The 271,384-nt window shown below is 44.5% G+C and overlaps 2 protein-coding genes, 4 long non-coding RNA genes and 1 pseudogene across 25 annotated transcripts; 4 read left to right on the plus strand and 3 right to left on the minus strand.

Annotated features, from left to right (window-relative positions):
* Positions 1–6,449: 6,449 nt before the first annotated feature.
* On the minus strand, positions 6,450–80,593 carry Sgms2 (sphingomyelin synthase 2). 9 transcript variants are annotated; one of them, XM_063281956.1, is made up of 7 exons: positions 78,666–79,793; positions 66,245–66,324; positions 26,698–27,362; positions 21,536–21,653; positions 14,855–15,008; positions 9,536–9,702; positions 6,450–7,023 (listed from the first exon to the last, which is right to left on the minus strand). In XM_063281956.1, the coding sequence occupies exons 3-7, from the start codon at positions 27,150–27,152 to the stop codon at positions 6,820–6,822; spliced, it is 1,098 nt and encodes a 365-aa protein (XP_063138026.1). In that variant the 5' UTR covers positions 27,153–27,362; positions 66,245–66,324; positions 78,666–79,793; the 3' UTR covers positions 6,450–6,819. The 9 variants fall into 9 exon arrangements, with proteins under 9 accessions (XP_063138026.1, XP_006233373.1, XP_038958378.1 ...); XM_006233311.5 differs by lacking the exons at positions 66,245–66,324; positions 78,666–79,793 and adding exons at positions 28,301–28,475; positions 29,378–29,743; XM_039102450.2 differs by lacking the exons at positions 66,245–66,324; positions 78,666–79,793 and adding an exon at positions 80,135–80,593.
* Positions 29,726–64,472, plus strand: LOC108350108 (uncharacterized). 8 transcript variants are annotated; one of them, XR_005501303.2, is made up of 5 exons: positions 29,726–29,860; positions 32,547–32,655; positions 35,078–35,297; positions 36,200–47,508; positions 47,656–64,472. It is a non-coding gene; the product is annotated as an uncharacterized LOC108350108 (long non-coding RNA). The 8 variants fall into 8 exon arrangements; XR_010063950.1 differs by having other exon boundaries at positions 32,547–46,096; positions 47,250–47,508; XR_010063951.1 differs by having other exon boundaries at positions 32,547–46,096; positions 47,452–47,508.
* Positions 80,594–84,891: 4,298 nt separating the features above from the next.
* Positions 84,892–227,264, plus strand: Papss1 (3'-phosphoadenosine 5'-phosphosulfate synthase 1). 2 transcript variants are annotated; one of them, XM_063281662.1, is made up of 13 exons: positions 84,892–85,187; positions 152,832–153,382; positions 169,110–169,224; positions 171,804–172,039; positions 172,498–172,636; positions 175,254–175,372; positions 192,103–192,216; positions 194,155–194,266; positions 196,600–196,805; positions 198,187–198,322; positions 209,175–209,443; positions 215,427–215,656; positions 226,556–227,260. In XM_063281662.1, exons 2-13 carry the CDS (start codon positions 153,323–153,325, stop codon positions 226,692–226,694), a joined length of 1,875 nt encoding a protein of 624 aa, XP_063137732.1. In that variant the 5' UTR covers positions 84,892–85,187; positions 152,832–153,322; the 3' UTR covers positions 226,695–227,260. The 2 variants fall into 2 exon arrangements, with proteins under 2 accessions (XP_063137732.1, NP_001381988.1); NM_001395059.1 differs by lacking the exon at positions 84,892–85,187 and having other exon boundaries at positions 153,219–153,382; positions 226,556–227,264.
* Positions 87,932–89,014, minus strand: LOC134485969 (uncharacterized). Its single transcript, XR_010064442.1, has 2 exons — positions 88,866–89,014; positions 87,932–88,454 (listed from the first exon to the last, which is right to left on the minus strand). It is a non-coding gene; the product is annotated as an uncharacterized LOC134485969 (long non-coding RNA).
* Positions 88,373–91,863, plus strand: LOC120100944 (uncharacterized). Of its 4 annotated transcripts, none has more exons than XR_010064440.1 (5): positions 88,373–88,494; positions 88,868–89,007; positions 89,149–89,785; positions 90,508–90,649; positions 91,604–91,863. It is a non-coding gene; the product is annotated as an uncharacterized LOC120100944 (long non-coding RNA). The 4 variants fall into 4 exon arrangements; XR_010064441.1 differs by having other exon boundaries at positions 88,901–89,007; XR_005501313.2 differs by having other exon boundaries at positions 88,452–89,007.
* LOC134485970 (uncharacterized) lies at positions 102,541–104,549 on the plus strand. Its single transcript, XR_010064443.1, has 2 exons — positions 102,541–103,743; positions 104,293–104,549. It is a non-coding gene; the product is annotated as an uncharacterized LOC134485970 (long non-coding RNA).
* On the minus strand, positions 132,944–135,394 carry Pbdc1-ps2 (polysaccharide biosynthesis domain containing 1, pseudogene 2; annotated as a pseudogene).
* Positions 227,265–271,384: the final 44,120 nt, after the last annotated feature.

The raw sequence follows: 271,384 nt of genomic DNA on the forward strand, positions 1-271,384 counted from the left end.
CTGTTAGTGGAAGCTCCTGGCTACACCTAGTTCAACAGACAACTTGTATCAGTATCACACATTCTAGACAAGCACAGGCTGAGGCTAAGGCTGCCACATCGGCTTGCCTGTGATCCAAACGGGATGGTCATCGCTGGGATTGAAAGACCAGCGGGGTGGGGAAGACCCCCACTCAAATCTGGAGACGACGCAACCCCCAAGAACCCACGAGAAACCAGTCTTAATGTAATGAACAAGAGGTGTATTTGAGAAACCAGAGCTCTGGGGACGACACGTATCTCACACAGGAGACAGAGGAGTCGACCCCGAGCCCAATTAGGGGAAGGGATTTATAGGGAAAACTACATAGGTAGTTGGCAACAGTCACACAAAGCAAAGCAATTCACTGGTTCGTTTACATTGGCGCACATGATCTAGCTTGAGCTCAGTCCAACTCCAGGCCACTCTGCCTCTGGGGCAAGCTGACCCCAACTCTTTTTCCTCAGGACTGGTAAGTCAGGCCTTAATGAGGCCAGATGTCTTACGTTCGGCCGGCCTTATCGAGGCCAGGTGGTCTATGGCTGGACTATTTCCCCATAATATGTGATGTTATTCTTTTGTGAGTGCACTGGCCCTCACAGCAGGGACAGTGGGGGATGGTTTAAAAATCTTTATTCTTTCAGGATGAGCTTCCCAGCCAGCCTGACAGAGTTGGCAGAGGATCTGTGTGGGTCTTCGCTCTATCACTTTCAGCACAGGGACAAAGGCTGCACCACACCCAGCAAACCCACCTCTAAGTCTATCTCTTACCTGGCTCCCCTCATCCCATTGGGCTGCTCTTACTTCAAGTTCATCAGGGAGTCCAAAAAGTAACCTCCTGAAACCTGCCTTGGACGTGACTAGGTGTCCAGTTGAGGTCATTATGCTGGGGGCTCCTGCTGTGACATTTCCTGCAGAACTGGGGGGACAGAAAAGAACCTCCTTGTATTGAGGGATCAGTGAGCTTGTTTCTGTGAACAGCGATAATCACAATCTTGGATTGTATAACTGATTTTCTTCCACCCATGAATGTTCTAATGTTTTAACCTTAAAATGTATTGGTAGGAGAAATAATAAATTTTAGTTTACTTTACAGTTCCTTTAATTGAAGTTTATCCTTATTTTTAAAATGATGTTTGAAGGAAGTAATTCTTTGTACTTTTAAATTTTATGTGCATTGGTGTTCTTCTTGCCTGTATATCTGTGTAAGGGTGTTAGATCTCTTGGGCCTGGAGGAGGAGGAGGAGGAAGAGGAGGAGTGGTTGTTTCAGATAAGACAAATGCTATGTGTTCTGCCATGTAGGTGCTGGGAATTGAACCTGGGCCCTCTGGAAGAGGAGCCAGTGCTCTTAACTGTTGAGCCATTTCTTCAGCTACTCCAACCCCTGTATTTTTAATATGTACTCTAAAAAAAAAAAAATGGAAGAAACCCTGACACCTATTTTGAAAGGCTTCCAACATCACCGGGATTTATTAGGCAGATACAGCTTTAGGCATTTGTAGGTCAGAAACCAAGTAAACACATACTCTTCTGAATAGAAACAAAAATTAGTTTTAATTGCCAACCAGGGACTTAAATTTAAATAAATTCAAGTAAACAAGTCATATTTTGTAGTGAGAATTTTGGTTTCCAGTTATGTTACATGAATGGTTTTTGTTTTAATCCCAGGTGTGGCATATGGGGCTGCTTAAGATTGTCCACAGCCATCAATTATGATTTGTCTCATGCTCTAGGAGGGACATGATTTTTGCCAGCTGCAGATAGTTTTTGCTTGGAATTCTGGGAACTCTTGAGAAGGTATAAATTCCAGAGCCCCGAGAGGGCCTGTGGTGGCTGCTGCTGTTGCTGGATTGCTGATTGAAGACATTCTGATGACAAAGATTCAACTTGCCAGAAGGAACTTGACGCCCCCAATCAGCAGGAAGTAGTCTAAAGAGGTCTATGCCTCTTTACCCCTCTAAACTTACTTATTTCCTAGCTAGTGTCGGGTGGTTGGAAGAGATTGGGGTGGAGAAGAATAAATAGGTAAAAGAACCCAATAAAGTAGCCCTAAAAGTATGCCTATAAGATTCCTACAGCGCTCCTAGAATGTTCCTCACAAGCATGGGAAGTATATTTGGAAACAAGGAAAATTTCCCTTAAACCGCCAATGAAAACGAGACTTCAACTTAAATCCCATGTGACAGAGAAGTGATTAAGATATGATGAGATGCTTAGTTGGGTGTGGGAGCCTCTTGTGCAAGTTTGGTCCCTGAGATTGGTCCTAGAGTCCAAATAGAGGTGGAAGGACAGAACTGACTCCACAAAGTTGTCCTCTGATCTCTCTCTCTCTCTCTCTCTCTCTCTCTCTCTCTCTCTCTCTCTCTCCACACACACACACACACACACACACACACACACACACACACACACACACACACACACACTAGTAATTTTAAAAATGTAAAAGACAGGGCTGGAGAGATGGCTCAGCGGTTAAGAGCACCCGACTGCTCTTCCAGAGGTCATGAGTTCAATTCCCAGCAACTACATGGTGGCTCATAACCATCTGTTAAAGAGATCCGATGCCCTCTTCTGGTATATCTGAAGACAGCTATAGTGTACTTATATATAATAAATAAATCTTTAAAAAAAACAAAAATGTAAAAGATATTAGTGGGTAGGAAGAAAGACTGAAACTCATATTTGATTAAAATGTAAGCATTTAATAAAATGATTACAACAGCACACAGTAGATAATCATAATGAAAAATAGGTCAGGAAAATAATGAATTCTAGACTTATAATTTTACTTTACAACAAGGCACTTAACACATTGAAACAGTACAGTAAATTCCCAAAAGAATGCAACTGGCTGCTTCTCACACCTTGGAAAGGCATTTCTTTCGTGAATATACTGAAACTTATTAACCATACATCTCGCACGCAGCATTAATCATTGCATAGGAGGTAAATTAAATAAGGAATTCCCACTTGGCAACTAGATTAGCTTATAGTTTCTTCTCCTTTAAAGAAAAGTTTAAGACAATTCTACAGTGGCCCACTCTTGTCCTTCATGATTCACTGAGAACATAGTACAGTAAGTTAGTGGGTAATAAACCAGGGCTTACTAGGTGTCTATCTGTATAAAAACTTGTCTTTGGGTACCTCTGACATGATTTTCAGTATACAGATAACAAAGTCAAGAGTACTTCTTCATAAAAGATGCATTTTGTCAAATGAGTCAAAGGAGCTAAATTATCGCAACACAATGGCATTAAAAACAAAATTGTCAGAAATCTTTATACAGAAACATAGAAAAGGTTCCAACACAATGTATATAACTTATACTCGATTTAGACATGTAAACTCATTTATTAAGAAATTCCTTCTTGCCTGGCGGAGGTGGCATGTGCCTTTAATCCCAGCATTCAGGAGGCAGAGGCAGTGGATTCTCTGAGTTCAAGGCTAGCCTGGTCTACAGAGTGAGCTCCAGGGCAGCCAGGGCTACACAGAGAAACCCTGTCTCAAACAAACAAACAAACAAACAAAACAAAAACAACAAGAAGGAAATTCCTTCTCACACTTCCTTACAACTATAGATGGGCGAGTGTGTTAAGATCGGCTTAATTTTTAAATCGGCTTTATAAGACCAAAACATTATTAACAAAATGCTTAAATATTTATGGAACAAGGTAAGACTTTTCAATTACAAACGGGAGGGTGAGTTCTAGTGCATAAATAAAAATGAGGCCGTTGACTTTGGGTTTTGAAGTAAACAAAGTCTGTAGTTTTGGAGTAGACATGAATGATTGTGATACAAGAGGTAAACATGACCTTCAAACTTTCTTTGATCCAGATTTGGAGCACTTTCCCTTCCGGAAGGATGAGAATGTCTTTAAAATACCTCCTCTCCCAAGAAACTTTCAACTTTTGGCAAAACAAAAACAAAAACAAGACAAAACAACAACAACAACAACAACAACAAAAAAACAAACAAAAAGAAAACCAGAGCAAAAACAGCAACAACAAAAAGCCTGACAAATAAACTTTCGAGAAACCTTGAAACTAGTCTTAAAGTGGCATTTGCATTTCAGACGTGACATATTGCCACAAGGGGGCGCTGGCAACACAGCGGGGAATTGATGGGCACAAACCTGCCCGGAGATTTCAAGAGTTGACTCTCAGCCAGCCATCTGTCCCCAGCAAAACCCTGCTTCCTATGATGCCAGCAAACACAAAGATGGTCACGATTCGCTCAGGAGGAACTGGGGAGGAGGGTACTTTCTTTTTCAGATCTAGTGGAGGAGCTCAAAACTGAAGTTTCAGAGAACCCCATTCCCACTGGGAAGGTTCAGAAAAGACATGTGGCATATTTCATGTGTGTTCTACATCTGTCGACATTTTCCAGAAGCACTATATGACAGGAAGCCTTCCAACAGGAGCCCAGGCTCACAAAGACACAGATAATGGGTCAGAGCTCCATCCTAATGGGCAAAGAAAGGTTGTGTTATCATTTCCTGCTCTGGCTGGGTAGGTATGGCCACACACACCTGCAGTCCCAGGACTCAGGAGGGCTGGAAAGATGGAGGTCAAGCTGGGCTACACAGTGAGATGAGACTATTTTATATCCCAGAATGGCATGCTGAGGGAAGTCTCAAACGTATTTTCCTACATGGCAATGAGTAGTCATCTTGAAACTTTGACATTTCCCTCTCTTGTTTTCAAGCCACATGCTCCCTCATCAGCGTCTATTAGAGAATCACAGCACATACAAGACCAGGGAACACTAGGGGCCACACAAGGTTCATGTTTTTCTTTTTCAAACCTTTAGAAAGTGATGGTATTGTTTCTGATAGCCTGGCTTACTTGAGTAAAGGCAAGGGTTACTGTTTGAAGGGCTCCCAGCAATCAACATGAAAAGCAATAATGTTTAAGCGTTTTCCTTGGTTGAAGAAGCATGAGAATCTTAGCCACAGCTGGATAAGGTTCTCGGGCGTTCTGTTTCAATGAGAGAATCACAGGGCAAAGACCAGGTTTCAGTGGCAAAGGATTCTCTCATAATCAGACCCAGAAGTTAAATTAGTGTTCAGAGGAAAACACTTTGTTCTAACACAGAGTTGAGGAAATGAACACGCGAGAAGTTGTACAGAACTGTCTAGTACAAGGTAAAACGGGTATGTATTAATTATTGGCTTACTCAGTGAAAATACTTGAAAAAAAATCCCTGCATTTCAAAGTCTGCCAAAGATATTCAGTGTCTCTGCTCTCGGGAGGATAGACGGATTTAAATCTTACTCTCACATCTTTGAATTTAGTGCCCTATCCTTTACTAACCCAGTAACACAGAAAGAGACACCTTGAACACACACACAGAATTATAGCACCAGAAGACAATGGCCCTTCTGAACAGATCTGTATTGTGCTTTTCCCCCCAAGCAATGTAGAGTTTAATTTTGAATAATCAAGGCTGACTAGCTTACAGGGGTAAACCCAGGGATGCTCTCTAGCCCATGTCTACGTGAGTGTTACTGCCTCTCACTGGGTCACTCCTCCCCATGCTGTCAAACTGTAGACCTTTATCTAGAAGTTCCACAAACTAATCTTCCAGTAGTTAAGCAGTCTAGGCAGGCACTACGCAAAGGTGTCCCAGCACTGAGTTAACCTTCTAACTGAATCAGATGTTCTTAAATCCACCAGACCTTAGAGATCCAGCTTTTCACCGAAAGACGGTTGTCCCCAGTTCCTATGTGGCTGTAGTTGAGAGCTGATGCCAGCGGCACGTTTAAGTGCAGCACCATGTGTTCTGCGCACAGGGTGAAGTGAAATCGCTCTGTGGTGGTATGTGCCCTAAGGAGCGCTTGGGGGTGTCTTGCTAAAAGGCAGGGAAACAGAAAACCTTCAGGATCCATCTTGTGCTCCCTGCGATGCACCAAAGTAACTGAAAAGAAACTGTTTCCATAGGATGTTTCTCTAGGTTCTAAGAAGAAACACATCATGGCCAGGCCGAGCTAGCAGGGGAGCACAAGCTCGTTCTGCAGTGTGAACATCCGTTCACACTCGTGTTTCAGCCTGTGCTGGTGCGGTTAACAAGCCCTGGGCGGCACCTAATGTGTATAGCAGGAAAAGCCCCCTGCTTCCTGTGTATCTGCCACGGACACTCAAAAGTGGAAAAATCCACAAAAACCCACGGGTGTGTCATTTTCACACATCCTTGCAACACTCCTTCTTTAAAAAATAAAATTACCAGGTTAAAAAAAAAACAATAAAAGTCATGCATAGTGTACAGGGTTGGGGGGAAGGGTAGGGGATACCAGACATCACCCTAACCTTCCCCAAGAGGGGGCAGAAACTAAGGGTGCGTGACCTTGACCCGCCTATGGGTCACCCTCACTAAGCTCCGTGGTGGAAACCCACTCCCATCACCAACTGACTGTATTTACACAGTGGCTGTATATATCCGGACATTTTATTCAAAACATTAGCAAACTCTTCTGACCTTGAAGGGAGGAAAAAAAGCAATCTGGAAAGAGTGTGGAAGTGAAGGAAGATGAGGAGAGGCTTAGCGTGTTCTCTTTTGCCTCTGCAGAACTCCAGCTTGGGGCCTTGTCCTCCCTGAATGGAGAGCTACAGGAAAATATATGTTTCTTGGGATGAATGAAGAAAAAAAGCCGAAAGGTAATACTTCACTGCTCCAATCTTTTGCATAAAATTTGGTCCACTTCGTTTCACCAGTCAGTTCTCTGAAAATAAATAGGAAGCTGTGCCTTTGGTTACAGCACGGACTCTTTGGGTGGAAAAGCGGCTGTCGTGTCGGCCGCTCAGGTAGACTTCTCATTATCCTCCCCGATCTTCTGGACTCGAGAATACTTTTTGCACGATGACTTGAAGCAGCCAGGGGGCCAGGACAGCGGCCAGGAGAAACAGCAAGGAATGGAGCCTTGCACATTCTTTTCAAAAAAATAGAAGATGGGGAACCACCAAGCCCGAGACAAGAAATTAGTCTGGGAAGAGACCTTCAAGTTCTGTAAAGGGAGACAAAATGAGAGAAGGCATTGTTTATGGATCTGGTTTAGATTTCTCAATCACATGGCTTTTTAATTTTTTTAGTGGTCACTTAGCAGGTGAACTGAAATGAACTACTCCAGCAGTAACTACTGTCCTGCCTTTCCCCCAGCTCTGTGTTGACCTTGGTCCCCAGGTCCTTCCCTCTGTGACTTGTGAGACCTCTGCCTGCAGTTCCCCAAGGAGGCGGCTCAGGGATAGATGTGGCATTCAGCAGAAGTGTTTTCAGGATGTGCTGTGGTCAAATATAAGGGCCAAGCCAGACTGAGAGGAGAACTCAGAAGGGTGGGCATGTTCGAGAAGAAAGATGGAGACAGCTATTGGCTTGGGTGTCAGGAAGCATCTAGAATGACGTTTAAGAAGCAGCAGAGTACCACAGAGTGAGCCACGGAGCAAGGGAGCGAAACAAAGGGATCCGAAGAGAGGACAACTGCCGGTGCACACCAAAGGTTCTGTGTAGATCTCTCAGCAATGACAGATCTACTGCTTATAGATCACACACACACACACACACACACACACACACACACACACACACGCGCACACACACACACACTCACATACACACACACTCACATACACATACACACACACCACACACACACTCACATACACATACACACACACCACACACACTCACATACACATACACACACACTCACATACACACATACACACACACCACACACACACACCCCACACACACCCCACACACACCCCCACACACACTCACATACACACACTCAACATACACACACACACTCACATACACACACACTCACACACACATACACACACACTCACACACACTCACACACACACTCACATACACTCATATATACACATACACACATACCACACACTCACATACACACCACACACATACACACACCACACACACACTCACATACACATACACACACATACACACACCACACCCACACACATACACACACACACCACACACACACACTCACATACACACACACTCATATACACACATACACACACCACACACACACACACACTCAACACACACATACATACACATACACACACCACACACACTCACATACACATACACACTCACATACACACACATACACACACACCACACACCACACACACACTCACATACACATACACACTCACATACACACACACCACACACCACACACACACTCACATACACATACACACTCACATACACACACACCACACACCACACACACACTCACATACACACACACATACACACACACATACACACACACCACACACCACACACACACACATACACACACACATACACACACACTCATATACACACATACACACATACCACACACACACATACCACACACACACCACACACTCACATACACACACATACTCACATACACATACACACACACACTCACATACACATACACACCACAAACACACACTCACATACACATACACACACCACACACACACTCACATACACATACACACACATACACACACCACACCCACACATACACACACACACACACACACACACACACACCACACACACCACACACACAGAGCACATCACATCACCACCACCACCACCACCACGGGGAAATCTATTCCAAGATAAATCATGGTACACAGACCAAGGTTAGAAAAGCCTTTGATGGTTGTGGGGTGGGGTGGGGAATGATGAAGCAACCTTGGGCTCAAAGTGAGAGAAGAAGAAAAATGAGGAGCTTCCCAGAATGGCAGTAAGGGGGGGGGGCGGTGACAGTTGAGTAAACACTGTAAGGATGAATGGGTGAATAAGGGGGGCCCTCTTGAAGCAGAAAGGAGAACAGAAGACAGAGGCTCTACTACTGATCACCCCAAAATATAAGCAGTGAGGCAGGGGATATTTATTACCAAGCTGCACCCTAATGCTTCTATGAGAGGGTTCTTAAGTTCTCCGTTAGTATATAGGCCTTCAGCTCTGGTTTAAGCCAGCTGAACTGGCAAGGCACACTGTGTGTAATTTTACAGCGTTTGCAATCCTCACAAAGCATGTATGCTTGTGGAGCTCTTTGCTGTTGCCTTTATTTATTTATTTATTTTTTATATTTTATTTATTTATTATATATGAGTACACTGTAGCAGCTGTCTTCAGACACACCAGAAGAAGGCATCAGATCCCATTATAGATGGTTGTGAGCCACCATGTGGTTGCTGGGATTTGAACTCAGAACCTCAGGAAGAGCAGTCGGTGCTCTTAACCACTGAGCCATCTCTCCAGCCCTGCTGCTGCCTTTAAAATAGGCAGCAGCGACAGTAGGTTTAACTGAACTGACCAAACCATACAGCTGGGTGGCAACAGCAGTCCTTCCCATACACACACACACACACACACACACACACACACACACACACACACACACACACACCCGGCACATGAACGACAGACAATCCTCACCCGAGGATCTTCGAGGCTCTCACCTTTTCATTGGCCATGGAGTGGTACCACCAAAACAGCCGTGTTGTGATGTAATACGCAATGATGACATCGACCGTGTAGTGTTCGTGCGCCACGAGGATGCAGACGATCCCAGCGGCGCTCAGCAGCCAGCAGACCAAGTGGTACCACCAGAAGTGACGAGGTGAATCTGCACGGTGGGAGAGAGCAGAGTCGACAAGATTCCAGAGGTGGATGGATGGACAGACTGACTGACTGATGGGGGTCTGGGGATGGAGCCTAGGGTCTTACGTCCTCCCACTGAGCTACGTCTTACAGTTGCCCCAATAACCTCACTGTCAGTGAACTGCCTCAGTTTCCCCAGGCAGAGAGAGGGCAGAGCGAATCCCATTAGTATGTACGACAGTCACCCTCAGAGGGTTGATGGGCATTGAGATAGTCTAGAGCTTGCCCACCTTCAATCATCTACTCAATGAGGAAGAGAATGGGCTTATTATTAGGTTCGTTAGAATTGGCTCACACTAGCTCACAAACATGATCTCCACTGGAAAGAGAAATAATAAGCCCCCCGCCCCCCAAAAAAGGTCTATGAAAATAAGGGGACAAATTTAGAAAGAAGGGCTATTTTGATGGCTTAAGTTTGCTTTAATCTCCTCATGTGGGTATCTGTGGTAGGGAATGTCACTGTGGCAAGCAAGAGTTGATTCGGGGGGCTGGAGAGATGGCTCAGCGGTTAAGAGCACTGACTGCTCTTCCAGAGGTCCTGAGTTCAATTCCCAGCAACCACATGGTGGCTTACAACCATCTGGGATCCAGTGGGATCTGATGCCCTCTTCTGGTGTGTCTGAAGACAGCTACAGTATGCTCACATACATGAAATAAATAAAATCTTTAAAAAAAAAAAAAAGAGTTGATTCGGGGCCATTATACCATTGCTGACAGCATGGTGCAGCTCTCCCAGGGAAAGCTCTGGTTTCTTGGCCTCTTGCTGACCACTGACCAACTGGGAGAGAACCCTGGCATGCATAGAGATAACGCGGTCACGGCCCCAACTGGTCCTTATGTCGTAAGTGTACATGACAGACATGGCCGAGGCAGCAGCCTGCCCCTGGTTATCTGGCCATCTGGCACTGTTCCTTTTCTTTCTGCTTTAAAGCTTTACTGGCTCCCAATAAAAGATTAATGATCTAATAAACTGAAATCAATTTCATATTAAACACTGTTTACATTCATAGCGACATACGTGCTCAACTGTAAAAAAAAAAAGAAATGGCGGCAGAGCGAAGGGTAAAAGGCTGACTCCCCACAACTGCAGACAACGACCTACAGGGTTATTGTTGGTGCACAAAGTGGTTGTTGGTAAAACAGTTCCAGGGGTTGGGGATTTAGCTCAGTGGTAGAGCGCTTGCCAAGCAAGTGCAAGGCCCTGGGTTCGGTCCCCAGCTCGAAAAAAAGAAAAGGAAAAACAAAACAAAACAAAAAAAACAAAAAACAAAAAACAAACAAACAAACAAAAAAACAGTTCCAGTTCTGTGTGGTACGACCAGTTTAAACTTATCTCCAGCTAGTTTAAAATAAATGAGACTCAGACTTATGATTCTTTTATTTGGCTTTGACAGTTACTGGGGTTAACCCTAATCCAATCTTCTAACTGCTGGCCTGGCTACCTCCTCAGCAGTGTACCCCGGATACTTGCAGTCTCTCCTGGCCATGTGCTCAGGGTCGTCTCCCCTCATGGCAGCTTCCTCTTCTCTCTCATTCATCCTCCCCTTCTTTCCTCTCTCTCCTCCAACCAGGGTCACTCCAACCCACCTACCTCTAATCCCTCCAGTAATTGGCTGTGGCCAATTTTTTCTAACCAGTAGTTTTTAAATCAAGGAACAAGGTTTGCACAACAGAGCTTGTAAAGAGGAGAAGTCGCTCGTAGGTCTAGACCTTTCCCTATAGAATTTAGCATCATAATACACAACAACAAACCAAACCTCAATGGTTGTGTGAGTCCCAAGTTGAACCATAACCCTGTATTGTGTTCTCTCATTTCGTGTTGTTCCCCATCAGTTCTTAATTACATCAACCCGCTCCTACATTCTCCAAGATAACTCACAGAATCCCAGGATTTATAAGCCAGGAGAGGCTTCAGGGGCCCAGTGCAGCCCAGTGGCTATTGAATTAGGACACTGAAAACTGAGGCAACTCTGAGGAAGCTAAATGCACCCTCCAGTCCCCTGGCCCCAGTCCCCCTGAAGTTTCACATCTGACCTACTTTTCTGCATGTAAGCTGTTGGGGACTTATTAACAGCTCAAGCTGGGCACAGTACAACTATTCTGCATCACGAATCACCAGAGGTAGAGCTGAAATGGGTGAGCAGTAGCTAAGGGGCCGGAATGGCTATTTTACTACTGGCAGCATTGAAAATGTTTTCCCCCCCAAGGAATTCTGGGAAACCCTCATGTGTTCTACGAAAATGCATTTTATATGATGCTATGTTGAGACCACAACCCACTGTCCTCTCTCTCCCCACCAGGAATAAGATATTTTATTTTTTTCTGCTATTTATGGTTTTGAGAAAGTGTCTCAACGATGTAACCCAGTCCAGCCTTAAACTAACAATCCTCCTGCTTCAGAGTCCTTAGAGCTAAGACTATCCACATCCAGCCAGGAGAAGCTATTTTGAAATCAAAATGGCCAGTGGGAACCCTGTTTGTTTGCTCATTCTAGCTAGAGGGATAGCGTCAAGCAGTCCCAACAAAGGGACTGCATTGGTCTGTGTTCGAGATCTCAGCAGAGCTGGACTCAGTTCCGTGGCAAGCACTACTGATGATAAGGTATTAACAGCCATGGCTGGCGTCTGCAGGCACGATTTTTAAAGAATCCAAGCTCCAGCGAGCATGTTGGTCCAATTCAGCCTTTCACATTAACACACGAAACAGTCCTGGTCCAGTACGCTCTCCCAACTGAATTTGAATGCACTTTCAACAAGAGCACTAACAAGGGAAGATCTGAATGATCGGAAGGCAGGAGAGTGGTCACGTATAGGCGGCATAACTTTCAGAAGCAGACTTTCCAAGGGGATCACAGAGCCACAGCTTACTTAGGGAAACAAGCCAAGCATGACTCAGCCGGTGACTACAGGGCAGGTGAATACACGGAGCTCCCTGTTTCCAACAAGGGCCAGGGTTAGAGCTGAACTTAGGTTAGGTAGGACAGATCTGACATTTTATTTGGCATCAAAAGTTGTTGGAAAAACTCTATTTTTCCCATGACATGTATAAATTTATACAACTTAAAAAAATCACATCATGGGAGAAAAGTCACTCCATATTGTATATACACTCAATTCCAACGTGCTTTTCTACTTTTCTTTTTAAGGGAAAGCAAGAATGGTGAGAACAAAGCCTTGTTTATTAATAAATTGACCGTCCTGTAAAATCAGACAACTTGAATGGACTTCTCTTTCTCTTTTGCTTCCTTCTTTGTGTGTGTGTGTGTGTGTGTGTGTGTGTGTGTGTGTGTGTTGCATGTGTGCACATGCTCATGTGTATGTCTGTATAGGCTGGAGAGGTCAAGTGTGTTCCTCAGTTGTTCCTTGCCTTATTGTTGGTCTCTCGACAAATTTGAAGTTTACTGTGGGGGTTTGAATAGGAATGGCCACCATAGACTCACGTGTTTGAATGAGTGGCATCATTAGGTGATATGGCCCTATGGGTGTAAGTATGGCCTTGTTGGAAGAAGTGTGTCACTGTGGAAGAGGGCTTTGAGGCTTGTATATGCTCAAGCAGCACCCAGTGTAGCACACAGTCTCCTCCTGTTGCCTTTGGATCAAGATATAGAACTCCTGGCTTCTCCAGCACCAAGCCTGCCTGCACACTGCCATGCTTCCCACCATGATGATAATGGACTGAACCTCTGAAACTCTAAGCCAGCCCCAATACAATGCCATTTCACTCAGCTCTTTAGATATTGAATAAATTGATACTATGTTCCCTGGGACGGCTTCCCTTCACTATTTCCACACACGGTGCCTTTACCGTGACATGTAATACCTACACGCCCATCTTCTGTAAGTTTCCCATGATGTACAGATTGTAGAGTGAGCCAATGGCCTAGAAAAATGAACCTTCTCTGGATGGAACTGCCTTGGGCAAAAGTTAAAGCCAGAACCATTAAGAAGATATGCCATAACTAATAATTATATATCAGAACCTTGGCCACCAATATAGTGAGGAGTCCCGGGGGCTTATGAAGAGATAAGGTAGCCCATCCTCCAACACACTGTAGTGTACACAGACATAAGGGATAGGTGCAGAAGCCCACTGGGCTTTTAATGAAAAAGTGAGAAGAACTCCATATAGAGCTCAATCTGTCTGGATTAACAAAAAGCAAAAGAGGAGGGGGATGCAAGAGATGGGGAGCCCCTCAGAGGCAGGTCTGTGACTATGATGGTCTGAATGAGAACAGCCCTCATAGGCTCCTGCACCTGAATGCTTGATGCTACTTAGGAAGGATATGGGGTGTGGCCTTGTTGGAAGAGGAAAAAGTTAACTACTAGAAACATTAAAACAACAAACTACCACAAATGGAAGGGCTTTACATCATGGGAACTCATTGTATTCATTTGGAAAGAGATTTCAATTTCTTGCCTGCCTGTCTCTTAAGGAGGAGATGTTCTACAAGATGCCCTAGTGCTGCAGAGGATGCTGGGAGATGATGACACAGGAATTAAGTAGGACAAGAGATATGGATAAACTTGAGGAGATACACATGAACCATTGGGAACCTTAGAACACAAGGGTCTGGCAAATAAGTCAAGGCCACTTGTCCTTGTCTCTAGAACATACTGGTCTTCTTACAACACAGTTATCCTTTCATTTTTTTCCTACTTTATTCCCCCTTCCTGAAAAAAAATTTGAGTCTCACTTTATATCTCCCGCTAGCCTATAACTCACTATGTAGACCAGGCTGGCTTTGAACTCATAAGATCTACCTGCGTCTCCCTCCCAAGCTCTGGGATTAAAGGCATGCATACCATATTTGACCTGTTCTTAGTCCTGATATTAAGAACTCCATGCCTCGAGAAGTACTAAGGAAGAAAGGGAGATGTTTGGGGGCCTGCTAAATGCTAGAAAGAAAAAACCCCACAAGACTTTAGGTCACATGACTATGTGGCAAGATAAAGTGCCTATGTGTTAGGTGGAATGATAAAGCGCATGCGTGCATGGAGTGTTTACATCCTTCTCTCTCAGAATCCAATCCCAGCAGCACAGGGAGCCCATCCCTGTCAAGGCCCCTGGACCCCGCGCACCACAGCAGTCAGTTCAGGGAGGAATGAACGGTTACTTACATTCTTTGATGAACAAGTAAGTAAGTGTCAGCACAACTGTATGGCCGCTGAAGAGGAAGTCTCCACACAGGATGTGTGATCCCGTGATGGACAATCCACCACCAGAAAGCAACCGGAGAATCCGTTGTATTTTTGCCTGAGAGTCTCCATTGAGCTGAGGGACAGAAGACACACAGGGATGTTTACAAGGTGCTCGAAATCATGCTTCAGTTGGGAAAGCCATCAAGCTGTGCTGTTTACCTTTTTAAAATTTTCCTTGTAGCATAAAAAGTCAAATATTTCAAGAGGAAACTCCTCAAACTAGATTCTCCTCACTATGTCGGTCGGGTTTATTGGCATGCTTTAAATTATTCATTATGTTACTAATAATATGTTTTAGTGGTGTTGTGTGTCCTTGGGCAAGGCTTTTAAAAATATTAATAACCAATGACTTCACCACTGTGTGCTAAAAAGCAGATCAGAGCGACTTTGTTTCCTTTTGGCAGAAGGACATGAGGATCTGGGGCCATTACCATCTGAGTATGCTCTACACTGCCACTATTAGTACCTTGCATTGAGTGGTAGCATTGAGTGTGCATATGGCCCCATTAGTGTCTGCCGGTAACACCGTCACAAGAAATTCACCTCATCATTGAAATAGGGTTGGAAGGGACAGATCAGGGATTCAAAGCTTTCAAAAGGCTTTTAAAACTTTGACTGGGAAAGCATATCACAAGGAATCTTAGGTCTCCACAGGAGTCAAGAGTCCAGAAGCCTCTCTAAACCACAATGTTGTCCCAAGAAACAATGACGGGCTAGGGCAAGAGTGTCAGGCAGTAGCTTAAAAACTATCTCCTATACATACATGCATACAAGCAAGAGCGAGTTAAAATATGAGGCATGAAAATTTAGAAGAGAAACGGAGGGTTGGATGGACAGTTGTAGGGCTTCCTAATACAGAAAAGTCAATGTAGGGTATCTGAGAAAAGTACTCAGGAAGGCATCACATGGTGCTTTACATGAAAGAGACACACAGGAAGACTGGTACTGAGTAGTCATTTATGACCTTGGGGACAGGTTTGTGACATGTCTTCAATGTACTCAGCTCTGCTACTTCTGAGCCCTGGCCCCTGAAGTGAGGCAGTCCAGCCACACCAGTGGTTAGGATAGGGCAAACACCATCACATGGACACATGATTGTAAAGGAAGGTATACACAGATGGATGGGGAGAGCCTTAAGGCAGGTAGAACACCATCCCACCCAGTACAACAAGGGACCACATCTGTCCAGACTCTCTGCCTGAAACATCTCCCTTTAGGGACCAGAAAAAACCCTCATTTAAAACATATTACTGACCTACCACAGAATGCTACTTGGTTACTAAGAGACCTGTGCAAAAAGGCAAGCATACCACAGTTGGCTTGGTGCTTCCTAAAGCACTAAGTAGAAATGACTCCAAACTATTAGCATAGCGAGGGACTGAAGGCTTCTAAGACATTTTGCTTTAATGTTTGCTTCAAGCATGCCTCAGTGGCAAAAGCAAAACGAGTCCCTAAGAGTGGACAGCCTTACTATGATCCAGATAAACATCTCTCAAGTGTTTAAGGATTACTTCCATGGTAGCACGGTGGTGCTATTAGGAGACTGCTCTTAAGTGCCAAATGGTGGCAAAAACCTTTGATCCCAGCACTCATACTATGGAGGCAGAGACAGGCAGGTATCTGTGAGTTCAAGGCCAACCTGTGGTGGTGGTGGGAGACAGAGATGGAGGGAGGAAGGACAGGGTACGATATGGAACCTTATGGGATGCCTTAGGCTACCTGTGGTGAACCACGAAGATCTGGGGGACACTTTTTATCCCTCTTTTCTTCTTCCTGGCTCCCTTTGCTTTGTCACTCATTCATATGTTGCCTTCTCACAGGCCTGAAGGGTTGTGAAGCAGACCCTTTCAAAATGTGAGCTAAAGCTGGTTATCATAGACATTATATTAACGTGGAAAAAAAATGAATAATCCAGCTCACGAGACTGCCAAGTAACAGGTGACTTAGCTCACCTTGAAGGGAGCAATGGAGTCCAAGGGCAATGCCCTAGGGGAAGCCAACACATCACATGACTGACTTCAGGCCTCCTCAGAAAGGCATTTGGTCAACTGTATCGTATAAAGCACCATGCCCTGGACATTAAAGCTACAATACAACTATTTGCTTATTATCAGCTGCCTATCATCCTTTTCCTGTCGTGAGACTGGCACAAAACCATCCACAATGAGAAGAAATCAAAAGGTCTCACGTGATGCCCAAGCACTGCCTCCCCAGACTGAAAGGGCGGATTCCCCTTCATTTCACCCCTGCCCACCTGTCACGACTCCACATCTCTGAAGGGAGGAACATTTAAAGTCATCAGGCTCTCTCTACTTGGGGTCGGATACCCCGAGGTCTGAATAAAGTAGGCTCCTAGGTCAAACTTCGTGTTCCTTCTGTTCAGCAGTGTTGGTGTATGACAGTCCCCACCCTCGTCCCATATACAGTTTGCTCTCAGAGGTCTTGGTTGCAGTCGGCTACAGCCTGAAAATGCCGAGTGGACAGCTCCAAGAAATAGTTTACATTTTCTTTTTGTTTTTAAGCTTCAACTAACTTTTATTATGATATATTAATATCTTCCTCATTTTATCATTAGTCATTTTAATTGTTTTGCTGTGCCTAGTTTATAAATTCGATCAGACATACATATTTGATTATATATATACATACATACATACATACATACATACATACATACATACATACACACATATGTACATACACACACACATAGGGAAACTGTATACATGGTGTTCAGTGCTATCTGCAGGTTCAGATGTCCACTGGGCATCTTGGGATGTGCCTGCTGTGGAAACAGGAGACATTGCACGTGGATTTCTGGTGGCCTTTTGTTGGGTACAGTTATTGAATAGAGAAGCAGACTCTTTTTGCTTTTCTTTCCTGTTAGTTACATTTATTTATTTGTTTATTTTTTATTTGAGTGTGTGTGTGTGTGTGTGTGTGTGTGTGTGTATGTGTGTGTGTATGTGAGAGAGAGAGAGAGAGAGAGAGAGAGAGAGAGAGAGAGAGAGAGAGAGAGAGATGCAGATATGTAGAATTGGGATGATAACCTATGGGTATTGATTCTCTCCTTCTATCATTGGGTCCTGTGGGTCCTGGGGATTGAACTCAGCTCCCTGGTCTTGACAGAAAATGCCTTTACATGCTAAGCTATCTAACTGGCCCACTCTGTTAACTTCTTATCCCTTCAGCCCTATCACTGGTAACCCCAAAGTGTGGGAATATGCTTTGAAAATGCTACACAGAACTCTGGGAGAAGAAAGAATGAAAAGGAGGGAAGTTACAGGGCAAGCCTGGGCAGGGAAGGGAGGATAGTGAGCACTGGGACTGGAGGATGACCCCGATGATCTTGCCTAGGCCTATCGCAGTCACCACATACCACACAACACTATTTCCCTACATTTCCTTGTTTCCAGACGTCAGTCTATGCAGCTGGCTGTTGGATATAAAACCAAAGCTGCAGAAACCCGAGAAAGCCGCATGAATCAAAACACCCAGATTCATAGAGGCGCCCCCACTCTTAATGATTCCTCCAACTGTGACTCCCATCCTCCTCACAGAAATAAAGAGCAGTCCAAGCTGTAGAAGCCTGACCTTCACCACTGTCCTTTCACTAAGCAAAGCCCTGTGGCCCGCAGCTCGACAATTTGCAGAGCGAGAGACCTTAGAACTCTCAGCCCTAAACGGGATGTCTCCATCAAATCCCTCCCCTTGGCGCTTAGGGAACCGTTCAGAAGAGAAGGCAGAAAGAATACAATAGCCAAAGGGATGGAGAACACCAGGGAAACAAGGTCTTCTGAACACAGCAGAACTGATGCACGCATGAGACTGTGGCTGCATGCACGGGACCAGCAGCGGTCAGTATCAGGTTAGAGCCAAAAGGAGAAATGGATGTGTGGCCCTACCCTAACGTCATAGACGCTATCTCCAACTGATAGCCACTTGCAAGCAAGGATTTAGTCTCCTCCAGGCTCAAACTCCTCTTAAGGGTAGGCTGTATGCCCAGTAGTAGATGCCAACAGGAACCAAATGGCTTCTTTGGTGGTTTCCTATCTCATAATGACCAGTTCAGGGTTAAATCCATTCATTCTCTCTCTCCCTCTCTCTCCCCTCCCTCTCCCCCCTCTCTCCTTTCCCTCCTCCCCCTCCCTCTCTCTCCCCCTACACCCTTTCTGTGTATATATTGTGGTTTCTTGTTTTGAGTGTTTATGGAATTCTTCAATATTCGAACAAGTGGTTCTCTGTGTCTATCTCTGTTTCTTTTGCCTTTTCTTGGGCCCCTTTCCATCTGTTTGCTTTGCTTTGCTTTGTCCTATTCTGATGTGTCTGTTTTTGTCGTATTCAATATTATATATATATATATATATATATATATATATATATATATATATATATATATATATTCCTTAGAAGCATGCTTGTTTTCTAATGAGAGACAGAAAGGGGGATATGGGTGGGAGGGGAAGTGGGGAAGAACTGGAAAGGGTTGAGGGAGTGGTTATATAAAAAGAAAAATCTATTATCGATAAAAGGAAAAAAACACAGAATACACCTGTATACATTTTTCAATTAATGAGAGAGGGAAAAAAAAGATTTAAAAAGAGGAAAAAGAAAAGCCCTTTGGCCATCTTTAGCCATGGTGAGGGAAGGAAAGCCAGCCTCAAAGCCCCAAAGCCAACTTCCAGGGGAAAGACATGTCGCCGTCTCTATACAAGATGACTTAGAAAAATGACATCCTCCCACAACTAAGCCAACTTTTGCCTAGGCACAGTAAGAAAACAGACATCTGGCTGTAAACCAAAGTGCGGATGCATGCACTGGCATGCGTGCACACGGGTATGTGTAGCAAATCGTAAACAGTGGACGTAATGAAATCGTGGACTAGATAAGGCAGAACTCTGATGGTCAAACTGCAAGAAGCCTGGGTGCCAGACCTCTGTGAGTGACAAGCTGTGCAAGTCGCTGGTTTCCAGCCAGGGACGTCATCTCACGGGGAGAGGTTTCAGCATGCAAAGATCTGTCATTGCTCACTCTGAAGGATACTCAACAGCCTTGCCAACACAGGAAACAGGGAGCTCTCAAAGAGCCCTGTGGCCACAAGCATCAAAGCAGCACTTGGAAGTAGCAGCTAGGACAAATTTAGACTCAATTTTGACTCCTGCTCTCTGTCACCACGGTGTTTTCAGCCAGACAGGGAGATGCATGCGTCTGTTTTACAGAACCAACTCGTAGGCAACTGCAACCTGCTCCTTGGGGGGAGGGCCTGCTCACTGAACATGGTGAGTGATTAGTCAAGGACCCTCCGACAGGAGTGTCTGTGGCATGGTTATCCTACAGCATGTTTTCTGACATGGCTTAGGAAACTGCAGCTCTCCGGTGAAGGGCGACCTTTAATCTGTGTCTCTATAATCAGTCGCCCTTCCCAGCTAACCTCATCCATTCCTAGGAAGGGTTTGCCCTCCTCTCTGCCGTGGCCGCCTCGCCACTGAACACACAGTAATAGTGTTCCGTAGGGAAGACTCAGACATGCTCATTAAAGCTACTGAACTCTCATGTCTCAAATTAGTTCCCGTCAAAACCAGCCAGTGTTTAAATTCAATCTGTACACCGTCTTAATTACAGACAGACACTGCTTTGATGGCTTTAGGAAATGACTGTCTTCCCAAACCGCACCTATGTTTGGTAAGGGGGATGGCTGGCTTCCCCAGAACTACTCTGTCTTCCTTCCCTCGACATCTGCTTAGTGCTCAGTGAAGTCTAAGGTTAGCCCTCCTTCCCTGGTCCCGGAAGCCCATGATCTGTAAGTTTCCATTTCATAAGCCAGAGTGCACTGAGGTCTGAGGTGAAGAATGGCTCTTCTGCGACCTGATGCCCTGTGAGGAAACCGTAACTTCATTTCACATCAGACAGCTTCAACAGCAGCCGAAGGCTACTCCACTTTTCCAATGGAGTTCTCCGTGACTTTTCTCTTTCAAGCCCTATCCATGGCACTAGTACATCCTGTCAGTCTAACCTGCAACATGGGCCCTGCATCCAAGGGCCTCAAGTTCATCATAACCATCGGGGATCACGTTCTTCAACGGCAGTGAGACCTTTGCAGCCCGAGGCCAGCCTGCTGACCTGCGCACTACCTGCTGCCGCTTGACCCCAGTGCTGATAACTTGTTCTCCTGACCTGCAGCTCCCACCCCTCACCCCTTCCATGTGGCTGACTCTCTTGCCCAAGCGTCTTTTTTAAAACATCTTTCCCTGATCTTTCTATAGCAAAGTCCCTAGTGTTTCCCTCTGACAATCACCTGAATTACCGTCACGTGATGCATTATGAATTTAGTTATTATTTGTTGTTCTTTGAAAGAGGTTTGGGGTGGGGGTGGGGGCTGTGCTCTGTTCACTACGGTGGCCAGGAGGTACATACAATCCTCACAGAATGAATGTTGATGTATGCATACACGTCTACGTGTACATCTGTGTGCAGCTAAAGCAGATTGGGGAACAGGCTAGGTTGCAGCTAATACCTATGACATCATAGGGAAGAGTGTGTGATGAGCTGGGTGCCTGGAATTGCTTTCCTGATCCCTCTCTGAGGGACCCGGAGACTTACCTTTGGAGCACACTGGAAGTGCATTCCGGGCACAGGTAACGTAGTGACGTACATAGTTATACAGCGATACAGGTATAAAGTTCCCATGATAAAGAAGAATCTGCGTCCCACTATTGACCTGAAGAAAACACAGGGATGGGAGAAACAAGTTTACTAGCTGTGCATCTTGTTATTATTTATTCTGGGGGGGATGGGGGGAGGGAGGGGTGGGGTCTCTCTCTAGTCCAGGCTAGCCTGGACCACACTACATATTCAAACTCAGGATCGTCTAGCCTCAGCCTTCTGAGTGCTGGGATTACAGGTGTGAGCTATCAGCCCTGGATCCCATGTATTCATAATGCAATATAAGTCAATGTTTAATGAACTAAAAACAGTGTACTCAGTAGAATTAACAAATACACCCCAGTTTTACATTTTAAGGCCTGTGAGCTATCTTTCCCATAATTCCATAGCAAGACTGGAATCTCACCTCCAAGAACGATTTACAAGCTGAAGTACATCTAAGTGATTTGGGGCCGGAAAGGCCTAAGGATGTGGGGACAGGGAAAATGTAAGATGAAAAGCCTGTATCATCTCCTCTCCTAATAAAACGTCTCCCTTTGCCAGAGAATTCAATGAGCTTCTCCCTGTTTTCAGTCAACTTGCCGATTAGCAGAACCCTCTGGAGAACGCATCAGAGGTGCAAGTGAGCCATGGCCACAGAGGAATAATGTAATGAGTCAGGTGACATTACATAATTGGATACACAGAGAGATGTGACACCTCATTAGAGACTAGTTATGTAAGTGAGATTTTAACTGGGACCATGCACAGGTAGTTGGACAATTCAGGCATGAACTGTTTTCTCCGACCCCAGAGGTTTTCAGAGAATGGGATTTTGAACAAAGTAACTACGGGATTGACTCGCCATTATCTTATTCACTATTGATTTTTAAATGGCAAAGGAAAATAAAAGGGAATGCATGCCCTGGCTAGTGTCGCCTGCCTTCTTCTGAACAAGACTGCACTGTTATTTATTGAAACATTATTAAAGGAGTGTTTATAATAACCACGAAATGGAAACAGCCTAAGTGCCCATAAGCTGATGAATAGAGAAAGAAGATGTCATGTGTCTGTGTGATATAATACGATCCAGACATGGAAAAGAGTTCAATCTTGGCATTTGTGACAAGTTGGGTGAACCTAGAGATCATTGTGCGTAGTAAGGCAGTCACAGACAACCGAGCACAGAGGAATTCTCACCCTAAGACGAAATGAAGAAGGTTGGGCTCGAAGAAGTTGAACAAAGACCAGAGTTTACCAGAGACTGGGGTAAGCTGTGTGTTTGGGGGAGGGTGATATGGAAAGGTTGATCCACGGGTGGTAAGTTACAGTTAGGCACAAGACATGGTGCTGAGATGGTCCAGGTAGCAAGATGGCTACTGTTAACAATGTATATTTCAAAAATACATGAGAAGGACTTTAGATATTTCACCATTAGGAAAGCGGTAGGTAAGCTGGAGAGATGGCTCAGTGGCTAAGGCCACTGAGAGCACAGCTTTGATTCCCAGCATCCCCATGGCAGCTCACAACTCTTTGTAACTGAAGTTCCATGGGATCACATGGCCTTTGGGGGCATCAGGCAGGTATAGATAAACAAGCAGGCCAGACACCCATGTACAAAAATAACATATACAATTTACATTATCTTTTTAAAAAGAAATGTGTATAAAGAGAGGCATGTTTAACTTGATTTGAACAGCACATAACAAACACTTACATGAGTGCCCATACATAATGCCTCATTAAGGAATCCAATTTTGTGTGTTTTATGTACCAGCTCAAAATTAAAAGGCCTGGGTATGTGGTTTGGGTGCTGGGATATTTGCCTTACACACTAAGTCCTTGATTTGATTTCCTATATTGCATAAACCAACACCTAGCATTTGGGAGACAGAAGGAGGAAGATCAATAGTTTCAGGTCAACGCTAGCTACATAATGAATTTAAGGCCAGCCTCTGTCTCAAAATCAAAATAAAGTTTAATAAAATTAAAATGGAAAACAAAAGTGAGACACGTCAAGAGAGGCAGGCAAAAAGTCCGTTCACTGTTCGTTTTTTTGTGAAGACAGTGAGTTGACCATGAGGCTCTGAGCTCTACTGAATCTTCGTTCAGCCAAGGCCTGCTATGGTCAGAAGCTGATGAGCCCACTGACTTCTAAAGCCAAGAGCTTTGCCCACAGCATGACTGCCTTGTGAGGGCAGAAAGGGTCTGTGGGCTCTCAGTTTCAGCTATCGGTGACAGCCCCCTTTCTGAAGTTATGTCTCTCAGTGCTGGCTCTGAAAGCAGGGATTGAGTGGGGATATATTACCTCCCCCTGCCCCTCCCGTTACTCGTTTTAACTTCTCTAGAACACACAAAGCATTCATTCCGTGGGCTTCTCTCCCTCACAGTTTTCAAAGTTTCCAAACCGCCACTGACCAGAAGACTCTTGAGTAACAGGGAGCCTCAGAGATGAGGAGATATTTTAAGTTTTCTCCAAGAGACTGATTCTCACACAGACCAAGGTCAAATTCAAGTAACTGTTGGGACTTCTAATTAAAATATGTACAAATATCTATTTTAGTTCTCTGCCACCAATAGCTATTTCAAGAACATGCCAGGGTTCTGGGTGAGGGAGGAGAAAGAAGAGGGTCTGAGACAGTTAGACATGCTTATTTCCTTGGTCACCTAGCTTTGTTCTTTAGTACAGAAAGGGGAAGGCAGTCAACAGTGCTGGCTGTTCTTCCTTGGTTAAGTGAAAGAGAGCAATTCGCTCTGAGATTCAACCCCAGGCGCCACAGAAGTGCTGCTCTGAAGTATGTCCTACGCCATTAGACAGCGACAAGAAAGAAGGAGATAGCATTATGAGTCAAATCTATTCATTCCAGGGTCCTGTGCCCAGAACAGAAAATTAACGTAGGTGAAACATCCACTCTAAAGTCTTACTGAGAAAAACAACTGCCCAGGGTCTGTTTTTCCCTCATAGATTTTGAAAGAGAAAGAGACTTGAGAGTCATTGCCACGATAGATGGCTTGTCCAGAATGCATGAGGTCCTGGGTCCCAGCACCAAGAAGGAAAGAAAGGAAGGATTGAGAGAGGCTGGGAGGAGCTAGGAGTTCTTACTTGGATAGGGTATCGAAAGCAAGGTCATGAGAATTATTCTGCCAGTTACCAAAATACAGGGTCCAAATCGACTTCCAAAATGAAATGGCAAATTGGTGCTGTCTGTGATCTTAGTAGTGGTATGAAGTACATGGCCTACATATGTGACCCTTGAGTGACTGTTTTCAATAGATATTTTCTTTTTAATCGGTGTGTAGTAATTGCACATAATTTACAGTAGATAGTGTGAAATTTTGGTATCAGTGTATAAGGATCAGAGAAGGGTAGGGTATAGCTTTTCCATTGTCCCTTTAATTTTATTTTTTCTGGTGTGCTGGGGACTGAACCCAGGGTTTCATGCATGTGAATCAAGCATTGTTCCTACCGAACTACATGCCCAGCCCATGACCATGAATTCTGACATGGTGAACTCTTGAGATGATAACAGAAAGTCAGTGACAACAGCTAGGTCTCACATCAATCAAGACGGAGACTCTACTGCAGAATGGAATCCAGTCGCACGCTAGACTAAATCTCTGTTCACACGGATGTGACTGCGAATGGCCGTCACACACCGACTGAAGGAGAAAGTAATCATTCTCAGTCTATGCAAGCCCTGCTATGTTCAGGGTCAACTCCAGGCACTAACTAGAAAACAAACGGTCGACAAATATGTTCTTGCTGTTAGCATAAAGAATGCCATAACTGATATGTGCAGAGGCAATTCATTTCTGCTACGTAAAAGGCAATGGGTAGCTCTGTTGTTTACCCAAATATGTCGAAGAAACATTGTGAAAGTCATTATGAGGAAACTGCTTATGGATGGCTTCTGTTTGCCATGCAAGTTTAGAAAACCACCGCAGGGTTGTACTTGGGAAGGCTTTGGGAAAAGCAGGCTGAATTCTAATCACCAAAAGCAACACGTTGTCAGCTCGACCTCTTCTAAAAGTGATTCTTATGGCACCAGCTCTGAGCGCCACCGGACTTTGAATTTTGACTTCGAAGCTGTATTGAGGGAGCTCTTGTATTTCTTTAAAGCCCCAGATTGTGGGTAATTTTTTTTTGCTCAGTCTCGTAGTTTGGGGATTTAATCTGTGGGACTCAGTAGAAAGCAAACACCCTAAATGACAAATGAGAGGACAAGGAGAACTGAGTGGCCTCCAGTTTTGTGGGCCAGAAGTCAGAATTCACACCGAGAAGCAGAAATGACCAAGCCAGAGCTACGCCCGACCTCTTGGCTTATCTTCAAGGTGGGAAGCCTGACTTGCTGCTCCGTGGTTGGATCTGTTCTGACACAGGCTGGGGAGTACAGGGGCTAGACTACCGAGCCATGCTCTCCTCCATGTGCCAAGAAGAGAGCAGAGAGGACGACTCTACTTGAGAAATCCAAAACCCAAACCACCAAAACCCAGCTGCCAATTCAGCTTCTTAAACAAACACTTGTTACTTTGAGCCTGTCAGGAAAAGTACGTGAAAGGAAAGAATGCTTAAGAACTTTTGAACAGATATAAACTCAAAGCAGGCTGTTGACAGCAGACCGGTCCTCCCATAATAAATTAAAACTGCCGACCAATTCTACTCCCCGCTGCACTTGCCAACACATTAGGCTTCCTAGCTTTTTTTTAAAGACACTATGTAGCCCTGGCTGTCCTCAACTCTCTATGTAGACCAGGCTGGCCTCAAACTCACAGAGATCCTTCTACCTTTGCCTCCCGAGTGCTGGGATTAAAGACATTTCCAAGCATCTTGAGGTAAGCGATGGCATCATACCACTGCAAGCCAGTCGCTGTACTTCAAATGAGTAAACTGAGTCACCTACCACAGGACTGCTGCCACCTTCTGCTATCATACAGGGTCACTCAATGCTTGCTTATGGAACACTGTCTGCATTTATTCAACTCTGTCCATCTACCCTTCCTTTCCTCAAATGTCTAGGTATAACTAAACGCATGAGAAAACAGAGAAAGCTGATTTTAAAGCCCCATCATCTCTTTTCAAAACAAACCCAAACCCAAATGCCTGATCGGTCAATACTTACTTGTATCTCAGAAAGAGCCACTGGGTGAGCCATAGCCCAACTAATACCATCCCATTTATTTCTGATACAGAAAATGCCCATTTGACCCGGTCGACGTAATCAAAAAACTTGTCTGGGAGTGGAGGGCTGAGTTCCTTGGGAGGGACCCTCTCGTGCACAACGGTGATCATGACTGTTGTCAGGATAAGGTTGAAGAGAGCGTACACAAAGGCAATGCCTGTTTTCCACCACTCTAGGGGAAGCTTGTTCCTGGAGTCATTGGGCATGGAAATCTGGATGTAGTCCGGGTATTTCTTGGCACCCTTTCGTAGCCCGTTGGATAAGGTCTTGGGTTTACCCTTGCCATTTTTGTCCTCCTCTTCTACAGCTTCAGTGGGGCTTGTGTAAGTGTTGGTAGAGTTGTTGGTTTGACTTTCCAAATGACCTTCAAGTTTTGCTGTCTCTATGATATCCATTGTCCGCCAGCCTTCGGAGCTAAAGGAGATGGTAAGGCTCTTGGTTTCTGTGGGAACTTCTTTTAAACCTCTCTACTTCCAAGATCAACATGGACTCTTAGGATAGACTGTGTGTGCTGATATGAATCGTAGACGGTGGCCTTCTGGTCTGCTGTGTAGTCACCACAAGGAAGCTGGTTCTCCTTCCCACAGAGGATGGTATTGTCCCTTCTATGAACGAGACAAAAGGAGGTCAGAAATGGCTTGTGTAATTACCAACCATTTAAAACATAAACATAGTCAAGGTAAGGAAACCAATCCTAAAGGTGCCTGCTTTGCAAAGATATCCTTAGAATACAGTCAAGGATACTGAGATTGAATTTATTTATAAGGTACTAGACGGTTTAATCTTGGGATGTTTGTCTCTCTTTGAGCTGATGTCAGCACAGATAAGAACATCTTAACAATCAACCCCCCAGTTAATTCCTTCCAATAAAGCCAGGACTTAACATTTCAAACACTTCGCAAGTTGCTAACTTGAAGTCATAATACACCAGAACCTCCTCGGAGACCACACCACTCCTTCCTGATACTGGATCTTCTCTAAGAAAACGGAATAATAGCAGGGCATGGTGGCTCATACTTCTAATGACAGCATTCAAGAGACTGAGGCAGGAGGAGTACTGTGACCTTAAAGCCACCTGGGACTATAGTAAGTTCCAGTTCGGCCCAAGCGAAAGGGTGTGAAACCATCTCAGAAATACAAAATAAGAAGGTAAAGGAATTAAAAACTCCTGAATCGCTACTGTCAGCGTACTCCAGAACAGTCCAGTTTCTAACTTTCTAAAAACCAACGATCCCTTTAGCGACTACGGTCGCTGAAGCAACACATTTATTTAACGTATTAAAACGTATTTAAAATAACACCACCTCAGTTTATCCCTCTATATCCTGAGACACATACTGTATCCAAAGTCAACAACCTTCAAACGATTGGAGTGGGAAGATGTGCAAAGCCTTTGCCCTGTCTCATTCAGAAAGGGATTAGAAGTAGCCTGGAGGGGGTAACTGTAAAATATCCCCAGGAAACTGAGTGATATCTGGATACAATCATTGAAATGTCTACCAAACACAAGTTTGCTCCAAGGGGTCCCACTTGGAACACTTACCTTCCGTGGCTGAGGACGGGCACCTTTGCTTTAAGAGCCACCACACTCAGGCTCCAATGAACAGGCACTTCCTACTTCTGAGGAGAGCCGGCGACTCTTATACTAGCTTGCACTAAGGCCCAGCTGTTCCCAATTTAGGAAAGCTGCATTTGAGTCAGGCCACCAGCCCGGCCACCTGAGGAGTTTTGAAACCTTGTAATTAGTCTCCGCCCTGAGCACACTGTATGACTTTAGCTTATTTCTTTCAATTTTAAAGGCCTCCTTTTTTGGGGGTAAATATAGTTAAATTCAAGTTAGTGACAGCTAAGCCTTTATTTGAGGAATTAAAAAATGTAAGCGGCACAGTTAATACATCCAGCTATTTCCTTGAAAGTACTATGGTGGCAAGCAGATAAACTGCCACAATGTATTGTACATTTATCTTAACACTTAGGAATGTAGGGGCTGATTAAAGTTGTTTTTAAGAGACAACACAGGGATTTGGGAGATGGCTCAGCGGGTAAAGTGCCTGCTGTCTGAGCCTAGGGACCTGAGTTTGGATCCCAAGAACCCACGTAAAAAATCTAGGCAAGGTGGAGCATGCCTCTAACTCTATCCCAGGGAGTGGGGTGGCCTCTGGAGAGAGGTGATCCTTTGGGCGCACTGGAAGCTAGCCTAGTTGAATTAGTGAGATGCAGATTAACAGCCTTGTCTCAAAAAGTAAGTTGCAGTATGTCTAAGGAAGACATCTGATGTTGAACTCTGGCCTATTCAAGCATGAGTATGTGTGACAATGCTCACACACACACACATTCATCTAAAAGCATGTAGTTTAGTTAAACAGGCAGAGCCACAACAAGGCTGTGGGAGACAAAAAGAAAATATTCACATTGTGAAAGGAAGAGCTAAAATGACCTGGTCACTAGATAAAAGGTTGGGTTTATTTGTTGCATTTCCCTCTGCTCTGACAAGAAGCATCCACTTGCAGACACAGACCATTCTTGAGAGAGAAAAGCCATTGGGGAAGTTGACCTGGTTAACAAAAGGATCCACAGAGGATGAGTAGCCATGAGGGGTTACCCACTTCCAACAGCTCACCTTCCTCTTGTCCCTGTGACAATCTCCCAAAGTACCAAGACACTAGAGGGAGTGGGGAAGCCAGCGTTCCTCCAGCCTGACCAGTGTTCTCTTCAGTGCCTTAGAAAAGGCCGTGGGAAGAGTAAGTGTCCTGAGGAGAGGCCTCAGCCAGGTGAGTCCAACAGCAAACCTCTCCACCATGGACTCCTCCTTTTGAGGAAGATACCCAGGCCCTCAGGCAGGGATGGCTGGTTTCTACCCACTCCGACCTAATTGACTGAACATATCTAACATTCCACATGTGCTCCTAGCCTGGTGTTCATGAATACAAGAAGCTTCATCAGTGGACATACAGGGGGGGCCTTTGTAAGGTAGTCATCTAGTTCTAGAACACAGAACGTTGAGAAGAAAATCCAACCACTCTTTTCCTCCAAGAAGAAGATCTTCAGCCCCTACCTCAGGGGACTACTATGAACTTGACTGAGAGAGTGATCCGTGCAGAGGGTAAGCCCTTGGGAGGAACCAGAGGAGTCATTCTGTGAGCCGATTGTCATTAGCGGTGGAACTGATATTTTCCTTGGGATTTCATTAAGGTGGAATACACACCATAGTCATCTGCGTCATCCAACCACCAGACTCAGTGTTCACTGTGAAGACGATGACTCTGCCACATTCACTCTTATAATTATCCCCTCCTATCACAAAAGCCACTGTGGTTCCTCTTTGGTTGCCACCCCAGGCCACAAACCAGTGCCAAGCTCTCCAGGCACCATTTAACCTAGATAACACAGGGACAGTTTAAGGCCTAAAAACAAACCCATCTAATGCCCGTGGGAAAGCAAATGCAAGATGCTGAGATTTTTTTTTAGTACATTGGCATGATTCTATTGGTTTTTTAACTATAAAGTGGGACGTATTACATAAAATTTAAGTACTGTTTAAAATTAGGAAGGGATTATAGTAAAATATACCAGAAGCACTTTTTGTTATATTATATGTATATGTATCTTTTTTTTTAAAGATTTATTTATTTTATTTATTATGACTACACTATCTTCAGACACACCAGAAGAGGGCATCGGATCTCATTACAGATGGTTGTGAGCCACCATGTGGTTGCTGGGAATTGAACTCAGGACCCCTGGAAGAGCAGTCAGTGCTCTTAACCACTGAGCCATCTCTCCAGCCCATGTATATGTATCTTATATATGTGTGTGTTTTGCCTGCATGTTTTTCTGTCCGTCATGCACGATCCCGGTGGCCAAAAAGGTTAAAAGAGAGAGCCTTGGATGCCTTGGAACTGGAGTTATGAACAGTATGAGTCACTGGGTAGAAATGGGGATTGAACCTAGGTACTCTGGAAGAGCAGTCAGTGGTCTCACCTACTGAGCCGTCAGTCCAGCCCCACCCCCCAAGAAGCACACTTTTAAGTGACTATCAGCTTGGAGAGATGGCTCTGTAGTCAAGAGCATCTGCTGCTCTAGCAGAGGACCTCTGAGCTTGTTTCCCAGCACCCATATTGGGTGGCTCACATCCACCTATAACTCCAGTTCCAGGAGATCCAAGCCCTCTTGCCTCTGTGGATACCTGTGTACACATGGCACAGACACACACACACACACACACACACGTTTCACCACATACACACAAATGTTTTATTAAAAAGTAATTGAGTGAAGCAAATGGGACACTTGGTCACTTTCAGCGTCTGTTTCGCAGGTAAAAGTGTCCAGTGCTTGGCACTGGAATCATACCATTTGCTTCCTCAGTGTCATCAGCATCACAGCACTTAGCTGTGTTTTGTGGGACGTCTTGGTGTCTTATGGGAAGCATCACACTGCTCCTTGCCCTTGCACTGTTAAGTTTAGAATCCTTGGTTAAGTCACACATCAGATACTGGGTTCCTACTTTTCATGTGTGTCCTCTTGACGAGTGAACGGTCTTCCACTCAGTTAACCCAGAGTTTATTTGGCTTACATGTCTATATTATAGAAGTGACTATGTAGACAGTCAGGACAGGAACTCAAACAGGGCAGGAACCTGGAGGCAGGAACTGATGTAGAGACCATGGAGGGGTGCTGCTTATTGGCTTGCTCCTCATGGTTAGCTCAGTCTTTTTTTTTTTTTAATTGTCTTACTCATTCTTGTTTTATTTTATTTTTATTGCATTTTTTTTTTACATTTCGAATGTCGTTCCCCTTAATGGTTTCCTGTCCATAAATCCCCATCCCCTCCCCACTCCCCCTGCTTCTATGAGAGTGTTCTCCCACCCACCCACCCCTTCCTGCCTCCCTGCCCCGACATTCCCCTACACTGGGGAATCCAGCCTTGGCAGGACCAAGGACTTCTCCCAGTGATGCCCAACAAGGCCCTCCTCTGCTACATATGCAGCTGGAGCCATGGGTTGCTCCATGTGTACTCTTTGGATGATGGTTTAGTCCCTGGAAGCTCTGGTTGGTTGATATTGTTGTTCTTATGGGGTTGCAAACCCCTTCAGCTCCTTCAGGCTGCTTTTTTATAAAACTCAGGACCACCAGACAGGGAATGACACTCCCCACATGGGCTGGGCCCTCCCCCATCAATCACTATTAAGAAAATCCCCTATGGGGCTGGGGATTTAGCTCAGTGGTAGAGCGCTTACCTAGGAAGCGCAAGGCCCTGGGTTCGATCCCCAGCTCCGAAAAAAAGAACCAAAAAAAAAAAAAAAAAAAAAAAAAAAAAAGAAAATCCCCTACAAGCTTGCCTACAGCCAATGTGATTGAGGTATTTTTTTTCAACTAAGGGTCCCTCCTCTGTGGTGACTTTTTTTTTTCTTTTTTTGGGGGCTGGGGACCGAACCCAGGGCCTTGCGCTCGCTAGGCAAGCGCTCTACCGCTGAGCTAAATCCCCAACCCCTCTGTGGTGACTTCTTGTGTCAGGTTGGCATAAAGATAGCCAGCATACCAGGACAAGTGAGCAGTCAAGAAGTTAATGAAAGACACAAAACACGTACATGTGAAGCCAAATTTCTCATGCACATCACACGCAACCGGAAGATCTATTGACAAATTAAATACGCCTGCATTGTTATGACAGAACCTATATGTAAGCAGCTTTGAGAACCTAATAGAAATACGCCACTGCCTGACCACAGCTACTGGATTTGTCCCCATCCCCTACATCACTGGACAAAACTGCCCTCAAAATCTAGGAATTAAAAGAAGACATTTGGAACTTATATGAAGAAAACAGCAAGGACCAGAAAAGGAAACACACAGATCTACCTACCGCCCCGCGAAGGAAGGAGGCCAAGACGGTAGGTATGTGATTAAGGGTTTGTTACTATCATATTCACATATAATTTAGTCCTTCCTTTTTAACAATCCCAGGAGGATTTCTCCCATACTCTGACAAGAGTTCTAAAGTGGGAACTTTAAAATGGCACTAGGTCTGTGTAGCTGGACCACACTCTGTGCATGACTTTCACCGGATTCCTGTTTTGAGGCTTTAGCGAAGACTACGCCCCACCCCGCAGTGAAATAAGCTTTCAGAGTATTTACGTACGTTTTCAGTAGCCACTTATAAGAGGCGTCTGCAAATAACTAAACATCCAACATACGGGCCAAATACCGTATGGTAAGATGGATGGGTTCACTGACTGCTCCTAATCTGAAAAACTCTATATTGAAAAAAAAATCTAAATTCTCTTGGGCATTCACATGATTCCATAACGCTCACAGTTCTAAACTTGGTTCATGTGTACTGTAATTAAAATATTGTATAAAATTACCTCCAGTTGCATATATAAGCTACATGGAAGGGTAGATACATTTAGAATTAGGCTGGGATTCTACCTCTGAGAAACATCACCATGTATATGCTACTATTCCAAAGTAAAAAAAAAAAAATTCCCAAATCCAAACCGTTAAAAAAAAAAAAAAAAGATTTGCTTTGATTCACGTGCGCTACATGTGTGCAGGTGCCCGCAGAGGCCAGAAGAGGGCGTCAGATCAGCTGCTGCTGGAGTTACGAGCAGTTGTGAGCAGCTCAGGGTCAGCTGTCCTTAAAGGCAGCCAGCATCCTAAAGCACTGACCATCTCTCTCTCCACCCTTACACCCCCCATTAGAAACCTTTCTGATCCTAGGCACTTAGGAAAAGGGAGAGCAAGTGTGTTTAATAACTGTGAGGTTACAACAGAGATACGTAATTACTAAAATAATACAGCATACAGCTAAATGGGAATTCAACCTAGACAGACAGCATAGCATCTGTCTAACTTCTAGCGGAAGGTACAGTAAACCGGGGAATGGGGGCATGGGATACTGGGCCAGGGTTGCAAGCTAAGTGGGAGTTTGGAAGGCCACTGACTCCCAAGGGCCTCCTCCTGCAGGACTGATGGGAAGCTAGGTAAACACACTTATAGAGCGGATGGGGCATAAAGTCCAAGGCTGAGAAAGACTCTGTTTATTAGACCTGTAAACCTGCCCTGCCATGCATGTGATTTCTTTATGATAAGATGTATCAACTGTGTAAATACACCTTAACCACTTATCTAAGTTTGTGTGAGCTTTAATGTTTAAAAGAATTTAATCTATTAAAGAGAGATGCTAAACCTCAAGTTAAAAAAATATTATCCTACTTGAACAAACCGAAATTACGAACGAACAGATGGTCATACTGAACTTCATGGTACAGAAAAAGCTACAGCGTAAGATTAGATCTTAGGGAACTGAAACAAATAAATACCTATTGAGTTTTTAATAGACCCCAAAGCTTTGTTAACCCTGACAGAGAAAACTCCTTAGTCACCAGACAGAAGCAATACTGTGAACTAGCTAGAAAATGCAATGGTTTCAAGCAGATGTTACCTGTGAGCCAGGGACTTTGTTGCTGTCTGTCTTAATCACTCACAACCACCCTAGGAAATGGTGTAAGTGCAATTAAAAAAACAAAAGAGACAAATTGAGTTACCCAAGGTCAGAAAGGAAACAGCAAATCTTAACTTTACATCAGGACTCTGACCTCAGGAGGTTTCTGTTCTTGATGGCACACTATATACTCCCGGATACGACACTTTAATAGGTGAGCAATACAGTAATGCAAAGACCAAGAGACAATTATCAGGTTTGGTTTGTTTTTTTCAATAAAGAGACATACACGCATAGGAAAGTTCTCTAAATAGCAAATATCAATACGGAGGCCAGGCATGGAACTGAGGGACAGAACTCTTGTTCAGCATTGGGAAGATCCTAGGATCAATCTCCAGCACCAGAACACCAGAAAACAACACATACACACACACAGACACACAAACACAGACACACAGACACACAGAGACACACACGAAGACATTCAGAGACAGACACAGACACACACACACAGAGACACACACATAGACACAGAGACATACACACATCACAGACAGAAACACACGCAGACACACACACAGACACAGAGACATACTCACATCACAGAAACACACACAGACACAGACACACAGACACACAGACACACAGACACACACACACACACACACACACACACACACACACACACACACCAGATACTAAAACTTTAGTAGGCAAATGTTAATACATAAGCCATCCATCGTCTGGGGAGATCAAAAGGTGGTTGCTAATAGCTTACCTACCATCTATATTCACCACATTAATTAAAGCCAGGATCATCAATAAATCACTGTGTTATATTTATAATACTGGTTCATTATTCTATGTCAACAGGATCCAGGAGGACAGGAGATATCCTGACTTAAAGCTTTTCTTAAAGACCAGGATATCTTAACTTCAGTTGCATGTCCCCGTGAAACTCCCGAGGAATAGCACAGCACTCGAGCTGCAATGGTGCTCTGCGAGGGATGCAATTCCACTTCAGAGGCAACCACGATATTTCATTTTAAGGCTGCATTGTGTGTGTCTTGCCTCAAATGCATGAGGCCATGGGGTGGGTTTCCCAGCACGTCATAGACTGGGTTGGTGACACACATCTATAATCCCAATGCTCGAGGTGGGGGGGTGGACTCGGGAGCTGGGCCCTCAAGGGCTATCCTCAGCCACACAGCAAGTTCGAAGCCAGCCTAGGACACTTGGGACACTATCCCGGAACACAGTTTGCTTTGCTATTTTATCAATGAGTTCCTGAAAATTCTAAAGATAGCCAGCCAGTAGCTTATTGAAAACTATCACCTGTTTTAGATGCTTTGTTAACAAGCATGACTTGTCAAACCTCCTCCCAGATATAAAGTTGTCTTAGTTATTTTGTGTTTTGAAACAGGGTCTCTCCATAGATCCCACACTCGCCTGGACCTCCATGGGTAGCCTAGGCTAAGTGTGAACCAGTGGTCTTCTTGGCTTAGACTCCTGTGTGCTGGAAACACAGGCCTGTACCACCACTTCCAGATTAGATCTGAAGTTCTGGACAGCCACAAGGTCCTACATATTTTCGATAGAACGTAATTCCAATTTAGAAATTACTTTGTGACACATTATTTTTTTTATTTTTAATTTATTTATTATCTATAAGTTCACTGTAGCTGTCTTCAGACACACCAGAAGAGGGCATCGGATCTCATTACAGATGGTTGTGAGCTGCCATGTGGTTGCTGGGAATTGAACTCAGGATCTCTGGAAGAGCAGCTGGCACTCTTAACCACTGAGCCATCTCTCCAGCCTGTGACACATTATTTTGTAAATACCTTGTAAAACTATTTTTAATGGAAAAAAATAACTGGAAAGCCAATTTCAATCAATTCTATCTGCCTACATTAACATGGGGTAAAATTCGTTGTAGAGATGAGATGTTTTTTCTTCTGGTGCACACATTTTAAGGTGGATGGGTTATTTCAGTTTGTACCTAGTTGACATGAGAGAAAGAGGAAACCCCATCCATCGGAAGAGACCGGAACTAACTGGGATCACAGGCAGGCCTGGAGAAAGGCTGCAGGCAGGCCTGGAGAAAGGCTGCAATGTAGTTTTGGAGTTTCTCTCTGAGGCAATAGACTTGTTCTAAAACTAAACATTGAACTAAACATTGATGATCCCTGAACAATTTTCTAATTTACTAAAAAAAAAAAAATCATTAAACTTACACTTAAAACAAGGAAATTTACGGTATTGAGTTGCAATGCCACTTGCCTGTTTAAAGCTGATGTAGCCTACAGGACTGAATTTTTCTTAAAAACAAACAAACAAACAAACAAACAAAAAACAGAAAACCAAGTCCATACTCTGACTTCCGGACTTTTGTCCCTTTACAGTGCCAGACTGAGCAGCTGGGCATTTCCTTAACAGTGATTCAGAAGGATCACACATTTCTAACAAAATGTGTTCAACAAACCAAAGCAAGAAGAATAGCTAATGGAAACCTCTTAACTAAAATTATGCAGTCTGTCTTCTCCTACCCCACAAAGTGGTAAAGTGACTTGGGAAAGATGGGCTTCCCAACAGAATTGATCCAAAGTCATTCTGTGTAACTGAGCTTTTATCATTACCATCCTCATCATCATTATCCCATCCTCCTCCTCCTCCTTCATCATCATCATCTCTGCTGTAGTGCTGACTGACACACGCGCACACACACTCATGCAGACACACTCACAATGCATGCACACATTCATACATATGCTAATGTATCTTTGTTAAAATGATTCTTCTGCTATTGTCACTCACAATTCCAAATAGTTAGTTCTCTTTATAATACACACTAGCATCAGAGACAGTAGACAGAATAATCCGGTCACCAGTAGCAATACATAGCCAGAAAATGGTCTATAAAAAGTCATCCAACTTGAAAATATCCCCCAGAATGCTCCAAAAATATCCCCCAGAATGCTCCTCGAGTCAGATCTCAATGGAGTGACTTCACGGTGCCATTTACTCAGCAGAAACAGTTGCTACGTCAGGAATCCCTTGTCTCCCACTACAAAGGATTCCTTTCTATAAAACACTCCTTGTGCCGTGATTTATTATTTTTAAACTTGAGCAGCAAATATTTACTCTGGATATGGACTCACTTCAGCCATTAAAGGAAACAGTTTTTGGTGAGAACAGGCTTTACTTGTCCCTAATTTTATTCCTGTTGCTTGGGATGAACTGCAGTGATAATTATCTGCTTATACAATCCCAGTTTTCCTTGTACATCTTCTATACCCAGAAATTGATTCCTTTAGGTTTTAATATTTAATATTCTGTAAGAAGAGGCTGTAAAATTTATCTGTTAAAGTGGGAGTTTTATGCAAAGTGTGTTTTTAAATTGTATTTAACATTTAAGTCATATATTAGGGCTTTTTTCTAAGAATTGGACTTTTTTCTCGTCCAAGAAAGAAAGTGAAGCAGAAGCTTAAACATTAATGCAAACTGCTCTTTCTGAATGACAAAAGGTCTCATTCCAGGTAAGCCAGAATCATCATCGGAGGCAATGCTACATTCCCTGGTCAACAGCAAGAAATTATTAGACTTGAAGATATAATTTTATTATAAAAAATCAACAGAAAAAAGAAACAAAAGGATCAGCTCCTTTCAAATAACTTAATAATTTTCCTTTTTTAAAAAAAAGATTTATTTATATGAGTACACTGTAGCTGTCTTCAGACACACCAGAAGAGGGCACCAGATCCCATTACAGATGGTCGTGAGCCACCATGTGGTTGCTGGGATTTGAACTCAGGACCTCTGGAAGAGCAGTCGGTGCTGAGACATAATTTTCCACTTTAATACAATTTCTCCTTCCTTCCTCCCTCCCTCCCTCCCTCCCTCCCTCCCTCCCTCCCTCCCTCCCTTCCTTCCTTCCTTCCTTCCTTCGCCTTTCAGAGGACTACCTACTGACCCCTCTCTCCACCACATGGTAAATGGCTCCCCAGGAGAGTATAACGACGCTTTTGAAAGAAGTGCTAGAATAATCTCTCGAAGGAAGGGAAGGAGATGGTGGGGTTGCCTGCATGTTGTCAGGGAGCTCAAACATGCAGCTTTCGTGACTTAACCATTGTGCTAGGGTAGGCTTTGTGGTGACCTGGCTGCCTTTGAGTCAGCCACGCTGACATAAGGAACCTCGACTTCAAGTCCCTATGATTCGAAGGGAAAGGTTTCTTCAGGCTGTCATTGATGCCCCATCTGGGGTGAGTGGATATCTGCTTCTGTTTCCCCAGGAAAAGTCACATGACACTAAGGCACGATTTTCATAAGGAGAAGGGGAATTAGGAAACAAGCGAGACCCTGGAAGATCTAGGAAGGATGGGGTATCTTACATTTCTCATTTGATTATGTTGAGCAGAAATGTCTTCCACGAATGAAGCAGCAGCCAGGGCAGACTACTCACGCGGTCTAAGCTAGGTGCAGTGTCTGCTAAAGGATGCAGGCCTGCGGGTTACCTAAAGATGTGCTCGCGTGGCTGCTTAGGCAAACTCTACTGTGCAGAGTGGTCTGGTCTCTAAAAGGCACCAGCTTCTCTTAGCCTGTGCAGTAGTGTTTTATATGTTTAGATAAATATTACATGTGTAATATATGTATATAATATATACATATTTAGCTAAAATAAATATACGTATAAATATATAATATATATAGTAGTCTGTGAGGTTATTATATATAATATAAATAGTTGAAATTCATAGAACCTTAGCTATCACCTCTCAATGGATAATTCCTTCTTAGAAGCGCTAGCAAGAGTAACCTTCCGACCTGGGTTTCGGACATTAATTTCTTCAAATGACTTAATAACGTGTTCCCCAAATTAGGGTCCCAGGCGTCCCAGTCTAATTTAATATTTCCACCAAAGAAAAGGGCACATTGAAGGAAAAGAACGGAGACCGACAACAGAGATGAAGATTAGTTAAGGTTTTAAATCTCAGGTCGAACAGAATGCTATTAAACCATTTTAACGACGACAAGGGACACTGCACTGGCTGGCGTGGTGTCAACTTGACACGAGTTACAGTCATCAGAGAGGAAGGAGCCTCCCTTGAGGAAATGCCTCCATGAGATCCAGCTAGAAGGCGTTTTCGGAGGGCCCAGCCCATTGTGGGTGGTGCCATCCTGGGCTGGTGGACCTGGGTTCTACGAGCGAGCAGGCCGGGCAAGCCGTGTGAAGCAGGCCAGAAAGCACCTCTCCTCCATGCCATCAGCTCCTGCTTGAGTTCCTGTCCTGACTTCCTTCAGTGATGGACCATGATCTGGAAGCGTCAGCCAAATAAACCCTTTCCTCCCCAAGTGGCTTTCATCACAGCAGGCCCTCTGCAAGGTCAGCCTGTGCTACTCAGTGCACCCCAATAAAAACAAAATCACAGCGGTGGGACTGGTTACCTTAGAACGAGATGGATATGTACGATGAAGCAATTGTCTTACATAGGAAACTGTACGGTTTCCAGGAAAATCATAAACACGAGAGACGTACTTTACTTGTTAACCACTTCGTATTGGAAAAAGTAGGTAAGCAGTGTATCTTATTTTCACTACTGATAAAGACAAAAAAAAAATGGCTGTTACTACTTTGTAGATGCCAAATCCTCAACACTGTTGTGGGTGCACAGCAAGTCCCAGGACATGCAGGATGGCTAAAAGCAGAGGGAGCCGAGAGACGATATAAAACCAACGCTCGGTTAACATCAGGAAGCGAAAATATGTAATTCCATACATAATCTTATTTCCATGAAACCTAATTTCCATCGATGATGCTACATAAATAAAAGGGCTTGACTATAAATAACCACTTTAAGATGTTTCAATGAAACTCTGCCTCACTCCTCCTCGTAGAACCAAGAGCCCAGAAAACGAGCTTTCCTTTTTTTAATGCATGTTCTGAAAACTCCTCTTTAAAACACACGAAAAGTTTTAGAAACAGATTTGTACCAAGCACCTTACAGAAACTGTAAGTCCATTACCCCAGTCAGTTTATGGCTAAAATGAAGAGAGGGCGTTGAGACCATGTATACTCATATACCACGGCATCTCCACGATGGCAAGAGCCTGTGGCGACATCATCTATGACACCTACGTTCGAATCTTTCTGCCATGAAAATATAAAGAGCATGTTTTAATGTCACTTCTCAAACCCACAAAAGCGGCTCGATTAATTCTTAGTGACAGCATCCGGCATGATTCTTCGCATACAGCGGGTTTGAGGACACCTAGGGTGTCCTCAAATCACTTTCTCTAGCCTTAGACATAGGTTCCTAGGGTTGGGAAAGGTGAGGTCCATCCAGGAGTTCAGAGAGCGGGGAATGAGAAAGACAAATGCTTATAAACCACACTGCTGTTTCTGCTCACCAGAACCTATCTCCTCTCTGTTTCACTCCCCAGTACATTTTACCTCCACCTACCTAAGCTGCTTGGGATTAATAAAACTGGCCATGCCACAGCTCACACCCCTCCCTTGCTCACCAGACTTGGAATCCTGGCAGTTTTCATCTTTCCACTATCCAGGCACAGCTTCTTGTTGTTTGAGAATGAAAATCCCGGCTGTTCTAATGACTCAGGAACTAGATGCTGTGGTGAAAGCCTGCTAGCCCAGAGAGGCAGCAACCAGCGGACCTTCCCACTCTCTCAACGTCCACACAGCCTCAAACACCCTTCCACTCAGAGACCCTCCTTTCTGTTGCTTCCGTTCATTCTCTGTCGGTTGGTTCCTTACTTCCCCTCTTGACCTAGGGTTGACTTTATTTTGCTCTTGGATTAAAGGTGTGTGGCTAGGGTTGGTCCACACTCCAGGTCCTTGTTTTCGGTAAACAGGAGGCTCAAGGATCAAAGGCTGAAGCCATACACAACTAGAAATAGTTCACAGTCGTGGGGTTCACCGTGTGACCAAATATCCTGCAACAGCTTCTCCCTCAAACTGAGCTCAGGTCCGAGATGGGTCCCCTTCCACAGGGTGGGGGTGAGTACGAACCTAGCATCTAATGAAAGGACCCTCAGAAACGAGCTGGTATGGTCCTTGAGAACCAGGCACTGTGGGCTCCTGATACCGTGAAAGTATTGATAGGGCTCAGATATCAGAGAACAGTTCTTGGAGACAGAAAGCATGGATGCCCTTGAACAAGGGTAAACTCAAGCTCCACCATTAAGGTGTCTCAGGCAAGCCGCCCGCTCTGGAGCTCCCGGCCCATCTCCTGTTTCCCCTTCCTCTCTCAATCCCTCAAACAGGTCCCAAAGCCCGTTGCTTATTTTGACTTCAGGAAAAACAAAATGGTAAACATACAGAAAAAGAAGCTCACGTAGTGAGCTCTATGAGCCATGAAGATTGTGGAAAAGATCTTTAGTTAATCTCTCCCCCTAGTTCCTTCTAAAGCCAGGTCTTAAACCAGTTGGAAACCTTTATCTCTGTTGATCTCACCAGCATGAACATCACTGTTTCCTTGATAATCCCCAGCTGGGCCAGGGACATCAGTTTTCTTTTGGGGACACTGTTTCCTCTGACACCCACCATTTCCTAGAACTGCGCACGAGGCTCTCCATGATCTGGCACCGCCTGTCTTTCCAGTCTTCGATGTTACGATTTAGTCTTTCCTTTCCCTGCCTTATTTCCTTGACTCTTTTGCCTCATTAGCAGGGTCCTCTCTCAACAGGCTTCTATAGGGTCTTCTGACTTACACACTGCCTGTCCTGCCTCAGGTCTCAACATATAGGTCACAACCTCTGAGAAACACCCACATCACACCCCATAAGGAATGTCCCCAGACCCCAAAATGAACCAATGCGGCACAAGTAGCCGAGTTAGGCATCAAGAAGGGTCCACCCTCTCCCTAGGGTTCCCACGTGAAAACGAACATTGGTTTACAGCTCTCTTCTTGTTAGAAACTCAGTCTCCCCTAGTTGAGCATTCTGTTCAAATTAACATAACTTCCTCTTGCCATCTGTGTGCATAATTGTCACACAGATATGTTAAAAAATGTCCTGGCAGGGCGTGACAGAGCACACCTATAATCCCAGCACTCAAGAGGATGAGGCAGGAGGATGCTAAGTTCAAGGCCAGCCCGGGCTACATGGGAAGTCCTTTCTCAAAAATACCACAATGAACAAAACCTCTGGGGGCTGTACGGGTGAAAAGCAGGCTCAAAGATTAGAGATTCTTTATCAACACAGGCAAGTCCACCTTATCCGAATGCTTGGGGCATGGCCAGAAATATTTCAAACTTCTATTGTTCTTTTGAAATTTTCGGAACATTTTCAAATATACAAAGAGGCATCCTGAAGACGAGAGCCAAATCTAAACAAGAATTCACTTGTTTGAGGAGTGCCTTTCTTACACAGACTGCAGGGAATTCATAAAAATATCCTAAAAACAAAAACTGAAGTAGGAAACAACTGTGTGGCCATCACCTTCCAAAAATCAAACCAAAGCAAAACAAAACTGAATCTGAGGCGACCAGAGCTTTCTGGGAGGGCGGCTAAAAGGGCTGCCTCTGCAGATCTCACTTCCCAACATAGTCTGCCTGCATTCGAAGGTTAACTGTGAGAATGATTTTTGAGGACATGTTGACCACCCCGAAGATTCCCGTATTTATAATAGTGCGGGCATTGATAAATGAGGTAGAAGTGAAAAGAATTCTCTGTGCTAACAAGTCTAATTTAGGCCATGAAACGGTCTTTTGGCTTGTTGGGTTTTTTTTTTTTTATGCTAAATAAGCTTTCATTTATAAATACTACCCGTACTTTATTTTATCACACGCAAAACCAACTGGGATTATTTTTTATGGACATTTTAAAACACTTTGTGTGTGTGTGTGTGTGTGTGTGTGTGTGTGTGTGTGTGTGTGTGAATTGTGTACGTCTTGGGGTCGGGGGATGTCATGGAAGCCTGAGGAAGGTGCTGAGTATTCTATGTCTCTGCCTTATTCCTTTGAGGCAGGCTCTCTCCCCAAACCCTGAACTCACATTTTTTTCCCACTAGGCTAGCAGCCGGCATACCAGCAAACCTCCTGTCTCTGCCTCCTACCCAGCTGGGTTACAGGGCACAAGACAAGCCCCTGCTTATTACCTGGTGCTACATCTGAACTCGGGTCCTGTGGCTGCACAGCAGATGTTCTAAACCACTGAGGTAGCTCTCTGGCTTCTGAAATTTACTAATAATATGTTCTATTTTCTCCACTTTGTTTGTTTGTTTTTAAGTTGGGGAATCTTACTTTGTTACCAAGACGAGCTCGTATTCCTGGCCTCAAGCCATCTTCCTACCTCAGCCTCAAGTAGTCGGAGCTACAGACTAGGTCACTGCACCTAGCTTCAACCGTGTTTAGCTTAGCAAAACTAGGCTGGTGTGTGTGTGCGTGTATGTGTGTACGTGCAAGCTTGTGTCTTTCTGAGACAGCGTCTCAGAAAGAAACCTGGCTTTGAACTTGTGATGTGGCCAGAGGGTGACCTTGAGCCCCCATCTTGCCTCTACATGGCTGCATTGGAATATTCTTATTTCTAACTTTCTTTCTTTCTTTCTTTTTTTTCTCTTTTTCGGAGCTGGGGACCGAACCCAGGGCCTTGCGCTCGCTAGGCAAGCGCTCTACCGCTGAGCTAAATCCCCAGCCCCTATTTCTAACCTTCAAATCTGTAACTTATTAACAATGGACACAACACAAACTCCCTAATCACCCCTAACACTTATGTGGAACTTCCGACTTTTTAAATACAATTCCACATGCACTGTTGGTTTGATCCTTCTCATAAGCCTGAACTGTGTACGTTTTTATTTGTGTATCCATGTGTCTGTAAGTATGGGTGTGCACACACTTCAGCACATGTGTGGAGGTCAGAGGACAACTTGTGGGGAGTTGGCTCTCTCCTTCCACCATACGGGCCCACGGATCCAACTGGAGTTGTCAAGCTTGGCGACAACTTCACACACTGAGCCAGCTGGCCTGCTGTGTATCCCTCCCCGAGATTTGCAGAGAGCTGCTCCTGATACAACCTGACCAAAGCTCCTCTAAGTGAGGGCACAGACTTGGGATGAGTTCTACAATAGAGAAAAGGGAAAGGGTGACATTGTCTTGGCTGTGGTGGCAGACCTGATGTCAGCAGTAAATAGGTTCCCACGGCCGCTTGTCCCGACTCAACAAGGCTTGTGGTATTCCACTGATGACAAGAGTCCCCAGGTTGGGTCACTTTCCCTCCCCTAACTTTTCAATCGTTGCTTTCTGACACAGCAGATGTGCTCTGAGAAAGCAGACCTCGAATAACGCCGTGTTTGCTGTGGTAGGGAGGTGACTAAATGAGGGACAGATCACACTGGCGTTCCTTCAGCTACATCCTGCCAGATCTTGTTGGGTCTGCCGCTTCTGTTTTGGAAGAGGTAGCAGGGTATCATCTGAGATACCTTTTGTGGGTAAAGATACTTAAAAACTAACAGAAGACATACAATGGACAGACCATGGCCACGCCTGGGGGCCACGCCTGGGTGGGTTATTTAGCAGTTCTGGGTTTTGGTTTTCTCACTTAGTACGGTCTCACTGCTTGACTGCTCTCCTGGACCCCAAGCCCCACTTATAGGTTAGCAAATATATTAAATTCTACTTTGAAAGGAAAGGCATCCACCAGGTGGCCACCATCATGGACACGAGTTGAGTGCAGCCCTTCAAGATGTCTAGGGAGACCCAAGCGTTGGGCAGGACCAGTTCGTGGGGACAGTGCAGGCAGGTGTGTGTGGAAATTTGGATGACTCCACCGTCTGAAATGTCAAAGGCCCTGTTAGAGAGAGTGACGTGCTCGCCCTATTGGAGACAGAAAGAGAGGCTCGGAGGTTGGGCTGACCTTGCTGCTGGGTCCTGGATATGGACCACTTAACCCATGGGCTAATCTGCAACTGTTACAAACAAATCATCTGCATTGTTTTAAATCTTGGGGGGGAAAAAGAAAAAGAGCGGAAAGAGGTGCCAATGGTCACACCAAAGATATGTAAGCAGGTGGTGAAAATGATGTGTCTCATGGAAAGATAGAAACAGACTAAGGCGACAAAGCAAACTAACTAACAATTAGGAGCCACTGATAGCCCCCAAAGATTGTTTTTTTTTTTTAATGGTAGAATTATTTAGCTTTCTGTCAGTGTATATGGAGGACAGGTTCAAATGGGCTGAGTAAGACGGTGAGTAGCCAACGTTCACCAGCTGTGCCCTTGCTACACTCAGAGGCAAAGGAAAAGGCCAACAGTAGCACACTTAGAATCTCGCCTCTGGTTTCCAACCCAGACTTGGCCCTTGGAAAGAATTAAATCTCCTAGCTCTCTCGTTTGGTCTGCCCTACCCTACAGAAGGGATGATGTTAAAGATAAATTCCTGTCTTATTAAAGTTTAAAACATGATTTGCTTTCTTTTTTAAAAACAAAACAGAACAAACAAACAAACAAACCATGATTCTATATTCTTCAGGTAATCCTGAAGAACAAGCCACGTCAACCGGTAAATGAATCATGGAAAGATCATTTACTTCTTAGGCATCCGAATAGAGCAAGGAAAACAGAAAAGTTTTGTGTGAGGCCTGATGTGGAGCACTCCGTCGTCCAGGAATGAACCCCGCCCAGGCTGGCCTCAGACGCTCCTCCCCCTTTCTGAAGCATGCTCTCCCACATGTGCTTCTAATTAAGATTTTAATACAGACTTCTTGGTTCAGGCTCATCAGAGGAAAAAAAAATGAATCATGACTACTACAGATAATTATCTTTAGGAGGAAGCTAAAAGCTGAAAACTTCCAGAACAAGATGTGGTTCACGAGAAGGAAGTTCAGCAGTCGGAAGTTAGCGGGTGAGCTCAGAGGTCAGCCCCAGAGGAGCGAAAGGTAACCAGCCTGCTACCAGTTGACCATCATATGGCTACAGAGCCAGTCCTAGTAAATAACTCTAATTAGTCTAAGTAAGTTTAACATGGTTGATATTCAATAAGTTTTTTTGGGGCAAGTATTTAAAACTGAGGCTGGGGAAATGGCTCAGTGATTTAGAGCACAAACCAATGTTCTTTTCCCAGCACCTACAAGGCAGCTTTTACAGCTATCCTTAATCTGAGCTCCAGGGGATCTGGCACTCTCTTCTGACCTCTGCAGGCACCAGCACATACTGAGCACGCACACACATGCAGGCAAAGCATGCATACACATTGAAGGAAATAAGTTTTTTTTTAAAGCACTTAAAACCGAAGGCCAGCAAGACGGTTTAACAGGTGGAAGCCCCAGGCTCAACAACTTGTGTCTGGTCCCCAGGAGACAATTAGAGAAGGAGTCCTGAAACTTGTCCTCTGAGCATCACATATAGTAGCACATGAATGAATAAAATGTAACACAAAGGAAAAGGAAATACTTCAGGTAACCTCTTACCACTGCAGATCAAACCCACAGCCTGTGCATTGTAGGACTGTGCTCTGCCACTCAGCTAGATCCCAGCTGCTGACACTGCAGACCTTGATTTACAGAGTCCATCCCATAATATGAATGCTTAATAGTAAACACTTTACCAGACAAGAATAGAACTTTCTGGTAATGATTTTTCAATCTTATATTTAAAAAATATATTGTTTTTTAATGGACAGCATATCTCCAGTTTTAACCTAGATGTCACATACATGCATACATGTACACACACACACACACACCTGAGCCACATACTGCAGAATATACGTATTATATATGTTGTATATACTATATACAGGAAAACACATATATGTAGCATAATTTATCAGCAAACCAACATCCATCTATGCATGCATTGCATATAAAATCTAGAATCCACATGAGAGAAAATCTGTGCTAGTTTGCCTGATTCTTGATAATTTGTTTTTCCATCCATTTGCCTGTAAATCCTAGCACTTGGCAAGTAGAGGTAGGAAGATGAGGAGTTCAAGGCCAGCCCCAGCTAGATGAGACCCTGTCTCAAAACAAAATGGAAAGAAAAAAGTCTTCACAGCTACTGAACGAAAAGGTGTGCTTCTGTGTCTTACAGCTGAGCGAGGTTCCTGGTTAACTTAACTCACAGTGACTGGCTTGGGGCAGCTCCCAGAAGCAAGCTCCTTGATGAGTTTTGGATTCCTTCAGAAACCTTAACCGGCTTACCAGCCCCACCCAGACATGACAGACCCAGACTGCAGGTTCAGTGGGAGGAAAGCTTCACCTACCATTCCTCATTCTGCCTTCATGTGTCACAGCTCCCACAGGTCTTAGATGCAGAACACCCTCTGGTCCAGCTGAACTCCCGGGTCCAGGTGAGTTACACTGTCCTCACAGGATTCCTTAACATCTGACCTCCCTCCAAGAGCCTCAGGCTTTCTAACCTTCTCCGTAATCCTGCACCTGTCCATCCCCCAAAATGTCCTGGTTCGCTACTTACTTGGGCTTCTCTTCCCTACAAGTTCCGAGCTGAGAGGGTCGAGTCCATGTTTTACAACAGTGCTGTCACTGGCCTCTAGCCAAGCACCTCTCTTCAGGACCCACAATGGCCGCTGAAGGTCCAGCCCATACACTCGAAGACCAGAATTATACTTCGTTTTGTCAAAACCCTTTAGAACCTGGAGTCAGTCCTGTCTGTGTATTTGCATATCCATCAGATAGAAGCTCCCAGAATCTCATGTAGCTAGCTACTTTGCATAATTACATATCCCATCATAAATTCTACAAAGAAACTCTGAGGTGGTGTGCGGTATGAAAAGGAAGTAAAAACGGAAGCTGCTTTCTTCTCGTGTTAGGGGTCACGTGACAAATTCTCATGGTGCAATGCTAATTAATGTAGCTTTTCAACATCCAATTTCCAAAGTAGGGGATTCTGGGGAGCCTTAGAAAGTTTTCTTGTGAGTGGTTTAGCTGCAATTTCTGTAATCTGAATTCTCAAAACAGTCAACACATCTTAATATGTTGAAAAATGGTCCCGTTTATTTGCGCCTTCCTGCCTGCCTTCCTGAGTTCAGCTGTGCCTCGCTGGAGGCCAGATGTCCCTTCCCCAGAGTACACAGAATAACAGCTGCCCCATTGCTTCCCGATTGCTGGTATCAACTGGTATCAACACCCACGGCCACCTCTCGTGGCAGGTGCTATCGATGTCCACGTCTGAGGAAAGACAGGCTAAACTTAGATAACGAGTACAGTGACAGAGGCTATCTGGATCCAAGAGCCTATCTCTCGGCCACTAAGGTCACGGCGTGACCTTCTGGGATCTTAGGCTATTTTAGTAATTAGGAATGTGCTGTTTTCCCTCTCTAAAGGCAGCGGACTTCATTCCCCGTGAGTCATTCTGTAGAAAAGGTGATTCACTGCACACACCTTTTCCCAACTCAGGTCTCCCTTCTCACGGTCAGCGCAGGGGCGACATCTGTGTTTTTCCTAAGCTTTACATCTCTCAGACCAACAAGCAGCAGGCTATGGTATGTGATACCACGAGTGACTGATTGCTCGCCCTGGTCCCTGGTGACTTAAAAGAAGGGCATTTCCTGGAAATGTGGGGGCTGGACATTTCATTGTCGTGAAGTATTCAGAGCTCGAGTCACTGTCGTTGCCCGGTAACCGGGAGGTTTGTGTTTGGCAGTGGAAAAGGCAGCACAGCCCAGGTACAGCTGATTATTTACTCAGTGTGACCTTCTCCCAGCTCCACACTCACTCTCGGATTAATGCTTAACCCCAACCCCTTTTCCTTCTTTCCTGGCTGGTAATGGAGGCTCCTTCAGTCAAGAAAATTCAAATGGGATATGCTGTACAGACAATACACCCATTCCTCGGAGCTGAAGGAAAGGTGGGATTGGAACAGGAGACAGGATTCCTGCTCTTCCAGGGAGAGTGAGTGGAATTCTACGGAGTGAGGAAGTGGCCTTCTTATCACGATTTTACCAGTGAGTTTCTGTCTCATGAACTCAGCTAACACAACACACTCCCAAACGGTACTGACTCATTAATATTGACCTCGAAATCAAAAAGGCTTTTCCCTTTGTTTTTTGTTTTTGTTTTTGTTTTTTGTTTTTTGTTTTTTTTGTGAGAAGACCAAGTCATTTGGTGGAATGACTTGAAACATTATTTCACTTTTTTCCCCCCTTACATCAAGAATTGTGGGATCCAATATGAGCAGCTTTGGAACTGAAAGACTTCTTGTCCTCAAATACCACTTGGGTGGCACAGCTGGCTAAAGTCATCTTTACTGATTTCTGTCTCGGGATTCAGGGTGGAAGCTCGTGATGTTAGCAGGGAATCCGCCACAGTGCTTGCCTAGCACACAATCCCGGATGAAGAGGAACCTTCAGCGCCCCCGACCCCAAACACTCTGAGCTAGAATCCTATAAGGCTCCAACCATTTTTGCCTTTTCCTGTGATTAGAGAAGTGATTCTTTGAGAATCTCATACCTGAACACCATGAAAGAGGATCACGTCCGTTCTTCTTCTACTTTTTATTGTCAGATTCTCCACTTTCCTGATTATTTAATGTTCAAAGGAAAAGAGTTGCTAATTTATTTTTTTTACCTGAAAACATTTATATGTATCAGATACATGAATGGGTTTGGATGTTTTTGTTGGTATTTCTATATTTAAGTTTCCATTTTGAGTGTTCTGGGTCTTGTTTCCTTCGAATGTCCTTAATTTCAGTGAACGTGTCTACACGCACACAACCAAGTAAGACGTAATCTTCGTCTCTGTGGAAAAGCCCTAGATTCTAAGTTTATTTACCGTTTTTGGATGGAAGGATACAAAAGCAATTTTAGAAAAATTTCTTCTTTTTTCTTGCCGCACACTATTCTTTGTAATCCTGGGTTTTTGGTATGCCTTTTACCCATAGGCACCAACAATCACTCCAAGGAAAATATTGGCTTTACTTTATTTTTGACAGCTATACAGCTACACATGTATAGACTTACTTAGCAATTTTCAATTAAAATATTAACTTCACAAATTCCCCCTCCAACACCTCCTATGCCCCCTCTCAAATTCATGACCTCTTTTGAATTATTACTTTACACACATATATAGGTATATGAATAAACATATAAATACAGACTGGTAAATGTGTTGCTAAACGTTGCTTAGGTGTATGTTTGTAGGTCTGATTGTCTTAAGCACCATGTTAAACCTTTGTCATCTTCAAACAGTGTTCTTGCAAAAGACATATTAAAAAATTCATAAGATGTTTAAAAAAAAGAGTACTCTTATGACCCAAAACTGGCTGTGTTTAAAATTCTTAGCAAGATATAAAGGGTGTGAATTATCCCTCAAATGTCTTAACCTTGTCTAAGGCAAATTTCCTTTAAATAGAGTTCACAGCTGATAGGTGGACTCCTTGTGGCCCTAAAGAAGAAATGTTTTGGTTCATGTGTATCGCCGGGGCTTGAAAGCTCGGGCAGTCCGTTTCTCTGAGTTTAGATCTTAAGAGATGAATCTGCCTGCAGACACCTAATTTAAAATTATGAACGTGTTAGTACCTGCTTCACAAAGACTTTAAAAGAATTCCCTTCCTCTGGTTGATGGGGGCTCCTCCTTGTCATTTGTGCACAGGGCCCTGTCCAGGACAGTGAACGGTTTGTTGCCTGTACACCTGGAGAACCAAATGAGCACTGACTGTCTTTCTTTCTTTGGAAAGGTGTTTAACCTTCACTTAGGCATCTTTCCATTGCGGCCAGATGAACAAGATAGCCTTTGTCTCCTGTTTCACAGAGCCTGCAGAATGTGGGTGCGAAAATGCACAATTCACTATTACACAGGGAGATAAACAAATGTTTGGGTTATCAAAAGTTCAGGGCTAGAGCAACCCAGAGCCAAGGACACAACCTTGTTCAGAAAGTTCAGGGAAGTCTTCTTGGAAGAAAGGCTTTTTCAACTCAGACCTGAAGGACGAAGAGGAGTCATGCTCGCTCGAGAGGGGTCATCTGAAGCAGAAGGGATAGTCTTTGCAAAGGGGGAGCTATACGCTGACAAACAGTAGGCGAGTCAACATGGCCGTGATGAGTAAATCTGGACCTTAGGTAACCCAGAAGAGAAGACATCTGAGTTTTGCCCAAAGAATAATGGGATCTTGGAGGTAACATTCTCTATTTTGTATTTTACAAAAATCCCAAATATGATTCTGGACATGACCATCAGATCATTGCTACACTAAAGAATAAATACACAGGAGTCTATGTTAAATGGTTCCCTGCGGTACCGGTGAGATGTTACCATGTGTGAGGCTCAGGAAAGGCTGGTGGCTAATGTTCAGCTGCGAAACGAGGAAGGCTTGAATTCAAATCCTATCCCGTCATATTCTATAAAACCACTTAATACTGGGGAAAGTCACCTTGAGGTAACGTGTGTAAAACCCCACAAATGGCGGCGGCCACAATGTCACCCAGTGTCCCTTCCCAACCTCAGAGTGAATAATGGCTGCACGTCATTCAGGGTCAGCTGCTGTGATCAATCTTCACTGACCGAGTTTCGAATCACACTGGAAACAAGATGCTGAGCGTGTCTGTGGCGATATTTCCAGAACGTTAGAGGGAAAACCAACTCTGAGGCCCTACCATATGAACCGGGGTTCCCAAATGGAATGAAAGGAGAAAGTGTTGGGCATCAATAATTCTCATTGTCTCTCATTCTCTCTCTCTGCCCTCTCCCTTTCCCTCCACCTCCCCCCATCTCTCCTGTGCCTGTGCCTTCCCTAACATAATGGGATGTCTCTCCACCAACTGAAACCAACCCTTTCTTTAATGAGCGTCTTGACTGGCATTTGATCTTAGTAGCCAACAATCCGAAAAACCAAGCTAGTGAATGGCAAGGATTCAAAACCACTGCTCTTGACTCCTGAAAACGTAACCTGTTCGTTTGACCTTTGCCAAAGGGCCGAGAAATGACAAAACATGTGAATTCTTAGACGGGAATGTTGCTTAGTGGTGGAGTAACAATTGGGTCACCTGACAGTAATAAGGCAAGCAGACAGAATATCTTAGCGACGTCGACCATCTCCCACGAGCAGCCTCAGTCCAGGGACTCACAGGAGGCCTTGCAGAACTTAGCATTCGGTAATATCCGCCCCCTCAGTGGAAGATATGAAGGAAAACCAGCGGAGGGTAAAAGGCCATGGGGCCCCTACAAGTACACAGGCCATTCCTTCAGACACACAGGAGAGATGTCATAGACCAGGAAATGCCTTGGAAAGTCACTGCTTATGGCTTTTATTCAAGCTGTCAGTTATGAACTCTCCAGGCACAAACGCCAGACCCACACTCCCATGAGGAAAGCCAGTGTTCATGATCAACCTTAGTCTTGGTTCAAACAGTGTACACACCGAGAGCCACTCTTATCAGGATGTGGTGGAGACTTTCCCCAAGCCCAAGCTCCACATTGCCAGCTGTGGTGGCTTTGAATGCAAAATGTCCCTTAGTTACTCGGGTATTTACAAACTTGGTCCCCAGTTGGTGGCGCTGTTCAGAGGTTTATAAGGTGCAGCCTTGCTGGAGGCTGGCTTTGAGTGTTTAAAGCCTTCCTCAGCTTCCAGTTTGCCCTTTCTGCTTTGTGCCTGTGGGCGAAGATGTGAGCTCTCAGCCTTTTGGTGCATGCCTCCCTAGCAATGGACTCTCTGGTACTTCAAGCCAAGTAAACTTTTCCTTCTATGATGCTTCCTTGCGTCTGTGCCTGGCAGTGAGTGCTGTTGGTCATGGTGTTTTATCACAGCAATAAAAAAGTAACCAAGACACCAGCCAAAGGACTGACCGCACAAGCAAGATGTTGAAGGACAGTAGTCTCCGGCCCTTTCTGTAACTCAGCTGTGTATACCGATGTATTTCAATTGGCTTCAATAATGGACAGCACTGTAGAGCGAAGGCCTCACTCCTCATAGGCCACCTAAGTACACCGAGTATCTCAGAAACACATTTACCCTCTATGCTTAAAGGATTTAAAGTACAACAATTGACTCAGAACTCTGGAGGCAGAGGCCAGTAGATCTCTGTGACTTCCAAGCCAGATTGGTCTACATAGCAAAATCCAGGCTAGCCAGAGATTCTCAGTGAGACCTTGTCTCCGTAGCAACACCACCACCACCACCGGTAAAAACTCAAAACCAAGACAACAACAAAGAAACATTCACTTTCCAGCTGGGCATTGTGGTGCAATACCAGCATTGGGCAAAGGAGGGGAGTCCAGGTCAGGCTGGGTAACACAGGAAGTGAGGATACACAAATAGTGAGAGCCTCCATCAAAAGTCCACAAATCCACAATGGGGAAGAGGGTGGGCCTGAGAGGGAAGGATGGCTCAGCAGTTAAAAGCACTTGCTATTCTTTTTTTTTTTTTTTTTGGTTCTTTTTTTCGGAGCTGGGGACCGAACCCAGGGCCTTGTGCTTCCCAGGTAAGCGCTCTACCACTGAGCTAAATCCCCAGCCCCAACACTTGCTATTCTTGTAGAAGTTTCCAGCACCCCTGTGGCTGATCATAGCCGTCCATAGCTACATTTCCAGAGACTCTCTGGTCCTTTTCTGACCTCCTTGTGTACCATGCATGCACGTAGTGCACATACAAGCAGGCGAAACTCTCAACCACATTAAATAAGATGTAAGTATCTAAAATGCAAACAAAACCCTCCCCCAAACCCACAATGGGGCTTGAAAGATGGCTTAGCATTCAGAAGCACTTGTTACTCTTGCTGTAGACCCAAGCTGGTTCCTCCACATCCATGACAGATATCTCACACTGCCTATAACTCCACTCCAAGGGGTCTGACACCGTCTTCTGTCCTCTACAGGTGCCCACACCTGTGTGGCATTCATATAAGCACACACACACACACACACACACACACACACACACACACACACAACTACTAAATATATAAATACCATCTCAATCTGTATATTTACTCTTATCTTTTACAAATTACCCTTCAGCAGCAGGTATGATTTAAAAAGCCGAGTTCTACTCTGGCTTCCTTCTCCAAGCATTTTCTTTTTAAAAAATGCCACTGAAAACTGAGAAATCTCCTGGTAGGGATATGCTAAAACACATATACACACCCTGCATGTGGGCAGGTTAAAGGATCCCAGTCAAACGGCACACACAGTTTACTTTTCAAGGCAGATGGCAATCCCTGCCTACTCCATCGGGTTACTCCGCCATCTTGAAGGGATTGTTCCCCGGGTACCTGGGGCAGCACCAATCCTCTGCTCTTCCCTGATCTAGCTGGTTCTGGAGGCAACATGGGAGCTTTTTGTTCGCTGCCATCTTCCAGCTCTTTTCAAGAGCTCCTGGCAAATGGAAGGTGTCGGTATCTGTAGAACAGAGCAGTTCTTTCCTTCACCCAGCTTCCGTGGGACAAGGCAGCACAGCCGTCCAGTATTGAAAAATGCTCTCCCACAATTATTCTGAATTTTATAGAGGACAAGCAAGCCTGCAGAGCGCTGTGTAGGACAATGAACCTTAACTGGTGAAGGGGAAAAAACCTTTTAATGACCTTTTCGTTGCTAATGGGTTTATTTTTACGTGTGTGGGAGTTCTGCCTGCACGTATGTCTGTGCACTGTGTGAAGGCAGTGACTGTGGAAGCCGGAAGAGGGCATCCCAGCTCCTGAAACTGAAAGAAGGTTGTGAGGCAGATACATGTGGCTGCTGGGAACCCGGCACGGCCAGAGCTGGAGGAGTTGACGTTAGATGGTCCTCTAAGAGAGATGGCCGAAATACAGCCATGGGAAAATGTTCCGCACCTCCAGGCGGCCGAGTGCCTCTGTGCCGGGGCCTGACACATCCGAGTCACTCTGTGGCAGAGAAACATCACATTTCTATTTGTGATGGTCACTAAGCTCTTGTGGTTAAAATGTACTTTACTGTAAATCACACAGCAGGTGGGTTTTCCGTAACGGACTACTCATTAGAGAACAAATCCTAGCTAAGCAGGTAGTTTTTACGTCAATCTGGAATGAGGAAATGTGCCTACCAGATGGGCCTGTGGTCGCCCTGGAGACTTTCAGAGGCAGAGCATGGGGTTGTGCCTACAGTAGAAATCAAAGGGGGGCAGAGCTGGGCATGGTGGCATAGCACCCTTAATTCCAGCACTCCACTCAAGGCCAGCCTGGTCTACATTTTGAATTCTAGCCTGGGCTCATACTGAGACCTTTTCTTTCTTTTCTTTTCCTTTCCTTTCTTTCTATCTTTCTCTTTTTCTTTCCTTTCTTTCTTTTTCTTACATGTCTTTCTTCTTCTTTCTCTCTTTCTTTCCTTTCTTTTTAGAAAAGGAAAGAAAAAAGAAAAAAAACAGGAGAAAGGAATGTCCCTCGAATACAGACAGGTGTGGTCAGGGCAAAACCGTATAAAGAACTCACACAGTGTTTTCTAATTATAAACTCTGAGCTCTAACTATCTTGAGAGGCCACGCTGTACTCTGCACAGCACAGACAGGCGTCTGAACCATCCCAGTGACAGGAGGTCGCCCATCTCTTCATGTTTAAAGCCCAGAGAGAAGGCTTAGGAGAGATGGCCAGTCCGTGTGCCATGGCCCCTGCTTTCTCCGTGTCTGTGTGTCCTCCCTGGCTCACTCTGGCTTTGCCCTCTGTGGCACAGAATCGTCCAAACTTCCAAACCCTCCAGAGGAAAAAAAATTTAGAAGCCATAAGAATGTCCCATAGTCTAACCGTGAAAAGTAGACCATTTGAAATTATAACAAATACCTGGAAATCTTTATGCGGTGGTGGTGGGCCCTTCCTATTTCAACATTGGAACTGGCAAAGTATTTAATCTGACTGGTGAGCAAAGAAACTCAATTAAAAAAATTACTACTTTTCACATAATAATTAGCCTTTAAGAACCCCAAATTATCAAACTGCTATTCAGCTGTAAAATAAAATAAGTCTTAGGCTTTACAAATAATGAACAAAATTTAGCGGAACATATTACCCAGGGCATTGTTAATGACGGTGAAAAACAGCTATAAAAAAAAAAAACCCTGCGTAATTGTGGTAAATACAAGGCCACACCTGGATACTCCTGTCCATGTGTTATTGTAGCACGTAAGAGGTTCCTGATAAAGGTCGTGGCTACAGAACAATTTTCGGTGTCTCTCCATATCCCGCTTCTTTGTCTTGTTTTAGATGTAGTTATTTATTTTATGTGCTTGAATGTTCTTCCTGCATGTATGTATGTTCACTGCATGTGTGCCTGGGGCCTGCAGTGGTCAGCAGAGGCTTTCAGATTCCCTTGGGATTGTGGATGGCTGTGAGCCACGCAGGATGTGGGTGCCGTAAGAGGAACAAGTGCTCGTAACCACTGAGCCATCTCCTCGGTCCCCTCTCCTGTTTCTAGAAGGCTTCATATGTAAATATGAAGTTAACTACAAAGAAAACCGGTTTATAAATCTTGTTCAGGAACCAAGTTTTCTTTTCTTTTCTTTTCTTTTTTTTGGTTCTTTTTTTCGGAGCTGGGGACCGAACCCAGGGCCTTGCGCTTCCTAGGTAAGCGCTCTACCACTGAGCTAAATCCCCAGCCCCCCAAGTTTTCTTAAACAAGGGTGGCTGTCATAATTAAAAAGAATAAGAGACATCACATCAGCAGATGAAGAAAGGGAAGAGAGAGGAAAGAACGAGAAAGGTGGGCAGAAAGCTTCCAAGACAGGCTTCCAAAGATGGCCGCCACAGCAGGTCTCTATAAAGCACCCCATTATTGCCGCACACCGAGGACTGAAACAGCAAGCCTTGGTTTCCCCAGTCTTCACTATAGATCAGGGAACCGGTGTTGGTGAAGAAATAAAAATCCTCTGTCCTCGTTTACTAAAAGTTTTCTTTTGAGCAAGATGCCACTTGTGGTCACTGGTCCACCACTCTGATTAAATATAGCTTAATTACATAGTTGAGAGACCTAAAGTAAAAGTACGAATATTCACTGGGAGTGCTCCTCTTCCTTAAATAAAAATAAACCCCGCCTTTGAAACCAGATGTGAAACTGAGCACAGTGGCACACACATACCTGTCCTCCTAGCTCTTGGAAGGTAGAGGCTGAGGACCAGGAGTTCAAAGACCAACCCCTGCTATATTGTAAACCCAAGGCCAGCCTGGGCTACATAATCCGGCCATTAAAAACCAAAACAGAGAAAGAGAAATGAAGCTCAAAGTAAAAAATGAATCAAAGAAGAATTATTAAATATGAAGAGAGAAACAAATTTCCCTGGGTGTGGGGCTTATTACATCAATGTTACTGTGCTAAGCAAAGTCCTCTCTGCTCAGGTAGAGGAGACCTTTGGCAGCGACATATAGATTCTCAGTCTGAGGGATCGGTGGTGTATGTAACCCACCAGGCTAACAGGTATGACACAGCCGCTCTGTGCCTCACTAGGGGTACACTGTACTGACCATCCGAGAACAAGGACTCTAGACTCCGATCCATTACAGAATTCTCTCTTCGAGGTAATTAAGTCACAGTGATAACACATGTTTAAATAACAGGACCGTTAAGATGGTAGGGTTAAAACAGGGAGGTTGGGAGCACGGAGGAAGCTAATTAAAGGGCTAGCAGCTGGGTAGGAGATGGTCGAGCTGACCACACAAAAGGAAAGCCTGTGACTATACTTCAAGTTGCCTTGACCCCTGACAGCAGGAGTCCCGTTTCCTCCTGCTGACACTGAGAAGGCTGACCAGTGGCTTCTGGAGCTTGTGCACTTAGGGCCTAGAGGGCCTGGATGCTCTGACGCTCACCTCATATATCTTCATAAAACTTTAAAATCCTTAGGGAGAACCCACTGGTCTGCTGTCCGTCTTGGGGTAGACCATGACAGCCCCTCTTTAGAAGGCTGTTCAGCTATACAAACTTAACCACTCCTGTGCCGAGTAAACTTCCATTAAACCGGCCCTTGACTGAATTCAGTCCTTCAAGGAGATGAGAACTGCGGGTCCCCCTCCTCGCATGGGGGGCGGTCTCTGCTACAGTGCCTTGGTTAGCAATCTACTTCCTGTAGTTACCCACATGCCCATCACAGTCCTAGCTCCATAGCCTTGTAAGGTTTCTGAGATGTTTCTTTTGGGGCCTTCTCAGTATTTCGAGCAATTTGCTTCTTCTGGAGAAACTGTTTTGGTTTGGTTTTTGTTCTTGTAGCCTCTCTTGAAAATGACAGAGTTAACACAGCTTCAGCAACATCCAACATCTGTCTCGGATATCTATGCCCTGCAAGGCTCCAACGTTCCGTCGAAGGAATCGAGCCACCGTGGCAGATTTATAGACATGTATCTCACACAGAAAACTCTTCCCCACCCTATGTTCTGGAGGAAGTTGTGTCAGAGGACACAATGTAAAGAAGTTGGGCTCTCGGAACCTCAGTGCTATTTTCTGTCCAAACGGAAATTAAAAACTAAGATACCAGGAATAACTGGGAAAAAAAAGGGAAGAAGAAAACCAGAAGTGAGTTGTGGGCAGCAGGAGATTTTGCAACTGAATCTTGAGTAAGGTTAAGGAAGATGGCACAAGACACTCAGAAACCTGGGGCTACGAACCCGAGTGTGGGTGGGCAGGCTCATCAGTGATGGAGGGGGTTGGGTGGGTGTGTGTGTGTGGTGGGGAGACCTGCTGGTGGAGTTGAGGTCCACACAAGTTCCAATGGTACAATGTCACAATGGTAACTGGACACAACTGGGCTGTCATGATATGTTTTCCCCTTGAGTCACACACAGCCAGGGTCTATCTACCCTGCATCACAGGGCCAGCAAAAGCAGAGAAGGGCTGAATGATGACTCATTGGTCAGGGAGCCTAAGGCTCTTGGGGAGGACCTGGGCTGCTCTCACCACTCACGTCGGGCAGCTCACAACTGCCTGCAACTCCAGCACCAGGAGATCCACACCACCCTCTGGCCCACAGGGGAACCAGTATGCATGTGAGGCACATAAGCTCACGCAGGGACAGGGACAGGGACACACAGACACACACACACACACACACACACACACACACACACACACACACAGACACACACACGATGAGTTGTTAAAAAAACCTTCTAAAATATAGTAGAAGAAAAAGATTTCTTCAATAAGGCCACACTGGGGAGAGGGACGAAGAGAACTAGTGAATTCCTCAAATTTGTCTCTTGGGTCCTGAAGTGAGGTTGAAGTTTAAATAGATGGCCAAGGACTTGCAAATCTAAGATGTCTTAGTCAGGTGTGGTCCCATCTACCCTGGACCCCTGGTCGCCTGAACTTCAGTTTCATTCGGAGGTGGTCTGGTCTTTCCAGGAAATACAGTCCAGGATATAAAGCCCAGGATATGAAGTCCAGGAAATAAAGTTCTTGTCCGGTTGGGGCCCTTTCCTTCTCCGAACATTGAGATTCATAAGGAAATCTCATGTCTTTGGCTCTATTGCTGCAGTAGTCTGACAGTCAAATTGAGACACACGGTCTTTTTACTTCATTTCTGCTGGGCCCACTAAATGACTGTCAGGACTAGTGAACAGACTTTAGACTTTGGCCATCTGAGGCATTATCTTTCGAGAAAAGGTGGCTAGTTCACCAAAGAGACACCTCTCTCCCTCTCTCTCTCTTCTTCTCTCTCTCCCTCTCTCCCTCTCTCCCTCTGTCTCTCTCCCTCTCTCCCTCCTTCCCTCCCTCTCCTCCTCCTCCTCCTCCTCCTCCTCTTCTTCTTCTCCTCTTCCTCCTCCTCCTCCTCCTCCTCCTCCTCCTCCTCCTCCTTCTTCTTCTTCTTCTTCTTCTTCTTCTTCTTCTTCTTCTTCTCCCTCTCTCTCTCTCTCTCCCCAAAGCAGCCCAGCCTCTTCCCCCCTCCTTCATTTCCTTTACACAGATTATTAATTAGGCCGCAGCATCAGATGAGACACAGTCACCAGCTACATTAGAATGAGATTGCGTGAATTCCCTTCCCCCGCAACTCCCATGTGCTAACCCGGACATGGCTGTGGTATGGCCCCCGAGAATATTATTTTCCAACCATCTTTACCTGATAATAAGGACACCCTCAGGAGAAGCATGTGATTTTGCACACGGGAGATGGCCTGAGGCTTCATCCCACCCCTCTAAAGTATCTAACACTTGCCATCGTACAAGGTAAAGAAGATCCTTATAAACCTTTGCTTAAGCCTTGCAGATAGTAAATGATTGGTTTCAAGCGAGACAAGAAATGTGCGCATGCGTTGTTTTCCCAGCTAAGCCCAACCATTCACGCATGCACCCACTCCCCGTTTTCCCTTTTGTGGTGCTAAGGACTGAACAAGGGGTTCACCCATACAAACGCTTTACCCCTGGCCTCCCAGTCTATACTTTGGTGACATGTAATAATAGACTAGTTGGTGAGCCGCCTTCTAATGGTGACTACTGAGAGACAGGAGCAAAGGGGCTTCCTGAGGGACACAGCACGGGCCCATCTGAGGACCTGTCCCTGTGACCTTCAGGAAGCCACCTGAATCTGAAGACCTCGGCGAACTCAACCTCACTGCATGCTTCACTCTTGTTTCCCCAGTACCTAGGACTCTGCCTGATGTCTAGGACACGTTCATCAAGGTCACGCTGAGGGGGACAGGTGGGCACAATGGACCAGGAGGAGTCTCTAATCTGTCCTAACTTTCTACTGCTGTGTGGTTTACAGCAACAGCCATGAGGTACACGAAGCTGCTTAAACTTAAATTAACTGAAGCAATGCACGTCCTTGGCCCCACTGGCCATGTCAAGTGCCCACTGGCTGCTATGGCTGGGGTAACGGATGGCACAGAACTATAGAGCCCTCATCACCACAAAGCTCTGAGCAGGCATGCTGTTGGGTACGTCGCAGAGTGACAGGAGCACACTGTGCCCGTGAAAACACAACCCCAGAAACTTCTAGAAACTTCTAGTCCAGAAACTTCCGTTGATGGAGCTCAAGGGAATCTGAAGAAAGAGAGCATTCCCTCCAAGAAATCAGTGTATCTTGAAAGGCCCGTTTCTCGTAGAGAAACCTAGAGCCTCTGGCAAACTATGCTTAGCAACTGGGCATCACATCGCCAAGAGCAGAGTGGGGCTGTATTATGACCATGTATTTGGCGATACAGTTTTAGATACAAGATCAAAATCATAAACCGTTAAAGGAAGCGGTAGATAAGCTGGATTCCATTAACCTATTGAAATGTCTGCCTGCAGAAGAGACAGTTGAGGGAGGTAAGACAATTCACAGGCTAGGGAATTCATTTTCCTTTCAAAATACATAACCAGCAGAGGGTTTAAACTCCCAGTGCGGAGGCTCACACTCTCAGTGCTTAAGAGCATGGGTTGCTATTACAGAGAATCCAAGTTCAGTTCCTAGCGCCCACACTGGGCTTTACCACCATCGGTGGCTCCGGTGGTTCAGGGAGTTCCGATGCCTTCTTCTGAGCTCCACAGGCACCAAACGCACATGTGATGCACACACACACATGCAGCCAAAACATTCATATATAAAAGAAGACATAAATCTAGTTCACTGTCTGATTAAGAACATTGTTTCGTTTGCTTACTTTTTTGCTTGGTTGCTTGAGTGTGTGTGGGTGTTTGTGTGTGTGTGGGGGGTGCCAGGTACGGAACCCAGGCCCCTGTGCATGTGAGGCGAGTACTCTGTCAGTGGGCTACATTCCAGAGCTTCTAGTAAGAACATCCTTGGGAGGACTGGTGATGTGGCTCAGTGGGTAGAGGTGCCTGCCACCAAGCCTGACGACCTGAAGTGGATGGATCCTTACAGACACTGTAAGTGATCCTGGCAGGAATAAGAATCTTCAGGAAACACAGTATCTGACCATTGGCTGTCAGAGGACTGGAAACAATGGTCTCTGAGAAACTGGAATTTCCTGAGAATCTAATGCTGGGAGAAAGAGAAAGCTCGAGGCCGGTGCCACCCAGAGCAGGGACACGCCTCCTGGAAAGTGGTTACACAGCTCGGGCCACTCTTCTGAGGATGTTGCAGGAAAGAGTGAGTCTGGGGTAAATTAAAGGTGAGGAGGGCAGGACTGGCCCTAGCCTGCTCAGTTACCCATGCCCCCTGTCTCCTATTTAAATCGAAGCTTCAAGTCAAGACCCTGAACATAGAGTTTGGGGGACGTGGGGATCCACGGGACCTCCTAATGTGCTCTTCTGCTCAATGTGGCCACACAGAATACACCTTCCTCCGACTGTCACCGTCACTTCTCTGTCGAGTTGAGGGAGAGTGGCAGGGTCTAGCAAGTCAGGCTACAGGGCTTAAGCTGTGACCCTCACAACTTGGGTAACAAAACCAGACTAATGGCGGTACACATCAGCAGCCAGAATCCAAGTATGAGTAGTTAATCTGCACTTGAGACAGCTAGATCCCGATTAAACACGAGCTACTCCAAGTGACGGAGACTGCTTGCTTGGTTGGTTGGTTTGGCTCCTTTGGGTATTGGAAAGTCGTGTCTTACAAAGAGTGGGCGCTCACATTTTAAAGCCCTTCTTTATGTATAACCACTTTGGTTACACATTCCCCATCCCTACAGTGACACAAACTCGTACGTATTTTAGTCGCTTCTCAAAAATTGACCGTCTATATTCCTTCTAAACAGACAGCCCACAGGCCTTGTACTCGACCACCAGACAGAAACATATCTACAGAAATGACAGCCACGTACCCAAAGGTATTTCTCAGCAGTTTTCAAAATTCCATCTGAGCCCTACATTGTAATTTCAAACACAAACAATTCATCCTGAAAGACCTTCTTGTGGCTTCTAGGAACCACATCCACAGCAACAAAGGACACATGGACTCCCCGGCTGGCTCCCCGGGTGCCCTTTATAAAGTGCCATTCACTCAGTGCACAGTGAGTTTACTCTTAATCTTGGCCCACAGGATGGGAGACCTTCGAGCCTTCTCAGGCCCAAGTCAACCTCAGGAGGGAGGCTGACCTGAGGACTGACCTCAGCCCCCCCTCCCTCCCCCATCTCCTGTTGCCATAGAAACCCGAGCTAACAGCTCATGTTGACAAGTGTATCTATGGCAACTCACAGCCGACACCATACTTCTTTCCGCTTCTGCCTCCAAACCCAGTATTGAGAAACCATGGGTAACACCGAGGAGTTTATAAATCAACGGGGCAGGCACACCCGAGAGCTCTGCTTGTAAAAGCCCTGGATATGTTAAGTGTCCAGCGGGGTTCTTTTGACAGACACTCTCTTAAATTAACTTTTTTTTTTTTTAGGACACATGATTTTTTAAAAGGTATTTCTTTTAAACTTCACGTTGAAACAATTAGATGATTCTTAGGATGCAAATGCAGCTAATTAATTAACGTGAGTATGGGCTCAACCCTAAGTCATCTGTAGTGTTTAATGAAAGCGGGTCTCCGGGTCTGTCCTTTTAGGGAGGGGAATTTGAGTTTACTAAGAATGGGTTTTAATAAGAACTGAAGCATGCAAACTGAGCCTGAGGGTGTGTGTGTGTGTGTGTGTGTGTGTGTGTGTGTGTGTGTGTGCGCGCGCGCGCGCGCGTGTGTGTGTGTGTGTGTGTGTGTGTGTGTGTAAAAGGACAGCAGTACACACCCTAGAGTGGGCATGAGTTCTCTAGGGTGCCATCTCAAGGGTATCATAAAATCCAAGCCTGGTGTGGCGGCGCGGGCCTTTAATCTCAGCACTCTGGAAGCAGAGACAGGTGGGTCTGTGAGTTTGAGGCCAGCCTGGTCTACATCGTGAGTTCCAGAACAGCCGAGGTCCACAGAAAGAGCCTGTCTCCCTACTCCCCCACCAGAGATAATAATTCAGCTGGGCGCGCGACAGTCAAAGGAATGCAGCACAGGACTCCGCCATCTGTGCAAAGGATGCGGAAGGAATGAAAATGGAGCTTGGTGACTGATCTCATCGCCTTCCTTTGCCCTCTCAAAACCATTCAGAAGCAGCTTTCCCAAACCACGGCCTCCTGCACGGGGCTTCATCAGCACCCCTTGCTCCCTGAAGAAGGGCAAGTAAAGAAATCCAGGAGGCTGAGGCAGGAGTACTACCAGGAGTTCATGACCAACCTGGCTACAGAATGAGACACAGAGGCTGGAGAGAGGGCTAAGCACTGACAGCTTTTTGCAGAGGATCAAATTTCCGCTCCCAGCACCCACTCAAGTGGCTCACAACCGTCTGGAATTCCAGTTCCAAGGGATCCATCGCCCTCTTCTGGCCTCTCCTGGAACTGCATTGCAAGCAGACTAAGTATAGGCAAAACACATACAAAATAAAAATAAATACATCTCAAAAAGAAACTTAAAAAAAAAACAAAACAATGGAGCAAAAACTAGGTTTGGATTACATCATACGGCAGAAGTGACAGAAAGTGTGTGTATACGCAGCTAAGGGTCCATGAAGACGAGATGGGAAAGTAACTGCAGAACGCTGGAGGTGTGCGTGGTGAGTGGGCCACTGTCTGCAAATCATCAGAACAGAGGGGAGCAAGAAGGCTGGCCGATGAGGGGAGTGGACCTCAGTCCATAGAGCTTCCCTCTCGCACGTGGTCAACCACAGAAACAGGCAAGAAGCACCAAATTACAGCTCCTTCATCACATTACACATACTCCCTGGGTCCCCTAACGTACAACTGTGAATCCTGGATTCTCCAACATCTGTAGACATGCAGAATCTCAACTCAGCAGTAAGAGGAGCAGTGAAAACAGCACTATATTCAGAAAGTTTTTCTAATGTGTGTCTGTGTATGTGTGTGTGTGTCTGTATGTGTGTGTCTGTGTATGTGTGTGTGTGTCTGTGTATGTGTGTCTGTGTGTGTGTCTGTGTGTGTGTCTGTCTGTGTATGTGTGTGTGTCTGTATGTGTGTGTCTGTGTATGTGTGTGTGTGTGTCTGTGTATGTGTGTCTCTGTGTGTGTGTGTCTGTGTATGTGTGTGTAGATCTAAGTGAGACAGAGTCACTCTCCATGTAGTCCAGGCTTGCCATGTAGTCCAGGCTAGCCTCAAACTTTACATCCTCCTGTCTCATCCACCCCAGCAGCTGGGATTACAGGCATGCACCACCACGCACAGAACCCAAATTCGCTTTCCTTGAAATGGCTGCTAGTTGCCAAGATTCTGTTACCTCTGAAACGCAAGTGAAAACTCACATTTTTCTCTTTATCTCTATTAGAGGCAATCTGCCATGATCTTTTCTATGATGTACTATGAAAGTATTAAAAGAATCTACAAATTAATTACTTAAACTTTCCGTACATTAAGTCTTCAGGCTACAAAATAAACTATGCACTCTGGATGGTCACCACGCTCCTGATTCTGGCCATTACAAGGGCACTCTGAAAATAACAGCCAATTAGTTAAAACTTACCCTCCCCATCAATTTTAGTTTCTGAGCCGAAACATAATGACGTCAGACTAAGTCCGCTTGTAGCCTTTTGGTCTCAGCCTTCCCAGCCTCACAAAGTTTTTTGTTCTGTTTTCAAGTGTCAGCACCGTGGTAAGCAACCTCTTAATGTTGTAACCCCGAGACTTGGTCTCTGCTTTGGGGGTTTAAAATCCAGGTGGAGATCCAAAAGCACTGTGTTAAATACAATGGATGTCCCAAGAGAAGCCATCAAAAACCGGGCACCCTAATAGACCGTGTGTTGTCAATGGGGGTGTTTCAGTTCCTACTGAACTCTTGAAGCTGGGTAGCTTGTGAGACTAAGAGGTTTGTTTATTCAACTTAGGGTTCTGAAAGATGCAGAGGTCAAGGTCATGCAGCCACACCTGTTGAGGTCATGCAAGGTAAGTGGGTCATACAAGCAGGCACACCAAAGGGAGTCTTTTCTATCTAGTCACTCTCCGGGTGACCCACAAATCCATAACAATTAACCCATTAGTGCCCTCACAGTCCGACCACCTCTAAGGAGGTCAATTTAACATGCTCCGTTTTATTAATATTTATTTTGTGTACACAAAACACTCAAGCACTTAAAGCGAATAATCTTAAAAAGAGAAGCAAAGCAAAAGGGCAGCCACCTTTCCTGAGAAAGGAAGCACGTCTCACACAGCTGTTTCTATATGACTGTCTACACTAGTCGCTTCTGTTACTAAGAAACATTTGCAGAAAAACAAGGCTTACCTACCTCCTGCTTCTATCTCTCGACCTAAAGGAATATCCACTCAGAGTACATCTGTCTCCATGGCAACTAGTGTAATTGGGATGCTGCAACAGGAGGATAATGAAGAGAAAAACAGTGATTGGACTGAAAGGGGAAAAAAAATCCAAAACAAAACAAACCACAAATATGCCACACACAAGTGGTAAGGAAGGTAACCACCAAGAGAAAATGAAGAAGACAGAGGGAGTTTGCCAAGAGAGGAAGGTGGCTGTGCTCACCTCCGACCCGGGCTGTGAACCACATACCACTGCCTGGAGACTTAAGAGTATAATAGACAAACCCTTGGGAAAAGGCAAAGCTAGCTATTCATAGTGGTGAATGCATATAATCCCAGCATTCCATAGGCAGAGACAGGAGAATCAGGAGTTCAAAGTTAGCCTGGACTACAGGAGGCCCTGCTTCAAATGACGGACTATTTTTTTTTTTTTTTTGGTTCTTTTTTTTTGGAGCTGGGGACCGAACCCAGGGCCTTGCGCTTCCTAGGCAAGCGCTCTACCACTGAGCTAAATCCCCAACCCCCGGACTATTTAAAAATAGTAATTCTCGTCATGGTGGCTCACAAATGCACTTTGGAGGTGGAAGCTCGCCTGGGCTACAAAGCAAAACTGATGAAAACACAAAAGAAAGAAAAGAATTGTGTAGAAAGACAAGAAAGGAAGTGAGGCTTTAATAATGGGTAAATGGTTCTCACAGGAGTCCAGCCAAGATTCCCACACAGGTGCAGGATGCAAATGAAACATCTTAAAAGGAGGTGGGGAGAGAGACGGAATCCTGGGTCAAAGACAGCCTCAGGCCCGGCCAGGCAGAGGCAACTGGACACAGGAGGCCTGTAGGAGCAGCTTGCAGGGGTGGGAGGGGGTACAGCCAGGTCCTGCATTTGCCATGTGTTAGTTGAGTGAGAGGAAAGGTCAAGGAGCTTTGAGACAAGATCGTCCATAGCTCAGGCCATAACGATTAAGAAAGAGGTTTCCCACTGCGTGTTCTCGAGACTCACGCATCTGTGCCCTAAATCCTTCCTCCACAAACACTCAGTGACTACCACTGCCTACCACGTACATTGCTAAACCCAAAGTCTTACTCAACTCTCCAACAGCTTACAACACAGCCAATTACCCCACCTCCCCTCAACAGTCAACCGCATCTGCGATGTGGCTTTCCTGGTCTGCCCTGGCCTTGCTGGTGACTCCTCGTGTTCACCCTGACCTACTACCCACTTAGCTCTGCCCCGGGAGTCCCCAGACTTACAAAATCTCCCCATGTCATTCTTTCAGCCTTCATGCTACTCCTGGCATCTGGGCCCTAAAAGCAAGTCTTAATCACGACTGCTATCAGTCTCCACGGAGGTTACTAAAGGTCAACTGAAACTACCCAACTGGCAAACAGGAATGCCAGTCATTGCAGCCTTACCCTCCCGCCGACCAATCTCCTACTACTTCACATTTATAAGCTCCACCCACACACCCTCGGCCCTCAAACCCATCTGCCATTTTCCACCTCCAATACCATCCCCTACTCCAAGGCAAAGCAACTTCTCATGGAAGGCTGCTACTGCTTCATCATGGCTCCTTGCCACGCTCAGCTGGCAGCTACAGGGATATGTTGCTAAGTCAATCATTCCCTTCTCCTTATTTACTTCATGTCGCCTTCTTATGGCATTTGGAATATTTATATTTATCAACATTTACAATTAATTAACTATTAATATTAATCAAACACACATCTATAGTATTAATATTAATAATTATAATCATTACGGCATTTGAAATAACAACAGTAACAATAATAATACTTCTCAGAAAAAGTACAAGGCCTATCCAGCAGGTCCAGCTAACCCGTTCCCCCTATTCCTTCCTCCCCGCTCCCCTCACCCCTCCTCTCACAGCTCACGTGGTACAGTCATACTGGTCCCCCGTCCCTTGCACCTATTCCACGGGCTGGTGCAAGTGGTGCGGTCAGCTGAGCCTCGGAATCCTCCCAGTCTCAGTGGACACCTGACCTCTCTGATAAACCGCGTCCTGCTGCAGTAGACCTCTCCGTCCCTCTCAGCTTCCTTCAGAGAACCTGTCCAAAGCGAAGTGGATTGTCTTATCGGCTTCCACTTGCTTATCTCCCTGTCAGTCCCTCTGAGAGCCTGGCCTCTCAGCTCACACAGACTCTTCTTTCGAGGAGAAATCTTGCCTCATGTTCACGGCTGCATCTCGGAATGGCGTATAGGAAGCCATACCACGGGGTTGGGGATTTAGCTCAGTGGTAGAGCGCTTGCCTAGGAAGCACAAGGCCCTGGGTTCGGTCCCCAGCTCCGGAAAAAAAAAGAACCAAAAAAAAAAAAAAAAAAAGGAAGCCATACCACATAGGTGGTGTGTGTGTGTGTGTGTGTGTGTGTGTGTGTGTGTGTGTGTGTGGGAATAGGGGGATCTAGTACACAGTGGGTCCTCAAAAGACACATCAGGTTTAGAAGGAACCGAGGAGGACTGTAAACTCCATTTATAAACTCCAAGGGAGTCGCTCCTGAGAAGCAAGTGGCTGACCTGGAGCTGGGGGACATTTCACTGTGAGGTCCTTACTTACGCCCACCTCCACGCTCCCTCTCAAGCCCTAGTGTGCCATGCTTTACTTCCTGGCACTCCCACCTCCAGGCAAACTAGTGTCCGACGTCACGTAATGATTTCTCTGGCCCACATTTACTGTGGTTAAGCTTCACTAATGGTCACAGTGGGGAAGTAGACAAGAGGACAGCATTGCAGACAGGAACAGGGGAAGGGGAGGGTGGCAGTCAGTAGCCAGGTGAGCTGAGGAATTGTATATGGTCGTCCCACGGTGTCATTTCAGTGTGTGTTTGGCCAGTCAGTCACATTAACAAGAGATCAGAACCAGTTTTCTGTGATCCTCGCTGCGAAGCTGATACAATTCAATGAAAATACAACCCCCAACAGAAGTGGCAAATTCCTGCAAAACCCAGTACTTGGGAAACAAGAAAAGCGTTTCATGTTCAAAGCTAGCCTGGGCCATACCATGAGATCCTGACTCAGAGGCAGGATGGGGAAGAGACAAGACTACTCAAAGGCATCAGGTGGTGATCTCTAAGGGTTTGGTACGGTCTGAGTGTTTCCAGTATGGTTCTGTAGGGATCTCCAGGCGGGGTGTTGGCCGTGGTTGAACCTTTAAGAGCTGGGACTCCTAATTCCTAGTGGAATGAGGTAATGGACCCACTCTAGGGAGTGGATTAGTCTTCCAGAGACAGTTCCAGCAAGCGGCTGTCAGGAGGCCACCCCATGTTCCACCACTTTTGCCTTGCCTGTCACCGTGGAAGATGCCCCTGCCCTGTGAGACCACCCACCATGCTGTCGCTCAGCAGGAGCTCCTCAGTAGAGTATAATACTGGTCCTATCCTCTTGGACCTCCATAGCTGTGACTAAGAAAATGCTCTGCTTGGGTCTCAGGCGTTCTGTTTGAGTCCCGGGTGTTTGGTTTGGCGGTGGAAAAGAGACCAAGACAACAGCTCTTTAGGTCACCTGCAGAGGCAGACAGATTCCCTAAGGGAAGCTGGCTCAGCTGCCCTGCTTGCTACAGTAGCTGTTGGGCCCAAGTTAACACTGAGTTATCTGATCTTCAGCTATGGATGTGGAGTACAAAGAGTTGGGGGGGGCAGGTAAAAATGAAAAACCTGTTATATTGATGCTACATTCTGACATACTAGGTTGTATAAGACGACAAAAGTCATGTCTCCAGCTTCCTTTTACTGTAATCGTGTGCTGTTGGGACACTTGAGTTGCACGTAGGGTGACTGTGGCTGCTTTGCAGTTCATTTCCGTTGCTCAGCACCGGCTTCTGTGTTTCGCCCACGGAGCGGGCACGGCACGGGCCCAGGGTCTGGGTACAACCGACTGTCCCAGTTCATCCAGAAGAAAATAATAAAATTCAGATTAACAAGAGATGCCCGGCCGGGTGTGGTGGCGTAGGCCTTCTACTCCAATGCTCAGGACGCAGAGACAGGTGAATTGCACGGAGTTTGAAACTAACCTAGGAAGTGAGTTCCTGGCAAGCCAGGGCTGCAGAGTGAGACCCTGGCTCAAAAAAACAAAACAAAACATGACAGTATCCGTCTTCTAATTTATTAATGATGGTTGTCGGGAGACAGAGCAGACACCCATCCAATGCCTATGAAATATGAAAGTTAGTTTCTTGACCACTTATATGCCCAAAGCCTCGTTCTGCTATGGTGAGTGCTGACTGTTCCCTACGTGTCTTATTCTTAAAGGCTTCAATCCCACAGAGGTGCTTTGGGGCAGCAAAGGAACTTTAAGAAGCCAGGTCCAGGGGTTGGGGATTTAGCTCAGTGGTAGAGCGCTTGCCTAGGAAGCGCAAGGCCCTGGGTTTGGTTCCCAGCTCCGGGGGGGGGGGGGGGGGGGGAAGAAGCCAGGTCCAGAGAGGAGCCATTGAAGTCCCTGTCAGCAGGACCTGGGATGGTGGTAAAGACAGCAGGGACACTCCCTTGCTTCCCTGAAGTGAGTATCTGGTTCTGCATGCTCTTCTACCACAAAGTGCCTTGCCACCAGCCTAAAGGAACAGGTTTCCAAAGTGAGACCTCCAAGGTGAGAGCCAAAGCAGACCTTCCTCCTTACAAGTTGATTATACTGGGCATTACGGTACAGCGAAGGACACCTAGCCCCAGAGTTTGCCACAGGAAGAAGCAAACTATTAACCAAGACTTGCTTAATTGGATTCCCACAGGGCTCTATACCCCTAACCAGGGCAAGAGGTCTCTGGACTAAACAGCTAAAGGCTGAGAAAATTCTACAAATGGAATTTAGAGAACAGACCGAAAATTTTCCCTGAATGAAGTTTTCCCCAAACCGGCCTATCTTTATGAACATACATACATAGATACATAGATACATAGATACATACACACATACATACATACATACATACATACATACATACATACAAACATACATATCCTAAACTAACAGTGACTCTAAATTTAACAAAAATGTATTTGATAGAACTGAAAATGTAGGGGTTACCCTGACGGCTCGGTCAGTAGGACGTTTGCAGCGTACGCATGGGAACCTGAATTTGATTCCTGGCATCCACAGAGGGCCTGGCCCAGCAGTGAGCACCTGGGATCGAACCCCATGCCAGGGAGGTGGAAGAGATAAAAGGACCCTTTGGGCTTGCTGCCTAGAGACTCTACCAAAGTGGTGAGCTCCAGGCTCATCAAGAGACTCTGGCTCACAAAACAAGGTGAACAGGGATTGAAGGCACCAGCAGACTTCTGGTACCCCAGAGATAGACAGACAGACAGACAGACACTGGAGAAGAAAGCAGAAGCGGAAGATTCAGAGAGCAGATTCAGAGAACAGACGTGGGGGGAACAGACAGAGTACAGGCTGACCAGATGACTACATGGCTAGCTCGGCACCTTTCTCTGCTCCGCTCTGGTCACACGAGCTAGCTGGGAGCCTGCCCTAGCAAAAGGGCTAAGCTTTAAACTGTATTAAAAGTCTCTGTATCGGGGCTGGAGAGATGGCTCAGAGGTTAAGAGCACTGACTGCTCTTCCAGAGGTCCTGAGTTTAATTCCCAGCAACCACATGGTGGCTCACAACCATCTGTAATGGGATCTGATGCCCTCTTCTGGTGTGTCTGAAGACAGCGACAGTGTACTCTTACGCATAAAATAAATAAATCTTTAAAAAAAAAAAGTCTCTGTATCTTATCTACACTGCTGGCGGGTCCCAGAAAGCCCCATTATAATATCACTTATTTATTTTATTTATGTATTTTTGTACGTCGTGGGTGCTAGGAACGTACTGTTCCACTGAGCCCACCTTTAGCCCCCAAATATATACTGAATGTGTACAGACAGATAATGTGGCTCCTTCCCAAGTCTGAATGAGGGGTCAAATGGTCTAGGGGCTAGAAACGGCTCAGCAGTGAAGAACACTTCTTATTCTTATAGAGCACGTGTTCAATTCCCAGCACCCATACATTCACATGAGCTCTCAATCCTCCCCTCCGTGACTCTAGTTCCAGGGGATCAGATACCTCTTCTGACAGGCACACCTACGGTCCAGACATACATGCACACCAAACACCAGTGCACATAAAACAAATGTATTTAAGAGAAAAAAAAAAAAGAAGTCTCTGTAGCAGCTCTGTAGTCGCCTCCCGTTGCTGCCCGCAAGTTACAATGCTTAACAGCTTACAACGTACGTTTCTTTCACAGGCTTTCTGGCAATGTGAAATCTCACTGAGTTATGATCGAGGTGTAAACAGGGCTATTTGCCTCCCAGAAGCTTGGAGTCGAGTGGGGTCCCCATTGTTTTGCTGAATAAAAGTTCTAGAGACCATGCGTGTTCCTAGACTTCTGGTTCCCTTCCAATTGTGGCCACTGGATTGTTCTAATGACGCGGGCCATCTCATTCCAATCTCCTCCTGCTGACTTACAAGGATACTGTGGTAATACCATGCTTAGCTCGACGATCCAGGATAGCTCAGCCGTGATGACTGGAGTTTAGAACCTACATAAAGGTGAAAGGAGGTAACTGACTCCTCAAAATTGTCCTCTGAGCTCCCACATATGCACATATCCCACAGCCACATACACACAAAAATAAATAGACTTACAAAAAAGAGTCAATGAAATCTCAGGTCCTCTGTAAGTTAAAATAGTTAAAATCCTTATCAATTAGTAAAAAACCTAAAATTAAAAAACAAGACAAAACAATAAACTCAGGGCTGGAGTAATGGCTCAGTGGTTAAGAGCATTAGCTATTCTCCCAGAGTACCTAGGTTCGGTTCCCAGGAGCTCACAACCATCTGAAACTCCAGTCCCAGGAACACTATCGCCCTCTCCTGGCCTCTGTGGGCATTCCAGGTGCACAGACAACATGCAGGCAAAAAACATCCACAGATATAAAATAAATGAAAAAAAAATTAAACCAATAAAAATCTTGTCAGGTAGAGGGCCCAAGACTGTTCTTACTGCTCAGCCTATGTGACAGAAAGGGGAAATACCTTCTCCCTTCCTGTACTCAGGAAAGCCAAGCAAACACCTGACAACAGCATCCTGAAAATCGAACATACACATTTTCCGAATCCGTGCTCTAGCCATGACTGTCCACGGGCTAGGGTATAAGGAGCTGAGATACAGCATGTTCGTCTGGGTATGATCTTTCTCTCAATGAATTCCATATGTAGCAGGGGCGCCACAACAGTGGGATTCTACGTCTAACCCCCAGTGGTTGGGCTCCATGGTCCAGCCTCTCCCTTTGATACCTAATTCTGGAGCATGAATGCTACTCAGTGGACCAAGGGCTTGAGCAGACACGCTAATGCTCTGAGTTCACCTCAGCACCACAGAACAAGAAGAGAAGTTAGTTCTAAGGTTCGCTAACATTACCAAGCACCCCACTGTCTCTCACATCAAAGGGATCTTTAGGGGTTGGGGATAGCTCAGTGGATGAGTATTGGCCTAACAGGTCTACAACCCATTGTGATACACACACACACACACACACACACACACACACACACACACACGCACGCACGCACACGCACACGCACCCTGCAACGGGCAGGAAATGAAATGATGAAAAAAAATTAAATAAAACGAAGCTAATCCCACTGTCTTGTTTCAGGAGTCAGTGACTAACAGTTCTAAGGACTGGGTTCAATCAAATTTTAAATGATCCAGAGTCTTGCCTCTAACTTGCCAATCTCTGTCCCGAGATGGCACAGTTCTCAGTCCTAACGAATGTACCTTAGGAGACATAGTTTACATATATGAAAACGCGGAGAGTGGCATTTTCCCAGAAGTGGCCGATATACTAATTTAACCAAAACGGCATCTTGTGTTGCAATTAAGCTTGCTAAAGCGGCAGGCCCTGCCCATCCGAGCAGTTAAACAACCTGCTGAGTAAAGGACCTCACAGAAGACAGTAGCAGCCCTGTTACACAGCTGTCTGGGGCCTCCTAAAGAAAGACACACAGCGGCGAGGACAGTAGGGTTTGTGATTCCTAACGGCCTTGCAGTCCCAGGGACAGTGGTGCCCATGGTACAGTATTTCCCAGAAGGCAATGATCTGGGAGGGGCAGTACCAGCCGTGATAGACTCTCACTACCCACTCCCCTTATCTGCCCACCCGCAGGGAGGGCGAGCATACTGTGCCTGTGCTTCGAAAGCTGGCCAGCCTCCACGGAGGCACTCCCATCCCAAGGCAGTGTATCACCCCTGACATTTGTACTTTAACGACAAAGGACAGGAGTGGGAGAGTGACGAGCTGTCACAGAAGAAGTGAGCCACCTTGGTAAAGAAATATTCAACTTTTGAGGCCCTAGGATTGAAACCTCTTTTTAAGTTAGAAGTGTAGCTTTTATGTTTAAACAACAACAACAACAACAACAAAAGACAAAACAAAATAAAACAAGCAAAAAAAGGACAGGGTGTGGGGGTGTGTGTGTGTGGGGAGATGGCCATGCCAGCATTCCCCGAATGGTTTCTACACATTAGGTTGCATAATTCACATGATTCCCCTCTGACACAAATACCATTTCATTCCCATTTTACATCCAGGAAGTGGAAGGTGTTCTTTAAGGTAACCCAGGGGCAAGTAGGGTTACATAGAAACGTTTGCAACTATGAGAGTTCAAGACCAGGCTGGTTTAGAAAGTGGGTTCCAGGAGACACAGGTAAAAAAATAAATCTTTAAAAAAAAAAAGAATGTGTAGAAAGTTTTGGCTTGAAAAAATATATGTGATATCAACTTAAGTACAACTTATATAAACAAATTCTAAGGCTATATTTCAAGTTGTTATAAGTAAATCATCAAATGGCAAAGGGAAACCACCACATGTGGTTTCCTATATACACTTTAATTCTCCTTATTGTTCCTTTAAGGTTTCCGTTGACTCACAAGCCACGGTAGAAAATATTTACTCAGCTGAACAGAATCCATATCTGAAGGAGGCTGAATTCCACACCCCTTACATCCTAATATGTTTGGCAAAAACCACAGGGATAAATTAACTAATTAATTTCTTGAAACAGGATTTCACTATGAGGCCCTGGTTAACGTGGACCTCATTATGTAAATGGGTTTGAACTCACCGGCCTGGATAAAGGGTGTGCATGTCACGAGGCCCAGATAACATTCGCTCAAACTAGATGGAATTAGAAATGAGATAGAAGCCTGAGGCAACATGGACAATTGACTCAGTAGCAAATAAGGCGTGACACACTTGTACAGCTTGAGAATCTCTATAAATAGAAATGTACCGTGCTCACAATGAAAACAATGGGCATTCCTTGTATTTTCATTAAATCGAAAAAGTTTTGAAAGTTACCGACTTAAAAACAATACAATCGGCAGCTGGGGTGGCTCATGCCGTCAATCCTGGCACCCAAGAAGCAGGGCAGGAGGATCTCTGTGAGTTCAAGAGCAACCTGGTCTACAGAGAGAGTTCCAGAACAGCCAGAGCTACAGAGGGAGACCGCTTCTCAAAACAAACAAAATGGGCAAACAATAAATAATATAAAATGAACACAATTTGTTCCAAACCTAACATACTAAATATGATAACATGAATATCTGAAAAGATCAGCTCGCCGGTACTGACGATGTAACAGAAGTAAAATTTCCTTTTAGAGATGCCTGGAAAAATGAACACGTTTCTACTCTGCTCTATTTCCTCAAAATAAAAATAAGGTTAGCCTTCTGACTAATATAAAAACATAAGTGGTGCTTTAGAAAAGCTGGAATGTTCTTCTCATCAGATAATCCTCAGTATAATGCACCAGAACCCCACTGGGCAACTCCCCCAGCGTTGATCCTGGAGCTGAAAGAACACGGAAGTTGAGATTTAAGAAAAGAAAAAAGCAGAGGGACTGGGGATGGAGTTGGTGATAAAAGCACAAGTTTAGCAGCACCCCCCCCCCCCGATTTGATCTCCCCTAAAGATTCAACAGACAACAGAACGTTTCTTTCGGAGTCTGAAAATGGCCTTTGTAGAAAAACAGCTAAGTTAAATAGTTTTTTTTTTTTACTTTTTAAAATGCAAAGCGACTGAGAAAATGACCACGTTGCATATTGATATTTAATGCAAAGCTGCTAAAAAAAATAGTGAAATCGAGGGTTCAGCGGTTAAGAGTGGGTATACAGAGGGCCCCAGCGAGTGATTACTCGCACCTTCTGTGGTGGGATTCACAACTATCTCTAACCCTAGCTCCAGGGAGATCTGACACCTCCAGCCTCAGAGATGCCAGTACTCGGGTGCACAGACCCACACACATAAACACAATTAAAATGAAAACTAAGGGAAATGTTTAGAAATAGTGAAAACTGGAGACAAACTTGGTGTCCCACAATGTGGGACTGGTTTGGAAAACCAAACATAGGTGAGAATCTTTTAGTGAAGACTCGGTTACAGTGGAGTGGGGGTGGAGTAGTTAGAAAGTGCAGAAAATACGCCCAGTTTTATATCGGACAACTTTCAAGTTGTTCACTTTGGGAAATTCAAGTAACTGCTGCAAACTGCTTTCTCCCCAGTCAGAAGTAAAGTGAGAAGGTCTGCCTTGTTGCTGGAGGGATGGCTCAGAGGTTCAGAGCAGTGTCCGCTCTTCCAGAGGACCCATGTTTGATTCCCAGCACCCACATGAAGGCTCATAACCATCTATAACTCTAAATTCTAAGGGATCTTATCTTCCTCTTCAGACCCCCCTGGGCGCTGCATGCTCACACAGACATCCGTGCAAGCAGAGTACCCCTTCACAAGAGAGCGAGAATCCCTCTCATGAGGTAACAGAGATCAGGTATAGGAAGCAGGTCATACCACCCAGAACATTCTCCACACGTTAGCCCTAGCTCTTACGTGCACTCACATGTGAAAACCAGGAAATTATAACGGTTATGTGATTGTTACGGGGAAAACAGATTTATTCGGCCCATTTTTTCCTACATATTTCTTAACATTACTTCTAATATAAGGAAAACGAGGATGTGGGGACCGTCACACACCATGGTAATCCTGTTAGAGATCGACCTTAGCTCCTTGTTAATAGGAAATAAATCTTAGTTGAGGTAAACACACCCTTCGTATTTCATTCCAACGGGTCTGTTTTACATCGTTTAAACTAGTCAACACTCTCCAATAGGTAAAGCAAGGTATCCTTAGAGCCCCACAAGAACGCAGGAGCTCCAGCTGAAGTACCATCAGATGGCCACTAGAGAGGCAAGCCAGCATAGCTCAGTCTCCTGCTCCCTCACAGTTCCCAGCCTTCCTGCTTCTGGACCCCATAATATTCGGGTTTTATTCTACTGGACTTTGTAAGTCACAAGGGAAGCAACGGGATCTCCATTTTCTCACTCGCTAGATAATAGTTGCTTAATAAATGTTCAGCAAATATGAGTTGAATACTACTTGATACTCATAGTTCAGGATTTGATTTCCACCTGAAGATAAAGGAAAGTTTTGCTTTCAATAGTCCAGAATTCTTAGGAATTGTTCCTGGGGGGAGGGGTGGGCATGGTAGAGCACATCTGCATTCCCGGCACTTGGGAGGCTGTGGCAGGGGGGTCTCACTTTCAAGTAGCCCTACACAGTAAGACTGACCTTCCTGGTTCCCTCTCTCTTCCTCTTCCCCGCTCCCTCTTTTCCCCTTCAAAATATAGCCTCAATGTATCACTTTTTAAAAAATGTCATAATCTGTATCTCATTGTCTATCTTAACAAAGAAAAGAATTTCTCTGTATATTTTGTTTAAAGTTGTACAGACAGAATGAGAGCTAAGGCAGGGCCTGGCAACCACCTTGAGTCCCCTACATCCCCAGGGCCACTGCCCACTCTCCACACTACCAGGTTATAGGTATGAGATCAAGAACAGGGGTTGGGGATTTAGCTCAGTGGTAGAGTGCTTGCCTAGGAAGTGCAAGGCCCTGGGTTCGGTCCCCAGCTCCGGAAAAAAAAAAAAAAAAAAAAAAGAACCAAAAAAAAAAAAAAATCAAGTGAGAACAAGAACAAATGCTTCTGATCCCTCCAAAATGCCTCCTAGGGCTTTTACCAAGCTCTGGGAAAAAGAAACTCAGAACACGGTGAACAATCTACTGGTGTTCCTGAGTTTCTCTAAAGGTTCATAAGTCAACCAGTTTAACTTAAAAATGAAACTAACAGTAAATTAAATATTAACTTTCTTTAAAAAAAAACACATCGTTTACTTAGGAGATCACTGTGAAATAAGACTTTATCAGTGGACCAAGGAATATGGTCTATAAAAACAAAACAAACAAAAACGAAATTTGCTTGCTTCTAGGAAAGAAAAGGAAAGAAAGGAGAGGAAAGGAGAGGAGAGGAAAGAAAGAAATGGCAGAGAGCTCACTACAAATACCTTCTGCAAAGTCCAGGCTCCTTCTCTGTCCTTCTGCTTTGATGTCTCTTAAACACTTACTGGGTGGGGACAAAACCTTCTTAGGTATCCACCAGCAATGTTTAACTTCCTGAAAACCTCCCTTCCCACTCTAAGGGAGTAGACAACAGTATTTCACGTGCTAACCTGGGCCCGCCAGGTCTGTCAGAAGGAAACTGGCATTTACCTAAGCCAACTGGAACTTGCTATTATTTACGTGTCAAGAGTTACTATTTATTGAAGTTTGCTTTGAAGAAAGAGGTTTATGTTCAGACTTTTGCACTTTCCATCCTCAATTACTAACCTCATTAATCCTTATTTAATCTTCGGGGTTTTTTTGTTTTTTGTTTTTTGTTTGTCCTGGAGGTTCTAATGTCATTTTTATCCGTTTGGAATGGTTAACATAACCGAGGATTCAGGAATAGTTAAATGAAGCTAATCATGAAACCAAAGAACAGTTAAAGAAAGATTCAAAGTCCATCCGAACCCACTGACAAAAAAATTGAGCCTCTTTAGAATTTCAAACACATGCCATGATTTTGAGGTCATTTTAGAAATAAACAAGTCTTGAAAATATAGGAATGGCGGATTAATAAAAGATTACAGGAAATAACATTTGAACTATTTGCTTTTGAAACAGAACGATCACCGGACCCACAGACTGTGACAGGGTAAGGTCCACTCCCACCTCTCTGTGCTGACACACCGAGTCTCCCTTCTTTAAGGGGCTCAGGTCTGAACCCCAAAGGTAGAGAGGTCCCCTTGGGCAGCCTGGAGCTGGTCTAGTGCACAGCTCGTCAGCGAGTGACAGTCTCTCCTCCACCACCTGAACTTCAACCCTGACCCCCCAGAGCGGCACTGCACAACCTATGGTTTAACCTGTGCCATTTCAACACCGCCACCAAGTACCCGAAAATGGGTCGCAAATGAATGAGCAGCAGGCTGGGAGGAGAGACAGCCACTAGCTGACCCCCAGCAGGTGGAAAATGAGCAAGGATGCCCGGGGCGGGGCGGCTGGGGGAGGCGGTGGCGACCAGAGCCAGGTCCCCCGCTGGAGCCACGTCCCCGCGCGCTCCGCAGGACGCGCAGCCCGCAGCCCATCCTCCTCCCGGCCCGGCGCTCACCGCTCGCAGCCGGTGCTCGCACGCCGGGGGCGCTCGCTGGGCGCGGAGGACCCGGGGGACCGGGCCCGAGAGCTGCAAACTTTGCGCGGGTCTCGCCCGCAGAGGTAGCCGCTCCGCCCCAGGCCGCAGTCCGGGCGCCGCAGCGGGCCGGGCTCCGGGCGGCTCCGGCGGCGCCGAGGGCGGGGTCTCCGGCCGGCGGAGCCCCGGGCAGCGCGCAGCTCTGTTTACCGCGGGCCCGCCCTCCTCCCAGCCCGCGCCCTGCGCGCTCCTGACATCATTCATTCTCGCACTCTCGCCAGCCTTCTCCTGCTCCCAGCCGTGACTCACCCCGGGCCCGAGGCTCCTGCGGGCTCCCACGACTCCAGCGACCGAGTCTCTCCGGACGCCTAACCGAGCTCGAAAAACCGGTGCGACTTCTTCGGGGAGGCGATCCCAGCCGACCCTCCCTCCCTCTCTGCGGCCCTAGAAGATGCAGCGAAGGAGGGGCTTGGCAGGCAGCACGAGGTGGCTCCCGGCCGCAGGCTGAGCGCAGAGCAGGGCAGACCTCCCTGAACGCGGGCGGGGATCAATCTGGGAAAGTTCTCTGGGTGCCGCTCCCAGTAACTTTCAGGGGTGGGGCAGGGAAGGGATAAGCCACCTCCACACCTCCTCGGGTTTCGGAAACTGCTTCCTAATTGCGACGTGTGCGGGCCAGGGGCACCGGCGCTGACTCAAGGGGTGGTGCCCCGCCTAGGTCGAGGGGGTGGGTTTCCAAACATCACAAGACTGCCTGGCGAGGTTAGTCACCAAGGGCCTGGTGGCACCTCTAGGTGAGCTGGAAGGGTGCTTGTTCCCAGTTAATGAGACTAATGATGCTAACCACCTTATCATTTGCTCCGTTAGGTGAATTGCGTCTTCACAAGGATGAGAAACCGGAACCAGAATGACCATTCAAAGAGTGACTGTCTACTTAAATGAACCTGTGCCTTTCTGTTGCCTTGGGGGCACAAGTGTCCATATGTGCGCCCCCCCCGGGGGGGGATGACCTCACCAATTAGATAGAAGGAAGGGTTGTCTCTGCCTAAAAATGGCCAAGGCTCGGCATTTCCTAGAAGTTGTTTCCACACCTTGTGGTAGTTTTTAGTCAACCATGGCCCTCTTGGAGGGAGTAACTAGGCATCCGGGCAACTGGCTAAACCTCCAGTGAATTTAATTGATAGAAATGTTTTTTATGTCATTGCGTACTTCCCTTTCTGGTTTAGGTTCGCACGTGTAGGATTGTACAGACTGTCCTATGGGGATTAACATGATCCACAATAGCAACAACAACAATAATAACCACACCAACAATAATAAGCATTTCTGGCGTTTCGTGTGGGTATTTTTTATGACAATAATCATTAAACCCAATGGCAGCAAAATAGAACCCCGAGGGAGGTGCGAGGCTGGCAGGTCAGAGATGATGTCCAAACACTGACGTTTAAGTGAACCTCTCCTGCGATTACCACAGGTTAGACTTCATTGTGGGGGAGTGCACTTGTCTCTGAGCCACAGAAAGGTTGGGATCCAGAAAAAGAGCGTCAACACTGAGATTTCTTTTCCTTGGGTTTATTTTTCCTTTGCAGTAAGGAGTCCCTTTTTACATTTACAAAACCTAGGCATTGTGCCCAGAAGGCAATAGAAATGGATTGGTTTCCTAGCATGCTGACCGAGTAAATGGAAATTTGAACCAACACCCCCCCCCCCCACGCCAGACAACCACAGATGTAATTCAGAAGTTTAGTGTCTGATCCATGGGTGACAGAGAGGGTCAAGAGTCTATGTGAACCTGGGTGAACAATCCGCCTACCTCCTACTTTATAATTCAAATATTTGTACATTAGGAAGATAGGTATAAGACCTGAGATAAACGGAAATTGTAGGGTTTTTGAACTGTGTACATGGGTGAAGTTTTAAGAGCCCCAAAGCCCTCAGCCCTGGGCATACTGTTGCAGGATGATTGCTTCAGATTCTCCATGGCCTCCGTGCCACAGGCTGTTTGATGGAGCTTGGAACATGTGGTCCTATTGTGCTTTCAGTGGCCTATTCTGTCATGCCATTTACAGAAAAATAAAGTGGGGTGTGTTGAAGCACTCCCTTAATTCTGGCTTTCGGGAGCCAGAGTCAGGAGTATCAGGAGTTCAAGATTGACTTCTTCCATATAGGGACCTCAGGTCAATCTGTGCTACATTAGACCCTGACTTCAAAACAAGCAAAATACAAACGAGTAAGAGTGTGTTTATGAATGAGCTTGGTGTAGTTTTTCTGTGCTGCTCACTGACTTTTAAAACTCCAGATTATGGGGTTGGAGAGAGTACTGGCTCTTCTAGGGAATAGGGGTGGGTTTCAATTCCCAGCACTTGCATGGCAGCTTACAACTGTCTTGTCATTCTTGTCCCAGGGGACCCAATGCCCTCCTCTGGCTTCTATGGGCCCTGCATACACAGGATGCATGATATGCATGCAAGTAAAAATGGACATAAAATAAAAATGTAAAAAGAAAGCAGATTATTTTTCTTAATGCCTATGTTCTGACAGTTACTTTTCACTGAAAGAGGTTTCTTTTTCTTTCAACCTACCAAAGTTTACGGAATCCATGGTTCGACATCTTTTAAAATGTTGTTTGTTTGGGCTGGGCAGATGGCTCCGAGGTTAAGAGCGCTTGGTTGCTTTTACAGAAGACCCAGGTTCAATTTCTAGCACCTGTATGGTGGCTCAACTACCATCTGTTACTCCAGTTCCAGGGAACCGGACTCCCTTTTCTGGCCAGCACAGGCACCAGGCAAAACACCTACACACATAAAATCAAAAGAAATCTTAAAAAAAAAAATAATGTCGGTGACCTTTCTAAAGGAGAGAAAGGAGTTGGAAATAAAGCTCGTGGTAAAGTTTGGCTAGATTTGTGAGTTGGATCCCTAGTGTAGGGAAATGAACAACTCAATTGGCTTCTCTGAGAGGAAAGGGTGGTAGGAGGACTGGGTGTGGTGCTACATAGCTGTAATCTGAGCCCTGAGTAGGATTGCTGAGAGGATCAAGCATTAGAGTCAGCCTGGGCTACATAGTGAGACCTATCTGGAAAGGTGTTGTGAAGAGAGGACAGCTTGTAGGTAAACAGGTTCATGTCAGTTCCTTTTCTAAGACAGAGCACACTGTAAATCAGCTTTTACAAATATTTTTTTTTGGTTTAATAAAACAAACTGATTAATACAGAGAAAATAGTACTTTTCTCCTTGTTTTATTTTATCTTCTGCTTTCAACATACCCAGAGTCAGGTATTTAACCAGTGAATTTTTATCGAATTTCTACTTGGTGCCCATGGTATCTAAGGAACACCTAATGTACTTTCTAAGCATTCCTAAGCAATAGGAAAAGGCGGTTTCTCCTTCCTTCCTTCTTCCTTCTTTCCTGTCCTACCTTCCTTTCTTCCTTTCTTCTCTTTCCTTCCTTCTGTCCCTCCCTCCTTCCTTTCTTCTTTCTTTCCTTCCTTCCCTCCCTCCTTTCTTCTTTCCTTACTTTTCTTCCTTCATTTCTTTTCTTCCTTCCTTCCCTTCTACCTTTCTTATTTCTTTCTTTCCTTCCTTCCTTCTTTCCCTCCCTCCTCCTTTCTTTCCTTTCCTTCCTTCCTTCTTTCCTTCCTTCCACCCTTCCTTCCTTCTTCCCTTCTCTCTCTCTCTCTCTCTCTCATTATATGGGAATGTTAATGGAAGTGTTTTCTGTAACTTCCCTGATGTCCTGTACTCCACCTGGCATAGAATTGTTAAGGAAATAAAGGAATGCGCAACCACAAGGAACAAAGGAGAAGGGAATTCTGTTATGAAATACTACATAACCAGCAGGGGTGGGGAGGAATAATGTAGGTCTACCTTATGCATTCTTCTGAGGAGGGTAAAGAGTGAACACACTGTAGAAAGCAGTCTCAAGTTTAAAAACAAAACAAAAACTAAAGGATCATGGAGACAGCTCAGTGAATAAAGGTGCTTACTATCCATCCTGATAATCTGAGGTCAACTCCTGGGATCCACTTTGTGGAAGGAGAGAGTTGTCCTCTGACCTCCACGTGTGCCCTGCAGCTAGTTCCACAAAGAAACCTTCGGTAGAGCAGTGCCTTAAGGGACCATAAAAATGAAAGCAGAGAGGGAGACTGCCTGGGGGGTGGTGGTAAAAGGTTAAGAAGGGAGAGGAGTGTGGGAATGAAAGATTGATAAGGAGGTCCAGAGAAATAAAGGCTGTGTGGAAAAGCTCTATGGGAATCTGTTGTCTTGTAACTCGATTAAAAAGCACAGTAGGTTTCTTGGGAAAGGGGTTAACTAATTAGAAGGGAGATACTCTGAGTTGCTGTGTATCAGCTCCCAGAAGCTGTGGGTTACTTTAAAACAAAAAAGACCCCATTACCAAGTGGAACACTTTCATATGAGCTGATGTTCGGGGAGGCTCCAGTGGCCCCCAGAACGGCACAGCTCTTGCAGTTCTTCTTGGTTACCCACAAGAACTAGGTGATGAGACTAAAGGTACTTCACCTCAGTTGCACGATATAGAGTAATCGAACTAGAACTAAATGAACACTTCCTCCCTGGTGGGATAGTTCACGGTGCCAGAAGGGACTGTGCAGACTGCAGGAGGGAAAAGGGCGGACTTCACTGGGAACCCTGGGCAAGGCAATACTAACCCGCCAGGCAAGGTGCACAATAGTGGCAAAGCTATGACAGGGCAACCAAATGCTCTCTGATTGGATCGGAGGCCCCCAGGAGGGAACCGTGGTATTTTAAACTCATCAAAACCACTTATCATTGGACCTAAGGGGGAACTCGCTGTTTTGTTCCATTGAGTTTACACCGTGTCCACTGACTTCTAAATATCTGTATTTATACCTGTAAACAAACGATACCCTCAGCCTTAATCCTGGAAGCATCTCTTTGCAGTGAACAGTGGCGAATGCAGAGACTCATGGCTGCTCACGAAACACAGTGCAGGTGGAGGACGGCATCCACAGCGCCACCCACAGCCTTGCCATGCATGGTGCAGGCTGGGGAAGACACCCAGAACACTTCCTGTCTCCATATCATGTGACTCTGGAAGATGGTGGCGATACCGCCACCACCACCGTCACCACCACCCTTGCTTGATACCATGCCATGCTGAGCAGTTGGGTGAAGGACACCCAGAGAACCATCTGCCACTACATCACTAGGCTCGAGTGGAAGACAACCAGAGGCCCGCTGGTCGCGTGGCCCTCCCACAGCGGAAGCCACTGCAGTGTGCAAGTATGGGACGGCCAGATGGGACAGAAAGAGAAGAAGAGCAGTTTGAGCATTATGAAGATAGGTCGAACCAGAGATGTGAAGGAGGAAAGGCACACCCTGTTGTAAGTAGCCCTCCCCCCCTCCCGGTCTGAGGTCACGGTGAAGTGTCATGCTGCTGCTGAGGGCCATGTCTGAGTCTGTGGTTCTTCAGCAGGAGGGTATGTGTCCATGTTAATGGCTCATATCATTAAAGACCATACAGACATCCTTGGTCTGGGCCGCCACCAGTGACCACACTGACGTCCAAGGGCTGTGCAGAGCTGGCTTTGCCCTTCACTAGCTGAGGTACTCTGGAGAGCTGGCCCTACCTCTCACTGGCTGGAGCACAGGATAGCTGGTCCCGGTGGCAGGAGAGTGGAAGAGATGACCCTGCGGACTTCACTGGGCTGGGTGAACTAGCCAGGGCAGTGCTGGAGAGCTCGCCCTGATGGCGTGGGTGCAGGAGATCTGGTGGGATGACCAACTCAGCTACCACCCAGATCCAGGGCTTTGAGGTGACCCATCCCAAGACCTACTTCATCTGTGAACTGCTGAATCATGTTAAAGGGCCGGTCCTGCAGATCCAAAGCTGCAGGATCTCTATGACACAGGGCAACAGCAGGATATCCGGGAGGAATCCCAGTGAGGATCCAGTACTGTAGTCTAGCAGAAGCCAGGCCTTGAAGAAGACCAGTGTCTCATTGCAGTGAACATTTGCAAGTGAAGATGTGTGTGAAAAGGGTGTGTAAGGTATACCAGGGACACACTGCGACACACGTCAGCTTCTGTGATGAGATGTTCTCTATGCTCTGTTTTGTTTCTTTATTTTTATTTCTTATTTTCTTTTGGGAGGAGGTTGCAAGGGCAGAGAGCAGATTGGAAGGGGAGGGGAGTTGAGTGGGAATGGGGTACATGATGTGAAACTCACGAAAATCAATAAAAAGTAAAAACAAAACAAAACAAAAACCCCCACAAGCGAGGCAATACTAAAACTCAGGAAGTGGAATTATACTGAGCCCATGTATTCTGGGAGCTCGCTTCTACTTCTAAAGCAAAATAAAATAAATACAGCTAAAAGGTAAGGTACCCCCTTTCTGCATTTTTTTTAAATGGGACTCACCATCTTCAGGGTGATCCAAGGAGCAAAGCTTCCTATTTGTTGAATGCTTATTTAAGCACAGGACTGCAGGGAGTCCTGGGTTGACCTGGGCTGCCTTGAGAGTCACGCTTCATGAGATCTTTCAGGTTAGAGTCAGCAGCCCTGGGGCACAATGTACCTTCCAGTTCCTGTGATACAGAGTCACTCACTCAGGCAGTGGAACATTCAGACCACCTCTGTGTTTCTCCACGCTCCTTAAAAGTCAATGAAGCAAAGAAATCTGACAGGACGATTGGTCTTAGACATTAATCTTGTGTACCCTGGGTAGCTAACGAATCCTGGCAACCACCATTGTATTCTTTCCTCTCAACCACCTTGATATTTTGTTTCTGATACTGGTATAAAGAGTCTGATTGCTTGCAAAAAACTTGTCACAGCGGTGACCCCTCCAACCTGTGCCTGGTCAAGATTCATTTCCCACAAGCCATATCGAACAACCTTGGCCTAGTAAGTACAAGGGTCTAATCAGATTGCCCCAGTTGTATTCACATTTAGTCTTTCCCAGTAACCTTTATGAGTCAAGAGAACATTAAGGGAAAGTGATATTGTGACCAGAGATGTCCCTTAGAGAAATGGCATTGAGGGTTGGGGATTTAGCTCAGTGGTAGAGCGCTTGCCTAGCAAGCACAAGGCCCTGGGTTCGGCCCGCAGCTCCAGAAAAAGAAAAAAAAAAAGAAAGAAAGAAAGAAAGAAAGAAAGAGAAATGGCATTGATAGAACATAAAGCCAAATCTTTTGTCTCCAGTGTTCATACTCTCAGGCGCTGTTTCCTAAACTTCACCTACTCTGGTAAAAGCTCTTTAAAAAAAAACAATATTTTTTTTATAGTTTTAAAATTAAGGGTCAGCTAGATGGCTCGGTGCAAAGATGCTTACTGCCAAGCCTAACAGCCAACTAGGGTTCCATCCTCAGGACCAACATGATGGGAGGAGGGAACTAACTCCCAAAATTGTCCTTTGACTTCTGCAAATGCACTGTGGCACACACACACACACACACACACACACACACACACACACACACACACACACAGAAAGAGAGAGACAGAGACAGTGAGAGACCGAGGGGGGGGAGGGAGGGATGGAGGGAAGAAGGAGGGAGTAAATAATGTGTTTAAAAAATAAATTGGATTATTTTAAATTACTAAAAATATCAGATGGCTCTCAGCCCTGTTCTGACTAAATCATAGCAGTGACTATGTAGGTGGGAGCTCAGAATGAAGAGGGTAGGAGGAAGATCAGAAGACATTTCTCTATATTTTGCTCTGTATGCTTTCTTCAACATGGAACCAACTTGTGTCCTGTCAATAGAGTCAACTGACTGATCAATCCAAAGGAAAAAAATCAGAACGATACCTAAGGGAGCAACTGAAAACTCTGAGAAAACTCACTACCTCGTACACCTCCCATTCCAAATTTGATCCGTGTGTCTTCCGTCCGTCCCGTCTTTGCGATCCTGTTAGCAGCCTGCTGGTCCTCTAAGATGTGTGTGTTTTCATTACATGGTGTTGAGTCTCTCTAAACCTGTTTAGTTCTTCATTTGAGAATACTCAATTGTTTTGCGTTCTTTCATACATTTTTTTTTAAAAAAAAGCCTTTGGATGGTCTTTATCGTTAGTAAACAGTTACTTTAGAGTTAATACCTGCTGCACTGAGAATAAAACGGTTGCATATGAAATAATTGTATTTGGGGTATTCAGAAAAGAAGCAAAAAGGCAGTGTACCACCTTTCATTGGCATGAGCAACCCCACGTCACTTCTGGAGAGGATGGGAGGGGCAGAATGAGAGTAGCACAGCTTTGCAACGGTCTGGGGGGTCAGTGTCTCATTGGTGGAGCCATGATGACAGACAGCAAGGAACACAAATGGGTTTGCAAGGAAATGGACAGGAAATGCTGACCAATCAGATGTAGGGATGGAGCCAGCAGGATTCCTCGTTTTGTCTGAGTGGTTGGAGGATGCAAGGACTCAGGTGCAAGGCAGAGGACGGCGGGGCAGCAGAAGGTTGTGAGGTGGGGGCAGGTGATGAGTCTGAAGTGTGAAGTATGTAAGTGGAGATGTCACACAAGTGGTTTATATTGTTGGGTAAGAGGGGCCCACAGCAGAGGAGGCTAAATACATACCCACAGAGAGACGAAATCCAGAAGGTTCGTCAGGTAACCCAGGAAAAGCCTCGTTCTGAGGAAGATGCTCCTAAGAGAACAAGTGAAATAGAGACAAAGATGTTCTTCAGGTTTGGTGACATTGAGGTCTTGGCTGAGCTGTGGCTGGGTGCAGTCCTGATTCAGTTTTGAGGCTTCCCGAGGGCTGATCAGTAAGGAATGCAAATTCATTCCTAAGATAAATTTATACCATTTGGGCTGAGGTAAAATGAGGAGTGTCTGCTAATGACCACGGGGCTTTGGGAATGACAAAAATGTTCAGAATTTGATAGAATGGAGGCTAGGGCTGTGACTCAGTTGGGAGATCACTTGACTTGTCACATTCATAAGGCCCTGGATTTGATTCCCCAGTGCTACATAAACCAGGCGATCTTGCATACTTCTTGTCTTAGTTAGGGTTTCCATTGCAGTAAAGAGAAACTATGACCAAAATATGGCTTACAGGTTCTGAGATTCAATCCATTATCATCCTGGCAGAGAGCAGGCAGCCTCTAGGCAAGAACGGCACTGGAGGAGCTCAGAGTTCTACATCTTGTTCTGAAGGCAAACAGGAGAAGACCGTCTCCCAGGCAGCTAGGAGAAAGGTCTCTTTTTTGGGGGTGGGGGGGTGGGGAGACAGGGGACTATAATTTCGTTTATTTATTTATTTATTTATTTATTTATTTATTCATTCATTCATTCATTCATTCATTCATTCATTTTACTTTTAAAACCCACCCTCACAGAGACACACTTCCTCCAACAAGGCCACACCTCCTAATAGCGCCACTCCCTGGGCCAAGCATATTCAAATCACCACACTCCTGTAATCCCAGCAGGTGAGGGAAGGAGGATTAGGATTATCTTTGTTACATACTATCACAAGTTCAAGGGCAGTGGGGGCTCCTTGAGACCCTGTCTCAAAAAACCCAAACCGATCCCCTCCCCCCCAAAAATGCTGAAGAGAATGAATGGGAAAGGAAGGTGAGGAGAGAACTAATGGGGACTCACCAACACCTGGGGAGCAATGGCAACATAAAAGGTGGGACTGGGAAGCATGAATGCTGTGCTCACTTCATCGATGCTATGGGCTGAATTGTGCCCCCCCCACCCCTTTCATACATTGAAGCCCTTGCCCCCGTATACCAGAATGTAACCCTGCACCCGTTCCTTAACTCATTATAGCCCAAGATAACCCACTAGTGCCTAGAATATAAGTGGAAAATAGATTAGTACACCCACCTGCTAAAACTTACATAATCTCATGGCTATCTGGGAGTTGAGATGGGCTGTCGCTCTGTGACATCAGAAACGAGGATCACACCACACATTGCTGGCTCAGGAGATAACCCACATTGAAGAAGTACTTTTGTCTTCTAAGTTGTGAGTATTGATTTTGAGCTACTGTAAAGTCAAAAAAAAAAAAAAAAAGTAAGCGGGGCCCTGAAAGTAGGAGACCATCTGTCATCTCCTTTCAAGAGAAGTTTAAATGACAACTAGGCCATTAGCTTAGGTGGGTCCTAACTGTCTGGTGGCATTTTTAGAGGCAGAAGAAATGGCAACATATAATGCTAACAGCTGTGGGTGCACATGGAAGAAAGACAGACCAGAAGAGGATGTAGCCATAAGAGGAATGCTCACAAGTACAGGGGAGAAGCTGCAGGAGAAATGAGAGTTACCCTCAGTGTTGGCTGTCTAGTTACCAAGGCTTATTCGGTCTTGGAGTTTACACCAGAAGCATGTCCTCCATGGGTAGCAATGGGTGGGGTGGTTGTTGGCCAGGGGAAATCAATTATAACAGTATTTAAAATATTGGGCGAGGGAGGTGTAGGAGAAGCATGTGAGTGGTGGGCTGGCTAGTTTTGTGTCAACTTGACATAAGCTAGAATCATCCGAAAGGAGGAAACCTCAATTGAGAAAATGCCTCCATAAAATCCGGCTGTAGGACATTTTAATTAGTTATTGATGGAGAGGGCCCAGGTCATTGTGGGTGGTCTCATGTGGGTGGTCTTAGGTTCTGTAAGAAAGCAGGCTGAGTAAGCCGGCTGAGTAAGCCATGGAGAGCAAGCCAGTAAGCAGCATTCCTTTGTGGTCTCTGCATCCAGGACCCTGCCCTGACCTGACCGCCTTCAATGATGATCAGCGATATGGAAGTGTAAGCTGAATAAAAGCTTCCCTCACTGTCTTCCCTCACTGTCATGATGTTTCATCGCAGCGATAGTTACCCTGACTAAAGCAGTGCCCAAGGTGATTCTTTTTTTTTTTTTTTATATAGGCATTTAATCATTTTTTTTTTCGGGGCTGAGGACTGAACCCAGGGCCTTGCGCTTGCTAGGCAAGCGCTCTACCACTGAGCTAAATCCCCAACCCCCAAGGTGATTCTTTCATTAAGAAAACTCCAGAAAGTTTTAGCCTAAGACAATGTCTTCCACTTCTTTGACTATATAAACAAGGCAAATTATGTGACACTAAGTAAATATTAACCATGATTTCCATCAAGGATAGTACCGTCTTGAAAGGGACTTTCCAAAGTCTCCCCTAAAGACTGAAGGTCATCCCACCACCCACTGTTGATTGCTTTCTCTGTTTGACTGGTATAAACTCTAGGTTAGAGGAAGCGAAGTCATAAACCAGCTGAGTAATTACATTCCAGTTTTTTTTTTTAAGAGAATTATCTTTCAAGGTATTAGTGTGATCTTGCATGTGTGTATTTGCATAGAGGCCAATGGAACAACTCCAGGTTTTGTCCCCAGAAGTGCTGTGCACCACTTTCAAGGTAGGGTCTTCTCCTTGGCCCAGAGCTGTGCTAGACTAGGTGACCAGTGAGCCCAAAGGAATCCTCCTGTCTCCTCTCCCCCAGTGCTGGAGTTACAAGTGTCCATCGACATGCCTAGCTTTTCAAATGTGGATTCCGGGAATCATACTCATGTCTCAGTGCTTGCAAGGCAAGCAAATTACTGACTGGGCAGTCCCCTGCAGCTCATGTTTCTAAGAGTATTCTGTTACATACGAGTTGTAAGTCTGTCAGTGGAAAGCCAGTCAGAGCCGAGTCTCTAGCGATAAAACTAAAGTCAGCCTTCAGATTCTGGTGTGTGCCCCAGGAAAGCAAATCCCTGGAGGACACGTGGAGACAGCCTGCCAGGATTCGACCGTTTGCTTCAGAGTTTTTCCTAGTTGTCTCCCTAACTTTGTTTCAACTAGAAACTCCGACATACCCTCCTCCAGGAAGCTTCCTAAGCCACCATTGAAGACTCACCTTCTGTCAACTCATCTTTCCTAAATGGACTTGAGATGCAAATGAAAGCACAAAGTTAGTGTGTAAAGAAGGATGGGGTGACTGGAAGACGCTAACTTACGGAGAGCTGAGTTTTCAGCTGGAAGCCGAAGTGGAAATGCCTAACGAGAACTGTACCGAGCTGACTCGCACATGCGCACTTGCTCTGTAATAAAGGGTTGATAATAATTATACAGTGCTGCGCTTTCTATAAAAAGAACATCCAGGCAATGACCTCAAGCATGTAATAAATCTTCCAACAATTATCTTTACAACTTCCTAGTTCTGTAGTTAACTATGGTCAGGGACAAAGAGATGCTAAGGGATGAGTAATAAAGGTTAAATATTTGACTTCTCCATAGCCTGTTCAGCAGTCTTAGTCTTAGCTGTGTTCTCAGATAGTGGCCATTACAGTATAGACCATAAATATGATCTATAAATTTAGCATGAAACAACACCTTTCGTTCAGACTAATGGCGTTGCTGAAAAGGATCCAGAGGCTCTCACAGGTCATTGACTCATTTATCATAGCTGAACTTGTCCCCTTGAATTAAGCTTCCATGACTCCCTAGTTTGCATTTGGTATTGAGTAGCAAGTAATTATAGATTTGGAAGGGAGTACTCGCTTATCATTCTTTTAAAAGTATTTTCTATACTCTTAAAATTAAATGTTTTTTTATTTAATTTTTCAACACTTACACAATCCCAGATGAAATTCTTCATTTTCTCCCACACTCATCTCATTTTTACTGTTTTTTAAAAATTGTGTGAGAGATATGCATGTGCCTGATGTATATGTATAAAGTATTACATATGATATCTGCATATGATATATGTTCATGTGTATGCATGTGTCTGATGTATATGTATAAAGCATTGCATATGATATCTGTGCATGATATATTCATGTATATGCATGTGCCTGATGTATATGTATAAAGTATTGCATATGATGTCTGTGCATGATATATGTGTACGTATAGAGTATATGTGTTTATGATGTATGTAAGTGCACATTCATGTGTGAATACTCACATGTGGGTGAGTGTTGTGACATGAGTGTGTGGAGGTCAGAAGACAACATTGAGTATCTGTGTTTACTGTCCACCTTGTTTGCACTGTATACTGTACACTGGGGTGAGTGTGTACTATACACAAGGATTCTCCTCTTTCCACCTCCTTCCTGTCTACAGGAGCACCAGCATTGCAGATGCACGAATGTTTACCTATGTGAGCTCTGGGGATTCGAACTCAGGTCCTCCAGCTCACAAAGCAAGTTCTTCATCCTTCTAGCCACCTTCCCAGCCTCTTTCATTGGGTCTTTGGGACAATGAATCTTGTCCTTTTCATTTGAGCTGTCTTCCTTTGTCTGACTTTATTTGACATATTTTTTTTCTTCTAATTAGGCTCAAAGGGAAGAACTAACTTCATTTTCATACTTTGTATTTAGGGTTTTAGTAACAGCCTGCTCAGTATTTACATTTGAATTCTTATATTTTCACTCACTTTTTAATGCATTGGTCTTACAGGCATTTAGCAAGTAACCACTATAGGTTGAGTTTTAAAAGGAAGAGAAGGGGCTAGAAGATACTCTTGTATTCTGTGTTCCCAATACAATTGAAAAAAAATAAGATAAACACATAAGAATTACAATTACCATAAAGTGATCATATCTTAACGTATATGTTTTCAAAGTTTTTGTTTTTTTTCCCATGGCTATAGGCAACATGCCAGTCTGGTTTGAGCTGGTTTTAACTGCTTTGGCAATCCGGACAGACTAGCTTCTGACTTCTCACTACCTCTCCTACATACTAAGTAATTAAAGCTGTAAATAAGCAGAGGGTGAGACAATCCTGGGATAACAGTGATATTCACAGAAATAAGTGAACTCACAGTCAGCACCTTGGAAGGGAAAAGACTCATTTCACCAAGGGCTGGAGAACGGCTCAGTGGTTAAGAGCTCTGGCTGCTCTTCCAGAGGTCTTGGGTTCAATTCCCAACACCCTCATGAAAGATCACAGCGGTCTGTAACTCCAGTTCCAGAGGATATGATACCCTCACACAGACGTGCATGTAGGCAAAGATCAATGCATATAAAATAATAATAAATTATAATTATATAAATAAATATATACAATATATAATTATATATAAAATAAATATATATAAATTATATATATTTTTAACCAAAATGAGCTTAATACAGATACTATTTACAAAGGATACAGTATACTGAATAAAGATATAGTAAGAAATATTAACAAATGTCATTCCAGAGATTCTGGGATATCTGTACCACCTCTAAACTTGGAAAGGGAGAGAGGGAAAAATTCCAGAAACAAGGAGGTTGGAACTATGGAGTCAAGAGAGCTAGGCTGTCATAGATGGAGGATTGTAGCCGTACAAAACTGTGCAAAAAGAAGAACGGAAGTACACCAACCCATCTCAGTGCCCCTGCCCTCCCAGCTGGACCTCTTCTAGAGATCCGAAGAAAAGCAAGTTCAGGTGCTGGTGCCTGTGAAAGCTAAGTGCCTAGGGAATGGGGCTGAGAAAATGAACCACACCACACACACATACCACACCACACACACACACACACACACACACACACACACACACACACGCACACTGCTGCTGCTCAAGTCATAATTAGGTTTGTGATGCATGAACTCCTCAGAAGACAGCCATATCTCTCTGTGTCCGTGATGTATCTTTCTTATTTTGAATTAGCTTATGACTTATCCTAGGGGTGTGGTAATTTTAAAAACTTATTACTTTTTAAGACAGGGTCTCATTCAACTCCAGCTAGCTCTAAATTCATTCTGTAATTGAGGATGGCCTTACATTCTGATCCTCCTGCCTCTACCTTTTAAGTTCTAGGATCACAGGCATGTGCTATTGTGCTTGGCATGATGAAGAGTAATGATTGGATGTCACCGTGCACTGGTCGCTTAGCGAGTCAGAGCTTTACACCCCTTTGCCCACAGTGATTCCTTTCTCTGGTAACAATCTCACTATAGATTCCCAGGCATTGCTTTTGATGGCGGAGTCCTCCCACACCACTAGAGTTTAATGGAGGAGACAGCAAAACGAAGGAGCCCGCTTTCCAGTTCCAAATGATCTTGACTAAACTCTGGACATTTTCAACTAAGGGCCCTTCTTCATGCTCAGTAAACTCTGCTAAAGAACAGAAACAGACAGAGGAGGAGGTGCTCCCACTTGTCATGGAGGCCATGGGTTCCTCTCGTCAAAGCAGTTAGTGGAGCAAGCCTTCCCATCTGATATGCCGAGGTAGTCAGGTGAGCCATGAGCAATCACTGGAGGAAGAAAGCTAAGCTTTGGCTCCTGTTATAGCAGAAGGTGCTAGGGTGACATTTTGTGTGTGTGTGTGTGTGTGTGCGTGCGTGTGTGCTGTCTCAGGATGATAAATAAACGGAATAGTTTACTGTGGGTGCCAAGCCATGGGTAAGTTGGGAAGTATTGCTTTAGGCCAATGGTTCTCACCTTCCTAATGCTGCGACCCTCATGTTGTGGTGACCCCCATTCATAAAATTATCTTTGTTGCTACTTCATAACTGTAATCTTGCTACTACTATAGATTGTAATGTAAATATCTATGTTTTCTGACAGTCTCAGGTGACCCTTATGAAAGGGTCATTCAACCCGCAAAGGGGTCAAACCTACGGGTTGAGAACCAATGCTTTGGGTGGTAGGCATTGCATCTAACTGCAGCTGTAGTGGACCAAGTGGAGAAACAGGTTCTGAATGTAACTGTTGAAACCGCTTTTAGGAGACACATCGATGAAGGGATGGGAAACGGACTACTTAAGCAGATCCCGGAGGCGGGGCGTGAGCAGTGCATAGAAGAAGCAAGGGGGAGAGAATGAAATAAAGGCAGAAAGGAGATGAATGTCACGTGGTTATAAGGTGGAAGGGAAGAACGCTGAGGGACCTCGTGCTTGAACTGATACTTTCCTTGATAAGCAAGAGGAGGTCGAATGATCAGCTTGGAAATATGAGGCAGGATCCGGTTAGGGATCTGAGGGAAAGATTTGAATATCTACTGCCAAAAGGAGAAATGAAGTTGATAGAGGGTAAAAGTTTGCCAGTGCTGAAGGCCAAACTGAAGGTGGAGCTGTAGTGTGTGTGTGTGTGTGTGTGTGTGTGTGTGTGTCTTCACTATGTAGCCCTGGCTACATGGAACATCTGTCTTCATGGCTGGCCCTTTCTTACCTGATGAAATGCTGACTAACTTGCCCGTGCATTAGGTCTCTGGAGATCTTTAGAGTCCCACTGTCTAAACTGTTAGGGTTTAATGTTAGGACCAATGTTAGGGTTTAAATCTCCATCCGAGCCGGGACAGAGTACACCAAGCCAACATCCACGTGGAGAGGTTTAATGAGAGAAGAAGAGTTGAAGAAGAGAGGAAAGAAGGCCGACTATGGGCATTTGGAGAGAAAAGGGGGTGGGGGTGGCGGATGAGAGAAGGGACAGGGAAGAGGGGAAGAGAGCAAAGAAGCGAAGAACAAAGAGAATGAGGATGTGGCAAGCAAGCCCTTCTATAATCTGGCATACCTGGCTGTTGCCAGGCAACCGTGGGGCGGAGCATACCTGGCTGCTGCTTGGTAGCTGTGGGGGTGGAGCTTAGACAGGATACCAATGTAAACTATACGCGGAACTGAGAAAGTTAGATTCTCCAGGTGGGTCCCCGACACAGTGATTTTTCAGCTCTCCAAACAGTTCCAGCGTATAGTGGAAGGGTGAGAACGACAGTTCTACAGCAATGTCTGACAAAAAGGAGGAACTCAGTCACTTCACTTTTCATAATAACGGAATGGAATTCAGGTTGCACCACAGAAGCCTGAAGCTAGGAAAGACTGGAGTTTATGCATATGAAGTGTGGGGTTTGGACATTGCTATCAGGGGGAGATTTATAAGACCCTTAGTTTAGAATGGGCACAGTGGTTTTAAGATTGACTCTAGGCATGGTCAAAGGGCCCTTTTGAGTACCACAAGGGACTAGATACGGTATGGCAGTTAAAATGTCAAAGCTATAGTGTTGGGAGGTGGCAGAAGTGGACTGTTGAAGTTGTCTGGGGTCGGACTTGTTCATGCCTTCAGAAGGAACATTCTTCTAGGCTGTAGGTCCTGACCCACACCTTTTCCTGATCCTTTTATGACCCTACATCCACATTTCTCAGGAAATGGCTCTTGTCTTCTATGCCTGAGGTTACCATGGCTTCCCGGAACAAAGAAACTCAATCCTGCTGGGTGCTGTGGACTATGCCTGTGCTCCCAGCTACTCGGCCAGGCAGGAGGATCAGGAGTTCAAGTAGGCAACCTAATGAGACCCTTTCTTTAAAAAAAGAAATTACTCAACATACGCTAAATTCTTATTGTGAATTATTCATTTTCCTGCTTATTAAAAGAGAGTAAAATGGAGTTGGAGTTCTGAAGGCTGAGAATGGAGAGAACAAAGATAGTTAAACTAATGGGCTAAACTCTCCCATTTGTAGTTTTCCTCAAGGCTATTACCTAGGGTTCAACTGAGGAATAAAAAAAAAAGAGCTATAAAACTACCCCACTGTCCAGGTCCTATGATGTTCCAGGAGGAAAACAGTTGTGGAGAACTACTGTGATTGTTGGCATTCTGTCTAAGCACCACCCCCACCGCTTCCTGGCAACAGCCAGGTATGCTCCGCCCACAGTTACCTGGCAACAGCCAGATTTGCCTGACTTACTATAACAGGGGCTACTTGCCCTCTCCTCATTCTTTTTACTCTCTTGCTCTTGCCCTCTTCCCCTTTGTCCCTTCTCTCCTCATTCCCCTTCTCCCTTCTCTCCAAGTGCTCATGGCCAACCTCTATTCTTCTCTTCTTCTCTCATTAAACCTTTCCACGTGGAACCATGTTGGTGTGGAACCATGTTGGCTTGGTGTGGTCTGTCAGGAACCATATTGGCATGGAACCATGTTGGCTTGGTGTGGTCTGTCAGGAACCATATTGGCATGGAACCATGTTGGCTTGGTGTGGTCTGTCAGGAACCATATTGGCGTGGAACCATGTTGGCTTGGTGTGGTCTGGCTGGATACCAGCCGAGGTTTCAACCCCAACAGTGACATTGATTCTTTATATGAACAAAGCTTTTACATATTTCTCATTTAGTTTATCACATACCAAAGCCCCCATAAGCGTTATGCCAAGGCACACTGTAAAACTCTGATGGTGAATCAGGTAGCGTGTGGGACTCCATGAAAGAGTGAATTTCTACCCCACCTCCTCCCTAGCATCACAGTCATTTCTCATAAATTATTTTAAGATAGCCGAAGGTCATTTGATCCAATGGTGGAAGAGTTTGTAACTTGTGATTTATGAAGAGGTGGTTGCACTTCCTGTGGCGAGGTAAACATTAACCTTATAGAAGGAACATTGCAGTCTTGATAATCTGCAGCATCGACGGGCACACAGAGTATCTGGAGCCATCATATAAACCCTTCAGTACAAGCCTAGAGCAATACCTAGTTAGGAATCGATCTATTCCTGAGAAACAATCAACATTCAGACCAGGAAGTCCTGGTGACTGCTCGCACGGTGCCTGCTGATGCGGCTCCATGTGGGAGGAAATTACAGGACAAACTGAGTCTGAATTGCAACAGGGGAGGGAAGGTGAACCACAGGCATGGGCACATAGAACTCTGCCTGGGAAGTAAACACAGGTGGGAGTTGTGGGCCACGCCTGTCATTCTACCTCGTGGAAAATGGCAATCAAGACTAACCTTGAGTACACAGGGAGTTCAAGGCTAGGGACACATCGCACCCTGCCCAAAAGACAAAAGAAAAATGGAAGCTGTGTATTTCGATCAGATTGCAATATGTAATTATATATATTAGAATACCTCCCAAGGTGTTCGCTCCATGTTTCTTTTTTTTTAAAGATGTATTTATTTTATGTATATGAGTACACTGTAGCTGTCTTCATATACACCAGAAGAGGGCATCAGATCCCATTACAGATGGTTGTGAGCCACCATGTGGTTGCTGGGATTTGAACTCAGGACCTCTGGAAGAGCAGTCAGTGCTCCTAACCACTGAGCCGTCTCTCCAGCCCCTCACTCCTTGTTTCTTAATCCAGTGTCCCTTGGAACACTGGTCCTGAGACCAGCTTCTTGCTCCTTACGAGCTCTGAGACCACATGTTTTGTTCCATGTCCTGAAGGAAAACCCACGAAGTGCCCGGCAATGAAAGGGGTCTGAGGTGAGTAGGGGTAACAGAAGAGGAAGATTTGTTTTGTTTTGTAACAAGTTCATGTCTATGATTGCGGAGTCTCTTTTAATGGAAGGTTTAAAAGCCTATTCTCTGGAATGCCACCTCTTAAGAGGCAGTATCTCATGGTGGGCAAGGGGCCTCAGCTTTTCCTGTTCCTGGGTCAGTCAGAAGACCTCTTCATACCTAAGCTTTCTGCTTTAGAAAAGAGGCCCAAGAGCAGGACCCAGCAAAAGTCTCACTTATCACTGGACTAATTTACTAGTGTAGATCCAGCACCCGATAAAGCCTATTCGACTGTCCAGGCAGCAGTGACACTTCAGCTCAATGAGTAAGACGACAGTGACTTTGATCTAGCACGATCATGTGTGTGCCACCCCGTGTCAGTTCCACGTGGTTCCAGCAGATGGTCCTCCAGTTGCTTCTCTTGGGTGAGATGCTGACATCATCACTAGTTTGCTAGATACCCATTTGGAAGTGATTTGGCTCTTGTTATTTGGGCTTTGTATGTTGGGTGCTGAGTTTTGTGAGTTGAATGCCTGGGTACCACAGACTGGTTCCCTGCAAGTTTCTTTGTAGGGGAAGGTATTACAAAAACAGTATTTATCTGGTGTGTTAACTTCCTAGCGCTTAATGTAACAGCAATTTTTGGTTCTAGGAGCTAGGTAGAAGCCTGAAGGTAAACTCCTGTGGGACCCTGATCCTCTGAAGCCTCTAGGGTAGGGCACTGGTTCTCCTCTGACTCTTCCAGCCTCTGGTAGCCCCAAAATAGCCTCTGACTTGTGGCAGTATCACTCTGATCACTGCTTCTACTACTGCACTGTGCTCTCTCTTCTTCTGCACGTTGCCTGCCCTTTACTCACGTCTGTCCCCGAGCCCAAATATCTTCACTGTGTAAAGACACCAGTCAAATAGTATTAGGAACCATATAAACTCCTTTAAATGACATCACGCTAGTTCCTTATATTCTCAAGTGTTGGAGGTTAGGACTTCAACACATCACTACTAGGAGAACATCGTCCCACTCATAACACCCTGGAAATGGATGCCCTAAACGTAAGGGCAGAGGGACTAAAGATAAGCAATATCTTCCCCTCATTGACAGACAGAACATCATTTTTACTTTCTCGGCAGGAGACACAGAGGCCAAGAGTGTCCAGACTATTTCTAGTGCTTTCTTTTCACCAAGGGTTGGAATTTACAGATATCCCCAACCTCCCTCTTGAAGGCGAGGAGGTAGAAATAGGCTGCCCCATTCCCAAAACATCAAGCAGTGGTGGCTGTGGGGCCAATTAGCTCTTTGGAGCTATTCAAGGTCCTGCCTTAAAATGGTCCGTTGGAGTGTTCTCTCTCTCTTGGGTCCAAATGTGTATCTGTGTGTACTGATAAACCTGGTTACCTAGACACCACAAACTAGAGTGCTCCTTGGTCATGCCCTTGGGAGCTGGTCCTTTCAGACCTGAGCTTTGTTTTTGCCAATGTTCTCACTGGTCTAAGAGATGTCGGTGAGCAGCTAACATGCAACGTGTCCTTAGATTTTCAATTAAGATTTGGGAGAGAGGAGTGAATGTTCAATATTGGGGAAAAAATGGAGCTGTACATGGAACAGAGAGAACTGTCTTAAACAGCGGTGGAGGAGGCCGGAGAGAAGGCTCCATCAGTAAGGTGCTTATCATGCCAGCATGGGACCTGAGCTCAGAACCCCAGAACCGATGTGAAAAGTGGGACATGGAAATACATACTTATATTCTCAGAGCTGGGGCTTGCTGATAGACAGCCTCGGCCATTCAAGTGAGAGACCCAGTATCAAAGGCAGTGAGTGGCATTCCTGAGGTAACACTTGAGGTTGTCTTCTGGCTTTCACACACACAATCACACACACAGTCTCTCTCTCTCTCTCTCTCTCTCTCTCTCTCTCTCTCTCTCTTAAAAAAACAACAATTGGGCCTGGAGAAATGGCTCAGCAGTTAAGAGCACTGTCTGTTCTTGCAGATGATCTAGGCTCAATTTCCAGCACACATATGACCATATCTTGTAACTCCAGTAAAGGGATTCCATGCCCTCTTCTGGTCTCCACAAACATCAAGCATGTCTGTATAGACATTCACTCAGGCAAAACACACACACATATACTCACACACACTATAACATATTTTATTATATATATATTACTAAAATAAATAAATTAAAAAAATAATAAGAAAGAGAGAAGGAAAGAAAGAAAGAAAGGAAGGAAGGAAGGAAGGAAGAAAGAAAGAAAGAAAGAAAGAAAGAAAGAAAGAGAGAGAGAGAGAAAGAAAGAAAGACGCATCATTAGACTGAGCAAGTCTGACATCTTTGTTTATGGAGAAAAGCTAACAATGGTTGAACGTTTCCATGTCCTTGATCTGTGAGAGCTTTGGGTTGGGGAATCTGTCTCTAGAGTATGCAGTCATCAAGTGCAGGTACAAAGAAGAACCTCTGATAAAGGAGCCTTCATTTGAAAAGGAAAAACAGAGACTGCAATGTGGGGCATACCTACAGTGGCTTGGAGAATGAAAGGCACGTCAAGGCTTCTAGGATAGAGAAATCTAGGCAGATTGTCTCAGGGAGTTGGCGAACTCTGACTGTCCAACACAGCAGTTCCTGTGTGAAGTCTTAAGGTCATGTTTGGCAGTTCAGTGACAGTTGCTAAGAAGAAAAATAGTCTTGAAGATAGAGCAGGCTCCAGTAGTTGCCGGAACAATCACTGGTGACCCAGGAACTTTTTTTTCTTGTGACCTCTTGGCTCTGTTTTTGAAGGGTATGACAAGAATAATTTGCATTCTCAGTTTCCACACTGGTAACCACAGGGCTCCATGGCTTTCTTTGTGGAAAGGGGAGGAAGCTGCTTCTCCTCCTTTGTTCTGAGAGCAGACTGGTTAAGTCCTCTAGCACTTCGCTCCTTGGGAATCACTACCCTCTACCACACATCCTGCTATCCTAGATAACAAACCCTTCCAGGACATGACCTGGTCCACCGGCCCCTTTATTGTTTACTTTTCTGCCCATGACTTCCTGGGTGAGTGTTTTATTAAGTAGATGAGTAATACTCTTACCAAAGGGTTGATTCATGACTTTCCTGATATACAGTTTAGTCCTGAAGGTTGTATGTCTTATGGACTATAATTGTTTCAAACACAGAAAGAAAAATATCCTGGCCAATCATCATATTCAGAGATGTGACACTATATTGGCCTTTCTTCCTTTCTTCCTTTCTTCCTTTCTTTCTTTCTTTCTTTCTTCCTTTCTTTCTTTCTTAATTTCTTTCTTTCTTTCTTTTTTTCTTTCTTTCTTTCTTCCTTTCTTTCTTTCTTAATTTCTTTTAGATTTATTTTATTTTTTATGTATGATTATTTTACCTGCAAATATGTATGTTCACCATGTTTGTGCCTAGTGAATGAAGAGGCCAAACGGAGGGCAATGGATCCCCTGGAACTGAAGTTATAAGTGGTTATGAGCCATCATGTGGGTGCAGGGAATGGAACTTGGGTCTTCTACAAAAGAAAAAATGCTCTTAAACCACCAAGCCCCATCTCTCTAGCCTCCCATTCTTTGTCTTTAAATGTATGTATGTATGCATATATATGTACATGTACATATACATACATATATGTACACACACAGATATATATGCTTTTTGGTGTGTGCACGCGCATGCGTGTGTGTGTGTGTGTGTGTGTTGGGGACACATGTATGCAGAGGTCAGAGGACAACCTACAGGAGTTGACTTTTCCTTTCACTTTGTGTGTTCTGAGGATTTAACACAAGCAGGTCATGAGGCTTAGGGAGAAGCACCTTGAACTCATTTTCATTGACTGGCATGTTATCTACAGTTTCCATTGGCAAACCCAACTTCTCTACATGAAAGTGCTATGTCATTGCAGGTATTCAAATGGCTTTAGGGATCTGGCTGAACAGTCACCTAAAAGTCTCCTTCTAGACTCATGACTCATTGGGCCATAGCCAACAGAGGCCACACACTGCTGTTTCCACTCAAGACTTAAAGAAGGTGTGCTGGCTACTTGACACAAGCTAGAGTCATCTGAAAGGAGAGAACTCCAATTAAGAAAATGCCTCCATAAGATCTGGCTGTAGGACATTTTCTTAATTAGTGATTCATGGAGGAAGGCCCAGCCTATTGGGGTTGGTGCCGTTCCTGGGCTGGTGGTCCTGGCATCTATAGGAAAGTAGGCTGAACAAGTGATGGGGAGCAAGCCAGTAAGCAGCACCCCTCCATGGCCTCTGCATCAGCTCCTGCCTCCAGGTTCCTGCCCTGCTTGAGTTCCCGCCCTCACTGCTTTGGAAGAGAAACTGTTACATGGAACCGTGAGTGAAATAGACCCTTTCCTCCCCAAGACGCTTTTGGTCATGGTGTTTCATCATAGCAATAGAAACCATAACCAAGATAGAAGGGAATGACCCTTTTGCTAAATTGTACCATTCACAGGGTATCCTGTTTCTGGGACCCTTGAAAGATAGTCATGGTTTGCTACTCAAATAAAATTAGACATTAGAAGGGAACTAAATTAGAATCTGATGGTGAATGGTCACATGGCCTGCTTGGGGAGCTGAGAAGAGAATCCCCACCTAATTAGTTCTTTATTAAACCAAAGCACCCGATCTTTGTGCTACTCTGGACATTTTGTTCCATATAGGACAAATGCAAGAGCAGGGGCTGATACGTCCACTGGAAAATAACAAGTACCAGAAGCTGGGTGGTGCCGAAGTATAGGAATGGTGGCAAAGACCAAGTATGGGCTGTTTCCTAAACTCAAAGAAGAGAGGTAAAAATAGATACTACTCCGGGTTGACCGTGCATTATTTATAATGTTGGCCTCGGTTGCATATCAAGACCCTGCATAAAAGAAAGGAAGGAAAAACTGAAAGAGCAAAAAGGAGGAGGAGAAAGTGGAGGAGGAAAGGAAGGAAATTTGAGGCGTGGTGGTGGTGGTGGTGGTACATACCTTTAACCCAAATGCTCAGGAGGTGGGGCAGGGGCGGAGGCCTGCAGGTCTCTGTGAGTCCAAATCTAACACAGTCTACATAATAAGTTTCAGGCCAGCCAGGGATACAAAGTGAGACCTTGTCTCAGAGAGACAGACAGAAAGAGACAGAGACAGAGATAGAGAAACAGAGAGATGATACAGATTATATATTTATATATATATATATATATATATATATGGTGAGAGAGAGAGAGAGAGAGAGAGAGAGAGAGAGAGAGGTACAGACAGAGTGCTGCTGCTTGCTTTTATCTAACTGGATCTTTACCACTTGTTCAGTAAACCTCTGTTTCATAATTAACTAATCAGTCTGTTTATTGTCTCGCTCAGGAAACTTTCAGCGATGCGTATGACTTGCAAATCTCTCAGTAGGATACTGGGCCACACATGACCAAGGCCTCTTGTGTGGGAAGGAATTCCATCATGAATGGAGTAGACTGAGAACAGCTTGAAGGCAGGAAGGGACCTTTCCATCAGTGTATCATCAGTATTTGGCATGGCGGCTAGGACATAGTAGCAATCTAACAGCTGTTTGTTGAATAACTTAATGAAGTTCTTGGCCATATGGTAATAAATCATTGATCACCCTGTACTGTTTACTTATCATATATATGTAATGCAGTCAAAGATTTCAATAAGTATCAGATTGTGATTTGCATGGTAGGAATTTCAAGAGGATTTTGCTAGCTAGTAAGCATCCCATGATAACCTATAGAATAGACAGTCTTTTTTTTTTTGAAGATTTATTTATTTATTATATGTAAGTACACTGTAGCTGTCTTCAGACACACCAGAAGAGGGCATCAGATCTCATTACAGATGGTTGTGAGCCACCATGTGGTTGCTGGGATTTGAACTCAGAACCTCTGGAAGAGCAGCCAGCGTTCTTAACCACTGAGCCATCTCTATCTCTAGACAGTCTTTAATGTCAGAACTGCAGCTGTTGTACAGCACTGCTGAGCTCCAACACCGCCTTAAATGGCTCGCCCTAACTTACGGTCCCAAAATAACATGTTCTTCCATAATGCTATTGAATATTTCATCCAACCACACACAGCTCAACCTGCATGAAGGAACTGGCATCAAGAGGGCGACATTTGTTCTGGTTCCTTCTGTGTGAAGGGGAGTGTGGCTCAGGATGACAATTGTTTCGAGGACACCTATAACGTCGGGTGTGTTTTTATTCTTATTGATTTCTCACTGCACTTTAAAAATAGCAGCCCATAAATTATGCATGGCCAAGGCCACTTAGGAATTGTAAGGGGACTACACTTAAAAGAAATGACCCAAGAACTGAAGAGTCAGCTGGCTCAGAGGGAGAATTTCTAACAATAATTCTGTGGAATGCTACCAGCTGTGCTCTTGGCCTTGGGGGACCATGAAGGGCCATCTATGGTGTGACCACAGCCAAGGATTGGGAGTTAGCTGTGGGGAGAGCACACATGACTCAAGGGCTGCCTAGAGGTGAGGTTACTAAAGTGACACCCAAGACTACAAATGAGACAATCTTAGTGGTGAATTGTCCCACAGCTGCAAAAGGAAAAAAGCCACAAAGCAAAGGCTACCCTGCGACAGAGTGGTGATGGGCACTACAGCTCCCTCACAGGTAGAATCGGTATGGGCTGGAACATATGTAGATTCCAGACTTAAGTAACATATGGTAATTTGATTTGAGGCAATGTGGAAGGTTGCACTCCTCAAATTTGACAACACTTGCAGACAGACAGCTAGCTGGGGTCCCTTAAGGCCCTCTAGGTCCTAGAATGGAGGATGATTTCCAGGAGATCAGTAGGGTGTTTAATCTGTGTGGAAAACAAGGAGACACATGTAGCCTGGGACCACTCCATTCCTAGCCCTCTCTTGTTAGAATTAGGTGAAGAATGTGTCTTTTGGTTTTCTGAAGCATGGGTGCTTCAACACTGTCTTATACACAAATACATCCCATCCTAGAAACAAGAACAGAAACTGACTCTGCTGTGGGATGGAGACTGAGAATCATTGGAAAATCTCTGACCAAACTTCTAAGACTTTCTCCTGCCAGGCAGCGTGCCAGTGAAAGTCATTCTTAGTCATTTGTTTTTAAAAAGATTTATTTTATGTATATGAGTACACTGTAGCTGTCCTCAGACACACCAGAAGAGGGTGTTGGATTCCATGTGGTTGCTGGGATTTGAACTCAGGACCTCTGGAAGAGCAGTCAGTGCTCTTAACCACTGAACCATCTCTCCAGCCCCGTGGCACACCTTTCATTTATCCAAGCATTTGGGAGGCAGAAGCAGATGGAGCTCTGAGTTTGAGGCCATCGGTCTACATAGTGAGTTCTAGGACAGCCAGAGCTATGTAGAGAGAATGTGTCTCAAAACAAAACAAAACAAACAAACAAACAAAAAACCCCAAACAAAAATCTTGCTATCATCCTACAAAACAGAATAAGATTTTTAAACACATATTAAAAGCACACGTTACCAAAAATGCTTGGAAGCATTGCTAACAAGAGAGTCTAATTTAGATTTGGAAGTTGGAGAATGTCATTCGTCTAGGGGCTGAAATCTGAGTTGAAGTTAGTAAAGGGTATATGTGGCAGGTGGCATGGGATGTGGCCTCTGAGAAGGTAAGGATCATTCTGTGCTAAGGGAACAGCTGAGACCACAAAGAAGAAGCTCGGTGCTGTGGAAGACTACAAGAAACCCAGTGTGGTTGTTATATTGTGGATGGGTTGTTCTGAAAAGGCTGGCAGTGGCTATACATTCAAAGCACCTTAGACTCCTTTGGGTTTGCTGGTGATGGAAAGGTGCCTTATGCAGAGAGGGTATTTTGGGTATTGTATGGGTGTATCACCTGTCAGTTAAAAAGCCTATAGCCTGTGGCTTAGGCAGGAAAGAAAGGCGGGACATCCGGGAGGCAGAAAGGATTCTGGGATAGAGGTGGGCAGGAGATTTTCAGGGAAGATGTATCTAGTCAGACACAAGATATCTGAGCACAGGTAACTAGCTACATGGCATAGCATAGCCTAGAACAAACGGGACATTTTAAGTTATGACTAGTCAGAGAAAAGTCTAGCTATAGGGCCACGGTATTGGTAAATGCATTTTGAGTCTGAGTCTTATTTCTGGAAGCATGGGATTGGGAGACAAAACCAGACTTAACTACAGCAGTCTTATCAGCAGACACTAGGCGTGAAGCAGCAGTTGTAGCTCAACCCTGAAGAAACTACAAGGCTTGCCAGCTGGCCTGAGGTGAGTCCACAGAAGCAGCAAGCTGCTGCAGGGACCTCATAGGCAGTTCCTCGGCAAATGTCTTACAATGGCTGCATTACCACAAGTTAAGCTCAACTATGCTAGGTAAGACAAACCAATACACGCATGTCGTTAGCATGTATTTAGGTGGGGGAAACCAAACCAATGCTTGATGTTCGTCTCCCACTGTCTAAACATGCCACTATTACATATGTGGGGTCATAGTTACACTCCCTCATCACGGGTCCTTTCAGGTGTCTGCTTTAGCAAGGCATCCTTTCACCTGCGTGCCCCAGCAAAACATTCGACATGACGAGCTTCCCAAAGAAACTAGAAGTTTCCACTTCAGTTTCAAACCTTACAACCCAAAAAGAACCAGGGAAATATGGGGACCAACAGGGAAGGAGTCATAATTTCAAGTTATGATTTTATGCACTCACTCATTAAATTCGTTTTTTCAAAGGAAGTTAAGATATCATAGACCAGGGGTTCTCAACCTCCCTGATGTTGCTGTGGAAGGGCTGTTTGAAGGGGTTGTGACCCACAACCCCTGTTGTAGACTATGTGATGGAGGCATTGGGTATGTGGCCTGTTGGTTACAACGCTGTTACGTCAGAAACGTAGCAGGATTTTGCATTCAGCAGCTGAGAGAGACCACCATGCTTCCTACTGAGAATAAGTCTGAATCAGGTGGAGAAGCGATAGACTTGTACCAGCAGGTTGAGAAGCAGAAATCCCAGCAGGAGCGCATAGTCTGCACACCCTGCTCAGTGCAGGGCTTGACGTCAGCAGTCCCGAGGCAAAAAATCTAAATTAATATTCACTCTAGTATGCCTTTTAGTTTGTGAGAATCAACTTTGCTTGCTTATTTGCCTGTTGTCAACGAACCCAGGAAAATAACAGTAACTTAAGTGATGACTTCAAGTATGGCCTTGAGGAAAATGATTATAAAACTATGAGAAAGTGCTGGCTAGATCTAGAAGTCTGAGCATCATGGGGGTCCGAACGGGTATTTTCCAGGCTTGTCTGTCAGAGGACAGTGAAGTTGACATTCTGACGGGTCTCCCTTACTGCTGGTGGACCTTAGAAAGTAGCTATAATCATCTGGACTAAACACACCACTATTAGCTGACTCAATACCATAGCGATTCCCAATGGCTCCCTGAGGCACATGACAGGAACTTGAATGAGAGCTGGACAAACGGCTCAGTAATGTGCTTGGCATACAAGCTTGAGGACCTGAGTTCAGATCCCCAGTACCCAAATAAAACCCAGTTACAGTGGCACGCCTACCATTGTCTTAGTGCTGCTGAGGCAGAGACAGGAAGATCTCTGGGGATTTCTAGCAAGCTACCTTGTCTCCAAAATTGGGGGTACAGAGAGGCTGGCTGGAGACTGGAAAGACAGCTCGGTGCCTCAAGAACGCTTACTGCTCTTCCAACGGACATGGACTCAATTCTCGGTAGTCACATGATAGATTACTACCTCTTGCAACTCCTGGTCTAGGAATCAATAACGCTCTACTGACCACCAAAGGCACCAGGCACGCGTGTGGAATATACACGCACAGGCAGGCAAAACACCCATTTGCATAAATAAGTAAATGAATACATACATACATACATACATACATACATACATACATACATACATACATACGATGGGGAAGGAAGCAATTGAAGATTTACCAGTGTATGGTCTCCACAACTGCACATGAACAGGAACACAGATACATATGCACACATCCATAATGATTATGCACAGAAGTGCAGGGGACACAGGGATCTCTCAGCTGTGCAGGAGGCACAAAAGAGGGTGAGCTAAATTCTGATTACTCTTTAAAAGCTGAATGATTCCAACTGCTTTTTACCATGTTTTGTTTCAACACGAATTGTTTTTCCAGTTGCTTCAGTTTCTGAAGAAACAACGCCTTTACCCAAGCAGCGCCTTAATCTCTTAAGGAATGGCCCTAAGAGGGCTGGCTGCAGGATTTATGAGTCCTTGGGAAGCTATGCTAATAAAGGGGGAAATGATCGCCTTGCCTCTAACGAACACCCCTTTAACTTGAACTGTAGAGCGAGCCTCTCTGCTTTTCTGACTTGGCAGTGTGTCTGGTGGTACAGCTAAAGCAACTGCTGAGCAGGAAAATGAGCTTTAATGTTTCTCTCTTATTAACATCTCACATAAACAGGCTTTGTAATCTTCCCACAAGTCGGGAGTCCTTAAAGTAAGTAAACACTGAGAGTGGCAAGCTAAAATAGTTTCCCAACAAATGGAGAGTGTGTGGTCTTGCTCTCACAAAGAAGAGAAACTAAATAATAAACACGAATTAACTCTGTATCGTTACAGTCTGAACTAGAAATGTTCCTCCAAGGGCCCATGTATTAAAAGTTCAGTTGCCAATCTGGTGGTAGAGACAACATTTAATCCCAGCACTCAGAAGGCAGAGCCAGGTGGATCTCTGAGTTCAAGGCCAGCCTGGTTTACAGAGCAAGTTCCAGGAAAGCTAGGGCTACACAGAGAAACCCTGATTTGGTGAGGGTGGTGGTGGAGAAAGTCCAGTTACCAATCTGTGGTGCTATGAGGAAGTGGTTAAACCATAAGAGGTGGGAGATTGGTTCCTGGGGTACCCTTGCCAGGGTATTAGGACTCTGCCCCTTCCTGATTTTTTCTTTCTTTCTTTTTCTTTTTTTTTTTTTTTTTGCTGCTCTGTGACTATGAGGTCATCAGCTTGGCTCTGCCTTGCCTTCCCCTGCCACAGTGTGTTGTGTCGCATAGACCCCAAAATCATGGGCTGCTGGCCATGACTTGAACCCTTTGAAACTGTGAGTCTAAGCTATCTTTTCCCCTTTTCCCTGAAGGTCAGTTGTCTTGGGATGTTCAGTACTCGAGATTATCTTTCCTGCACACACCTATGCTGGTGTCCATCCAGTGTGTGCCTGTAATCCCAGCCCTTGTGGGGGCTGATGCAGGGGACTGAGTTAGTGGAGGACTGTAGGTAAGATTCTTTTTCAATAATCAGCAGTAAAGTTGGTTATCTTTGTTTTTTTTTTGTTTTGTTTTGTTTTGTTTTTGTTTTTTTTTGTTTTTGTCACAGTGATGGGAAGCTGACAAGTACACATATCCTATGTACTAATCTTCTATGTGTTTATAAGTCATGTCAGATGAAAGCCAAAATGCTTCTGGGAATATTTTGGAGGAGGAGGTAGGTTGGAGATGACTATCAAGAGTTAGAACACTTGAGATATTGGTTTTAAGGGAAAAGCTGTCTCATCTTCCTCCCTGGGACTCACACCTTGCATTCATTGGGATACCCTTAAGACACGACAACTGCAGGGAAGGATGCTCACTGGAACAGAGGTTTTGGATGTGCAAATTTTTGATTAAAATATCATAAACTCTCTCAGTGGATCAATAGACACCAGGCACCTGATACATTTTATTTGCTGAAACAGGCAAATAATGAATGAATACTTCTGTTAACTAATGCTTCTTTGCTGTTGGCTTGTTTCTATGATTTCAAATATTTGTTTTTGAGACAGAGTTTCATGATGTAACCCTGGTTGGCCTGGAACTTACTGTATAGACCAGGATGGCCTCAAACTCACAGACACCCTCCTGCCTCTGCCTCCCAAGTACTGGGATCAGAGGAGTGCACCACCACACTGGTTTTCTATCCGATTTATATCTAGGTTCATGAGAACATACACTTTTAGTTCTTTTTTTTTTTTTTTTTTTTGAGAACATACACTTTTATTTACCAACTGTAAAGATTAACATCAATGAATTAGTTTTGCATGATGAAAGTTGGAAGCTGTTGGGCCCTACCTTGGTGTTTCCCTTCCCCCTCACTGAGCCTTTTAGCCTGCTATAGCAAGAAATTGTTTACACCCTTGGCAGCCGCCCTTAGCCCCTGATTTGGGGCTGGGATCTTCCATGGCACCCTTCCTCCCCACCGAGCTTTCCAGCTTGTTGTTGTTAAGTTGTTTATACCCCTGATTGGGCCGGAACTTTCACCACACAGACCTTTCCTGTTTTCCTGGTTGGGGATTTTCACGGCTTTTGCCTCTCGTATATAAGGAGATCTCAGTAAAGCCTTGGTGGCACTCGCTGAAAACGGGTGACCCGTGTATGTGTTTTCTTTCAATCCCACAGACCTACGCCCGATATTCACACACTGGGGGCGCAGGCGCCGACAGGAATTTCCTTATAACTGTAGGAGAAGCCTAATGTGGTCACGTCTAGTCAGTGGTGTTCGGTTCCTGGACTATGTTTCCCACCCACACCTATGCTGGGGCCTGTCCAGCTTCTGGTTTTCATGAGGTTCTGTCTACTGTTGAATCTATTAGGAGAGAAGCTAGTCCAATACTTTGTAATTGAGTTTGGATTCATACTTCCTCCACTCCTAACCTGGAGGTATTCTACCGCATACATTATTCTAGTTTCATGAAACAACAAAAATTTAGAAGTCTGTGCAGCAGGTGCACAGGATCCTGGCAGTCTCTCTCCGAGGCAATGAGTAAGAAAAACCAGGATTGAGCACAGGCGTTCAGGTAGCGGCTTCCCTCACCATGTTTAAATAAACACATTTCTGGCCAATGGTTTATAAATATCCTTGTGTTTGCAGTGCTTGGTTGACTTTTAGCCTGTAATTCACTTTAGCATCTGTAAACTGTTTTAATTATATTGTTGCCCTAGATAAAGCATATGATTCTAAATACCAGGTTGGGTCGCTGCCCATCAACTTGTAGTCTGTCCTTTCTAAATTGTAAGATTTCCTGGCTTCTAAGTCAGGAGGTTCTTTCCAGACCCTTTGTAGATGGATGGCGTAGGTAGCTGATGTCTTCCTAATGGGGCACAAGTCGAAGTGATAGGTACTATTCCCTAGGTTAAGACCTAAAACACTACATGACTCTGGCTGGCAAATATGAACTGTACTGTGACTGCATTTAAATATATGGAGGAAGAAGACACCCTAGACAATGGAAGAGCGAGACCTTCACTCCTTCAACCAGTATTTCCTGACCATCCATTCTTTGCAGACAATATTCTAGGTAAAGACGTAAGGGAACAAATTACTGTCATCTTTGAATGCGGGCACTTAAAAAGAAGATGAATAGAATATACAAATTATTTTAAAGAAAGAAATGCTAAGGGGAGAAGTGATTCCTATATTAAAATAAGGAACATCACGCAAGGCTATCACTGGCACCCTTGGGCCACGTGGCATCACTGGGGTGTTCTCATCTGTCATCCAGACTTGGCAGACTCTTTGGCCTAGAACTCTCAAAATGCCTCCACCAGACTTGCTAAGTTTCCAATTTCCATCTCACACTACCGCCCACTACTCTCTGGGCCCTGCGGTGATCTCGCCCCCATGGGTAGCCCCAGTAGTGACCAACCGTCCCTCTAGTTCACAGGGTGGGTTGCTGCCATGCCAGCCTCGTGTAATGACCACCTAACTCATGGTTAGCTGTCACAAACCCCCCAAACCGACAAAATCAAAACTCTAGAGGCTTGTGATTTTCCAATCAGATTTATACCAGTAAATTCTCACCCCACAAAAGGTCCACACAGTAAACTCAAAGCCAATTGATATTGCTATAAACTGCACCTAGATAAGTTGACAAATCGTCCTGTAATTATCCATCCCTCATAAGATATTCATAGCTACCTGTGGCTATTAAAGCCACACAGATCTGGGTCGTCCTTCTCTGCCTCCATCTTGGTTCTTCTCCCTCCTTCTCCTATCTCTCTTACCTCTCAAAAACTCTCTTGTTCCCATCCTTTCTTTTTCACTGCCCAATGCAGGCCTTGCCTTATCTTGTGCCTGCCTTCACCTGCATATAGACATCAACCCACAGATTCTGACCAGGAAAACTGTGGTGTCTTGCCTTTATAGGAGACTAAGTACAATCAAACAGCCTGGACGATGGGGTGTGGGAAACGCCTGTGCTGCTCTGGACATGTGCTGAGGTGAAGGGGATGCCGAAGAGCATTTGCTGAGGACCTGGGTATGGGCACAGGAAAGGGAGTGGGGGAAGAGGCCAAGAATGATACAGGTAGTTTTTGTTTAAATAGGTTAAAAAGTAAGAGTTTTGCAAAGTTAGGTTGGAGAGGCAGCAAGAGGATTTGAGGGGAGCTGATACCTGTGACCCCATGCTGATGCCTGTTAGTCCCCGGTACAAACTGAGGTCAGAGAAGGAATGTGATGAAAACCATGATTTAGAGAGGCTATATAAATACATCTTATTTGATAGCGTGAGGCTGATAGTCAATGAGATCTGTCTGGAAAGTGAATGAGGTACAAGAAAAAGAAACAGTTGAAGGGTCATTTAGAGCTATGGGAGAAAAGAAGGCGAGCCCCGCCCTCACTTCCACCACGAAACCAAAAAAGCGAACTGAGAAGGCTGAGCTAGGGGTGGGTAAGAGTGATAAGGGTAGACCCGGAAGAAAAGGAGCCCAGAGTGCAAGAGAAGTAGGTTTGAAAGGTGATAATGAAGAAGGGTCCTGGGATTGCTGGGAGCAGACAGCTCCTTTGTCCATCCTAAAGGAAAATGAGAGAAAAACAGACTTCGTTAAGATAACTGCTGAAGCGTTGAGTCTCATATCATTTTAGACTTTTATATTACTACCAGGCAAATAGTAAAACCCACCTCCAGATCTCAGCAACCAAGTTAGCATGACAAAAATATTTTATTTGAGACAGAGTCTCCCGTAGCCTAGATTGGCTTCACTGTTGTTATCCTATCCAAGGATGACCTTGAACTTCTGATCCATCTGGTCTACCTCCAGAGTGCTAGAACTATAGCTAGGTGTGAGCAACCACACTTGGTGTGTGCAGTGCTGGGGGTGGATCCTAGGGCTTTGTTCTTCCTAGGTAAGTAAGTACACTATCAACTGAGCCACATCTTTGGCCGAAACACATAAGACATCTTTAAAATATTGGCTGAGGTGTGTGTGTGTGTGTGTGTGTGTGTGTGTGTGTGTGTGTGTGTGTGTGTCTATGTATGCCCCAGTGTTCATGTGGAGGTAAAGGACAATTTGCAGAAGTTGGGAGTTAGTTATAACTCAGATCCTTCAGTTTAAATGGCTGAGCCCCTGAAACATTTTTAAACACATAATGTGGAATTTGTGACTGCTTTTGGCTTAGAGAAGATCTTGTTTTGAGACCAATGAGATTTACACATTATATTTATATGTAATATAAATGGATTATATTTTATATAAAACAAGGGTTTCGAAGGCATTTATATAAAAACAGAAGTCTTAAAGCCTTCTTTGTGACCATTGACATAGTTATCCTATGATTATGTTATATTTAATTCTCTTGATTTCCAAAGACCAAGAAGCTACCTCCTTAAAGAAGCTAGAATAACTCTGCCACACAGAAAAGAACAAGTACAGACAGACTCATTCAGATACCCATGCGTTTGTCGTTGCTTCCAAATTTTGGTTGCTGCCCAGATTCATGAGCTAGTGTGTAAACATTCCATCGGGAAGCCACTCTTACGATGACTAGATAAAGCCCTGTCATTCCCTTCCTCCACAATCCTATTATCTCATACCCTAAAGAATGTGAAGATCTTGGCTATCATTCAAGAGCAGTGACTTTTTCTTTCTTTCTTTTTTTTTAATGCCCATAACCTTCCCTTTTAGCTGACTAATGTTAACAGGGTTATACTGTTTTTACAAGCTCTACATGCAACTAAAGGCTCTTTTAAAAAAGATTACAGAGAATGAGAAAACTATAAAAACAGAAAAAGTAAAGCTGATTTCATAAAAGGGTCCATCTTTGCTTGCTCCCGAGTGAGGGCACACCTTTAGATCTGGTCCAAATAGGGAGGTTATGAATAGCAGGCTTCTAGAGTTTAAATGTCACTGTATATCATGAGCTACAAGGCCTGGGCTTCAACTTGAATACACATATGTGGGTTGTGATTTTCTGAGATATTTCAAGGGAATGTGTACCACTGTGGGACAGGAGAGAATATTTACAGTGGTGGTTGACGGTCCTGAATACTCAGACAATACTGAGGTTGCTGGTCATGAAGGGTGTGAAGCATCTCTTACAACTCAGCCTGTGTGTTCAGGGACACAAAAGCCAGGAGGACAGACCCGGGGAAGAGGCATTAGATGATTAGTGTTGAAGAAAGAAAAGTCCGGGGAATTTATGGACCAATTGTCGGAGGATTAGTTTGTCTGTCTCTCTGTCTCTCTGTCTCTCTGTCTCTCTCTCTTTCTCTCTCGTTTTCAGAAACCAGAAAGTGAGAGAAGGCCATTGTTAGTGTTTTTTTTCTCAGTGCTGTCTTTGTTTATTTGTTTTTGAGACATGTTTTGAGACAGCCCTAACTGGTCTGGAACTCATTAAACGGACCAGGCTACCCTTGGACTCCCAGATATCTATCTGCCTCTGTCCCCAGTGCTGGGATTAAAGGCATGAACCACCATACTTGGCTCCACTCTAGTTTTCTGTGACTTGGGACCCTCACTGAACTTGAAGGTAACTGTTCGGGTAGTCTAGCTAGCTGGTCAGTGAATTCCTGGGATCTATCGGTCGTCCGAAGCCTTCTCTTTGGGCTGGGATTACAGACGCCTGTAGCCAGGGCTGTTTTAGGTCAGTGCTGAAGATTTGAACTCAAGTCCTCTTGCTTTGCTAGCTAGTGCTTTTACCTCCTGAGCTGTTTCCCCAGCCTGGGTGTGCTCTTTATACGGGGCAGTAAGCATACATCCCACCAACACTGCTTGATTCTTCCTTCACTTCTGTATTTCTTCACTCAGTCGGCAAACACTTTGGTGCAGAAGGTGAAGCTAGGTATTAGTCATGAACTGCTAAGCAGAGCTGGACATGACTCTTGCCCTCATAGAGTTTACAGCTTTGTGGAAACAGATGTTTCCCCATTATTAAATGACATAGGTACATATTTGCCATTTGACAGTTACAACGTTCTAAGGACTTTGCAAATACGTTATTGGCGTTCATAGTAGTCTGTGAGGTAGCTATCATTGCAGCTCTGTGGATGAAGAAACTAAGCTGTAGAGAAAATGTGGCTGAGGTCATGCATCTATTCTATACTGTGCCAAGGCGTGGAGCCTATGTGTTTGGCAGCGAGATCCGTGTGCTTAAGTGTTTGTTTATACTCTAGCAAGTGTTCTGTAGGAAAAGTATAGGCTGTCATAACAGCATCTGACAGGGTAACTGATCTATCTAATTTAAGGAGAAGAAATTCAATTAGGCTTCAAGTTAGATACACATTGTAGCCATTAGCGTCAAATGTTCCAAGTAGTTCAAGTGATGTGAAATAAAAACAGAACGTTTAAAAAAGAAAGAGGATCAAGAGAATCAGCTAAGTGGTTTAGCTGGCGGGGCTGTTCGCCGCCAAGCTGGGTGGCCTGCGTTTGATTCCCTCCCGGAACCAATGCAGCAGAAGAGGCGTGTATGGTGGCGCACACCTGTAGTCCTAACACTGGAGAAGCTGAGGCTGGAGGATTGCCAGCCTGTGCCATCTAACCAAACAGAAAACAAAGCAGACCAAAACCAAACCAAAGCAAAGCAAACAGGTATGAAGCAGGTCACTGAATCATGGAATTTTGCAATTGGAAGGTCAGCAGTGGGTGTGGTCAGAGCAAGCAGAAGGGGAGTGGCCATTAACAGTTTGGTGTTGGTTGTTGGAACTTCCGTTCAGAGATAATGGATATTCTTCCTTTGGAGACTCCCCCCGCCCCCAGAAAGCCTGAAAGCACCTAGCATGGGTGGGTGCATAGTATGTGCTTTATGAGTACACGCTTTCTGGCTGGTAGGCATGTTCCAGAGCCTGATGGTTTGAACAGACAGACCTTAAGATTTAAGGATCTACCATTGGGTTCTGTAGTGGATTTCTGAGTTTCCAAATTCTGAGCTTGTGATGCTATAGTGAATTTGGTTCTGACAAAGTTTCCTTCTGTAATGTCAAAATGGCTTGCCCTGGAAATGGGCAGTGGATCAGAGTTTCTCCAGACTAACATGAACTTCCTTTTTAAGCGTGCCAAATCCGATTTGCCTGTAGTTGATATGTTGCTCTAACATAGGATCCTCTGTCCTTTATTAAAACCTGCCACGTTCATTATGGGTAAACATTTGTCATTTTGATGTTCTACTAGAACACTGAACTGTCCTGTTTTGCGAAAGCGCCCTCTTGTGGTGCAATCTCCAGACTATCCCAGCTACAGCTGGTCTGAAGCCAACCCCCCATCCTTTCTTCTGTTAGTTCTTTCTCCTGGCCCGAAGCACTGGCCAAAGCCGGTTCCTCAGAATGGTCAGGCTTAGAAAAAGAGTTTGTTTGTTTGCTTGTTTGTTTGAGCTGAGATCTCACTCTATAGCCTTGGCTGAGCTGAAACTCACTGTGTAGATAAGATTGGCTTGGAACAGAGATTCTGCCTCCTCAGTGCTGCCATTAAAGGTGTGCACCAGCACACGGATCTATTTCCTTTAAAGGTGTGCGTGTGTGTGGGAGTCTGTGCTTGTGGGGACAGGTGCTGTGACGGTTTGTATATACAGGGAATGTGGCTATACAGGGAACGGGAATGGCACTATTAGGAGGTGTGGCCTTGTTGGAGTAGGTGTGGCCTTGTTGGAGTAGGTGTGGCCTTGTTGGAGTAGGTGTGGCCTTGTTGGAGTAGGTGTGTGCTTTGAGACCCTAATCCCAGCTGCTTGGAAGTAATGATTCTGCTAGCAACCTTCCAATGACGATGTAGAACTCTCAGCTCCTCCTGTACCATGCATGCTAGAATGCCGCCATGCTCCCTCCTTGATGATAATGAACTCAACCCTTGAATCTTTAAGCCAGCCCCAATCAAATGTTGTCTTTTGTAAGGCTTGTCTTGGTCATGGTGTCTGTTCACAGCTGTAAAACCCTACCTAAGACAAGTGCCCTCGGAGTTCAGAAGGAGGCATTGGATCCCATGGAGCCAGAGTTACTGGAAGTCATGAGCTGCCCTACTTGGGTGCTGGGAACTGAGCAGCAGTCCTCTTAAGTGAGGTGCCATTTCTCCAGTCCCATCCGGTGTGTATGTGTGTGTTTTTGTCGTTTCACTTTTTCCTTTTTTGCCCCTTACTATGTATGACTTCTGTTTCCTTAGGATTGTGGAAAGGTTATTCACAGTCAAACGATGGATGCTATTACTCTTGGGATTTTTCTTAAAAGCTACATTTGGGGTTGTGGGTGTAGCTCAGTTAATAGAATGTTTATCTAGGACACACTGGACCCTGGATTTGACGTCAAGGATTGAGTAAACCGGTCTTGGTGGTGCGTACTTGTACTCCTAGCGCTTGGGAGAGAAGGAAACCACTTAATTGGGGGTGGCTTACAGATTCAGAGGTTTAGTCCATTATCATCATGGTGGGGAGCGTGGTAGCGTGCAGGCAGGCTTGGTGCTGAAGGAGGAGCTGAAAGCTTCCTATCTGCATCGTCAGGCAGCAGGAAGGTTGGCGTTACAAGCACTGGCTCTCTTGGTTTCGAGTCTACGGAGGATTCATTTAGAAAGAGTGGACTTGTGCCTCAACCATGAAAGTCCACCTCGCTCGATTACTCGATTACAGTGCAGCTAGAGAGCAGTTAAGTCAGGATCTGAGGGGATAGGGCACGGGGGAGCCAGTCCTGAGAACCACCGACACAAGCAAAACCATTTTGAAGTTTATTTTAACATTTACCTGATTACATTTTCTCAATTGCAATGGTTACAACTGCTAATAACCGAGGATTAATACAGGAATGAGGTAAGCCATTTCCCAAGCATTTGGATTGCCAAACAAAATCACCCTTCCCTCTTTTCCTCCCCTCGTCCATTCTTACTACATGGGGGAATTTAGGAAAGAAGAACACTGCCCAGGAAGGCTACCGTTTACCAGCTTAGCCCCTCTCCCTCCCCTGGAGCCCTTCAGTCTGGAGTAGCAATTAGCTCTGAAACAGTTGCTGGCCAGTCAGTACATGAGCAAGGTTAGCAAGAGGCCTGACTTTCACATGCCCTCCGTCATCAAACAGTGGCCTGCAGACCTGGGGGAACTCAATGAGAGAGTAGAGTTAAAATTCAAGCTATTTAAAGTTCAAGGAGGTTTTGTCCTTCAAAAGCAAAACAAAGTTAAATTAAGGGTCTGTAGTTTTTTTAAATGCTGTCAACTCTGGTGGGACGGGAACCCGCAAAATTAAGGGGTTTAAATCATAGTTTTCAGTGTAATGTTTTCAGCAAGTCTTATTTTTGTAGCTGGTTTGGGGGATAGTTGTGCCTACAGCTATAGGCATGGTCTTCTAATCTTTATTTCCCGTAATTCTAACCTGTTTTTGTAGTCCAAGAGTAGACGCCACCAGGATTGAAGGGCTTTCTGTGTCCTTTTTAGTAAAAACACTAACATCCACTCCGTAGTAAATGAGACCCATACAAGCACACACACGTGGCCCTGCTGAAAGAATAGAGAGATGGATATGATGTGAATCAAAAGCAAGGAGTTTAGTGCATAAAAATATACTATCGTAGCATGAAAGTCAGAGGGAGCATTTATTTCATAGGGATGTGGACTGCCAAAAGTCATGTCAAACGTCTCTTCGAATTATAAACAAACACAAAAATTGACTTTTGGGTGTTGTTTTCTCTTTAGGATTAAAAAAATTTATATCTCTGCTTGTGTGTCTGAGGGGTAGTGTAGGAATGTGCCCATTCCTGTATAGACCAGGCTGGCCTCAAACTCATAAAGATTATGACTCTGCTTCCTGAGGGATGGGATCCAAGGCGCTCCCCACCTCTGCTTGGTTTGAAACATTTCATTAACAATTCATCTACCTGAACGTTTGGTCAGGACCTACACATGGAGAACCTAAAAGCTCCACCCTGATTCGGCCTGTGTACGGGATGTGAACATCCTTCTCTGCTTCCTCTCAGACTTTTCAGGGTCAGTGTGTGAAGTCTCTGAACTGTCACTGGGAAATTGGTGAAAGCCAACCGCAAGGCATAGCTGTGATGTTCGAAGGGGTTGGACTGTACAAATACGTCAGATACAGTGGGAGACTTAGGAGAGGAGCGATCAAGTCCCCAAGATATTGCTAGCTTTGCCTCCCTACGCATGACACTGAGCCCTCTATGACTGAATATACATTTCCGTTAGTTACTCTTACTTTTCCCGGTCTCCTCCCCCCCTCCTCTGCCCTGCCCCTATTTCCTCCTCTTCTCCTTCCATTGCTTTTGTTTCTTCCCTTCCTTCTGTGTGGCGGGTCTAACCCGTGCACCAAACACTATGCTAGCTCTGGAGACATAGGTGAACGAGGCCTAAATTCGTCTTTGATGCTACCTTTATTTTCTAAGTTGGAAATTTTAGCTGGAAAGTTGGAAGACTAAATGAAGAGGTATAATAGTATGAATTAGGACAGTATTAAGGACTACTAGTAATTACTTTACTACAATAATTACTTTTAAATTAAATTAAATTAATTTAATGATGAAAGTAGTAATAATTGTTACTTTGTTATTATATTATGAATTGCAATATTAGTAACTAAAAATCATTTTAGTATCATTGTATCATAAAACTACCATAAGGTTGGGAATGGTGGCACATGTCTCTACCACCAGCACCTAGGGCAAAGGTCGGCTGATCTCTGTGACTTTGAGACTGGCCTGTTCAGCAGAGTAAGTTCCAGGGCAGCCAGGGCCACATAGTGAGGCTTTGTCCCTTTTTTTTTTTTTTTAATTTTTTTATTAGATATATTTCCTTACTTACATTTCAAAGGTTATTCCCCTTCCCGGTTTCCTGTCCATAAGCCCCCATTCCTTCCCCTCCCCCTTCCCCATACAGGTATTCCCCCTATACATCCCCCTTATTGTCCCCCCCCCCATATTCCCCTGCACTGGGGGTCCAACCTTGGCAGGGCCAAGGGCTTCCCCTTCCACTGGTGCCCCATCAAGTCTATTCTCTGCTACACATGCAGTTGGAGCCCTGGGTCAGTCCATGTACAGTCTTTCAGTAGTGGTTTAGTCCCTGGAAGCTCTGGTTGGTTGGCATTGTTGTTCTTATGGGGTTGCAAGCTCCTTCAACTCTTTCAATTTTTCCTCTAATTCCCCTCAAGGGGGTCCTATTCTCAGTTTGGTGCTGCTAGCATTGACCTCTGTATTGGACATGCTCTGGATGTGTCTCTCCGGAGAGATCTATATCCAGTCCCTTTCTGCATACATTTTTTAGCTTCATCAATCTTATCTAGTTTTGGTAGCTGTATGTATATGGGCCACATGTGGGGCAGGCTCTGAATGGCCGTTCCTTGAGGAGGCTTTGTCTTAAAACAGTAATGACAACTACTATTATTAATAATGCTTTTAGCACAGGTGTTCTATGTGCCAGATACTAATATAATGTGCCAGATGCATTATCTAGTGTATACTTATAACAACTGCATTAAACTAGGATGGTAACGTCTCCTTACTTATGGGTGTGACTAAGCCCTGAAGAAGTTTCAGTACATGGAGTAGAAGAGTTAGAATTGGGATTCAGTTGCAGCGAGTCTGGTCCCAGAGTCTACATACCCCCTGATTTGCTCTGTGCACTGGAGAAATTCTTCAGTGGCAGCAAAGGTAACAGATTAAATTACTTGTTTGTTTTGGAAGGTAACAAAAGTTTTCTGTGCCTTTTTTGCATAAACATAATTTGTAATCTTAGAGTGCATTTTTGCTTCTGTAGTGCTATGATCAGTTCTCCCCACCCCGCCCCAGGTTGGTTCCTATTTGTCTTTCCCTGCCCAGGATCCAGTTCTGCTTGCTTTGTTCTCCAAATTTTGATTACAGGACAGGAAGCTGCCTTGGCTGCAAACTAGATTGATCAAAACAACCTCCCAAATGAATGGCTCTCAAATGGGTTTGGCAAAGGATCTGTGACTAGTGAAGATAAATTTCATGTCCAAGCCCTCGTGGAGTGTTCCCCTAGGACAAGGTGGTTAATGTTGCACAGCTAGCATTTCCCGTGGCTATTTTTTTAGATAGATAAAGGAATCTTTGAACTTGGGCGTTGATGGGCTATCGATAAGCAAAGCCTTATTCAAACGTTCAGACTCTAAAGTTGGGAAATTCAGTGACTCTGCATGTTTGAGTGTGTGTGTGTGTGTGTGTGTGTGTGTGTGTGTGTGTGTCTGTGTGTGTGTGTCTGTGTGTCTGTGTGTGTGTGCCTATGTGTGTGACTGTGTGTCTGTGTCTGTGTGTGTGTGACTGTGTATGTGTGTCTGTGTGTGTGACTGTGTATGTGTCTGTCTGTGTGTGTCTGTGTGTGTGTCTGTGTGTGTGTGTGACTGTGTATGTGTGTGTGTCTGTGTGTGTGTCTGTGTGTCTGTCTGTGTGTGTGTCTGTGTGTCTGTCTGTGTGTGTGTCTGTGTGTGTGTGTACCATGCCATGACTTTGAGAGTAATGCATCTAAGCTGTGTACTAACATTGTTCTAGCTGTGGGAACAAGAGAGATCTAACCTCTCCTATAACAGCAACTTCCCAGTCTGTGTTGGAAGACTTAGGTGTAAATTTGAAAGGTAAACACAGGGTTATCAATAGCTTGACAATGACAACACTAAGATTATGAGGTTCCTGTTTATTCGGGGCTATGATCCAAGCCCCCTGCTAGACAAAGCTATAGAATAGAAAAGAGATTTAATAAACAACACTTATTGCCACAAGAACCGTCAGTGACACTCCAACCTCTCCTTTAGTGCCATAGGTGTGAAGGGGGAGTGGGATGCAGAATGATCTGATCAAGTTACAATACTTAATTGAGAAAGTATGTGGCGGTGGGCTGGTGCATCCTGACCTGCCGCAGGATTGGGATGTGTATGTCTGGTGTGGTAGCAACCCGCCTTGGGAACTAGATGGGTAGAGAGAGAGCTGGGCTCAGAGAGTAGCCATTCACAGTGTGAGATGGGATGGAGCTTAGTGGGTGAGACGCTTTGCTGACTGAGATGAAAATATCCCGCAGATGCCATGTGGCCTATGGTGCCGGCACTAGAACGGGATAACAGGTTACCAGTTTTTTTATGTTTTACTACAACAGGAATCCTGTGACTGCCCCCTTCTGTGGTCCCTGAATACCTGTGTGTAAGCAGTGTCCCAGTGCCATTTGGAAGGGAGGACACTAGAACCATAGTGACCTTCCTACCAGGAGTGTGAAATCATTCAGAAACATATACACTCCCATGACTGTGGCTTCTAGTAAAAATGGGGTTGTGTTGTGCTGCTTCAGTTTTGTTCTTTGATAGTTGGCTCCTCTGAGCTTTCTGTCGCTGTGTTTCAACTTTTGAATTGGTTTGTTCATACCCACAGATTAACCATGTTGGGATCCTGACTGGGATTAAACAGAATCTATAGATCAAGTTGTGAAAAGGTGAAATCTTAGAAACTACTGAGTTTTAAAAAAATTAATTAATTAATGTATTCACTGTACATCCCATTATCAGGTTCCCCCCTAAGCTCCCAGTCCTCCTTCACACAGCTCCTCCCTGCTCCCCTTCTTTTCTGAGAAGAGAGACTCCCCGTGGGTATCACCCCATCCTGGTACATCAAGTCACTGCAGGACTAGGGGCACTCTTTCCCACTGAGGTGAGACAAGGCAGCCCAGTTAGGGGGACAAGATCCACAGGCAGGCAACAAATTCAGGTGTTGGGGGACCTGCATGAAAACCAAGCTGCACAACTGCTACATGTTTGGAGGGCCTAGGACCAGCCTGTGCTTGCTCTTTGGTTGATGGTTCAGTCTCTGGGAGCCCCCAAGGGTCCAGGTTAGTTGACTCTGTTGGTCTTCCTGTAGAGTCCGTAACCTCTTCAGGGCCTTCAATCCTTTCCCAAACTCTTCCACAAGACTCCCCAAGCTTCATTGAATGTTTGGCTCTTGGTCTCTGTATTTGGAAAATACTGAATTTTTATGAACAGAGAACATCTCTCCATTTAATTTTTCTTTGATACCATTTTTCCTTGTACCACTATGTAAATTTTGTTATATTCGTGCCTAAGCATCTTATTTTGGGGATGCTAATATAAATGACAATGTGTTTTTCTTAAACTTCTATGTCTATTAACTCATTGCTAGTGCTAAAACTGAGTGCCTGTTGCCACATTGACCTCGTATTCTGGAGCCTTGCCATATTGCTTCTTTGGTCCATGTGTGTTTTTGATGATTCTTTTGGGTTCTCTGTATGGGTCGTGTCATCCCTGTACTAGTTTTACAAGAGGTTTCTGGTATGGCTTTCTAGTTCCCAGTAAGCTGCATTTCTCTGCATTTGTCTGTATCTCCAATTATAAGGGCCGTGTGCAAATATAACTTATATTCTCCTGTACTAATTGTCATTTCAAAGGCTTACTGTCTCTGTCTGTTAACCTAGGCCTAATCCCAGAAGCTCCTTGCCTCCATCAATCTTATCTAGGTCTAGAATGTTTTCAGCCTCTGAGACTTATTGCTGAATAAGCTCACCTGTCTCATTCTTTCTGAACTCTGGCTGGCTGGTTCAACTCAGCTGTTCTTGCTAAAACTACTCTCCAAGCTGACTGACTCAATCTGGCTTCCCTTTTGGCCTCTAAATTTTTGCTCTGCTTGGTCTTATACTAACTTTGGCAGTCAGTTCTGATCTTCTGCTCCTTCTCATTCTCTGATTCATTCTGTCTTCCCCCGTGTCTAGCTTGTTCTCTCTTCAACCTGTCTCTGTAAAACTCTCCAGGTAAAACTGCCTCCTCTTCTCTCCCCTCTCCCTCTGCACTGCTCCCTCTTACGTTGCCTCTTTTCTCCTGAGAGTTGGGCATATCCTATTCTGTCAAATCTTTCTCTGATTCGTCACTTTGCCTGCCACTCAATTAGACATCACTTTCAAACATGGGTGCTTCCTTCTACAAACTGACTTTACCTTCATTGTTTGGGATTAAATAAGTACCAAGGACGTGTCTATATGCCAGCCACTGGGATTAAAGGTGTGTGCTAAGGGTTGAGCCATACCACAGCTAGAAACAGGTTTTCCCACTAAACAACACAATCTCGAGGGTTGCAGTGTGATCAAATATTCCTGCAACAACAGTGCTTTAGCCCCGATCTTATTTGTTCTATGGATATAAGAAGAGTTGTTGACTTTTTTTCAGTTTATTCAGCTTTTATTTTTCTTTTTAAAAATCGTGGAGAGGTCAGAGTAACAGCTACTAAACTCCTTAACATGCTGCACCAGATACTCAGATCTCCTAGTTTTCCCCATTAACTTTTATTCTTTGACAAGACATAGGACTTCTTAGGAAGTATGCTTAAGGAGACCCCACAATCTTTTAAAAGTCTATGTTTTTTTTTCGTGTAGTTCCTTGTAGTTATAAACACTGCCAAATAGATTGCCTCCCTGTCACTCTTAAACCTGAGTGTGCTTATAAACTGCTACCCTGACTTATTAACTCAGTTGCACAATGTGTCCGTAAGAGTTATGTTAGTGGAGGTATTTATGAGAGTGAGACACACTCGTTTTAACTAACCTCCCAATCCACATCGTAAGACTATATAGACATTCTTTTAAGCCATTTGGTACTTTACCTTATTTCTTGAACGTTGAGTTCAATCTAAAATAGAAATACTCATCCAGTAAGGTTATTACTGACTGGGAGGGAAACACCATTGGCTACTACTTGTTCTTTAGCAGTAGGGACCTTAGCACTGCGCTATTGAGAGAGGGAAATGGCTACTCACAAGTTTCAAGGTGCTTTTAAAAAAGAATGTAGGCTTATACATCTTGAAACAGAATTATCTTTTTCGAGTTGTTCAAATCATCAAATCCCAACTGCACCAAAGAGTGCCCCGTATAGACGACATGTCTCCTGTTCTCTTAGCCGGTCCATTGCCTGGCTACCATTTCTGTCATGCATCTTTCCAGACATCTTCTGTCAACCCCGTTTTCTCACATACGATGGTAAGAATGATGACATCTAAGCACTCTATGACATCTACGCTGGACATTCTGAGTATCCCCTGAATCCTCACACCCGATTTATACCATGTCCTTGACCGTAGGTTGGTCCCCTTAAAGCATCTAGTAAATGAGTAACTCCTTAAACAACCTGCCTAACTGGTTTGAAGGCAGCTCAGCTCCAGAGCCCAAGCTTTTTATCATTATGGTATTGGCATACGGTAATGCACATGCAATTTTGTATCTTTCCTTGTTTATTGTTTTATCTTGGACATTGTTTTATAAATGCATATCAAAAAATAATCCATTCTTTTTGGTAGCTGAATACTATTCCATTACAGTCTGCTCCCCACAGGGACCCTTTTTGTCCTTCAAGGGACATTAGTCAGAAGTTATCTTTTGGTTTTCATAATGGGATGGAATGCTGCTTCTGGCATGTGGGACATAGGATTTAGAGGCATACCCTTTAGTAAGTATACTGTTATTCAACTCTCAATAACAAGAGTTAAAGAATGGAAATCTATTCATTTGTTTTTTTGTTTATATTCACTCTTCTCTCATAGGTTACATCATGACTATAGCTTTTCCTCTCTCCTTTCCTCTCAGTCCCTCCCTTGTACCTTCCCTCTCCCCTAGCTATACTTCTCCACTTTCCTTCAGAAAAGGGCAGGCCTCTCAGGGATATCAATGAAACATGGGATATCAAATGGCATGCCACATTGCCATTAAGACTCACTCCTCATATTAAAGCCGGACAAAGCAACCCAGTTGGAGGACAATGATCCCAAAAGGAGGCAAAAGAGTCAGAGACAGCTCCCCTTCCCCAAGTTAGGAGTCTCACGAAAGACCAAGCTACACAACCATAATATATATGCACAGGACCTAGGTCAGACCCGTATGGGCTCCCTCATTATAGTTTCAGCCTTGATGAGCCCATGAACCCTGGTTAGTTGGTTCTGAGGGCCATTTTCTTATGGTGTCCTTCATCTCTCTGGCTCCTATAGTCCTTCCTTCTCCTCTTTCACAGGATTCCTCAAGCTCCACCTGTGGATGCAGCTGTGGGTCTCTGCATCTGCCCCCATCAGTTACTGGATGAATCCCCTCTAATGATGATTATCTAGGCTCTGGTCTATGCCCATAGCAGCATATCAGTAGGAATCATTTCATTGATTCTTTTTTTTTTCTTTTTGCCAGTCATGTTGGTTCTTTCTTAGGTCTCTGGACTGTTCACCCTCTAATTCCTGGCCCTCCAGGCAGTGTCAGGGACGGGCTCCCTCTCACGGCTTGAGTCTCGAGCTGGACTGGTTGGCTATTCCCACAAGTTCTGTGCCACCTTTACCCCAGCACATCTTGTAGGCAAGACAATCATAGGTTGAGGGGTTTGTGGCTGGGTTGGTGTCCTAACACCTCCTCTGGAAGCCTTGCCTGGTTATAGAAGATGGCTGGTTTGGGCTTCCTGTCCTCCATTACTAGGAATTTCCCCTAGAGTTACCCTCGTAGGTTTCTGGGGCTTTTCATCGCCCTAGGTTTCTTCCCCACTTCCCAATTCCAGTAGTCTCTCCCAGTACTTTCTTCTACCATCCCCTACAACCTGTCCAGCCCTGTTCCCATCCCCACCCGCCCACCAGTACACCTTTAGAATCTGTTCTAGTTCTCCTTCCCAGGGAGATCCTTGTGCCCTGCCTTGTTACATAGCCTCTGCGTATCTGTGGATTGTAGCATGATTGTCCCTTACAGCTAATACCCATTTATAAGTGAGTTCATATCGTGTTTGTCTTTCTGGATGATTCCCCCCACCCCAGTTTCATCCATTTCCCTGCAATTTCTGGCCATTATGAATAAACCCAGTGAACATAGTTGAGCCAATGTCCTTGTGGTATTTGATGGAGCACTCTTTGGGTATATGCCCAGGTATGGTATAATGGATCTTGAGGTAGATGGATTCCCAATTTTCTGAATAACCACCATATTGATTTCCAAAGTGGCTGTACAAGTTTGTATTCCCATCAGCAATGGAGAAGTGTTCTCCTTGCTACTCTTCCTCACCAGCATGAGCTGTCACTTGTGTTTTTGATCTCAGTCAGGTCTGGCAGGTGTAGGATTTCTAAGTTGTTTTGATTTGCATTTCCCAGATGACTTAAGGGCATTAAACATTTCTTCAAGTGCTTCTCAGCCATTTCAGGGAACTCTTACTATATACTTCCACTTAAGTTATTTCATACCTTTCTGAAAATTTAAATAAAATATGTCAGTTAGAAATTTTATTGTTCCAGGTATTGCTTTTGCACACCTTTACTCCTGGCCCGGGTGGATCGCTCTGAGTTCGATGCCAGCCTGGTCTATAGAGATGGTGCCAGGACAACCACGGCCACGCAGGGCTACCCTGTCTTGAAAAACAAACAGACATTTGATTGTGTCTTTGCTGACATTCTAGTTTCTATAAAGTTTAAAAAAAAAAACAATAAAATCTAAACAAGGTGAGTCTAAAGATTAGGATTCATAGAAACTTCTGCCTACCTGTGAAATTCTTTAGGATGTGGGAGGGCAAAGCTGAAAGAATAGATGTTGGTTGTTCTTTTTATCCCGATTTACACGGAGCACTGTCATACTCCAACGGTGCGATGCTAACTTCTATTTGCCTAAGGAGCTCACTGAATCCAGAATTCATTCAACCTCAGAGAACATGGCATTCTATTTGCCCTCAAGAGAGGACTCCCGCCTGGCTGGCCTGCTGATTCTCCTGCAGATCTGGAGCTGTGGGTCCAGTGTCTTTGGAGATGAGCAATGATTCTCTAAAGAGTTTTACTCATTTGACTTACATTTTTCTGTTAAAAAAAATACCAATAGCAACATAGTTGTGATCAGCCTAATACTGAAGCAGAGAAAGCAAAGAGTGATTTCTTTCCCCGCCTTGCTTCACACGATGTAACCACTGTCAGGAGTTTATTGTGGGGCAGGGGTTGTAGCTCAATTGGTAGAGTGCTTGTCCAGTGGGCATGAGACCTTAGGTTCAGTTTCCCAGCATTGCATAAACCAAGTGTGGCACCACGTACTTGTAATCCCCGCACGTGGGAAGTAGAGGCAAGAACCAGAGTGGGAAGGGAGATGGGAGGCCAGGGTAAAGGGGAGGGAGGCCAGAGGGCATTTGAAAAATCACATGGAAACCTACTACTGTAGAAACTTCCTAAAATATATACATTAATGATATTTAAATAACATACATCACTGTGTAATGGGGGGAGACAGTGACCCAACTAGACATCTTATGCCACTAAGGAAAACCTCCAGCACCAGTTGTAGGACATCTTGAGTCATGCATCCCTCTCCCAAATAGCACAGGCTGTTGCCAAGGCTACTGGTTGTTCCCATGACCTGATGGTAAGTCCCATTTCCTGAAAATGTCATGGAACCATTGAGTTGGTGCCAAACTAGAAGCTTCACATCTACTGACTAGAATTCACACTACTAGAAGGTACCCTATGTATTACTGGAGGAGAAAGGTCATCAGTATTACCCAGATATAAGCCCTGCCACCTACAGTCATGACTTGCCTGTAAGACATACTGGTACATCAGTGGCACAAATGTTATGGGAGTAACCAACTACTCTTTGATTAGATATGAGGCCACTCGATGAGATGGAACCCATACCTGACACTTGTTAACATGGTCAAAACCCTGAAACAAGACAGGTGATAGATAGGTCTTGGGGAAAACCTATTGTTATGATAAAGGAACATATTATGATGACTTCTAATGACATATTGCCATATTCATAGATCAGTGCATCCTGCAAAACCCTCATCAGAGAAGCTTCTTGTAGTAGATGGTAATTAACAGAGACCCGTAAGTGGTCAATGTGCAAAGAATTGGAGACTTCCTAGTGCTCGGTCCCTAAGGATCAGGGATCATGCTCAAGATATATGGGGAAGAGGAGGTGAGAAGACTGTAAGGGCCAGATGTGGTTGATGACTCCGGGGAGACATTCTCCTCTAGAAACAACAGGACTGGTGTGCAAATGAACTGACAGAAATTATGACAGCATATACAGACTTGCACAGGTTCAAACCTGACAGGGTCATAGCACACAAGGTCCTATCCATAACCAAGAAGCTATTTTTAATTGATACTTCTGGCAAAGGGACAATCAGTTTTCTCTAATCTTGTCCCACTGGGTATACCAACCACACTCGGGCAGGCCCCGGGTATAGCTGACCAACACAAAAGGAACTCTATGTTTTGTTTGTTTGTTTTTTGGGGTGTGTGTGTGTGTGTGTGTGTGTGTGTGTGTGTGTGTGTGTATGTGTGTGTACTTCCTGTTTTGTTTGGGCTTTTTGCTTGTTTTCATTTTCAGTTTTTTTTTTTAAAGATTTATTCACTTATTATATAAGTTCACTGTAGCTGTCTTCAGACACACCAGAAGAGGGCATCGGATCTCTTTACAGATGGTTGTGAGCCACCATGTGGTTGCTGGGAATTGAACTCAGGACCTCTGGAAGAGTAGTCGGGTGCTCTTAACCGCTGAGCCATCTCTCCAGCCCTCAGTTTTTTTTTTTAAAGAGAGGTAGAGTGGGAAAGAAAAAAAACATGAAGTTGGGTGGGCAACAAGGTGAAAAAGACCTGTTGAAAAGGTGGAGGAGGGGAGAACATGATCCGAACATACTGTACAAAAATTAGTGAAAGAATTATATAATAAAACACACACTCTAAAATGATTATAAGTTATGCTTACCTATTATAAATGCACAGGCATAGATCAGTCCTGGTGGTTACAGGCCTATAATTTCAATGGGACAGGAGGATTGTAAATTCAAAGCTTACCAAGTCTACACAGTGAGTTCCAAGCTATCCTGGAACTTGGCATGGTAACTCTGTCTTCGAACTCCAGCATCTGCAGAGAATAAGGCCTGTGGCAAAGCTCTTGGAGTAAATACTGGACAATGATTGGGCTTTTAGTTCGTACACATGTAGCTCTAAGGATTTTACAATGAATTTCCTTATAAGCCCCTCACTTTGATGTCTGCTATCATCCTGGAATCTCCTTTATGTAGCATGTGGAACGAAACAGGACAAAGGAGGGGGCAGTGCTGTTAGTTAATATGTATCCCAGTGATATGAAGCAAGATAGCATGTCAGTGATACTGAATATAAATCACTAATGCTTAAATTAAAAATGGAAACAAGGGAGCACCAATAATTCCCACAGAGCGGTGCTGAGCCTAGAGATTCGGTGACTACCATTTCTGGTGCTTAGACAGATAGGCTGTCTCTCTTCTGCATACAAGGAAAATGCCAAACAATGGTTATTACTTACATCTTTATGGTCATATTTGTTCTTCTGTACCTATGGCTTTAAGTTTAACCAGATTAAGCAGCTGTCTGTGTACCTCCACTTTCATACGGCAATTGATACTGAAAAGCTAAATGTTCACTCAGTTCTTCTGCACCATTGACAGAAAGCTGTCCTTGAATGGAAATGAAGTGGTTGTGTGCTCTCTCTCTCTCTCTCTCTCCCCCCCCTCTCTCTCTCCTCGCTCTATTCTCTCTCTCCATATATGTGTGTGTGTGTGTGTGTGTGTGTATGTGTATGTGTGTTTGCACACGCGTGATATGTAGGTTTAATTTTTTTCTTTCATGCTAAATTGGAAATAGACTCGCTTATTCTATAGAAGAAAATGGCCCCATCAGGCATGCTTTGAGACACTCCTCTAGTTAATCTAGGAAATTAGCACAACCCTTTATGCTTTGTATTTCTCCCCAGAAATGTCTCCTCCCCCAAAACTTTACAGAGAAGCTCACAGTCTTGACACCATCCCCTGACTGGTTACACCTGAGGCAGTGCCTTCTGCAGGATGCTCTCTCTGTGGGACAGTCCTCTTCCTTCCCATAGCGATGTCTAACTTTTCCAAGTCATTTACTTCCAGACTATGGCAGGTTGGGAGATGACAAGTGGGGCTTCTTGGTGCTAAAGCTACCTAATGATTTCAAACATTACATTAATTTTTATTTTGACAGAAGCCATCTAGGAAAGGGTGTGGCAAGCGAGTGAGCTCACTGGAGACAGCCCACTGTTTCCATGGCTACAGCGGGTGCACTCTGGAGAGGCACAGCCCAGAGACTTCATCCCAGGATGCTTCTCACTGCTGATATGTCTTTCCTGCCACTATCACATAGCCTAACGATTCCTGGGCATCGGCCCACCCTATTGGGCAAATTTTCTGCACATCAACATGAAGATGAACTTCCATGAATTAATGCTGTTTAGATGAATGAATGGCTTTATAGCATTCCTGGTTTGATTAAAATATTTTAGGAAGGAAGTTTAAGGAGATGGTTTTAGTTGTTTTGCCAGAAGGATGTAATAAAGTTAGAATCAAGAACAGAATGTGTCCCCTTGTGGAAAAATAGGTAAAGGCTGCATAATAAGGAAAACAATGACCTTTAATAAATTGAATTAAGAAGAGAAATAGGTTTGGGACAAACTTGTGATCCAGGAAAAACATTCATTCTAGGTCAGGTCCAAGGATGAGGTCACAGATGTGCACTGTGATAAAGTAAGGCCATGTGAAACTGTTGCTTTGAACTTACAATGAGCTTATAGAATGAAACACTGCTTTGAACTTACTATCAACATCCTTCTTCTTTTTTTTTCTTAAGAAAAATAAACCAAAAGGAATTTATTTACAAAATGTCTTACTTCAACAACAGTTACAGCCAAGAAACAGGGTATCAAACAATAATGAACTAAGGGACCCCACTAATCATGTTTAAGCTATTATGCCTAGAGTAGCTTCTCTTGCTAGCTAGAGAGATGTCTGTCTGAGGCCTCCTCTCCCACAAGGGTGTCATTTAACCAAAGGGGACTGTGCGAGCAGCACAGACATGTGTGGGTTCAGCTGAGTCACTGTTTCTTGGCTTTCTTTTCCTCCACCCTTGTTTAGTTTTCTACTTTTTTCCTTCTCTATTGACTCCTTCCTCTTCCCTCTCCTCCACTATCAGCTCCTTTCTCAGTTTCCTCTTCTTTATTGTCAACTCCTTCCTTTCCTTATTTGTCCTGAACACTGAAGGAAACTGTTTCATTTTAACCTTCCTGGTTCTGAGCAATTTCAATGACAAAGGAAAAAAAAGAATCCTGGGTACAAAAATAGTGTTCTCTTCAGTGTAGCCCTGGGAACAATCCAGTCACAGCAAAGGACCATAGTTGTAATCTTCTACGATCCCTTCAAATTTTAAGCAGAATGGCCTCCACTTCTCTTTAGCTGATTCTGATTTGAGCTCTTCTGGGTCCAATACATCAACCCTGAGTGTCTTAAAAACTTTTCAGAACTCAGAATAGATTTGGTCATCTACTGAGTTTCATAAACCATGGCTCAACTGATGAAATCAGTTTATAATAGACTTCAGCATGCTGCATCGCTCGAATAGCCCAGGCCATTTCAATATTAGGGTCATTGCCTTATGACTCAGGAGGGTATGAAAGCATGGGCGATGGATACCTCTTCCCGCGTCCCTAGAAACCGGCTCTTTGCTTTATCAGGCAGCGTCTATCTTGCCGCTACGTAAGTGCGGCTTTCTTTTCCCGGAAGTGTATCAACATCCTTCTGTAACTACCCTTTTGTGTAACATTTCATTTATGAGGTAATTTTATAAAAAATTTTTGTCGGGGTTGGGGATTTAGCTCAGTGGTAGAGCGCTTGCCTAGGAAGCGCAAGGCCCTGGGTTCGGTCCCCAGCTCCGGAAAAAAAGAAAAAAGAAAAAGAAGAAGAAAAAAAATTTTTGTCTAAGGAAGTATAAAAAAGCCAGAGAGAAGAAATAAAATGTGGCCATTGGGGCTCTGCTCCATTCACCTAACATATTTATGTCTGTCTGTCTATATGCATGTACACTTAAGAGTTAAAAGAATTCAGAGTTTCTCACTGGGCATTCTTGCCTGCCCCAGATAATTTAGTTTTGTTCCCTCAGTAGTACTGACCCGTCAATCATCTGTTGCTCTCAGTGGGCCTCCAGAGGCTATCAGCACCGCCCAATCGCCAACGCCAAACCTCCTTTTGCTGCCTGCCTCAGTTTACCCTGAGATGTCAAATCTAGCCTTTGCCATTATTTCTAGATAATTTTCCTACCGGCTGACTGTGAAGGATTGTTTTAACAATCCTTGTCACTTTCATCAAGCCCTATCTTCGTGACTACAACGTTGTTGTTTTCTGAGGGCTGGATTTGCCATCTTGAACAGTGATCTTCCACAGAAGACCTGCACAAGATCAGGCCTCTTGTGGAGGAGGCAGACACTCACAGAACCTAAAGGGCTCTAGAACTTTCTGAGGGATCAGAAGGTCATTCCTCATCTTCTGGTTGTGTAGGAGGTAAACAATGGAGTGGAACTCTTCAGTAGTATAGGTGTCTGACAGTTGCCCGCGGCACTCTTCGTGCTTGCAACAGTGTTACTAGTCACCTAAGCTGCTGGGACACTTTGCTAACATGGCCACCTCAGTTCCTCGGAGTACTTTAGGTGAGTCATGCTGCCCCTTCCATTGTGTAAGTAACTGCCTGGAGTCATCCGTGCTCTTATGAGTCACCACAATGAACACCTTGGCTTACCAAGTCGGACTTTTGATCTTCTTTTCTTTGGTCTGTCCTTCTTTGTCTATGATGAATAGGCACAGACGATTCTTTATGTTTTCTTTGGAAAACTGCTTTGCCAGAGAAAATACAGTAATAACAACAGCTACCATTTAACAAGCTCTTGTTGCCAAGTGTGTGCCAACAGAACTACACAGTGGACCATTTTATTCCCCATTTTCCAGCTGAGAAACCTCAAGCACACAGAGAGAAACATTCAAGGCCAGATGCCCCAGGGATGCACAGTTCCTGAGTAGAGACTCATACCCACTCTGCTGCCTCTCTTTCTCTCATAAGATACAGTATTGGCTGTGTACACACACACACACACACACACACACACACACACACACACACACACACACAATTTGTGGGGTGTGGGAAGGGTAGGGCCTGGTTAGGTAGCCCTTAGTGCTGGAATTATAGGTGTGAGATAGCATGTCTGGCTAAAGATCCCCCCTTTTTTGACTGGAGATTATTACAAAAGTTTGGATGAATGGAAGGCTTGGTCCTCTGCTGAGGTATTCCTGAGAGGGCATGAAAACTTAGGATGTGGAGAATCCAGCTGAAGGGCTGGGTACTCGGGATGTTTCCTTCACAGTCCCTTGTTCTTACTCTGCTCCTAGGGCCACAATCCTTTGCTCCATTCTGTACTTCTGCACCATGATGCCCAGATTCACTTCAGAGATGGGAGCCAAGAGACATGGGCTGAGTCCTCTAACACTGGAGTCACTATAACTTTCAGAGTTATTTAGCTCAGGTATTTTTGTCCAGGCAGTAAAAAGCAAACTGTCTTAGTTAGGGTTTTTATTGCCGAGAAGAGTCACTGTGACTAAGGCAACTCTTATAGAGGACATTTAATTGGGGGCTGGCTTACAGGTTCAGAGGTTCAGTCCATTATCATCAAGGCGGGAACATGGCAGCATCCAGGCAGGCATAGCCCTGGAAGAGCTGAGAGTCCCACATCTTGTTCCAAAGGCAAACAGGAGGAGACTGTCTTCCAGGCAGCTAGGAGGAGGGTCTCAAAGCCCACCCCACACTTCCTCCAACAAGGCCATACCTGCTCCAAAAGACCATACCTCCTAATAGTGCCACTTCCTGGGCCAAGCATATTCAAACCACTACACAAAATAACACAATTATCTCAGACATTCTTACTTCAGAGAAACTTAAGAATCTGTTAGAGAGATGTGAGTTATGCTTATAATTTCATTGGAATTATATTCCGATGACTTTGAGAAAACTGGATGACATTTTTAGTACTTGTTTTTCTTTTTAATTAGGCTTCCATTGCCATGAACAAAACATTTCTCACATGAGTATCTCATAATAAAGTTTCACTGCTTTTGTTAGTTTTTTGTTAGAGGTCTTTTTAGATAATTTACTTCCGAGCTATTTAAATGGGATGACTATTTAAATTATGCCTTATATATCATTACGTCAGAGAAATTATTACATCGTTTTAGGAATGCAACTTAATTTTGCATGTTGACTTTTTGGGAAACTCGTGTCTATTCCTAAGGTTAGGATATTTATATAAGCTGTTGTCTCCGTGTGGAACAATAACATCCCTGAAGGGCATGGTGGTACAAGCCTTTAATCCTAGTATTTGGGAGGCAGACCTGGTCTACACAGAGAGACCCTGTCTCCAAAAACAACAAAAAGTTTCTTTCCTTTCCAAGCTTTAGTCTTTGTTCTACTTTTTTCTTGTCTTTAAAAACAAGCTTGTTTTTTTTTTAAAGCTTTCTCCCACATATTACGTCCTGAATGTACTTTCCCATCCCTCTACTCCTCCCACTCACCTCCCTCCTCCCCTCTCCCCAGATCCACTCCTCCTCTGTTTCCCTTTAAAAAGAAAAGGCAGACCTCCCAGGGATATCAACTGAACATGGCATAACAACCTACAATAAGACTAGGCACCAACCCTCATATCAAGGTTGAACGGCGTAACCCAGTAGGAGGAGAAGAGTCCTGAGAGGAGGCAAAAGAGTCAGTCAGCCCTAGTCCCACTGTTGGGAGTGTTAGGATTCCCACAAGGATACCCAGCTACACAACCATGATGCAGAGGACCTAGCTCAGACCCACACGGGATGGAACTGGGACACTAACCCAGCCACAGAACTTTCGACCTACAATCTGTCTTGCCTGCAAGATGTGCTGGGGGTAACAGTAGCTCAAAACTAGCGAGCACAGCCAACAAAAACTGGTCCAGCTTCACGCCAACACCATGAGAGGATGAGAGGGAGGGAACCCACGCCTGACACTGTCTAGATGGCCAGGAGCCAGAATAGAACCAAATAAGACTGGGGGGGGGGAATGAACGTAATGATTACTAACGCTGTTCTGCTATACTCATAGAGCAGTGCCTAGTGCAGTTGTCCTCAGAGAGACTTCATCTAGCAACTGATGGGAACAGATGCAGAGACCCATAGCCAAACACTAGACAGAGCCAGGGAATCCTGCAGAAGACGGGCAGGAAGAATTGTGGGAGCCAGCCGCTGAGGACACCACAAGGACATGCCAGGAGAACCAACTAAGCAGGGCTATCGGGACTCACAGAGACTGAAGTATTTTTTTCCTTTAATTGATTAAGTTATTTGTTTATATCCCAATCACAGTTTCCCTTCTCTCCTCTCTTTCAAGTCCCTCCCTCTCCATCCCCGACCAAGGAAAAGAGGAGACTATCAGGGATATCAACCAGACTTGGCATGTGAAGTTGCAGTAAGACTAGGTACATCTTCTATTGAGGCTAGACAAGGAAGCCTAGTTAGGGGAGAGGAATCTAAAGGCAGGCAATGTTGTCATAGACAGTCCCTGTTCCCACTGTTAGGAACATGAAGACCAAGCTGCACATCTGTTACATATGTGCAGAGGGCTTTGGACTGTCCCATGCATACTCTCTGGTTGGCCGTTCAGTCTCCGTGGGTCCCTATGGGCCCAGGTTAGTTGATTCTGTAGGTTTTCTTGTGGTGTCCTTGACCCCTCTGACTCAATACATCCTACCCCTCTTTTGCAGCATTCCCTAAGGTCCCTCTAATGTTTGGCTGTGTGGGGGTCACTGCATCAGTTGCTGGGTGAAGCCTCTCTGATGACAGACACGCTAGGCTCCTGTCTGCAAGCATAGCAGAATGTCATTGATAGCACCAGCAGCGGGCTCCCTCTCTCGTGGCATGGGTTTCGAGCTGGGCCAGTCATTGGCTGGCCCATCCCTCAAAGACTGCTCCATCTTTCCCCTGCACATCTTGTAGGCAGGATAAACTGTGGGTGAAAGGTTTTGTGACTGAGTCGGTATCCCAATCCCTCCATTGGAAGTCTTTCCTGCTATCAGGAGATGGCCAGTTCAGGGTCCACATCCCCCATTGCTACAGTCTTAGCTAAGGTCGCCCTCACAGATTCCACAGAGTTTCCATTGTCCATTGAGGTTCCTTGCTCATCCCAGAGATGCCCACCCCCAATCCAGTTGTCTCTCCCAGTATTTTCTCCCTCTGTCCTGACCTCCCCCCATCTCAACCCTCTTGTTCCCACTCACCCCCTCTCTCAGCTGATTCCCTCCATCCATCCACCCTTGCTGTCTAATCTATTTCCCTTTCTCAGTGAGATTGAAGTGCCCCTCCTCTGGCCTTGGGCCTTCCTCGTTAGCTTCTTTGGGTCTCTGCTTTGTACCCTGGGCATTCTGTACTTCATCCACTTATGTCCACTTACAAGTGAGTACATGCCATGTGTGTCTTTCTGGGACTGGGCTACATCACTCAGGATGATGTTTTCTAGTTCCATCCATTTGCCTGCAAATACAGATGTCGTTGTTTTTTAACGGCCCGAGTAATATGTCATTGTGTAAATGTACCATTCTTTTATCCATTCTTTGGTTGAGAGACATCTAGATTATTTCCAGGTTCTGGCTGTTAGAAATAAAGCTGCTATGAACGTAGTTGAGCAAGTGTCCTTGTGGGATGGTGGAGCCTCTTTTGGATGTGTGCCCAGGAGTGATATTGCTGTTCCTTAAGGTAAAACTATCCCCAGTTTTCTGAGAAACTGCCAGATTGATTTCCAAAGTGGCTGTATAAGTTTGCAGGAAATGTACCCCGTTTTTCAATGGGGCTATTTGGTTTGTTGATGTCTAGTTCTTTGAATGTATTTTAGATATTAGCCTCTGTCACATGTAGGGTTGGTGAAGATCTTTTCCACTTCTGTAGGCTGGTGTTTTGTTTTTTGCCTTCTAGAAGCTTTTCAGTTTCACGAGGTCCCATTTACTGCTTGTTGATCTTGGTGCCTGAGCTCTTGGTGTTGTGTTCAGGGAGTTGTCTCCCGTGCCAATGCAGAAGGCTGTTCACTACTTTCTCTTATATTAGATAGATGTAGTGTATCTGGTTTTATGTTGAGGTCTTTGATCCACTTGGACTTGAGTTTTGTGCGGGGTGATAATGTGGTTCTACTTGCCTTCTTCTACATGCAGACATCTAGTTAGAACAACACCATTTGTTGAAGGTGTTTTCTTTTTTCCCATTTTGGCTTCTCTGTCAACAATCAAGTGTCCATAGGTGTATTTACTTCTTGTCCTTCGATTCTATTTCCTTGATCAACCTGTTGGCTTTTATGCCAGTACCATGTGGTTTTATTACCACTGCCCTATAAATCAAGGATGATGATACCTCCAGAAGTTTTTTATTGTACAGATTGTTTTCCAGCTTTCTCGTTTTTGTTTTTCCATATGAAGTTGAATATTGCTCTTTCAGGGTCTGTAAAGGATTGTGTCGGAATTTTGATAGGAATTTCATTGGAACTGTAGATTGCTTTCGGTAGTGTGGTGGTTTGAACGTGCTTGGTCCATAGAGTGGCATTAAAGGCACAGAGAGGTGTGTCCTTGTTAGAGTAGGTGTGGCCTTGTTGGAAGGAGTGTGTCACTGTGTGGGTGGGCTTTGTCACCCTTCTGGCTACCTGGAAATGGTCTACTCCTGGCTTCCTTTGGATGAAAATGCAGAACTCTCAGCTCCTTTGTCACCGTGCCTGTCTGAATGCTGCTATGCTTCCAGCCATGATGATACTGAACTGAACCTCTCAACCTGTAAGCCAGCCCCAATTAAATGTTTGCCTTGGTCATGGCTTCTTTTCACAGTGCTGGAAACCCTAAGACAGAAGTTGGTACCAGGGACCAAGACGTTGATGTGACTGGCCTGATCATGTTTTTGTTTAGAAGAACGTGGATTTTGAAGACAGTGGAGTGCTTTAAGTGGCGCTTCCCAGCAGGAAGATGGAGGGCATTGGTGCTGAGGGCGGTTTGAACTGTGGAAGCCTGACTCTAGAGGTTTCAGAGAAGAAAAACTATAGTATGTGGCCTACAGACTGCTTGTATAGTATTTTGGTGAAGAATGTGGCTGCTTTTTGCCCTTATCTGCCTGAGGCTAAAGTGAAGAGACTCCATGACCAAGGCAACTCTTAGAAAGGCAAACAGTGGGCTGGGGATTTAGCTCAGTGGTAGAGCGCTTGCCTAGGAAGCGCAAGGCCCTGGGTTCGGTCCCCAGCTCCGAAAAAAAGAACCAAAAAAAAAAAAAAGAAAGGCAAACAGTTAATTGGGGCTGGCTTACAGCTCACATTGGAAACTCTTTGCTTTAACTATCGTAAAATATATTTTCTTTAATCGATTACTTGTTTACTACGGATTAAATGCCTGGTGACTGTTTAACTTCCTAAGAAAAGTAGACAGAAGGCTCATAGAACAGCAAATTTATTATTTCAGTTATGTGCTGATACAGGATCTTACTACCCAGCCTAGGCTGGCCTTGCTCTGATGTCCTGTCTCAGCCTCTGGAGGTCTGTGTGTGTGCTTAGAATAATTGTGTTCCAAGGAAGTAACCCCCTTTATTTTCTACTTCCTGTGTCCAAACTCTTGTAATATATATTAAATTAGGAGAAGCATGTCTTTCTACTCTTATGTCATACGGTCTCACTTCTGTACCTCTGTGATTTTAAATTGAAAAGGCTTAGTTATTTAAAAAAAATACACACACAAGTCTATTTAAAGTGCCATGAATTAAATTTATTTTAAAACGTCAGAAAATATTTACCTATGAAAATTAATGATCATACAAAATATAAAAAGAATTTACTTTTTTTTTTTTTTTTTTTTTTTTTTTTTGGAGCTGAGGACCGAACCCAGGCCCTTGAGCTTGCTAGGCAAGCGCTCTACCACTGAGCTAAATCCCCAACCCCAGAATTTACTTTTAAGAATGAAGCACCATAGGGTTCCTTTGTAAGCTAATCAGAAAATGGATTCGTTTTTTTTTCCTAGGTTTGGTGGTCTACACTTGTAATCCTTGCACTTGGGAGTCTGAGGTAGGAGGATTGCTGTGAGTTCAAGGACAGCCTTGTTTATACCATGAGTTCCGGACCAGCCTGTGCTATACACCAGTGAGCTCCAGACCAGCCTGTTACCCACAGAGAGAAATCTTGTCTGAAAAAAATTAGTCAATTTTTAAGAAACAACATAAAAATGGTTAACAGCCTAAATAAGCACACATTTTTATACACCACCGGAACCAGAATAAGCACAAATAAGCCATTCCCATAGGACACCTAAACAGCCACGCTTGCCACTCTCAGACACCAAGTCCCAGGAAAGAGTGTAGTTTACAGACACTGCCATCTAGCGTCCGACTTTAGAACTTACTCTGTAAAGTTCCTGTTACCTAAACGATTATTTCTAAATAGTAGAATCTTGACTGAAATTTGAATTCAGAACCAGAGATCAAGAATTTCTTTTTTTCTTCTCCCTATTCCCTTCCTCCTTTGCTCTTTTCTTCCTCCTTCTCCTTCCCCTACCTCTTTTCTCTTTCCCCTCCATATTTTGCCCCCCCCACCCCCGCTCTGTAACTTACCTCCTGCCTTCCTGGAGAAGGGCCTGCCTCTGAGGAACAGACCAGCCTCATGCTGTGACTTCCCTGTCATAGTCTTACTAACGCTAGGATTACAGGCGTGCGTCACCATGCCTAGCTAAAGACTGACACCATCAAGATAACTGAGCCATGTTCTAAAAATTAAGAAAGGAAAATAAGAGGTTACTAAAGATGGGTGTTTCTAATATGTAGGATGACAGAGAAAATGGAAGATGTCAGAATACTTGAGGATGAACAAACAGCAATAAGAATCAAGCTTTTATTTTTAACCCGTGGGGTGTGTGTGTGTGTGTGTGTGTGTGTGTGTGTGAGTGTGGTGTGTGGTGTGCGTGTCTATGGTGTATGTGTGTGTAAGATGTGTATGTGTATGTATGATGTGTGTGTTGTGTGTGTCTATGGTGTGCGTGTGTGTCAGGTGTGTATGTGTGTGTATGGTGTGTGTGTGTGAGTGTGGTGTGTGATGTGTGTGTCTATGGTGTGCGTGTGTGTCAGGTGTGTATGTGTGTGTATGGTGTGTGTGTGTATATGTATGTATGATGTGTGTGTGTATTGTGTGTGTATGGTGTGTGTTTGTATGGTGTGTGTGTGTCTATGGGGTGTGTGTGTAAGGTGTGTATGTGTGTGTATGGTGTGTGTGTAAGGTGTGTATGTGTGTGTATGGTGTGTGTGTAAGGTGTGTATGTGTATTATGATGTGTGTGTATTGTGTGTGTATGGTGTGTGTTTGTATGGTGTGTGTGTGTGTAAGGTGTGTGTGTATGGTGTGTGTGTGTATGGTGTGTGTGTGTCTATGGGGTGTGTGTGTAAGGTGTGTATGTGTGTGTATGGTGTGTGTGTAAGGTGTGTATGTGTATTATGATGTGTGTGTGTATTGTGTGTGTATGGTGTGTGTTTGTATGGTGTGTGTGTGTAAGGTGTGTGTGTATGGTGTGTATGTGTGTGTGTGTGTTTAATGTGTATGTTTTGGGCGTTCGTTCATGCTGGTGTCTATGTATGCCTGTGTAACGTGGATGTGGAGGGCTGAAGGTCATGTCAGAGTCTTCCTTAGTTGCTATCTTTTGAGACAGTGTCTTATTGAAACTGGAGCTCATTATTGCTGACCAGCAAGCTCTAGGGAATCCTCCTGTCTCTGCCTCTACAACACAGAGGCTACAGATGTGGAGCTGCACTTAGCTTCTAAATGGGCACTGGGGATTTGAACTCAGGTCCTTATGGTTGTGTGGCAAGCAGGGTACTGACATTCATTTCCCCAGGACCAGGAATCAAGCCTTTAAAATGATGCAAAAATAGTAGCTTTGGACACTTAAGTGGTTTAAGTGAGAAGGAAAAACCCACAATAAATGTTCATCACTTTTAAAGAATTGGTTTGTTTTCCGACCTCTAACCATTGTTTGTCAAGCATTTAGTGAGCTTACACACGAAGGTGCCTGCCACCCTTAGCAGCCAGCAGTGAGCGTGTCCATGAGGTAGTAATCACAAAGTGAGGTAAGAGTTGAAGAGAAGGAATCCACCACTGCTACTCAAGAAGCTGATGGTCACGCTCTGCAGAGGAGAGCCGGCTGCTGCAGGTCTTGGGTGTACAGTGCTTGGGTCCCAGAGCAAAGCCTGTATGCGCCTCTGCAGAGAAGGGGGTTCAAAGAGAAAGAGAAACAACAGGTGGAGGTTTTACAGATCGTGAGTATATGTGTGAGTAGGTGTGTGTGTGTGTGTGTGTGTGTGTGTGTGTGTGTGTGAGAGAGAGAGGGGGGGGGACCTTTTTAGTTTGGTGCCCATGCAGTCCAGAAGAAGGTTTTGGATCAGCTGAAGCTGGTGACACAGGAGCCTGTGACAAGCTTCAGTGGTGGTAGAAACCAAACTGTGGTCACCTAGAAAAACAGCTCGCAACCTTCTTGACTGAGTCATCTCTTCAGCCTGTATTGCCCTTAATTAAAGTGTGTTGGTTGTGATTTCCTTAGCTGAATTTCCATGCATTTCACACACAAGGCCCAGAGGCGCCTGGGCTGGACCTGATCCAAATGCCCCATCTCGACCACTAGCTCTCATTTTACCAGAGGCGGCATGCAAGGTTCCAAAGGAAGGAAGCAAACAATACTCTTACCCAACTATGACACCAGCATAGCACAATAACCCTAGGGGTACAGAAGTTACCTGCATACCTTGGTGGTAATCAACAGCTGTCTAGTTGGACTTAAGACCTGATTAACAAGTAGGAAATCATGCCTAATAATGGGAATTTTACCAACTTCCCAAGGCTAGTGAATTCATGGACCTTGGACACGAAGCTACAACCTCCACTTCACTAAACCAGCATAATCATTAAATACATTCAAAATATTTGTCCTTATGCCCACAGAAAAATATATTCCTTGTTTCTCATCAAGGAAACGTCTCTTTGCAACAGACAGAGACAGTTACAGAAAACCGCAACCAATCAAAATGCAGAGTTGTAGATTTTAGTCCCAGTGGCAACATCTATAACACATTGCTTGCACCTAAGGCTCAGGCCCCCACCCCCACCCTACTCTCCAGGAGAGATAGAGCAAAGAGTGTTAGAGCCAGAGGAACAGGGAGTTTGCTGTGAGATTGTACTTCTTAGGAATGTCATGTCAGAAGCTACACGGATAAAGTCTCAACAACATGGCTGCCTGAACATGAGCTGGACAAGGATGACATCAATGGACAGGCTACTGAGCAAAGGGGAAAGCTCAGGAGGCCTCAGTCCTACACAAAGAACTATAAGCAACTAATACAGGTCGAAATAGTCTTACCCAGCGAAGAGCTTACCAATTGTCTCTGCAATACAAAATGGTCAGCTCTGAAAACATACATACAATATTCTACAGACCGAGCAGGTTGTATTTATGTTTTAGAACACGTACAAACACATAACAATCAATGTAAAAGTACAATGTCTCTAGGAGGGATAAATGGAAGAGTTTGAAGGGAATGTGCTCCTCCAGGACCATGCCTGCCTGGATACTGCCTCTGAACCTGTAAGCCACCCCCCCCCCAATTAAATGCTGTTGCTTATAAGAGTTGCCTTGGTCATGGTGTCTCTTCATAGCAATGAAACCCTAAAACAGAGGTTAGTACCAGGAGTGGGGAGTTGCTGTATTTGCCTGACCATGGTTTTGTTTGGAGGAAACAGTGAAATGCTTTAAGTGAAGATTAATGGGCCATCCTAGTGGGAATATGGAAGCCATTGGTGCTGACGGTGATTTGAACTGTGAGGACTGGGCTTAAGTGGTTTCAGAGGAGAAGAATTTCAGTATATGGCCTAGAGACTGTTCTTGTGATTCTTTGGTGAAGAATGTGGCTGCTTTTTGTCCTTGTTTGGAGTCTGCCTGAGGCTAAAGCCTAGGTAAAGAGAATCAGATTAATTGCATTGACAAAGGAAGCCTCAAAAAAAGGCCAGCATGGGCTTTGTCCTTTGGTTTACTCTCATAAATTGTGTTTTAATAAAGTGTAGCAAGCTTAAAAAGAAAAACTACAAAATGTATGGTTCAAGTATTAAAGAGGTACCAGGAAGTGAAATTGAGCTAAATTCTGTGTTCAAGGATATTAAACAGATTAAGGGAGTAGTGATCTTTGGACAAGATCCCACCCAGCTAAGCTTATTTTTTATGTGTTTGTAGTTGAGCAAGGAACAATTGTGTCATGTTAGGTGTGTTATTACCTGATTATTGTTTTCATTTGGACTTTCTTCTGGAATGAACTATAATCCAGAAATCAAGGGTATGCTTGTGATCCAGATCTTGAGGCTGGAAGATACTGGCTTTTGATCTGGATCTTGAGAAATAGTGGCTATGAAAAGCCTTGGCCAAGGCATGGTGGTACATGCCTTTAATCCCAGCATTTGGGAGACAGAGCCATGCGATCTCTTGAGTTCAAGGTCAATCTACAGAGCAAGTTTCAGGACAGCCAAGTTTACACAGGGAAGAAGTTGGAAAGCCGAAAGCTGATGACAAGGTGGTCATGGTCCAGCTCCAGCAAGCAGTAGAACTCGGCAGCTTTGGCCATGTGGCTCTGGCTTTAGGGTCAAGAAGGGACTACTGGGACCACTGATGCTGGTTAGCCAGAGCTAAGAAATTAATGGTGATTAAGAAGAGACCAGTATTACTGAGGTGAAATTTTCTGGAAAGTGTTTTCAGAGAGCATAAAGAAGTTGTGTTCCAGAGATAGCCAAGGTGGTTCCTCACGCTGCAGTTGGACTGGTAATGTGTAAGAGTCACCCAGGTGGTAGTGGTTTTGAAGGCATGAAGGCGTCATGGAGAGCAGCTGAGGCTCTGCACCATGAGAGGCCATGGAAGGCCACTGGTAGAGGTGCAGCCTCAGTTGTAGTTGATGGCCCAGAACTGAAGGGGTCATGCAAAGAAGTTGAGACTTAACAAAATGAGAGGATGAAGCCTAGCAGAAGACACCATCAAATTGGAGATGCTAGTACCATGGGATGATCACCAAGGACAGCAGCAACAGTAGAGTCAACCAGAAGTTAGAGTGCTACAGAGGGCAGAGCTGGAGAAGTTAAGGAAGCTCCCTTTGGAGGAGCCCAGAAGATCATGTATGGATCCCAGACACTGGATCAAGATGCTATAAGGTTGAAATTGCCTTGGAGAACCCAAGATCTTAGAGATGTCAGAGCCCTGGGATACCTGCTGAGGAAAGCTGCTAGCAGTGATTGGAATTAGCCAAAGAGAAAGAAGTGTGTTGCTGCTGAATGCCAAATCTGCTAACAGCAGTCAGCAAGCATGAAAAGAATTGGAGGTCTGAAGAACTCTTTGACATTGGTCATGGAGACTCGGAGTTTGGAGCTTGACCAGATGATTTTTGGTCTTGCTTTGATCCAGTATTTCCTTGCTATGATTTTTTAAATTTTATTTTTCTTGGATATTTTATGTATTTACATTTCCAATGTTATCCCCTTTCCCCCCTCTCCCATACCCTCTCCTCCTTCTTCTATGAGGATGCTCCCACTCTCACCCATCCACTCCCACCTCAATGCCCTGCCATTACCCTACACTGGGGAAATGAGCCTTCACAGGACCAAAGACTTTCCCTCCTTTTGATGCTGGACAATGCCATCCTCTGCTACATATGCGGCTAGAGTTATGGGTTCCTCCATGTGTTCTCATTGGTTGGTAGTTTAGTCCTTGGGAGCTCTGAGGATCTGATTGTTTGATATTGTTCTTCTTATGGGGTTGCAAACCCTTTCAGTTCCTTCAGTCTTTTCTCTAACTCCTCCATTGGGGTCCTCTTGTTCAGTCCAATGGTTAGCTGCAACCACCCTCATCTGTATCAATAGGGCTCTGGCAGAGCCTCTCAGGAGACACCCATATCTGGCTCCTGTCAGCAAGCACTTCTTGGCATCAGCAATAGTGACTGGGTTTGGTGGCTGCATATAGGGTGGATCCCCAGGTGGGGCAGTCTCTGGATGACCTTTACTTCAGTCCCTGCTCTACTTTTTGTCCCTGTATTTCCTCCTGTGAGTATTTTGTTCTCCTTTCTAAGAAGGAATGAAGCTTCTACATTTTGGTCTTCCTTCTTCTTGAGCTTCATATGATCTGTGAATTTTTTCTTCGGCATTCTAAGCATTAGGACTAATATCCGCTTATCAGTGAGTATATACCATGTGTGTTCTTTTGTGACTGGGTTATCTCACTCAGGATGATATTGGATCAGTAATATATGTTCTGTGGTATGATATGTTGGAAGCATGTGATCTGCTTTTTTGATTTTGATTTTATACAAGATTATAGTTGAAGGATTGCAAGAACCTCAGAAAAGACTTTGAACTTTGGACTTTTAGATATTGCCGAGACTGTAATAGACTATTTGGATTTTTGAAGTTAGACTAAATATACTTTGCATTATGCTAATAGATAGTTATGGCCCCCATAGACTCACGTGTTTGAACAAGCCTATGGGTGCCAGGGAGTGGAATGTGGTGGTTTGAATATGCTTGTCCCAGGGAGTGGTACTATTAGGAGGTGTCACTGTTGAAAGGCATGTGTCACTGTTGGGATAGGCATTGAGACCCTCCTCCTAGCTGTCTGGAAGACAGTCTCCTCCTGCTTGCCTTTGGAACAAGAACCCTCAGTTCCTCCAGCACCATGCCTGCCTGAACACTGCCATGTTTCCTGCCATGATGATAATGGACTGAGCCTCTGAGTCTGTCAGCCAGCCTAATTAAATATTGTCACTTATAAGAGTTGCCTTGGTCATGGTGTTAGGGATTTGGTAGCATATCCTACTATTTGGAATATGATTTATTATTACATATAGTATATTAATAGTTTAATGATAATTCTTAAAATGTGATTTGATCGTAGAGGAAGAAACCACAGAGGCTAGGCATCATTTCCTCTACTGTATGAGGGCTGTATTCTAGCAACCTCACTGTTCACTCCTCTGGCTTCCTGCTTGGCTTCTATAATGCGCTCTTTTGGGGAAGCACACGAGGCCCACATTAAAGGCCCGAGGACTGTGCTCCTGCACCTTCTGAGGCTCTACAACATCAGCTATTTAGAATTCTGTGTGGGAGGTTTCCTCCTCCTTGATGAACTCATTCAGCCATCTCTGTGCTCAGCAGACCACGGTGTTTGCTTTACATTCCTGATCCTGACACTCCAACATCACAGTATTTGTCCCTCACCATTCAGTAAGAGTGACTTTGAATTTGTTACTTATCTTGCTATTAGAATATAATTACATTTTCCCCTTCCCTTTTCTTTCTTTCTTTTTTAAAATTTATTTATTTCATATGAGTACACTGTTGCTATCTTCAGACATAGCAGAAGAGGGCATCAGATCCCATTACAGATGGTTGTGAGCCGCCATGTGGTTGCTGGGACTTGAACTCAGGACCTCTGGAAGAGCAGTCAGTGCTCTTAACCGCTGAGCCATCTCTCCAGCCTGACTTGGAATTTCTGATTCTCCTGCCTCCCCCTCCAGTGAGCCAAGATGGTGGTTTTATTGTTTGTTTTTGTTTTTAAATAGCATCCAGTTTCCAAAGTGCTGGGGTTGAATTTAGGGCTTTATGAGTGCTAGTTGAATACTCTGCCCACTGAACTCATCTACATTTTCTTATTTTCTAAGTAAAATATGCCCTAAATCGTCTTATGTGGTTTCTTCCATAGTCCCAGAACCAGCCATTTTCCAATGGAGCCCTGGATCTCTTAATTGGAAACAAGATTAGAAATCACTTCTTGTTTGTAACCACTGTAGCACCAAAAATCCAATATCTTCATGTTAGGTTCTTGTTCTGGTGGACGCTAACTCTCCTGAGACCCTCTCAGCTGACAGATGAGGATACATTTGCATATCGTGCTGCATAAAATATTTTAGTTTTCTCTCACGTTTCAGTTCCTATCCATGCCATTCACGTATTTACTCACTGTTCAGTTCCGCCACACTAACATGGCAGCATGAGAACGGTCATCTGGCACTCCTGTGGTGAGTGACTTGATCACCTGGCTCCTTCTGTCTTAGTTTTGTTCCTTAAGATCTTACTATGTAACCAGGGCTAGGCTGTAACTTAATAGAGACTAAATTACATTGCTTAGGAAAGTACTTTGAAATGGTAGAATTTAAGATTTAAAATGATATTACTATAAAGGGGCACACGCACAAAAGAAACACCCATAATAATTTTTAAAAGCAACTTCTGTTTCTATGTAGACTAGGCTGGCCTTGAACTCATGGACACCCACCTGCCTCTATCTTCCAAATACTAATATTAAAGCCATGAGCCACCATACCGAGATCCTATCTGTCTTAGACCTTATAGATTCTATTCATTTCCACAAATAACTGAGGTTGGAACCTACCCCATCCCCTCTACTTTTTTTTTTTTTTTTAGTGAGGCTGCAGAGTGATTAGAGAAGTGGTTTACACATCAAAGGAAGCTAACCGATCCAGCACACTCCAACTGGCAAGCTCCTACCACGGGGGAGACTTGGGTAGGGGATTGTAGTTTCAGGATCAGCCTGGACTTTGTGGCAAGATCTAAGCCAGCCTGGGCTCCTGGTGAGACTCGATCCCCTCTCCCCCACCCCCCACTCCCTTCCTGCTCTAAAAAAGGACAAGGGAAAAAAAAAGAAGACTAGGTTACATCGTTTAAAGAAGTACATTCAAGTGGTAGGATTTAAGATTTAAAATGACCGTTATTACTATAAAGGGGCCCACAAAAAAGAAACACCCACAATACTTTTTAAGAGCGATTTTTGTTTCTATGTAGGTAAGGGAGCAGAGACCGGATGCTCTTTCACCGGACACAGTTAGGAAAACCAATCAAAGGTAGGAAACAGTTTTGAGTGTGAGTAGCAGGCAGGGCAGAGCAGTAATAGCAGAACACCCATTGGAAGACGCTTTTGCTGAAAGGGATGGGCTTCCCACCTGGGCTCCCAGGGTAACTAAATGCAGGATGAAAACTTAGCATATCCGTTTTTACTTTGTGTCTGTCACCTTTACTGTTTAGCCCGTTTAATTTCTGCCTGTGTGAGACCTAATCTACCTCTTTTTCCTTCAAGGCTGACGGGACAAAGGTTAGGAGCCACTGTCCTAATCCTAAAGTCATTTAGGGTGGAGCAGTAGTGCATCAAAGGACAGGACACAGCCCACGTGCAAAAAGGAATCTATGACGGGTAGGCACTACCACGGAGCCAGAGGAATCTTCTCACGGGTACCAGATTGTTCCTTTAGGGAACGAGAGCAGATTCTGGTCCCGTTGCAGAACCAGAATTGAGATAATGGTCACCTAAGTCACTCTACTCCCCTGCCTCCACATTAAAGCTCTACTTAACCAATTTCTCCCTCTACTTAAACTTAAAGCTCATATCGCTGCCCTCAAGATAAAAACTTGGGGTCACCGTAACCTTTTATATGTTCCCGTCTCCAACATGCCACATTGACTTAGTCTCTGTTGCTTAATAGAATTACTTAAATTGGTGTATTGGGGCAGGTGATTCAGATATCCTGCTGGGGCTATAGGGGCCGGGGACTTTCCTTAAAACTCCAGTTACAATGGAAAATAAGTGAATTCCTATAATTGCCCCAGCCTATTAGCTGCCCAGACCATTGTCCAGGGAGGAGGAGCCAGGGCAGAGATCAACTTTACCTGAATTAAAGAGATGGAACTGAGGGTGAGAGGAAGGGCAGAACAACAGAGTCCATCAGAGCAAGAGCAAGGGGGAGGAGCCTAGTAATCCAGTCAGGGAAATAACACTTGAAGTGTCTGAGGAGAAATGACCCAGAAAGAGTTTGTACTTCTGATAATCCAAGTGAGAAAACCTTGGCATCACTGAAACCTTCACAGGGGTTCTGAATACCTGGGAAGAATTAAGGTCAGGGTAATTTATAAGCACAAAGAGAAACTTCCTCTCAGGTATCTTTTGGCCTGAAGGGAAACTATGGCAAAGCCTCTCTCGGAAGAGGTTTCCATAAAATGGATTTGAAATGTCATTAGGAAGCAGAACTCAACAGTTTTCAAACTGTTGCTCAGGACATGTGTTTGAGTGACTTCCCCCTCCACAGATATCTGTGACCACAATGACTTAACGGTTTTGTGTTACGCTCAGTGGCTCAACTTAGGTATCAAGAATGTATCTGGCTCTTGCTTTATGGACACCCGGACTGTTCACAATCATACTGCTAGAAAAGGATTCATACACATAAAAGTAAAACGTTGGTTCAAAAGCATCTGTCAAGGATAATTTGTCTTCCAATTATGTTTATAAGCACTGGGACTTAAACATACTCAGTAGTTTTTATTTTGTGGCTGTCCCTTTAGTCTTCCAATTGTGGCATTTTTGATGTGCAAAAGCTTCAACAGAGTTAGCAGTAAGGACCAACTGACGTTCGATGAGTACGCCCATGACTCAAGCTGTATCTAAGCGCCGTTTCCCTCAAACAGGAATGAAGTCTCTCTGAGAAATGGCTGGTCCCAGGTGGCACTCCCTCTCCAAACTTAGTCTGAAGCTTGGAATCTTTAAAAAAGAAAATTATTTGTCTAGGTGCATACAAAAGGTTTCTTTATGATATTTTCATAAATATATGCCATTGGCCTTTGCCCACACTTTGTTTATCGTTGTCCTCATTTTTAGTCTTTTAGTCTCATTCTTGTGACTGTTCTTAGCAGAATTTAGAATTGTATTGAAATTCAGTCCTACACACTCTTAGATTAAGAATCCTTTAGATAGAGCTATTTATATGGAGCATGCCTTTAATCCCAGCACTCAGGAGTCAGAGGCAGGAGGATCTCTGAGTTCAAGGCCAGCCTGGTCTACAGAGTGAATTTCAGGACAGAACAGGGCTGTACAGAGACACCTTGACTCAAGAACACAATGAATGAACAAATAAGCCAGAAAGAAAGAAAGAAAGAGAGAAAGAAAGAAAAAAAGAAGACATTTTAAATGGTGGAGGAATAAGATCAGATTTGTATTTTAGAAGTACTTGTCTGTCACTATTGAGAACGGAGAGGGTGACAGGGAAGTGAAGGGCAGTACAAGTTGCCTCTCTCTCTCTCTCTCTCTCTCTCTCTCTCTCTCTCTCTCTCTCTCTCTCTCTCTCTCTGTATGTGTGTGAAATGATGACTCTGGTTAGATGTAGGGGAGGGAGACTAATTTGAGACCTTGCCAGTGGAGTAAATAGGGACTGACTTGTTAGCAAGTCTAAGGTGTTGATGATTGGTCTCTCTCTCTCTCTCTCTCTCTCTCTCTCTCTCTCTCTCTCTCTCTCTCTCTCTCTGTGTGTGTGTGTGTGTACGCGCGCGCAGTAGTGGAGTAAGCAGCAAAAATTTTGTGAGACTGTGGATGGTTATGGTTATGGTTATAGCGAGCTTAAGGTTATGGGGATGAGCGAGAACGGTTAGAACTTCTGGAGGAGGCCTCCGCCTCCCAGCCCCATTCTTTTACAAACTGGTCTTGGAATATAGATGAGCATTCTGCCTTGCTTACCAGGGGACTTGGATTGCAGTCTTCTATGAGTAGCAAGTACTAGAGAAGCCCTCTTTGTGGCTAGTCAGTGGCGACAAACACTGCACAGAGATTTTCTGATATAAAGTGGGTCTCCAAGTGGGAAAGGAGTCACCTTACAAATACTTTCTAATCCTTGATGAGATACTGTTGATATCAAAAACCTTGTGCACTGAGTAGAATTGTAAAGCGATGAGCAACATGTAAATGAGCTATTCACTAAAGTAATTCTTCCTTTTGCAGGGCTGGGAAACATTTTCCGAAGTCGGCCTGGTTGACAAGCGGACAAATTGAGGCTAGGAAGCCATAGGCTGGCCTAGCGGAAGAAAAGCTAGTGAACAGCAAGAGCCCACGTCAGCTTCTTCCCCTAACAGCCTCAGCTCTGCGGAGCGTCTCCCACGCCCAGTTCTGCAGGCGGCGCGCTCACTGCGCATGCTCAGCATCTGGAGGCTTTCTCCAAAGCCCTCAGACCACGCCCCTCCCTCTGTATCAAGGCGGAGCTTTAAGCGCCGTCCCTGGTGATTGGATGTTGAGGTCTCGACCCCGTGCCTCCCGCCTCGCCCCGCCCTCCACGCCAAGCTCCAGCAGAGGCAATCACTAGCTGGGGCGCACGTCAGCGCGCGCCTGATCCCTGGTGCAGGCTCCGCCCCTTCTCCCTGCTCCGCCCCGCCCCCGGCCTCTCTTACCACTCGGCCTCGGGGCGCTCAGCAACTGAGCATCCGCGTTCCACGGCCATGGAGATTCCTGGGAGTCTGTGCAAGAAAGTCAAGCTGAGCAATAACGCACAGAACTGGGTGAGTAGTGGTCGTAGGCCGGAGCTCGAGGAGCGTGGGCGGCTGTGGGAGCCGCGGGCTGCGGGTGCATCCTGCGGGAGCCGGGGGCGGGGACCCAGACGGCGGCGGCCGGTGAAGGCGAGCCCAGGCCCGGAGCTGTCCTCCAGGGTGGAGAGGCGGAGGGCTGCGGCGGAGGACGGTGGTGCCTCTTCACGTGCCTGGTTTTCTTGGCTTTGCCTGTGTGCCTGGCCCAGGTTTGGGTCGGTCTCCGAGTCTTTACATTTCTGAGTTGCAGTGTGCTGAGAGAATAACAATGTGGCCATTCATGGATCAGGACTGCTGAACTGAGGTTCTTTGTGTCTCTTTTAAATTGGAATGTCTGACACAGACATACTTTTAAAGACTCGATTCCTGTTGACAGTTAGGTGTGGGAAGATTAATAGTTTCTAACGTTTGAGCAGCGAGTGCCAGTTGGTCTCATTGGCCAAGTACTGTGTCTTCAGAGGGTTGTTTCCTTCTGCAATTATTCATTGGTGGCAGCAGCGAAGGTGGAGACCAACTTCGGAGGCTGCAAAGGCACTGGTTTTAGGTTTAGATGGATTTTTTTTTTTTATTCCGCAGCTAACAGGATCATGAAGTTTAATTACAGTCTTGTAAATCATCACTTGTCCTTGACGAGTCAGGAGGAAGAAAAAAAATGCAGTTTCAGGCTAATGCTCTTTTGAAGTCATTAATTTACTACGCCTGCTGTGAGGTTCAAAATTCTCACTGTCTTCTCTCATCCTTTTCCTTAACTTCTTAGAGGGTGAGAGGTAAGTAAGATTAAAGGGAGATTAGGATGTTGGAAGGAGACAGACTCCTGGCGTGGGCTCCAGCCACCGCCGTGCCATTTGTAAGTTGGATGATCTTGAGGAAAGTCACTCCACTTTGAATCTCAGGTGACTGAGGGTGTAACAGTGTGTCCTTCACAGGATTGTCTTTATGAGTAGAAAAGATAATGAACGTGAAAGACCAATGAAACTCTTACTCTGAAACTCAGACTTAGTAACACTATTGTTGCCAAAAGGTATTTTATGGGTAGGAGGCAAGTTGACTAAATTGGTGTATTTAAAAGTAATTTTAGTAATACTGCCTATAAGTTGTTTATTTAAACATTGTTATTTTATGACCCTGGGTGTTTGCCTACATGTATGTGTATGCACTATGTGTGTGCCTGGTGTCCTAGAAATGTGTGTTGGATTCCCTCGGGCTGGAGTGACAGGTAGTTGTGAGCTGGCAGGAGTGCTGGGGATACTCTGTAACAGCCAGTGCTTTTGACCTCTGAGCGACTCTTCTGCCCTAACTAATTTGTATATTACATTATTTGCTCTGTAGAGATCCATACTAGAGAGTTATAAAAAAACATGGGACTCAGTGCTTGCTTTGCAGTTGCCCACGGCATCTGATTGTAAGGGCATATTTGCCATACTGAGTATGGCCTAAGATAGGAGTTTTATTGCAGTTTAGAGGCAAGGTTAGTTTGCCCCCAGGTATTTTTATGAGTTTATGGAGGACCTCATAGTTCTGAAGTAGGTGGAGCCCTTCCATCCCATCCCTGAGTGGAGACTTATTTGACTACTGAAGGGAGTATTTTTATTGGGGAGCAGAGATAAAGATGGGGTGGAGCAGAATTGTATATCATAAATATTTGGCTGAAGAGTTAGGATGATACTTCTAGGAGATTTGGAATGGAGCTAGAATTTTTAATTTTCTGAACTTTTCTCTCTAAAGAATGACCTCCCCTAACACACTCAACCAGTGGGTGTGAGGGTAAAGATTCTATGCACTATTAATGCTAATGCTACTATTTCTTAAAATGGGCAATCCAGGAAGACTGATTTGCAGAAGAAATGCAGGCACCGACTGTGAGGATTGAGTTGCAGACTAGAAGCATAGCTGACTTTGCCACACCGTTTAAGGTGTTCTTGTTGTTGGCTGATCCAGTGTGAACAGTTGAATGATTAGCTAAAAGCAGCAAAGAAACGACAGGGAAGCCCAGGCTAGATTGAGGTGATGACCAGAAGAGAGATGTTAAAAGACAATCCCGAGGTTTGAACTGAGAAGTTGGGAAATAGGCGGAAACATATCTAAATTAACTTGTTGAGTTTTTGCAGTGTTTCCACGGCTGGGGTTTAAAAACTGTGACCCTGAATGTGTACATCTGCTCTCCCAGAACTCAGAGTCACCACTGTTGCCTCTCCATTTTATTAATGAGGAAATTGAGGCACAGAGTTGTTAAGGTGGCAACTGGAATTTTGAGCCTGTATCTGAAGGACAGCCTTAGTTAAGAGAAATTGAATGACCTGTATAACTTAAAAGAAAAAAGACATTAAAATAAGTGAAGAAATATAAATTAAATGTCAATAATACGATTTGTTTAGCTTAATATAGCCCAAATATTTTCATTTAATTTATATTTTTAATATACGTACAAGCTCTGTGCTGTTTGTAAGCAGTGTAAAATTACTGATGCTTTGGCTTTTCTGATAAGAACAGGTCTTAGTTCAGGGTAGGTATTTTGCAACTGCCGTCTGAGACCTGTATACATTGTTACAGATACTAAATTAGGCTAGGCTAAGGGTAAAGACCTAATAGCTAATTTGAGCAGGACATAGAAAGAGCGTTAATTAACATATTGAGAGCAGGTTCTAGGCTTTAGACAGTGTCTTCTGCTAAGGAGCAGGAAAAGGAAATGGCTTCATAGAAGTCAGTAAGAAAGAGATAGGGAAATGTAGTGGCATGACCTAGGAAGCATACCAGCAGGTGTAGTAAGGAAAAGCCATGAGTCATTTTCCATAGGAGCCTCCTTTGATGTCAGTCTGAAACGTAACAAATGCCATTCTCTAGTGGACTCCATCTTTCTTGCACTGGGTCAGCTTCCACTTGCTCTTTGTAACGTGTCACTTGGTTCTGGGAAAACTGGGGCTGCTTGTTTGAGACTCAGGTGTCATCCTTCTGTAGAATCATATCCAGCTGAACGCCCTGCTCCTGGTAGCTTTATGGTGGACTGGGTGGTACACAGTGGTCATCTTGTTAGTATTTGTTACTATTTGTTACTGTTCTTCCCTCAGAGGAGTCTGAAATGGAGCAGGAGATTGCAAAGCATCCCCAGCTAGTCTCATTCTGGCTTTCCCGTTTCCCTCTCCTCCCACTCCCCAGAGCCCTGAAGCTCAGCGCATCTTCTTTTTCACACATCACATCCTTGGGGTTTTATATTTTCCTGTTGCCTGGCTCCCTGGACAGCCCCTGAGGGAGGAATCTTCAGAGCTTTGGGCTGATTGACCTTAAGTATGTTGCCATGTGGACTGTTTCCACCCTCCCTTGCTCCTGGGTTGAATTGCATGTACCGCTCTGTATGTGGTGATGCTCTTCTGTATGTGGATACGTGTTTCATTAGAGATGTTTTGTATCTGCTGAGCTCCCATGGCAGGAAGGCCAGAGGGGTAGAGTGCTCAGTAGCCTGGGTGCTCTTGAGAACATAAATCCTTGATCTGTTTAAGGTTATGAACAGCATATACGGAAGGCTTTAGATTGAAGTTCTGTCCCTTAACCATCTGTACAGTCATGGGCGCATCCCCTGAACCCGTCTGTGCATCAGCCCTCTCATCTGTAGTAAGGACAGAACAACCATCATAGCCAGGCTAAATTACGCAGATGTCAAGGGCACAGAGGTTCCCTAGGTTAGAAGTTAAAGGCTCTGTGGTCCTCAGCACTGTTTAGTGCTGTTCTTGCGAATATTTAATAATTAATCAACTATTTAAGAGCTGCTTTTTTCTTGCCTCTGTTCCTCACCCTGGTTGTGCAGAGGAAGAAAGGCCGAAAGGAATTCTGCTGTGGGGAGTCTCACCTTCAACTTGAGAGGCAACCAAATGATTCAGATGATGCCTCCTTTCACCAGTTTTACGTTTGTCAGTCTGTTCTCTTGTACTGCTCTGGCCCTCTCTTAGAAGGCCAGCATCCCATTCTGGAGGCAGAAGAGGACGAAGATGGTACAGAGTGAGTCAGGCTTAGGTGGGACACAGAAAACGTTGTCCTCCATCTTATGTCTACAGTCTGGGAACTGATGCTACAGGAAGTGCCTAGAGGAAAGGCATAGCTCAGACTCTACCAAGAAGCATTCTTTTTAATGCTGACTAATGCGGTTTGCATAAATACCCTTCAGAGCCCCATGTGTTGCCAGCTCATGTGCTATTGGTAGGTGGTAGAATCTTTGAAAGGTTCTGGTGGGAGGAAGTCTGGTCTTTGGGGGCATTCTTGAAGGGGCCGTTGGAATCCTGCCCACTTCTTGTCACTTCCCAGCTGCCCCGTGGTGGGCATCCTGTTTCTCATGTCCTCACCATCAGTGCCCAGAGCAGTGGGTCCCAGGGACCTTGGTCTGAAGCTCCTGAATCCACAAGACTGTATTGATTTTTGTTACAGTATCGGAAAAGCTGACTAATGTTTAAAAAGATGAGGGTAATGTCTGGAAGGGGCTTTGTTGTCTAGTGTTGTAGGCACTAACCACACGTGGCAACTTCATTACGTAAGAAACACGGTTCCTTAGTAGTGCTGGGCAGGTTTCTAGTGCTGAGGGTGTAGCTAACGATCACTCCAGCCTAGAACTTTCCTTCTGTCGAAGTTCTAAGTCTAGCCTTGGAACCAGTGCCTCCCTTTCCTTTTGTTCTACTTCTCTATGCATTTGTGTCTTTTCTCTTTCTTTCCAGGGCAAAGCATTTCCAGAGACTGGGGCCACTCTGCAGATTTGGTTTTGGGCAGTGTGGCACAGGGTGTCTAGCGGGGTTGACTTTACTCTTAGTGTGGTAGCTCCTTTAACCTTTGACGAGTTCCACGTGTTTCTACCACGTTGCATTTCGAGGCAGATTCTCTTCTCAGTGATTGTCAACTGGGTGAGATTTTATCCACCTTCAGGGTGGTTAGCGATTCTGGAGCGCTATCTTGCACACTCTCTCCCTCTCTCTTTTATCTGTCTGTCTTTCTCTCCTTCCTTCCTTCCTTCCTTTCTTTCTTCCTTCCTTTCCTCCTTTCTTCCTTCTTTCTTCCTCCTTTCTTCCTTCTTTCTTCCTCCTTTCTTCCTTCTTTCTTCCTCCTTTCTTCCTTCTTCCTCCCTCCCTCCCTCCCTCTCTCCCTCTTTTTTGTGGCATTGAGGGGATGATGCTTCTGACATCTATAGGATGGAGGCCAAGGCTGCTACTAAGTATTTACCCTCTCAAGGCAACTTTCCAAGATCGAGGATTACTAGCTCTCAAAAGTCACTGAAGCTGAATTTGAATCTCCACGGGCGATGGTGGAATTACTGTAGTAGAACAGTGGGTTTTGCAGTGGGTGGAGGTTGCCATGCATGTTGGGTGCTGAGTACCGGTTGCAGCTGTGTCTCTGGTAGCCAAGTGCAGTGCTGGGGCCAGGTCCATGGGCCTTACAGGGTTAAATATTGCTAGCACTGGGGATCTCCACAATGGGAATTATGGCAGCAGGGACATGGCCCACAGAAGGCATGCCTTTAAGCCCTTTGGGGAGGACAACAGGTGATAACAGTATTGGACTAGTTGCATAGGTCCCACACCCCCAGGTACAAGATCTTCAGTTCTTCAGGTCTTAGCAGTGGCACATCATACTGTGGGCCACCTGTCCCCCTCTGGTCAGGGAACTGCATGGGTTTGTGTTCTAAGGTCACAAGCGCACAGCTTAGCGAGGTCCCAGCCTTCTGTATAAGTGTGGTAGCATGTTGGCGGAGCATTGTGTGAGTGTGGTAGCATGTTGGCGGAGCGTTGTGTGAGTGTGGTAGCATGTTGGCGGAGCCTTGTGTGAGTGTGGTAGCATGTTGGCGGAGCGTTGTGTGAGGGTGGTAGCATGTTGGCGGAGCCTTGTGTGAGTGTGGTAGCATGTTGGCGGAGCGTTGTGTGAGGGTGGTAGCAGGTTGGCGGAGCCTTGTGTGAGTGTGGTAGCAGGTTGGCAGAGCGTTGTGTGAGTGTGGTAGCAGGTTGGCGGAGCCTTGTGTGAGGGTGGTAGCAGGTTGGCGGAGCCTTGTGTGAGGGTGGTAGCATGTTGGCAGAGCGTTGTGTGAGTGTGGTAGCAGGTTGGCGGAGCGTTGTGTGAGGGTGGTAGCATGTTGGCGGAGCCTTGTGTGAGTGTGGTAGCAGGTTGGCGGAGCCTTGTGTGAGGGTGGTAGCAGGTTGGCGGAGCCTTGTGTGAGTGTGGTAGCAGGTTGGCGGAGCGTTGTGTGAGGGTGGTAGCAGGTTGGCGGAGCCTTGTGTGAGTGTGGTAGCAGGTTGGCAGAGCGTTGTGTGAGTGTGGTAGCAGGTTGGCGGAGCCTTGTGTGAGGGTGGTAGCAGGTTGGCGGAGCCTTGTGTGAGGGTGGTAGCATGTTGGCAGAGCGTTGTGTGAGTGTGGTAGCAGGTTGGCGGAGCGTTGTGTGAGTGTGGTAGCATGTTGGCGGAGCCTTGTGTGAGTGTGGTAGCATGTTGGCGGAGCCTTGTGTGAGGGTGGTAGCAGGTTGGCGGAGCCTTGTGTGAGTGTGGTAGCATGTTGGCGGAGCGTTGTGTGAGGGTGGTAGCAGGTTGGCGGAGCCTTGTGTGAGTGTGGTAGCAGGTTGGCAGAGCGTTGTGTGAGGGTGGTAGCAGGTTGGCGGAGCCTTGTGTGAGGGTGGTAGCAGGTTGGCGGAGCCTTGTGTGAGGGTGGTAGCATGTTGGCAGAGCGTTGTGTGAGTGTGGTAGCAGGTTGGCGGAGCCTTGTGTGAGGGTGGTAGCATGTTGGCGGAGCCTTGTGTGAGTGTGGTAGCAGGTTGGCGGAGCGTTGTGTGAGTGTGGTAGCATGTTGGCGGAGCCTTGTGTGAGGGTGGTAGCAGGTTGGCGGAGCGTTGTGTGAGTGTGGTAGCAGGTTGGCGGAGCGTTGTGTGAGTGTGGTAGCATGTTGGCGGAGCGTTGTGTGAGTGTGGTAGCATGTTGGCGGAGCGTTGTGTGAGGGTGGTAACATGTTGGCGGAGCCTTGTGTGAGTGTGGTAGCAGGTTGGCGGAGCGTTGTGTGAGTGTGGTAGCATGTTGGCGGAGCCTTGTGTGAGGGTGGTAGCAGGTTGGCGGAGCGTTGTGTGAGTGTGGTAGCAGGTTGGCGGAGCGTTGTGTGAGTGTGGTAGCATGTTGGCGGAGCGTTGTGTGAGTGTGGTAGCATGTTGGCGGAGCCTTGTGTGAGTGTGGTAGCATGTTGGCGGAGCGTTGTGTGAGTGTGGTAGCATGTTGGCGGAGCCTTGTGTGAGTGTGGTAGCATGTTGGCGGAGCCTTGTGTGAGTGTGGTAGCAGGTTGGCGGAGCCTTGTGTGAGTGTGGTAGCATGTTGGCGGAGCCTTGTGTGAGTGTGGTAGCAGGTTGGCGGAGCGTTGTGTGAGGGTGGTAGCATGTTGGCGGAGCGTTGTGTGAGGGTGGTAGCAGGTTGGCGGAGCACTCCTTTTTCCCTGGCAGAAGCAAAGGTGTTCTTGGGATACCTGTGCACCTTCCCTTCGTGGTCAGTTCCTTACGTCAGTGCACCTCAACGAGTTGAAGTTGACCAAGGAATCCCATGCTGTGGAGTCAGAAAAACAAGGTGGTGCCAGCAAGAGGAAGAACTCCATTCAAGAACAGGTTTTCCAGAGTTCTGACACCATACCAGAATGCACTGTGGGGGAGACTGGAGCCAGACAGTAATCGGTTAGGGATGGGCTGGACCACGTCTTGATCAGGACTCTTAGCGTATGTGTACCTCCTGCTGTTTGTTTAATCCCAGATGCCCTATTAGTACTCAGAAGATGACTCGGGTCCCTAGGCCTGTCATTTCTCTTCCATTGTGGCCACACTGAGTAAACACCCTTCTCTAGTCGGTATATCGATGGTAAGTGATGAAGCCTCGCTCTCTAGGATTCCTGGACTCACTTTCATCCTAGAGACTCCAGTAACATCAGGGATGGTGAGATGTAGAAACTTCTGTACCCAAGGCAGGATGGACTTCAGCAGTGGCTCCTTTTCAGCCTGGCAGCAAGCAGTAGTGGTTCTGTGGGTGGGATGTCAGGCAATGTTAGGGTCTTTTCTAAGGCACAGATTTACTGTGAACTTCAGGCAGCCCTTCAGGGTGATGACCGTGGTACTGTCCTGTGGCTGGAATTGTTGGTGTCTTGCTGGTGGGGTCTGTTGGACTCTGCCATTATCCTTCTCCCTAGTTCCACGGCCAGGTTTACCTTGGGCTTTGTTCTCTGTCCTGCACACCAGGTCTGGGTCTTCCTGGGTTCCTACCTCCACCCTGATGAGCTCATGGGCCCCTCCTTAGTCACGAAGGTTGGAATTGGAACTGTTCAGTTGTTTATGATTTTGGTTCTTTCCTGTGGTTAAGGTGAGCAATGGACATCTTTACTTAGCTACCTCAGACTTCTCCAAATTCGGATTTGTTTATTTTAATAGCTCCTTTCTTATCTGTTTCCTTGTTTTGATAAGGTCTGATATGGCCCATGCTGGGCTCAAACTTGCTTTGTAACCGAGGCTTGCCTTAAACTCCTAACTACTTGTCTCCACCTCCCTGCACTCGGATCACAGGTGTGTGAGCTGCCACTCCTGGCTTCAGACTTATTTTTAAGTGTGAAAAGTATCCAATATATGTAAGCAAAAAGTTTCTTATACCTAGACTACCTTGGTTTTCTGCCAGAATCATCTTCAGTGTAGTAGGCAAGAAACCACCAGGGCACACTCTTTTCAGTGATGGAGTGAGATAGTCTCTTTCTATCTTGTATTTTCTCTCATCCATAACTTCATCACTTTATAGTTTGTTGGGTAATTTTTATGTGCTTGACCTCAAGTTTAATAAGAAAAAGAAGGAAATACTTCATAGGAACAAAACACGTTAAGACAGGTTTCTTCTTGTTTAGGAGCAAAGTAACCTGGAAACGTCCCAAAACAAATTGGGCAAGTCAAACAGGTTTGGCGAATGGAGGACGTTTACCTTGGAGTACCCTCTTCATTCCTTTCCAGCAGAAACCCAGCTCCCTTCTGTGCAGCATTGATGGGAGCTCATGATAGAGAGGTTCTCTGCTTTTCACGAAAGGCGGAGAGGCCCGTATCTGTGTCTGGAGCCTTTCAGGCTTGAAATGCACAGCTGCCACGGTCTTTCTCCTTCAGAAATGCAGTTTCCCACAGAGATTTTCATAAGTAATCATTATGTAGTGTAATGCCATATACTAATATATGTAGAATAATTTTGTTGGGAGTATAGCCCCCGGTGAAATTAGTGGAAGAAAGGTGTAGCCCTTGTAGAATGAATTGTCAAACTGTTCCTTTGACCCCAGGAGGTTTCCTACCTCAGGGAAATCAGTAGTGAAAGTCAGTTGGGCAGGAGATGTTTTTCCTGTGCACATTCACATGGTCTTCCTGTGCGTGATTATAATCGGGGAAGTGGGAGGACAGCCTTACCTTCGGGCACTCTTATAAAGAGAGCAGATGGATAAGAGGACACAGATGATCTGGATGGAAATTGACTCCTTAAATATAGTCTCAGCCTGAGAGACAGCTTAGCTATTTATGAGAGCTCAATTCTCCCAGGGGACTCAGGTTTGGCTCCCAGTACCCACATTGGCTGTGTTATAACTGCTTGTAACTCCAGCTGTGTGGGACCTAATGTCACCTTCTCGTCTCTGCAGGTCCTTACACACACAGGTACACTCACATATACATATATAAAAATTGAGAGAAAATCCAGGAGTGATGGCTTCTGTCTATTAGGTCAGCTTTGGGGAGGTGGAGGTGGGAGCATCAGGAGTTCAAGGCCATTCTTGGCTACCCAGTGAGTTCAGAGCCAGTCTGGTGACACAGTGTCTCAGAAAGATAAGGAATGTAGTTATCGGTGGACATCAGCAAGAAAGCAGGATTTCAAGTGCTTGCTGTCTGGTAAAAGATTAACACCACCATACACAGAATGACCTTCAAGAGCCACAGAAGCCATGTGAGGTATCATAGCATGTGAGCATAGCATAGAAATAAGAAAAGATAAATGCGGTAAGGTAGGGGGATGATCCTGTATTTTGTACACACTCTCCTGATTCAGGCAGCACAGCCTGGAGAGAGATTCCGTCTGCTTGGGACAAGGAGAAGGAGTGAGCATCTGACTTAGTCTAACCGAACACTGAACTCAGGCAAGTGCCTGCAGCCTCCAGGTTGGTACCTGGAGGTGTCTCTGCGCCTGAGCTAGCCCCACTGTAGGATTTTGCAGCCTAGATTCCAGGCTTGCCATATTGTCAGGCTGACTGCAGCAGCTTTTGTTAATATGTATACGCCAAACACTGGGGCTCACGGTTTCATACACACTGACGGGCATAGTTAGATTGGTCTTGGTAGAATCACAGTGGGTGATTTCAGTTCCCCACTCTCATCTTCAGGTAGGTATTTCTGACGGCTAATCAAGAAGATATCAACAACTTAAGCAGCTCCTTAACAGTCAGTGAGTTAGCAGCAATAAAACATCCTCCCAAAGAAGACTAGGTCTGGGTGGAGTTACTGATGAACCTTCAAGGAAGAGCTAACCAGTACAAACCATTTCATAAAACAGGGGATGGGACACTGCCGCAGTCCCTCTATGACTCCCGTGTTACTCTGAATCTAAGCTCAGAAAGAACTTAACTGTAACAAATATTATAAATGTGGGAACTTAACGTGGCAGCAGTTCCTCTTGAATATAGTGGTTCCCAAATAGCGACAGAGAGGCTATGATTTACGTACAACCCAAAAGCACCATAACTAGGCATTATAATTCTGTTCTATCCTCTAATCTAATCTTTGACACCTTCCATCTAAAATCCCCATAAAACTTGCATTTAGGGCCTCCTGTGCTCTGGCTGAGCTCTCATGATGCCACCTTCTTCCTGGCTGAATCTCCCCTGCCCCACTCTCTCCCAGAATCCTTTCTCTTCCCAGATGCCCCACACTAATTCTCCCCATTGCCTAATTTTTTTTCTTTTGGCTTTTCTAGCTTTTATTGACAAGTCAGAATAAATGGTGAACATTGTTTATACAGGCTTGAAATAGGAGATTCTTAACATAGCATTACAATACCATGTTGGCGTGAAACCAGATAGTGGGATAGAAAAATCAGCATTTGAATAATACAAGGATAATCTTTATGTACTGAACAAAAGCATTTTTGCCTACAGGTAACCGAGAAAGAAAATTGTAGACCAGTTTATCTGATAAGCAGATGAAAGCATTCTCAGTGAAATTCTTAACTAAGTTCAGTGGCAGAGTATACGAAGACATTCATACACTGTGGCCAGATCGGTTTCAGTTTGGAGACGCAGTTCTTAGGCAGATCAGAAAGTGCAATCAGCGGGTAGACATCAGAACCTAAACCACACGATCCTCTCAACCAGTATGGAGAAGGCCCTTTCACTAAGCTCAGCGTGCCTTCATTATAGACAACCTCAAATTAGGGAGGGAGGGATTGCAAAGGCAGTGCATAAATAAACCTACAGACAACATTCTACTGAGTGAGAAAAACTGGGGACATTTCCTGTAAAAGCTGGAATGGGACAGAGGTACCCACTCTCTCCAGTCTTACCCAGTGCTTTGCTTGAAACCTTATTAGTTAGAGCACTTAGCCAAGAGAAATCAAAAGAATACAGATAGGAAAGAAATCAAACCATTTTTATTTGCAGACCACACAACCCTTAAAAGACCCTAGAAACTCCACCAGAGAACACAGAACAGATGAGCATTTTCGGCAAAGTCACTGCATCAACATTGAAAATGGTAGCTTTCCTATATATCAGTGATGAACTTATAGCCAGATACGATGATGCACACCTTTAATTTCAGCACTTTGGAGACAGAAGCAGGGGGATCTCTGAGTGAGAGGCCAGCCTGTTCTACAAAGTGAGTTCAGTACAGCCTGGGCTACACAGAGAAACCTTGTCTCCAAAGGAAGATCTCACTGAAAAATCAGTGGTGGGGTGGTGATGGGGTGGTGATGGCGTGGGGTAGGGCGGTTGGGGTGGAGGAGGAGATCCTCATTCACTGTAGCTTCCCAAGACAAACAAAACAACTGTGGGGTAAGCCCAACTAAGGCAGTGAAAACCCTCAACAGTAAAACACAAGAAAGAAATTGAAGAAGACACTAGAAGGTGGAACACCTCCCTTGCTCATGGATGGACAGAATGAGTACCGTGAAAATGGCTGGATTAGTGGAAGCAGTGTAAGGAATTAGTACAGAATTATCAGAATCTCAGAACTAGAGGAACAACCGTAAGATTCACAGGGATGCCCAGGAGGTGCAGAGCTGAAGTCACACTGAGAGGAAAGAGTAATGCTGATCTCATATTGTATAACAGAGCCATAGTAACAGTATATCCACTGACACAGATCCGTACAGCAGTGGAACAGAACCGGAGACCCAGATATAAACCCAGACAGACCACCTAAATTTTTCACAAAACTGTGAAAAACATACATTGGAGAGAAAGACATCCTGGGCAAATATTTCTGGGAAAACTGGATTTCGACACAAGGACAACTGAAACTAGATCTTTCTCTGGCCTTGTACAAAAGTAAATTAAAAGGGGATCAGAGAGAACTTAATATAAGACCTATAACTTTGATACTGCTAGAGGAAACTTAGACGTTTCAAGATAAGGTGCAATCAGGTGCTTTCTTGACTCTGGTGGCATAGGAAATGATCACAAGAATTGGCAAACTGGGTTATATTAATAAGATTCTGTGGGGCTGTCAAGATGGCTCAATGGTTGGGTAAAGGAATTTGGTGCCAAGTGTGACCACCTGAGTTCTATCCATCCCTGGGACCCACACAGTGGAAGAGAGAACCCTGTCTTTTGACTTCCACATGTGCGATGTGGCATGTGTGAACCCCCATATACACAAGTAAATACATGTGAAAAAATAAAGAGGGTTCAGTAGAGCAAAGAAAACATCCCTGGTGTGAAGAGACAGCCTACAGAACAGTCTTTCCAGCTGTGCATCTGGCGCACACCTTTGATCCCAGCACTTGGGAGGCAGGGACAGGTCTCTGTGAGTTCGAGACCAACCAGGTGTTTACAGTGGAACCATCCCAGAAGTTCATCAGCAGATAAATGGATGAAGAAGGTATGGTCCATATGTACGGGCCATTCAGGGCGTCCTAGTAAGACCCTGTCTCAAAAGAAAAAAGCCCCAATCATCCCCCCCAAAAAACACAAACGAAGTGAGCACAGTGATGGGAGGGGCTGCATGAAGAGGAGCCCTCAGTCACCACTAGAGGGAATGTTAACATGTCTGACCGCTGTGGAAGCAGTACAGAGGTTCCTCAGCATTCTGAGACTAGAACTGCCACGTGGCACTGTGGTACTACTTATAGTTAGGGTTTTCTCTTTGCTCTGATGAAACACCATGACCAGAAGCAACTGTCATTGTTGAACTCAAACAGGGTAGGAGTTTGCAGGCAGGAGCTGATGCAGAAACCATGGGGGAGTGCTGTGTGCTGGCTTGCTTAGCCTGCTTTCTTATAGAACCCAGGACCACCCGCCCACTGTGGTCCCACCCACAACGGCACTCGTCTATTAATTAGAAAGTGCTCTACAGTGCGGCTGCACCTGATATTACAGGGAGGCAGCTCTTCAGTTGAGGTTCTCCTCTTAAATGACGAGGTTTTGTCAGGTTGACACAATACTATGACATAATACTAACCAACAGACTACTCTTGGATATAGAGTTTCAGACCCCGAGTAAGACATTTTATAGACATTGGGCATCGTGTGTGTGTGTGTGTGTGTGTGTGTGTGTGTGTGTGTGTGTGTGTGTGTACACATGCTGACTAGTCACAATAAACAGGAAATGGAACCATCCTAGATACTCATCAGCAGATAAATGGATGAAGAAAGTGTGGTCTGTATGTACAATAGGGTTTTATATAGTGACAAAGAAAAATGTGACTCTTACATTTGCAGGAAAATAGGTGAAAATCATTATAAGCAAAATAAGCCAGCTTCACACAAATACTGTATATTTTCTCTTGCACCTAAATTTAAAATTGTAAGCACATTTGTTTGTATGTGTGTGTGTGTGTGTCTGTCTGTCTATCTGTCTGTCTGTCTGTCTATCTATCTATCTATTATCTATATCTGCCTTTATTCATAGTTTACAAAACTAGGAAATAGATCATAAGAGAGAAGAGATCTTAAGGGAGGTAGGGATTAGTGAGGATTCCAGGCAAAAGGAAAGCAGAGATGATGTTAACTGGGGGAAGAGAGGGAACTAGCTGAAGGGGTGTGTGTGTGTGTGTGTGTGTGTGTGTGTGTGTGTGTGTGTGTACACGTGGGAGGGTAGGTGGGGAGGGATTGAGAGCCAAGTGTCATTTACACGTAGGTATGAAGATGCTGTGAAGGTGGGGTGGTGGTAGTTGTGAGGAGTTGAAGGGGACATTAGGGGAGGGTGGTGTTTTAGTTAGGGTTTTGTGGGTGTTAACGGACACCATGACCAAGGCAGTTTCTATAAGGTCAACATTTAATTGGGGCTGGCTTACAGGTTCAGAGACTCAGTCTATTATCATCATGGTGGGAGTCATGGCAGTGGCCAGGCAGACATGGTGCTCAAGGAACTGAAAGTTCTACATCTTGATCTGAAACAGCCAGGAGAAGGCTGTTTTCTGAAGGCAGCCAGGAGGAGGCTTTCTTCTACACTGGACAGAACCTGAGTACCGGGAGCTCTCAAAGCCCATTCCCCCAGTGACAAACTTCCTCCAACAAGGCCACACCTCCTAATAGTGCCATGCCCCATGGGCCAAGCATACTCAAACCACCACAGGTGGATATGCTCTAAATACAATATATGCACACATGAAATTACTAACAAAATTAAAAAAAATATCCTGATTAAAAAATATCCAGTAACCCTTTTCCTACAGAACTAGAGAAACTGATCAAATAACTGGTAAAGGACTTCAGACAGTCTCAGATAACCGAAGTTGTCTTAGCAGAAAAGAACCGAGCAGGAAGTTATCACCCTGCTTGACTTTAGAAATACTATAAGACCATGGTGACCCAGACACACATTAAACCATAGGGGCAGAGTGGAGTCCAGAATTAAGTTCACACACAGTTGAGTTTTGACAGAGGTGCCAAGAGTCCACAATGCAGGAGAGAGAGTTTGTTTCAGTGAGTGCTGTTGGGAAAACTGCAGGTGAGTGAGCCTTGCAGCCCTGCCTTTAGGAGCCGCTGTCTTTTTCATCCTGCTGAAGGAAGTACTCCTACCATCTCCCTTTCTCTCCTACTCTGTTTTCCTGTGGTGTGGTTGACTTCCCAATTAAATATAAGGTCATTCAGGGTGGGACTTTATTTGCTTGACATCCTAGACGGACCTTAGTCATTGCTGATTGACTAAATAAGTGTGTGAAAACAATGAGTGCTGGAATATTCCAGACTCTACTCCTCGTTATGAGATCTTGGCCAAATTATTTAATAGATTTTCTCAAGTTTCACACCTTCCATAAAACTACAGTAGGGAGAGTAGGCACATCACTGGGTTGCTAGGAGGATTTAGCTGGCTGTAAATATAAAATTGCCAACATTATGGAAGTGCGTTGAAGAAAATGAAAGCCATTTTAGCTTTTCCCTGCGTTTGGCGTCTTATACGGAATACTGATTATATGTTTACAAGGAACCTGTGTTGACCTTTTAAAGGACTTTCATGACCCAGAGTTCTTGTTTTCCTTTTCCTTTGTTTTAGGGGATGCAGAGAGCAACCAACGTCACCTATCAAGCACACCATGTCAGCCGGAATAAGAGAGGTCAGGTGGTGGGGACCAGAGGTGGCTTCCGTGGTTGCACAGTTTGGCTGACAGGTATGGTCAAGAGAGAACTGAGTGGGTGTGGTGGTGCGGGCCTGGATTCCCAGAAGTGACTTCAGAATCAGCCCGGACCACGTAGCAAGACTGTATCAAAGCAACAGCAAGGACAAGACTAGAGGATGACCTCAGTGGGTGACTTGAAATGGAACAGGGCCATGGGTACATAGGTGCCAGTGGGCACAGAGGAATCAACCAAAGGGACAGGTAATGGCAGGAACCATGAGGTAGGGGAACCAGACACAAGCTGTGCCCTTCCATGGCAGTAGTGGCTCTCAGTGTTTCAATGAGGTGCAGGGGGCGCATTGTTTGGATTTTCTAGGACACTGAAGTCCGCACCTGTCATCTTCCTCAGTCACTGTGGCAGGTGGAGGGGGCTCTCCTCCCCAAATTCCATAAACCACTGCCTAAGAGCAAATCAGCATGTTCATCCCCAAACCAGAATGTCACATTGCTCTCCACATGGGCACAAGTGCCACATAGTCATCAAAAACCAAATGAGATTTAACAGAGATTCCTTTCTTGTGTTTAGTTGCTTCTCTATGATATGACCTGATGCTAGCTCTGGTCCTTTTTCTGGAGACATTTAATTGACCAGGTAATGTTTCCTGGGAAGTGTTTTTACACTGGCTGGATATTAGTTCTTAGAGCCATTGTAACAGGTCATCCAAAACCAGTGGCTTCAAGCGGCAACAGCCACTCTTGGTCTTCTGAGCGACAGGTAGCATCTGTCTACTCCTTGGCATCTGGGTTGTCCAGAAATCACTACCCTTCCTGACAACAAGTACTGAATTTGGGGCACAGAAACTGTATGTAGTTACGGTCGTAGTCTGAAGTCCTGGTGGTCGTGAGTACTTGGTGGGGAGGATGTTGTCTTTAGCTTTTAGAAGCTTACATGCTTTACATATATTTTTTTCTGCTGTTTTCTTTCAGCCTCTCACTTTTCAGCAGTGTTTAGTTTTTAAGTTTGTATGGACTCATAGACTGCGTAAGGGGACTCTTCTGTTATAATTGTGGCTATCTGTCTTGAACACAAAACTTAGAATTTCAGATTTCTTTTTTTTTGTTTTCCTTCCTGGCATGTGGTTCTCTCACAGTATTTAAAACTGATTTAAAAACGCTGAGTATAATCTCCACTTTAAGTTCTCATATCCAGGAGGCTGAGGCTGGAGGCTCTCTCAGCATTCAGTGCTGGTGTGGGCTATAAAGTGAGTTCAAGGCCATCCTGGGCTATGTGACAAAACCCTGACTCAACAAAACAAAACAACCAACCAAATAATAACAACAAACAAACAAAGAAACAAAGGCAGCTGGAAAAGTAGTTGAGCCCTCACGCCTTCACTCCTGTCCTGCTGTTGAATCAGTTACCTTTGTAACTTTGTTGCTTAGCACTCCTGTCCTGTTGTTGAATCAGTTACCTTTGTAACTTTGTTGCTTAGGTGTGGTGCTGGGAGACAGCGCCTCTCCTTACTCTGCACTGCAAAGGCTGAATTCCAGGTGCTCAGAGGCCGCGTTTTACCTGAATCTCCCTTGGTTGTAGTCAAGGTCCTTTGGCTGCAGTGACCTTGTCTGTTGTCCTGGTTAGGTGGGAGCTCAGCTGACTGACTGGGACAAGCTAGTGATCTCTGTAACAGAGTGGTCTCACTGTGTTCTGTAGCTGGTGTCTCCAAGTTCATCCAACACTGACAAGTCACAGATCCACTTTTAGCTGAGCCTTCAAAGGCTGTACCATGTCACTCACTATATTTTTTTGGCTATGGTGAACCCCTCAGCCAGCCCAGACTCAAGAGGGTGCCATTAGGTAGTTTGTGTTGAGTGGACAGTGGCAGGGCACACTGTAAAGGAGCTGGTAGGGTAGGCTCTCCTTTGGAGCTGTCTTTGGGGAAACAGTCTGCCGGTGAGTTAGAGCAGCTGGCCCTCTGCTGATCCACCCAGGGTGCCGGTCTCTTCATTGAGCCCTCTGCACTGCCGTGATTGTGTTCTAGGGCACGGGCATGGTAGACTTCCGCATTCTTCTCTTGTCTTGTTGTTCTCTCGACTCTGATATGTGGTTACAGTCTCCAGGGTGGTGGACTGTTTGTATAGAAATGTTTGCTTTTTCCTAGTCATGAGAGTTGAGTGAATGGAAATTAGAGTTTCCTGGTTAGATTAATTATATTGTGAATTGACTCCCCAGTGGTTTGTTGTGGTCTATGAGAGGATGTGGAGGTAACTTTGCATTCACTGCCCCTGTTATATATAATTTGGCATTTGACTATAAAAATGAGTCATGTGGCCAAGTGAATATACCCAGCCAACCATGACACTAAAATTGCTTAAAAATTTTGGAGCTTATTGGTAATTTCTGGGTTATCAAAGATGGATGCTTAAGAACAGTACCTCCAGACCCCACCCCCTAAATCATAGAGAAACCCTAGACGCTTGTAGATATTTTGAGTAGATAAAAGGTCACTCTTACAGAAGTAACAGGTAAGATGTTTCTGAGGGGTGGGTGCTCAGAGTAACGAATGTGGCTCCTTGTCCTTAGACTCTCGGTTCTAACTGCATGCGGCATTTGTTTGGACCGTTCCCTCTAGGATTGTCTGGAGCAGGGAAGACGACCGTGAGCATGGCTCTGGAGGAGTACCTGGTTTGCCATGGCATTCCGTGCTACACTTTGGATGGCGACAACATCCGTCAAGGCCTCAATAAGAACCTTGGCTTCAGTCCTGAGGACAGAGAGGAGAATGTTCGCCGCATAGCAGAGGTGGCAAAGCTGTTCGCAGACGCTGGCCTCGTGTGCATCACAAGCTTCATATCGCCCTACACGCAGGTAAGGCCATTAGGATTATATCATTGGAAGTGATTATATGAGTAAAAAGAAGCCTGAACGTTGGCTGTGTTTTGAGGCTAAATTCAACTTTTTTCTTATTTCCCTGAAATACAAATAACTTAAAAATTATGTGCTATGATTTTTTTGAGTAAATCTAGTTTGGGTAAAGCTTTCTATAAAACACCCTGCGGGATAGCAAAATTCTTTAGATGAAGCCATTGCATGAATTATTTCAAGCTCAACACACACACAGACACACACACAGACACACACACACACACACACACACACACACACACACACACACACTTGCAAATACATGTACACATAATAAACAAACTGAGGAACAGAGTGCTTTTCATCCATCCTTGGTATCAGGACAGCCAACTTTTTATTGATCAATTTTTATTGATCACGTATGGTTTCTGTGAATGTCTTTTCTCCCTCTCTCTCTGAAGGACCGCAACAATGCTCGGCAGATTCATGAGGGTGCGAGCTTACCCTTCTTCGAGGTTTTTGTCGATGCTCCTCTGCATGTTTGTGAACAGAGGGACGTCAAAGGACTCTACAAGAAAGCACGGGCCGGAGAAATAAAAGGCAAGGGTCATTTTCTTCATAGTTCCCTTTGTCTAGATAGTTCACAATTTTGTATATACATCTGATGCGCATTTCTTTTAAATTAAATTTTTATTGGTGTGTGTGTGTGTGTGAGTGTGTGTGAGTATGTGTGTGAGAGTGTGTGTGAGTGTGTGTGAGTGTGTGTTGTGTGTTTGTGTGTGTGAGTGTGTGTATGTATGTGTGTGTGAGTGTGTGTGAGTGTGTTGTGTGTGTGTTGTGTGTTTGTGTGTGTGTGCGTGTGTGTGTGTGTGAGTGTGTGTATGTATGTGAGTGTATGTGAGTGTGTGTTGTGTGTGAGTGTGTGTTGTGTGTTTGTGTGTGTGAGTTGTGTATGTATGTGTGTGTGAGTGTGTGTGAGTGTGTGTGTTGTGTGTTTGTGTTTGTGAGTGTGTGTATGTGTGTGAGAGTGTGTGTGAGTGTGTGTTGTGTGTTTGTGTTTGTGAGTGTGTGTATGTATGTGTGTGAGTGTGTGTATGTATGTGTGTGAGTGTGTGTGAGTGTGTGTTGTGTGTGTGAGTGTGTGTTGTGTGTTTGTGTGTGTGTGTTGTGTGTTTGTGTGTGTGAGTGTGTGTATGTATGTGTGTGAGTGTGTGTATGTATGTGTGTGTGTGTGTTGTGTGTGTGAGTGTGTGTTGTGTGTTTGTGTGTGTGTTGTGTGTTTGTGTGTGTGAGTGTGTGTATGTATGTGTGTGAGTGTGTGTGAGTGTGTGTTGTGTGTGTGAGTGTGTGTATGTATGTGTGTGAGTGTGTGTGAGTGTGTGTTGTGTGTGTGAGTGTGTGTTGTGTGTTTGTGTGTGTGAGTGTGTGTATGTATGTGTGTGAGTGTGTGTGTGTTGTGTGTGTGAGTGTGTGTTGTGTGTTTGTGTGTGTGTGTGTGTGTGTGTGTGTGTGTGTGTGTATGTCAGTGTAGGTGCCTGTGGAGGCATTTGATCCTCTGGAGCTGATTGACATAGGTGTTGGGAACTGAACTCTGGTCCTCTGCAAGAGCAGTCTATGCTCTTAATCTCTGATCTGTCTCTCCAGTCCCCAGAACTGATAACTCTTGCCTAAGAAATACGGAATGAGAAATGACTTGAGCTGGTTGACAGAACTGGGACTTTGAGAGGTTGTGCTAAAAACCCACTTTATATAATTAGGTGTCTAGAATTAGGTTACCAGCCTCTCTTGTCTTTGCTACACCATGAAAGTGCAAGATGTCCATACCTGTTGGGAAAATGGCTGAAGTGTAAGGATCTTGATGTAAGGAGAATGTCCAGCTTTTATGTCGTGGTGTTTGATAAGGTGCTTTATTCAGCCTCTCTAAGATTCTTTTAAAGATTTGTTTATTATATATAAGTACACCGTAGCTGTCTTCAGCCACACCAGAAGAGGGCATCAGATCCCATTACAGATGGTTGTGAGCCACCATGTGGTTGCTGGGAATTGAACTCAGGACCTCTGCAAGAGCAATCAGTGCTCTTAACCGCTGAGCCATCTCTCCAGCCCCTCTCTAAGATTCTTAAATTTGAATTTACCTATTTCTGATTCTGTCTCTAGCTTTCATGGGCTGCTCCCAGTTTCAGTGTCTGACACATTAGGCATTGAAGAGGAAATGTAGAGCCCATCTTTGCTATTGTGGTTGATACTGTGCTAATGCTGTCAGCATCTGAGGAAACGGCATGCTGGCCTGAATGCAGCACTGGAGGTAGATCATACAGGAAACATCCCATAGGGTGGTCCATGTGGCCAACCTGCTTGCCTTCCCAGCAATGTCCAATAACCTGGGACCATTGCAGAAGGTCTGACTTCCAGATTTGGCTATTCTACCTCTGGCTCAGGAAAGATGAAAGGAAACTGAGGAGGGGGAGGATGCTTGCTATCCATCTCTCTTCTGTACTTGGGCCTGGGAATAACCAGCTGAGGGAATGCTGCCTGCCCTGGTGACGTCTAGTCTTGCAGGCAGAGCCGATGCTGACCTTGCTGCCTCAAGGGTCAACTCATCAGGGAGGCCACTGACTATTGTCACTCTCACCCCTTAAGCTGGCACATTCTTGACTCAGAAGGAACAGGCTGCCTGCTTGGAGTAACTGATGGTGGGCAAGAGTGCAGATAGGTCAGTTGGGCTCTTCATGGAGTGTCTGAGTGATGCTGTTTAAAATGGCCCCGTGTGGAGAATGCTGTGCAGCACTTCCTTTCCATAGTACAGTTCCTTCTCATCAGGCACGAGGGTGTAGGCCAGAGGACAACTGTAGGAGTCGACTCTCTCAGAGCTTCCACAGTGCGGGTCCTGGGAGTGAACTCAGGCTGTTAGGCCCCGTTTCTCACTGAGCCGTCTTCCTGGCCCTGTAGTATTTGATAGCAAGGCTGGGCTGTAGCTGTGAGGTTGGTCAGTGGACCAATATATTCAATAAGGTGTCTTCAGACGTTATTACAGCGAGTGATGAGAATTGACTGTATGCGTAAGAAGAAATAACGTTTACCTGGGACTCTCGCAAGAGAGTCATCAGCACCATAATCCCACGACAGGGCAGCGCGTGGTAAGCCTAGGCTTCAGTGCAGACTGGCACAGATGAAGTAAACTCTCCGTTTGTCTCCTGTTGTCTGCTGACCTTTGAAGGCTTCACTGGGATCGACTCTGAGTATGAGAAACCAGAGGCCCCGGAACTGGTGCTGAAAACGGATTCTTGTGATGTCAACGACTGTGTCCAGCAGGTCGTGGAGCTTCTGCAGGAACGGGTAAGACAGAGAGAACAGAGGTAGAAGACAGAGAGGAAGACTGCCTCATGACTCGGCCTCTAAAAATGACCTGACCGAGTAGTGTGTGCTTCAAGGCCTTTATAAAAACCAGTAACTTCCTGTGGGCTACTGTTTTAGCATTTCGGGGCTTACACAATACATGAAATACCCTGGTTATTGTAAATGTCAGGAAAGTTGCGAGCCATGGGATCTTGTGTTTTATCAATAATTTTACGGGGCTGGGGATTTAGCTCAGTGGTAGAGCGCTTACCTAGGAAGCGCAAGGCCCTGGGTTCGGTCCCCAGCTCCGAAAAAAAGAACAAAAAAAAAAATAATAATTTTACCACACTTATTATTCTGCTGTGTGACGATGCTAGGCTGTTTATGTTGAGGCACACAGCGCTGTTCAGTTTCCTTAGGTTATTTGACAAGGTATCACCTTGGTGATATGCTCCCTGCTGGAGTTTTGAGAAAGGCCCTGCAGAGGGAGGGTTTGGTTTTCAGAGTCTCTCCCTGGGCCTATGCAGGCACAGGAGGCCCTGGGGCCGATTAACAGATACATGGATCCCTTGGATTTTATTCACTTTCTGAAGGAGTTTTTCTTGCCTCTAGACTGCTCATTGCCTCTTGTTTGGGTCCACTGCCTCATACTTCACTTTAGCTAGAGGGGACCCAGCCACTGTGTGGGGATGGAGCTTGACGTGACAGTGTTTCACCTGCTTGTCCTGTGTCCCTATCTTTGATGGCCACTTCTACTGTCTGGGAAACCGGGGCGGGGGTGTGTGCCATCATCTCCTGTTCTGTATTAACCGGGTGATGGAGTTGGGAATTCCTTTTTAATGTACAAAATTCTGACCAGAATTCCCTCTCATCTCTAGCCTTTATACAGCCCTCTGCCCAAATATATGTGTTCCACCTTTGAAGTTTTCTATATTATAAAATATATTATGTAGTCCAGGTAGGTAGCATAAGACTATCTAATTTTTGTTTTTTCAAGGCAGGGTTTCTCTGTGTAGCCCTGGCTGTCCTGGAACCCCCTCTGTAGATCAGGCTGGGCATCAGTCATCTCCCAGTTCTAGGTTTCCAGTTAACTTTACCGCAGTCCTCTGCCCTCAGCTCCCCTCATCTTTCCAAAGTGGTCCCAGGAGTCATCCCTCATCTTCTACCAACCATATAGTAATCAAAACCCATTACTGTAGTTACTAACAAACCCAGCCACTGGCAAGGCAGAGGTTGATCTGCCAGGATTCTTGGGGGCTTGCATTGCAGGGCAAAGAAGAGGAAAGAGGAGCATGTGACCCCCGAGAAGTGTGTTAGAAACCACGACTCATTGGTTCACGGTGTGTCTGGAGGCAGAGAGGCGTGTTCGAAAGGTTTCTTTTGGAGTTCTTTCCGGTTTCTTTTGGAATTCTTCCTCCACCTGGTCTTTGAAAGGTAGTTCTTTCTTACGGTCTTGTACAGATGTTCTTCCACAGTCATTTCATTTATCTGAGACAGGCTTTTGCTGTGTAGACCAGGCTGGCCTCCAGCTTGCCTCTGCTTTCCCCGTGCTGAGATTACAGGTAGATGTGCCACCCTGCCTTGAACTTCATTGACTGTTGAAACTTGGTGGCCATTACATTGTTTTAAATGTGCCTTTCTTTCATGACATACAGTAGCTCCCATGTGCAGCTGCGGTGACATCAGTATGTGTCCAGCATGTGGTCATCACTCTAGCCAGACTCTCCAGTATGTCTTTGGCATCAGCACCTCCTCTCCATCAGGGACGGTAGCTAACTGTGTGTCAAACAGAAAGACCCTGCTCCACAGATACCCTACTTTCCCCAGCTGATGTTTTAGCTTTGATTATTTGAGTTCATCTATTTTTAAGTCTTTCCATTATTGTACCTACTATGTTGACATGTTTATAGAAAGATTTCTGTTTTTTTTCTTTTTTCTTTTTTTTTTTAATTTTAAACTTCGAGGCAGGGTTTCTCTGGAGTCCTGGCGTCCTGGGACTCCCTATGTAGACTGAGCTTGCTTCAGACTGGAAGACATCGGCCTGCCTCTTGAGTACTGGGATTAAAGGCATGCTTTACTCTGCCTTGCCTAGGAGTTTCTAAACCGTGATAATTAATGACAAGCAGTTTTGGGGCTGGAGAGTTGGCCCAGTGGTGAAGAGCCCTGGCTGCCCTACCAGAGGCCCTGAGTTTGATTTCCAGCACCCACATAGAGGCCCACAGCTGGCACTCCAGCGCCAGGGAATCTATTGCCCTCTTCTGGCCTCTAAGGGTACTACACACATATGTTATACATAGATGTGTGCTGGGCAAAATACTCTTACACATTACAAAAACAAGCAAACAAACAACCCTCAAACCAAAAAACTGGAACACTTAAAAAAATACAAACCCATAAACTCCAAAGCCAGTCTTGTCATCCCTTGACCTTTTTCTCTGTCACGTACATTCTGTTGAAGTTCTCCGTGTGTTCCGGCACACTGCCTGTGTTCCACTGCGTCCTGTCATTCAGTTATTTTACAGTTTGAGTCACCACTTAAAGTCCTGATCGATTGTTGAACAGGTCCTGGTAGGTCATTTCTGGTTCTAGCTCTGGTGGTGTTGGCATTTGACTGAGGGTGGTTTTTGCGTGTATGTGTGGGTAGGTGTGTGCCCTGGAGCACTGGTCGGAGTCAGAAGGCAGTTTCCTGTATTTGGTTCTCTCCGTCTACTATGTGGGTTCTGGGGATTGAACTCGGGCTGTCAGGTTTGGCGGCAAGCCCCTTAATCTGCTGAGCTATCCCGTGGCTGAGATCACAGTTCTTTGCTTCTCTTTGTTTCCTGAGGAAAGGCTCTCCTGTAGTTCATGCTGGCATCTTACTGTCTGCAGAACTGAGGATGACACTGAACTTTTTTTCTTTTGTTTCTTGAGCCCTATGCTTACAGGCATGCACCGCCACCATGCCTGGTTTATGTGACCTGGGACTGAACCCAGGATTTGTGCATGCTAGTCAATCACTCTAACCAAAGGAGCTACACCACCAAGCACCTCTCCCCCTTTTAATTTTAAAAGAGAAGACCAGGTTTGTTCAGACTATGGTCCAGGGTAGCTATGAGTGTGGCCTGACATGAAAGTACCCTCAGTAAACCATTGACTCTTCTGTGATTTTTTAAAAAATATTTATTTATTTTATGTATATGAGTACACTGTAGCTGTCTAAAGACACACCAGAAGAGGGCATCAGATCTTATTACAGATGGTTGTGAGCCACCATGTGGTTGCTGGGATTTGAACTCAGGACCTCTGGAAGAACAGTCACTGCTCTTAACCACTGAGCCATCTCTCCAGCCCTCTTCTGTGATTTTTATTGCTGTTGTTCTCATCTGTCTCATCATTTGGTTGCATGGTGAACCAACTCATAGGTAAACTTGGCGGATAGCAACATGTGGGAGTGCTAAAAGGTTGGACATACTTATTCTGTGGACATGTCTTGTGTCTTGATATACCTGTCATGCAGTTGGTAGGCCAGCTTCTCCAGGGCCAGCCATTCCTTATGCTCAGTATGGGGAGTGTTTTTATTTGTCTACATTGAGCTTATGTTGTTTTTCTTGAATTTTGTCAGCAGAAAGTTAAAAAGTTGTATGTAGTCTAGCTTTATAATTTATATCTTTTATGTCTAACCAGCAGGTCTTGAATGCTTTACAGAATCCTAGGCAATTGCACAGATACTCCTGTGTGGTCCACAGACGCTGCGAGAGGCTACCCACTTACGGGGATTGTTAAGCTCAGTGTGGATTGTGCACTGCTGGTGCTCCCACTGTCGGTGCTCCCCACTGCCGGTGCTCCCCACTGCCGGTGCTCCCACTGCCGGTGCTCCCCACTGCTGGTGCTCCCCACTGCTGGTGCGCCCACTGCCGGTGCTCCCCACTGCCAGTGCTCCCCACTGCCGGTGCTCCCCACTGCCGGTGCTCCCACTGCCGGTGCTCCCTTCTGTCCTCCTCTCTGTAACTTCTTCCTCACTTAGAATAGCATTCTTTGGAGTTCATGCTTTGCCTGCATAAATCGGCCTTGTGCCTCTGCAGCTGCTAACTCCTAGGCCCCTTTTAATGCCAGGAGGAAGAGGATTTGTGTTGTTTCTTAAGTGTCAGTTCTGTGAAGATACTGCAGTTCCAAGCCTAGGGATGGCACAGAGTCCCACACACCATTCAGTCAAATACTAAGTATGACGTGTGAAGTCTTCCACTAATGCTCTCACTGCTCAGAGGACAGGGTCAGTGCCACTGTGATTTTGTGACTATGCCTTTTATTCTGTGCCTTTTATTTCATGATAGGTCATCCATAGAGTCTGAAGTTTGGAATAAGTATTTCCCTTTTCTTAATTACCTGTATCCAATTCATCACCACCACCACCATTATTATTATGTATTATTTATTATTATTATTATTATTATTATTATTATTATTATTATTATTACTGTGGGGGGGTAGGTGTTTTTTCAGAGTTAGGGTGGTTTGTGTTGAGACTACTTCCTGGTTTGGTTCTGAGAGGCTGGCCTTTGTATGACCTGCTGTCGTGCATTCTGCCGTGGCATGCTTCCCCTCCTCCTCCCTTCTCCTCCCACCTTCGTCTCTGCAGGCTCCCTTCATGCCTTCCCCCTGTTGATGTCGTCCTGATTAGAGGTTGTACTAATTATCCTTTTCATGTGTATTATACAGAGAGGGTGCTTACTGGGCACTCTGACCAGGCGTCTCACTGAAGCGCAGAGCAGACTGCCATCTGCTGCGTGTTGTAAAGGGCCACATGTAGTGCTATGTGTCTGTGGAAATGGCTTTTGTTTTTTGTTGTTTGTTTGTTTGCTTTATTCTGACCTCCGGGGCAGTGGCCCCTTTTCTCTCTCACCTTATCTTATAGTGTCTTCTTTCTTGTATTTCTTTTTAAATTAAAGATTTGCTTATTTTTTATGTGTATGGGTGTTTTGCTTGCATATATGTATGCAATGCTCTTGAATGCTGGAATCCCCCCGAACTAGAGTTACAGACAATTGTTAGCGGCCATTAACATTGGGTGCTAGGAATCAAAGCCATGAGCTTTGGACAAACTGCCAGAGCTCTTAACCATTGAGCTTCTTCCCCCAACCCCCATGCCTCCCCCCAATTTTTGTGGCATCTCCATAAGAGATCTTTGCACTCAGTTCTTTCTGTATGCTGTCTCATTTCACCCACACAATATCTTGGTAGTACTTTCCAGAAATTGGCTGTGTTGGACCAGGCATCTGGAGACCTCATAGTGGCTTTTATGTATCTCTCCTTATTTTCAGGAGTCTTCTCTTTCCACTCACAACTTCTCGTTAGACTATGCCGTATGGGTTAGAACAGAAGTTTTCTTCTGAAGATTGTTTTTTATCATAAAGAGGTGTGACCACAGAGAAGAAATCCAGGTGCCCTTTTACTGTAGTTAAGCTCTCTTGGCATCAGCCTTGTTTGGGGAAAAAGATCTCGGCTATCTGCTTTCCCAAGCAGTTGATGTCCCTGACAGCACGGGAGTACCGCTCTGCTGTGCGTGGTGAGTCCCGTTAACTGGAGAGCTTGCTCAGTACCATGTGTGGTGCACACTGCAGCACACGCTGGGATGCGGCGGCCAGCCAAACAGTACAGTTGCTTTATGGACCTTCGTGTTTGGTCTTCGCCACTCTATTGTAGTTTATAGTGTGTAGACAGTGTAGTGTGGCCATGTATAAATTAGTTTATGTTTCTGCTTTTGTATCATGATGTAGAGCTTAAAATTACAATCAGAGGAAGATACACACGGACAAAACTACATCTGTTCTCACATGAATTCTCTTTGATTGCCTCCTAGTAAAGTTGAGTCTCAGATAAGTCTTAGGCCACATGGAGAAGCCCGTGAACAGCTGGCACACCACACCTCTTAGTTGGTGGGACACACACTGCTTTCCCATGGACAGGGGACTTTGGGTTAGTGCACACCCTGTCCAACCAGCCAGCCGGGTGGAGTCTATGCAATTCACCTTCAGTATACTGCAGAGAAGTTTCTGAGATTTTCTCCAGGTGCTTAGGGGAGAGCACATGGTGGGAGCTCAGATAGACGGAGGGTGAAGGGCTGAATGGGTGGAGTGCAGAACAGAACCAGTTCACAATAGGTTCAAGACCCCGAGGAGTGGTTATAGCATCACCATTTTCCTGAGGAGAAGCAGGGCCAGGTTTGTGATGTAATGTCAGAATAGTCAGGTCAGGTGGGCTCGGCGCCGTCACAGGGTGGATTCCCAGCCCACACTTAGATCTTTCTAGTAGATCATTTCTAAATTCTGCATTACTCCTGTCTCAGTTGGCTGCTGAAATATGAATCTTTTGTCCTATTCCCTCACACATTCCGTGATGGTTGGTTCCTGAGTGCAGATGGGATTTCTTTGATCTTACAAAAACTGAATCCTTTTAGAATACTTTAAAGGTACTCTAGAGGAAGTCAAGGATGACACTGCCTGGCTTGGAAAAGAAAGAAACTCAGGCAGAGAAAGAAACTTCTTAAGTTTGAATCTAGATGATGTGAAACGTTCTACATAGTGGGAAATAAGGTCAATGTAGGTTATTTTTGTTTAAAGGTTTATTTGTGTGTGTGTGTGTGTGTGTGTGTGTGTGTGTGTGTGTCTGTCTGTCTGTCTGTGTGCATGTGTGTGTGTGTTGCCCAGCATGGATGTTAGGAACTGAACTTGGGTCTTCTGAAAGAGCAGCAAGCATTATTAACCACTGAGAGATTTGTTATTTATTATATTGTCCCTGTGAGTTTTATTATTTATTTATTTATTTATTTATTTATTTATTTATTTTTATTATTATTATTATTTTTAAGATTAGGGCTTCCTGGCTGTCCTTGAACTTGCTATGTAGACTAGGTTGGCCTCGAATTTGAAGAGACCTGCTTGCCTCTGCCTCCCTAGTGCTAGGATTAAAGGTGTGGACCACCACACCCTGCAGTGAGACAGGGTTGTTTAAAGGCTAAGTGAGGAGGCTTTAAAAGTTGGTTCGACACCGTTTCCCTAGACTGCAGGGATCATCAACATGGATGGCAGCTAGTCCAAGGCGGGCAGACAGGCTTGCACACACCGGCATGAGCTCCTCCTCTTTGTTGGGCTCCTAATAAAATGCTGCTTATAATGTCAACTTCGTTTCTGAAATAAACTACGGAAGATTTATCTCTGCTTCAGCATCAGTTCTAAGGGTTTTTGTTTGTTTTTCCTCACAGCCAGCACTCTTATCTCTGGTCACTGGAGTCTCCCAAGAGTTCAAGTTGCTTCTGATCCTTTCTGGAGTTTAGTTTGTAGGTTAAGGGCCCAGTCTCAGGACATTGCTTGTTCGGATCTGAGTCGTGAGTTCATAGGTCACCCTCCCTTCTGCCTGGCTATTTAAATAACCCAGGTGCCTCTTCTTGGCTCTGTAACTGGTCAGAACGACTCAGGGAAGTGTTGATTATCGCTGGTTTATTGTGAACTCGGGAGAGCTTTATGGATGGAATGTATAGGGTAGTGTGGGGCATAGCGAACAAGTGTCCATGCCCCTCTCTTTTAGCATCTCTGCATGTAGAGTGGTTCACACAGCCTTGAACTCCGTTGTTGGGGGGGGGGGTGCTTATGGAGGCTTCCTGTAGGCAGTGACCAGTGAAGTGGCAAGAGGTGAGGCTACAAGTTACCAACCTGCAGTCAAGGTGATCCTTCTGGTGACAGAAGCCAGTCCTGAAGCTGACCAGGAGGCATCAGCCATGAATTTCCCCATACGAAAGACATTATCACTTAGAGTCTGTGCTAGGAACTGGGGACAAAGACCAACGATAATGGGTTTCCAGTTGTGCTGTGGCTTTAGGTAGAGAGAAGAAGCGAGTACCACCTGGGACTTTTGAGAGTGAAGGAGCTTGAGAAGGCTGTGCCCAGGGGAATAATAGTGGCAGATGATATATATTTTTTTAAACCAGCGGTATCCTGGGGAGGCTCTTCCAAAATGAGTTTTGTTTTCAGTTTTGAGACGAGGTTTTTCTGTGTTGCTCTGGCTCTCCCGGAACTCATTCTGTAGACCAGGCTGGCCTCCAACTCTCAGAGATCCTCCAGCCTGTGCCTCCCTAGTGTGCCACCACTGCCCAGCTTTAACTGGTATTCTTAATTTACTGTCACAAAGGAAGATCAATATTTACTTTGCATGTTCAAGGGAATTGGGTATTATAGCTATGAGGTCTTTGTTATGTGAGCACTTTAGATTCTAATTTTTCTTACTGTCTGGTTGTGTGATATAGTTACTCACAAAAATACACGTCCCGTCCTTTAATCAGAGGATCTTTGTTTTCTTATCTTGATTCATTTGTTTAAGAATACAGAAGACAGGCAAACTTGGGGCTCTGTCTTTTCTTCCCCTACCCCTAGAGTGGTCACTAGATGGCCTGCTAGTATTGTGTTTTAACTCGGCCTGCTAGAACACGAGGGAGTAGGCTTCTCGCCGCTGGTTTTAATCTAAAGTGATATTTTAAATGCTGTTTTTAAATCTACCAGGAACTCTGGATTTACTAGTGCTATAAATTATTTAAAGGTTTGTCTTCTTACAAAATGGTGGGTTAGTGCTCTAAATGGATTTTATACTGCACATAAAAACCAGACTTCGTAGCTCAGTTTTAAAGCGTTGCCAGAATGTCGTTTGCTCGTGCTTTGGATGCATGTAGCTGAGATAATAGAAACTTAATAGTTTGCATGAAAATGTGAGCGGGCCCCAGCATTCAATCTGCTGAGCAGATCTGGCTCCAGAAGAAAGTGCAGCAGATACATAGAGAAAAAGCCTTACAGTGCAGAACCTCTGTCTGTTAGCACCCCGGGCTTCTACGGGAAGATTCAAGTGACAGGACCAGAGTCACCAGTTTCAGGGCTGAGTGAGCATCCTGCTCGCCAGTTTCCAAGCAACGGTTACCCAAACAAGGGTGCAGGTGCAGCATCAGTCAGTCTTGGATAGTGTTTAGTCAACTGAGAAAGAAACGGGGTACCCATCCTTTAAATTAAATAAGTGTTTACAGTTCATAGCATTGGATACTTCTGTACTCGGAGGTGTGAAATGCAGCCCTCACCAAGGGGAGTGGGAGAACTCTTCACTGAGCTCTGCTTGGAACGCTTGGGCAGCTGAGTCCCCGTCACTCTCATAATGGAACATGGGAGCCTCTTAGATGGGTAAGGTTTAGGTAAGAGCTTTCTCTGGCCTGGCTAGTAATACGGTTTTTGTTTGAAAAGGAATTTGCTTAAATAAAGTGGATTATGTGAAGGATACCAATGCCACAGCATTTCTGATAGCCGGGAGAGTGAGTCTGCGGAAATCCTAAGGAATCCCAGATAAAACAATCAATTAATGTGGCGGGGACTGCATTCTGCTCCTTGGGTAGCCAGTGTCACTTTGTACTGGTATCCTTTTGGGTGTTTTGTGCTGATCTTACAGACAGAGGCTTGGATTAGAATGTGGTAGAAACTGGCTGTGTCTGCATTTAGAATTAAAAAATAAAATATGTGTATGGGTGTTTTGTCTACAACTATGTCTGTGCACCATGTGTGTGCCTCGTGTCTGCAGAGACCAGAAGGCTGCCTTGGGTCTCCTGAAACTGGAGTTACAGGTGGCTGTGAGCTGCCACGTGTGTGCTGGGAATTGAATCTAGATCCTCGGGAAGAGCAGCCAGCGCTCTTAGTCACCGAGCCACCTCTCCAGCCCTACATTTTTTAAAATAATTTTATTTTCCTGGGATATTTTATGGCTTTACATTTCAAATGTTATCCCCTTCCCCCCCTTTCCCATACTCCCACCACCCTCTCCCTGCTTCTATGAAGATGCTCCCACTCCCACACACCTACTGCCATCGCAACACCATGGCACTCCCCTACACTGGAGGAACACGCCGTCACAGGACCAAGGGCTTTTCCTCCTACTGATGCTGGACAAGGCCATCCTCTGCTACATGTGTGGCTGGAGCCATGGGTCCCTCCATGTGTACTCATTGGTTGGTGGTTTAGTCTCTGCGAGCTCTGGTGGGTTTTGGTTGATACTGTTGCTCCTATGGTGTTGTAAAAGACTGAGGGAGCTGGGTCTGCATTTTTAAGGTTCACTTTGTATTTCTGTTAAGTAGTTGCCCCACCTCTACACAGAACCCTCTTGGAGCTCACCTCCACTGCGCGGATGCTCAGTGTCCTGCTTGACTCCTTCCCCTTGGCTCACGGTGCTTGCGTTAGTTCCAGAAACACTACCTTTATCTTTTCAGAAGAAAATGAAAGCAAACTCTTGATCTTTTATTTAGCATTGCTTACCCTCTGGAAGAAATTCACATCACATTGTAAGGCTAAAATTAATTTAGAATATTGTTAGGTAAGAATCTGCAAAGGGAAGGATTTCATTGAATGCACATGATGAAAAATTACTTTGGCTTAAAAATAAAATATTTTCCTGCTCGATTTTGAAAACACAACTATAGCTTCCACATTGGTTTTTGAGAGCAGCAAATGACTAAACTCGCACATGTGTTTGTGAGTAGATTCCTTTCTGACGTCATTTGGACTTACTTGTGTTACCTCTGCCTCTCACTAGTCAGTCACCTTGAAGACACTCAGCTTTCCCCGAAGATCATTCGTGTTATTTGTGGACGGATGGGGCCTGTCAGAAGGAGCCTTTTATTTGTAGAAACAGTGGCTCCTTTGTGAGATCTTGCTCCGTTCAGGGCAAGCAGAGTCAGATAGCTGTGGGTACCCTCTACATTGTTTGTGAGGGGGGCCTGCTCCTCTTTCAGGAAAGAGCACTGCTCCGACAGCCTCAGCCGTGTGCTTGGAGCACTGCAGTGGGCTGGTCATGCTGCTGTGAATCATCGACTTTGGGAGCTGTATCTCAGGATGCTGGCAGAGGAAATGAGCTAGAAATTAAAAGTACCTTGTTGTATCAGATGGAGTTGAAAAGGCTGGCCTACTGCGTGCCTTTCTTCTGACCTCCCTAGATTGTTGATGGTTATCTACCGATAAATGTGGGAGAAGGGGAGAGTTCCCGTGCCCACCACCACAACGTGCCCTCCCCAGCCCTTCCACCGTGTAATATAGCTAAGAAAGAAAGGGCAAAGCAAACAAATTGGAAGCTTGGCTCTTCCCAAGGTGGGGCTGAGACTGGCTCTGTGGACACCCTGTGGAATTTATTCCCACACGTACTCTGATCTTCAAGATGCTAAGAGCTTGCAGGCGGTAAGTCAAGGGCAGTTCTCTGTATGTACTGCAAGAGGGCTTGAAGAAGTGGGTTTACAGCTGTTCACATATCATTGATAGAACTTTCTCAGGCTGAACAGAAGTGCTAACTGTATTTATTTATTTATTTATTTATTTATTTATTTATTTATTTATTTATTGTGAAGAACATTATCAGTGCACTGAAGATCTTACACAAACTAGAAACCCTTACAATGAAACCTTTAGAATTATAAACGTTTAACAGGATTTGTTTATGAAAGTAAGTGATAACACGGTATTTGGTAAAGTTTCATAGTTTAGTTTTTAATGGGGAAAACTAAGGGATATTTTTGGAGCTGGAGTTCCAACCCTAACACCTGTCAATTAATTTTTATGGCCTCAGAGAAATGACTTTGTTTCTGGCCTCATTTCTTAATTACTAATAGTCATTGGTAATAGTACCTACTTTAGAGGCTACTGCAAATTCTGTGAGGAGCTGAGGTTAGACCCTAGCATGTGGAAGCTCAGAGAGAATTGCCATCAGCATTATCATTTATTTCCGGTGTGCTAAGTGCGCTGGAAGGTGTACGGTGAACATTTACTAATGTCTCCGGCCTTGGAGCCCTCGTTTGTAGAGGGGCAGGCAGTGGCAGTGTCTCATGTCTTGATAGGTAGGTATCAGGACAAATGAACAAATACATGTGAAGCTTTTAGGACAGTGCGAATCCCTGTAAAGGTTCTCAGTTCAGACACCATGCTGCTTCATTCGGATAACATCCCTGGGGGGTGTGTGGTGTGTGTCTGGATCTTTTCTAAGTGGTCGGGGACTAGAGGCAACAGGCCCCGAGGTGAGGAAGCCCGCTCAGGCTGTATATTTAGAATTGGAGCACAGATCGCAGATTCTTAGGTAAGAAATGCTCATATCTTCTTTTCTCCTAACACTGCAGTAGCAGTAAGAACATCAGGAATAACGGAAGTGTTGTTTCCTGCTACCCTCCATCTCCTTTTGGTTTGAAAATGTGTCCCTTAAACTTCGTGACTAGTTTACTGACTTCTGTGTCCTTTCCGTGAACCTTACTGTAGCTACCCTTACGGAAGCCTAGTGAGTACCTGGCCTTTGTGTGATTGATGCTTTCAGGGTTTATTTCCCAGCATAGAGGGTTTTGGTTCTTTATGTTGCAGCTGCCAAGAGCATGTATGGCTTAATGTGACTCTGGGCTCGAGTATCCAACTGAGCATGGGGGTTCTGTTCGGCTGATTGAGGTGCGTCCTGCTGTCTCAGGGACAGGGGCTTCTGAACTTTCGCAGGCTCGGTAGATATTGCCCGCCGACCAGGCCGTTCACCCTGTAGTGCACACGTGGCAGAGAACAGTTAAACAGTGTAATGGGCAAACGACATAGAAGGATTTAGGGCGTTCCATGTGCTCATCCCAACTCCTACCAACTACTCTTCTCACTGAAAGTCCGCACGGAGAGCTGTGCCTACCCTGCTTATCTGACTTTAAAGAAGCATCCTTTTCTTTTCCTGATGTGTGTGATTTCCCTTCTTAGATACATTCTTAAAGTCAGGCACTCCATATAAACTGTTGACCTGAAGCTTCTCCCCGCCCCCCAGTGCTGACACACACGCACTTTGTCATGGGTTTATTTACATGGGGAGGTATCTCACCTTCTGAGTATATGGTTGTGTGTGAAATCCACCAAGTCAGACCAGAGGCAGCTGAGTGAGCTGGGTGAGCTGAGTGAGCCTTGGTTCACTGTTTTTTCTGTAATGACTTGATATAGTATTTCTCCTCAGTAAATATAAATGTTAATTTTCTACTAGGAAATACGGACGGTCTGGGAGGTTCATGGAGAGTAGCCAAGCAGTTTATGCCTCACACACGCTCCCTGCTTTCCTCCTTGACTAGTGGGATGCCTGAGGGACAGGAGCCTCTGAGAAGTACTGTTGTGTTCCAGGAGTGGTGCTGTGCGGCCAGCTAGTTGTAGCTGGCTGTGGTTTCTGATTTTGTTACTTCTTTTCCTCTGTGTATAGTCTTTCTTACTCTTGGGTTCATTATGAGAAAGTCAGGGGCCTCCTTGAATATAAGCATAGGAGAAGTCAGGTTTTGTCACCTGATTGAACTGAACTGTGTTTCCCTCTGCTGTACCGTTGTGGAGTAGAGTATCTGGGAAGATGGTGCTAGTCCTCAGACCCCAGAGGGATTGCTCTAACAGGCACACCCTGTCATGTGCTCTTTTGGCATAGATATGCAAATAATAATAATATCTATTATTATTGTTATTATTATTATTTATTATTATTTGCCCTGCTGATTAAGGTTGAAGTCTACCATTACCCAGATAGCTTTCTGAGCTCAGTGCAAATGGAGGACTCCCTTCATTGGCAGAGCTGCCCTCTTTCTGACCTTGTCTGGGGAGTTCAACCCTTCCTCCCCATCTCTACCTGCAGAATGCCATGTAGCTTTGGTTAAGACTTCAGGTTCAACTTCCTTTCTCCCAATAAGAATGCATTCAGCTTGCACCTGAGCTTCCTGGAATGCTTCCCCATGCCAATGGGGAATTTTGGTACTGTAAGCCTTCAGCCAATGACTTTTGCCCATCCTGATATTTTGACACCCATTCCCCAAATTACATAACTCTTGAATCACCCCAAGTAAAGTAGTTCTTCCTCCCTGCAGCTGGTCCTGGTGTCATTATTTTCCATACAGACTCACAGGGTTTCCAGCTCCCCACACCCATCGCTGGGCACAGAGAGGGTTGTAGGTAGTGGAAAAAGAAAGTTGATATGAAATGTGTGTTGTAGACCTGTGTAGAAGTAGTTCCTCTGGGCAATTCCATTCTTTGTGGTCAGGATACCAGCAGTCCAGTTCAATGGCAAACACCAACCATGAATCAGTAGGAATCAGTACCAGTGGCATGATCCAGCAGAAACAGCAAGGCTCCACCTAATTGGCAAGATCAGTACAAGTGGTCAGAATCAGCCAGAATACCACAAGACGTTCTTTGGCGTGTTTCTCTCTATGAGGTGAAAACCAAGGAAGACCATTGAAGACCAGCAAAGACAAGCGAAGCACTGCAAGGTGTAGCAATGCAAGAACATATCCTCTCACTGTTTGGGGGGTTCCATTTATATTCTTTCTAACCATCCTGTGCCCTCTCAAGTGTCTGTTTTTAGCACAACATCACATGCCTTCTCACAAGATACCTTCCAGAAAAACAACATATGATACAACTGAGTTGTTAAAGTCACCAGAACTACTTTCCTCTTTAGAGGGTCACTATCATCATCATCATCACCATCATCATCATCACCATCACCATCACCATCACCATCACCATCATCACCATCACCATCATCACCATCACCATCACCATCACCATCATCACCATCATCACCATCATCACCATCACCATCACCATCACCATCACCATCATCACCATCATCACCATCATCATCACCATCATCACCATCACCATCACCATCACCATCATCATATCATTTTTCTTTTGCTGCATCCGTTTTCTTTTGAGCTCATCCCTTAGATGAGTCCTGCTCTGTGAAACGGTTGTGTGGTTGTAGAGTCACTAGGCTACAGATACTTATGGCATTGCCTTCGTATACAAGTCCAGCGTTAGCTGAGGTGCAGTGTGGCATGTGACTATATAAGCAGGGTAGGTCCTTAAGGTTTGGTTCTTGGGCTTCACACTTGGGCTCAGCTGGAAAGTGCTTGCTACCCAAGTGTGAAGATCTCAGCTTAGACCTGCAGCTCCTATATAAAAAGCCAGGCACAACAGCACAGGTCTGTAATGCCAAGACGATGGAGGCAGGAATAAGGGTCCTGGGTTCTGTCTCACAAGCAGTCTAGCCAAAATGGCGAGCTTCCTGTTCAGTGAGAGATCCTGTCTCAGAAAATAAGGTGAGGACCTCAGCAAACTCAGAGCACGCACATGCACACACACACACACACACACACACACACACACACACACACACACACGATGAAGAGTGACTGAGGGAGACACTTGATGTTGGTCTCTGGTTTCCATGTGTACTCTCACACATGAACACACACATGAGCATGCACATACATACATATGCCCACAAAGAGAATTTGATTCTTCCATTAATATTTTGGTTTGAATTACTTTGATGACTGTTGTGCTTTTAAAACCAGAAGTGTTGGCTTCCTGATAGCATTGGTAGTAGGTATTGTGCCTTTGCACATTGACTTCTTTCATTTGGTCATTTGTATGTGAGCCCCTCCATCTCTTGCCCTGTCTTGATGTGTGCTAACACGTCATGGGCTCTGTGCCTCTGTGTGTTCTCACAGGCCATGGGTATAAGTTCCTGCTCTGCCTTCCTCAGTGCTTAGTGCTGTCCTGGGCAGTGTATGTGGCCACTCTGGTAGGGATGCTCAGTGATGCCGAGCGTCTTTACAGGATTGTTTGCCATCTGGGTATCTTCAGTGAGGTAGGTGTCCGTCCACGACTGTCTCTTTAGCTGCTGGAGATGGTTTTAGGTTTGTTTTCTACCTCTGACAAGGGCGTCAGTGGCCCTGTGGGGACTACATTGGGTCTGTAAGTTGCTTTGGAAAGGACGTACATCTGATAAACACAGGTTTTATTTTTCTTGTGTTTTAAGGTTTTTTGCTTACTTTGGAGAACAGAGTTATGTTTGTTTTCAAACCCCTTTTCCTAGGCGATGGCAAGGGCAGAATCCTCTTATTCTCTTGACAGTTTCTTTATTTCGAATAACAAAGTACTGGTCAGACACAGGAGTGAAAAGCCCCCAGTTGGTTCTATTTCACGTGCTAATAGAGATGACAGACTTGGTATTAAAAAGAGTTAAAGCGGTCAAACCTGTTTAGAATTCTTTAGAGCACAGTAATGTGTTGGGAGCAAGCCTTGTAAAGGTCTCCGAGTAGCAGTCCAAGAGGTTATGTTGTATCGTGCACACAGTTCCGTGTGCCTGCAAACAAACACGCCTCTCTGCTCTGTGCTTCCGTGCACTTCATGGGGGATGAGCAGGAGGAAAGCCTGCCCCTGTCATAGGTGGACACTTAGAACATCGAACAAATCCAGACAGTTATGTGGTTATCAAAAGGTACTACTTTTCAGTGATTGCAAGAGGGATTTGACACACTCTAGAAATTCATTTTATGAATAAAACGGTGTTTTAGTGACACTAAGGATAAAGGTGCACATGGAAAATGGAGTAAAATAATGCGTTCCGTGGGTCGTTTCGTGTTCGAATTCTTTGTTACATTGTATCTGAGGTCAGCTCTGTTTACAGTCGCCTGTTCTGACACAGAGTAGATTCTAGGGCTCTATGCCTTCCACTAGACAGTGAGCACCATGCTGACTGGGTGTTACTTGGGAGTAACCAGCTAATATTAGGGAAGTTGAAGAGGGAACGAGGCCCTAAGGCCCCCTTTTCCATTAGAATGCTTACTTTCTTGGTCTCTTAAGGACGCCTGCATTGCTGGATGAAATGTCAATTGCCCTCTTATTGTTGTGAAGGACATTGTCCCTGTGGATGCCTCCTATGAGGTGAAAGAGCTGTATGTGCCGGAGAACAAACTTCACTTGGCCAAAACTGATGCAGAAGCCTTACCAGCACTGAAAATCAACAAAGTAAGTTCTCTGCTGCTTCTCAAAGCAAGTGATACAGCCTTCGTGGAGCTGTTAGCGTGATGAATGTGGGGCTCTGCGGTGTGTTTGAAGCCGGGGGAGCAGTAACAGGGTCAGGGTATTGTGGTATATATCACGGTTCCTAAGGATGGGCAATGTGTTTAATGGGGTACAATATTCCCACATTACCACGATTGGATTTGCTTTTAGTTACATTTGTTTATTTTGAAATATCAAAGGACAAAGATTATGCGAGATTTGGGGGCATAAGAGAAAGGATTGTTTCTGAAGCATTAAGAAATGCTAATCCACAGTAATTAAAATGAACTTTTACTCTTTTAAACATGTTTCTCAATTTCCTGTTCAACACTTAATTCTCCCTTGTATTAAGAAAAATGGGCACATTAGGAATGGTTCTGTTGTCCATCCCTGCCTAGTGGTATCATTGGGTGCCTTTCTCAATTAACAACTGCGGAGTTAAACTACACAGGACGAGAGCGGAAGCTGTGACTTCATCTCAAATTTTAGGAAACTTTAAATTGTATAATTTCTACATAATTTAAAAAGAGATGTAAAAGAAAAAAAACACAAGGAAAACCCCACAAAGGTAAGGAGTAAGAGAAGGAGTAGCAGTTGGCTTTCCCTTCAACCCTTCTTTTATAGTAACAAGATTCTAAGAAGTGTCACCTCCCAGTAGTGAGGATGGAGAACTGAACTTAGCATGGACAAAGACTCCTCCATGGTGTTCAGATCTTCGGTCGGTCGGTCTTGATGGGTTTTGTGTGGTTGGGTCTCAGATGCCGAGTGTCAGGGAAAGATGGTGTAAAGCAGAGTTGTTCCAACTTCTGTGGTGGAGGAACCAGTTTGTTCAGAGAGAGGGAGAGAGCGAGCTATCTGTGAGTATTGGACTGCAGAAGCCTACTGTAAACTTCCTTCAGGCCAGGAGGTCACAAATCTGCTCCGTTTACAGTGCCCACAAGACGTGCTGCCTGTCTGTGCTTCCTCACAAGTCCTCTTCGGTCATTGAAGGCTAAGGCTTCAACATAAGACATTTGCAGGGATTCAGGCATTTAGCTCCTAACACATGCCAGCTAGAGTTGAGACAAGCAATAACCACTGTCAAGGGCTTAGGAAAACAAAGTAAGGAAAACTTGAAAGTGGAAAAATAGTCTCCACAAACATATCTCCTGTGAATTGAGGCTGTGTAATTCCTCGTGTCCCCTTGCACACACTGGCCATCATGCTTTGGGAAAAAATGTGAGTCCATTTTATTGCACACCATTGGCCGTGTGCTCAGCTGTCTCTCATTTGGGATCCATTGCTGAATGCCATATGCAGGTCAGAGTTCTTTAGTGTTCTGAGGGGATGGACCACAGGCCCTGAGGTTAAAGCAGTAATGATCTTTGTAAGATGAAGGCACTGGGGAAGAGTCTTTTTGGTAAATATTTTGTTTAAAGTATTTTTTGATTTAGGATAGTGACTATCAACATGGAGTTTCTGCAGTTTCTGGGAACTTGGCAGAACTGTAAAATTTCCATTGTCTTGGAAATCAAATGTGATGCAATCTGTTTGTTTGCTTTGAGACAGGCTCTTACCATATAGCCTGACTGACCATAGACTTGCCCATCTAGCAATCTGTATTGTAACACCCCTTTCGGAAAATGTCTGCTACGTTGATGCTTGAGATCCACAGGCTTAGGCAGGGCTGTCCCTGGTAGTAATGTGTGTCGGGCGATGTGTTATTGATATACTAGAAGAAAAGCTCGCTCTCCTAGACTTCTGATTTTGTTTTTCATTTTGTAGGACCCACACCCATTACTGATATGTCTGTTTCTGTTACTTTCAAAATTAAATGTATTGGTTTTTGCCGCTTGGGTTCATAAATACTGGAAATGAGGTGGTAACTTTCGTTTGTTTTCATTTGCTCTCTTATTCACTTAGGTGGACATGCAGTGGGTGCAGGTTCTGGCAGAAGGCTGGGCGACTCCTCTGAACGGCTTCATGAGGGAGAGGGAATACTTGCAGTGCCTTCATTTTGACTGTCTTCTGGATGGTAAGACAGCCGAGTTGGAAGTTGAGTTGTGTGTGGGAAGCATGGCGTGCTCTCGGGTATTCCTCACGGTTCACGAGTAGTCAGGAAGACCAAGCTATTCAGGCTCTGAACACTTAAAGGGGTCTCATTTCCACTTTTCAGTTGTTTTTCATTGTGGGGGAGGAAGGACAGTTGGGGATCTGGTCAGAAAGTGAATTATAAAAGCACCATTGTTTCCCTGTGTCAGCCAGCCTGCCCACCTGGTGAGCTGCTGCCCTCAGGGCCCACATCCTGAACCATTCCTCTCCAAGCCTGTGGACTCACAGGCTGTCTTGTTTGTGTGTTTGTTTTCTGTAAAGATTAAATATTATATTTTGGTTGTCCTCCTTGGAGTTAGCTGTTTGACTTGGAATTTAATGCACATTGGCTTATTACTTTTTCATCTTAATTCATAGTTTTTATGAATTTCATAATTTTTATGAATTAATAATTCCTAGTAATTTCAGGAGTGCATACAGATTCACTCATGGCTGACAACTTTTGTCCAAATTACTTAAATATATAAATTTAAATAGGAATTTAACAGGACATTTTATCTTTTCTAACCTGTATATGTTATAGTGACTTAAACACACACACACACACACACACACACACACACACACACACACACACACACAGCTAGATGTGGTGGCACTTCACATACCTTTAATCCTAGCACAGGCCAAGAAAAGTAGATCTCTGGGAGTTTGAAGCCAACCTTACCTATATAGCCAGTTGTTCCAGGACTTCCAGGGCTCAGTAAAGAGACCCTGTCTCAAAAAGCAAACAAAACAACAACAGCAACAAAGCAAAGCCAAACAAAACACATACAGCATCACAGGCTGGGGTCACAGGCTGGGGTCACAGGCTGGGAATGGAGACTGCCTTGGGCTCACTGGTAACACAGTTTAGAGTAATTGGAGGCACTGATAACTGCTTTTGTTTCTTGGGCAGTGACAGTTGACATTGGTTTGATTCCGACTGTATTAAGAATGTAACTAAAAGGGGGTGGGCTGAGGAAGTGACTCCATGGCTAAGAACACCTGCTGTAAGAGCCGGGGGGGGGGGGGGGGGAACCCGAGCCCAGATTCCTAGCACCTTTGTAAAATTTGAGCATGGCCCTGTGTACCTGTGACCCCAGTACTGAGGAGTAGAAGGAGACAGATCCTGGGAGCATGGGGACCAGTCAGCCTTCCTGAAATGCCAGTTTAATGAGAGACTTTGTCTCAAGGGAACAAGGTGGAGATGGATAGAGGACAACACACAGCATCCACCCCTGGCCTCAGCATACACCTGCTCCATGCACACAACACACACACACACACACACACACACACACACACACACACACACACACACACATATACACACACACATTAAGCAAGTAAGTAAGTAAATAAGTGAGTGTAGATATATTTGTCATGTGAGTATACTTGGGGATACATACAGTTATTTAAATATTTTCAATAAAGATTACATTTCTCTTAGGTCAGAAATAGAGTTCTTGGTCTCGTTCATTTAATGGGATGTGCAGATTACTTTTGTCAGTGACAGTCACCTGATGCTTCCTTTGTAAATCGTTTCTTTTACTTTTATAATTCTGTATAACATTTTCTCAAGGACAGTTGGATGACTTATAAGAATTATATATGGTTCTTTTTTATTGTTTTTTGACAGCATTTCTCAATGTAGCTCTGGTCGTCCTCCACTCTGTAAACCAGGCTGGCCTTGAACTCACAGAGATCCACCTGCCTTTGCCTTCCCAGTGTTGGGGACTAAAGGCCCGCGCCACCACAGCCTGGCTTTGTTTGTTCTTTTATTCCTCCTCCTTCCCCATCCCTACTTCCCTCCTCTCTCTTTCCCTTCCTCCCTCCCCTTCTTCCTCCTCCCTCCTCCCTCTTCTTCCTCACCTCCTCCTTTCCTCTTCTTTCTCCTTTTCTTCTCTTGTTTAACTTTCTGATTATTTTGTGCTAGACACTCGGTGACAGTGCAGTGGTCCTTTGACGTTTTGTACATCACACAGTTAGTACTTAACTGCGTATGGATGTTCCCTTGTGTGCGTCTGTAGTCTGTCACGCCCCAGACACATGCTGAGGACGGAAGACAGCTGCGACTGTCAGTTCCTTCCTTCTCCCATGTGGGTTCCCGGGACCGCACTCCGCCCGGTTTGGTGACAAGCGCCCTTAGCTGTTGAGCCTCGTCACTGGTTCTCTAAAGAAAATTGTTGTTGTTGTTCTTTGAGTTGTGTCACCGAAGACAAGGTGACGACACTGAGACCCAGTGAATGAGCTGTGCACATGTGTACCCTGCAGGAGGCGTCATCAACTTATCCGTGCCTATAGTCCTGACAGCTACGCAGGAGGACAAGGAGAGGCTGGACGGCTGCACAGCGTTCGCTCTGGTGTATGAGGGCCGCCGTGTGGCCATCCTCCGGAATCCGGAATTTTTTGAGCACCGGAAAGAGGAGCGTTGCGCCCGACAGTGGGGAACAACGTGCAGGAGCCACCCCTACATCAAGGTCTTGACTCATTGGACAGGGACGTCTGTGTTGAATGTGGCCGTCGCCTGTGTGTGAATTCTTCCTCAGGTTGTGTGAATCTTTGCAGAATGGAGACTGGATCTTAGACGAGTGTACTGAGCAGATGGTCTTGTCATTTGGGCTCATGTAAATGTTTATTCAATGACTCTTTGTAGTCTTCTAAAACCATTGATGCCGGGGATTAAATCCAGAGCCCTTAGCATGCTAACCCTGCGCTTAGCTCTGTGTGTACCAGTGTGCTAAAATGTTTAACACAGTTAAAGTGTACACCAGTGTGCTAAAATGTTTACACACAGTTAAAGCGTATACCAGTGTGCTAAAATATTTACACAGTTAAAGTGTATACCAGTGTGCTAAAATGTTTACACAGTTAAAGTGTATACCAGTGTGCTAAAATGTTTAACACAGTTAAAGTGCTTACTGTGTCTTCTTGTGGTCTAGTGGTAGGGAAAGATTTTTATTGTTGCTTTTTGTTTTGTTTTGTTTTGTTTTTTTCTAGACAGTTTTTCTTTATAGCCCTGGCTGTCTTAGAATTCACTCTGTAGATAGGCTGACCTTGAACTCACAGAGATACACTTCCACTGCCCCGCTGGTAGGGATAGATAGTAATTGTGTTCTCACAGGGAAGATTCGAAGGCAGGCTGCCCTGGGAACCCACACCAGGACTGCTTAATAGTTTTTACTCTTTAACATTGCATTCCTGTAGAAAATTGGACGCATGCCTCATCTCCCCAAAGTTCCTCACTTGTTCATGAATGTGGACACATCAGCGGGGAAGGCAAATATCTGTCAGTTTAGTGTTTTTTAAGAAGACTCTGAGCTTTCAAAGAAGTGAGGTGCATTTAAGTGTCAACCAATGCAGTGTAGGAAAGGGTGGCTTCAGCTGCACCCTGTAAGTGTGGACCCTGTGGGCTCAGATTTCCAGATGCAGGGCCAGGTGAGTGAGGGCAGATAGAACGTGAGGAGCTGTGCATGAATTTGATTGTCAGTGATCATTAATGTGAAATGTTTGATATTGGAAGACATACAAGATGGATGCCCATAGGTTACACATCACTGTTAACCAGCATCTAGTAAAAGTGAGAAAAAAATGCTTTTTTTATTCTTAAACTGAGAAAGTAACAATCATTTACTTTTTTAGTTGCTTTTCAGAAATTCATCCAAATTATTTCACAAGTATTTTAAGAAATGACAACATTCTATTTCTTCAGTGTCCGTTTTTAATTCCCATGGTGTGGCGTTCATAAGCCTAGCTTAGCCTTTAAGATGGAGACCAGCTTTCAGAAGCTATGCTTAGCTTGCATGAGAGCAATGTTCTTCTTTCTTCTGTAGCAAAACATTTCCTATTGCTTCTTGTTAGATGATTCTGGAACAAGGGGATTGGCTGATTGGAGGAGATCTTCAAGTCCTGGACCGGATTTACTGGAACGATGGCCTTGATCAGTACCGTCTTACCCCTGCGGAGCTCAAGCAGAAGTTTAAAGATATGAATGCTGGTAAGATGTGAACCTGCTCATCTAGTATGAGAGAGATTATTTGGAGAGAAAATGCCAGAAGTTTTTTCCTAACACTATCTTGAGTGTATATAACAGGGCGGTGGCCACAGGAATGTAAGGCAATGCAGTGTGTAAAGAAAAGCACAGTCAAGCCTGCCTCTGTAGTTTGCTTTCCTTTCCTACGTTCTTAGAACTTGATATGACATTTTGCATATGATGTGGAAGGTGAATGTTAACAGCGAATTGGATGTGTATTATAAAACCCACACATTAGAGCTAAGTAGAACTGTAGAAGAGGCTTTATCAGAGCTGATCCCCGTACAACATGTACTCAGTGTGTTAGTTAGAGTTCTCTAGAGAATAAGACTCATAGAACGAGTCAGTCAGGATCTCTATCTATCATCTATGTATGTATGTATGTATGTATGTATGTATGTATGTATGTATATATGTATATATGTATATATGTATCTATCTATCTTTCTATCATCTATGTATCTATCATCTATCTATCTTCTATGAATCTATCATCTATGTATTTATCATCTATGTATCTATCCATCATCTATGTATCTATCTATCATCTATCTATCATCTATGTATCTATCTATCATCTATGTATCTATCTATCATCTATGTATATATCATCTATCTATCTATTAAAAGGGAATTTATTGGCATATGGGCTGTGGTCCAGGTAGTCCAACAATGGCTGTCTGCCATTGGAAGGTCCAAGAACCCAGTCTGCCGAAGGTCCAAGATTCACAAGGGCTTTAGTTAATTCTTGATCTAGGCGAGTTGGCACACAAGAATACCCATCACACGTGGTTTAGCATCCAGTGATTTCTGAGTGCTATATAATGGCTAAGTATAGCTTCGTCTCCGGCTTTCAAACACACCGTGGCCCATTTGACAGGTAAGTAATGACCGGTGTCAGGCAGTAATGACACACAATACCTTATATCCCTATGAGATTTAGGGACCCCATGAAGGTTGCTTCTTGCCACTGAACTATAAAGAGCAGAGACAGCTTCTAGAAAAAAATAAAAGTCCTTCCTGACAGGAAACCGGGTTGTGATCAACAAACAAACAAACAAACAAACAAGCAAGCAAGCAAGCAGTTCTGCCTGTCCATTTCCCCCATCTGGATGATGTCAGTGAGGATAGAGTATTTGGAGTTCTTGCATCCATTCTGTGTTCATAAGAAGCCCAAACATGTGTTCAGTGTTGAGTTTCTGTTATCTGTCTCCAGACTTCATGCTTAAAGAGATAGTACATGTTTAAATTATTTAAGACACTCATAGTCAGGTTTCTTATTTGTAATCAATGAGCAATATAGCTCATTTCATGAATTCCCTCTCCTCCCCTCTCCTTCTCTCCCCTCCTGTCCTCTTCCCTCTTGCTCCTTCATTTTTTCTGGTGGTGAACAGAGACATATTCAGGACCTGTTGAGACCTCCTCCTTTGTTTGTTTGATTTTGCTGAAATCTGAAATTTACTAATATTCTCGAATGAATATTAGTAAATTATTGGCACTGTTGAGACGTCTTATCATGGAATTATTGTTCATAATTAGAGACTTTACTGTTCCAGCTGGTTTGTGCTCTCTGTGAGCCAAACATTTTAAGTCATTTAGGGAACTTGTTGCATAATGAGTGATTGCAAGTTCGTTTAAAGTAGTGGAGAGCCAGTTATTAGCCTTACTTCAAACAACAAAGATTTGTGGTGTTATTTTGTTTACTTTTTCATTTTAGACTGAGGCAAATAAGCAACAGACTAAGGGAGTGTTCTTTGTAGTTCTTGTTTACTCCTTAGGAAGCCAGTAACAACCAGTCTGTCTACTGATGTGTTCAATAGAGAGAGAAAGGAGGAACAGTCGCTCCTTTTGTCCCTAGTGTCTTGCACACCTGTTTTTTTCTCCTCCTCCCTCATCTTAAGTATTTCTGTTCCGTATTGATTGTGGTCCTGTGTACCTAGCAGTAGGAGTTTGGCTGTTGGAGGCTCTGTGTAGCTGAATGAATTGAGATTTCTCTATTGCTTGCATTGATAATTGGAAGGTGAGCCGTTTCCTCACGGCAGGTTCTTGGAGCTGAGATGCTTGACTGACAGTCTAGAGAAAGGAAGATTCCAACGGCCCAACTAAGAGCCTGCTAGTACTCACTCTGCAGAGTGCTGTGTTCTGCTGGCTACAGAGTGAAAATGGCACCTGCCTTGCTCTCAGGCTGGCATGGTGTTGCACAGGCCTGAGTCAGTCTGTGAGAGCTTTGTTGAACTGTTGAATTGCACACTGTTTTAAAAGGATGAATAGAAATACCAGGAGGAGATTTTTGACAAAGTCAGGGGCAATGTAGGAGGTCGGTGAGGCAGGAGCAGAGTGTCTGTGAAGTCTCTGTGCGTTCTTACAGCAAAGCCTTTGGCTAGAGGTGTTTCAATCAGATAAGAATCTGCCTGGCAGGTGCTAGCCGCAAGATAGACTTGGATAGGGTCTACATTTAAGTGAGCATGCAAGAAGAAATGGGTGTGGTTATGGCAACCCACATGTTGTTCTGGGAACTGGGCTGGTAATACGAACCTTGTCCATCCATCCATCTGTCCTTTTTCCTCCCTCCCTTCCTTCCTTATTTTTTAAGATGGTCTCACTCTATAGCTAGGTTGGCTTTGAACTCTTGGTGTTCTCCCGATTCTAGGTATGCGTCTTCTGCTCAGCAGGGATTTGTGTTCTGATGGGAGTTGCTAAGACAGTGCTGTGGGGAGACACTGTGAGGTGTGGCTGAGTGTGCGGGGTGCTCTGTAAAGAGGTGTATAGGTCATGGTTCTGTGAGGAGCTATGGGTGTGGTCCTATGGGCTTGACTATGAGACGGCTCTGTGAGGAAGCCCAGTGAGGGGTGCTGTGGGCTTGGTGTGGAGGCATTCCAGGTTGGCAAGTCCCCTGCAGCTGTTTCTTCCTATGTCCTCTGGTTGCCTGCTGGAGTTCTCCAACCTTGACCCAGGAGCTCAGTACCTTTCCTCAGTAAGCCTGGAGGGACCCTATCTAGGGACACCAGAGACAGTGAAAGCTTTCTAGCTCACACCTACCTACCTTCCTTCCTTTCTTTTTTTTTTTTTTTTTTTGAGGGACAGTTTATTATAGAGATGTGGGAGAGCAGACAGCCAGAGGCAGACACATCTGGGAGAGCCCAGAGTGGTCCTGATGCTGAGTCATGTGAAGAGGAGGAGGGGGAGGGAGAGAGAGGAAGTTAAGTATAGCAGCCAGGAGCAATAGGCAGGCAGGCAGGCGGGCAGAGAGAGGGAAAGGGGGGAGGGGGCACTCCTAGCTCACATCTTGAGAATAACAACTTGTCATGCTTTGGGATATTAAACTACCAGCTTGTGAAAATGCTAATTAATATGCTTGCATTTACCTGGGTGCCCTGTTACTGTTTTATTGATTCCTCCTTAATTTTCCAATTTCTCAGTATAAGCCAAAAGAACAATCATTTATGACAATGGATTTATCAATAATTTATGGCAGAGGGAAGATTCTTCTAGTTCCTTCAAAAAGACACTCCTATAAGCCCCTACTGCTGGCCTCATGTCCAGCTGTGGAATACTGCACTGCTGGACTGCTGGACTGGCTTAGGGCAAGAAAACAGGTAACACCTGTTCTTTGAGTTTAAGGATGCTTTGGCAGGGAGAGGGTATAACTAGTTACTGTTGTGTGCAGGATACTTTTACTGTGAAGAGAAGAGAAGGTTAAACAGTTGTACTTGTGAGTTTAGTGGTTGGGGTCCCCCTAAGGCTCCTGCTGAGGCTGGGAGTGAAGCATGGGTCCTGAGAAATCTGAGGAAGACTGGCTGACATTTGGGAACACTTAGCTGCTTATTTCCTCATCCATCTATCCATCTATCCATCTATCCATCCATCCATCCATCCATCCATCCATCCATCCATCCATCCATCCATCCTGTCAGTCAGTCACTCCCTCGCCACTGGCTTACTGCCGTCGTCTTTGGTCACTCAGCTGATGCAGAGCCCGGTTCATCTAGTTCTTTGCACTAGATCCTGGCATGCCATTGGACGGGTTACCACATGACCTGTGCTACACACATCCAGGGAGTTGGCACTTGACTTGTTTTCCACCATCAGGAAATGCTGACATTTGTCCCTTACTTTCTAAGGAGTGAAGGACTTTCCCCACTTTCTTCTTCCCCTCATGCTTGCTGGAAGGAGAGGGTTCCACCATTTGCCTACTGGCCTGGTGGAGAAGAGTCCAGAGTGCAGGGAGGGAGAACTTGGCCATGAAGAACGATCCCTTTACGTAGACATGGTAGAGGGGTTGGGGAAGTGCTGAGGAATAGACTGAATGGGGTTTGTGGCGAGACAGTGATTCTAGAGTGGGAAGATGGAATGCAGTTACTATTGAGGTGATCTCACAGTGTCTGTACCTGATGAGTTGGGAAGTCAGGCCTCAGAGGTATGGCCGAGGTACCACACAGTGATTGAGTACAGCTGATGGTGGGGGCGTTGAGTGCAGTTCCTGAATGGTTATGTCAGTAGAGCGTCGCAAAGCCCAGCAGTGGACCCCGGTGCTCCAGGTATAAAGTAAGAATCAGGTGGTTAGACCCTCATGGCCCCTTAGAGGCTGAGATTTCACAGATATTTGATGATGTAAAATGCGTGTACAAAGAATAACCAGGAGACTGGGCAAAACCAAGCATCCAAGCCAAGTGCAGGGATGCTGAAATAGTCCGTTTACAATTTGCCCTCGAGTTCATGCTTTTTAGTTTAAAGAGGGTCTAGGTAAAGAGGGGGCCGAGGTTAAGTCAGTTCCCTGCTCAGCAGACAGTAAGGCTGGGAAGATGGCGGTTGCTTGCATACGGACAGAAAGCACGGGTGCCTTCGGGATTTGGCAGGAAGTTCATGCTTGCGGTGTGGCAGAGCAGGAAGCAATGGGCTGGCTGCGTGAGTGTGGTCTAACAGCTCTGTGGAGGTGAAGAAAGGGAGCCATCATGGACTTCCCACACTGTCAGCACCCTGCTCTGCTAACGGAGCTGCTGGGGTTGAAAGAACTGGATTCCTTCCCCAAGAGCTTGCTCTTTCCTTCTCTGATTGGACTGCAGACCCCTGAGGACACAGACGCACCACTGCTGCCTTGGGGAGAGCTTGTCTGAAACTTGAGTTTTCATCTGTTCATAACTTCCCTGTGCCTGTCCACTCCTCTGTCAGACTGTGGCGGTGAGATGATGGAGGTCTGAGCGCGTTTAAGGGGCAGACAGAAGGCTGGACTGCTCTGGATGAGGGATTAGGGGTTATGTGCCAGGGCTACATAAAAGGACTGGACACAGGGACAAGGAAGCAGGAATTGAATCTCGGATGATACTGGGACACCAATAGGCAGGTGGAGAGGCGATCCGAGCTTAGGGCCGAGTTCTGCTCAGTTGACAGAAGTTTGCAAGTGACTGATACAGAGCCCTGCCCAGTCCCCTTGGCACTTTTGGCCTCATCACAGTGTGCCAAGTGAATTGGCCCTGGGGGACAACTCAGTTAAGGAAGTCGGGAGAACAGAAGAGTTGGCAGAGTTTTGTCTTCCGTGGAAATGTGTGTAGCGCTTTTATCTCTGGTGTCTAGGTCCCCTACTCTCTGTACTCTCCTGTGTCAATCCAGAATAGTGTGGTTGGTATAGTGTGAGTCTACAAAATGTCACAGGTCGTTTCACGGTGTACTCACAGCCCTTATTTGGTACAAACAACCTTTCTAAGGGGCATTCAGAGTATTTTGTGATTGTCATGTGCCCTGTGCCCTCCATCTTTGACAAAAGGGATGGCTTATGTTCCTGGGACAACTCAGCCCCTCTGGAAAGCCGGGAAGCTGCTACACTTTTCATCTTGGCGGGAATTTTACTTATTTCTTCCTGCCCTACCTTATCCCACAAACTGTAGCGAAGTCTGGCAGTCACAGTGCTGGTTCATAGCCAGGCTTACGGGTTCAGGTGCCGTCCCTGGGCAGTTTTTCTCTGTAGTTAGTGTTAGGCTGAGTGGTTGCAGCAGCGCCCGTGGCTTTCAAAGCCCCAGACGCCTTCAAGGCTTTGTAGGGGCCAGGTTCACTTTTACGTGTGGGCAGCAGGCTCCTCAAACCACATAAGTGAGGGTCACATAACCGAATTTAAAAGCAGTTCTGCTTCGGATCCCCAACATGCACCCTCCCTATTAAAACGTTGTTGCAGGGGATTTAAAACACATGCGGCGATAACAGCATAACAAGTCCTCGTGTTCCTGACCCAGCTTCAGCACCGCCGAGTGGGCTCGCTGTCCTTCTCTCTGTGCCACCACTTGTCCTCACTGAAAGCTCTGCCTTCTGAGTCAGATCTCTGTTCTCACATCATCTCATCTAAACAGCCCAGTGTGTATCTCCTTAACAATAAAGGCTTCCAAAGCATAGCCTCGGTACTTCTGCTCCACCCCACGAAATAAGCTTGCTTTAAAACTGTCAGATGTTTAGTGTTCAAATCCTCGTATTTCCTTTAAGACAAGTGACTCTTTATTCAGTTCATTTGAAATGTAGTAAGCTCTACAAATTGTGACTTGTTGATGTCTCTCCTGTCTTAGTTTTCTGCTTTGCTTTTTTAAAAGATTTTTATTATTTTTAAATATGTATTTTTTATTAATTATTTTATTTATTTACATTTTAAATATTGTCCCCTTTCCCAGTACTCCCTCCACGAGCCCCCCCACCCCATCCCCATCCCCTTCACTTCTAAATCAGTGCTTTTCCACCCACCCACCCATTCCCATCTCAACTCTCTAGTATCCCCTTCCCTGGGGCATCAAGAATCCACAGGACCAAGGGCCTCCCCTCCCACTGCGGCCAGACAAGACAGTCCTCTGCTATATATGTAGCGGGAGCCATGGACTAGCCCATGTATGCTCTTTGGTTGGTGGCTTAGTCCCTGAGAGCTCTGAGGGGTGTAGTTAGTTGACACTGTTGTTCTACCGGTGAGGTTGCAATCCCCTTCAGCTCCTTCAGTCCTCCCCCTAACTCTTCCATAGGGGTTCCAGCCTCAGTCCAATGGTTGGCTGTGAGTATCTGCATCTGTCTCAGTCAGGTGCTGGCAGAACCTCTCAGAGGACAGCCATGCCAGCCTCCTGTCTGCAAGTACAACATGACATCGGCAATAGTGTCGGGGATTGGTGCCTGCCCATGGGATAGATCCCAAGTTGGGGCAGTCTCTGGACGGCCTTTCCTTCAGTCTCTGCTTCATTTTTGTCCCCACATTTCATCTAGACAGGAACAATTCTGGGTCAAAGAGTTTGAGATGGGTGGGAGACCCCATCCCTCAACTGGGGCCACGTCTGTCTACTGGAGGTGCTCTCTTCAGGTTTCACTCCCACTGTTGGACATTTCTGTTTTTTTTTTTTTTTTGTTCTTTGTTTTTCTTTTTTTTCCCGGAGCTGGGGACCGAACCCAGGGCCTTGTGCTTGCTAGGCAAGCGCTCTACCACTGAGCTAAATCCCCAACCCCCTGGACATTTCTGCTAAGGTCATCCCCACTGTGTCCTGGGAGCCTCATCCCTGGTGTCTGGGACTTTCTAGAGGTTCTCCCTTCCCCAACCCCTCACTGTTGTGTATTTCTATTCACTTTCCTGGCTCTCTGGGCTTCTCTTCTATCTTCCCCATACCTGATCCTACCCTCTTCCCCCCCCCCCCCCACACAGGTCCCTCCTTCCCTCCGCCTCCCATGATTATTTTGTTTACCCTTCTAAGTGGTATTGAAGCAACCACACTTGGGCCGGCCTTCTTGTTAAGCTTCCTATGGTCTGTGAGTTATATCATGGGTATTTTGAACTTTTTAATTTTAAAATAATTTAAAAGCCCCATACATTTTAACTTGGATTTCATATTATTAACATTCTCCTCCTATTGTTTTTACTGCTTTGTCTTCGAGAGTGGCTTTCAGACACAAAACCTTCATTGTCCCACAAGTAAGGGCAGCTTTTATCGTACCTGCGCTGGGCTCATCAACTTGGAAGAGTACCATGACGCAGTACTCCTGGTTCTGAGTTCCACCCAAAACAGGCAGTTTTCCTTCCTAGTGGGGTCCTTAGAAATCCTCTGGGTGTGAGAGTTTTATTGTACGCATATCAGGATCTTAACTTCTTTGTCGTTACCATACTTTTGCCTGCCTTTTAAAATTCCTTATGTGTTGGCAGTTGAGAACAGGGCCTTACTATGCTAGGCAAGCACTGTAGCACTGAGCAACACCCACCCCCAGAGCTACCCGCTAGTTTTAGCCACAAATACTGCCAAACGGTGGAACTCTGCTTCTTGATCCTCTGGTCCTGCCTCTGTAGATCCAGCTCACCCCGGATAAAGAATACTCAGGAGTAATACTGTGTGAGAACACGCAGACTCTCTTATCACTGTTCCCTAAACCATATGGCACACTGCGACATTCTCTCTGTCTCTCTGTCTCTCTCTTGCTCTCTCACTCTCTCACTCTCTCTCTCTCTCTTTCTCAGTCGTACACTCTTATGTAAGTATGTATGTATGCATGCATGCATGTATGTGTGTATCTCTGTATCTGTGTTGCTTTAACTAGAAACCATAAAGATACAGTGACACTTTTCATTCTAGTCCACATTATATAATCTATTTAGTCTTTTTCTATTCTGTATTTAGGTCTTCCTTCTGTGGAGAACACTTTTGTCAGTTCCCCACTGTTGAGTGGCTTATCTGCACTGCTTCCTTGTGTGTTAAATGGTCCAGGCAAACAGGCTGCCTTCTCAGCCATGGCCGTGTTGCCTCCAAGCGTCAGCTAGTCTGTGTTACCCTGAATGTTGAAGACCTCAGGCAGGCCCCAGTGTAGTAACTCAGACCAGTCCAAGAGTCCAGGTCACTCACGCTTCAGAGTTGGTTATGCAAATGGAGCAGAGAAAGGCCAAGGGAGAGCAGCCAGAAAAGAGCACTGGATGGTGAGAATCAGGCTAGAGCCATATTCAAGCAGTAAATCCCCCCAGTCAGAGGGGATGCTTGTGCTCCTGTGTTAGGCGCCTTCGGTACTCTAAAGGTGTGAGTATAATTAAGTTAGGAAGTATATATGCTTCTTGATCTAAGGTGACTTCTGAGGTTCCAAGATGTTTAGGATCTTACGTGTCCCCGTGTAAAAATAGGATTCCAGACAAACTCTAAAGGATGACAGCAGTGATCAGTTTGGACCCTCCTCCATGTGGAAGCGGAACAATGTTAAGCGCTCACATGCTCCTATCAAGACTTCTGATTGTCTTATTGCTCTAGCGGGGAGTGTGGTTACTGCATTGAAGAGATACGAAGAGAGTGGACAGCCCTGATTTGGGGGGACTGCTCTAAGTTTCTCTCTATTTAATTAGACAAAAGTGGGAGTTGGACAGATGATCGCCCTTCCAGGGTCTTGTTCTCAGGTGCTGTTGTCAAATGTAACTGGGTCGTTGTCTGACTGCAGCCACAGTTAACTGTCCCTTGTCATAGAGCGGCAGCTCCCAACTTGGTAAATGTGGGAACATTTACTACAGTTGCTGTGGTGAGCTGGGACCATGACATTAATTTTATTGCTTTTCTTACCTTGTATCCAGTGACACATCACATCTTTTTTGGGTTAGAATGAAAAAGCCTGCTGATGTTTGATAGGTAATTTGAGATTGTCTAAGGATGATGAGAATATCCCAAACATTAAATATTAAAAGATATGTCAAGAGGAACCCTCCCTCCCAAATCCTAGTCATTTGTGACAGTGTTCTGTGCTTCTGCCATGGCGATAGAGGGACCAGAATTGGAAGTAGATTGAAGATGGTATCCACTGTGAGAGGTGGGATTGGAGAGGTCAATCAGCAGTTAAACTACTCTTGAAAATGACCTGCATTTGGTTCCTAGCACCCATGTAGGTAGCTTACAACTGCCTGTAACTCTAGCTCCAGGGGGATCCTACACCTCTGGTCTCCAGGGTTAGAGAAAAAAAAAAAAACACATGTGCATATACCCTACACAGACATACGTGGCTGCATATAACTAAAAATCTTTTATTATTTTTAATAAAAGCAAAGTAAATAACAGTTAAAAAAACACTGAGTGTCTGAGTCAAGTCATCATGATGGGGCGATGCCACAGGTGTTTGGAGAACAGAAATCAGAGCTCTATACCAGGATTGTTCTTGTTGTGTGAAATTACTCTGTGTCCCGAAGAAGCCTGGCTGCTGACAAGAGGTCCCCGGGTAGCCAGGCACGGAGGAGTGAAACCAGGACTGGGAGCAGACAGCGGCTGATCGATCCAGCTCACCTTGTAGCTTACACCATTTGGATAACAGCGGCCCTCATAAGAGATAGCGTTGCTGCTACATTGCAATCCAGAGTCCAGAGTCAGATGACAGCAGAGTGGCTCTGTTCACAGAGTAGTCCGCACACATCTGGGTAGCAAGTGACGCCATAGCTCTCTCCATATTCCACTTCTGTTTATAAACCCTTGAAGATGAGGAGCCCAACTCAGGGCTGTGGAGGATTTGACGGGTCACCGACACACTGACTTTAACTTTACACTTGCTGCAAGCAGTCGGACATTAGGACCGAAAGAAAACCTGACAGTTGTTGTCATTGCCTCTGAACGCAGGAGGAGCTGCCCTGAGTCTGGGGCTCCCATATCACATGTCCTCCGGTGAGCAAGGGCTGTTAGTCCTGAGTAGTAGTAGTGTATGTCAGCTGTCTGGGAGTAAGCAGTCTTCACTCCATGCTTTACCCATTTGTAATTCCGAGCTTGTGCGTTTGTTCCTTGTGAGCATCAACTAGGAAAGACTGGCTTGTCCCACGCAGGGCGATGCTGGAAGGTCCTAACTCTGGGAATTTTCCTTTCAGATGCTGTCTTTGCGTTTCAGTTGCGCAACCCAGTGCACAATGGACACGCTCTGCTAATGCAGGACACCCACAAGCAGCTTCTAGAGAGGGGCTACCGGCGTCCAGTCCTCCTCCTCCATCCGCTTGGTGGCTGGACGAAGGATGATGATGTCCCTCTGATGTGGCGTATGAAGCAACATGCTGCAGTGCTGGAGGAGGGCATCCTGAATCCTGAAACAACTGTGGTGGCCATTTTCCCATCTCCTATGATGTATGCTGGGCCGACCGAGGTAGGCTGCTTTTAAGATACCAGTGTAGTAGTAAAGCCATTCTTGTGAATACAGTGTTATCACCGACTGACCTACTGACCGTTCCCTGCTGCCTAGAGGTATTCCAAACATTCCGTATTGCTGAGTACTCATTCTCCTGCTGTGGGGAATGTCCTCTGGCCGTGGCTGTGAGGAAGACACAAGCTAACACAGTGTAGCAGCAGAGTAAGGTGTTTTGTGTCTGCCAGCCCAGGTCCAGATACAGTTATAACAACATCGATATTGTTGTTTTAAGAGAAGTCCAGAGCACAAGACAGAGCAGTGTGACTTCTGCTTTTACTAAGTTTTTCAAGAGCTAAAGGGACTGTAGGCACAGCCAGCTGTTTTCTACCTGGACTAATTAACTCAAACAGAAGAGGTTTATTGGCTCGTGGTTTGAGTTCTTCAGCACATAACTGGTTGGTCTTGTGGCTTCTGGGCCTGTGGTAAAATAGCATACCGTGGTGGGGTTGAATGAGAAGAGCGTTTGCATTGTGGCTTGACAAAGGAAGATGCAGGGACCAGGGTCCCGGTATTTCCCTCAAGGACAGGACCCTTATGACTTCCTGGTTTCCTGCCAGTAACTTCAGGGTACTGGGATTGCAAGCCTGCTACACCATGCCCAGCTTTCGACTGGAAAGATTCTTACGCCTTAAGTTCTGTCAGTTCTGTGCTTCTGCAGGAAGATTCAGAAGTGAGAGGAGGGGCTGGAGAGAGATCCTGAAGATGTGTTTGGATCCCAGCACCTACTTACAAGAATGGGAATGGGATGGCTGCACATGTGCTAATAACCTTGGCACCATGGAGGGTGGAGACAGAAGTGCTGTGGCTTGCTAGACGCCAGCCGAGCTCTAGACTCAGTGTGAGATGTTGTCATAAGGAATAGGGTAGAGAATGACAGAGCAGGCCATTCAACATCTTTCTCTGCCTTCCGTGTCCCCATGGGCTTCACGATTCCCCATCAAATGCACATAAACAGACACACACACAGCCTCTCACACAGGCACACAGATACAAGATCCAGACACACAGTCACAGAGGTGTAGTGGGTAGGATGCTGCTTGCATTCTAATATAAAATACTGATTCCTCAAGACGTGGGTGCCCCCAATGAGCAGATCTTCATGTACTCAAAGTGATGCCATGCGAACCCTCTCCCCAGTTTAGCTGGTCAGTAAAAGGCTAGAATGGGCAGTGGAGGGAGGAAGGTGGGACTGGAGGTTTGAATAAGAGGGTTGCAGGTAGAGAGAGGGGGAGAAGAGGAGGAAGGAGGAGGAAGCTGCTATGGGGCAGAACCGAATGGCAGGTAACAAGGGTCCTCTAGCTGGGGACTGAGTTGGGACGGCCTAGGTCTAGGCTTTAAACAGAATACCTGGATTGTGTGTCTTTTATATGGGCTTGCTAGGATGGTAAATTTCTACTACACACACACACACACACAGAGAGAGAGAGAGAGAGAGAGAGAGAGAGAGAGAGAGAGAGAGGAAGAAGAAGAAAAAGAAGAAGAGAGGGAGGGAAGAAGGGAGGGAGGAAAGGAGGGAGGGAGGGAGGGAGGGAAGGAGGGATGAGGGAGAACAGTGAAGTTACCTAAGGTCATCCTCTTTGCAAGGCAGTGATGTTGAGTGGTTGATGGTGAACTCATTCCTTCACCCATCCTGAGTTCGTGGCTGAGGCATCCCTTACAAAGAGATCAGCATAAGGAGAGCACGCATTCTTACTGAGTTCAAGTCTTCCGTGATACAAGAACCTCCTTTATACATAAAGATCCAAGGAAGGCTGGACTGTCTGCCTGAATCTCATGAAGGACGGGCAGCGCTGCAGGTGGAGTGGAAGGAAGGGAATGTGATTGGCTACTGCTAGGCCTGGGGACTTAGGATGGCCTGCTGTTTATGCTCCTCTCTGTCCCCTTCTCTTTAGAGAAAGAAGCATTTTTTCCTCCATGTCCAGAGGGCCTTATGGCCAACCTTAGGGCAGGTCAGCTGGACCTACCGCCTTCTTCGAGGGAGAAGGAAGGAGAGAAGTACAGTCTTCTTGCTTCTGGTGCTCTTGGGTGCTCAGGGTTTGCAATGGCCGGCCCTGAACCGGCTCTGGCAGGACCTGCCCTGGCCTCTTACTGGCTCTGGTCACTACCCGCAAGAACGAGTCTGGTGAACAGAACGGTGATGCAGAGGTGTACTGAGGGTTGCGGCCTGACTCCCAGCCAGTTTGGCACCAGCATCCTTTGTAACCTGTTAGACGTCTAATGTATGTGCACAAGCGTGCTCGTTTGAAGGATGTAGAGTTAAGTATTCTGTTCTGGACATTTCCTAATCTGTCTTATTTTAACTTCACATTGAACTAACATAGGAAAGAAGGACATATTTTGTAGGCGTTCATTTAAGCTAAATTTTCTAGAATAAACATAGCTGTACACCCAGCATCCAGAAGCTCTGGTTCCTCTTCCTGCTGGGCTGCACCCGTCCTTCCCACAGCAGTCACTGCACCCCGTCCAGTGAGGGTCCTGGTCCCTCGTGTCGAAGGCTGTGCACACGGGATACCAAGTGTTGAGCAGGAAGAGTCCAGGAGGAAGGAGCCAGGCAGGGCACTGGGAGAAGTTGCTTGTGGTTCATTCAGTCTCTGGTGTGAGGTACATTAACTAAGTAGACTCTTGAGCCACCACTCCAGGTGAGGATAACCCATGGAGATAGTTTACACAGCTTGCTCAGAATGACACAGTGGTGAGTGATGGAGTCTGAATGGCCGTACCTGGGAGGGTTCTGGAACATTCTTCAGAGATGCCCTGAGTTGACCAAATACTTACCTCCTCTTCCCGAAGTGACCTGGGCTGCCACAGCAGTCGGGCTAGCCTGATTTTTACACCTGTCTAGTTAGAACCTGATGCCATGGCCTCTTACGTGTGCTTTCCTCACTTTACTGACCCTGGCTCAATGCAGTCAGTGGTAGACTGCTCACTCTCAGGATATAATGTGTGACTTCCCCTAACGCTGTTGAGCGTCATGGCTGTGTTCCATTTGATTTTTTGCTGTGAACAGCACGCTGGTGTGGACTTCAGTGCCTGCCTTACGTGAAGCTCTTGGTTACTGTTGAGCGGATGGCTGGATAGGAATGTGTCTTGCTTGTTCTCAGGAGAGGTCTCCAGTCCTTTCTAATGCAGATGCGTCAGTTCTCAGTGCACACAGAGCTGGGGATCCTCCCCAGCTGGGGATGGTCCTACCTGTTAACCAGGATGGCCCTCTGATCCTGATGGTTAGCCGTAGTCACTGTAGCATTGATGTTTCTTAACCCATCTCAGGGATCTTCACGTTGGATCAATTTCACTAAAGAAGGAATGGAGATTGATTATAAGCGACCGTAGTTCTAGGTAGTGACTAAGAAATAAAATGTCCTAGCCCGCTGAAGTTTTTGTTATGTGTGCGGGTGTTTTGCCTGCGTGTGTGTATGTGTATCATATGTGTGCTTGAGTCCATGGAGACCAGAAGAGGGTATCAGAGCCTCTGGAACTGGAGTGACAGCATCTCACTATGCAGCTTTGGTTTAGCTTGGGACTCCCTGTGTTGCTATAGCATCCAGGTTGGTCTTGAACCCAGAGATCTGCCTATCTTTGCCTCCACGGTGCTAGGATTAAAGGTGTGTGCCACCCCGCCTGGCACTTCTGTGTTTTGTTACTGGTTTTATAAGGAGTAAATAGGGTGACTGTAAATCACTGTCGGATATGTCTCAGTGTCATGTATCACTACCATATTTGATACCAGTATGAAAAAGTATGTATTATTGGCTGGCTGGAAGAGAATAATTATTTTGCTGTAGGCTCTCACCATCTCTATCCTGACTCCACTTAAAAGCGCTGTTTGTATCTCTTAAGGGTGCTTCATAAATTTATGTAAATATGGCAGAGAGCCCCGGATGATTTGCCATTCATAGGCTTCATGTCAGAACACAGTCCTTGGCCTGACATGGGATGTCCTTGGTGTCTAACTATAGAATGCTAATAATATAAAGAAAGTGGAAATAACATCTTTGAGTGTCTGCATATGAGTCGCATGCTGAACTGACGCTCTGCGTGCATTGTGTAACTCTAGGATTTGTGGATGGGGAGCACAGTGCAGGTCAGTGGACAGATTACTGAGAAGAAGCGTAGGAATGAGGAGAAAGTGGGGTTAGCAGACCTACTGTGGGCAAGGATACACAGATGCCTCCTTGCATGGATAGAAGTTGCTTGGAGTATGCAGTAGGCAGATTTTTTTTTCTATACATCTGGACACTGAAGAAGACCAAGACCAGCAGGCTCAAGGGCAGCCAGCCAGGGTTAGGCCAGCTTTAAGTCCAGTAAGACACAGAGCTGATGCCTACCTGACTCCATGGCCTTCATGACTACTGCCCTGCCCCTTGGGCTTCATGCTCATGAACAAGAGCACACTACTGCTTGGGTCTCAAAGCAGCCCTCCCCTGACGGTGGGGGGAGGGGGTAAAGAAGTTTGGGTCTATGGTGCATAGTCAGCACTTGTATGAACTTCTCAGCCTTTGATCAATAAACTAGAAGTCACAGCAGTTGTTTTAATATTTTAAGTGGTTAAGTGTTTCAGTGTTTATGGCCTGGCATGATTTAAGTGGCTTATGAACTACCCATCCTTGCTGTCTTCTCCCCCTTTCTTTTTGAGGTAGGGTCTTGCTGTGTAGCCCAGGCTACTCTGTAACTCATTGTGTAGCCCAGGCTGTACAGTCATCTTTCCCCAGCCTCCCAAGTGCTAGGATTAGAAGAGTGCGGCCATGCCTGGCTCTGTCACGCCTTTCCCCGTAGCGCCTCACTCATGTGTTGCTTGTTCCAGCCCTCAATGAAGACTTTTCTTTAATAATAATGATAATTTTAAAAAACCCTCATTTTTCTAGTTTTTCCAGTGACATCAGGAACAAGGCTGCCAACAACACATATTTGCCAAATTGTCATAATAAAATACAAACAGCGATTCTCCTTTAATCGCTGCTGGGTTGTTTAGAAGGCATTGGTCCCAGATTTGTTTCCTTAGCACAGATGCGCTTCAGAACAATGAACAGCTGCTAAGGCTGCGAGGTTATCAACAGGATGTTCCTCGTTTTCTAGTCTATAAAAAGTTAATGGCTTGGTTCTGAAATTCCATCCTAGGAATGGAGTGGGAGCCGTGACGGGGAGAGTTTACTTTCTAAGGCTTAAAATGGTGTGAATACATAATTTTTATCTATATGAGCAAGTAGTTGGCAAATTGAAAGTCAGTTTTTCTCTTGTCATTAAATACTACATTTCTCTCCTGAAGAATAGTTTTGCTTTCTAAGATCTGTTACATGAAAGTGTCAAGAAAAAAAAAAAAAAGATGGATTTGAGAATATGTATTCTCAGATGAAGCTGTAACGAGGATCCACATGTAGGTTTTCTCCTTGGGGAGGGGAGTGTAATGCATTGTCGTAGGTGGGACGTCTGTCTGTCAGGAAAGTTATTCTCCACTTGTTAAATGACTCTGTGTTAGAAACAAATTCTATGTAAGTGTGCAGGAACATGTAAACAGGGACACACTGCTGTGTGGATTCCTGCCTGTTTCCCTAATTAGGTCATATTTTACACCAGTATCCGGCAGCCAGTACAGTACCTACTGGGACCTGAACCTGCCCTCTGACTCCTTCAAATGGCCCCTACGTCCTTATGTCTGTCCAGGGCTCAACCTCCATCCTGGTTTGTAGCCTTGCAGATTGGAGGTTGAGCTCTGTGAATAGCTTCATATTCATGCCCAGTTATGATTTTGGCTTGGGGCCTGATTTTAATTCTAGCTCCTGAAGAAGGTGCGGTAAGTACATTGGGACTTCCTGCTGTTAGGGTGGCACGAGACAGATGTGGCGCTCAGTGGGACAGCTGACACAGGCACACATGCGGTATCATCTGTGGTTTCTCAACACGGTCATCAAAGCATAGTCATTTAATATGCGGACGTCCATTCCAGGTCCAGTGGCACTGCAGGGCTCGGATGGTGGCAGGGGCCAATTTTTATATTGTTGGACGAGACCCTGCTGGCATGCCTCATCCGGAGACAGGGAAGGACCTCTATGAGCCAACCCACGGTGCCAAAGTGCTGACGATGGCCCCCGGCCTGATCACCTTGGAAATCGTTCCCTTCCGAGTCGCAGCTTACAACAAGAAGAAGAAGCGGATGGACTACTATGACTCGGATCAGTAAGTTTGAGCCTTCCCTCAGCACAGAAGCTGTGCCGCCCAAGCTGTTTCTAGGGTTCAGCACATCGCCTGGTCTTTATAACTTCTGAGGGGGGCTTTGTTAGAGCCATCTCAGGAAACGTGAAATCAGAGAAGCTCACCCTCATTGGCTAGAGTTAGAAGTGGAAGTAAACGCTGAGATGGATGTGGTTCTAAGCATTTGGGAGGCAGAGGCAGGTACACGAAATTTGAGGCCAGCCTGTTATACATAGCGAGGTCCAGGTCAAGCAAGCAGCCCCTCGCCAGCCCCCACATACATACTGACCTGCACACTGGATCTAGTTTCAGTAAATCTAACTTCAGAGTTGGTGCTCTGGGGATTTTGTTGTGTGTTCCTTAGGGGTATGTTCCTATTTATATGCTTGTGTGATTGCTAGCAACTTTCAGATTACATGACTGGAGTGCCAGGCCTTGTCTCGGAGGCTGGCAGTCCCAGCTTATCAGAAGGTGAGGCAGTAGGATCACAAGTTTAAGAATAGCCTAGGAAAGGCAGGGGGATCCTGTCTTAGAATAAAAAGTATAAGGGCTGGGATATAGTTCAGTGATAATTTCTAAGCACACATAGGGCCTTGGTTCAGTTTTGATTTTGGCCAAAATGTACATTCATACATATGTATGTACATGTATACATACATACATGATAATATTAAGTATGTATCTATTTCTTTTGGATGGGTAGAACTGTAATCATTCCTGTCCGTGGATGGTGTCTATGTTAGCTTAAAGTGTGAAGCTAAGTTACAGGGTCTGGTCCTGTCTTAGCCACATGACCTGAATTCTATGTCTATTTCCCTGTAGTTCCTGGGTTACTTGGTCAGGTGGAATGGGGGCAGGGGACAAAGTGCTTCTTCCTACACCTTTCTATAGCTCTACTACATGATCTCAACATCAAGGTATTTACTCAAGACAGGGGCCCACTAAATAGCCCCACTGGCCAGGTACTCGCTGTGTAGATCAGGCAGGCCTGAACTCAGGATCTGTCTGCCTCTACCTCCCGAGTGCTGGGATTAAAGGCACACACATCAGCCGATGTTTGTATGTGATGTACACATGTGGGTTTTGTCGGTTGACTCTTAGTTTACCTGTTTAGTATAAGTTACAATGCATAGCCAACAAGTAAAGCCGATAATTCTCGTAGAATTAATCAGTTTTAATTTATGTCTATCAGTTTTGGCTGCACTGACAGCACGGTCTGAAGGTTGACAGTGGCTGAGTCACATCCATTCTGAGCATTAGCAGCCCTTCCATGGGTCTTTACATAGCTTCATGTTCAGGAATAGTGTGGACGCTGACCCAATAGCCTCATTTAGTGGGACCCATTTTGCCCCAGAGGAAAGGAAAAAGAGATCTTGTGAAAATTAGAACAACACTCTAAAAGGCAGATAAGCACACACTTCTAATCCCAGCGCTTGGAAAGTAGAGACAGGAAGCTAAGTGGTTCAGGGTCATCCTTACTAAATAGAGAATTGGAGACGAGCCTGGGCCACATGAAACCCTGCCTCAAAAATTAAACATAAGTAAGTAGTAAATAAAGTAAAAGAGTTAGCATTAAAAATAATTAGAAAGTGGGCTGGCGAAGTGGCTCAACAGGTAAAGGTGCTTGCTGCCAAGTCTGCAGATCTGAGTTCAATCCTTGGGACCCATGTAATGGAAAGAGAGAATGGAAAGAGAGTAAGTTGTTCTGTGACCTCCACATGTGTGCCATGGCATGTGTGCACCCACACACAGACACACACAGAAATGAGTGTAATTAAAAAACAGGTTAAAGGGATGCCACACTATTTTCTTTGGGTTCATCAATGACTTGGGTTAACGCTGTCATGGCCACTGGGGATGGGAAGATCGTGTGTGCTGCCACATCGGTTCTAGAGACAGTGCCCCTTCCTTGAGGGATGAGCTGTCGCTGAAATTCAAGGATGCCCGGGAGCATGTGGGCTAAAGGTTTTCACTAGAGACACAAGGAAGGATAGACAGACTTGTAATGGCTACCAGTGGCCTGCATTGCAGAAGTAAGGACAGGGTCAGTGCTTGCCTGTGTTTGCTGAAGACCTCAAATGTGATGCAGAGTCTGCCATACTCTGAGACCTCAGAAGAATTTGCGGTTGACAGCGTGGTATTATTCTTGGCACAAGATTGTGTTCTTAACCACGTGGTCTTAATTTTTAACCTTAAAGATGTATGTGTGTCTGCATATGTACATACATGGACATTTATATGTATGTATGCAGAACTGTACCATTGCAAAAGTGCAGTTCCAAGAAGACAGGATCGGGTCTTTTAAAAGAAGACTATTAAAGAGGATATTATCAATAATGGTAAATTATATAATCTCAAAAGGCGATGGAAATTTAAGTAGAAATGACAGAGGAAAGTGAAAGCAGTTTGGGCACGGCCCTGCCCTTTTGTGGTTCAGTTTATGTAAAGCACCATCAGAGAGCCTTGCTTGTCTGTGGGAGACCTGACTCAGCAGCCTTTTTGAAGCCCCCCTCAAGCTCCTGAAAGAGCAAGGCCTTCCTGCAGACCTGTAAGCCACATGGTGCCAGAGGCAAGTGCTTTTTGCTTTTTCTTCCTGTGCTGTTTGTCTAGAACTTCATTTTCTGAGAATCGTGGTGAGCTTCGCTTGGTGAGTTATGTAGTGACAAGGGCGAGCAAGGAGAGAGAAGCAGAGCCATTCTGTCAGTGGTTTAACTTAGGATAGTTTCCATGCGTGGCATTAAGAAAACTGAGCAAGGGCCTGGGGAGGTAGTTCATGGGTAGAGGCGCTTGCCATGCGAACACGAAGAGTGGAGTTCCATCCCGGCACTCAGGTGGAAAGCCGGTGGGGTGGGGCTGCATGGATGCTCAGGATTTAGCAGCAGGCACTGCTCTTGCAGGGAACTCAACTTTGGTTCTTAGCACCCACGCTGGTGGCTTTGTAACCACCTGTAATTTCACCTTCAGGGGAGATCTGACACCTCCAACATCTGTAGGCATCTGCACACCAAGCACACACACACACACACACACACACACACACACATACATAATGAAAAATCACAATAAGAAAAAACCCTGGCACAGTCATCCCAGGCCAGCAGGAGTCCTCATCTCTGTAAGCAAGATGGTTCCTGAGGAACGAGGTCTGACCTATGGCCTCTGCAGCCACACATGTCTGTCTGTCTGTCTCCCCTCTCCCCCTCCATGAAGAAAACCAAGGGAAATCAAAACACATCAGTTCTTTTTCCAGCTCAAGGGCTGACGTGTTTGGCCCCTGTGGTCCCTCTGCGTGGCCACCGCTTTAATCACACACAGGACCCCTCCGTCCCATCTGTGTGCAGTTGATTAATGTACTGCTAAGGCCCCTGATAACTTTGATGTTTGACTGAATCTGGGTAGTACTGCTTTAAGTTTCTCGTTTAATCATTTAAAAGCTAAATAATTACATCAGTTCTCATAAGATTTTCCAGAGATGAATTCTATGCTAGCTGCAGAAGTGGCTCATTTCCTTGGAATTTTTTTTTTCTAGTTACCAGATCTTAATACGTTAACTTGGGAAGCTTGAAAAATGCCTTAGTTTTAATTTTTTTCTCTGTTTGTGTTCAAATATAATTAAACTGAGGGGAATATGTTGGAAAGTGATTAAAATTTTGTGAGAAGGCGGTCGTCTTTGATGTGGCGAGAAAACAGTTATTAATTATGAGCTTGTCCGTGTTTGATTAATGGATGCTATTCAATGCCAGCTTTTATGTAATTAATGATTTTGCAGATCTAGGTTTGATTGAATAGTAGTGTAAGACACGGCTTAGGGAGGGAAGTGTCCTGAAGAGTTCATGCAAGATAATTACTGATAGGAATTATGATAAAAGTCATCTGTTTGTGTTTAGGAAGTCAAGAAAACTGTGTTAGCTTTAGAAATGACTCGGGGACTTCAAGTAACAGGATTTCAGTCCCACTATAGATACCATCAACTGTTAGGGTATCAGTTTTTTTGGTCTTATTTTCTTTTTCTTTTCTCTTTTAAAGGGTAAGTGTTTGTATTCTGGTAGACAAGTGCAAAATTATTTAGATTATAGAAATAGCACACTCTGTAGAAGGAGCATACATGAGTAAAAGGTGTCCATGGAGCTAAGTAAGTGAAGGGATTGAAGGGCAAATGTTCCCAGGCTGGCATCATTGTTCCTTAACAGGTTGTATTCCTGTTTGTAATGATAGAGTATACTTTACCTGACGGCCTGCTAGAGAGAGAGAGCACTCGGCCACCTAACGTGCCTCTCTTACCATCTAGGAGACGCCCCCTACCATCTAGAAGCTCCCCTTACCATTTAGAAGACTCCCCCTTTGCACCTAGATGGAAACCAATGTGGTTTTGGAAATGATGGGTGTACCCATCCTTCAAGGTGTCCTTAGATTTCTTTCCTTTGTGTACTTTGAGTGGCAAGCCCACCTAGTCTGATGGTTTCTGAGCTATGACTCTTAAACCTGTATGTCAGTGTTGCTCTGTTGCTAATTGTCAGTTTTGTATTGCTAAAATAGTAATTTCTGTGTAGCTGGTAAGGTCGGAAGACCAGGCTGTCTGTCCTCCTGTCCTCCTGCCAGGCCGTGCTCGTGTGTGCTTCTGTCCCTGGAGTCCCCTCCCTGGTGACTCATTTCCTTGAAGATGTAGGATTGGAATCCCTGTCTGCTAGCCATTGGCTGACAATTGCACCTGCTCCTAGAAGATCCTGTCAGCACTTTCCTGTAGCTTCTCCATTCCACACAAATCTCTCTAATGCCTTAGAGCTCTCACTCCCTGACCCCCGCCCCCACCTTCTTTTGCTTCTAGCTAGGAAACTCTTACATAATTACATTTACCTGAGTAGTTTTATGGTCAACTGATCAGCAATTTGTATTGTATTACCAGCATTCCCTTTGTGGTATTCTTTTTTTAAAGATTTATTTATTTATTTATTTATTTATTTATTTATTTATTTATTAATTATATACGAGTACACTGTAACTGTCTTCAGACACACCAGAAGGGGACATCAGATCTCATTACCGATGGTTGTGAGCCACCATGTGTTGTTGGGATTTGAACTCAAGGCCACTAGAAGAGCAGTCAGTGCTCTTAACCGCTGAGCCATGTCTCCAGCCCGACCTTTGTGGTATTCTTCTGGTGTGCTGTAGCATACTGTGATAGTGCCATCATGGGGCAGCGGTCAGCAGGACCATCTCTGAATTCTGCCTTCCACTCTAGTGCGAAGTTCTGCTTCCATTCTTGACATAAATTACGATGCTCAGAATAAACATTACTCTCATAACATATCCAAATTCTAAGTAGTTAAAAAAAAATTCCGTCTCTTCTCAGAGGTAGATGTAGCTAGGGTCCTATTCTGTTGACTAAAAATTGTGTGACAGAGCAGACTAAAAGTTTAAAAAGAAAAAACAAACAAAAAAACTAATCTGTAAATATAGCCAAGGCCCACCTCCTAGCAGCTCACGGGAGCTAAGGAGCTGGGGTGGAGATAAGGTTAGACTTGGGTTAGCCCCCAGTACTTGGGAAGTCCTGCGCTTCTCAGCAGTTTTGGGTCGACTGCCCGGGAGGAATTCTGTTAAAGATTGTATGATCAGGTGCTGGCTGGACTATAGCTCAGTAACAGCGCTTGGCTGGCACGACGAGCACCCTGACTACAGTCCACAGCGCTATAAAATAATAAATAAATAAAAATAAATAAATAAAGCCAATTAAAAAGAGTGAGGCTCTAAGTGGAAAACATATGTTAATAAATTTAGATTCAAGTGGAGCCTGGTGGCGCAGGCCTTTGATCCTAGCACTCAGGAGGCAGAGGCATGTGATATCTTTGAGTTTGGGACCAGTCTGGTCTATATAGCTCTAGGAGAGCCAGGGCTACATTGCGAGACCTTGTCTCAACCCCTCCTCCCCCCCCAAAAAATTAGATTTAAAATAATTAAACTTAAAAGAACTCCACGTGTGTGCATCTGTGTCTGTGGCACTAGCGTGGGTATGGCCGCAGGTGTTCACACTGACTAGTGCACATGGAGAAGTCACAGGACAACCCCAGGCATCACACTGTCCTTGCCTTTCAGCCTTGTTTGAGACAGGGTTTGTTGTTCTGTTTGGCACTGCGTTGCCAGCTCAGGAGCTTCCAGGGAGTGTCCTGTCTTTACCCCATCTTAGCACTGGAACTCTGGAGTCACAGATGTGTCTACTGCGGTTGGCATGGGGTCTAGGAATTCAAAGTGAGGTCTTCACACATGTGTGGTAAGCCCTTTACTCACGCAGCTGCCTTCTCAGTCCCCTGATTAAGCTTTGTGTGTATTTCATTTAGTCTTTTTGGTTAGAAAATAATAAGAAAAAAAATAAAATTGTCATAAATGATGTTGTCCAGTGTGGTTTAGTCTCTGAAAGAAAGCCATAGAGGTTTATCTGGTTTTGAAAAGATCATTTTAAATCATAGCCTTAAGAATTTTTACTGTTTTGATGTGTTTATAAATGACCTGCTTTCAAGTTGGATGAAACATTAATTAGAATAAAAATAATTAGATCCACTTACAAGTCACCACCATTAGTTTTATTTCTGTCAAGGGAGAGAGCTTCTTTGGCTCTCCCGAATTGCTGATCAGCTAACTAATTTGTATCCTTAAAATGGTGATGATTCCAATGTGAGTCTTCCAAGGCTGTATGTGAAGGCGTGTGCTGACCCTACTCTTATCTGAGTGAAGAGCTCATCCTTGTAGCTCTGAAGGCTGCAGATGTGGACTGAAGGACAGCAGATGGTCGTGAAGATTTACAGCCGTCAGCAAGTGGCCAGAAGTCATCGTGCCTTGGAGCCCTTCAAGCTGCTGGCCACATGTGGTTAGTGTGTTGATGGTCCCTTGTAGGCGGCTAGCTCACTCTACCCTCCCTGATGTCCCAACCCTTCCCCTTTGTTTTTAAGAGCTAGCGTTGTGTCTGTAATCCAGTGACTTTGAGAGGGGAAAAGGCAAGCGTACTTGGAGTTTCTGTCTCCGGTTGCCGTGGAGGGTTAGCTTATTGGTGTTGGAGCTAACTTTAGATCATCCTAGGCATTTCCCAGGTTCTATTTTACAGAATTATTTCTATAAAACCACCCTGTTGTGGAACTCTGATTGTCAAGTCCCTGAACCTGGCCTCTAATAAACAGCAAAATCCTTACATAACAGAGATAGACAGGCTGGGATGAGGCCAGGTCAGCGTGCTGTCTGTAGCCAGGGTGGAGAGCCAGCACTGGAAGCAGAGACGCCCATCTCGAGAGTTGAAGAGATGCCTGTGGCCTGCAGGGCAGATGGTGTGAAGTGGATTCAGGAAGGGGTGCCCAGGCTCCTTGGCTTAGAAACGCAATTTCAGAAGGAATGCAGGCAAGTCTGGATTTTGGACACTTTAGCATTCTAGAAGGAGGAAAGGACTTTAATTGGTCCCCCACGTGCCTGTTACCCACAGAGACCAGAAGAGGGTGTGAGGTTCCCTGCAGCTGAGGATTCACAGTTTGGTTTGGTTGTGAGCCTATATGTAGGTGCTAAGAATTGAATCTGGGTTCTCTGCAAGGGCAGTCAGTACTCTTAACCACTGAGCCATCTCTCTAGCCCCCTAGTTTATTTTCTTTTAAGACATCGAACACAAAGAACTGGGAGATGAACCCCACATTTAAGCGACTAAATGCTTTTTTTTTATTTTTTCAGGCAGCATTAGCTAATGCTCCCATTTCACAAGGACATCCTCATTTTCTATAGTCATTTGGGAAGTCTTCTACCTAAGAAGGGGAGAGGTCTTAAAGTATCAGGTCCTGTGTGTGTGTGTGTGTGTGTGTGTGTGTGTGTGTAAGTGTGTGTGTGTACATGCATGTGCACGTGTGTGCGTGCCTTCTATCTGTGTAGTAGTGCTGGAGAAGTGGAAGAGCACCCAGGCATGACGAGTTGAGGGAGGCAGTGCCCTCTGGCAATGGTTAGAAATGGAACTGTGACGTGTCAACACCAGTTTTCCGGCATTGCTTAAGTGGGTCAGAACACTTATGTTCCCATTCTCTATGCCCCAGGCCCAAACCCAGACATGCTCCAGAGGAGAGTGGATCTCTCGGGGTCACTCTGTGAGCTGGATTATCTCAGTGATCTAGCAATATGAAGAAGTAGACATAGACCAAGGGTCAGTTGGTCGTAGGAAAAGACAGTTGTGGTAAGGGGATGTGTAGTCCTGCCAGGTAGCGTTGGTGCTTAGAGGCTAATGGTAAGATTGCTGGCCAAGGCCCCCCGCCCCCATGAACAGTCTGGGCATTGAACACACACATCAGAACAGCAGGAGGCACGTGTACAGTGTGATCACCAAGAAGGTTCATTTTTCTTGTGTGGAGACTATTTCCAGTAAAGGGCCGACTTAGAGCCCTTGCGTGTGGGAAAGACCAAGTAGCTGAGGCTAGGCAGATGGCCTGCCAGGTCCCTCCACAGAGGAGGCAAGCAAAGTCTGAAGGAAGTGAGATCTGAGGGGTTATGAAGAAATCATTGTGAAGGGTCCTGAATGTAAATAATCCAGATTTAGATGAAAAGGAAACGGGGAAATAGCTCAAATAAACCCAAACATTTGTAAACCTTAGGGCAACAAGAGCTCTGTGTTGATCTACCCAGACTTCTGGGCATGCACACTGCCTTTCCATGGCTTCATATTTGCCCAGGATTTACTGAGCTCCTCCAGTGGAAAGATAATAAAGTATTTCCTCTCTAGTCAGTAAACATTTACTATCTGTGTCCTGTGTCCCTGGCACTGTCCTGAGAGCCTCTTTCTGGCTCTTATCTGTGGTGAAGGGATGGGGAGGGTGGGTGGGCAATGGCTGATGTGACCACTGTGAGGGCAGAGTGCTGTAGGGAATAGCTTCTCAGGGGAGATGTTGTGGTAACTGAGGCTTCTGGTTAATTTAAGGTTACAGTACTTGAAATGGTTCAAAAATAACTTTAGGAATTTTAACAATAAGTTTTACTTACTTGGAAACATGATAACTAATTATTATGTATCCATTTCTTTGAACTTGTTTCCTTTTGTAGCTATGGCTGGCCTTGAACCTGTAGCAATCCTCTAGCTTCAGCCTCCAGAGTATAGGATGATACTTTTATCTATGGAGAGATGGTTAATTTTGTCACTGGCAACCTTCTTACTACTGATAAGTTTGTATGATATTTGATTTTGATAGTATTGATGATGGTTGAAAACCAGGTAGGAGGCAGGGTGAGCACAGCATAAAGGACCTGCAGTATTTCACAGAAATTGCCTCCTTTCTTTCTCTGTATTTTGATAGAATTCTAGTATCTGTCTGAATTTGGGCCACTATAACAAATTACCCGAGTCCGAGTGGCTTAAGTGGCGGTTATTTCTCATGGATCAAAGAGCGGAAGATTGGGGTCTGAGGGCAATGAGCTGTTTGCAGGCAGCCATTTGTACAAAGCCAACTGTGTCTTTAAAGGCCACGGGGGATCCTGAGTCTCTCTGTTGAGAAATGGGTTAGTCTGGCCATGGGTTTTTGCTCTCATGACCTCATTTAAATCTTATCATCTCCCAAAAGACCCACCCTCTGCTACTGTATTTTTGGGAACCAGGCCTTGAGTGTGAACTTGGGGGACACAAACCTTCAGTCTATAGAAATACTGTCCATAATGTGTAATATTCTAATGATTTAACTTATAACTGTTAATTCATCTTAAATATTTTATTCGATGCCTATGGTAATAATCTAATCAGGCAGACACTAGATTATTTAGGAGGTGGTAATGGAAGAGACCGGGAACTCTTTCTGGGTCTCATCAGCTTTCTAAGTTCCTTCCATGTTTGAAGGAAGCAGGTGAATTATGGGTAAGCAGCATGTGCTGTAACTGTAGATGCTCCGTGCTTATGGTCTGAAGGCTTTCACGTGTTTTTGTATGTTTAACAGACCAGGATGCCTCTTTTCCCTTTGGTACCTCCTCTAAGGGACAGTGTTGTTTGTTACTGTGTGTGTTGCACTGTGTCCCAGAGGCATTCAGACTTTCAGATTAGAGCTTTCTAAAGTGTTACATCTGCACTGGGCAGATTGAACTTTGTGTTTCTTAAGGATAAATAGTAAATGAATCCAGGACTGGAGAGATGGCTCAGTGGTTAAGAGCTGCTCTTCCAGAGGACCTGAGTTTGTTTCCCAGCAGCCACGCTCACCTGTAGCTCCGATTCTAGGGCAATCAGTGTTGCTGGGCTTCTGCAGGCACAGCCTGTATGTGGTGCATGTAGATATACTCAGGTACTCACACGTATACATTAAATACATAAATCTTAAAAGAAATGTTAATTCTAACTTAGCACTTCCCAGGGTCTGGGGGTGAGGCAGGCGAGACAGACAGGGCATGACCAGGAAAGGGAAAGCAGAGGTTACCGGAGGGTTGACCTTGCAGTGGCCGTTCCCTGAACCCGAGCGGGTGATTACCTGGAGCTGAATAGTCGCTCAAAGAAAAGAGAGAAGGACAGCCAGGGCGGCCTGAGAGTCATGGCTGCTCCTTTGAGGCCATTACCTTTCTGTAATAAATACCCTGTCGCACAGGGCGGGACGTCCCTGTTGGGAGGGTGTGGTGCAGAGGACGTAGAATCCTGCTGTGTTACTTTTTATAATTTTTCTAAAACACTAATGGATCTCAATGATAACTTCAGTTTTTGTTTGTTTGTTTTCCTGGCTCTAAAACTGAAGAATTGTGCTGTGGTTTAGCTCCGTGACAGACACAAGTGATGCTTTAGACATGAGTGATGCTTTTTCTCACAGGTCCAGCAACCTGACATAAACTGAAGGAACACATTCCCCTTAAATTCTACTGTAACTTTGTAAAATAGCAAAGTGACTGACTGGCCTTTTTCTCTTTCAGCCACGAAGACTTCGAATTTATTTCAGGAACCAGGATGCGCAAACTGGCACGTGAAGGCCAGAAACCTCCAGAGGGCTTCATGGCCCCCAAGGCGTGGACTGTGCTGGTGGAGTACTACAAGTCCTTAGAGAAAGCCTAACTTCCTGAGCCAGGCACTCTGCCAGGGATGCAGGGCTGAGCAACACAGGGGACCACGCAGTCACTGACAGCACTTCTCTGTGGGTGTCTGTCTGGACACACTTCCTGAAATCAGGCCGTTTCCCTCCATGTGCATCAGCTTTGTTTTGCCTTTGAGTTCTGTTTTGAACTAGTGTAACACCGCTCTGGTTCTAATGTATCTTTTCCACTTATTGTTAATATTCTTATAATACGATTTTAAAAATCTCGCCTTTTTATATTGTATTTATGCTTCTGTCTTAGGATTTTCCAAGCTGATTTATTAGTTATAACCAGTAATACACACATCATCTAGCTTCTCGTCCTTTAAGAAAGGGGGAAAATCACTAAACAGTAAAGTTGGCTAGACCTTGTTCGAGGAGTTTTACAAATTTTACAAACTATCTGTAGCGATTAGGTTTTTTTATTTTACATCATAAATGTAAACCGTTCCCTCTCTCCCTGTACCCCTACATGCTGAGGTATTCTTGCAATCTGTGTTAAGTGCTGAATGAATGCCTTGATTCAATAAAATTAATTTTTGGCTTATTTATGTTTTGTATGGTTATAACCCTTCATTGTGAAAACTTTTCAAAAATGTGAAAAATTCCCAGCAGAGGTTAAAGCATCTTTAACTCCTAGGTCTGGTACCCAGCTCCTAATGCCGTGGTGTTTGCTGAAGTTCTGTGTAGCAAGAACCTGTGCTCCATGATTACAAGTTTAAATTAAAAAAAATTTAAACCCCGAGATAGGGATGGTAATGGAGTGTCACTGTTTTGAAAGTTGTAGCCACCATGTAAGTCACAGCTGCTTGAAGTCAAGGAGGCTTGCTCCTGCTTTACAAAGTTCCATCCCCGTGGGCAGACGTGTGCTTTGTTTGCGTTGGTCATTCAGGGTGTGGTGGTGAGACAGACTAGAAGGACAGCGAAACTGCTGGGACCATGAAAAGAGGAGCTCTTCACCTTGGAATCTGACTGAAGCCTCTTGCCAGCAAGAGAAGCCAGAGTCCCAGCACATAGAGAACTGCAAAGCCCCTTCCCCTACCTGCCTCAGACCTACAGTTTTCTAGGACTTTCACCTGGAAACCGGTTTGCAGGGAAATGTCTTGTACCGGAACCCTTGCACAAACCTACTGGCTTCTGGTTTCACCTGGTAAGATTATAACACGGTCAGAGACACCTTCAGAGTCACCCTTTGACCTCACTTATCAAAGAAAACAATAAGGTGGGTCGGGTGTTCAGGAGGAACCTTTTGAGGTGTAACAGTGGCTGTCCCTTGTGGTGTCCATACCTACACTTTGGTCCATCCTGAACCCCCTTAGAGAAGTTCCCACTCGTGCATCTGCCTCTGCCGTTTGTGTGTCTGTGACTGTGAGAGGTTTCTAAGGAAACCATAGCATAAAGAATAATGCTCACATCTAGGCCTGGTGCCACGTGCCTCTGTGTGTGTGTGTGTGTGTGTGTGTGTGTGTGTGTGTTCGTTCCAGACATTTGGGAGGCTGAGGCAGGTTTACATGAGCCTAAAATCATAGCAATACCTTGCCTCAGAGGTCACACACTGGCTCCGAAGTGTTCAGAGAACACAGAGAAGCAGCTGTGTGGCCTGCTGAATCAGTGGGGTGAAGCTGGTCCCCCAGCCCCACTCACAGGTAATGGAAGGTCAGAAAGACTTCTTCCACCACAGGAAGGTCGACGGAGCCGCCAGACTTCAACATGATGCCGCCAAACCCCCTTTTAAAAGCTAAAGTTGTGGAAAAAAGATATTTTAAAAATGTCACCCATAAACCAGCATTGGCCCTTGGGTGTTGTACCACTTATAATCCTAGAGCTTAGGGCTCGGAAGCCGGAAGACAGAATTTAAGGCCAACTTGGACTACATAGCAAGTCCCAGTTTGGGGTTGCCCAGGGACCATGTCTCCAGGAAAAAAACTGAACAAAACACAAACTACAGAAACAAAACTGAGGTGGGAAGAAGGAGAAGAGGAGGGAGAGGAAGAAGGGGAGGCAGAGGAAGAGGAGGAGGAAGAAAATTCTCAGCAAATCATCGATGCCATGGTGGGTTATGTGCGAATCCTGGAAGCAAGGAATTTCATATATAAATGGGTAAGATGCTGTGAATTGTTTCAAGACAATTGTTTTTGGCGATGGACACAGTCCAGAGTCAAAGGGCAGTGACTGGACACACATATTTGTAGAAGTAGTTGTGGTTTGGCAGACTCTCTCTTCCTGAGCAGTTTTGATATCAGGCAAATAAGTATGTGTGAGGACCACCCTCATAATCCCACTGCATAGTTTATCAAGTCCATTTTGATTCTGATAGTTTTCATAGTACCCTTTCCATTTGTGAACAAAATTCTTACAGAACTAAGATTCGGGAGAAACAAGACTAAGAGATGAGTCATCGTCTAAAAAGGCACCTTGCAATTTATTAGGTACTTGTCCTGGGCTCCTGCCCACTAGAAAGTAATGTGGTAGAACCATGACTCCAGACCCCATCCCTTGGGCTTAGCCACCTACTCGTGTGTTTTAGAAAAGCGCAGAAGAAATAAAAGCAACCAGCAACTCCCACCAGCTCATAGACGGACATGCGTTTCTAAAGCTGATAAATGTGGAGATTTTATTCTTCCCCTTCCTAGTTTATAAAAAGAGACCAACCCAATCTTTAAAACATCCAGCTCTTCTGGGGAATGTCTCCTGCCAAGTGGTTTCAGAAATCTAAGCGCCTTTTAATCTATTCATCAACTGGAGACGGGAATGGAAAAATGATTTTTTTTTTAAAGGAAGAAGGAAAAGAAAGTGTGACGGTCTTGGCAGAAGCAAGAGCGTCTTAAATCTGTCTATTCTCCTTCCACGGTGATAATCAAGACCACATATTTGAGTTTTATTTCTATCCAAGAGCGGGGCAAATCATACCTATCTCTTGGAAGTCGGCCTTCAGATACTTAATCAGGAAAAATCTGGAGTTTGTGCTTCCGCAGATGGCCTATCTTTATGAGCACACGTGTATCCAGGAATGGTTGGCTCACAAGGTAAGGAGGTTTGCCCACTGGGCCTCTTACATGTACGGTGTCCTTCTTCACCTCCAGGTCTATTTGCTCCTATAGCTGCTAGATGCCATTTCTGATTCCACAAGGCCTTGTTCCAAGTGTAATTATCTTTGTCTTGCAAAGACTGCCCTGCCCACCCAACTCTTTGTATTTTCCTGGACTGAAGTGAAAAATCTAATTTCCCTAAAACTACATATTTGTAGACTCTTTTACCTTCCAGTCCTGCTTCCCCAGATTCCCAAGGAAAATGGCAGCATGGTTTAGAACCCCGCACTGAGAAGCAAATGGAATCAGAATGTGGGCTTATCAGTCACACTTGGAGTACTGGAGACCAGACTGGGCCAAAGTGAAATCTTGGCGTAGGTCTCCCTGAGCTGTTGCCCCATTCTTTTCATGCCTGTCAAGGAACGAAGTCAGAGCACTTGTTTCTCAAGATTTTTTTTTTCATGTAAGAGAAGTCCTAGGAAGGCTTCCTTCTGCATCTGTTGGTTGTTGCGAATCTGCTCAAAATGGTCTGTATGACAGCCCTCTGTTGGGGTGGCATATTCTTGTTCTCCACAATGATAACACTGATTTAGGCTATGTGGCCCGACACAACTGCACTCCTTTTGAAAGCAAACAATTTGCAGTAGGAGCTGGCAAGAGCCTTGACCATCAGACTGACTGAAAGATACATTGAAATTGAGCGACAGTGTATATAACCAAGCAGGTAGGGAACTAGAAAATGGAATATAACTCCAGTACAGGAAGGAAAAAACCAAAATGGGCCATCAAGAATAGTTCTCTAGAGAGTGGTTCTCAACCATCCTAATGCTGTGCCTTTTTAATAATGTTCCTCGTGCTGTGGTGTCCCCCATTCATAAAGTTACTTCATTGCTACTTCACAACTGCATTTCTGTTCCTGTTATGAATCGTTATGTAAGCATCTGATATGTGACCCTTGTGAAAAGGTCGTTTGAACTGCAGCGGGGTCACGACCCACAGGTTGAGAACAACTGCTCTAGAGTCAAGTTTCTAAAGTGACCTAGCCTGCCGCCTGGTCTTGCAGGTTTACAGTGACACCGTCACACCCCTTGTACCATAGTGTCTCTAACAGCACAGTTGAGTAGTTCAGATAAAGACCTCATGTCCTCATCAGTGGGGACTATTCGATATCTGGCCCTTGACAGGAAGACTTCTGACTTCTCTTCTGGCCCAAGAATTACATCTATAGCACGGGATCCTCATATCAGAACCTCCTTACCCCACCCGTAAAAGAAAGGGGCAAACTTGGAGATCGGAGCAATCCACATGGTTTTTAGTTTGCATTAATCACCGTTCTATTCCTTTCTCCAACTTACTGAGGAGCTGGGGAGTGGGGGGGTGGTGGTGAAGAAGACATGGAAACCTTCCTACAGGTCTCCCTGCCCGCAAAGTCATGCACAGGCTTCCTGTTCTGCCATTGGGCGCCAATGATGGCGAGGCCATCCAACAGGTTAAGGATAGGACATAGATGGAGTGCTGCTGCCCTTTGGGTCCGTGGGAGCTCTTCCCTCAGTTGACCAGAGCTTTTAAAGCATTGTTGCTGCTACAGCAATTCCTGTAACGGGAACAGAAACCTCGTAAGGACGTAGCTTTAAAACATAGTACGAGGAATAAATATAAATGTGAATTTTAATAAATGATCCTAGTACATAAATTCCCTTCTACCTGTATAATGTCTGCTTAGGAAACTAGTGATTTGCATGAGTTAATGACCATCAGAAGCACCAAGTAGGGGGAGCTTTAGGTTGCCATGCCCATGAACAACTTAAGAACATTCACTTCTGGATTTCTTGGCTTCCACATTTTCATTTGAATCCTGTGTGCTATAACATGAGGATAGTGTGAACCCAAATGCTAATCTCTCAGGGAAATTTCAAGATACTGTCTACGAGGTGGTATATCGTGGGTGGGAGAGCCTCAAAGTGTTTTATAATTTTGGGAGAAGAGGGGAAAGAACTGTTCATTTTACTCATAATTCTGTGAATCAAAAGTATTATGCTCAAAGTTTATGTGAATTTTTCTCCTACTGACAGAAATAACCAAAAGAAAACAAAGAGCTTCGGTAAAAAACATGGTGTAAAGACAGACTTGAAAACTCAATTCAAATTCTCTTTTATTCTATGTTTATGTTTGTCTCCCTGTATTCATGAGCATCGTGTGCACGCAGTGCCCTCAGAGGCCAGAGGAAGGCATCAAATTCCTTGGAATCAGAGACAGTTATGAGTCTCTACATGGTACTGAGAACCAAATCCCAGACTTCTCAAGAACAGCAAGTGCTTCCAACTACTTAACTCTCTAGATCCCAAACACTCAATTTTGAATGGTTAAGATTACACTGAATACTTTTTTTTTAATTTGTAGAAAATAGTTCAAAGTGATTATTCCTATAATTGGAAATCTGAGGAAAACCCAGAGATGATATGGTCAATCCAGGAATGTCTGTTTACAGGAGAGTTTGGGTAGTATGTTACACTTTGAAACATTTACAGAGCAACAGTGATAAAAACTGCATGGTATTGCTACAGAGACAGGCAGGTGGATCAATGGAATAGAATGAAGACCCAGAAATGGACCCACACACCTATGGTCACTTGATCTTTGACAAAGGTGCTAAAACCATCCAGTGGGAAAAAAATCCAGCAATTTCAACAAATGGTGCTGGTTCAACTGGAGGTCAGCATGTAGACGAATGCAAATTGATCCATTATTTTTTTTAAAAAAATTATTGGATATATTTTTTATTTACACTCCAAATGTTATTCCCTTTCCTGGTTTCCTGTCCATAAGCCCCCTATCCCCTCCTCCTCCCCTCCTTCTATAAGAGTGTTCCCCTCCCCATCCATTCCCCCTTCCACCTCCCCCCCACATTCCCTTACATGGGGGGTCCAACCTTGGCAGGAACAAGAGCTTCTCCTTCCTTTGATGCCCAACAAGGCCATCCTCTACTACATATGCAGCTGGAGCCATGGGTCAGTCCATATATAGTCTTTGGGTAGTGGTTTAGTCCCTGGAAGCTCTGGTTGGTTGGCATTGTTGTTCATATGGGGTCTCGAGCCCCTTCAGGTATTTTAATCCTTTCTCTAATTCCTTCAAAAGGGGTCCCGTTCTCAGTTCAATGGTTTGCAGCTAGCATTTGCCTCTGTATTTGACATGCTCTGGCTATGTCTCTCAGAAGACATCTATATCTGATTCCTGTCAACATGCACTTCTTAGCTTCATCAATCTTATCTAGTTTTGGTGGCTGTGGATATATGGGCCACATGTGGGGCAAGCTCCTTCAGTCTCTGCTCCACATTTTGTCTCCATATTTTCTTCTATAAATATTTTTGTTCCCCCTTTTAAGAAGGAGTGAAGCATCCATACTTTGGTCATCCTTCTTCTTGAGCTTCATGTGGTCTGTGGATTGGATTGTATTTTGGGTAATTTGAGCTTTTGGGATAATATCCACTTATCAGTAGTGCATACATGTGTGTTTTTCTGTGATTGGGTTAACTCACTCAGGATGCTATTTTCTAGTTGAATCCATTTGCCTATGAATTTCATGAAGTCATTGTTTTTGATAGCTGAGTAGTACTCCATTGTGTAGATATACTACATTTTCTGTATCCATTCCTCTGTTGAGGGGCATCTAGGTTCTTTCCAGCTTCTGGCTATTATAAATAAGGCTGCTATGAACGTAGTAGAGCATGTGTCTTTATTGTTTATTGGAGCATCTTTTGGATATATGTCCAGGAGTGGTATAGCTGGGTTCTCAGGTAGAACTATGTCCAATTTTCACCTAAAGAACAAGCTCAGTGGAAAAAGCCTGATGTTCTAGCTAAAGTGTCAATACCAATCTGGTGGTCAGCATTGCTCAGTAACAAGCCTTGCCAGAAGCGCTGATACAAATCCGGTCCAACAGGTTTGCTAAATGGAGGCTCCTGACCTTTTGTTTGGAGTTAGCTTCATACAGACTTAGGGCTTGTGACCTTTACAAAAGAGCCAGCTTCCTACAGACTCCTACAGACCCAGGGCTTGTGACCTTTTGCTGAAAGCCAATTTCCTACAGACCCATGGATTATTACCTTCTGCTAGGGGCCAACTTCCTACAAGACCTAGGCCAGCATCCTGCAGGAGTGAGCCAACTACCCTATTGGCTGGTACATCAAGGTCTCCCGGCCCCCTGAAGATGTGCTCCTCCCCCTGCCTTGTTACTGTATATAACCAGAGCCTACAAGCATTAAACTTGTCACCTTGATCAGACTCTTGTCTTGGCGTCCTTCTTCATGTCTCTTGTCTGCTATTCTCTTCCAGGTACCCTCCAAACCCTCGTTGACTGTCCTGCCAAACAGAACAGAGGTATAGCTGAGTCCTCAGGTAGTGCAATGTCCAAATTGATCCATTCTTATCATCTGGTACAAAGCTCAAGTCCAAGCGGATCAATAAAAACAGATACAGTAAAACTATAGAAAAGAAAGTGGGGAAGTGCCTCAAACACATGGGCACAGGGGAAATTTTCCTGAACAGAAGAATACCAATGGCTTATGCTCTAAGATCAAGAATTGACAAATAGGACCTTATAAAACTGCAAAGCTTCTGTAAGGCAAAGGACATTGTCATTAGGACAAAATGGCAACCAACAGATTGGGAAAAGATCTTTACCAATCCTACATCTGATAGAGGGCTAACATACAATATATAAAAAAACTGGAGGAGTTCAATACCAAAGAATCAAATAACCCTATTAAAAATGGGGTACAGAGCTAAACAAAGAATTCTCAACTGAGGAATATCAAATGGCTGAGAAGTACCTAAATGTTCATCATCCTTAGTCATCAGGGAAATGCAAATCGAATCAACCCTGAGATTCCACCTCACAGCAGTCAGAATGGCTAAGATCAAAACCTCAGGTGACAGCAGATGCTGGCAAGGATATGAGAAAAGAGGAACATTCCTCCATTGCTGGTGGGATTGCAGACTGGTACAACCATTCTGGAAATCAGTCTGGAGGTTCCTCAGATAATTGGATATTGCACTACCTGAGGACGCAGCTATACCACTCCTAGACATAAAGACACGTGCTCCACTATGTTCACAGCAGCCTTATTTATAATAGCCAGAAGTTGGAAAGAACCCAAATGTCCTTCAACAGAGGAATGGATACAGAAAATGTGGTACATCTACACAATGGAGTACTACTCAGCTATCAAAAACAATGACCTCATGAAATTCTTAGACAAATGGCTGGAACTGGAAAATATCATCCTGAGTGAGTTAACCCAATCACAGAAGAACACACATGGTATGCACTCACTGATAAGTGGATATTACCCCCAAAGCTTGGAATAACCAAAATACAGTTTACAGACCACATGAAGCTCAAGAAGAAGAAAGACAAAAGTGTGAACACTACAGTACTTCTTAGAAGGGGGAACAAAATACAGGAGGAAATATGGAGACAAAGTGTGGGGCAGAGACTGAAGGAAAGGCCATCCAAAGTCTGCCATACGTGGAATCCATCCCACACGCAGTCATCAAACCCAGTCACTACTGGGGATGCCAAAAGGTGCATGATGACAGGAGCCTGATATGGATGTCTCCTGAGAGGCTCTGCGAGAGCCTGACAAATACAGAGGCAGATACTTGCAGCGAATCATTGAACTGAGAATGGGGTCCCCAATGGAGGAGTTAGAGAAAGAACTGAGGTAGCTGAGGGGCGTTGCAACCCCATAGGAAGAACGACAATAGCAACCAACCAACCAGACACCCCAGAGTTCCCAGGGACTAAAGAACCAACCAAAGAGTACCCAGGGATGGACCCATGACTCCAGTTCCCTTGTCAGGCATCAATGGGAGGAGAGGCCCTTGGTCCTGTGAAGGCTCAATGCCCCAGTGTAGGGGAATGCCAGGGCAGGAAGGTGGGAAGGAATGGTGGGTGGATGGGGGAAATACCCTCATGGAGGCAGGGGATGGAATGGGGGGTTTCCATGGGGAAACTGGGAAAGGGAATAACATTCGAATGTAAATAAAATATCCAATAAAAGAAAGGAAAAAAGAAAAAAAGAGAAAGAAATGCATTTGTAACCTGTTCTAGAACTTCTGTCCCAGAACCTTGAGCATAGTAGGTATTGGATTATGCTTGCTTCTGCCTCCTTGAGTGTTGTTTTGGTCAGGGCTACTATTGCTTTAAAAATATACCATGACCAAAACAAGTTGGGGAGGAAAGGGTTTATTTGGTTCACATTTTCACATCATAGTCCATCAATGAAGGAAGCCAGGGCAGGACCTTAAACAGGGCAGGAGCTGGTATGCAGAAGTGTTGCTTCCTGGCTTGTTCTCCATGACTTGTCAGCCTTCTTTTTTTTAAAAAAAGATTTATTTATTTATTATATATAAGTACACTGTAGCTGTCTTCAGACACACCGGAAGAGGGCATCAGACCTCATTACAGATGGTTGTGAGTCACCATGTGGTTGCTGGGATTTGAACTCAGGATTTCTTAACCACTGAGCCATCTCTCCAGTCTGCTTTCTTATAGAACCCAGGACCACCATTCCAGGGGTGGCACTGCCCACAATGGGATGGACTCTCCCACATCAATCCCGTAGTATGAAAACGCACCAAGAGTTTGCCTATAGCGTAGTCTTATGGAGCCATTTTCTCAGTTGAGGTGCCTACCTCTCAAAGGACTTTAACCTGTGCCAAGTTCGCAGAAAACCAGCACAGAGGTAGATGCTGAGAGGTGTCTGGTCTTCAGGCTTTGTTGAAGTTGGCAGTGTACAGGGACTAGGGCATGGGTCATAAGGCCTTGTCGTGACAAGCTTGCCTGTCCTCAGCCTTCCTAAGTACCCCTGGCCTGAGACCATGGGTCTATCCAGCTAAGAAGACCTACAGAGGACTCTAGTGTTGTGGAAGCTCTTCCACACACTCACTTACCACAGTTTGAAAACTTTTGAAAACTATCTAGCTGGTAGGCAGATTCAAGGACACTTCCTCAAAAAGTTCTATAAAAGGAGAGGTGACGCACGCCATAGAGCAACTTCTGTAAAGCTGTGCACACCAAGGGCCTGAGAGATGCATTTAAGCTATGGTCTTGACCCAATTCTCCTATCATTACCTGGACTAATAGTTTTAGATCGAATATAGGATTGTACATTTTAAATATACGTATTGGGGACATGAAAGTTTGGTACTTAGTGTCACAAAAGTTGACATTAGTTTTTTGTCTTGTTTTTTAATAAAAATATTTTGATTTATGTATATTTCAATGAAAGACTTTAATAAGGCTTAGACTTGATGCTCAGCTATGGAAGTGAGAATTATGGAGAATTTACTGCTTAGAATAAAAAGAATAAAGGCTTGGTTCTTAGGACATTTTGAGAAAGATTTTAAGTGAACTTCATTTTAAGCTAAATCCAGGAATGAAGCTAGGGTTTTGATAAATTCCTTATGATAAATGTTCAATTTATATGAATAATCTCAAGAATTCCTAAAATCTTAAAGGTCCAAATAATCTTTTTAAAGATGAGAATGATATCATCAATGCCAATATCAGTAATCAATCTGTCTGTCTGTCTGTCTATCTATTTATCTATGTATCTATCCATCTATCCATCCATCTATCCATCCATCCATCCATCCATCCATCCATCCATCCATCCATCCATCCATCCATCCATCCATCCATCAGCTGATCTATCTATCTATCTATCTATCTATCTATCTATCTATCTATCTATCTATCTATCTATAACCTATCTTTTCATATCTACCTATTATGTGTACCCACGTGTGTGAGCCCTTGGATGCAGAGGTAAACGCCTATGAAGGTCAAAGGACAGTTTTGGATTGGGTTCTCTCCTCCATCATATTGAGTCTGGGTTTCTCTTGTGTCTCCTGCTGCTCTGTATGTTAGTCACAACCTCATCAATGTGTGTTGCACTCACAAGTAGGAAGATAATCCAGAATGGTAATGTTGATAGAAGAGCTAGAGAGAGGGCCTTCAGAGGAAAGAGAAAGGGGGTCTCTGGATGCCCTGCTGAGACACAGACTCTAAGTAGATGCTGTGTTTGGAGTTGCAGGAAAGGGATCAGTTAGATGTCATTAGACTTACCTTGTGGAGAGTTTACCTATAGTGAGCAATGAAGTTAAATCATGGAGGACCATCAAACAGATCAGCCTTGTCCCACACTTTCCTTTCCTCTTCTTCATAATCATAATCATAACCATCACTCTGTGTGTGTGTGTGTGTGTGTGTGTGTGTGTGTGTGTGTGTATCTGTTAAAGGCAAGTTCTGACAGGTTAGGGTAATTATCCAAGGTCACAAAACTAGTAAAAAGTGAATGTCAGAACTAGATGCAAACTCAGGGTCTAGAAAGTTGGCACCTTATCTTGGTGCTCGGAGTGAGGCCTAGTTCACATGGATTTTCTGAGACTCATGTCTGGAGCCAGGGGAACTCCATCATGCAGAAAGCAGGATTTTTCTAGGTTGCTGGTGAATGAAAAGCACCTCTAATGGCAAACAATGGTTACCACGCTCTAGAGGGAACCCAGGGATCTGTATTTCTCAGGCCTCGCTGATTCGCCAAGAGCAAAGCAAGTGCATCCTCCTTATGCAGGCTCTGCCTTTCGTTTTCTTTTCTATCTCTCCTAAGGACACCTTCTGTCCTTAGGATTTAAAGACTCATTTGGAAAATATAAAAATATAATAATAATAATAATAATAATAATGAAAAGACTCATTTGAGGAAATAAGATGATCTTATTGTAAGATATTGACTATAATTACATCTATAGAAACTTTTTTTTCTGCCCAAAGAGGTCACATTCTTAGGATCCAAGGAAGAGATTCCAGTCAATGATTCCAGGACATTAGAAGGATTAGCTTCTTTACATAGAAAGGCCTAAGCGTGAGAGGTCATAAGTAGATAACAATGGGTTGTGTTGGGAATTCTGCCCAAGCCCTTAACATGCCCTGAGGCTCAATAGTTTAAAGGTTGTGTGTTGTTCTTTGCTAGAACTTACTTTGCTTACCTTCCTGTCTTGCTTGCGGTCCTTGAACAGCGCAACAAAATGAATATCCTTCCTCTACAATCAGGATAGACACTGCTAACGTACCCATCTTCACCCTAGGGGCTTGACAGAGAAACTGCTTGTTTCCTGAATTTAGATCAGCCCATCTTTCCACTCTGCTGCTTTTTACTACAGGGATCTTCCTGGGGAATTTGTTCTGTGGTGAAGTGTAAGGTTCTGGGTCCAAGACTTCCTGAGAACAACAAACAAACAAAACCAAGAAAATCCTCCCAGGTCTTGGCTCCTTCACTGGCTGGAGAGGACATGTGACAATGGGAATGTTCATTTGGGGTCTTGTGGAAAGACTGGAGAGTGGCTGATGTTACTTCCCACATGTTTCCTGAGCCATTGTCTGACATATGACTCCAGGGAAGGCTAGGAAACATAGTTACCTTCAGTTCTCAAGAAGAGTTACAGGGATCAAGGCCCCTTCAGTCACTATCACAATGTTTAAACAGTATCTTGATATTTTGGAAATATTGAAGATATCAAGGTTCATAGAAGAAATGATAAAATATGTAAATATAGAAATCAGGACAACATGAAGTCAGAGATATCTTGTGCTTTAGCCTGTGAGCTTAAAGTAGTACCATCCAACTGAAGGCTGTGTTTCTTAATCTGACAGCTCAGAATTCATGATGCAAATCAACTCTTCTATGCTTGGGTCAAACCAGGCATTGAAACTGGAATTCTTGTTTAGTCTCATCTATGTCATTTACTTTTGTCACTCTCATGGCGACTTTCCCAACCACAGCATCCCCAACTATGACTGTCATGCCAGCCATCGTCAGGACACATGGAGAACAATCTGAAAGGGATCTCCTATGAAAGCATTGCCAAGGAATCTTGGTTTTTAGCTCATACACTGACAGTGTCCTTGACTGCTGAGATGGAGTGGGTCAGAGTAGGAAGCCTACATCTGTGAGATCCTGAATTAGATGCCTCAGCTCCTCAAGAAGAGGCAATGCCAAATGTGTTCTTAAGAAGGTCTCTTCATTTCTCAGTTGCCTTGATGATTTAATGAGAGATTCAGAGTTTGGCAAGGTTAAAATATCTGGAAGTAGTTCACTCGTAGTTTCTGTTACATCAGACGGGATTCATAAATATTCCTGGACTTCTCTGGTAGTTATTTTATGTCTCCTAGTCAGAGCCTGTGGCTCCCTCTCAGTGGTGAGAAAAGGTAATCTGGGCTATAGACACATAAGGGATATCAGCTGAGGGACAGCAGCCTGGTTTCTTACCTCTCTGATATGACACGGAGTAGCCAGCTCATTCTGAGCGTGTAGGATCTAGGCATATTTATAACACTGAAGACCACAAACTCTAAGCCAGCCTTTGAGTCTTACAGAGATGAAGATTGTGGGTGGGAGGCTTACTGTCATAATCCCTGGAGCCTATTTTGGGATAAGGGTTGGAAGGGAAAGATAAATCTAAGCATGACAGATGATCTGGCCTGGAGTGGTACTGGGAGCTCCTTGGCAAAGAGCATCTCAGGGCTTTGGGACGCTTCTTGGCTCTCTCAGATCCACTAGCCAAGGAAGATGAGCAAGAAAGGTTGGTCTTGTGCCTGGAGCTGTCTCATCAGCTTTTTATCCTATATTTCTATTTTCATCTATCTGGGTCCAGAGTAGACTTGAGGAAGAAGTAGTATCAAAGAGAGCTGTCAGCCTCTTAGTCAGTGTAGAAGGCCATTGGCATTTACCCAGTGATCTTGAAGAGTTCTTGGTAAGACATTTACTCTTGTAGGAAGTAAAAGGAAAGAATAAGGTCAGCCATCTTGGAAAAGTTCATGAAGGTCAGTCAACATGGACTTTTCTACTCCTTTCATCGTAGGGGGTGTAGGGAAGTGTGAGGAGAGGATGCATTTGTGTTTGCTTTTGTTACTCCCTGGATTCCGAAGCAATGTTTTTCTAGTCTTTCATACTCAGCTCTAGTCTTCTATTTTTCTGTACCCATGTCCAAACAGGCCAGAATTTCAAACCTGGGGTATGTGAATAAGCTGTATACATTTTATACCCACCTCAAATTATTAAAAAACCCAACCCATTCATATATTTGTATGCATCTTTGTGTGTGCATTTTCCTATGGATTTTAATAGATTTTCACATGGGTCTGTATTGTCCCTGCCCCCACTCTTGACACGCTGGAAATCACTGGATATCATGGTTTGGCCTGGCTATATTGGATCATACCACTGGGTGTCCATATTGTATTTTCTAGAATGCTGCGCCAGCTCCAGGGGAGCCTGACATGAAACAATCATGGTCAGCAGGCCAGAGATGTGTGTTCCTCGGAACTTGGTCTCCTGGAGACACTTGGCTACTTCCTGTTCGACTTTCTGTCTAGCTGATTCGAATAGGTACAATCAGGAGTTATGTATTTGCTCTTTTGTTTCTTTCTCTACTCACAGGAACATTGAGACCTGATTTGGTCTTTATGGACCTTGCCTCTTTTGAAAGCACTAGCAAAAATTAAGTAGAATCAGAATGAAACTCTAAGAGATGTGATCAATAATTTACAACAGGAAGAGTCAACTGTGGAAAATCCAGACCTCCTAGATAGTGAGAGAATTAAGGTGCTATTAGAAGGGAAAGTCTCGTCAATTATAAAAATCCAAACATTTAAGAATTCCTATCAAGTAGTTACATGGAAGAAAACATTATTCAATTAGAGGAAGGTGGTGGACCCCTCCTTTAGGTAGAACCAGCCTGAGTAGAACAGGACTACTGTGGAGTCATTGCCCTACACAGGGACACATGATGAAGAAGGTGACAGATGGGTTAATATTGATGGAAAGAGAGTATTATATTATTCTTTAAACTTTTTAGAACGCTTGGCCAGATCATGTCGCCATGCTTGCCTATTATCAAAAGGAACTATCCTATCTTTAAAAAGACAATTACATAAATTTTGGCTAAGAGAGAATAAGAGACTAAAGATTCCTTACAGCTGGCTGTCCTGTTGTTATCCGAGAGATGATATTTAGAGATTGAGGTAAATGAGGTGTATGACCACCATCTGGCACCAGTCCGATTCTCAGGAAAATTTATTTCCTGTCTTGCTTTCTGTTCTGTACTTCATGTAAACTGTTAAACTTTTTCTTGGTTGTTGTTTGAGTGTATCCTGGCAAGGGGCCAAAAAATTAGCTCCTGTTCAAGCATTGTGTATAACCACAAAGCAGATTTCAGTAAAATCGCAGCAGATTCAAACCTCCCTGAGTGTGTTGTGTCTGTCTGTCTGTCATTGCGCCGAACCTGTGCCTTCCTGAGCACCAGAGCCCTGCTTCTCCCGCGGTGTCCTCCGTCTGAGTGGTGCATTAGAAGAGGGTAACCAGTATTATTTGTAACTGATCTTGTTTACGTCACTCTGCACAGGTGAAGGTAGAATTCAATGAGTTTTGGAACTCAGAATCAGCAAGAAGGCTTCAGATACTAATCCTTCATCTTTGTGGTCATGTGACTTGGGCCAAATTACTTCAATGCTGCATCCCTGTTTCTTCTGTTTCTCCAGGAGATCTTCTTTCTGCGGTTCACAGGAAGCTTGAAAGAAGTACCTGCCCAGCCTTTATGTCAACGAGTCTTTCAATATTCTTGATTAGTATACGGGACAACAAACTCCACACTGAACTGTAAGCAGACCTTGGTAAGTCACAGTTTTGTGTAAAAGTTCTGTGAAAACCACACAGCTCTTCATTGTAAATTTTCAAGGAGAAACTGCTAAGTTTGACAATTGTAGAGGTGGCAGTTAAGGTAAGAAGAAACCAGTTACAATCTCACTGCGAATGCTCTTTGAATATCTGATGCAGGCTTCCAAGTCTCGTGCTCATGAACAGGTTTTTAAGATATGCAGTCTTGGTTACATTCTATGTCTAGTTTTGACAATGTGTAAATATACTTTATTTTAGCTTTTTCCTTATTGTTGGGTTTTTGGTTATACCCACTTTCAAAATACTAGTGATTTGTCATTGATCATTAGAGAGAAGTCTTTTGTTTCTGAGATAGCATCTTTCGCTGTAGCCTACCTGTCATTGAACTCAGGACAGCCCTCTTGCTTCAGCATCCCACATGTCAGAAGTACAAGCATAAGCCACGATGGGTAGCTGGGGACACGGCTTTTTAAAGAGTAGAAAATGCCTGTAAGATAGATTCCTAAAAGTAGAATTAGCATAACAGATCATTAGCTCATCTTAAAAAAAAAAGACACATATAATTGGTTTTGCAAATTATTTTTTCTAGCTTTCACATCATGCAGTCAGATTTCTACACAAATAGGAAATTACACATAGCCACAAGCATAGTTTGTTTACTTTTTTAATAACAAAGTAAATTCCAGTTTACTTATATTGCTCTTGTTGGAGCTGTGTCCTCATACCCCCGCTGGTCAATCGAATCCTGTCGCCCACCCCTGTCCTTGCTGAGGAAACCACAGTATTGCTTTTATTTCTAGTTTTATCATTGAAGTAGACATCCCCAAATGCTAGCTCAGTTTCTCCTGCTTGTAAAATTTTATATAAGTGCAGTTGCGTGGCAATGAGTACTTTGGTCTGACTTTTAATGTGTAGTTTTATGTCTGTGAGCTTCATTGATGTTTGATGTAGCTGGCAAGCTTTTGGTGGCTCCAAATGTGGGTGACATTACACCCTGGGTCCACTCTCATCTCACTGCTATGCCTAAAGGGGTTGTTATATTTAGGAGCTCATAAAAAAGGCACAGCTTTCATTCGGACATCATTAATCTGCATGTAAGGGAAAAACAAGGATGGTTTGTGTGTAGGCCTCAGTTTTTATGTGTGCAGTGTGTGATAGGGAAAGTAACTGACATACAGCATGTGGAAGATACTCTGCTATAGATACTGTTGATATTTTATGTTATTATTTTATTGTATTGGTTGAGTCAGGGTATCACTTTGTAGCTCTGGCTGTCCCGGGACTCACTCTATAGTCCAGTTTGGCCTCAAATTCACAGAGATCCACCTGCCTTTGCCTTAGTGCTGGGGTGAAAGGGGCGTGTTTCTTTGCCTGGTTTACATGCTCTTTATTTTGAAGGCCAAAGTCATATGTGTGTGTGTGTGTGTGTGTGTGTGTGTGTGTGTGTGTATTTGCTTATATATCTATGAAAACTTTTTCCTTATGGAAAGAAAAAGGAAGAAATATTTCTCAGAGTAGATTGCCTCTGAGTCACTCTAATGCCACTCATGCTGGTGCATTTAGGTACCTGGATGAGGGGAAAGGTTAGAGAAGATCTGACTGCTATGATCCTAAGCCCGTGTAGCCATTCTGCTTCCCTGCTGCAATGAACGATATGATTCTTGCTCAGTTCATTAGAATACACACAATTAAAAAGCTCTCATTTACTGTGAATGTGAAGCAAACACCTTTCTTATTTTTCAAATGGCTTAGACCACTTTTATGAATTGGTATTTAGAAATAGCCTTACCTTTCTTCATGTCCCAGAGCGTTTCTCTCATTCCTCTTTGACTCTGAAGAGTGATTCTTGCTGTTTGTGTGTTTCTTTAGCAACATCAAAGTCTAAATTAGAAGTGCTACCAAATGAGGGCAGTGATTTTTTTTGTCCCCTTCTATGGTGACCTGGCAAATAGTCCTTTCTTTTGAATATTTCATTTTATTCAAAATGCTACCTTAGCACATGTTAACAATGTTTACTTTGGACAGCAAAGGATGGTGTGACTCTCTGTTCATTACAGTATTTAAACAAGGACCGCATGGCCAGCACAAGGCAAACGGGAAGAGACCAGAATCACAACCGGATTCCCAATTCCTGCCAGTTCGCCTCGCTGCCAGCACTTGTCACGGCAACCGCTGGCATCCTTGATATTAACAGGCAATGCGACAAACTTTTTCTTGCCCTTTGAACCAACACAGTGTCTGCTGGCTCAAAAAGAAAACGGAGAACTCCTTTTTTCTCTTTGACTATTGTAATTCTCATGAAGTACCAGGATTTAAAAATAAAACATCAAAACATGACGATTTCTAGAAACTTGTTTTTCCCCTTAGACGAGGCAATTCCCAGATCCTTGAAATCTTAAAATAAAATTCACAGAGCCTCAACATCCACCATTCATTTCTGAAATTTATGATTCTGTGCAATGAGTGCAGCCAAGGGATTAGTCTCTTTGTCTTAGATCAGAAAGACGTGGGTGGGGTGGAGTCATAGAAGTTGACTGACATTGTAGAATTATATTTTTTTCCCACGCGTATTCTGGGTCATGAGCTGTCCTGTGCTTTGCTTCTGTCTCATATGCAGATAGCTCTGGAGGTTAGGAGCACAAGCTGGGTTTGAGGTTAGGATTAGGCACAAGCTGGGTTTGTTTGCCCCATTACTTATTTGCTGGTTGATTAGCAGTGGCATTGCCTGCTTGGTCATCTATGGGATGGGCTAATATCTGCATTTGATACTGAATGTTTGATATTTTCCTTTTTCTAAATATCTTTTGAATTCTCCATATCAAACACTCAAGATAGTCTATAAGGTGAGTCTACAAGGTCACTTTACTCAAGGACCAGCCATCCCTCAAAAGCAGTAATTCAGTGAGGATGCTATTGTGTCTGCCACTTAGCAAGTACCTAGTGCTACACAGACATACACGATCAGTGACTCTTGGTCTCTCTTCTACCTCCAAACCTCATTGACTTTGATTTCTGGTTCTTAAGTCTTTTTGTTTCCTTCCCTCTGGGAAAGCATCTTTTATTCATACTGTGTTTTCCAAAGATTCTTTGGGTGGGTATCCGTGGGTACTTTCCTCCATTTAAACCTGGTGATTTTGAAAGAGAATAGGAAGATCCATCCTGGAGATCTGCACAACAGGGAACTCTGCATGAAGACCCATGTTGTGGAGACCTTGTTTATCCCAGACATACAAAGTCAGCATCTTAAAGGACACACAAGCACCTTTGTTTCCTCCCACCTCAGCTCCCATTCTGGATGTTCTAGTGTGACCCATAGCTGCAGATACCTGCTTTCATGACTAGCAAAGTTCCTGTCTCAGTGAAATGGCTCCCACATGGCTTCTCCTCTGTCCTCTAACAAAAGGACTTCTCTGTCTGTAGCCCATGTGGCTGTCCTGCTGCCAACAGCAGAGGTGAAAACTAGGTCAGTATGCCAGAAGAATTCAAATGGTCAGAGAACTTAGGTAAGAACAAACAAATTAATCAACTCATCCAACCCCTTCTTTCAGGGGATGTAAGGATGTAATAGTCTCCTGGGTCAGGAATCATTTTCTGTTAGTTCTGAGAACCCATTTTCTCTTCAGCTACTTGTGAACACAGCATCTCCAACAGTCTGTGTGTGACGGCCGAGGAGGTCTTTCCATTCTCAGAACTTCAATTGCCTTTCCTATCAGGCTTGCTGCACAGAGGGCTAGGTGTAGCATTACTGAAGGGTGACAGCCATCCTTTGATATTGGCATCTAGATGGGCCTTGTGCACTAGAGTTATAAATAGTTGGATTTCTAAAAATATATTGTATAAGATATACTTGTGCTTACTTAAGTTTTATTCATTTATTTTTAGATGACGTCTTACCTTGTTGTCTAAGCTGGTCTTGGGCTTGTGAGCTGAAGAGGTTTGATTTTCTTACTTCAGACTTCTCAGTAGCTTTGAACTGTTGGTGCATGCCATCCATTGCACCCATGATGGGAGCCCCAGGCCCCAGAAATAAGACTCAGACTCAAGCCATGTTTTTTTTAAATATTCAATTAGATCTTTTTTACTTACATAATTTTTGTTTGATAATTTTTAATTTGTTATTCTGATATTAAATAACGCTTGTATTTGCCTTTTGATTTCCATACAATTTTGGCATTAGTAAAAGCAATATATATCTATATATATATCTACATATATATCTCCCAATAAAATAGTTACATTTATTTATTTATTTATTTATTTATTTATTTATTTATTTATTTATTTATTTGTTTGTTTGGCTTTAAGACAGTTTTTCTCTCTATATCCTTGGCTGTCTTGGCCTCTGTACTCTGTAAATCAGGCTGGCTCTAAGCTCACAGAGATTTGCCTGCCTCTCCTGTCACCACTAGGCTACATTTAAATATTTAGTTATTAAATCATGATTGTCAGTCGGTCTCAACTTTCATAAAAGACCTTTAGTCTACCAGCACAGTGATTATACAAATTTCACTGATCTGTGAATAGAATAGTCAGGCACGAGGGATATTAGATCCAGGCCTTTAAAATATGTCACCGGCTTTTGGGTGTGATAAGAATCATAGCTTTCTTCAAAGGTCTTTTCAATATCATTTAGTGGGAGCTGACCGTGTCTCAGCTTGGCCTTCAAGTACACGGCATTGGACTCAGTGGTGATCCCTGGACTTAGGGTAAATCTGCTGGTTCTGAGCCGCACGACAGAAACACTCTCATAAGAACCTTTTCCAGATCTGACAATGGAGACATTTATCTTCCTTGTGCTGGATAATTTTATGTCAACTTGACCCAAGACAGAGACATCTGAGAGGAAGCAACCTCAATTAAGAAAATGCCTTTATCAGATCAGGCTGTGGCAAGCCTGCAAGAAGATTTTGTAGAAGTTAGTGTGGTTCATCGTCCAGCTCCATTCTCCCAGAAATCAGACTCAGACTCAAAATAGAGCGAGGCTCTTCTCTGACTAGCTCACAACTTAAAATTGCCAATTTATACTAATCTACATTCTACCACATGGCTGATTACCCATGCTCAAGCTGAATATATTTTTCCTAGGGTAAATTGCTTTTGGCACCAAAAAAGGCTTATCTTTCAAATTGAAATTATAAATATACCTTCTGTGGATAAATATACCTACATTCCCCTTTCTCTTAATATAAATTTAAGATTGATATATATTTTTAAATTAATAAAGACATTCCTGCTTATTAGTATTTCAGATTGTCCTTTGTAAAGTGCTGTATCTATCAGCAGGGGTCTCACCCTGATTTTATTGTTTTGTGGGAGCCTCTCTGCCATTCTGCTATTCCAGCTCTGAACAGTCTCAGACTGCTACCTGGGAGGGGGTGGGGTTCTTGTCTGTTCACAACTCAAGTCCATGTGTCTTGCCATGCTTGGCTAGGCTGGAGGAGCTTTTGGCCTCTGCCCATTCCACAAAGGTTTATGTAGGGGGTTGGTCTGGTGTTGCTATGTATTTAAATGCTAAATACTAGCCCCTAAGAACTGGTTGCCCCTAATGAGGAGATCCTCCTGTATGCCAAATGATGCTATGTAAATCTTGTCCCCCAAGTTATCCCTGATTGGTTAGTAAAGATGCCTACAGCCATGGCTGGGCAGAAGAGAGGAGGGGAGAGTGAAGGTTCCCAGGCTTGGAGTCTCAGGCAGGGACCATCAGGAGAAAAGGAGGAAAAGGAAGGACATTGCCATGGGGTAGTAAGGCTTGTGAGTACATGGCCTGAAGGCCTGATGGAGTAGGAATGGCCTATCACAGCAAGTGATATCTCAGAGTTCACCATAGGGAAAGAGCACAGAGGGTTGATATCTGTCCAGCTCTATGCTCTTAAGCTTATTATAAATCTAAAGGATTTGTGTCTTTTATTTGGAAACTGTGTGGTCTAAGTGGGATAGAAACCCCTAATAGATAGACAAAGACAGCAAGGGGATATGGCAAGCCCCAGAATCATAAAAACCGCAACACATTTCCTTAATTAATTGATGGTGGAGGGCTCAGCCCACTGTGGGCCCAAACGTTGAGTCTGAAGGGTTTTGAGACAGCGTGCAGGAGAATTTCCTTTTGGGACATCAGCTGAGGAGGAAGGTCAGTCGGGTGCTTTCTCTGCCTCTCTGAGCTAGCAGGCTTTCACCCCAGCATCTGGATCCCCAGTATTTGTAAATTGAATGATTGGGAGTTTCTTGTTTGGTGTTAAAAACAATACACCACTTAACCCATTTAACAGAAGCTTAAGTCGCAAAGGTCCCTCCCGGTGTTTGATCCTCTGCTTCCTCTTCCTGCCCCCTCTAGGTTTCCTTGATTCTCCACCCTGTGCTGAACCCAGAATCCCCCCATGTGAAGCAGGCACTCTATCACCGAGCTACCCTTCCACTTCCCCATGACGAGGAAGACCAGAGTCTTCATGATGACCACAATAATGTGTGTTTGTGGCATCTTTGGATGAATCGTTAGTATCCACGACTGGGTCCTTCCTGGGTGCAGATTCTGACTAGTTAAGTTTTCTTACTCATTACTTAAGGATGAAGACGTAGCTCACAGACCTTAGGGTCACCATCATCATTCACTATCACCAGGCAGCACAGTTGTGAGCCCCGCACTACTGCTCACACACTCTCTTTAGCCCTACCCTTATGGTGTGACAATGTTGGTGTTGTTTAAAAGTTCGTGGGGAAAATTGATCAATACCCTAAAATTCCCACTGGTCAGCTGGCTGAAGGATCACGGTAAATAAAGAAATAGACTCCTGAATTCTCTCTGTCTTCATGCTGTGAAGCTTTATGGGTTCTTGCTGCTTCTGATTAAGGTTAACAGGGACTCCATATTAGGTACAAACAGTTCTCATTATTGCGCATGGGTGATGTCTGGCTAAATGAGAAGCTACTGATAAGCTACCCTTATCGCTTCTTCATGCTTCTGCTTGCTGTGTTTCTTTGGAGGAAGAGGGAGGGATGTTTAAACTTCAAAACATACAAATCACAGGACTCAGTTCTCCGAATGTCGGTGAACACTCTGCCTTGACAGCATTGCTATTTCTTATCAGCAGCATGCATTTATACATCCGGGTGACATAAAATTAGAAGAATTTGTTTCAGCATAAGTGGGCTGACTTTCATATCTAATATCTTGCTGGTGCTATTTAAAGAAGTCCGGGATTTTCTTTGTGGTTGGAACAGATATCCTTAATCAGAGTACTGGTAAGGCTTATGCCCAAATCTAAAGCAATAAAATCCAAACTCAATTTAATATGACAAATTTGTAGTGAATGTCTTTGATGAAGAAGGATAGGATCTTTCATTTATGAAGATTAAAATGTTTTGAAAACATGAGTAGACATTTTCAAGACGGTACTTCTATCTCATTGCAATACATTTGTGGAACAGCCTATAAAGTTCACCCTATAGACATGTATGAAGCAGCGTGTTTAGACTGTCTGCATGTGGTTTCTATTATCAGTATATTCCTCATCTGCTAGTAACTTTCTCCAAATTTAGTTTGTTCTAGGCTGAAATCTTCCATGCTTCGTTTAAGCTCAAAGCTATTTAAAAATTAATTTTTGAAGTCTCAGGGCAGTGATTGGGCCTATCACAGAAACCTCTTTTAGTTCCAGTAAAGGCAAGGGAAGAAACAAAGAGAAGTCTTTGTGTATAATGATAGGACATTCATGTCTGTGACTGGATCCATGAAGCCCATGTAGTCTGCACCTACTATGATCACTGCGCCCTCACAGGAGGTACCTACAATCACTACACCTATAAAACCCATACCTCTGGCCACTGCGTTGAACGTACTTCTTAAAACAACTGGAGTAGGCTACGTGAGCTCTGAGGCATTTCGGTCATTGCTAGTCTTTCACATGGAGCCAGAGGTTACAAATATCCCTTAGAGATATCGCAATGCATCTAGTCAGCATCTAGTCCATCAGGCCTCTGATGTCCTTTCCCCTTTACTCTAGGGAGCAAATAAAATAATTTTAAAAATTCAGAATTATTTTACTTCCATAAGATGTGAACAATTTCTTTTGGATGCTTTTTGTTGAAAAAAAAAAAGACACTGCTGTTTTTATCACCATTGCACTGTAGTACAGCTTGAGGTCAGGGATGGTGATTCCCCCAGAAGTTCTTTTACTGTTGAGAATAGTTTTCGCTATCCTGGGTTTTTTTTGTTTTTCCAAATGAATTTGAGCATTGCTCTTTCTAAGTCTATGAAGAATTGAGTTGGAATTTTGATGGGGACTGCATTGAATCTGTAGATCGCTTTTGGTAAGATGAACATTTTTACTATATTAATCCTGCCAATCCATGAGCATGGGAGATCTTCCCATCTTCTGAGGTCAGTCTTCTTCGATTTTTTTTTTCAGAGACTTGAAGTTCTTGTCATACAGATCTTTCACTTGCTTGGTTAAAGTCACACCAAGATATTTTATATTATTTGTGGCTATTGTGAAGGGTGTCATTTCCTTAATTTCTTTCTCAGCCTATTTATCCTTTGAGTAGAGGAAGGCTACTGATTTGTTTGAGTTAATTTTATATCCAGCCACTTTGCTGAAGTTGTTTATCAGCTGTAGGAGTTCTCTGGTGGAACTTTTGTGGTTGCTTGTATATACTATCATATCATCTTCAAATAATGATATTTTGACTTCCTCCCTCCCAATTTGTATCCCTTTGATATCTTTTATTGTCTAATTGTTCTGGCTAGAACTGTGAGTACTATATTGAATAGGTAGGGAGAGAGTGGACAGCCTTGCCTTGTCCCTGATTTTAATGGGATTGCTTTGAGTTTCTCTCCATTTAGTTTGATGTTGGCTATTGGTTTGCTGCATATTGCTTTTATAATATTTAGGTATGGGCCTTGAATTCCTGATCTCTCCAATACTTTTAACATGAATGGGTGTTGTATTTTGTAAAAGGCTTCTTCAGCATCTATTGAGATTATGTGGTTTTTTTTTTTCTTTGAGTTTGTTTATATAGTGAATTACATTGATGTATTTTCATATATTGAATTGTCCCTGCATTTCTGGGATGAAGTCTACTTGATCATCATGGATGATCATCTTCATGGGTTCTTGGATTTGAGAATTTTATTGAGAATTTTTGCATTGATATTCATAAGGGAAATTGGTCTGTAGTTACCTTTCTTTGTTGGGTTTGTGTGTGTGTGTGTGTGTGTGTGTGTGTGTGTGTGTGTGTTTAGGTATCAGTGTAATTGTGGCTTCATAGAAAGAATCTAGTAGTGTTCCTTCTGTTTCTATTTTATTGAATAGTTTGAGGAGTATTGGTATTAAATCTTCTTTGAAGGTCTGAAGCTAAAAGCATACAGTGAAAAAGGGACAACATTTTCCAGAAATGGTGCTGGTTCAACTGGGTGTCTACATGTAGAAGAATGCAAATTAACCCATTCTTATCTCCTTGTACAAAGATCAAGTCCAAGTGGATCAAGGACCTCCACATAAAACCAGATATGCTGAATCTAATAGAAGAGAAAGTGGGGAAGGACCTCAAACACATTGGCACAGGGGAAATTTTCCTGAACAGAACACCAATGACTTATACTTTAAGAGAAATAATTGACAAATGGGACCTCATAAAATTGAAAAGCTTCTGTAGAGGAAAAGACACTATAAATATGACAAAACGGCAACCCACAGATTGGGAAAAGATATTTATCAACCCTACATCTGATCGAGGGCTAGTATCCAAAATATGCAAAGAACTCAAAAAGATAGACTCCAGAGAACCTGCTAATCCTATTTAAAAATGGGGTACTGAGCTAAACAAAGAATTCTCAACTGAGAAATACCCAATGGCTGAGAAACACTTAAAGAAATGTTCAACATCTTTAGTCATAAGGGAAATGCAAATCAAAAGGACCCTGAGATTTCACCTCACACCAGTGAGAATGGCTAAGATCAAAAACTCAGGTGACAGCAGATGCTGGCGAGGATGTGGAGAAAGAGGAACACTCCTCCATTGTTGGTGGGGTTGCAGACTGGTACAACCATTCTGGAAATCAGTCTGGAGGTTCCTCAGAAAATTGGACATAGTTCTACCTGAGGACCCAGCTATACCACTCCTGGGCATATACCCAAAAGATGCTCCAACATATAATGAGGATACATGTTCCATTATGTTCATAGCATCATTGTTTATAATAGTCAAGAGCTGGAAAGAACCCAGATGTCCCTCAACAGAGGAATGGATACAGAAAATGTGGTACATCTACACAATGGAGTACTACACAGCTATTAAAAACAATGACTTCATGAAATTCTCAGGCAAATGGATGGAACTAGAAAATATCATCCTAAGTGAGGTAACCCAGACTCAAAAGAACACACATGGTATGTACTCATTGATAAGTGGATATTAGCTCAAAAGCTCACAATGCCCATGATACAACCCACAGACCATATGAAGCATAGAAAGAAGGAAGACCAGGGTGTGGACCAGGGAGGTGGAGGGGAAGGGGGACCAGGGAGGGAGAAACGAGGGGGATGAAATAAGGGTGGCAGCTTCAGGATCTGAAACAAACGTGAGAGAGGCACAGAGGGTCAGGAAATCAAACAAAAATATGTAGCAGGGGGATGAGAAACTGGGGATAGCCCCCGGAGATTCCCAGACACCAGGGAATTGTGAGGCTCTCATGAACCAACAGGGATGACTTTAGCTGAAAAGTGAAGAGAAGGGGGAGATAGAACCTGTGGAGATCACCTCCAGTAGATAGGCATGGCCCCTGGTTGAGGGGTGGGGTCACTCACCCATCTCAAAGTTTTTAACCCAGAAATATTCCTGTCCAAAGGAAGAACAGAGGCAAAAAAAATGGGACAGAGACTGAGGGAAGGGCCAATCAGGGACTGCCCCACCTGGGGATCCATCATGTCTGCAGACACCAAACCCAACACTGTTGCGTGGTCAAGAGGTGCTTGCTGATAGGAACCTATGGTGACTGATTCTGAGGAAGTCCGGCCAGGAACTGACCAATGCAGATGTGGATGCTTGGAGCCAACCATCAGATTGAGCTCAGGGAACCTGGTGGAGAAGCTGGTGGAAGGACTGGAGGAGCAGAGTGGGATTACAACCCCACTGGAAGAGCAACATAGGCTGGCCCCACCATCCTGTTCTTCCAGAATCTAGCTCACTAACCAAGGAGTGTACCTGGAGGGATCCATGGCTCCAGATACATATGTAGCAGAGGATGGCCTTGTCTGACAGCAATGGGAGGGGAGGCCCTTGATCCTGGGGAGGCTTGATGCTCCAGCGTAGGGGGAAGCTGGAGTTATGGGGCGGGAGAGGGTGGGTGGGGGAGCACTCATACAGGCAAAGGGGAGGGGGAGGGCAGATGTGGGATAGGGTTTGGTGGAGGGATAACCAGGAAATGGGGTACATTTGAGATGCAAATGAATAGGATGATTAAAAATAATGAAAATGACGCATCCCCACAAGAAAGAAAAAAAGAAAAAGACACTGCTGGTGTTAGTTGTGGAACAGTATTGTCACAATATTGAACAATATCGAGCTAGTATGCAGGCTCTGTTTTTGGCCTTGAATACCTACATGTGTAGCTATATGTGCATCCCTCACCTGTCTGGGGACAAAATAAACACATGTGCCCCAGGAAGAACTTTGCTTACTGCTGTATGGGGAGAGAGAGAGTTATTGAGGACAAAAAGAACCAGAGGAAAGAAACCACAGGCTCATCTCCTCTGGACCCACAAAAGAAAAATGACACCCCTTCATCTAACATTTTCTTGTGTCATGAATCTTTACCTCACACTTGATTTAAACTTTGTTTTTATCATGTGCCATTAAAAACTCATCACTTTTGAAATCGTGTAGCTTAGTATTTACTTAAAAAAATAAAAAGACAACTATCAACTTGCCCCAGGGCTTTTAAAAGGATGACTTATTACTCTGTCTTCCTAAAGGCATATAGCCATGTGTGTATCTGAGTTGTGTCTGTTTATTCTCTTCCTGTAGGTCCCCCATGTAGACATATACATACATATCTGTGTAAGTTTGCAATTTCCCTCAAGAAAGAAAGAAAATTTTGTAATGAAAGGCAACATTTTCTGTGGCTCTATGCCAAGGCCTCATGCCAAAAAGCCAAGGATTCCCCCCCAACCCCAGTTGATGCATCCTAATGGTTCTCTGTCAGGCAAAAACCTCTGTGAATTCTGCCTGGTGTCTCTTCTAAGTACCACATCCACCTCTGCTTTGTGGGGCTCAGTTCTGGGTGACTCTGTCTCTTAGACCTTCTCTCATAATTGTGGGGGGCATAATTAGCAACAACAACAAGATCAAGAGTTTCTCTTTACAAGAATTTAATTCACAGTATTCCTGGAGAAATTTACCAGCTTTCTTTCTAGTTGGAGCCTAGCTTACTATTTCTCTCCTCAGCAATGTGAGACACAGGCTGTTGGACATGATTTGATCAGTTTTAAGCTTGAGAAGGTAGGCCTACATTGTCTGCGTTTCCTTTCATCTTTAGAATGTGGACAGAGCTCCTGGTTGTGTGTAACTGAGCTCTGGTAGAAGTTTCTAGGATAATTGGGAACATTTGGCAACCCGCTCCGTTGCATTTCGTGGCTTAGCTGGGCAAATGTGTTTTGTGTGACTGAGAAACTGACTTTTAAATATAATTTAAACTGCAATTAATTCTGATTTAAATAGGTGCGTGGCAGGAACCACTCTATTTTACTTCTCAAGAGTAGAGGATTTAAATTTTAAAAACTGTCCAGGGAATTTTTGGCAAAATGACTTTTAGTGTCTACTATTACCACAAACAGCTCCAAACCTAATGGCCATAAACCATTTTTTTGTTGCTTTTTCTTAGAATTTGTGGTTTCACCTTAGGCCCCTGCTGGGTAACAATCAAAAGTCAGGTGGGGTTGGCTCCGTCTGCTATAGTCCTTGGACCTATGACAATAATGGCTTTCCACTTTATGTCAGGTCCCTGGACCACGTTGGGGCTACCCTGGCCTCCTGTCTCCAGAGAGCGTCTGTGTGTGACCTCTGTTGCTTTTGCTCATAGCATGGCAAACACAGAACGTTAAGATTCTTACAAAATGTCTAGCTTCCCCATTGTTCATGTTTCAAGAGTTGGGACGCCAATGACGTCATGTTTCTCAGGCCTAGTATCATGTCTGAGATGATTGTTGAGAGCAATGTCTGGGTTTCAAAGGAAACGTCCTGAACCTCACCTGTGCACAGGAAAGGGACCAGCACAGTGGTTTCACTTGTTTATCTGGTAGCTAAGAAGTGGCAAGAACAAAGACTTCTGTGGTTCTGATGGGGATTTCGGTTATATGTAAATGGAACCCGTGATACCCTAGTGAGTACAAATGGATTCTTTTCCCCTAAAAGGGCCAGTGATCACTATGGGAGAAGCAAATGTCACTAGATTAGAGTCTTTGTCAAAGTATTGGGAAATCAAATTCTGAATACAATACCTCCCCACAGGGCAGGCATACCGATGCCTGTGCATATTTGCAAATACAAGAACATATTTACAATTAATTGAGCTAATAAAGCATCAGTGCTTTGTTCTTTCTCCCCATGTTCATATGTGTGTGTTGACTATTATTGTATTTGTGTGTGTGTGTTGCACATGTGTGTGTGTGTGTATATGGTGTGTGATATATGTAGAGGCCATGGGGGCTGTCACATATCTTTCTCTGTCCCTTTCCGCTTTATTTGCGAGCATTTTATTAATTTATTGATGTGTGCGCACCCTGGCATCCGTGTGGAGATCAGAGGATAACTTTCAGGATTCAGTTCTCGCCTTTCAGTGTGAGTTCTGGTAGTCACCCTCAGATCTTATTGGGCTTGGGGGCAAGCACCCCCAGCCAATGGTCCATCTCACCTGCTAGCCTCAGTATTATTAGTTTAATGAACTTTTTTGATCCTGCTGTGTTTAGCATCAGGCTTTTCGGTGTCAGCTTTTTTTATTTTTTTTTAAACAATGACTAGTGGCCCTAGGTGAACAAATATCCCCCAGTTTCTATGGGCACGGCGTAAGCCTGATTCGGGTCTGGAGTTTTCATGTGGCTCAACAGAGAAGTTTGCCTGTTTGATATGTGTTTCATTTAACACATTTAACACATTTTGGTTCGTCAACAGCTGTCTCCAACTTTGAAACATCTGCATGGCATGCTGCTCCCGGTCACTGTTTACCTGTCAGTCTGGGAGAACTATGTCCAGGTAACATGGCTTTTGTCCCTGAACGCAGCATGCATTTCCGAGACTGCAGGGAATAATTTTGTCTTACCATTTGGTGTTAATCAGTACTGTCCCTGGGACACTATGAAAGGCCCGAGTATAGGTGTCCTCATCATGGGATGCGTTTGCTCTTGCCTCAGATGGAAGGACTTTGGCTCCTTCCTGGAACTACCCCCATCCCAGCTGTCCTGTCAGAGGCCTCCCAGAAGACGGTTGGTGATGCTTTGATTTGCATTTCTGCTCTTTGTTTCTCAGATCTTTGTGGCGGAGAGTGTTTTTTAGGTAATCAAATGCAAGGCTTTAAGATCTTCCTCGCAGAAGGAAGTCTGGCTTTGTAGGCTTATGGATCCTCACTGATCAAAGGGATATTCTTCTTATGATGCTTTGGGGGGCACTAAGGGGAGACTGGGATCCTGATGAGTCTTCTTGCTCTGCTGTCACCCCTGTTCTGATCACACAGGAAGACACATATCGTGTTCCCACACGTTTTGCCTGGGTCTGCTTTGCGTTGGTCTGCTTTGGCGGCTGTGGCTGAGACTATGGCCCTCTCCTCAATGCTAGTAGCTGTGCCTTCCAGCACCAGGTAGGACCTGTTTTATACTATGGAGAGGAAGGAGTGGATAACAGATGTTTTGGTACTGAGGACGTTTCCAGGGTGGAGGAAGCGTTCTGTGGAAGCTAAAATGTGATCCGCTCAGACCACACCTCAGGAGGTCATGCTGCATTTCCCTGCTCCCAGCTCCATCAGGTCACCAACAACTCACCCACTCTTCTCTCCTTCAAGACACCTTTTATCTACTACCAAAGAGATCCCATTAATTGTTTCCTGCTCAAGTTCTGCCCCCCTTCCCTCATTGCTCCTCACCTCCATTTGCAGAAATTCAAATGTCCTCATTGTGATTGAAAATTGAAACTTTGCTTCTTAGAGGTACCTCTTGCTAACCCTCATGTACTTCTTCATCTCTTAAATATCCACAGGCAAGTGACATCTTCTCTTCTCAGGTCGCTTCTGTACATCTATCTATTTCTTCCTCTTGACCCTTCACAGCAAACACCAACATGTGTCCCTGTTAAGGTTTCATTAGGATATCACTGCTTTCTTAGACATCCTGTGTGTCATGGATTTATGCCCTTTCTGTGCTCCAGCAGTTCATAGATGGGGTAGATGTTGGGGTGAGCCAACTCAAAGCCCTGGGTCTGAGCCTGGGTGGTAGAGTTGATCAGCCCACCAGCTCTCCCACAAGCACACCACCAGGGCCAGCACTGTCCAGGCTAACTCACCCAAGTTTCACACCTGGCAAAGAATGGGGCCAGCTCTCCTGCTTTTATGCCCTCAGGGCCAGCTCACCTTTTCTCCTGCCGCCAGTGCCAGATCTACTGTGCTGCTGCTCAGGCCAGGTTCAGGGTTGCTTTTCTGAGTGCTGCAGCCAGTGAGGGGCAGGGACAGCTCTCCCACTGACCTAGGTGTCAGCTCTCCTGTGCTGCTCAGGGGATGGGTGGGGCCAGCTTAGCACAGTGCTTCTGTATCAATATGGCGTCAAATGGCAGCCCAGAACAGAGATATCTACCTAGCCTTTGTTGGTAGCACAGGCCTCAACATCACCACAGACCCCTGGCTGTGATAGGACCAAAGACCCAGACATGGCCCCCCTGGTAGCAGCATGGGCCTCAGGTGACCACAAAGGCACTCAGATTAGCATGTCCCCAAGTGGCAGCATGTCCCTCAGACATGCACATGGTCTTGGGTGGCAGTCCAGACCATGGCCACCCACATGGTCTTTAGTGATAACTCATGCTATAGATATCGGCACAGACCCCAGCTACAGCAGGATCACGAACCCAGACATGGCCCTTAGCAGCAGCCTGGGTCCAGGGATGACTATGGCACCAGTGGTTGCACTGTACCCTATAAAGACATGTATTTATAATGTGTCAAGCTCCCCAAATTGTTGACTATTAACATGAATTTCAAACTATGCAACAAATCTATTAACTTGAGCAACCTTATAACAAACATTTCAATTTTATAGAAAAATGTTCCCTTACATCTTGACTTTACTTTCAATGATAACTATAAAAAGTATCTTTGGAGCAGCTTATAGATCCATAGTGGTGACAGTGCCCGAGGTATTTTTAGACAGTGCTGGTGTACAAAAGCAATTGTATGTTGAAGACAACACAGAGGACAGAGTTTTTATTCTGTAGGTAGCCTTGTTCCTTATTTCATAATACTGGGCACTGCTTTGTGTAAGTCCAAGCCTAGCCCAGCCTGGCTTCCAGGAAAGGCTCCACTGGCTTTAAAGCATCCACACATAGTCCTTCTGATCCCTCCAGGCAACGCTCTACAGCTGCTATTGCTGCTAGAGAACAGTTTATAACCAGGAGAATGATAAAGCAGTAGGCAAGTGTACACAGAGATAGCAGGGGCATGGGATTCCATATTTTACACGGCTTTGACTGTCTGCACTCGCAAGGGTAATACAATGCGGGGATGATTAGCAAGGACTAATTCTGTTCCTATGGGTGGAGGTTCTGGGAGATGAGATGGGACCACCACCTTCTACACTTATTAGAAGTGCTTCAGACATTGTCCCTCACTGAAGCCACAGGAAGGACCTACAAACATAGGCTTAAAACACAATACAGGCAACCTCTGGGGTGAATCCACGGTCACCAAACTGAAATGAAGCACCACAAGTCACTCACTACGGTGGTACTAGAGGAGGCCAAATAGAGGATTAAGACTTCCCACGGCTTTCCTCACAGTTTCCCTGGAGACCAGGTGGAAGGCGAATGTCTGTCTCCACTTAGTCTTGAGTAGATGTCTCATCCTTCTCCACTCAGCAAAGAGAGTCAAGATTGTCACCTCCCTTCCCAACACTACTATCATGGATGTTATGTAGGGAGCAGTAACAAGATAGCTCTATGCCTTTGAACGTAGGCATTGAGTAAGAATGTGACTGCAACTGCTCGATTACCAACGGGGACTGAGTGAGGAGCAGCAGTGATGACACAGCATCTTCACACTCCTACTGAGTCAGTACCAGAGAAGCCAAGTCAAAACCAAGACTCTTCCGAGACCCAGAGTCTCGCTGGGTATTACTCAAAATGTTCAATTTCCAAGCATAAGAGATTCACTGTATCCAGGACCATGAGGAAGGACCTCAAGCTTATTCCTTAAGGAAGATGCTTGGTAGATCCCAGCACCAAAAAGACAGAGATTGTAAAAACTCAACAGTCTCCTTTTGACCAGTTTTGAACAAATGAAAGCATCGGTTTCAGCAAAGAAAAATGTATCAAAGGTATTGATAATGCTGGGACTCAGCTCCTGTGATACAGCCTGTATAGAGATATATTAAAAATCAAACCAAACCCATGATCCAAGCAGAGGCTGTTTCTAGGTGCATGGGGTCTTTTTAGCTTTCTGTGAGCTTCTGTGCAAGACTCAGCACTTTGACCAGTTCTTTCAATATATAAACAAGTAAAAATAAAGGAAAGTACAAGCTTTTGGGTACTTTTCATAGTATTCTTCATGCCGCACTGAGGCATCCTGGTCATAGCTCACATCTGCTTTAGAATCATATTGCGTACCCATTGCCAGTGCTACACCCAGTCGCCCTATTTTTTATCTTCTCTATTATTACCCTTTAACCTTTTGTTTGACCTTGTTGCAGTGCTGACATCAAAGCCTGGACTCATGTACACTAGTTACATGCAAAGCTCTACCCTTCCCTTGTGAAGCATGGCCGACTCGGTCCAATGGGCTTATAAAAGAGGTTTTACAGCAAATCTTTTGGTCAGGGATGGAAAACAGTTTCTCTGCCCTCCTGCTGTAACATGCTGGAGGGGATGCCTTATTTTCATTCTTTTATTTCTTCTCTTTCTTTCCTCTTCCTATCGTGTATTTTCTTGAATGTTTATATGCATCGTATCTTCGTTTGTTCTTATATTTTCTTTTTCAAGTCTGATGTCTTTGTTCCCAGGTTTTAAAACATAAATAAATTCTTTAAAAGGAATTTGCAGCGTGAATCCATTTCTTGTTTGTTTTTGAGTCAGAATTTTGGTAACCAGCCTAGGCTTGACTTGAACGTACTCTGTAGCCCAGGCCAATCTCAAACTTGAAGTCTTCTTGCCTCACCCTCATGAAAGTGTGATGTTTCTAACGTTGTTTTTTTATAGTTTGGAAAATACATGATAATGTAATTGTATCCAAAGTATATCAAGTGTCTCTGTCTATAGGATATAGGATAATTTGCCTCGCCTTCCCATGTAGCCAGCTGTTGAGATTTTTGTCCTCTTTGGAAGTTATACTGCTTTAGGATACTAAAAGGACCATTCAGAAGGCACAGGAAACACAAGGCTGAACACCTTCTCAGGGATCAGCCATGTATAAACTCCACCATAGCTTTCAAGCTAAGCCCTGAGTGCTCCTTCAGGAAATGTCTTTTTCAGAGGTAGGAGTGATGGACAGCTATCATGGCTTTGAATAGAGGCTGGGAAGAGTGCTTTAAATACTTTAGGATTTATTGATGCTATCATAAGCTGTCAAGGGATGTTTGCATATAAAGACATGCCCAAATGCAATGAAACATTTTGAGGGTTGTGTGGATTCTAAACTGATGGTGTTATGTAGAGATTGGTACTAAAAAAAATCTATTCTCTCATACATTACATCCTGACCACAGTTTCCTCTGCCTCCACCCCTCTAAGTCCTTCTCCCACCTCCTCTTTTCACCAGATCAACTCTTCCTCTGTTCTCTTCTCCCCACAAAAAGAGCAGACCTTCCAGGGATATCTACTGAGCATGAGCATGACCTACCAAAGTACAGTAAGACTGGGCACAAGCCCTCATATCAAGGCTGGACATAGGGATAGGTCTTAATGACTAGAGCCAGTAATGTGACATCTATCAATGAAAATGATGTAGGCTAAAGACCCTATGGGAGTGAGAGCTGCAGTGGAGTGTTCCAGAATATATAATAATGGTAGCCAGCATTTAATGAGTACTTTCATAATTTGAATGTTTACATATACCCAGTTTAATTTTGTATAAGGTCATCACTAATGGTGCTAGGGAGTGGGACATTGGAGGTCATTTGGTCCTGGAGGAATAACCTCAGAAGTAGGATTCGTGTTCTTAGAAAAGAAGCTGCCTAACTTGTACAGCCATCGTGGAGGGATACGGTGAGAGAGTATGAGTGTGTACCAAGAAACGGACCCCCGTCAGACACTGCCGATGCCCTGAATTCAATTTTACCACCTCCAGAAATGTGAAAAAACACCAATTCCCACCATAGTTGCATACACGTAGTTTATAGCATTTGTTGCAGCTGACCCAATACTATAGATAAGATATTTCCTAAGTATGCACTGCAAATTTTCTAAAGCTTAGCAGTCTCTTAAAATTCTTTTTGGTCTTCATTTTGAAACCAGACATTTATTTTACAACTGATTGTTGAAATCTTCAAGTGTGCAACAGCTGACCTCCTGGGCTTAGATGTTGCTCCTCTGTGGAATTCATGCCTCAGTCTGTGAGAGACACTTTTCTTTTTGGCATCTCATTTCCTGAGTTTTGGTAGTATTTAGTCTTACTTCCCCAGGTGCTTGACAGGGGAAGCACATTTGCCACAGGACGATGGCTGAAGGTTGGTCAGCCTTCGAGCCACAGCTGCAGCACAACACATGTCATATTAATGCTTCCCAGAGGCTGGCAATCCCTCCGCCATCTTGCTTCTACCATCAAGAACAAAAAGACAATAAGGGAGGGCCTTCCTGCTGGTTTCTCTTTTAAAACTTAAAAAAAACAGAAAACAAAAACAACCAAATAACAAGGATGCTAGAATGTATATATTGTTCTAAAAGAGTTTGTAGGAAAAAACCCTCAACAATAGCCATCTAATTTGAATGTATTTTGTTTTTGTTTCTCGGTATTCAATCATTATTCTGAATGCTGAGTCATTAAGATGAAGTATTAAGAGGGGGAAGGTGGGGGTTGGGGATTTAGCTCAGCGGTAGAGCGGTTGCCTAGCGAGCGCAAGGCCCTGGGTTCCGGTCCCCAGCTCCGGGGGGGAAAAAAAAGAAAAGAAAAAAAAAAGAGGGGGGAAAGTGATGTGACTACAGAGTATGGAGGTGGAGCTTCGACGAAGAAAGGGGGGATTCCAGAGATTGAATACCCAATGTTTTATAAGAAAAAGGAGATAGACACACAAAAAATCTGGAAGGCTCTATAAGAATAAAACAAAAAAAAAATTAACTGGTAAACATTTCCTCCAAAGAATTGTCCAGACAGCAGAAAGATATGTTATACTGAATTCACTTTCACCGGGCAAGCATGGAGTTTAAGGAATGCAGCTTTAGGCTGGGGAGAAGACTCAATGGTTACAAGAGCTTGTACCTTGATGGGACCTAGGCTGAGGTCCAATCACCACACAGCTCACAGCTGCGTGTCACTTTAGTTCTAGAGATCTGACACCCTTTGCACCTGGCAGGTTCCTGCATATACATAAACTCACACATACATGTACCCATGCACATACACATGCACACATATATAACACATATATAACACATAAATAAACATCAGTAGATCTTTCAAAAAGGAAATGGAACGTCATCTAGATGGGTCTCTCTTAACCGAGAAATGAAGATGGACTTGTTGGCAAGAGGACTGACTTAGAACATCCAGAAAACATGATTATAGGTCCAAGACCACACAAGGTTGTTGATCTATCTGTCTGTCTGTCTGTCTGTCTGTCTGTCTGTCTGTCTGTCTATCTATCTATCTAATTTGAAAGAATAAAATTAAAGTGGAAAGAATGGAGAGAGAAAGAGAGAGAGAAAGAGAGAGAGAAGAGTAATACATAAAGAAAGAGACAGAGTAGATCAACATTGTCCACAAATGGGCATAAACTTATCTTCCCTTTGAAACAAAGAGGGGCTCATGGAACAGCTTTAATTTTCTGACTATGAGAGATGTGTCTGAGAAAATAGGATCAAAAATGCTGAAAACTAATAAGTTAATTTACACCAGGCTGACTTGTCAGAGAAAGCAGATTTTGTACAAAAAAAAAAAAAAAAGAAAAGAAAGAAAGAAAGAAAAAAAGGATCAACCAAGGCAGAAGAAGAGCTGAGCCCCAGGTTACACTGACACACAGTAGTTCTGAGCACCCTCACGTCAAACAGGACAACTGTCAGTGCTATAACCTAGAACCTATGAAGTACAAAATGAAGACTATGCCGGGACACACAGCCAATGAAAGAAAACGGTAAGGCCGTCCCCACTGAGTGAATACATACAGAATATTACACATTGGTAATAGAGAATTCCTTTTTTCACATTTTCATGGTGCATTTATAAATAAATTATATAAATTTTAGACCATAAAAAGATATTTATGCATTTCATATAGAAACAATGTTATAAGCAACATTCCCAGATCATAATGCATTACAACTATGGTCTTAAAATGGTTTAAACCTCACAAAACTTACATGCTGATATTGAAAAATATTTTATGAGGTTAAATCTTGAGTAAAAGGGGAAACACAAACAGAACTTATAGAATTTCTGGAAAACAGTAATGGATCCCTTCTAACCACATCTGGGAGTCATGTTTAAAGCAGTGACAAGAGGGAGAAAGGAACAGACTGAAATGTCTTAATAAGTGCAAATAAAAGATCCAGAAACAGACAACAAACAAAATAAAAAGAAAGCACGTGGAAGGATAAATTCCTAGCAGAATTTCATGAGCAAAGAACAAAGAAACTGTGTATAAAAATCAATAAATAGTAGTTCCATTTCCCTGGAAAATTCATTAAAATGCAGAAACCAATGGCTAAGTTAGTGAAGAAAATGTATAGATGACAAAATGAGAAATTATGGGGAGAAAATCATTGATTACAGAGAAGCTTTCATATCACAAAAGACAAATTTACATAGCTCTGAAAATAACCTTGAAAACAGATTTACTAAAATTTATCCCAGTGAAATATCTGGATATTTCAATAAGCAAATATTTGTAGGGGAAAAAGAGTAACCACAGAAGGAGTACACAACAGAAAGAAAAAAAGGCCTAAAAATCATTCCCAGGAAACATGCGACACCATCTTAAAATTAGGATACAGAAAATCAGGAAAATGAGTCTAATTGTCCAAATTTTCCAAATTCTTTCAAAGAAGCGAGTCAAGTTTTGCTAAGTTGACAAATAGTGGGAGTACATCACTTAGGAATAGTAAAATATTAATGAGCAGACTTTATCACATCAAAACCCAATAAACTAGGCTAAGTGTGATTTATACCAAAATTCAAGATGACCTTGCATTAGAAAGTTTATTAATTTTAGTATACAAAAGGTTGCCTTTGACCGATTTTCATTCTAATAAAGATGTTATGGAAAATAGGAATAAAAGGTTAACTTAATAAATCTTTATTAAAATATCCAAGTAAAATTTTCATGGGGAACCTAAAACCTGAGTCAGTCTACCATCTCCAATATTTTTTGGCATTAAAGTGTCAGGCAACGTGATTAGGGAAAAGATAAGAAAAATAACAGCATCAGAAAGGAAAAAACAGCTAATAGTAGAGGATAATTAGAGTCTCCAGAGTCAATGGCAAAACTAACTCATGCACAAATGATTCCACAAAACCAAATGGCCAATATGAAGACTTTAAAATAAGCTTTCATTCAGGAGCTAAATGGAAGAGAAAAGTATTTGTAATGGCAGAAAATACTGATAATGTGCTCAATGTAGAATATGTACAAACTCCATGAGAATCATATATACTCCTAAATAACATGATGGAAAACCTTAGCCAGGCTTTGTGTGTCACTGTCTACACATCAATACGGTGTAGATACCAGTGAGCCCAGGAAATGTACCAGCGTGCTTTCGGGTGCAGATCATGTTGACTCTGAGGTTCATACAGAACAAGACACAAGAATAGCCAAGAAAACACTGAAATTGAGTATTAATGACAGATGGTGGGTTGGAGAGGACCGAAATGGTTTTGTATAAAGAGGTTTTTATTAATTAATTAACTAGTTAATTAATTAACAGTGCATCTTTACCACGGTTTCCCCTCCCTCCTCTGAAAGGAGTTTTGATAATTAATGTTTTTATTAATTAAAATTATGTGGTACTGGGGCATGACTACTCAGGCCAATGGAATAGAATGAACCACTCAAATGAGACTCAAGACTATATAGAAGTTCACCACTGAAGAAAGCTTGCATCTGGAATTTCTGGGCAAAGCTACAGGAAAATGATACTAGGACAACTGGGTAATTCTGAAAAAAAATGTTATAACTATTAAACCACATACGAGAATAAACTTGGAGCTGGTCAGAAATTAATTTAATATAAATTATGTGTGTGTGTTTGTGTGTGTGTGGTGTGCATGTGTGTGCATGTGTGTGCATGTGTGAGTGTGTGTGGTGTTTGTATGTTTGTGTGTGTGTGGTGTTTGTATGTGTGTGTGCATGTGTGAGTGTGTGTATGGTGTTTGTATGTGTGTATGTGTGTTGTGTGTGTATGTGTGCTGTGTGTGTATGTGTGTTGTGTGTGTGTGTGTGTTGTGTGTGTATGTGTGTGTGGTGTGTGCATGTGTGAGTATGTGTGTGTGGTGTTTGTGTGTTTGTGTTTGTATGTTTGTGTGTGTGTGAGTGTGCGTATGGTGTTTGTATGTGTGTGTGTGTGCATGTGTGAGTGTGTGTGTGTGGTATTTGTATGCGTGTGTGGTGTGTGCATGTGTGAGTGTGTGTGTGGTGTTTGTATGTTTGTGTTTGTATGTTTGTGTGTGTGAGTATGTGTGTGTGTATGTGGTGTTTGTATGTGCGTGTGTGCATGTGTTAGTGTGTGTGTGGTATTTGTATGTGTGTGTGGTGTGTGCATGTGTGTGTGTGTGTGTGGTGTGCATGTGTGAGTGTGTGTGTGGTGTTTGTATGTATGTATGTGTGTGTGTGTGTGTGTGTGTGTATGTGTGTGTGGTGTGTGTGCTGCCCACATCTAGGGTGGGTATTCCCATTCCAATTAACCTAATTCAGAAAATTCTCAGGCATGCCCAGGGCCTAGCCTACTCTAGATAAGTCTTCATAGGTCTGCCCAAGACTTGTTTTATGAGGGATTGATCCTAGATCTTGTCACGTTGGTGGTTAATGTTAATCTCCGCAGGAGCAAGGAAGGTAGCCAAGAACATAACAACAGCCTATAGTTAGGACCATGCCTAAGGGCTGCATTTTTGAGAAATAGCAACACACACAAGATCTGGAAAAAAAAAATAACCTGTGGGAAATAAGGGAAAAGCTAAAACAGGAAATCTAAAGAGCATCGTCCCCTCTGCATTGCTAACGCCAGAAGGGAAGGAGGGGGTTGTTTCAGAAGGCCGAGTTCAGCATGTTCTCAGAGGAGTCCCCTGACTGCTTTGGGACTGGTCACTGGACTTCAGCTCCTGTATACTTTTAGGTCCCAGTCTTAGACTGGTCATCCCCTCTCATTACTCGAATGACTTCCTTCTCTCGTGAAGAAGGCTTACTCTTCCAACCTCCAGCTTCAACATTTTTTCCTGTTTCCTTGGTTCTTCTAAACACAAAACTGAGTAGATCCTACTTTCAAAACTCTTCAGCTGGGTCCCATCCCTTCCCTCTGCACAGGGAAGCGTTGCTTTAGAATGTGGCCAGAGAGGTAAATCCCAATGACACAAAACTAGTTTCATTCTGAAACAGAGATATTTCCACACAGAGACAGTTTCATTAATGACAAAAACAATAGCCATTTTAGAGTTTGTATCTCAGTCCCGGTTAGGAGGCAAAATGCTACTTGTCTTATTTGAAGCCCTCTGTTTCAGAATAGCAATTGTCGTAGAAAACATTTGCGGAGTTAGCTTACTGTAGAATTGTGTATGGTAGAAATACTGGACCAGATGGTAACTGGAGATGCTTGACTCGTTGGCCAAACTCTTCACATACAGGCCTTTACATTTTTTTCAATTAAAAATTCAGATTGTTTTTCTCTTAGCCCATGACTTTTCTTTCAAACAGTTGAATTTGGTAAACTCTCAATGTGTCTTGTTAGACACTTTTTGCCTGTAATTCCTTAAAACCATGTGTGACTTAATCCATATGCTTTCCATTCATTTACAATCAAATCATCAAAACACAGGCCTTAAAGAGCTATTTGATTTCAAAGAACATTTTTTAATAAGCATTTAAAGCCCTTTGAGAAATAAAAATGGGATGCCACATCTTTCTAAGGGTAAACACAGCACAACCCAAACCACACTCATGGCCAGAGAAACCCAAGCTTCGGAGTTCTCTTTTTTTCCCCCTCATTCTTGGCTAAATGAGCCATCTTCTATCTCCCTTTAACTCTCAGCGAAGCGTGAAGTGTTTTGAGATGAGGAAATAGTACTTTTCGAATTATTTAAAATTCGACTTAGCTACTATTGAGCTCCTCCTGTTAAGACAGGATGTCCCAGTGACTAAGAGTTCAAGAAAAGCCTTATTCTCCTGAGTTTAGATACCACTCATCTCGAAAATGTTGGAAGAGAGGTACCAGAGGTTCCTGATGGCTTGAAGATGCTGTGTGTCTGAGAGCTCTGGCCTCTACTCTTACAGTTGTTGTTCAGATGATGATGTGGTTCTTGGCTTATGGAGGCTCTGACGTGCTTCGCTTGCTATGAAGCTGTCCCTCACAGTGAGCACATTGCACGGGGTCCTGTAGGTGTGCTGTGCTTTTAAATTAACGCAGGGCAAGAGAAGTTGTTAAAAGTTTTGCTTGGAGATGTAATATCATGTTAGAACTCTTGTGGAGAAATCATTGTGAAGTCAATGAAGGACTACCCCATGGCCCTCATGGAGATCGGCTAACTAAAACACAGATAATATGTGTCCCCCACTCCCTAACTCATAAAGAGATGCTGAGCTCTGGGTGCAGAGTGGATGGCTTGGGTAGTGGAAAAAGGATGTGGCTACCAGGACTTCAAAGAGATTTTTAAATTCTCCTTAAAAGCAGTAAGGTTAAAAAAAAAAGATTACTGAATCATGCAAGAAAATAAGACTCAAATGTGAATTTTGCCTCATCCTCATATTAATTCAATCCCAAGTTTCCTTTCAACATATCATGGCTCTGTCCATTTCTTCTCATGCTGACTTACGTTGGTTGGGATTCCTGAGAGAAACAGAACCAACAGGCTCACGTGATCATTGAGGCTGACAATTCCAGGCAAGTCTATTATGGGATGTTAGCAATTTGGAGATCTAGGCGAACTGATGATACAATTTCAGAAGCAAAGGAAGAGGACAACACGGATGAACTGATGCTCAGCCTATGGGCACAGGCAAGAAAAATCAAGAATCCCCCTTTCCTTCCATTTTCCTCATTTTACAGAAAGTATGGTACTGGGATTAGTAACAGCAGAGGTGTCTAAGAACTGTTTGAGAGTTTTAGTTCTCCATCACTTGTCAAAGTAGATCGTCAGCAGCAGGGTAAAGCCCAGCCATCTATCAGATGAAAAGCTTAGGAACTTCTGCCCTACAGTTCTGTTTCATTCTTTCATCTTTATTGTGTTTTTCTTTCTTTTTTTTTTAGCAACGTTATGCTCAACACAGAGACTTCCTTATACCAACAAGTATGTGCTAAACATTTATTATTATATTTTTATAGCTGCATTGCACTCCATACATAGAGAAGTTTCTTTTCTTTCTTGAAAGGAAATAGTTTGCTCACTTCCCTGAAACTGCCACTGGAGTGGAATCTCTTTCCTTAACAATCGGAAACATCCTTGATGATCATCCTTGAAGAAGCTGGATGAGGATTTACGAGCATCTGCCAGCCAAACTAGAACTCATAACTCAAGCCTTGTTGTTGCTAATCCATTTTATTCTGAAGATTTAGAACATTTAAAAAATAAGCACTTTGCTGGGGTAGTGGGTGAATGTGCTTTCTGAGCAAACCTGATGACCAGACTCTGATCCCTGGGACCCACTTAAAATGGATACTGTGATCGGAGTCTCTAATCCCACAACTGCTTCCGATCAATGAGAAGCAGCGGCAGGAGAACGGTAGAAACTCACGTGCCAGATGGCTTGGAGCATGCGCACAGCAAGAGGAACATGAGAGATTGTCTTAAAAACAAAGTGGAAAGAGAACCAACTACACACACACACACACACACACACACACACACACACACGCTTGCACTCATACATGCACACATGCATGCACACACGTGCACGCACACACACTTTAAAAATGCCTTTTCTGTTTAACACATTCTTTTTTTCATGATGGATTACTAAGGTTTTCTAAGTCCATACTAAAATGAAGTACGGTGTTTCAAGGTCATGTTAGGTTTCTATCCCTTCACACGTCAAACTTAACTGTAATTAGAAGAAGCTTTGGAACCAGAACAACCCAGGTCCAAGCTTCACCTTTGCAACCTACCAACCAGGTAAACTTAGCAAGTTGCTAACTTCTCTACAGGATGGTTTCTGTGTTCCTCATCATCTTCAGACTATCAACTTGATGAAACTTAGAATCGCCTGAAAAAAGGTCTTTATTACTCAATAAAGTTGTTGTGATCAGTTTTGTTTGTGAACACGTGTGAGGGATTCTCTTCATTTTAGTTTTCAGTTGACACAGGAAGGCCAAGCCCACTGTGGGTGGCAACATCCCTAGGCAGTATATTGGGCTGTATAAGAAAGGGAGCTAATCATGAGCCTGTGAGAAAGTCAGCAAGCAGTGTTCCTCCATGATTCCTGCTTTGACATCTTTCAAAGATGCGTTGCAACTTGGATGTGTAAGCCAAATAATACTCTTTACTCCCTAAGTTGCTTTGAATGAGAGTGTTTTGATCACAGCATAAGAATGACACTTGCATACTCATCTATAACAGGAAATGAAAATAAAATATGAGAGACATTTGGCCTGGTGCCCAATAAATGATAGTTATTTGATATTTGGTGGGATAAGGTAGCTGGCGATTTCAGGAAACTCATATGTGTATGAGAGAGAAGGGGGCAGGCATTGAGGCACTGTGTTACAAATGTAGAAGCTGAGTAAAGGCCTTTCTATGGGGCAGGCAGGAGAGCTGGCCCCCAGGTCACGAGAGCTCGAGAACTGGCTCTCCTTACTCTTTGCGGCACCCTGGGAGAGCAGTGCGTGAGCCGGGTAAGCCATGAGAGTAGGAAAGTGGGCTCTACCCGTTGTCAGATTCAGCATTGGGTGAGGTAGCACGGGCAGTGCTGGAGAGCTCACCCTGGTAGTATGGATGTGGGAGAGCTGGCGCATGTATTGACGTAGCTACTACCCAGGTCCAGATGCAGGGCTATGAGTTGGTCCACTCCACATCTATACCCCGCCTATGAACTGCTGAGGCTTGTGAAAGGATCTAAGGCAGCAGTATCTTCATGACACAGGGCAACAACAGGATATCCAAGAGGAGTCCCAGTGAGGATCCAATATTGATAGTGTAGCAGAGGCCAGAGGCTTCCAACCAGACTCATTGCAGTGAACACTTGCAAGTAAGGATGTGTGGACAAATGGGTATACTGTGTGACATCCTGCGGCATACTACTTCTTCCAAGATGACAATTTTATTTATTTTTTATTTTTCTTTTGTGGGGGAGGTTGCAAGGGCAGAGGGTAGATATG

This window comes from Rattus norvegicus, chromosome 2, assembly GCF_036323735.1.
Source record: "Rattus norvegicus strain BN/NHsdMcwi chromosome 2, GRCr8, whole genome shotgun sequence".
NCBI classification, from domain to species: domain Eukaryota; kingdom Metazoa; phylum Chordata; class Mammalia; order Rodentia; family Muridae; genus Rattus; species Rattus norvegicus.

Bases quoted from the DNA above. Each gene is read 5' to 3' on its own strand.
- Sgms2 (XM_039102450.2), bottom strand. From the start codon at position 27,152: ATGGATATCATAGAGACAGCAAAACTTGAAGGTCATTTGGAAAGTCAA. The intron at 21,654-26,697 runs GTAAGTATTGAC...TGTTTTCTTCAG, and splicing joins TGGCTCTTTCTGAGATACAA to GTCAATAGTGGGACGCAGAT. The intron at 15,009-21,535 runs GTAAGTCTCCGG...TCTGTCCCTCAG, and splicing joins ACTTCCAGTGTGCTCCAAAG to CTCAATGGAGACTCTCAGGC.
- Papss1 (XM_063281662.1), top strand. From the start codon at position 153,323: ATGGAGATTCCTGGGAGTCTGTGCAAGAAAGTCAAGCTGAGCAATAAC. The intron at 192,217-194,154 runs GTAAGTTCTCTG...TTATTCACTTAG, and splicing joins CAGCACTGAAAATCAACAAA to GTGGACATGCAGTGGGTGCA. The intron at 196,806-198,186 runs GTCTTGACTCAT...GCTTCTTGTTAG, and splicing joins GGAGCCACCCCTACATCAAG to ATGATTCTGGAACAAGGGGA.